The 226,665-nt window shown below is 41.2% G+C and overlaps 11 protein-coding genes and 1 non-coding gene across 21 annotated transcripts; 2 read left to right on the top strand and 10 right to left on the bottom strand.

Annotated features, from left to right (window-relative positions):
• Nucleotides 1-6,375: 6,375 nt before the first annotated feature.
• On the top strand, nucleotides 6,376-44,578 carry LOC112561043 (inositol-trisphosphate 3-kinase B-like). 9 transcript variants are annotated; one of them, XM_025233195.1, is made up of 9 exons: nucleotides 6,501-6,803; nucleotides 10,281-12,112; nucleotides 37,758-37,860; nucleotides 38,110-38,250; nucleotides 38,730-38,857; nucleotides 39,054-39,203; nucleotides 39,585-39,686; nucleotides 40,005-40,076; nucleotides 40,627-44,578. In XM_025233195.1, the coding sequence occupies exons 2-9, from the start codon at nucleotides 11,696-11,698 to the stop codon at nucleotides 40,837-40,839; spliced, it is 1,326 nt and encodes a 441-aa protein (XP_025088980.1). In that variant the 5' UTR covers nucleotides 6,501-6,803; nucleotides 10,281-11,695; the 3' UTR covers nucleotides 40,840-44,578. The 9 variants fall into 9 exon arrangements, with proteins under 9 accessions (XP_025088985.1, XP_025088984.1, XP_025088982.1 ...); XM_025233196.1 differs by lacking the exon at nucleotides 6,501-6,803 and adding an exon at nucleotides 7,822-8,403; XM_025233193.1 differs by lacking the exon at nucleotides 6,501-6,803 and adding an exon at nucleotides 21,064-22,700 and having other exon boundaries at nucleotides 12,096-12,112.
• Nucleotides 44,579-45,051: 473 nt separating this feature from the next.
• On the bottom strand, nucleotides 45,052-45,125 carry Trnai-aau. The gene has a single exon. It is a non-coding gene; the product is annotated as a tRNA-Ile (tRNA).
• Nucleotides 45,126-46,535: 1,410 nt separating this feature from the next.
• On the bottom strand, nucleotides 46,536-55,129 carry LOC112562053 (putative E3 ubiquitin-protein ligase UBR7). Its single transcript, XM_025235032.1, is given in 12 exon segments — nucleotides 46,536-47,130; nucleotides 48,169-48,230; nucleotides 48,634-48,799; nucleotides 49,072-49,101; nucleotides 49,103-49,252; nucleotides 49,992-50,161; nucleotides 50,864-50,963; nucleotides 51,304-51,357; nucleotides 51,621-51,716; nucleotides 52,637-52,697; nucleotides 54,266-54,393; nucleotides 54,851-55,129. Coding segments are annotated over 12 exon segments (1,251 nt in total). The 5' UTR covers nucleotides 54,992-55,129; the 3' UTR covers nucleotides 46,536-47,037.
• Nucleotides 55,130-55,228: 99 nt separating this feature from the next.
• On the top strand, nucleotides 55,229-57,551 carry LOC112562052 (bifunctional protein GlmU-like). Its single transcript, XM_025235031.1, has 3 exons — nucleotides 55,229-55,297; nucleotides 56,620-56,787; nucleotides 57,018-57,551. The coding sequence occupies exons 1-3, from the start codon at nucleotides 55,295-55,297 to the stop codon at nucleotides 57,273-57,275; spliced, it is 429 nt and encodes a 142-aa protein (XP_025090816.1). The 5' UTR covers nucleotides 55,229-55,294; the 3' UTR covers nucleotides 57,276-57,551.
• A 47-nt stretch (nucleotides 57,552-57,598) lies between these two features.
• LOC112562051 lies at nucleotides 57,599-64,280 on the bottom strand. The gene is made up of 5 exons (XM_025235030.1): nucleotides 64,127-64,280; nucleotides 63,081-63,377; nucleotides 62,343-62,480; nucleotides 61,835-61,902; nucleotides 57,599-61,674 (listed from the first exon to the last, which is right to left on the bottom strand). Exons 2-5 carry the CDS (start codon nucleotides 63,349-63,351, stop codon nucleotides 60,961-60,963), a joined length of 1,191 nt encoding a protein of 396 aa, XP_025090815.1. The 5' UTR covers nucleotides 63,352-63,377; nucleotides 64,127-64,280; the 3' UTR covers nucleotides 57,599-60,960.
• An 18,031-nt stretch (nucleotides 64,281-82,311) lies between these two features.
• Nucleotides 82,312-89,045, bottom strand: LOC112562178 (usherin-like). Of its 2 annotated transcripts, none has more exons than XM_025235258.1 (10): nucleotides 88,112-89,045; nucleotides 87,760-87,959; nucleotides 87,471-87,566; nucleotides 86,767-87,010; nucleotides 86,066-86,289; nucleotides 85,489-85,668; nucleotides 85,168-85,257; nucleotides 84,527-84,776; nucleotides 83,859-84,038; nucleotides 82,312-83,507 (listed from the first exon to the last, which is right to left on the bottom strand). In XM_025235258.1, exons 2-9 carry the CDS (start codon nucleotides 87,818-87,820, stop codon nucleotides 83,906-83,908), a joined length of 1,278 nt encoding a protein of 425 aa, XP_025091043.1. In that variant the 5' UTR covers nucleotides 87,821-87,959; nucleotides 88,112-89,045; the 3' UTR covers nucleotides 82,312-83,507; nucleotides 83,859-83,905. The 2 variants fall into 2 exon arrangements, with proteins under 2 accessions (XP_025091043.1, XP_025091044.1); XM_025235259.1 differs by having other exon boundaries at nucleotides 83,859-83,993.
• A 1,056-nt stretch (nucleotides 89,046-90,101) lies between these two features.
• LOC112562179 (usherin-like) lies at nucleotides 90,102-93,210 on the bottom strand. Its single transcript, XM_025235260.1, has 5 exons — nucleotides 93,083-93,210; nucleotides 92,687-92,841; nucleotides 92,321-92,516; nucleotides 91,900-92,007; nucleotides 90,102-91,106 (listed from the first exon to the last, which is right to left on the bottom strand). Exons 2-5 carry the CDS (start codon nucleotides 92,822-92,824, stop codon nucleotides 90,469-90,471), a joined length of 1,080 nt encoding a protein of 359 aa, XP_025091045.1. The 5' UTR covers nucleotides 92,825-92,841; nucleotides 93,083-93,210; the 3' UTR covers nucleotides 90,102-90,468.
• Nucleotides 93,211-98,236: 5,026 nt separating this feature from the next.
• On the bottom strand, nucleotides 98,237-124,105 carry LOC112561641 (usherin-like). The gene is made up of 30 exons (XM_025234229.1): nucleotides 123,928-124,105; nucleotides 123,270-123,383; nucleotides 121,477-121,617; nucleotides 120,035-120,169; nucleotides 118,635-118,766; nucleotides 115,801-115,925; nucleotides 115,155-115,344; nucleotides 114,277-114,542; nucleotides 113,070-113,238; nucleotides 112,742-112,903; nucleotides 112,153-112,233; nucleotides 111,259-111,444; nucleotides 110,527-110,640; nucleotides 109,677-109,846; nucleotides 108,961-109,090; nucleotides 108,306-108,493; nucleotides 107,942-108,089; nucleotides 107,589-107,740; nucleotides 107,160-107,322; nucleotides 106,496-106,675; nucleotides 104,519-104,666; nucleotides 102,774-102,913; nucleotides 102,480-102,616; nucleotides 101,910-102,045; nucleotides 101,404-101,703; nucleotides 100,723-100,939; nucleotides 99,980-100,174; nucleotides 99,595-99,840; nucleotides 98,633-98,845; nucleotides 98,237-98,377 (listed from the first exon to the last, which is right to left on the bottom strand). Exons 1-26 carry the CDS (start codon nucleotides 124,103-124,105, stop codon nucleotides 100,911-100,913), a joined length of 4,014 nt encoding a protein of 1,337 aa, XP_025090014.1. The 3' UTR covers nucleotides 98,237-98,377; nucleotides 98,633-98,845; nucleotides 99,595-99,840; nucleotides 99,980-100,174; nucleotides 100,723-100,910.
• LOC112561640 (usherin-like) lies at nucleotides 123,932-142,632 on the bottom strand. The gene is given in 24 exon segments (XM_025234228.1): nucleotides 123,932-124,155; nucleotides 124,460-124,603; nucleotides 125,260-125,435; nucleotides 125,700-125,836; nucleotides 125,938-125,959; nucleotides 126,401-126,567; nucleotides 126,991-127,309; nucleotides 127,747-127,896; nucleotides 128,236-128,399; nucleotides 129,134-129,314; nucleotides 129,927-130,309; nucleotides 131,141-131,258; nucleotides 131,261-131,354; nucleotides 131,689-131,892; nucleotides 132,623-132,949; nucleotides 133,410-133,503; nucleotides 133,943-134,161; nucleotides 134,782-134,969; nucleotides 135,144-135,414; nucleotides 135,945-136,008; nucleotides 136,126-136,255; nucleotides 137,028-137,205; nucleotides 137,444-137,454; nucleotides 141,343-142,632. Coding segments are annotated over 24 exon segments (4,185 nt in total). The 5' UTR covers nucleotides 141,736-142,632; the 3' UTR covers nucleotides 123,932-124,104.
• A 1,575-nt stretch (nucleotides 142,633-144,207) lies between these two features.
• LOC112561220 (echinoderm microtubule-associated protein-like 1) lies at nucleotides 144,208-165,264 on the bottom strand. Its single transcript, XM_025233560.1, is given in 21 exon segments — nucleotides 144,208-147,737; nucleotides 148,023-148,153; nucleotides 148,322-148,417; nucleotides 148,816-148,903; nucleotides 149,385-149,482; nucleotides 149,867-150,023; nucleotides 150,274-150,387; nucleotides 150,389-150,406; nucleotides 152,846-152,971; nucleotides 153,396-153,553; nucleotides 153,846-153,945; nucleotides 154,248-154,382; nucleotides 154,723-154,824; nucleotides 155,023-155,124; nucleotides 155,678-155,710; nucleotides 157,540-157,612; nucleotides 157,854-158,003; nucleotides 158,460-158,585; nucleotides 160,058-160,083; nucleotides 161,692-161,742; nucleotides 165,230-165,264. Coding segments are annotated over 19 exon segments (1,944 nt in total). The 5' UTR covers nucleotides 160,069-160,083; nucleotides 161,692-161,742; nucleotides 165,230-165,264; the 3' UTR covers nucleotides 144,208-147,611.
• On the bottom strand, nucleotides 164,234-168,059 carry LOC112561639 (echinoderm microtubule-associated protein-like 4). Its single transcript, XM_025234227.1, has 4 exons — nucleotides 167,987-168,059; nucleotides 165,976-166,119; nucleotides 165,230-165,506; nucleotides 164,234-164,264 (listed from the first exon to the last, which is right to left on the bottom strand). The coding sequence occupies exons 1-4, from the start codon at nucleotides 168,057-168,059 to the stop codon at nucleotides 164,234-164,236; spliced, it is 525 nt and encodes a 174-aa protein (XP_025090012.1).
• Nucleotides 168,060-188,538: 20,479 nt separating this feature from the next.
• Nucleotides 188,539-194,153, bottom strand: LOC112562744 (cdc42 homolog). Its single transcript, XM_025236208.1, has 3 exons — nucleotides 193,848-194,153; nucleotides 193,016-193,074; nucleotides 188,539-190,635 (listed from the first exon to the last, which is right to left on the bottom strand). The coding sequence occupies exons 1-3, from the start codon at nucleotides 193,933-193,935 to the stop codon at nucleotides 190,264-190,266; spliced, it is 519 nt and encodes a 172-aa protein (XP_025091993.1). The 5' UTR covers nucleotides 193,936-194,153; the 3' UTR covers nucleotides 188,539-190,263.
• Between the last annotated feature and the right edge of the window lie 32,512 nt (nucleotides 194,154-226,665).

Here is a 226,665-nt window from a genome sequence, read left to right as displayed (position 1 = left end):
ATCGCAGGGCGCTAAGTTAGCCACGTGACACGAAACTGACTGGATTGGCTTCTGCTGACATTGATCGTTCGGTCAGCGACCGAAATTATTATTATTTTGGTTGAAAAACAAAATTCAGCTCTAATTCAGCGAACCTGGTTTTGAAGATGGTACCACGATTAAAAAACAAAAACAAAAACGAAAACAAAACAAAATATAATGGATGAGTCAAGCACAGACTGAACAGTAATCTCGAATAACATTCAGTTTTATCTGTTAATCTGATTGATAAACGACCCTCGTACCTGATAAGAAAAGCCTCGGTCTTGCACGCTTTGTCAACTGAGGGAGTGACCCTTCCTGCCTTTCTCGATATCCTCTCTCCAAATCAGTGTCATGGACACCCGTGTCAACAACGCAGTGTTTCACGTTTCAGTCCAGTCCTTCTAGTATCTCGACAAAAAGATAGGGACTTTTTTCCCACCCTGAGTAAGGAATTTCCTTCTAACCTTAGAGTAGAGCCGCCATTTCGATAGCTGTCTTTCCGTTCAAGTCTGAGACCAGCTGTGCGTAGGGCGTGACTATGGGTTTCCAGGTAACAAACGACATCATAGTCGACATTTTGTCAAATAAATCAGCACACTCACACCTTATCTGCATAGTAACAGGCATGTAATACATACCAGAAATAAACATGCACACACTGAGGAACTTTCAAGAAATATGAAGATGGGGCAGAGGAAGGATGTGAATGCAGTGTGCAATTTTAATTATATGGTAATCAATCACATTTCAACTTTATTAACTTCACTTACACAGTTAATTAACTTCTGAAAAAAACCTTTAAGTAGGGGTAGAGAGTTTACTGAGTAGACATCCCGTCAGGATCAATTATTTCCGCTAGGAATTGATTTAATTTTTATTTCAAGTATTATTTCTTCGATTTTTTCCCCAGCAACATGATTTCTAATTAGTTTGGTTAGAAAGTCTACTATATTGTTAGACACATACATTCTATTATTATTTTTAAAATTATAAATGTTTCGCGACCCTCAAAAACAAAATAAAACAAACAAAACAGTGGATGTATCCGGGAAGACTTTATCTATTTATTCACCAAAGAGAAACCCTATCTGGTTAATGTTCCAGCTGTCTCACAAACAATAATAAAAATAGCAATAATATTGCTTTTATAGCGCATTTCCACAGCCACAAAATCAAGCTCAGTTCACCTTACAGACTGAATCACAATCCAACACGAAACTGACGATTATGGGGCGATGTGCTGGACGAATATTCAGTGGTTCTCAGGAAGGAAGAAGGCGTGTAGTCTACAGATCAAACGATTGGAAAAGAGGTAGAGATCACGTGGACAGAACTCATAGTGTGAAGAAAAGAAACAAGACATCTTGATCCCTTTAGTCTACTAATATTATTAAAACTTTTGTAGTCGACAAAATATTTTCCCCATGGTTTGACGTACGCAGTAACCATTAAAGATCACCATAAATAGTTCTAAAAAAAAAAATCCGTTAAAAAAAATTCCGGCTAGCAATTAAATGGAATCACATCTTACAACTTAAATCTTCAACGACTTCAAGTTTACCGGGAGGAATAAAAGGGAGAGAACTGCTGCAAAACGATATGCTATTATCTTGCATCGTTGTGCTGACCGCGATGTAGGTCAGCAACGGCAATCGCTGTTCAAACAGTCCCCAGGTGGCGTGCCGTGGCGGTGTTTGCAGTCTGCCTCGTGCTGTGCTCCTAGCTCTGAGTATTGACAGCAATGGAATCGTGTCGTCTCGGGGAATGGGACAGACGTGGATTGTGGGGAACACGTGGTCGGAGGTACTTGCACGTCTGCACGTCGAAGTCCCTTGAATAAACGTACCCTGAAGACCCATCCCTCCTTTGAAATCAATGGACACTTTAATGTACGAAAAGCAGATACGAACGCTTCCGCAGCCCCAAGCACAGGTTTGTTTTCCTAATGTAGTGAGAGTATTGTCCTGTTTCACAACACAGCAGTCTAGCCTGGGTACCCGGGTACAATGGTTCTGCTGACTCTTCCAGCTGGGTTTTTTTTTTTTTTTTTTTTTTTTTTTGTGTCAACTTTTGATCTGTCTGAGTCAAGTGTATTTGTTATTGCACTGTTCTTCTCTTTTGTGCTCACGGAGAAATTTTACGTTGTTATGTATAAACTCACGACTGTAGAATGATATATTTATGACCTTTCATGTATGAACTACAGACACTGCATATTTCAAAAACCTTTCATGTTTAATGACACAGTGTAATTGTTAAAATATAAGTGAATTGCCCCTTGAGATGAATCCAATACTGGAAACAATAAAATTGCCAATGGTCTCTTCTCTCTCCCCCCCCCCTCTCTCTCTTCGTCTCTGGCACACTGCTCTTTGCGTGTGGCATCTGTTCATCGGACTGGCTGCCTTGCTGTGATAGAGCCTTAGGACAGGAACTGGCTCCCCCTTTACTCTCTCATTGTTAGTGTTTCAGCACTCGACATTGTTCTCTGAGTAGAATACGCTCTCTTCTGCGTAGCATTGTTTATCTGGAGCCATCTGTGACATCTTAGAGAACAAAGAATGTAAATATATATATAAAAAAAAAAAAATAAACGTGCTTCGGGGCAGGGTACACAAACCAAACAGCTCGTGACCGAACCGTAATCGAAGCAAATATTGTTGCTAAATTGGGTGGGCATCGAACTAACGGATTTGATAAGGTTTGAACTGCAGCCATTGACCCATACCACCCGCATTTCCCCAGTCACACACTGCAAAATTCGGAAAAAGTCTGGTGAAGGATGGACTAAGTGCCAAAGAACTGTCCAGCATGGTTTACATAAAAAAGAAAAAAAAATATACAAAGCTGCCAGAGGAAATACATATGAGAAGTAAAAGGCGAAACGAGTGGGCCAAAACGAAATCAGTTATTTTACCAATGTACTTAGAGTCTAGCACATAATTAAAGTTAACATGAAACACAAAACGAAAACACAATACTGAGGACTCTTTTCTGTCTGCCTGAAACAATAGCCTGGCACATCTCATAGCTGAGTGCTACTGTTCCAATGAGCCGTAAATGAACAGACGAAAAAAGAAAGGGCGCAATGAACAAAGGGAGGTAATCGGTAACGGAGGGCGTCTTGCCTTTGTTCTGTTTTGGAAATGTCAGAGTGTCCATCCCTCATGAATGACTTTATACGAATGAATGCATATAGAAGCTTTAAAACTGACGCAGAGTGTGTAAAATGTTACATCTTTAAGGTCAGTAAATCAGCTAACATTTCCTATTTCTTTCTTTAATAGTAAAAAAGATGCTAATTTTAGCATCACTACCAACTGCAAGCGATGTGTATGCACGGGAATATATGCGTGCACATATCTATGTTTGTGAGTGCGTGCATTTGTGATTGTGTATGTGTGTGTGCACGCGCGCTTGAATTACTTGTGCGTTGCTTGCATGCGGTTAATAATAGAAAGAAAAATGAATCCATTGTTATTTTTAATTCGAAGCTCTGCCGCAGTTAGAAGAGCGACTTTTGACAGTTGAACTATTTTTGTTCTTCCCATTCTACAGAATGCTAGTGACGATAATGAAATGGAAAGGATGGCTTTGTGTGCGGGTGTGGGTGGTCGTGTGTGTGTGTGGGTGCGTGCGTGCGTGCGTGCGTGCGCGGTGCGCTTTTTTATTAACAAAGAGCCATTTTGTGGTCAGATGTTTTCTATACGTTATGTTGGTAATGCAACAGTTACTCAACCCTTTTAACCTCCACCATCCACCTTACCTACCAGCAAAAGCACGTTAGTTCCATCTAATCATTGGTCCCTTTTCTCGTCCTCACCCCTCCCTTCCTCTAGTACCCTTACACTTACTTTCTGCTTTACCTGTAGCCTAGTACACCTGCACTAATTAACTTCATTCGCCGCAGGTCGCACCTCTTGCTCCCCAAACTGCCACTAAGCAATAGGGTGCACCCCACCCTCGTCACTGTATATCCATCCACCCAGTGTACGTGCTACCCACTGCTTACCTCGTGTGCTGCTGCAGCTTTACACCTGGGTCATGCTGGCCGCTCGGAGTTTGAAGCGGAGGAGTTAGCGATGGAAAAATATGCTATGGCACGTGTCCCATCGGGCCTCTACACCCACCTCTGCCTGAGTGGGAGAGGAAAACTGATGACGAGGGATTGGTTTACCTACTGCACCGGCTCAGGTCTTGGAGCTGTCTTTGATCTATACGGCGTGACTGTGACATCGATGTTTTCACCTGTGATTTGCGTCACACTTTGCCTCTGATTACGTAGCGTTGCCAACTGACTGTGGATTACCGATCCGCCAACCAGTAGAAGGCAGAAAGGAATAATTAACCTGGGCCACGGGGAAACGAACCGAATAATTCTCACTTAAAAGAAGGCTGATGTGATAACTTTGGAATGGAGGGATCGAGGGGCTTGATACTGAGGATCGAACGGATGGACAATAAACTCACACTGAAGACTTCTGTTACAGCTGAACTGCCTTCTCCGATTATAGTCTACATTCTCAGCAAAGAAGTGTCTTCGCCATTTAATTCTAGCTGATATCCCCAGTAAAGAGTTGTGTGCGCAGTTCTACCGATTGTAAAGGGTTTTGATTAGCAATAACAACAACAAAAACAACAGAGATGCTATTTTAAAAGTTCTTCATCATGAGGAAAAAAAGCCCGATAAACATGTCACCAAAAGATGAGGACTCACAAACATGTCAAGGAACTGCTACCGACAGTAATCGTGCTGCTTGTGTTCGGGCGTGCACCGCCTTCACTTGTATTAAAGGTCAAAAAGTCACAGGCTGTGATGTCTTTGTTCTCTCTGTCTCCCTAGCTGCGCTGTATTCCGTTTATCTTAAATCTTGTCTGTGCTATAAACTGTCTTATAGAAATAAAGCAAATCTGGTAACTCTGATCCCAACTCTTATGCAGTGCGTGCAAGCGTGATCGACTGATTGTGGTTGCATAGCGTGTATGTGTGTGTGCGCTGTGTGTGTGTACTACTTTGCCTGCATGTGTGTGTGTGTGCGTTTATGCGTATTTGTACGTGCGTGCGTCATAGAGGGATGGGGTTAGCCGGAATTAAGCTGACGGAAGAATTGAAGGAAGACGATAACGATTTCATCACTAAATTAAATCGAAGGAAATCTTCAATCATCTCTGTCTTCGTGGCAGCATGCAAGTGAAAGTGGCTTGAATCGGTGCGTGCGTGTTCATCAAAAGGGAGAGAGGCGTAAGAAGACAGACTGTGAACAGTTGAGCAATCGTGAGATCCTTTGTAAGCCGAAGTTGTTAAATAGCATCAACGGACACTACAAACAGGCACGGGCTGTAGCTATTCTGATGTTATAAGCGACGCCTTAGTTTAATCCTTGCTACTCCCCCTCAGTTCCGACGGATCCCGGCATCCGCTTGCCTCGCTCTCTCCTGTTTTTTCCAAGTCTGCTTTAGCCCCCCTTCCCTCAAATCTCCTCTTCCCCCAAGGGTTCAGAAGATGTCGGTGAGCTAACATCCCTAAGGCTTTCACCAGCACACTTCATAAGCTCCACTACAGAGGAGTCTCTCCGGCCAATCCCATGTTGTGATACTGTTGAGGTTTCTGTTTTGTTTTATGTGAGTGGGTTAAACTATATTTTTGTGTCATGGTTTTTAGTGAGCCAGTTTATTTACTTTTTTATTTATCCCACTTTTTCTATTGATTACGGTCTTGATTCGAAACCAGTTATATTTATTCCTAAGTTGTTTAATTTTACCTCTTTTGCTATCAAGTTTGAGTTCCTTAGCTAGGGATCTGTTTTGTGTGCTCGTCGTGTTAGATATCTTTCAATTTGTCACCATTTGTCACTCTTTAGGTGAGTTAACAGCAATATCTATATTTAAGCTAAGTTCTCGTTTTCTTTTAAGTTTTCGTTGGTTGTGTTACGCTCAAGTCGAATATATGAGGCAATGAATATGTCCTCACTTAATAGTTTTTGTTCATGTGATATAATACTCGACTTCCCATCTCGTTTTGGGTTTTCTCAGTTTGGCTGGATCAGCTTGACATAAAGCAGACAGGGAGTGTTGTTGCTCTTCCTCGTTTCGTTTATCTTTAGCTTCGTTTTCATAAGGCGCCGTCGTGCAGCGAGCCGTGTGTCTGTAACGGAACACGGGTCACTGGTCGCACGGGTCACTCGTGACCTGCAAGCCGTAGTAGCCGAAGGAGTTATTTCCCTTTCTGTCGCGTCTCCCAACGGTGTCGCTCTCAGAAGGTTGGGAGGTGGCGACAGCGGAACGCGAAAGTTTCTGCTGATTAGATAACATCACAAACGGATCGCCTTATAACGGCTTTTCGTGCAGAAGGTCGCAGACCACTTTAGATCTTTTTTTTTTCCTCTGAAGAGTGTCAGACTTCGCTCGCGTGAAACCCAACGCCAAATGTGTAACCTAGCAACAGCCGGACATGCGCACTAGCAGCGACCGCGCGCATGGGCAATGCCGTCTGTTAATCGAAAGCTTACGCGGACACAACAGGAAGCAGACGACAGATGGACTGCTGAGTACAACATCAGCTGCACCCCTAACAACAACTCGACGACTGAGTCTTTATCATTGACGTCGCTAGAGCCAGGGCGTGCCGGTAAGATGCCGGAAATTAATTCGCATCAGACGGGATGAGCCTCCCACGTCACAGACAAACACTGGATGACAGGCGGTACCGGTCCCATGATCGTTTCTAGCAGTCAACCTGGTTAACTACAGGAGATCACACTTACAGCCTAGCCACTGAGGTAAGTCCAGGTCAGCCAGGTGTTCTATAATTTCCGCATGTTCACTAACATTTTTCAGTCAGATCTTGCGCGCCTTCTCTCTCTCTGTTTCTTGGGTGGCCTGACAAAACATGGCCAGAAGTCTTTCTCCTACCTAGATCTGTCAGCTTGGGACAATTTACCCGTCAGCCTTCGTCGCTCTGATTCTCTTACCACCTTCAAGTCCAAACTGAAGACGCCTTTTTCTTTCAAACAGAGACTTCGCTGTGACCCTGGCCTGACCACGAGCTTGCACAGCGTGTTTCTGTATTTACCTTGTGAACAAGTAGGTGCGTCTGCTGTAGAAGTGAGCCTTTCTGTTACACGCAAATATGTGTGCATGGTGTTAATTAGCGATTCCGTTTATATGGATAGGTTCTGTCACTTCTGTAAAGCGCTCTAAGCAAATCATTTTGTGATATCACTTTAGTTGCTGGATCGGCATAAAATAGCAATGTCAGGCTATCCGCATCTCTCAGGCTTGTGATTGTGTTGCAAGTATCACAGACATTCCTACGATAGTAGACATTGGAAGAATGGAGAGAAGAGAGGAGGAGAAAGCCCACAGACTCGCGATCGCTTTCAGAAGTCTTGCGGATGGAATCACAAGTTGTCTCTCCTAGCCGCCACTATGAGAAGAGGAGAAATTAGTGTCTAAAAATAAAGCAATACTATGTAGAGAGAAAGAATAAGAGGAAATCTGAACCCACCCCAATCTTAACTGGTGGCATGCGCTTATTCATGATTTTCACCTTTTATGTCATGGAACTTTCCGTATCTTGCCACTCTGGCAGCGTGGGAATGTTGGTCTACCATGGCACACCAATTTGACAAACATGTATTTTAAAAAATACCACCTTCTCAACACTCTTGAACAGAAACTGCACCCACACAACAGCAGCACTCTAGAAATTGCAACAAGGACCAAAAAAATAAAGAGAGATAATCGATTTCTTCCTTTTTCAGACGCTACAGCGCGTAGCGGCGTAACGAGCGATCCTCTTGTGGCAGGCCAGAGCTCGCCTGCTAACAAGTCCCGTGAATAATGGGCAATCACAGGCCGCGTGATAGGGTGCTATGAGGGAAGTGTCTGACAGCGCGTCCACTAGAGCCGCCTAAGTGTAGCGATCCTGCGCGAGCCTCGGTCCAATTAGCAGCAATTAAGTCCCACAAAAGGACGTTGTTGAAGCACCGGTCTCCACTCCACCTCGCGTAGTGCCGCTGCAGACGTGGGACGCGGCGGCCACGCACAGCTGGTAGGTGTCGCGTCAGTGTGTCGTGGACGGACGGGGAAACAAGCTGCTTGCTAGTCGTGCAGCGACGTGCATCAGGTTCAGGCTCCGCAGTGTGAGAACAGACAGCCGGTGCCGGCAGGCGGCTGTGCTGAGGCAGTCTTACTTGCTTGGGTCGCTGTTTGTTTGTTTACACCAGCGTTCACAACGGTGTTCACGCGGCGTTTTGGCGGGAAGGAAGTGCCCGAACCCACGTCATCCCGGTTCTGTGTGCCTCGCGCAGGGAGATAATGCTGATACCACTGAACTTCAGCCACTGACATCGTGCGATTCAGACGAGAATTGGACCAGTAAGTTGTGCAGGACGATTGGGGCTCTCGCGTCTCTTAAAGGGCAATGGCAAGTTGCGCCTTTTTAATAATCTGTTTGATGATTTGCCTGATATTTTATATCTGACGACTGATTTGTATCAGACAATAAAACCTATTTGTACTGATAATTCACCATTCAAGCTGTTTGTATCGATAATTTATCCGGCCTGACATTAGGACATATCTTACTCTGTTAGTATCAATAATTCACCTCTTTCTGTTTGTACCGGTTTGTATCTGTCAGACCAGTTTGTACCTATAATCTATTTCTCAGCCCCGCTGTCTGCAGAGATAATTCATTTTTTCAGCCTTTTGATACAAATCGTGTGTGTACTTCTAATTTATTTCAGTTTGCTTTGTACTGATAGTCCACCCCTAAGTCCATTTACGATACCGTTTGTAATATTATACCGATAATTCATTTCTCATCGCTAGGTCAGTTCTTTTTTGACGCGTGAAGTTGGACCGTTAATTGTGGACCACTGCCTGATAAAACATGGTTGGTCAGATAAGTTTGTCTGTGGTACGTTGCTTTATTTCACTAGCAGAGCTTGTCACAAAAAAATTAGTCAGGTTGTTGTTCGTTACGAAGGCCCTTCAAGATGAAACAAGGGTTGTAAGCGGGCACCGCTGACCAAGTTATCGGGCACCTCTCAAGCACTTTCACACGGCGGAACGAAATGGAGAAGACAGCCTAATGAGGCCGGCATTCTGTCGAGGACTGAGCTTTTATACGGAAAGTTATATGTCATACATGGACAAAAGTGTGCCAAAGTCTTTATACAATCATTGTATGGAAACTTTGCCAAACTTGGCCAAACAATGTGCCCTATTTGTGTGGCAAAAGAGATGTGTATGTAAAAACTTCAGATATATCATGTCACATGCGTGTAAATGCGAAGGCGTTGATCGGTTGATCGGGTCTTTAAAACAGTGACGGGCATGCCCCGGTCACAACACTCCTCGATGAGCTACAGTACAAATCAGTACAACACATGTTGATGAACGAGGGTACAACAGATACAGAACTTAGGACTGTAGATGTACAAGAAAGTGGAATACTAAGACATATATCGAACATAGCATAATGTACCTAGAACAGTTTAACAACAGTGGTGGGACAGTCCGATGAGTCGTAGAACACAGAACGACAGAGATAGAATAAACCACAACAGACGAAGAATTAAATAAAACAACGTAGAATGTGGTATACACCATAGAATTAAAAAAAAAAAAATTACTATATTAGATGTCGCACAGAGTGTGTGTGTGTGTGTGCAGGGGCGGTGGTGCTAATTATATTACAACTAAATTTAGCTAATAGTAGTGTTTTATTTATAATTATTGTCAGTCGGATTCCCATATATGTATACCCAATTACCTCTCTTTCTTTCCTACCCTTCTCCTTCCACCGTTCACGTTTTTCCCCGTGTAAGAAAATCACTAAAGCCTAGTATATTTTTTTTTCATATACACAATACATACCAAAAAAGTCTTATATATATATATAGTAAATAGACATTTCAGTGATCTGAACTTTCGCTTACGATTGCTTTGATATATTTTTATTTTCGATTCACTTTTGCAACTTCATAGGACTCTGGCTGTGTGGGATTCTAGGGTATTCCCAGCCAGTAAACACGTGGTGTCTCGAGCGAGGTCAGAGACAGGAAGACTGGCGACCACGAGGGGACGTAACGCTATCCTTAGTCTGAGCCTTCCTTCTGTCAAACATAAGTTTGTGTCCCTTGGTTTCGTTTATTAGGACTGAAAGACTTCCTCGTCATTTTCTATGTTCACAAGCACAAAACAAACAAGAAAGATACTTTAACTAAGAGTATGATTTTCCTTTGCAGATGGAGCTCTCATAAGAATGTGTTGTAGGAGTGTCGCCGCTTAACTTCTCATGCTGTCCACAACCCGCGCCATCCAGTGCTGCAAGGCGAGGAGGAGATGTGAGCGGCAGGCGAACCATGCCGAGGGACGCAGCCAGAGGCAGCGTGCAGGAGCTGTGCCAGTTCTTTGAGTCGGTGCGGAAAGAGACACGTCAGAAAAGCTTCAGTTCCGACAATCTGACGTCCATAGGAACGGAGGAGTCAGATAACAGGCCTCCCTTGCACCGTCGCTTGTCATTCTCTTCCTCAGACTCCAGAGCAAAGTTCATCAACAATTTTCTAGCGTTCGAAACTAGTAACCAGTCACTGAAAGCAGCTTCATTTCGACAGACGGTAGATGGCGCTGATGTAGACGTCGACTCTGCTGATGTTGCAGATGAAGTCCCGCGTGCTTCGGGATCTGTTAATCTCCACCAACCAATCATAAGAGAGGCAAAAAAGGACCGTTTTGACACTCAAGAACAGGTCCACGGCCACGGGAAAAACCCCCTCTTGCGTATGTTCTCGAACCACTGTGGCCTTGAAAATAAGATACGATTAGATCACATCCGCAACAACGTGCGTTCGGAGCGCAACCCTCAGAGACACCGGAAAGTGTCCCAGACGACCTCGGTACCGCTGGAAGCCATGTCCAGCAACAGTCGTTCGGGCTGGGCGAACCCGTCTGCCGACAGCCAGCCGCGCCTAAAGCCCAGTATGGTGTCGACCGCCTCCATTAGACTGTCCAAGCAAAACCCTTCCCTGGGCATAAAACGGCTGTCGTGGGAGGACGAGCGTACGATCAGTGTCATACAGACTGCTGGGTCCCTGCCACGCATGGCTGCAGAGTCCTCGTCGCCTCTGCTGGACAAGTGGTTGTGCTCTCTCGTGAAGCAGCCGCCGGAGGAGATGGAGTCCGGAGAGGAGCAGCTGTTCCCCAGGCACCATTACGCGGCCCTGCAGCCATGGGCAGGGTCGACCATAAGGAGAAGACAGTCGTCTGACGGGGAGTTCGACCGCCGCAGCTCGGCCGACAGCGGGCGCCACTCGGAGGCGAAGAGCGTAGTCCTAGAGCACGCTTCGGACGCGGGTGTCTCCATCCACCTCACCGAGGACGACGACTATGGGAGGAGGTGGACTCCGTGTGCCTGCAAAGCGTGTCGGACACGGCATCCGTGCAATTGTGCGTGCCCGGGTGGGAGGAGCCTCGCCAGCACCTGCCTCTCAGTCCTTGTAGCAGTGTGGGCAGTGCGTCCAGCGTCCACTCCGCGCGATCCAGCAACGCCGATTCTGCCGTGGACCTGGCTGTGTCTGAGGACGACACGATAGAGATCGAGGTGTACACGTATCGGAGCCAGGCCGCGCGCGGTGGGCAGTCTGTGCACTACAAACAGGCAATGTTCGCCAAGTCCAAGCTCTCCTCCACTTCCTCTTCTTCCTCTGGACACACTGTGGTGGAGCCCGCCGCGGCTTCCGTGCCTTTGCGGGGACAGGGGTGCCGCAATGGTATGGGTCCCGTGCCTCCTGTTGCAGAGACAGCATGGCGGGTGGCAAGCGGTGTCCCATCGTTGATAATCAGTGACCACAGCACGTGCGGCCCGGCGCTGCCACAGGACGAAAGGGCCGCGGCTTGGAGGGACTGTCAGACCGCTGCGTTAGACACTTTGCAGTTACACACCCACCTCCATCGCACATCCTCATCCTCTTCCGTTACCTCCGTCACTTCCGGCTCTACCGAGGACTCACTGTGCTCGTCGTGTTGGACCGATTCTTCCGCCTCTGATGATGAGCTGCCGTCAGCCCGCAGGAGAAGGGTGAGTACGGCTTGTGTGCGCTGATCTTTCACACTGTCTGTACGTTTGTTGGTTCGTCTGCTCTGTCGTGTCCTCTGTCTCTCTCTGTGTATATTTGTCTTATTTTAGATTCGGTCTGTCCTCACCCGTCATGTACTTGCTTTTGTGTATCGGGATATTTTCTTGAAGCATATTACATCAGCAGACTTCCTGCCTGCATCCCCGCTGTGTGCGCCTGTACCCTAGCATGCAAACTCTCATCAGTGTCCATGGTTACCGCATTCTTCAATTTAAAGAGTTTCAACGATTAGTCATTAGCGTGAGCAACGGCAGTCTCCTCGTGACTGGTGAAGCTGATAAGAAACTCTTCCTGATAAGTTTTATGTCAGGTACACGACGTGGCCCTTAATTGTGTAAATTCTGTTTATGGGCTTGATATGTAATCACGACCAGGTGGAGGCTTCTAACGGATGTCGGCAGCGATGTAGCTCGACTCGATGGTAAAATAAAAGTTCTTTCTACTTGTAAAATTTGCTTTTTCCTTTCTCCTTCTCGCTTCCTTTGTTCAGTGGCTCTTACTCTCTTTGATTTCTCCTTGCTCCTCGCTCATCCTTCAGAAGAGAAAATTCTTACTCTTATCCTCTCTTTTGTTTTCTCTCTCTTCCTGTGTGTTTCACGTTCTCATGCAGGCGTTCATAATGAGGATTTATTGTTTAGCTCATTAACGGGAACAAAGTTTACTTTGTAACAACGTACTATAGACTGTCAAAGTCTCGGTGTAGTAGTCTCTCACACTCATCTCTCTCATCCTCTTTGTGCCTACAGGGTTCGCATTTTCAAGCTTATTACGAACACGTCCGGCAATTAAGCATGCATATTAAAGTAAAACCTTCTGCAGCCCATGGCGCCCTCAATCCCAGCTCTGAAAAGGTCAAAGATACAAGCAGCAGTTATTCCATTTATTTACAGAGTCATTTCTAAGTGTTTGTCGACTAGAGGCTGTACGTTGATAAATGAATTTGGTGGAGGGGAAGTCTTCACAGGCTGAAAACAATATTTGCATGCGTCATATGTGGAGGTTTATTTCTATAGCAAAGACTGAAAAATGTGAGAACGTGATTTTATCGACTGGTAGGAGGGGATGCAGGGGAGGAAGTCTTGCTCAAAAGCACACACTTTAGGTTCTGAGACGGACTGGAGAGAAAGATGGCAGACGCAGGTTTGGAAGACAAGAAATTAAGGGTACGTTTCATGCCTTCAGTGTGTGACAAGCGGCACGATAGGGTCAGCAGGTCACTAGACGGACGTCATCGACGAGGCTTTACGCACTACGTGGAATAGTGAGTGGTCGAGGGCACGACCGCCCAAATGGGTCACTGACCGTTACTCGATGGACAGGCTGTCTAGCCCCTCGATCTCTCTTAATCCCCGGTTCAGAAGTCTCAAGTAGGGAAAGCGCTTAGAAAAAGGCTTCAGCATGCGCAGTGGAAAATCTGCTTAATGCACATTAAATTAATATCATTAAATAAACATTTAGAAAACAGTTTTATGAAATATGTCTATTCACAGCTAGATGTGGGTCAGCATTGGTCCTATCAGCCACAGCACATGCCAAAACGAAAACGGATGTTGTTAGTCTCTTGTTTCAACCTTGGGAGGGGGAGGGCGCTTGCTGAACCACGTGACCTGAGTCAACAGTCTGCTAGAAAAGTTCGTGTTACTTAGTGGTCGTAATGTTGTCAACTGTGTCAGTAACAGCTTGTGCCTCGAGCGAGTACATATTTCGATAACTGCTGGTCATACATATTCCAAAGATGCATGTTATATTGACAATTCAACGTCCCAAATAGAAGCACCAGTTCTGTCTTTAGCTGCTGTTAACAATTACACTCACTTTTTAGTAATGTAAAACTGTTTTGCTTAAGAAGGTAGTTAAGCGCTCTCCCAGAAAGTCTCATTATTTTTGTAAGTGTGAACGTATGCTTTCGTGAAATCGCTTTCACAGCTGTATTTATGACAGCAGAGGTTGGCAGACAAGGCATATTTTTAAAAATCGAATTTAGAGCAACAGCTGTCTCCCCGTGTCGTTTGTATACTTCATGACACTTGTATGAAAATCTTGACGAAAGATCCATCATTTTTCCTCACATGAGTGCTCACGCCCACCTTTTCACTTGTTTAGATACACGATTTCTTTTAGTACCTAATAAAAGTACATGCTGCGAACAATAGCAAACTAAGAAAACCGCGTATATTATTTAAATAACCAAATCAAGAACTGACTGATAGTCGTAGAAGACTGTTAAAATTGGTAGGTCTATGGAATAAATGTGCACTCCTTTCTTTCCTTTGCTTACAGTCATGCAATGTCACCTGTCCTCGTTAAAGGACAACGCGAGCGCTTAGCGAAACTCGCTGGAAACTGAGGGCATAAAGAATCAAAAATATATTCCTGTGGTATTTTATGACGAAGACAATGTTGTTCTCTTAGTTAAACTTGGATTTGTCGAGAAAACAGGAAGACACGAAAGGGAAGTATTTCTAAAAATAGCGTCGTCTGCATGAGCAGAATTCGAAGAGGAAAGATGCAATCCTTGGCAAAACAAAAAAACAAACAAACAAACAAACAAACAAACAAACAAAAACCAGACAAAGTGCTGTTGCTGAATGTTTTTTCGACACTCAGATGGAGTTGACTTGTACTCGTTCAGGAAGATAATAGCAGCAAAGACGTTTGTTCAGACATTTGCATCGTTCAAACGTGCAGTGCGAGCTTCGTCCCCACACCCTACTCAAGAATTTGCTCAAAACATTTCAAAGTCGATTGTTATCCAGTCACTTACACGGTACAAGCAAGTCTTGGATTTTCAGTAAAACGAAGAGATCTTCCTACAGCAGCACCAACGATACGAAAGCACGCAGTTTATTTTGAGTCGTAAGTTTTAGTAAACAAGCTAATTTGAATAAAGGTTGTATCTGGTTTACATTATATTTCGGTTAATGTTTGACCTGCACAAATGAAAACCGATATACTCCGCACCTCGTATAGGCATTGGACTTGATCGATCACGTGATTCGGTTTATCAGTCTATTAAAAGGATTTGTCAGATTGATTCCTGCATCGAGGACACTGGCGTGATTCCTTGTGGAATTTTTTTAGCAGTCTTTTTTGCAAATGCTTGTTATAAAACATCAAGTTCACATTTCATGCTTTTTTATTTTCTTTTTGAAACATAAACAAACTCCTCGTTAGTTCGATTCCATGCAACATTTGACTGCGTAGTCGATGTAACGCATCTGTTGCTTTTTGTTCTGTCGATCGCACAACGTGTGGCAGGCTCTATCTTCCTTCACAGCAACTTGCTTGAAGCGTTTTACAGCCTGGCATGGAAGCCTATTATGTCTAAAAATAATAACTCTGATTTGAGTAGTGCGTCATCTTGCAGGGAGCACGCTTTCTTGCCTTTCTGAGCAGACTACCTAGCGGCTCCTAACGATCTCAGTCCGGATGAAACGAGGTATATATATATAAGTTATAACAAGCCACGGCTGTGGGAAGGGTGGCGGTGGGGGTGCAGTAAGACGGGTCTGGCAACTTGCGTGAAAGTGACGGTGAAAGACGAGAGGCATGGCGGGACAACAGGTGACGCAGTGCGGGTGGCGTGCTTCACACCAGGCTATTGTTGCGTCTTTGTGATGCTTGTTGTTGTTGTGTAGCGCCAACAAAAAGGGGGCTAATCCTAACCGCTGGTATTTGGGAGGAACAGGTCACACTGGTACTCGATCTTTCTCTGTATGCAAGTGCGGGGTGGGGATGGAGGGGGAGAAGCTCAGATAAATACAAATACCACTCACCATACGTCACGCGTAATTTCTGCGGAGACATTACATTATGACCCCACCCGACCCCCACCTCTGCCCTGCAACCTCAAACAGCCAGTACCACAAGCTAGTAGTGACGTCACATGATCTGTCAACAGACCGGCTCGCTGCTGGTGGTGCGTACACTGACTTGAGAGGGTTTGGGGGACGAGTGACGTGCGGCCCCCAGCGAGACTTTCATGTCGCTGCCGAGTCTGACTCAAACGTGCGGAGTCGTCGTTACCGATCGTCAAAAAAAGGGGCCAAGAGAGAAAGTTGATAAGCCAACAAAGACTAGGAGTGTTGACCGCGACAGTTGGTAAATGACTCGAACTCTTTTCCTCATTCTCACTGGCATGAGTGAAAAGCCTCGCCGGGCCTCGAACGGTCGGTGACCTCATGCAACCGTGAAGTGTGTCGTCCACAGCACTGAGTGTACAGGACCGAGGGATATGGCAGGCGACATGTCGATGTGTGCCGGGGACATTGCCTTCCCGTAACATTTTCCTGGTGTGCATGGTACACGCGCAGTGCTGGTACTCCATCGTCTTTGCTCGTTTTTCTCCCTCTCTCGTTTTCTCAAGTTTCCCGTTTTGCTACGTTCGCGGCTCGCGTGCGCAACGGAACGAAGGGGCAAGAGGTCAAACATCTGGGCGGCTGTCTTTTGTGCAGTGACTGCGTGCTCCACATTGTGTTTTAATGAGGTCTAAGAACACCTTCAACCTGCTAAAGGCAGATGGCTAGTACTGGACTGAATGTAGAGTTTCGTCTGAGGCTGTGATACAGGTAAGCTTGCATTTGAAACAGACGCAGGAAGTGGATGAAAACACCACAGCATGCAGCTTCGTTTTTATTTTATTTTGTTTTTGTTTTTTGCGGGGGAAGGGGAGATAGGGTGGTGTGATTTCGAGCGACTCGGCAGGATGTAGAAACAATTAGTGCCTCCGCGGGCAATCTGACCTTTTGCGGTTTCATTTTGAGTAGTGCGGCAGGTTACCTCGGTAGAATTGTTAGTCTACACTGAATAAAAATTCTGCTGGAAGAAAGACGGTGATCGGCAGTTTAAAGGTCTCATTCTAGTTGTTGGAGAATTACTTTCATTTTCGGAACTCTAACATCATTGTGGGAAAGTTATTTTTGTTGTCAACGAAAAGTTCACATTTTATTTTCTTATTCCTTTTCATTGAGTAGCAACGAAACTGTTCCGATAATTTTGCTGGAGCTAAAAGGGTGAGTGTCACCTGCATTACTTTTTGGCGACCAGTAAGAGGCAAAGTGCGCAGCTTATTCCAATCGTCTTTCTGGCAAAAAAAGGAAATGTTTCCTTATAGCTTTATGATAAAGGCCATAATGATAAAGATCAGCGAGGTCACATTTATATGGCTTTAGCTTAGGATCAGACTGGCATTCCATCTAGTTGGAGACAAGTGATGCTTTTCCCTTCGTCTAATCTCATAGGCCTTAATCTTAAAGGGAAACGCGGGTAGTCTTTCAGTTGAAGTGGTAGCTGTTCGGTTAGTCTGACAGGGGAAGAGTGTCATGGCAACTGGGAAAATACTAAAATTATTTTTCAGGAGAAATGTAGAAGATATTCCAATAGTCTTTCAGATGAAAAGTGGTAGTTATTGGGGTATTCTTTCCTGTGCAGAAATCAGGTAAGTGGTATTCGATTCATTAATGGCGAAGAGTGCCAATGAAAATTCTACGCATTATGATGGCATTGGGGTGTACGTGTATAATTTCCACTTCGTCACAGCAAAGATAGGACAATATTACATTTATATTTACAGTCATTGGTCATGGAATCAGTGGCACATTTGTTACCTCATCCTGCCGAAGTTTGAATTGTCTATCTTTGAGCAGACTCATTTAAGCTGTGTATGCCGCAGGCTTTGTGATGTGGTGTGCGAGAGCAAGAAAACACAGCTCTGTGGGCAGGTGACAAAACAACCTGCGTGGTCCCAACGAGCCGAGAGCAGGGCTTTCGTGATGAGCGAAGGAGGGGGTGAAAGGAGGATAAGAAAGGCTGTGGACGCCTTGGCACACAGACAGCAGTAGTTTGTTTGCAATGTTAATTAGCAGTTAGTTTCACCAACCACACCTTTCGCGACAGAGCTGCAGATTAATTATACTCCTTAGTCTGGAGCTGAGGTATGGTCCGAAATTGAAGGTGTTTTAAGGTTAAGCTGCAGACCACTGGTAACAGGAAACCTTAAGTAAAGTGTGATCCTCTATATACGGAGGTAGATGTGTGGTCGACAGGTAACCTGGTCCCTTTTTGTCTGAGCTCAAAATGAACTCTTGTGCAACGGCGTCTGAGCAAAGTATGCAGCCCTGTGTATACCTCTGCAAGATTTGACTAGTACAAAATTTACCTTTGAAATAAGCAGCAAGTTCTCTGTGACCTCAGGTCTGCACACCAGACGTTAACGGAACTCGGCCAGAGGACGGATCATGTCTGTGCATAAATGTTATGACATTAAAGCAATTGGTGTGATGTTTCAAGTCGGACAAACACACTAGGACTATTCTTCATCGATGTAGCTTGACCGAGATTGTGTTGTCATGGAGACGTTAGCGCATTTGTGGCAACAGTATCCGAGCAGAAACCGGAACAAGCGTTAAATGGTCTTTTGAGTCCGCTCGACAGGGGAAAAAAAATCACACTGATTTTCGGTTCCAAGTGATGAGATTTATAAAAGTGGTTTGGACTTTTGGATATCGACCTACAAGGCTTTCAAAATATTGAAATTGGCTTTATGTCCACTCGGGTACTTCAGTCATAATTTTTCGTTCCACTCTTAACGCCAGCACGTCCACAAATGAGAAAGTGCACATTGTAAATAGAAAACCCATTCCAAAATCAAATTTCATTTGCGAACAAGGTTTTGCGTTACAAGTGCCAGCGTGTTTCAAGATTTGCTTACAGTGCATTAGTTTTATTCCAGCTTTTCAGAGAAAAGTGTCTTTATTTTGGGCGTGGCCGTCAGTCTCAGTCCGAGTATCACGGCTGACAGATGTTGCCGAGGACTGAAGCAGTTACGAAGTGCTGATGCTGTTGGCCGCACCAGGAAAACTTGCAGGTCAAGTCTTTCCATCTTTCGTACCCACAGCTTACATCCCAGCGTGCGCAGGCCAGCCGTAGTCAAGGCAACGCCTTACGTCACACACCACTGCCGATTCCATGGCGAGATAGCCGTGAGACCCTCGCCTGTCGACGGTTGAGACGCAGTTCACACTTCCCCGCGCCTCGATGGCGTCGGTGACTACCGCTGCAAACAGCTGCAGGCTTTGTTCGCTGGAGAAGTTAGCTGCTACAATTATTTTCTCCATGTGGCGATCTGCGAAAGTTGCCCTAACCTGCTAGAGGTCCAGACAAGGGCAATAACTCGTCGCAACTAACCAGTTTTTTTTTTTTTCAAGCTGCTTGGCAGTTCCAGGTGCCAGGTGACCTAAAGGATCTTATCGTCAGGACATACCGCACCGACGGCCGTACTGCATTTCACGCATTAGAAGTTCTAATAAGAGGTTTTTGTTTAAGCACCCTTCGGGTAGTTACTGGTTGTCAGCTTTTACCGTAAACTGGCCACCTTCAGACTAACCCCTCCCCTACGCTTTAGGAGACACCTGCCCCGCTAAAAGCACACTACCAGACACGCTGGTGTAGTTTGTATGTCTTCACAGACTGGTGTCCGCGATGAAGTTGACAGATGCACCGCGATTTACATATACGTTGTTGACAGCCTGTCAGTTTAAGGATTGCTCGGTGGCCAAAACAACAGCCGAGTGCTTAGAATAATGGAAGGTGATAGGGGGAGGGGTGCTGTTTGTTGACGTCACAGAGACTACAGTACTGAGTCCCATCATCTCCTAAGCAACAACTGTTTCAACTTTCTTTGCTGTGTAGTGCTACAGTTGTTACAGCTAGAATCTCACTGCGCAACAAACATAATCATTGAGACATTAACGTCTGATAACGGCTCGAGCAGCCCTTAAGCGCATGTGAAGATTTGTACACATGAGAAAATCCTTTTCGCGAAGCGGACAGCCCGAGTCTCGGCCCACCCTCCCACACAGTACAGGTCGCTGCCAGAAGACCAATGTCAGACGCTCGCTCTCAGAGGACGCTAGGCAAGAGGGTGATCAGACGCTCGCTAGTTGAGAACACTAGGCTAGACTGTGGTCACAGCTACGGAAATCAACTGATGGAAACGCACAAACGACGCAAGCTTCTGTCAGCGGAGAGGCGGCACGACAGCCTACAGCACCGACTAACGCCTGAAGACGCGCTGTCGTCACCAGCTCCGGTTCTCTTGACCGCCTGGCAGTCGTCAGTCTGGGTTTGCGACAAACGTTTGACGAGGAAGTGTTGTTTGGCATTCACACGTTTCCTTAATAAATGACAACAACACTTCGGTCACTTTAGTTCAACAACCGTCTATTTTTAGTATCACTTAACACATTTCCTGAACTTTTGCCTTCTAAGGTCTCATACAAATCACATTTTAGTGCTGCTTTAACTCGGGTCGTTTTAAGTTAGTATAAAAACACTTATATTGCCACTTTAAATCAGCATTAGGCTTTCATGAAAACCTTTCACGAATATGTTTGGAGTCTGTAAGTTGATTTGCTGTCCTTTTTATAAATATATCGTCTTTAAAGTTGAGCATTAGCAGTTCTCTTTTAATCAATCTTTAATCTTGCTGATGTCATCCTTTCCTCGTCAGGCGTGGAGATCGTTTCCAAGTGGTCAAAATCTTCTTGTCGTTGTCAGACGTTATCTGTACTTGATTCGCGTTCTGTTAACTGGAAGGGGCGACTCGCCCTGCTCGCCAATACTGCCGTTATCATCGACAGAGTGCTGACGTCTTCAGTGCTAATGCAGCTGCTCGCCTGAGTAAAAGAGAATAGTCTGGGCCAGTATTCAATCAATCCCTTTTTCATTTTCCTTCTCTCTCCTCACTTAAGCGCTCCCTCCCCCTCACCTTTCCTCGTATGCCCATCGAAAGCGCAGAACAACCTTGCGGTGTCTGCTGTAGCTTTATAGTTACTGAAGAGTTTCATAATTTTAATCGACTGATAAGACTTTTGTTTTCAAACATCGTTGACAGACAGGCGCGAACTCATTTGTGTCACGAGCCGGAAATTGTTTGCTGATGACCCGAGAAAAGAGCCTAACACAAACTTTGGTGCTGAAACAATAACGAAAGGAAACGAGGACAAGTGCGTCACGATCCTTATGTGATCTGGTCATAGACTGGCGTGCGCGTTGACAGCCATCCGAAGAGTTAGTGTCGTGAATACGACAGGGATTTCTGTTGGCGAAGGGTCCCGAGCTTAGAGCACTCGAGACTCATTCTGGGTTTGTGGAGGGCTTCCAGAGCCGTGAGCGAAGGTGTGGCCGCTTACAGACGTGCAGACTTTGGTGGGACCGCAGGCGGTGACCGCCAGCGCGAAGCAAGCCGCGGAAGTAGTTTTGCCCTGTAGCGACAGCTTGTGCGTGCTTGTATGGGTATGCGCGCGCGAGCGAGCGAGCGTTCTCAGCCCTTGTTTACTATTTATAGCTGTGAACTGTGTGGACTTGGGCTCGTCCACTTCTCCCTGCAGGTCTAAGTGATATCCGACTTTGAGCGAAGGGAAAGGAGTTCCCGCACATTCAGGACAGAGGCGACTTAGGAAAGCCAGGAGGGAAGCGGACTTGGGCCAAAATCGCTGTCTTGCCAACTAGTGACCTACATGACTGTGCAAGAAAAATGCAGAGGAAGCTGAATGGCAGCGGTGGCTTCAAGTTGACCGACGAAGTTTTCAAGGCAAGGAGCGAGCAGCTATAGCGACTCCACACGGCGGTGCGGCATCGTGACTTGGCGCCAAGAGCTCGGCGTCCGCTCCTAGTGCACACTGTCAGCTAAATTTAGCCCCACACCTCGAGGACCTCAAGAAAGTGGGTGGGTGATGATGAGAGGGTGGGACTGGTGGTGTGGAGTGCCAATGCGGCTGCGGACGCTGTAATCGGTGATACCGCCGGCACACAGGCGCTGTGAAGTGCTGCACGGCATAGAGCGCTGGACAGTCGCTCGCACACCTTCCCGCCCCCAGCTTGCTTCCGTCGATCGAGACTTTTGTTCACGGGCGATGCGTCCGGTAGGTGTTTGCACGCGTCGCGTCGTGCCAGCTGCTGCAGCGGAAAGTGCACGAGGAATAGCCATTGCCTGCCTCCTAATCCGACATGAAAGACACGTCATCGCAGGCGGCAGGCGGCGCGAAGTATGAGCGGCAAGTCGACGTCACCGTAGACATGGACACCCTCTGCGAGTCCCAACACCACGGTGGCAGCAGCTGCTGCACGTCGTGTGACCCAGCGGCCAGCATGCAGACACCTGCCGAGGACATGGTGACTGTCACCTTTACCTGCGGGGGAGACGAGGATGACGACAGAGGTATCAGCGAGCCCACCACGGGCGGGCGTGAACCTTGGAACTGTTATTCTTTCACCACCACGGCCACGCCGACGCACGCAGGAGGGCGCGGCGGCGGCGACGCGTATCAGGAGCGTGGCCAGGTGAGCAAAGCGGCGTTGATCAAAAGGAGCTCCTCCAGCTTGCAGCCCATCAGCGAGGAAGAGGTGATCGAGATGATGGAGCACGCGGACGTGAGGGAGGTGATGTCCTCCATGCCGCCATGTGACTGTGACGCTTGCCTGCTCAGGGACAGGGACCCTCCCACCAGTCCGGCGCCATCTCTCAAACGGGTAAATGCTTTTTCATTGAAAATTAGAGGCTTTTTGAATAACTTGTTACGCTTATTCACAGACTGGCTGTCACGAAAACACGCACGCCACCCCCTACCACCACCACCCAGCATACGCTCGCACTGTCTCTCTTTATCACAGATTCATCCTGGGTCTGTATCACACGAACATGAATATTATAAAATATCAGCTTTGTAAACTTCACTGACCGTTTTAAAAACGGCAGTAAGTCATCTGTATCAGTTAAAAGGCATCTTGAATTGTGAGCTGTGTACTATTAGTCACTGGGTGAGGCCGAAATTAGGATAATGGGACCCAGCATCCACACTGTACCAGTGGCACATCGTCATCTTTGCCTCCAGTCCGTCTCTGCACTTATACACAGTACATTCTGCATGATCTGTCATTCATTAAATTGGTGTTTTGTCATCTTCTTCAATTATGAGATGGGATAAATACGTCTTATACATTAATTACATATAGTCCTCTCTGTGAGGATGGATTATAATTTATAATATAGGTGTTTTTAAGGTATAGAGAAGTTCACTCATTCGTATTGCTTAAATATTATCTATGTTCATACAACACTATCAGATTCTTGTATCACAAGTACGTTATATTTAATGCGGAGGACTGTTAAACAGTATGCACACGCAATAAATGTTCATAACAACATAAAAACAGTTTGAGAGGTAATCTGTTGAGCTGATAGCATTGCACATAACAATTTATTGTTAAACCGGCTTTTTTGTGTTGAGGGAACAAACAAACTAGGATAAATTAGCTGTGATAAACTTGGATGAATTAACTTGGTAAACTAGAATAAATTAACTGTTGATAAACTTGGACAAATTAAGTGAAACATCGGCTGATAAGTACTAAAGGCTACCACCGCTTCTATCATTGCTATTAACATCGCATCAACAAATGAAATATAAGGGCATATACACAAAATGTGAAGATGAGTTCTAGGTTCACGCAAGACCCGCCTTATGGTTTAAATTTTAATAGGTGTAACTGTCAGACAAGGTGTCGGACATGCTTACATGTCAAGATCTCGATATGACCACTAGTGATATATAGGCCTCACTCTATATACTGGAATTATCATATACGATCCTTCTACATGGTGCTGTCTGCTGCAGCGCTGGGTTGTCACTTTTCTGACAAATTACTCAATTTAGCTGGTCATTTAGAGACAACAACATGTGTACTTAGTAAACACAACTCAAGTACAGGTTTCCAACAGTATCGCCGCAGCAAAACGTGGCAGACATCAGTGCAGTGTACACTGTGCGCTGTAAATTTTAAAAGATCTTGACAGCAGATATTTTTTTAGAAATTTGAAGGAGAGTCTCTTATTCTTTATGAAGCTGCCTTCACGGTGTTGGAGATTTCACGATGATGCAGATAATATGAGGTAGGGGCTGGGTGGTTGGAGTTGGAGGTTAGCGATTGTGAGGTGTGCAGGAGATAAAACCGCCGGTCCTCACAGACACTCGTACCAGCACGTGCGCGCTGTCAGTCCTTAAGTGTGCGCCGTGTGCGTACAGAAGTCGTCTCCTTCTCCTGTGTGCGACTCTTCGAACAGCCTGCAGGTTTATCTCGCCCTCGTGGGGTCAAGGTCTTGGTTGGCCGTGGCTTCAGAGAGCAGGCGCTTGACGTCAACAAGCTCTCCATCTGGTGGCGAGGGCATGTGAGCGGCTCACGATTACTAGCAGATTATCAGGCTAACAGCCAACAGCAGGATATCATTTCCTCATGATGCGTTCGGCGAAGTGTACTCGCTTGTTTGGCCAACGATCTACTCCACCCCATCTTGCTCGGGAGGTGTGTTAGGAACGAGGATGCTTAACGAAAGGATGTAAAAAATGTAGAATAGACTGTTAGTTATTTATCGTAATGGCTACAATGTGTAGTTTCTTAGCATGAACCCGCACACGTGTGTGTGTGCGCGCGCGCGAGAAACTGGAGCTGGTGGGCACCTGGTGGAGACAAGTTTGTGTATCATCGTCGTGTCCGTTAGTCCAAGACGTGACGATAAGCACTCAAGACAAGAAGACTGACGGGTAAACGCGTTCAGAGCGCACGTCCTGCTCTTATAGTGCCTTTGGTTAAGTAAACCTTGATAATTCTATCCAACCACCGTAGTCGCAACGACTAATTAGGGACGTTTGGGTGACAAGTATCGCTAGTGTGCCTCAATCTTAACTCTGTCTGGGATAATGTATTGACTGATATCATTCTAAAGCAAGAAAAGGAGGAAAATTTTACTGTATCGTATGTGCTTATCAATTTTGTTTCTGTTCCACGCTTCTACAAGGAAAAAAAATTTTAAAATAATGTTTAAGAGGCCTTAATATGTGATGCCCATCAATAAATCTGTTTTCCCCAAAACTTTAATGACTTTGGCTGAAAGCCAGATTACTTGGAGTACACTTGAGACTTGAGTGAAGCGCGTGAAACTAATCGGGAAGAAAACAACTTTTATGCTATTTTCCTCTGACAAGTCGACATGACACTGACTGCAGGGAGATATGATGGGTCACACACATTCTTCCTTTTACATTCTCTCTCTTCTCTATCGAGAGCATCCAGATATGTCTAATCGCGCTTTTACTCAGGTAATTGAGCAAGGTTTTTTTTTTCCCAACAGGGGAGATAAGCGTTACAGCTGCTGTAAATTTCCAAGGCAGTGGTTATCTCCCGTATGTACCACAGTCTTTTCTTTCTGTAACTCGTTTACAAGCACACACGCGCGTCAGTATAAAATACCAGCATTAATTCTTCATACATTAAGCGAAAAATAACCCATTGATTGGGCTATTCATTTAGCACTTAAAAAATATTGCTAGTATTTGCTTGTTCACATTTTATAGTGTACTGAACGTTGCATCTGCAGTTACTTTACTGTGTATTTATTGGTGTCCACAGGCAATGTGGAAAGCATAACTGAGAATAAATAATCATGTTAGCATGCTGAATCTGCTACTTATAGAGATTTGATCATCATATCAAAGACCTCCCTTAGGTCTTTTTTTGCACTGGGGGAGGGGGAGTCATTGACTAGTCTAAGATGCAGATCTCTGCTGTTGGTTTCATACTTTTACCTTTGCTTCAGAAGAGTTTGGTGCATTGTGTTCCTGTGAGGCAAGTCCCATTCGTGTTTATTTAGGAATCTGCTGTCATCATCAGGTTAGCAGATCTCCACAAAAGAGTAACAAGAAAAGCAAATTTGGACCATGTTGATCTCAAATCTTCCTGTCTTAATTGCTCCTCAGACAATACTGTAGAGGTACAGTAATAATCTGTTGCAGTTCATATCTTTTTGTGAGGCAATCTGCTAATTTATGTAACTTTAGAATAATATACTAATTACCTATCTCATTCCAGAAATTTCACACTGGTAAGATATAGCCCCCTTAACACTAAGCTTGATAGTAATTATTTTTTTTTAAGAACACATTAAAAGATAACATATTCAAACCTGTTATTTTGCTGTTAATGCTTTTGAAATTGTGAAGATCAGGTGTGAATACTTTCCTTCAGTCATGTCAACATTGCCACACCCAGTTTCTAAGAGCATACAGAAGGAGCCTCTAGCAGCAAGAAAAACAAAATTCAGGCATTATGCTTTGGAAGACATTAAGGCATGCCCAGAGAAGCATAACATTAGTCCAACAACAGGAAAGTGCTGTACTCAGTAGATAAAGTTATGACCATGTGAAGAACTCAGCCTGACATGCTGTTGGTGAAGGGCTTTGTTTGAGACTGTAGGTCAAGTTGAGACAGATTGTGAAGGGCTCTGGCTGACACTATTAAGACATCAGTTGTGAAGGCTTCTGACAAACTGTGGTGAAGTTTAGACACTGGTCTTTAAGACACTATTAGACACACTGCATATTCTCCTGCAAACACTTCATTATTTGTAATAGATATTCATTTAATTTTCTTTTCTGACAAATTCTAGACAAAAGAGAATGCAATTTATAATTAAGGTGTTATCACTGCATAACATACAGTTTGGACAAATATGGGTATTAAATAAGACTTCCTTTTCATTATGACTGAAATACAATGAGGCATTTGATTTATTCAGGAACTGTTAGCGATGCTGGTGACAGTGAAAGCATAATATACTTAAGCAGCAATTAGGCAGGATGTATTAGAGACAGTTTTTGCTTAATCACTGTATGCATGAGATGAAATGTTAAAGAAGTATTTAATTAGCTCTGTAGCGTGTACAGTTGCTTGGCTATTAGCTATTGCCAACAGCATGCTGTAACGGAATCAAAATCTTAGTGTCATGTCCACCTAAAATATTTGTTCTCTAAAACATTTTGTAGTCAAGACATTTTTTCAAGCAGCTACAGTGGAGAGACTCCAGACTCTAAATACTTAATTGCCACCTTCCTCCCACCCACTCCTATATAATGAAGATGTTCCTACACAACCCTGTTAAACAAAGGAATATGTTTTAAAAAATGTTCAAAACCTAACATTTATTGTTTTTAAAAAAAGAAATGTGGAGTTTAACATTGACTAGCAGTGACCGGCCAGATTCAGCTTGGCCTTTGTGGCACACAAACAGCATCTGGCTGTTTTGGTTCAGCTCGAAGCTGACAAATAAGTTTGCGTGACCTGTAGTAGCAACTCGGACTCAAAATAAGATCTTATCTTACAGACTTCACCCTGCAGAACAAGACCGGAGCCTCATACCGTGTATATAGCGTACATGGTGTGTGTGTGTAGGAAGATGTTCGGCTTTGGAGTTAGGGTGGGAAGCAAACTCTATGCTGACAATAAACGACGGTCACATTCTTGTCTCCTTAGTATTTTTATTGAGGGGGGCGGGTGTTTCCCCTTGCACCCCCCCCCCCCACACACACACACCTTCTGATTCCTATGAAACTGTGTGTTTGTGTTCTTCTTCAAACACTTTTTCAAAAAACCAACCGGGTGTTGTATCTCCAACACGGTTGAGTGGTTTAATTGTAGGTAAGGTTAGCGCTTAGGTCACATCTCCTGACCTTGAGTGACCCGATCATTCTTCCCTGAACCCGCCATTTGGGGGATTGCGTCACAAAAGATTTGCAACCGCTCCACTGGGACGGCTGGCATAGACCTGACCTCTGCCTTCTGAACTCCCCTACTAAACCTACTCCTAGGCGGGGTGCCCATAGGGCAGTTCCCCTCCGTGCCTCACTCCGATCTGTGCTGATCCCGATCAGCGAGTGACGTCACATGGTGCTGGCCCCTGCTGTCTCTCAGAATAATTTTCTCTCCTCTTCCATGCCAACAGCTGCCAGAATGTCTCACTTGAAATACTTGCTGGCACTTGGCTTCACTCACACCTGCTTAACCCTCACTTTCAGAGACCTTGCTGAACTCTAGTGAGTTATGGTCAGGTTCTCTGCCTTTGTTCTGGTATATTTCTTGCTAGGGAGGACAGTGGGAAGTGAGTTCAAGTAGACAGGCAGGCGTTTATTTACTTGAGTGATTTCTGTCACACACCTCTCGCCTCTCCCTTTTATTGAGCGGTTTTCCGGCGCATATCGAAGAATCGTTAAATTCCCCGACAAATGCTTGTGAGACATTTTGTTTAAAAGGAAAAGCATACATTTCAGCTGCATGTTCAAAGTGGAAAGCACACTTATTCTTCCGTACAAAACACCATGCATTGTTATGTAAATATTGGGTATCCTAAGCTAGTCAATTTTGCATACATATGGAATTTTTTGTTCCGTTGGTATTTTACAGTTCCGAAAATAGCCACACAGCGCTTTCACAGAAAAGGAATGACATGAAATGAACCCAGCGCGTTTATTTGTCAGCAGTATAGTTGCTTCTATTATTCTTTTATGGAAATGCATTATGAGTAATCAGTCTAAGCCAATATAATATAAAAGAATGTGTTTGCTATAATGTGGTTAATAAACAAAGGTTGTCTGGTGGAAATGAAGCATTTATTTTTCTCTTGTACCAGATTTCGGTTTATATATTGCTTTAGCACATAACAGTATAAAGGATCTTCGGGTCTGCTGATTGAAGTATTATGATTATTACAAAATGTAGTGGTACATAGCATTTTATGTGAAGCTTACTATTTTATAGACACACGCCTTATATTTAACAGTTAACTACATTTTTGAGAGAATGGCGACTAATTAGTATTTTATTAAACAAATACTAATTGTCCTTAAAGGTTGAAGCTGGCCCCATGGAAGAACAAGTTGGTTAAAAAAAAAGTGTGTGTGTGTGTGGGAGGGAGTGTTACTATGCACAATGCGACCATAAGTGTGAGCATAGACACACCCTGGCACTGATCGTCACTTTGAACTGTATTACTGTCAACATTTTTTAGGGGGAAAACGACTTGAACGGCTGGTTAAATGCAGCCACCTTTATTGAGGATCATATATTTTCATGTACTTGAAAATTGTCCACAAAGATAGTCATTTATGACATTTTGCTGTAGGCCTCTCTAAAGTGGCTTTTCGTGTTCGCTGAGAAAAGGTAAGAGAGTTGTAAACAATGTGGACAGAAAAGAGAGCCGGCGTTACCACACAGGTGAGGACAATCCAAGGGGTGTGGTTAAGTGGGGGTGGGGGGTGGACTCTGTTCTATAGGTGCATCAGCTTTGTTATTTAAAATGTGCACTAGATGGAGATTATCGTTGATAAAAAAAAAAAAAACAAACAGAGATGTTCTTACTAAGTTACCCGTGCTGTATATTATTGCACTTTCTGCTAAAGCATGTTGGAAAACTTACCGGTGGTCCCTAGTACACGCAGGTGGCGATTGTGTGCGTCTGTGCATTTTTACAGGACTAGAGATACTAACCGCAGTGGAGAAGCGGCGGTTGGGGCGGATCGAAAAAGGTACAATGACGAAGTGTTTTTGTGTACTGTCAAAACGTTTGGGCGGTGGCCGTGTCTGTGCTTATTTCAACACCTGATGTTTGTAATAGGAACTAGATGGCACATCTATCAACAACGGGCAGATAGCTGACCTGTATGGAACCTGTTCACCAACAAGCACACGCCTTAGCAGCGTTATGCAATGCAGCTGCACACGAGCGATGTCTCGTCAAACGTTGGCGTTATTGACGTGGGTCACGACCCCGATTTTCTTCGCCCTCCATCAGCGACAATTTCAACTTTACAACTCGCGCTCACTCGCAGTTAGCGTAGGGAGAGCTTGTGCAAAAGTTGACCCTGAAGGTCGGAGAGAGAAAAACAACAACGAGAGTGGGGAAGGGAAGCATTATTTATTAGTAGCACTGTACTTGTGGCTTACCTACGACCCGTTCTTCCCCGCCCCACGCCACCATCGAGGGCTTGGTAAAATCTGACAGCAGGGTAACCGCGCGCGGCCTCACACAACTTTGCTGGCTGTTCCTGTCTCACTCCAACTGCACGCTCACTCGCCTGTCAGAAACGAGGTCTTCCTGTAGCCTCGGATAGATAGCGTCCGAGTGAGACACACATACACACCACGCTTCGCCTGACCCCGCTTTTTTTTTTTTTAGCTGTTCGCTGAGTAATGTGTGGCGTTTCTATAATGGAGTCGCTGCTCAAGGCCGTGGATAATGTCAGTGGCAACAGCTCGTCGTCTTAAAGTAACCCGACAAGCGCGGCATGTCGCAGTCGGACTAGGCAACTCGACCCGCCCACGCCTCATCTACAAAGCCGCAAGCACGACGGACAACTCGACACCCGTCCCACGCGCCTACAAGGGCGCACAGCTCCCCGACAGCGTTTGTTTTGCTGCAAGTGGTGCTCGGGGAATGCTGCTGACATAGTTGTGGACAAGGCACTGGCAGCAAGCATTGCAAAACAAGTAGCGTCCGTGTTGCCATGTGGCGCAAACTCGTGCACCGAAAACCGGCGTGTGTAGCGAGGCGAACAAACGACATGAGGCGAATCCGGAAATGTTGATATGACCGTGTTGACAAAACCGAAAGCGAAGCGTCTGAGGTTGCTGGCTGGAGGTGGGTAGAGGGACGTGTCCGAACTCAACAGCTGACAAGCAGTCACCAACAAGTTTGTCAACCAAGCGGGGTGAAACGTCTTGTGTGTTGTTGAGGGAGATTGCTGCCGAGAAAGTGTGTACAGCAGCCATTAAAGAGTGGGGGGCGGTCCACCCTACGTTTTCTTTTCACCAGCAAGCAGAGCGCAGAAGGCGGCGGCCTGCAAACACGAGCGTTCTACGAGTGACATCATACTGTACTGACAGAGCTGGGGTGATGGTGGACAGGTGAAAACAACACACATTCTTCCATCGACTCCGCCGCTGGCTATAGAGACTTGAGGCCCACTAAAGGAGCCCATTCGAACACCTCCACCCCAACCTAACAACGTCAACGCACGTGCAGGTAGGGGTAGGGAGTGTTGTTGCACACCCGCCGCGCGCTGCCGCCAGTGATCCGCAGTAACGCTCGCCGCCTCTCAGCTTGGGAATGACTGTGTCGCCACATGCGCCGCACGGCCTCCGCGTGTCGCCGCCAGCCTGCCATTCGCCGTGCCAGCGTCTGTGACGGCGGATCCCACCTGGGCGGACAGGTGTGCTCTTCTCCTTCAGTTCAGGCGCACCACACTTGGTGCTGCCAAGTCAGGTGCGATATCCACCGTTCGCTGCCACTTTGGTTTCGTCGCAGCGCGATCCGAGCGGCGGCTGAGTTGTTGGTAATCACTGACAGCTGACGCGGGATCACATGGTGTCAGGAACGAGATGGTGATTACAGGTGCGATGCGAGCAAGTTTGATCCATTAACCTTGTTGACAACACGCAACGTTTGACGTCTTCACCTACGGACACCTGACGCTCTAACGACGGTGTGCGCAAGATCTTCCACGACCCGCACCTGCTGGTCTTTCGACGTCTACGTCGACAACAGTTCCAAGAACGCAGCAGATTGTTGACCATTCTGTGAAGGTGCTGAGTGGTGTGAGCTCCTTGCAGTAAGTTGTCTCTGCTAAGCACTCAGCTGCTGTCGTCACAGTCCTCTGGATAATCGCGCTTTGGTCAGCGCCCTATAGAGTAACCGCTTCGAGTGTCGCCGTTAATGACGCGCGAGTAACGCTTCAGCGCTAGTGTCTTACCGAGTGAGCGCAGCCCAACGATAGTCTATCCTTTATATACATACACCTCTGTGCCAGAGACTGACACGCGTCTGACCTTCATAAACACCATCTCGCTGCACGTGACCATGGGAGGTGACAAGTAGGATTGTTTCTGTAGGCACAGGTGACCGACCTTAGCGAGCGTTGGATCCGAGTGGTTGGCATACACGTTACATGAAAAGGGTCATGACAGACCTGGACTGCTGACGTTTCAGTCAAACGAAAAGCTTGCGCTGCACCACCACCGCCACGACGACGACTGGGAGATAAAATGATGGCAGCTGTAGCAGACAGCTGCAGCAGCAGCATGCCCTCCTCCCGGTTCCTGGAGGTGGAGCGTGCAGTGGACACAGATGATGACCTCAGCGACTGGGATGGACCCATTGAAGTGGACCTGCTGGACCCTCCGCTGCCACGTAACAAAGTAGGTAGCTGGTAGCTAGACGCTGATGTAAGTTGCTTATCAGTCTTTTGTTCGCAAAGACGACGTATACAGGAATCGTTTTTAAATAGTGCGACCTGTTCTACTCAGTCGATTGAATGCTATCAAGCAAGTCGGTAGCAATCTGGAATTGATTTGTGTAAGAAAACTAGGTTTCTTTTATATGGACTTTGAAACCTGCATACCCGAGTAACTGGAATTGTTCTCCAGAGGTTAGAGGAAGTGTCATGTGTTTGGTTTGTTGTTGTTGTTGTTGTTGTTGTTGTTAGGTGGGTGTTGTTGTTTTTTTTTTTGGGGGGGGGATCATTTCCTGCTCGGGTTCATTCACTAAGAACAGCAATACATCTTAACAGGCCAGCTGTTGTGACGTGATAATGGCGAGCATACAGTGTCAGAGAAGTTGGGAGTAGAAAGGTAGACCAAACATTAATTAAGATACTTTAATGGTGATTGTCTGTAGGCTGTGCATTTCTTGTGGGGTCTGCCACAGGTTTTGGTTCCAGACTGGGCACAACAGTCAGGACCTCTAACAACTATTTCTGAATAAGCATAAAAATGCTCGAATGGGTTCGAGAAACCATGCTAGCCTGGCTGTATGGGTGGGAGGGTCTCTACACTCCAGTACCCTGGAAAGTGAAAGGATGAAAAAGGGAAAGGATTTGGCCCAATTCAGAAGTGTTTATCGCTGTCATTATGTTATCGCTGCAAATGATCACCGTGGTTTCCTCTCCCTGCCCTCATTTTATTGTCCGTTGAACGGACACGCACACAAAAATGTTGCCGTCGAAACGTTTATTGCTATTCATGGTGACCTCATTTAAAAAAAAAAAAAAAATGGCCATCCGGCAAGCGACAGAGCCGCGTGTTTGAAAGATAAGGTTGATCATGGAAGCTTTTTTGACCCGGTCTTTCACGACTGATTGCTTCATTTCTCTTCCAGTCTTATGCACTTCCTTTTGGTGTATTTCTTTCTGCTGTCCGCCAAGTGTTGTTGTAGCCATTGCTGGTGCTCGCTAGCCGAGAAACACCCACCACTCTTCGCGGCAGAGAGCTCTCAATCGCCCACGCAGACGTTTAACGGCGCGGGGTCAAAAGCTCAGGCATTGCCGATGCACAAAAAACGGGATTAATAGCTTACACGTTGAGAATTTACAGTGCTTGCTGCCTTCAGCTGTCGAGCTTCGATGTCGACATGTACACTACACACTCAGCTTATTTTACAGATGAACTGGGCCTGAAGACTATCTTGCCTCAACACTATCGTATATCGCTCGTGTCAGAATGAAACCTGCCATAGTTCTATTGTTCTTGTGTCTCAGTGGGGAATCCCGTGAGTGGTTCGTAAGCAGTAATAATAGTAAACATAAAAATAGTAAATATTTCCACAGATATTGCTTGTAACTGCTTCAGTACCTCACGATACTCTCACAAACAACCCTAAATAAAATACTTATTCCACCGTGCCACAAACCTACAAAGCTGTGGCAAAAATAAATAAAGTGAACATGTATTTCTAGCTCATCTGTCGGTGAGTTGATATCTGGCCATCTGCTTGTCTTTAAACTTGTTGACAAGACGTTGAAGTACTGAAGTATGCACAGTTAGCGAACCCGTTCTTTTCTTGCTTGAGGGTGAAGAATGGGAGAAGGCAACTGGAGTACCCGTAGAAAATCCCTAACGGTTGGCCCTTATAGCCACGTACGGAAAAAAAAAATTAATGGGTCCTGAGACGGAATCTTAACCCTGGACCTCAAGGTCCACTGCCCTTCTGGCAGCCCATACAGGACGATTGATTAATTAATATTAATATGTGCTATAGCTCTCTCACACACACACAAGCACGCACGCGCGCAAATCGAAGCGTGCTTAATTTCGTGGTAGAAAATTGCCGATAGGGTAATGTTATCATCAACGAAAACAAATACACTTGCGACCTTTTGCGGGAAAACCGTCAGTGTTGACACAGTCGCAAAGATGACGTTAGATTCATTGACCTGGGTGCGCGTGCACTTAGTGTCACGTCAGCCTAGCCCATAATTTATTCAACAGAAACGTGGCAGATGTCTGCTGCTCCGCTTGTTGGCACTGGAGACTAGCGGCACCCACGGCACTGGCGGAGTCCAGCGGATAACAACACGAGCGTTTATCACACGCAGCCAGTGTGACGAGGCACCAGGCTCCTCTCGACGCTGGGGGCGCTTTGACGGAGGCGCGTGCTTCGAATGTCTTTGTCGACACTAGTCTCTCTCTCTTCTCGACAGCCCCTTTCCCCCCCCCTACCCTTTAGCCCCAACACACGCTAGCTTCCTTGTATCTCTGATATACATCTACATGTCTCTCCGCTTCTATTTATAGTACATATCAGATTTTTCGTTCGTGGTGGTGGTGGTTCGAAAAGCCTTATGCCATTGGTACTGTCAGGAGACCGTTGTGTTCATGTGTTCAGCAACCACCGTACCGTGACCTCATGAAAGACCGATGACGTTGTGGGTCGGTATGACGCGGTGCTGTGTGTCTGTATGACAGTGTGTCGTGGATCCCTATGACGCGGTGCTGTATGTCTGTTTGACAGTGTGTCGTGGGTCCGTATGACGCGGTGCTGTGTGTCTGTATGACAGTGTGTCGTGGATCCCTATGACGCGGTGCTGTATGTCTGTTTGACAGTGTGTCGTGGGTCCGTATGACGCGGTGCTGTGTGTCTGTATGACAGTGTGTCGTGGATCCCTATGACGCGGTGCTGTATGACAGTGTGTCGTGGGTCCGTATGACGCGGTGCTGTGTGTCTGTATGACAGTGTGTCGTGGATCCCTATGACGCGGTGCTGTGTGTGTATGACGGTGTGCTGGCAGTGTGTCGTGGGTCCGTATGACGGTGGCAGGACTATCCGGCGACAACCTCGACAACCGACATCTTTCACTGACGCGCAGAACTGACGTAGGTAAATGAAAACCGCTATTGCACTGTCAAGCTTTCTGTTTCTGCCACTGGCACCGCTCCGTCAACAAAGCGTCAGCCCGCGTTAGCTCTGTTGTCATGGTAACTGCACTACCAGGTAGGGACGGAGAAACCCAGCGCGCTTCCCTGCAAGCCATATGTAATACAAGCAGGTTATAACCATTGATTTCTGGTGTCTCTGTAATTACTCAAACAGGTCCGTAAAGGTTTCAGACCTTAGATCGTAGAGAGGCCCGCCCTTGAACTTTTCGCATCCGGAAGCTGTATTTGTATTTGGTGAGTTAGTATTGGGACAACATTGCTGTGGGTAGGGGGCATTGCGGTGTAACTGGCCACATCTCGACTTGTAAAGTCTTTACAAAAAAGATAAAAAGTGACCCATCTATAAGTACGCTTACTGAAGTGCGACAATCACTGCATGCACTCTGTCTCTCTCTGTCTCACTGTCTTGCAACATGCGTACAGTTTACAGACGTGAAATAACGAGGGCCTATATACCTTTGAGGCCAGAGCAAATGATAGAAAGACCGATGTAGTCCGCCATTAGTCACCTCGGGCCGTTAGTACACAATCATATGCGACTGATCAGTATCTGTTGAGATATAGCCTGGGGTGCGGGTGTAGCGAGACAGTTTTTCCACCCAAGAAACTTTTTCCAAGCGAGGAATGCAGAAGCTGGGTTTTCTAGTGTTGCTGAATGATTTAGCAAACATTCTCTTGGTATTTTTTTATCTTAACCAAAAATAAATTTTTAGTTGTATGTGTTTAGCTTTTTCATGTTATTTTTATTTAAATTTGACTTGTAGTTACTTGTAGTTACTCTTTAGCAGACGATCAAACACCCACTCGCGCAGTGATATCAAAAGAAAATAGTCCGCTATCCACATCTCTTTGTAAGCTGTAATAATTTGAACATAAAAGTTTCATGTGTTTCTCAACTGTTAAATTTCATTTTGTAGTATCCTCAGACCATTGGCTGTCGCTGAGAGTTCGGTTCTGTCCTTACAACAAGACGCATACCTCACTTGGAAAAAGTTTCTTGGGTGGAAAAACTGTCTCGCTACACCGGCACAGGGATCTATACCAGACGCCATTTTGTGACGTCAGACCTCTGATTAATCGTTCATTGAATTCCGTCGCACGTGCAAGTGTTTTAAAAAAATGTGAGCGCGCATTACATACTCTTCTCCACTAGCGTTGTCATGTCGCCCCCTTCTGTCGGTTAACATCCATACTTTGCCATCGCTCCTTCAATACAGATTTGTTTCGTTTGAAGACTATGCGAATTGGGAAAGCACCGAGCAAAACCCAGAGGATGTAGATTGTAGAGGGTACTAATTCTGAGTATTCAAAACAAACAGCAATAACAAAAACCCACCAACGGTCAGCATCGGATAAAAACCGGTGTCACATTCAGAAAAAATAATGTACCCTGAGAGGTTGGAAAGCGGTTGGGGTGGGAATATCAGCACCGACTATTTTCGCTGCATCGGTGACTAGCGCGGGTCTCAACCACTGTCTCAACTGAACACCCTAGCTAAAGCTCTCCATTCTCTCTCTCTCTCAAACACATGCGCGTATTTTTACAACCTTAACCCATCTTCCATCACGATGAAGAATCCTTTAATCCCCTGCAGTAAAAACTTACATCCTATCAGCTCAAAGCAAATGAACAGATATCATGTTCGGTAGCAGTCTATTTAACATCGATATTAGGGTCTGGGATTTAGTTGTGATTGTGATAGCTACAGCATACCAAAAATAAAAAAAGCATGACGATTACGCAGCCTAAACACATTTTTTTTTTCTGTTACTCTGACCGAGTTGGATGTTCTCACGAGCGAGTGGGGTTTGCTGTGGGCTGGACGGTTTGTAGCGCGTGATCAGCAGCCTTTGACGTCACAAGACGTATTGCGGTGTCATTTGAGTCGTCGCTGTCGGGGAGAGGACGTAGCGGCGTGTCCGGCTTACTGTCTCATCCCCATGCACGCTCACGGCTGCTTGTTTGGTTGTTAACATGACTGACGCAACACAGGACAAAAGCAGGAGGTGTTGACAACGATGGCCTTCCGGTCGACGTCAGCGCCTACCCCACCAGCATCACTATGACAACGGGAAAAGATTTTACGATGGATGAATAGATAGGACACAAAGCATCTTAGCCTATTTTCTCCTTGAAAGAGGGGGTTAGAGGGGGACCATAATCTGCCAACATGGGACAAAAGCTGCTTCCTTTCTTGCCACAGGTTGTCTTACACTTGTTTTGTGCTGTATGGGGCGAGGGATTCCATCACCAACTTAGTACAAAGCTCACATAGAAGGGTGGAGGCTTACATGGCGTATTATAATAATAATTGTAATAAGGATTTATATAGTGTCTTTCCAAAGATTTACTCAGAGTGCTTTACATCAGTAATATATGGACTAAATCATCAACAACCATGCACCCGCATAACAGACATGCTCACTTCTAAAACACACTAATAATAGCGATTTGATAAGAAAATAATAACATTTAACTTTGTATGTTTACAGCAAAGTTCCTGGAAGAAGATTCGAAGCATCATCAGATGGTCTCCCTTCATTCAAGTTTTCAAGAAGCATCGCTACCCATGGATTCAACTGGCTGGTCACCAAGGTAAGCAATTTACTGATGTTCATTTAAGTGTTTCGATTCTTCCATAGAAGAGGGTTATAACAATCCTATTTTTTAGGAAGTCCATAATGGGTACTTCAGAGGGTTTAGTCCCTGGCTGAATGGCTAAAGTTTGATTTATTCCCCTGCAGTCATGACTGTGGACCACTAACCCTTGTAAACCCAATGATTTACAAGTACCTTTATAGTAAATGTAATTGCCACAAGTATCATTTGTGGTCTTATTTGCAGGCAATTTCCAAGCAGGTGAAGCTGGATCTGTCTTGAAGAAACTGGATAACAGAGAATATACATGTTTCCAGCAGCTTATGAATGACCGATTACAGCCTTTTGTGCCAGAGTTCCGAGGAGTTGTGGAAAAGAATGGTGATCGTATCCTAACAGTTTCATAGCAAATCCAAATCTAGGACTGGAAAAAAATGATTTAATAGTAAACTCCAACAAAAAGATGAAAAATTATATTGTCTTGGTTTATGATCATGTGTTTGAACTTTGTCATTTACATCCTTAGACTAGTAAATGCAAGCTCAGTTATTACTAATTAGGTGTCTCAAAGCAATCCCCATTGCCTGTTAATCTGGTCTCGTTCTTCCATACCTTGAGAGCTGTAGAATAGGGCTATAGCTTTGGAGAGAAAGCAGTGGTTTATTTGTTATATTTGTTTGCACCAAAATGACTCCACTTCCATGTCCTTTGCCTCTAATTAACTTCCTGAATTTTCTGATTAATACAGCGGGTTAACCCCAGATAGTTATGTAGTTAATACAGCCAGCCAACAAGTAACAGCTGCATTTCTCTTCTGCGTTTATGGATACCTAAATAATTATTTAGATTCCTTGACAGATACATAGGGTATGTCCAACTCCAGGATCTCCTGTGTGAGTTCTCATCACCATGTGTAATGGATATTAAAATGGGAGTGCGTACCTATTTGGAAGAAGAACTGGAAAAAGCTCGCAAAAAGCCATCACTGCGAAAAGTAAGGACATTTATCTTTACATTAACCAGCATCTTTCGCATAAACTTTCTTTGATTTTTTAAGTTTACAAAAATTGCATTGCTAATTCAGAGCAGCACTCATATTTTTTTGTAACAATAATTGTGCTTTAATGTGTAGTTAGCTTGATGATGGTAAATGTTGTTAGAGTAATATCATATAAATGTTCTGACAACAGGACATGTACCAGAAAATGGTGGAAATTGACCAGAATGCACCGACAGTTGAGGAAAATGGTCAAAGAGCTGTCACCAAACCTCGTTACATGCAGTGGCGGGATGAGATGAGCTCCTCTGTTGATCTTGGTTTCCGCATTGAAGGCATTAAAGTAAGGAGTGTTTTGTTTTTAATTTTCCAGTAACTGTTTCATCTGCATTTTTCAGTAACTATACTAAAGAGCTATTCATCTTTTAACAATTACTCATTTGGTATTTTCATTCTTGGATTTTAGATTTTAGATTTTAAAAAAAAGGCAAGTATAATGGTTTTTTCCTGCAGTACAATATTTAGATTTTGTTGTATGGTATGATATTGTATGATTAATTTGCAATAGTATTAATAGTAATTTTCATAAACAATAATCATTATTAGAATGCCCCCACATATTAAAAACAAGCATGTGTTAACTTGGATCACAACCCAAATTGTTAGTCACAAATGGGTGAATGCTTATTACAGAAGAATGATGACATGTCTGAATGTTTTACAGAAGAGTGACGGTGCCTCCAGCAAAGATTTCAAGAAGACAAAGACAAGGGAAAACGTGAAAGAAGCCCTGAAATCGTTTGTCGGCAGCAATGACAAGATTTTGGTATGTACAACCAGCTGTCTCGGTGAAACTAGCGTGGAAAACATTTTAATCTGTTAATCAGTTAAGCTTATTGACTGATTTTCATTGATGGTCAACTAATTTTAAAGCAAAATTTGTCTTTGCTAAGTCTACATATTGCTGTCTTGATTGTAGCTTAGTGTTTGCATCCGAATTTCTGTTATGAGTTACATCTGTTTTAAGATAATGTTGTCCACACATACACTGAACTTAAACTAAATGACAAGCCTCCGTACATTTTAATATTGGGTTGTGGACTGAGGAAACAAAATGTCAGAAATAAGTTATATTCTTTTGCAGGTAAAGTACATGCAGAGGTTACGTGACATATGTGCTACTCAAGAATCATCAAAGTTTTTCCAATCCCATGAGGTATACTGCTTAAAAATAAAGTCTCTTCTAGCCAACTTGTGTGATTTAGTGTAGTTGCATCCTTTCTGCTTTGGTCAGAGCTCCTCATGCATTTTGACATTTTTTTTTCATTCGCTCACCCCATGAGGGGTATTTAGAAATTTTAACTATACACATTAAAGAGTGCACATATGTTGTCTTTTAGTTTAGTTAATGTGCTTCTTTTAGTCTCCTCTCTCTTTTCCCAACTTGGCAGCAGCTGTCTGATTCTTGCCATTTTGGTAAGGGAGATAATGAGAAACAACATGACATTTGCATGTGCAAATTTATTAATGCTTAGCCATATTATTGTCTAAAAATGTGTAGACGCTAAAGTACCTTTTTAAACTGGTAAATTACTAAAGAATTATGTTATCTTTAAGTTTCACTTTAGTCACTCTTATCAAAATGAAAATGGCTCTGTGACAGACTTAACCAACTCAAACCATGCAATGTGCTGGCTGACCACAAACCATGCAATGTGTTATAGCTGTATAGCTGACTGACTACAAACCATATATGTTTGTTGCAGGTCATTGGAAGCTCATTACTGTTTGTGCATGATGCACAGGAAAATGTGTGTGTATGGATGATTGACTTTGGAAAGACAGAACCTCTTCCAGAAGGAGTTGTTATTGACCATCGTGCACCATGGGTGGAGGGCAACCATGAGGATGGGTACTTGTTTGGCTTGGACAATATCATATGCATTCTTCAGGAGCTCCATGATGGCTCTTCTGTTTGACTTTATGACCGTCATTTGTCATCCCATTGCCCCTGATCTCTTCATTGGTTAATTCAGCTCCACAGACGCTGAACATCAGACAGCCAGCCATTGTTGTATTAATGATGTATGCTCAGAGCTTGAGACAGATATTTTCTGTAGAGGGATATATTTCTGGTGACATGATATTAACTACAATTTGTAGACTGCCTAGCCCCTGACTGGGGAAAGAACACATGTATGTGCAGTTGGAAGCTGTCGTGGTGTTATCTGCATTACTTAACAGTGCCAGTGAGAAAGGGCATCACTGGTCTTGACATTTGTAGAGAAGCACTGAGGCAAAGATGCTGGCTTCTCGCCTTGTGATAGATGTTGTGTACTGTCGTCATTTTCCACACTTCACCACTTTCAGAATTTAAATCTTGTTCATGTTAAGCAAAGCCATGGAAGCACCAAAACTTTCTTATCTTCCATTAATCATCTGTGGGAGGAATGAAAAATAAAAATTTATAAATTAGGGAATAACTCTTCAGCTTTCTCTCAAAACTTTTGTGCATCAAAAACCTACAGCAGTACAATAAATAATAAGGTGTACTTAGATTTGTAATATAATTAAAGTGCTTTGAACACCAAAATGCAAATAGAATTTAAAGGCTAACCCAAGAATAAAATGTGATACCTTATTCTCCAAATCTGGGATTGTAAGAGGTTGGGATCTTATTTCCCACAATGCCAAAAAAACCCAGCCTTGCAAAGTGGTGACGCCTTTTTCAACGTATGCTCAAAGCTCATGGATTGACCGCAGCCTTCAGTGACATTAGACTCTGATTGGTCTTTAAATAATAGGTATTAATCATTCTGTCAGATTTTGAATTATGAAAGGATTGCTTTTACAGTCACGTCCTAAGCACAACATGACTGCCATGGACTGAGGTACTCTTGCAAAGGACAGCAAGCTGACTCTAATTTGTGACATATCTATAGTTTGACAAGAAAACTGTAAAGCAGTGTGAGGGAACTTATCAATCTGACTGGCAAGACCCTGATTTAGAGCATGCAATCTGCTGGAAGGCACAGTTAGTATACAGTTTAGAGTAAGGGTTATTTTTGATCAAGCTTTTCATCACTGTAATAATTTTAATTAGTAGGGTACAATTCTCAGCATTTTAATGAGGCTGTAAATGTACTTTTGAGTGTCTTTGAGCATAAGACATCATCACATGGCAGCCTTCATGAATTATCTCCAGGTTGTGTTTAAGATGTGATTGTAAGTAACCGTTTTGCAATCCAACATTTTGAGTGAAAATAATTTAAACCCAACTTGTGTTTCGGCTTCATTTTCCTTTTTTAACCTTTGGCAGATCTACAATTTGTTAAAAAGTCTAACAGCAGGAGAGCTCTTACCTTTACTTTTTTTTTTTATAATTTCACAAAAAGCGTCCACCACAAAGCAGATCTCTATTCTGAATCTGAAACACAAAACCTATTTCTTGTAACCCCAGACTCATGTATTACCTTAAACCAGTTAGCATTTCTTTTAACTTTTTTATTTATTTGAAGCTATTAATAAGCTTCAAACAGTTGTAAAAACTTTGCGCTAAATGACAAATGTTTTCACTTATAAATGTGGAAGCAGTAAGACTATGCATACAGAAAGTGCTTTTTAGTTGATTAATTGTAAAATCCGAGCAATAAATATATTTTTAATAAGAATAGACAGTCATTTTTAACTGTTATATTTAATCATTCTAATTTTTGTTTTTCAATACAGAAAAATAAGAAACCAATAAAACTTAATGGTTATCCTCCACCTTTAACCCCCTTTAAAAATGCCCTAAGCATAACTCATTTAAGACAGGTTACAAATGTAACCTTTCCAATAAAACAGCAAAATGGTGGTTAGAATGGGCAGTTGATTATTATTATCATATTGCTGAAATTAGAATCTTTCACAATTTATCTGAATTTGTACTTAACCAATGCGCTGCACACAAATTGATGTTGACAGTGATAATTGCATTCATCATACAACCTACGAATATGTTAATTTATCAGCACAAAGCACAGACTGCATTGTGTACAAATAAATGTGAATTTAGAACAGTGTTGGCAATTTTGAAATTTAGTTCTAAAAGGCCTTTTTCTATGTTGTGGGAAAGCATGCACAGATAACACTTAAAAAAATTTAAAGCACAGGTTTTAATTGCAGCAGGATGAAGTTCATGACAATCTACTCTCCTTATATACTTGCATGCATACAAATGTGTTTGTGTATAGCCATCTATTGTGTGCAAGAATGTGTAGATTCTACTGATGCTTCAAATTTAAATGGGGCTTTGAAAAGTTCCAATTTATCTGTTGTTTATATATTCGATTTAGCCTGGGAAATCACAGCCATTTTAATGATTAACAGATAAACCATTTTATTAATGTTTATTGGTTGTCTCCCATCCTTTTTAATGAATAAGTTTGACCAATGTATACTTCATTGATTTAAACAATCACATCACTTTAGTCAATGATGAAAGTTTGGACTGCTATAAATTGCAGCCACACAGTACATCTCAGGGCTCGTCAATGTCACTAAATTTTGCTTTCTATGACAGTTGGATTGGCAGTGGTTAGGGCTAGTACTTACATCTGCTGAGAGTTTTTGCTGTCACATCTTCTAATAAATATAACCTTATAATTCTGTCAATAATAATATATCAGTAGTCTTTTGCAAATCTGGCTTTCTGATTCTCGATAAAGATGTTGCAGCTAGTAAATGTAAATTTTACTAGACAGTCATAAAGAAAATTAAACCCTAGAAATTTTACTTTGGAGCCACAACATTCCCCATCACTTACATTAGTCAGGCCAGTATTACATTGACATGGAGGGCAGCAAGGTACCTACACACTTCTGTATGCTCTTCATTTGTTAGCAATGAAGATCATCTTCAGAATATGAAATTTGCTGAATGTTACCTCAAACCATTTTAAAAATTCCTTTTTTTCTGTTTTCAGTAGAGATTGCTTGTGTGCTTTGTTATATACAATTCTTATCTTGTGTTTGGCCGATGTGTCATGCTAAGATTCTGTATCAGTCATTTGCTTGCTTATGCTGTATTTACTCTCTCATAAACACATTTTGACTGTTTTTATATCCAAAGAATGCAAGTTCCATTTTTACCTGATGTGTTAAATGCTGTCTCCTCTCTCTGATTATTGCAGCATGAGTTGTCAGTAAAGCTGTTCCATTCCCAAAGAAGACAAAATAAAACAGCCTCACTTCCTCAGTTCTTGCTTTTTTTTAACCTATGTCCTGGCCATGTTTTTCAGTGCCTATACATCGAAACAAGCAGCCTCATATCTGAAAACCTTTGTTCATGTACAAATCCTGACAATCTTCAAACTTCAGGGAGTAAGTAGGAAAATGGGACTGTTAATGATTCTTTGAAAAGAAGAAAATGCTTACATCCCACCTGATAGTTTAGGGGAAATTGTTTAATTAAATTTTTTCTTGTGAGGCGGAAACACTCTTTATAATTGCATCAGGTTTACTTTTCAGTCAAAACGTTAGTGACAGAACACCACAGAAAGACCCAGATGGCATGTTCTATTGTTGATGCTAAAGGTTGTAAATGCTTGTCTATGACTAGCCACATTACAAACCTTTTATGCTGAGTCAGGTTAACTTATTTCTAATTAAGCTACCCTACAATTCAAATGTTGTGTAAAATATGCACAATACATCAATACAGTACTTATAAATGAAATTTTGTTTTCACAGGTATATGATGGTGAGTGCAAGTGTGTGTGTTTGGTGCATGCACATTATAAGCATTTATCACTTTACTAGCATTATTATTATACAACAGGCAGCAGTGTAATCTATGTAAAAGCTACTGAAGAAGAAAGAAGCACTAATCGTCAAAACTAAAATAAGAACAGAATTTTGGAATGTATATACAAAACAGACAAAATGGTACCCACAAGCTAAATAGGCATTCACCCAATGGGAGGACAGAAATACATCAAAGTAAGAGTAGATGCAAATGATAGAGGTATCCATAAAAAAAAAAATTAGTTTCAGGGAGCATTTCCAGAAAAAAATCTGAAATAAACCCTCAGCGATTTAACAAATCTTAGTAAATTTATCTCTAGTGTGAGATGCAGTCAGATCAATTTTAAAGTCTCCTAACTAATCTCATGCGTTGGACCAGGCGGTAGAAAGGAAAAAAAATGTCCATGGCCCATATGGGGATCGAACCCAGGACCTTCGCGTTATTAGCACGACGCTCTAACCGACTGAGCTAATGGGCCTCACATTGCTCGTGTCTATTTTACTTTATTTATACCTCAAACTTGCTTATACTATCCACGTTTATACCAATTGTATTTGTTACGCTGTTGAATTTGCGCTCACGAGAAATCGAGGACGACAGTTTGGCATTCGCTTTGGACAATGGTACAGCTCTGATTTAGAGTAACAGTTCACGACCATATTACAAAAATTACCTGTAACATATAGGTATCTACTGACGTCACTCAGTATCTTATCGTCTGCTTATAATAAGTTATATAAACCGAAACTAAAATACTCTATTGTCTGGTATATTCAAGGCATGCAGTTAAATTTGCCGCATTGAACTTGGTGGACTGTGATGTAGAGTGTAGACCCTTCTCTGGAAACCAATAGGTGCTATGACATCAGGCTAGTTCTAGCGGGGCATGTACGGAGCCCTCGACCTTCCTCAAAAGTTATAGGGAAATGGCTAAGAGTGGGGGGAGGGATATGAATGTTAAAATCCTGCTCAAAAGATAATGCATGCAATAGATCATTAATCTGGAGGCTAGTTACCGCATTAATCAAAAGTGCGGGGCCTTAGGCAGATTCCTCGTCTGCCTGCCCCTAAGCACGGCCCTGAGTGCTACCGATTGTACGTATACTACTATCAACAGCCCACGAAATGCTAGGGCGTCAAAAGGATAAACAACACCGGTACAACAAAGCGAATGGTGCCATCAGGAGAGGATGAAGGCAGCTAAATAGGAAGAACTGAATCGAAGGCCAATGCCGTATCATAGAGGGAATGGCACAGGCGACAGCTTAAAGACCTAAAGTAAATCTAAACACTAAAAACCCTCACTAAGTCAGGTCAGCACAAGACCTCTCTTCAAAGCCACCAATGGCCACATTCTCACAGAAAACACTGCTGTGCCCAACCGATGGACTGAATATTACACTGACCTGTACAACTGATACGGGCGCTAACATTGCTCAGTGAATCTGCAGACCTACCTGTCTTAAGGGAAGACGTCGAAAGATGTATGTGGTTTAATAGGAGATCCCAGCTGAACTGCTCAAACAAAGAGAGGATGAAAGAACAATTAAAGGCCTTCATTGCTGTGCCAAAGTCTGGAAATGCAAAGAATGGCCTAGAGAATTGAGTCATTAGTCAAGCCCCCCTCCCCCTCTCCCAAAAAGAGCAAGCAGCCGTGTCAGAACTACAATAAAACTTTTATATGTCAATTGTTCTTCTGTCACAACAGACCTGAAAATAAGTAGCATCCCTCCCTAGCAAAGTATCTAACAAATACACATAACAAGGGCACACACTGATGTCACCCTCCTGCCTCTCCAGTCTCTCACAAACAGACATCAAAGTAAAACATGCCAGTAGCTAGTTCATAGCATGCCACATCTTATCAAATAATGCAGACAGGCTAACATTCCTTTGTAAAATAGTTTATTGAATTTATGCAAATAAAACCTGCCAACAAAGGTGTGTTTGTAAAGATACATTTAAAACCCACATTCAAGCTACTCTATAAGAAACACAATATTACCCAGTTACCTCTATCCTTATTAATATCTAAGTGCAAGACTGATCAAATATCTGAACACTTTCTGGTTCTTAAAATAATAAACTATTTAAATAATTCACCCAGACAGGCATTAAAGAACACCTTGTTCAATAATGTCCTAACATCCTCATGGCTGCAATTACTTTGTAATAAAATTGTTCAGTTTTCTTTTCTCTTCAGTAAATTTTTTTCAAAATAAAAATATTTACCAAAAAACCCCAAAAAACTTAAGGCATTTTTATTTTAGCATCCTGCTAGTGGAACAAAATCAAGCAGTTATGTTTCACTTCAAAACATAATTTTCCCAAAAGTTAAAAAGTTTCAGTCTCTGCTGTTTGAGGAATAGCTCCTGCGTTCTGCGTTTGCATCACTTGCAAAAGTACTGTGGCACAAAATTACGTTCACGTCTTTTTGCTTCCATTCGGCTGAAAAACCCACGGATGTCTTCTTCAGCAACAACCTGCCCCAAAAAAAAAAAAAAAACAACAACAAAGAATCAAAAACCATTAATTACAATTCCTTTTGAAAGCATAAAAAAGGCAAAGGTTGGCTACATTTGGAATACTATATTCCTCTGAAAACCTTATGCTGTTAAAAAGTCCCCAACCTGCACGCACTCTTTTTCAGAGATCATTTTCTGTTGCACTTAAACTTGGGCGATTTGATATCTGACTTACTTATGCTGCCTTATAAACACTGCATTAGATCTTTAGAAAGAAAAAAAAAACCAAATATATGGACATTTTGAAAATAAAATTATTATAAAATACTAATCAGATAGCACCCATCAATTCCCACAGAATTTCCAAAATCTAAATGCCAAGTCTGAAGAAAGAATGATTAAAATTACAATAAATGGGAATGTGCTTAGGAAATTAGATTATGCTATCTTTTTATATGTACATGCAAAAATAAAAGCTGATGTGGGAATATATTTTGTTGTCTTCTGCATGAATGGTGTCTTTTTGCCAGTTCTTATGTATTTAAAGCAATATACTCTCTGAATAAAACTAATGAGTGCATAAGAAACTTTACAACAAATTCACCTACACTAATAATAAAAGTCTACAGTGCATTTAGCAATAGGCTTTACACAAACAAAAACATGTAATAGCACGTAACATAGACAAAAACTAAACATACCAGCAAGTATGGATACTGACACATGAACAACCATAAAAATACAAGGCAGAAACAAGAATTATACACACAAATTATGTCACAACAATATGAATATAACATTATATGCACTTTAATGTTTGGCATCACGGGGAGCCAGAAAAAGGCGAGTTGTCAACTCAGTGGTATTGTATTGATGCAAAGGTTTCACTGACAAAAGGATCCACATGTCAGGTTTTACTGTACTTTAAAGATAAAACAGTTTGATGAACTTCAACTGTGCACTAAAAATTTAAGGTGTAGTAAAAGCATAGTTCTCTGTTTATTCTGTTTCAGACATGCAGGATTAAAATAATTAATGAATAATAATATAACCCACCCTGCCACTAGATGCAAATCCTTTCAGAAACTCCTGCAGCTCTGTTTTCAGATCCATGAAACCTGTTGAGAATAGATGTGTGGATGTATTCTTAATAAAAATAATACTAAGGGCTCTTACATAGCAATTTCCTCACTGCACTCACTTAGTGTTTTACTAATGAGAGCAACACAAAGATATAAAAATTGGGAAATGAGGATGTGATCATCTTGTGGACTGAAAGGTCAATGGATGTTCAGATTTGTCTATTAAGCCTTGTGTTGCACTGACATGGTTCAAGATTTCAGATCCATGAAAGCAGTATCACCTGGGGATAAGATTACCAGTGTGTATAAATTAAGCAGACTGTGTACTCCACGATACAGGATCATTTCAACATACAGAAGGGAAAATGAAAACAACTGTAGTAAATATTCTGTTCCATGGGAAATGCTAACAGCCACCACAACCTAATCACTGGCTCACCTTGTAACAACTCAACCTGCTGAACACGATTCATCTGGGACAGTGCTCTTCTCTCCAGATCTATTTCTGACATACAAGGTGTCTTCATTTTTCCTCGTTCCTCATAAGCTTGTACTGTGTCTTTGGGATCTAACAGGAAGCTTACACCTTCTTCTTCATATAGTTTCTGATAGCACACAAATAAGAAACTTCCACTGAACTCACTTACAATATACAAAAACTATGTAAGCCACCTAAAATGGCTATAATAAATAATAAAAAAAAGCTAAGCATCTGTTCACAGCAAATAAACTAACAGTAATAATGACAGATTTCTGTAGCAATTTTCCCACATTACAGTAAGCTCAAAGTGCTTTAAACAAAAACAGAGGAAGGTAGTTATCCAACATGGATTTACACAAAAAATTTATAACAGAGGTAAAAGACCTAACTTTACACCTTGCATTCTGCACATCTGCACAGCTTTGTCCTCCAGTGTCCGTTCCCAAAATGTACCACAGTGTTTTGGAGAGAGCAGATGTTGCTGAAGATCTTTCAGAATACACTCACTCTCCCCATCAATCTCTTTTTTAAGTTCCGATTCCCTCTGTGTTTCTCGCTTTAATCGTTTGGACATCGGCTGATTCAACAGAAATTGAAAAACCAAAAGGTTATTCAAAGAGAAGTATAATCTCTTCTGCGTACATCTGCAGTTAAAACATGTTTTCTCCTATGGTCTCTTCGTTTTGCAAAATTTATTTTCTGATGCTCTTATCCTAACTCCTACAGAATTCATGAACACCTGCAAACCAGTGTTCACTACACATTAAATATAGGGATTTTCAGATCTCCAGCTCCAATTTTTTTTTTTGTTTCCAGATCCACGGTGCCAAGTTGTCGATGTTTCCAGACCCCATAGTTCTTTAGTAAAAGCAGACCAACTCACACACAGCAGTTCCACTTTTAGTCAAAATAGCTACACCAATAGATAGCTTTGCATGTATTCATGCACTATATTTTTGCCACCCTTTATTTTGACAAAGGATTACGATGACCAACAGTCACATGCACTCTTTGTGTATTTATTTGCTGCGTGCATAATAGCTATTATAAAGTATTCTGGCCATCTCACAAGTACAACAGGACAATGTTAAATCACAATAATAAGTCACTAGATCTTTCCATAACTAATCTTACCAATTCTAGCAAGTAAAGCTAAATCACAATGAATCAGTCACTAGATCTTTCCACAAATTCGCAAGTCAAACTAAACTGAAATAAAGAGTTACTAAATCTTCCAATTCTAAGCTATGGAAATTTAATTAGAAATCAATGCACAAAAACCCTAAAAGCAATAAATAACAATAAATAAAACATACCTCGCTTTCCTCTATCTTTGTTTCCTCTTCAGAAGACACACAAGTGTTCTCAAAAATGTTGGCAGTTACATCATTTGACATGGTTGAGCTTGTTTCACTGGAAATTTGCTCTCTTCTCTCTAACCCTACCTCTACTTTGATGTCTGCTTCTTCTTTTTTCAACTCAGTTACTGTGAAGTGAAAATAGACAAAAATAAGTGCTGTTTGAAATGAAAAGCCGTCACAAAGCACAATCACATGTGTTGGTTGCAACAAAGTTCTGACATGATTGGGGGGCAGGAATTTGAGTTTTACGCAAAGCCAGCCACTAAAATTAAACCTAAACTTCCTACTTCACTTGCCGGTCCCTTTAACCACTTGATATGGGAAATCTTTCCTTTTTTTTTTTTATTTTTAATTTTTGCATTGACACCAAACTTCAACATGTCAACCCTTCATTCGCACAAATCCCAGTTGTCTCAGAATTCATTTATATGCCATGCAGTGGTCAAGCCTCTGGCTTTTTCAAGAACTCATAATTATCATTTTTTCCCCTGAATATTTCTATGATATCTAAAGGACCATGTTGGTGATGCTCTTGAGGCATGAAAAGTTTACAGCCAGTAAAATAGGTCTGCTTGATGTCATCTCTCAAAGCCACCCAAAGCTTGCTTTATCAATGCTGTCCCCACTCCCCACCCCCATCTTATCCACCTCAGGTTAATTATTTTTTGCAAGGTAATGTAAAGTAGTATAGCTAACAGCCAGGAAGAGAATATTTTTCCAAGTCACAACTACATATGACCACTATGGACACAATTCCACTGCAATCAGTAGGCCACCCAAGTTTTTCTGCACGCACTATGACAATAGTTTGCAGGTAAATGACTTACTAGGACTGTCAACTTGGTAAGCCCACAAAAAACTATGTTTGTCCATGCAACATGTGCAGATCATTTCATGGAAATCTTCAGGCACTGTTGCATTCAGGTGCTGCAGAAGCAGAATAGGGAAATGCATACATGAATCAGCCATATTTAACGATCATGGTTCTAACTCATCTTACTTTTGCATTCTTTCTCTTTTAATCTTGTCACCATTCAGTATTTTTTTAACAGAGATACTGAGCTCATCTTCTTTCTGGCCTACCACTATGCACTGTTAATAAACTTTAACAAGACTAATATATTCTACAGGTGAAAAGTAGCTGTGTTCATTTTGTTCTCAGTGACTTACTGAACACAAATCTGTCAATTATCTTAAATACTTGTGAAGATCCAGCCCCACAATCTCAAGACTGTTAGTAACCACTACTTCTTCCAGCAAAACATACCCTGCCATGGAACCAGTCTTCGCATATGACACACTGGATCATTTCATCTTCTATCTGTAAACAGATGCCTTCAACTGTAATTCATATTTAATAATCTATCATGTCCATGTTTTACTGGAAATCTCTACATGTTTTATTTTCTCCATTGCTTAGTCCATAAGTATTTACAACAGATATTGGGGTTGGTGGCCTTTGCAAAAAAAACTTGAAAATAGTGTTGTTTTTTGAATGTACCACCAAATATGAGATGTACTCTGGTTACTATGTTGCCTTAATCTTGATCTATTGTCACATCAACACCAACAGATGACAACCACCTCATCTTCAGGGTCTGGATATGGTCGAGCGCAAGTGCAATACACACCACGGAAATTCTGGCTGTATTTGTTCTGTATGTTGACAGGATCTTTAGCCTGTGAAAAGATGATTTTTCTTCTTGATTTCATTGTAAATCTTAACAAATTAGTCATCAAAATTCAAAATCTATATTTAGCTTTAATGGCAGCCTTACATGATGTTTACTTTCTGCAAGTTCTACTAAATCCAGTCACAAGTCACTTTTAAAATTTTATGTGGTAAAATCTGATACAGTGCTGGGACTGCAATGCAACACAAGCGTATCATTAATGCTTCAGTAAAGCAATCAAAGATGGAGGTACAGATGAAGATGTAAGAAGCCGAATAAACAAAGCCAGGCTTGCATTCCACACCTTATGACTTATCTGGAACTCCAAGGCTTTATCTTTACACACCAAGATCTGCATCTTTAACACAAATGTAAAGTCCTTCTGTATGGATCTGAGACATGGCGTGTGACAAATGCCATCACCAATAAGATACAGACATTCGCCAACAGATGTCTGCACTACATCCTCAACATCAGATGACCAGAGAAGATCTCCAATACAGACCTGTGGGAGACAGCCAACCAAAAACCTGCCAGCCAAGACATCAAGAAGAGGAGGTGGGGCTGGATTGGTCAAACCTTGCGAAAGCCAGCCGACAATTTAACAAGACAAGCTTTGGGCTGGAACCCACAAGGGAGGCGCAGGGTTGGGAGACCCAGACAGACATGGAGGAGATTAGTCTACAGAGAGGCGGAGACAGCTGGCATGACTTGGTCCCAACTGAAAAGGGACGCATAGAACCAGGTCCGATGGTGGAGTGTGGTTGTGGCCCTACGCTCCACTGGGGGTGATTAGGAAGAACAAGAAGAAGAAGAAGAAGAAAGCAATCAAATAAACATAAAATGATAATGATGAAATGGTAATAATCAAGAGACAGTGAGACAAAACACATTATTCTCTGTTGGAGACTTGCAAATGGTTCTCACCTTTTCAAGTTTGCACAAAGACTCTGGAAACTTGCTATTTCCACAGTCACAGCGGAAGAAACTGTAGGATTAACCAAAAACATTGCAGCATTGAGATACTCTGAAAATTTTTTCAAAGAAATAGTAATACTGATGCTTACTCAACAAAAGCATATTTACAGAAGCAATTTTAAAAGCAAACATTTACTGGAATGCATTTCATTTTTTTAAATAAATGTCTACTATTGTATTCTGGCTGCATGTTTCATGTATGTCCATTTTTCAAACTATATTTTATATACATTTGGAATCGAAAAATGCTGCTCACAGGTCTGGTGATGATATCATCTTCTGGCAAGCCAAATACAACTTGCAGAAAGCCACTAGAGACAAATGGGATTTCCAGCGTAAACTCGAGTCTCAGTTTCAGTCTGGCAACTCTCATGCTATGTGGCACAGCCTGCACACCATCACCAACTATGCAAAGATACTACCATCTAGGACTGGAGATGCCACCCTCCCTGACAGGCTGAATGAGTTTTATGGTCGATTTGACCGGGGCAATACCACACCAGTGATAGCCACTGCCCCTTCATTCCCACTGCCAGGCCCCTTTTTTATATGTGAACACAAGGTGCATACCATAAGGTTGTGTCCTCTCTGTTCTGTTCTGCCTTTTCACCAACGATCGTGTCTCAGCTCACATATCAATACAGATCGTGAAGTTTGACAATGACACCAAGGTGGTAAGTCTTAAAGTGAATAACAATGAGTCTGTGTACCACCAAGAATTGGATCACCTCATGGCTTGGTGTAGCGATAATGGTCTGCAGCTCAATGTACCTAAAACCAAAGAGCTGATAGTTGATTTCCACAGGAACAGAGGACTTGTTGAGTCTCTAGCTCTCACCAGCTAGGCTACTGAGCAGGTCAGCCACTTCAGATTTCTGGGTTCCATCATCTCCAATGATCTGAGCTGGGAAGTCGTGGTTTTCACTATCAAGAAGCAAAGTCTACTTTCTCCACCAGAAAATAGAAATTTGGTATAAAAAGGGACATTCTGATCCAGTTTTATTGGGCAGTGATTGAGAGTGTACTGACATTCTCTGTCACCGTCTGGTACAGCAGTACCACCCAAAAACAGAATGTCCTACTCGACTGGGTGGTGTATGCAGCTAGCCAATGTATTGGCAGTGACCTACTTCCTGTGGGCGAAATCTATGCCCATCATAGTCTGTGCAGGGCATGCAAGATTATGGTGGATGATTCTCACCTGACCAATGACCTGTTGTCTCATACCCTCTGAGGTCAGACTCATCCAGCCCAGAACTTTCCTGTTGAGATATAGTTATTTTGTGGAAGCAATAGTCTTCCTTAACTCTGGTGTAGCTCATGCCAAGGACCAATACTAGTTGATTGTGACCTTTTGCAATCTGTGAGATAGTGCCTGTGTCTGTGATGGAAAGGGAGTGAAGAACAGACACCAAATGAGGAAGAGGGGTAGTGTGCATGTATGTGTATGTGTATGTGTATAGGATAGACCTGATTTTTTGTTTTGTTTTGTTTTGTCTTCTCTTCCATCGAGTCATATTCCGAGTGCAGTATCACTTGACCAATCAAATTATTATTATTATACAGCTGGCTGCTTACCGCTTAGTATACAACTCATACAGCTCATGTCCCTCATGACACTGGTAACTGCAAGCTAGACATATGCCTGCTGGTTCTGTTGAGGAACAGGTTGCACAGGCATAGAGAGCCTGTCTCTGAATGTATCCCTGTAGTAATTTGTGTTAAAAAGAATATCCCACATATTATACCATAAAAATAACAATAGTATAATCTACTTAATTCAGAGTCTAACAAAATCTCCTTAAAATGTGTTGATTAAAAAATCTTCAAAGTAATGTTGATGAAAAAAATTATAAAGCTGATTATAATAAATTACATACAATCAATAAATGATATCACCGCCAATATACTTAACAAAAGTTATGTCTCATGTTTATAAATATAGTGTCCACTGTTTTGAAAATAAGGTGTAGAATAACCTGCCGTTATTAATGAAATAACATATAAATTTAATGAAAAGATTCTCCTTGTGCTAGTTAGATGTAGCGCACTGTTAAGCATACACGGATTGAGTTATGAGAGGATAAACCAAAGGCAAAGTGGCCTAGGCCCGTTATGTATAAACGTACGTGGTATTATCATAAAAACATGTATTTTACAAACCTTTGCGTAAGTGCAGTTACTTTCATCACTGTCACCTAAAACAGCTGACGCATCTGCTTGAAGACGTGCTTGTTCGTTAAGTACGTCAACCAACGACAGACTGTCGTCATCATCAACAATGTTGGGATTTTCCGCCGACATTTCCCTTCGTTAACACAGTCCGTGAATCTTTACCGCCGTTCAGAGAAGGGGAGAATGAACCACTGTTTTTATGTAAATAAACACTCAGTACGGTATCTTAAATCTATTATATTTGTGCACTTCATATTTAACTTTTACTTTAAAAAATAATTATATTAAGCTGAAAACAATATTTCTTTTAGCATTGCACTAAAAACTAGAAAAAATAGTCTATTGTCAAGTTAAAAAGAATGATTCCTCCTATGTATAAGGTAAGGGAGAGAACTCTCACAGGGTCCAAAGGAAAGCACCATTTTGGAAATCATGGTAAAGTTGTAACTTGTCTAATGATCGATTTTTGTAAAAAGTGGAAACTAGATAGGGAGCTATTAATTCTTTAGTTAAGATTATCTTTTCAGCCATAATGAGTCATTGCTGAAATGCGAGCCAACGATGACTCTTAACTGGATTTCTAAAAGAGTTTCTAAAGGATCAGTGACTGAAACACCAACTGTTCGCATGGGTCAGGGGTTCATTGGAGTTGAGGCTGTCTATTGGAGACAACACTAGTATCATGCGGACTGCATATAAATATTATTATACGATACTTGGCCTCCCCTACTCTTCAAAAAAAAAAAAAAAAAAAAGTGGAAGTTAGCAGGGAAACAGTACAAGAGAAGAATAAAATGTCAAGGGTCACATGACCTAGCAGCAGTATGGGCAGTGAACTGCAAGTGCAAGAGGCATTCAGAAAATCCTGAGCTTTCTATCTTGCAGATTTCCATGAACACTTGATATTTTGATAGTGTTTTTTTACCCCCATCTTATTTCCACAGGAAGTTATAGCAAATGGCACAAGAGGAATGACTTCTGTTTAGCATAATTTAAAAAAAAACCTTAAAGCACTAAATTTCTAAAACTTGTGAAGAATGGACACGTCTAGTGGCACACTCTAAATTTATGCACTACTTACCAAAAATTATTACCCTTTTCATCTAAATAAGAAGTTAAATAGCAAGCCTCCCATGGCTTTACTAAATGAAATTATCTCCCTTTCTCTCCCCTAGAAGAGTATATTGATTCAAGCTGTGGAAGAAGAGTAATTTAACTGAAGAAAACTTCATGTCTTACTTTGACCACTAGATTATTCTCTGCGTATATTAATCGGGCTAGCGTCTAAGGATTTGTAAATAAATGGCCTTTTGGTGGAAACAATATCCTAGATTGACCTAGAATATTGATTTTTATTCTGCAACAGTCAAAAGCCTGCACTAGAAAAAATGTTTTAACTATGCAAAGGGTCACACCTCCCATGATTTGTGATAAAAGAGGTAGCATCCCATGTCCTAATGAGTGTAAGAGAAACAAGGAATATTAGTGATTCACCATCTCACGGGCACAGCACGGGAGGCACAAACTTTTGATTCACCACCTTTATCTTCCCTGGTGCATCAAGCACCCATTTCTGCTAAGCAGCTGCTGGATGGGCAGTGAGGGAGTTGTCAGCCATGGGCCCTGAAACTAGCAACCTACTAAGCAGCTGGACACATTGACAATTAGTCTACAGAACCTCACTTTTAACTGCTTGTAATAGCATTAGTAAAGAATGCTTGTGATATTTGCCAAAATTAATACTCGATGTTTATTAGTCTTCTCTAGTGCCCATGCGCTGCATGCCACTGAGGCTGAAGCCTGGCCAGGAGTTGAAGACAACGCTCATGCACTATGTCCAGGATCAAAAGTTAAAAGCTGCATTCATTGTTACCTGCGTTGGGAGTGTCTTGAGGGCAACCCTTCGTATGGCCAATTCCAAAACTGTAAGATCAGTCTCTTTCTCTCTTTTAATTCTTTATGTCTCACACACTAAAGTGTCCTCTTGCTTGCTGTAATATTCTTTAACTGCAAATGCAGGCAAGATGGAAGCCAGTCATTTTTTGGTATCAAATTATCTGCTTTCTAGCTACTTCAGTATTCCCTTTCTAAACATAGTATTCTACAGCCATCATCAAAATTTTGGCAAGAAAATAATCACTTCTCTGATTTACAGATTACAACATTTGAAGGGCCATTTGAAATAGTTTCCCTTGTGGGAACATTAAGTGGTGGAGAAGGCCATCTGCACATCAGCTTGAGTGACAAGAATGGAAAGGTTATTGGCGGGCATGTTATTGGTGACCTGGACATTTACACCACAGCTGAAATAGTGTTAGGGGAATGCGAAAATACTAGTTTTCTGCGAGAATATGACAGTGAAACTGGATATGATGAACTTGTAGTCTATCATGATGAAAAAGCCACTGCATGACTGTTAGATCCAGTCAAAATGTTTACCCAGGAATTAACAATAACCAGAGAATACGTGTGAGATCACATTTGCTTGCAGGTATGCCTAATTAACATGAGACCCAACAGGCTGTAGCCTTGACATTATAAACACATCATGTACAACCATGATGTATGTGTTGTTGACCTCCTCCTGTCCACATTGATGTTTGTAGGTGTGCACATCAAGACTGAAAGGGGGTATATTCATCCAGATTGTAGCACTGTTCTTTACGTAGTCATTGTAATAAAAAAAAAATTGCATGCTTTGTCAGTTGATAAAAGAAAAATGGTGGACACAAATTGAGGTACCAGTTTTTTTTATTTTTTTATTTTCACAACTATACATTAACCAAAAAAATGGAGACAGGCATACCATCAGCTCAGCTAAATGACCTTTCAGTCATAAAAGCTTGGGAGATAAAAAGGCCTACAAAGCACTCTCCATTTGAGTTCACTTACTACATCTCAGAAGTATAAACTTGTTCTTGCTTTTTTTCATTTGATAAATAGGATTTGCAAATTACATTTTTTAAGAACATTCTTAAACTTTTGTAAAAGATGAATAGTTATTTTAACCAAAAATGATATATAAGCTACACCTAAGATGGCTAATTTACAAGTCTGGACCATGTGAAAAGCAGCTAACTCAGAAACTCTGACAGCAAATGCACATGTACTCTGAAAGTGACCGAATATTTGATTAGTACAGTACATGTATCAATCTTTGTAACTGAAATGTCAAACTTTTGCCCCTTAATCAGACTAAATGAAAAAGTAACCAGATGGGAATTTCCTATGATAGTTGCTCAATGTTAGTACATGAAAACACTTTTTATTCCAAATTTGACAGCATTTGAATGATTGGACATATTTTAGAATTGTAGCTAAACCTACAACGTGATTGCTTGAGGTCATCCCTTGTTTTCTGTCAGAAGTGCAGTCGCACACAAGACTACTTGAGATGCTTGTTGCCACAAAGTGACAACATGCTGAGTTAGCCCTATTCATGCATAAGAGATGTATCATGTTTGCTTCAACTGCCCTCATTTTTGAAACTGCGTAAATCAATAAGTGCTAACAGTTGAATAATTATAATAGCTTAATTACAAACCATATGCTTCCTCCATGCCAAAGACTTACAATTCATAAAAGCTCTCAAACTGCTGTTACACCACAGATTCAAATACCATTGGTTAACAAGGACATGCCATTAAAAAGATTCACTCAGAAAATACACAGATAGCTCATTTAAGACACTTATAAACTGAGAGAACATACTAAACTTCCAGCCAGTTATTACTGCTTTTATAAATTTTTTTACCCCTCCCCGTAACAAACAACTTTAACAGAAAACACAGTGTTTGTAAAGGGTATTTCTTGCTGTGAGCTTAGTTTTACTTAATACACTGGAAACAAAGAAGTTTTAAAGAAAATGACTTGAATCATTACTAGACACTAATTTTCCATGTCTGGACAATAGCCCATTTTCTGATTGTGAGATGCAACATTCACAAAAAGAGGTAAACTCTCTGATGTCACACCAGACAAAATGACAGTCGTGTAAACAGCAAATGAAGCATATTCATATTCTCAAACTTTGACAATAGTATGCACAGAATGAGGTCACACCCATAACATTTATGTAGATCATCATGAGTTAAATCTCGTAAAGGAAAGGGAGTTGTCCACTCAGATTTAGCATCATGTAATAAACTTGATCATTTTACACACTGTCACTATGGCGAGTTCTCAAGATAAAATATAGTTCATATGCCAACATTTTGAACAGTTTGTGATTGTATCATAAAGTCTTAGGCACAATGGATCATCCAGTTTGTTCAATGAACTTAGACTCTTAATGCTATTTAGCATCAAGAGAAATCTGTCTCCCCATCTGGTCCACTGGAGATAGTCTACTTTAAACAACATCTACAACAGTTGTTAAATTTAAAGAAATGAAAAAATTTCTAACAAATGCTCAATTTATATATCGGGAGCTTTAAGTTCAATAATCAACATAATACAGGTCACTTAAAAATGCACAAATTCATGATATAATAAGACGCGAGAAAACGTGTTTGCTCAGAAGTATACATGTGATTGTACATAATAGATATAGAGGTATTTCTGTTATACCCTTTATTACTTTTCCCATAAAACTAATCTTATTAAAGAAATATTGGTAATAACTTTAAATACAAAAACAATGCAAAAGTATATGGCATTCTAAAGATTCCACATGTAGCACTGATGAACACCTCATTCAAAGAAACACCAGAAATGATGTTGGATGCTGCTTTACAGCCCCGTAAAAGTGATATGTAGAACAGATTACAACCTGAAAAACAATCACTCCCTAACTTAAGTTTACTCTCGAGGAAAGTCTATTAAGTTTTGTGTCAGCATCTAATCAGATACATCTCTTACATCTTCTAACTAAAGCAAAAGCACTAGGCAGTTAGTCAAAACAGCACTGATAAACTTAACATCACTAAGAGAAATTCTGCGATGGCTGCAAAGATCCTCTTAAAAGAACTCAATGAACAAAGAATATTTACATCATTAATCCTATCACTCTGTGTTATGGCAACTCTGTGTTTGTGCACTGAAACATAATTTGTGCATTTTGTAAAACAACTTACTTTTTAAAAAATATTTTGAGCATGCCAAAAAAAATATTACACCTTAGAAAACATATTTTGACAGCAAACACTGTAGTAAATCATCTTTGCTACAGTGGTGGCTTATGATAAGCAAGTGATGAAACATGATATGCTTGCTGCTAAGTGTTTCAATACAGGCAACACTCCCTAAACTGGTCTCATCACAGACACAAAGAGTTTACCATCTGTGGCTGGTAATTATTGTAAAGAAAGTTTGTAGTGGCAAAGTCAGCAGCTACACTGAATCTCTGCAAAGCTTGGTGGATAAAGAGCACTCCATAGCCAATTCAACAAAAGTCTAGTAGAATATATTAATATAGAGATGCGCAAGTCTCTCCCAGTTTCAAATAAATTTGGAGAAGGGTAAGGGTAGTCTAATCAACTTTTTATCTCTTCGGAGTGACACAGGAACATACTTTGAAGTTAGTGAAACTCAGCTATCAGAAAAAACTTAACCCAAAGAATTTAGTTGAGATAAAAGCTTTTCTGTTTCACTGGCAGCTATCATAAAAAGCATACTGCATTCTGCTTTATAGAAGACAGCACTTTAAGACTATCAAACCTTGAACTGTGGTTCCTACCCAACAAACTGTAAATGATGAAAGACCTGATAAATGTTTAAATTAGTAGTGCCTATTTTGACAGCATAAATACACATAATTAAACTAGATCTTTGTGATGCATTTTGATTCTGTAGTACAACACTCTCTCAAAATATTGCTCTCATAAGATCCTGTTATGACAGTATCTCACTGCATACATTCTTAAAGACATTTAACCATATTAGTTTAGAACTTTGATAGGGTTAAGTCCAGTTCCCCTCTAAATTATTAGCTTTATAGGGGATGCTGTATAAATTTTCAGGCAAAAAGAAAGCAAGACTTAATTAAAACTGTTAATAAATTGCTGGTGGGTCTGATAGCACACTTTCTGCAGTAATAAGCTTGACCCCACATGACTCCCAAAGAAACAGGCCAAGTTAAAAGCTATGTGCTGACTTTGTCACTTCAGGCTTGGACTAGACTGCCTGATGCTGCTACCAGTGTGACATGTTGTGTAGCCACTGGTAGTGGAGCTGCAGCTGCTTGAAATTTTATTGCCACCCACAGTGGACATGTCTGAATCTCCACTATCTGTGCCTTTGACTGACCAGTTTTGTGTTGTGGGTAAGCTGTATGTAGAGGCAGAAGACAGTCTCAGATCTTTGTTCTCTGGGTTTCTGATCACAGATTTTAGGAATGCCATGGCCTCAGCCCGAAATGCATCTATCTCCTTTTGCAGTTCAGAATTGCGTTTCACCAAGGTGCCTGTCTTCATCGCTATGTCCCACAAACCACATTTATGCAAGGCTTCAGCCGTTTTTCTAAACCGTTTTTCTCTACTGAGACGTTGTGCAGCTAATGAAGGAAGCGATGCCTTTGAAGCATACATGCGAGAGACAAGACTGGGCTGCCTAAGAGTCGGGCTGTCTACTGTTGTGGTGACAGCTGTAGAAGATCGGTTAACAGATGGAGAGTGCTGGGGTGGTGAGGCTTTTGGACTTTTGGTCCTCTCTTGACCCTCCAAAACATTTGGATTCAACATGAAACAAGGAATTTCATGACTTGGAGGGTAAAATATGCTACTGGCTTGACGTAAGCTGTCATTGGTCCATGGTGTCATGGTCTGGTAATCAGGCAGAGGCTGTCGTCGGCTTGGAATTTCAACAGGTGACTCCTGTTTTAAAAAAGTTAATTAGAAAATATATCTCTCTTGGTATATGAATATATTTAACATACTACTACAGACCGTAAGAAAAACTTTCAATCAAGATAATAAATATGAAGTATACAATAATGTTAGGGATGCACTTAGCATATTTTCCAGTTTTGCTTACTTTATTCTGGCCAACAGTACTGTTCACTTCCTTTTCTTCTTTTTGCATGGAACAACTGTCACCATCATCTGTAAAATCCAAGGCCTATTATGTGAACATCATATTATTCATTTCCATAATTTTGATACCTCTAATTTGGCAGATCTTGTTAAGAAGTAGTCATATTCTTTGAAAGAAAAGTTCTCTTTTCCTTCTATAATACTAATAATAATTTAACCTTTTGTACAAATGCAGAAATTTTAATAAACTAAAAATTCTGCAAAAACAGGAATGATAGAAAATCTACAAAAATATAATAAATGACCAGCTAGAACAGACCTGGGCAAAGGCCGGCCCGCAGGCAGGATCCGGCCAGCCCGTCCACTATATATACTATATATACAGTATTGGGTAAAACTGAGTTAACTATATTAGTCCGGCCCTCTAAAACCATCCCAATTTCTCATGCGGCCCTTTGGGAAAATTAATTGCCCGCCCCTGAGCTAGAATGTGGTTGATAATTGCTCACCATCAGAAACACTTGGCCAGTTGGAGTCAAAATGTGTACCAGCAGTAGCTGCCTGTGAAACAGCTGAGAGTGGACTTGGACTTCTGTGACTAACATTAACAAACGTGCTGGAGGGACCCAAGGACACATCGCACCTTGCTAAAGACAAACATAAAGAAAACAGCCTATTTCAATCGATACTTTAACTTAAATACATGAACTGCTTTATCAAAATACACTAGAAGTGCGTGTTATGAATACACCAATAATTTCAAATTTATTCTCAGCATTGATAATATTTCAGTCTCTTGACTGTGTACTTATATCTTATTATATCACCAATATAATTGAGGTAATGGATCTTTCAACCTTGCCAAAATGGATGTTTGAAGACTGCCTACAAAAGGTAAAATATAACTAATGCTGATAAAAAAAAAAATTAACCCTAAGACATTCTGATTAATAGATATGAATTATGAAAGACTCTTTACAACTGTGTCAGTATCGGCAACATGTGCGCTACCTAACCTATTCATGCCACACGTACAGGACAGAAGTCTCAGCATATTAGTAAGTACATTCTAATGATTTGTTGTTCTGATTTTATCACAGAAATTGGTGCAATATCTTGAAAAGAAAAACATTCATCCAAACTGCAAATTTGTCGCCAGTCCAACCACAGTCTTTTCTGTTATCCTTTGTCAAACTCACAATCTCAGCGCCTATTTTTAAAAACTTTTATGACAACATTTACAATACCTGAAACAGAGCTTGCTACACTTTGCTCCACATCCTCCTCCAAGGTGAGGTGTGAAGAGCTGATATCACACATAAGGTCAAACCCCTCACCCACATCACCCATTCCACCAGTGTCAGACATACACTGTTGTTGCTGCGTATCTTGGTAAGGTGGAATCTTGCATTGGTCCAAAAGAGAATCAAAGTTTGTCTCTTCTGTGTCACTAGGAACATCACTGTATATATTTTCAGCCATGTAGAAATCAAAGGAGTTATTCTGTGCAGGTGCCATTCTGTATCCATCAAAATGACACAGCTCTGAAAATTAAAAAAAAAAAGCTCTATACATTTCATCAACAAAAACATAATTATTTTGTATTCAGTAGTTAAGTACCCACGGGCTTACTGGAAGTGTTAAAAGTCTGTAAATGCTATAGGTATAAAGATGTGTAACATTTATGATTGGCTGGGTAAACAATTACATAACTCACAGTTATTATACTTACGTTCTTATGGCATTCAGTGTCAAAAATCACAAATGTGGATAGACTGCATGCCTCTTTTACATGATTTATGTTAGATTATCAATACAATCTTATGTATGTACCCCATAGGCACACGCTGTTTAAAGCCAAAAGACCTATTAAGGATCCATAAAGCTGTCAGTCTTCAAATAATTCTAATTAACAGAGGTGATAAACAAGAAACTGGAGAAATCAACGACAAACGTCATAAGACCCTGTAACTAAAAATTTCACGTCTAAATAACAAGTTATCAGAAGCTATGTCGAGATACGTCTCATTCAGTAGACAACAGTAGCGGTTATCAAACTGAAAATACAGATGCACGATGATACGTTGCTCAACAGTAACAGATACTAGATTATAATTCCGAAAATTTGTTGGACTTGCCCTCTACTTCTGCTGGGCTGAATATTCGACTCAAGGAAACCATGGCAATGCCCCGACAGGAAGTCTTACTAGCTTCTCAAACTTTTGCAGATTATGATATATACGAATCTTAATGTAGCAAGCATAGAATCAAAGTTAAACAAAAAGTAACTAACAGTCTTTCCCGATCCATTGCTGCAAAGTAAGAAAGTTATCGCTGTACGTGCGTCGAGCAGCAGAAGGCCTCCATGTTGTTACGCCGTTCAACGCGGCCACTCACGTGTCTGTACGCTACTACTGCCTGCCGCACGTGACACGGTAACGAGCCCGAACCATGTCGACATCCCATTGGCTGCTGCCTTCGGAACTACTTCCGAATAACTCCGAGCCATTTCCGAATGGAAACCCCCTAGCGCGCTATGGCGTACAGCCTGCTGGCTACGTGCCTTGGGAACAATTAAAAACATTTCCAAAAAATAAACTCGCGTGACAATTTCTGTTTTTATCCAAGCTCTCTCTCGCACACACAGAGCTCTCGACATGCGTCTTCAAGTTTTAGTTGAAATCTTTTTTTTTTTTTTCAAAGGTTATTCAGAAAAAAGACAGGTTATGTAAGTCATAATTAATCAGTTTTAAAAATTAATGAAAAAGTTACCCCAGAAATGGCTGACATCAAAATAATTGTGAAATACAGGTATTTTCGGGATTGTTTATTTGTGGTCGATGATCAGTATTATATAGTCCATTAAAAAAAAAACAAGACGCAATGAGACTATAAACAGATTCTGCTTATCTGCCGAAAGGTCGCTGTGTTGTCAACTCTCTACAGGATCACATGTTTCCTCCACATGTCATGTGAACACTCCTTTCTGTAACGTGTGTAGTACTTTGAACATTCACAGCTATTGTAAAGATCCTCTAACTGCATGGTCGTCAGAATTAGGATCAGCGTCGGCGCGATCAAAGTGTACTAGTTAATGTCATTGTCCACCTTAAGTCACATCAAGGTGGATGAAACCAACATCACCTTTTGCGTCCTCCGTCAGGAATCTGGGATTCATTGTCACTGCAGACATGACTTGCTAAACAAATGACAGCTATCTGTCAGTCTATTATGATAAACAATTAGTTACAATTAGTTACAGATGTCTGTCAGTGTCCTTCTCACCAAACCACAAGAACGCTGTCTAGCATAGCCGCCACCAGGAGGCAGGATTCTCTAAACTAATTTTGCTTTCTCAATTGTTAATTCCCAAAGACGATGCCCTGTTTTTTTCAAGTTTTGTCCCAAATCATTGTGTGTGTGTGTGTGTGTGTGTGCATGTGTGTGTGCATATGTGTGTGCATGTGTGTGTGCATTGTGTGTGTTGCAGTAACGACACTGCACATAACCCTTACCTCCCTCTCCCTCCAGAAAGCTGCCTCCAGCTTTGGTCAGCAAAGCCAAGCCGCTGATGGTCTCTGTGCGGACGGTACCCACAACCAGAAAGTCCATCCCCCCGGCCAGGCCTGGCTCGCCTTCATCCTGCTGTAAGAGGTGAGCCGGGAGTTTAATTGAGATGTATGCCGTCACCATATTCGAGATGCCAGCGACGACTGACTTCTATTCGCTGGCCGGACTACACAGACTGAATGAACGAGCGTGCAAATCCAAAGACAATGATAAAGCTGATTTAGCCTCAGCTGAGGTCCCGCTTACCAGCAGTCCGAGAAAAGAAATGTACCACCAGAGATACAGGTCATTGTGATCCAGTTGCAAGATCAAGGCAACAAAAAAGATCCAGAACTATTTTCTAAGACACAGAACGCATTCAGTCTTCCTCTGTCCTCAATTAACCAAGAGCACAATTTTTTTCTTCAAATTCGTGATCGGGTACACCGCGAAATGTGAGGCAAAACAGTTCATCAGACAGAGCTTTGCATCTGTGTCGATATCACACGACAACAACATCTGCAACTACTGTTGGGTCATCAGACGGTGTTATTCCTTGTGAGGTAAACAAACTTGGGAGACAGCTTCAGAAGCTGGTGACCAGCGTCTGCCTAAGGTTATCGACATCAGATGATATCACTGATAAAATTGTCACAGAAAGCCAATCTTGTCCAGCCTGAACTATTGTTTTTTTCAGCAGATGCAGCAGGACTGAGACAGACGGACGTCCTGAAGGACCAAGGAAGCTGACCCGAAGACCATCTGTCGCGAGGGTGGTCAGCAAAACTCTGGTTCACGCAAACAACCTAAACGGCGAAGGCTCACGTGTTTGCCCCACTTGTCTCGCCGTGAACTTGAAAACCACCCCCACGTGCCTTGCACAATGAAGCCAGACAAGTGACAGGCACGTGAACAGTGTCATTGATCTGCACCCTGCTTCCTACGCACTTCTGTCTTTGGCTTCCTTCTCTGCGCTCAGCCTTCCCTCTCATCCTAGTTGCGTCAACATTTTATTTTTTCGTTCGCACGGTAAGAGCAAAAGTCTGATTCCCTTCTGTCACTCAAGCACGCTTAAAATACGCTATTGTGTGTGGTGGTGGTGGTGGTGGTGGTGGTGGTGGTGATGGTGGTAGTGATAATGGTGGTGGTGGGAAGGGGGGTCAAGATCTGGGTTTTTGTCATCAGACATTGTGTTGACACAAAAATAACGATAATCGAGTAGAAGACTAAAATAGGCCTGCACAGCTCCAAACAGGACAATCGAACCACCACTACCCATTCCTCCGCTTCCTCTTGCTGGCTGTGCCGCCCGCCCTCGCACTTGAAGTCATCATCACGCTGCACGTGCCGGTTCTTTGAAAAATCGACAGCACGTGCTCAAATGTCCAACATAAATTATTCATGGAGATTATCATCCGTAACCATACCAACCAGGCACACACAATATCAAAAGCTGAAAATCGTTGTTGACTATGAAAATATTACAACAATTATTTGACGAGGGAGATATTTTAGTCTGTACTTTCTACTTCACGGGTGACTGCTGTTTACATAGGTCGCTGACCATTGGAATGAAAGGGGGAATTTTGTACTGTGGCTTCTACTCCTTATTATCACTCTATGTTAACGTTAACGCGCGCGTACACACACACACACACACACACACACACAGAATACTGATGTTGGCAACTGCATGAGACGAATTCTGTTGATACAGGCAGCCCCGGCTAAGAAACGTCCGAGTTACGGACATCCATATTTACGATCGAACTTCCAGAAAGCCTGTTGATTTAGAAATCCGAGTAATAAAAAAACGTTACAGTAGTAGTGACTAGTGAACACTGGAACTAGTTTGTTATGTATTTGTATTATTATTATTATTATTATTATTATTATTATTATTATTATTATTATTATTATTATTATTATTATTTATTATTATTATTATATTATTAAAGATAACGGACTGATATTACAGACAAATCGTAAGAGGTTACTTCAGACGGCCAGGTACATGACTCGGTGGTAACCCAGAGACCGCCTGCATCACGAGCTCTGTACAACAGAACAAGTAATGTCAAAGCAAGTAACTTACCCTCATCATTCACCGAACTCTCCCCATCGTTGTTCATTGAAGATGATGGGGGCGACGAAGACATTCTTGACGAACCGGCCGATGATGGACACGAAGAACCAGATCGACAGCCTCGGCGGCAAACATACGTCGACCAGCCACCGTCCTCATCGTCATGCCGGCGATGAAGCTGGCCACGCGGTGACATTGTCATCTGTTGGTGGTCTGGATATGGCCAAAGTCTTCGTCTCTGAATGCGATGATGCTTTCGTCGATCCCGGTGTAGCTGGCTGTGCGAGGGGAACGGCAGTCTAGAGGCCGATAAAAGGGTGTTGGGATGACGCAGAGACCAGATGCAGCTGTCGTTCTTGAGGCCGCGATGCCAGTTCGTTGGGTGAAAATCCGAGAGTTGCTGTGGGCTGCCTCTTGAAGGACCGCTGCAGGGAGGCAGAATCTTCAGAGCGTGCTGTTGTTGATGAGGACGAGAAAGAGGAGTCTGTGGTGACCTGGTTCTCTTCTGAACATCGATGACTTTCGCCTCAACCGCTGATGTTCTGCTGTGGACCGCTATTTTTCCTGCCTGTGGGCGCGAGGACCTCTGCGGGTCTCGAATGCAGGATGGCGAAGAGATTGGCGAGCTAGACCGGACGTCGACGCTGTCAGACGTCGTAGACAAACTGTCCAGGCCATCAGACCTGAACGTCCTTTTAAGAGATTTAGGGTTGGCGCTGGGCAAGAAACAAAACCCAGGGGGCTGACTGAAAATCGTGGAGGATGTTGGGAAGGTGGAGGAATGAGACAAAGGTATGGCTCTGACACCGGGTGTAGGAATCAAGGTTGGCGTAGGCGATGCGGATGTGGAGGTCAGTTCGGGTAGTGTTGGGAAGGCGGATAGTGCATTCCGCGCTGAAGATGATGACCTGCCCTGGAAAAGTGCATTGGCGGGTTAGTGTCCCGACTACACAAACCATCTGTTCTGGACAGAGACGGCATGCTGACTTCCATTGGGAAAGTAGTGTCCGTAGGAAAGAGATCAAGGAATTGTTGAGAATCGTCAGCAACGTCTCTTGAGCCAATCTGCCTGCCGTCACCTTTTCTTTTAAACGCTGAAATTGGGTCTTCATTGGACTGGACTGTACCACACCCATGGGACCATGTCCGGTGGTGTGTACAAGGGCAAGAGTCAGTCGAGTGGACCCACGTCAACCCTGACAGAAGTTTAGGCGCCGCTGGTGAGTCGAGACATTTGCTGTCAGAAGCCCCCGTATCCAGGAGGACACACTATGTCTGGAGTTGCTGCCGAGCATACGACTGTCGTCGACCTGATGCTGCCGAGTATCGTCTTCACCGACTCCCGACATTCGTCGGGAAGAGAGGTTCCGCTGGTCACGTGGGATCTTTTTGTTTGGGGTTCCGAGGAGGTCACTGCTTTTGGCTGCATAGTCGGTGTATACGTTCTTAAAGGCATTGTCAGCTCGAATTAGTTTTGCAGCTGTTTTGACATCTAGAATGTCGTTGATGCTGGGGGATAGCTCATATGGGAGCTCGCAATTGGGAAAACCTGAAACCAAATATTGAATCAAAGTATGAGAGAATGTCTACCGGAATAATAAGCACGACTGATCACAAAAAGATCCATTTAACGAGAAGTTGGGCCATACCACTCACTCTACACCTCTTTGATTTCGGGAAGTTTGTTTCTTGATGCAGGCAAACAACACGCACAATGAAAGTTGTGTCTACTTTGTAAGTAGCTTGTCAAGAGTCACGTCTTTATAACATTTTCCTGACTTTGTTGATTTGCCGTATTTTCAAAGTTTATCTGCTTATTATTACTATATTTTCATTTAACTCCATTAAATCCATCACGACTGAACCTCTGTTTTAAAATCGGATGACTTAATTTAGTTGAGACTGTCTTGAAATATCGGCAATGACAAGGTTGGGATGCCATCGTGATCGACACTACTGACAAAAATACCTACTAAACGTTACAGCTGTGGAAACTCTCATAAGTACAAAGAATAGATGAAAGAAAAAAGTGTATTTTCTTATAAAGTATGTGACTTCGTACTAGTAATATTTGATATAATAATATATAAATAATATTTTAACGGGGGATTCAATGTGAGGAGAAGGGCCAGACGGCGAGGAGGTCGGGCTGTTGAATCGTCACTAGAACGTCGTCTGGTAACTCCAGTCTGAGCTCGAACAAACACCAGAAACCACTAAGTATTGCAGCTCCAGAAAACCAGAAAGTGCTGGCATCGATGAAGCCTGAAAAGTCCTCAGCCGACGGTGTACATTTCTTGGGGTAACATTGGTATCGCTCTTTGCACTATTTAGATCAAGCTTGGCACACTGACCCACTAACCTAAAAACAATCACAAGCGAGTGACATGTGACACATGTGTCTGCAGAAGACCATGGAGGGGATGTCTGAAGTAGCGACAGACTGACTTCTTGGGTACGCGGCAAGTGAAGACTTCAAATGTTACATATGTCAATAATAATAATCATCATCATCATGTGGGAATTATTAAAGCGCAATATCTCAGCCAAAGGCGGACTCACTGCGCTGAGCAAGATCACAAAATAGTAACAAAGATGTAAAACAAAGATGTAGAGGGAAGAACAATGCGAGGACTCATTGCTTTCCGGCTGTAAAGTGTGATCACCGTAGAGTTAACGCTAACGACTCCAGAGAATTCAGAACATCAGAATATACCTAAACACGTTTCAGTAATTCATCCGGAAACATGTTAAGCTCCCTATCAACCATGCGGTCATGTTTTTGTAATTTCATTGTTAGCTAGTGGTTTGTTTGATTTTATTTTTTTTTCGGGGGTGGGGGGAGGTTATTCCACGTGTCCTTTCTTATCGTTTGGTGAGCGCAGAGAGTGGAACCTGTGTTTGTTGTGGTGCTGCGAGGTACAAGTGTTAAATTAAACTTGGAAGACGTGGATGTGGATCTGCTATCCTCTGAAATAAAATTAATTCTTAAGTGATCATTGCTGACAAAGGAAAGGCCAGATGTTTAACCTGTGGCCAAACGATGTCAGTAGTTGTCATCACGTCACCTGCTTTCCACGTGTTCGCACACCTCACACACACACACACACTCAATAGTCGCTATAAAGCACGGGTAGCCCTCTTTCCACGGAATTAGCACCCGCATAATAATTATAAGTCACACAGTTATACACCCCCAAGCAAATATATGCGCAAAGATGTCGCCTGCTTGCATGAAATACAAAACTGCTTTTGATAAAGATGTGGAAGAAAAGGGTAAGACTACACTAGGTATTGAGCTTCTCTCTCTGTATCATGCCTGGCGCCATTTTTAGCCGAGTAGTGACGATGTTTGTAGTCAAGGGAGTGGCCGCCTGTCATCGATCACCTTCTAAACCCTCGTTTTCCGGGTTGCGTCAGAGGCTGCGGTAATCGATGCTTCAGAGGCGGATTTTACGCACTGATGTTATAAATGGAAGACCAACAAAAATGTCTTCACCATACGACAGCGCACGTCTTTAAAATGAATACGCAAGAGCTATTATTTTACATAAATAATAAAATAGTTCCTATCCTGGAATGATGTCTGTGATTTTCGTGTTCCTAATTTAACGATATTTTTACTGATATGTGAAGTTAAAAAACGTCTATTTCCATCTCTAAATCACTCGATCAGGTCGCTTCAAATGTAGGATCAACAAAATCATGTCACTTGCTGCTGCTGCTAATGATGACGTCAGTGGTAGAGTGTACATAGAATGGTAAAATATAGGTGTGTGTGTGTATATATATATATATCATTACTTTGTTTTTCTTCCCTCTTTGTTCGGTCAATTATTTGATCGATTCATTCTTTCGCTTCCTCTTCATAACGGACACATGCCATTCGCTTTCCAATCTCGCACGCACGCACACAGTCACACACGTGAGAGTAAACACTTTGTAAGAGCTCGTTACCACATTGAACATGCGCGAAGCCGGATTTCCCAACGAGATGGGCAGCCAGGCTGTTTTTGATTATGTGGGTTTCTCTATGATTTAATTGCTCTTGGAAAAAAGGGAACGTGCTAGCGACTGTAAAAAAAAAATTAAAAAAAAATCAAAGAAACCAAGAGAGTGGAGAACTGCCTTCGAGACATGGTTTGCCCAAACATTGCCTGGGTTGCCAGCTTGGCCGACAGCTTCAGTTAAAAATAGTGTCTTTGTTGTGGCAAATTATAGCGCCCATACTGTGTGACCGTGTGTGTGCGCGCGCGCGCGGGTGGGGGGCGAGGGTGAGGTTGGCAACCTCTCTCTTTTGTTGTCGAATTGTATCCAGGTTGTGGTCGAATAGGTTTTTGGCGGTGGTCGATTTGTGTTTGGGTAGTTGTCAAATCGTCCCTTTTGGTTAAGATCACGATCGAGTTGCTGGTCTCCTGCGCTAGAGTTGACCGACACACACACACAGAGTACAGCTGAGACACCCGGAGTCTTCTGTAGACCAAGGGAAGTAACTACTGTCAGATAAAGCCAATATAGACCAGTCTTTTTATCTCCCTTACTTTCCTAGCTTGGCTCTCCCCCCACCATTTTCAGCGTTTTCAAAAAAGAGAACGAGAGTAAAATTATTCTTCATCATCATCATTATCATCAGCATCATTATCATCATCATCATCTGTTGTCAACAATTAGTGGCTATGTGGCGCCTGGATAGACGCAGCTTGCTACTTCGGCCTGTTGTGTGCGGCTTTGAGCAAAGTTCTGCACTGGATGGCAGAATGACATCTATCGACAGGAAATTGAATATTGGTGAAATCCTGACTTTTTAAAAACGAGATATGAACGCTTGTGAGTTGATGGCATATTTAGATAGTCATATATAGTGTGTTGTGGAGAATACTTCTGGTAAAGTCTGAAAAATAAAAAAAATATTTTTTGCCTTGTTATTTGAGTCTAAATTACCTGTAAGTAGCTAATTCGTTTATGTTATGTTTTTATTTCTACTACTTAGTCCGAAGGCTAGATGCAAAAGCATAACTTTTGCTTGTTGTTACCCTCGTAAATAAAAATGTGAATTTGTCGTTTTAGTATGCTACCAGTTATAATGAAGCTCACAGTAATCACAGAGAGAGAGAGAGAGAGCATGCGTGTTCATGTAGGTTTGTTCAGGTGGGTCAGATTTTACATAGAGAAGTTTTCAAGGTGGGGTTCAACAGTAGGGTGCAAATTTTGTCATTAGACAGTTAGTTAAAGGATGGAGCATTGTTACTTCGTTCATATTTGCCTTGTGTCACCCGTTTGATGACGCTTGTGTTTCTTTACGGTTGACTGTCGGTTCGTTTAGTCTTTCGTGTACAGAGCATTAAACTCACCTCCACAAGGGAAAATGCGCTCAACAAATTATTATTTATTGTTTTTTTTTAATTTTCTCTCATTATGAAAATCTCAGTGAATACCTAATTCCGTTTTAGAGATTCCTCCTACAAATATCTCTATGCACAGAAAGTGGTGTAAACGAAATTAAAAAAAAGAAGATATTGCATGTAGAGACTTCAAATCTCAGTACAACCTTCTAGACACACATTAATAATCTGTCGTCCGATGCTGAGAAATGACTGATGTATATCAATAGGCATTTGAGAATACACGCACATAATTGAGACAATTTATATGCAAGCATGCGCACAGACCAGCAACTGATATTTTCTTCTGAAGCTCAGTAATGAAGCAGCTGGGACTCCACGGACGGAAAATTCCCAGTGAGCTTTTTGTCTATCACATTCGGGAGGGTGAACAAGAGAGATAATGCATAATGAACACTCCATGACTTTCGGCGTTTTGTAAGATTGCTGTAAGCATGTTTATTGTCAAACACCTACAGACCCCCCACCACAAAAAAAAAGAGATATACCACAGGAGAGATGCAGGTAGATAAATTAACTACTACTTTTAGAGAAAAGTCATTTGCTATTGTTGTGGTGGTGGGTCTGGGAATGGTACTACAAGAACACCTGTGAATAATAATAGATGGCGCTATTTGTGTAAGTACAGATACTGACGCTTCTAATAATACGCTTTGAGTGTTTTGCATACTTCTCACAAAGCGATCCCGATGCAAGAGAAAGGGTAACACGTTCACACATGCACGCGCACGTACAGTTCAAAAGACTTGGAGAATAGTCACACACTTACATTCTTTGCTGGTTCTCTGTCCAACGGAACCCTGGTGCTCAGAATCTTCGAAGCATTGCAGCTTGGTGTTCAGCCACCCCTCTAGCAAGGACATGGCGCCGCTCTGTCAGGTCTTGTCTCAGGCCTTTTGTTGCTATGGCGATTGTCTCGGCGAATCGGAACCAGTTCAACACAAGGTTCGGTCACTGGTCTTTCAAATTTCTCCTGCGTCCTTGGGCCCCCCTCTGCTGCCCATTCTGCTGGCTCTGTGGGTCTGGGAGGTGAGGCTTTGGTGGGGACTGATGCTCCAAGGCGATCTCTTCTTTCTCTGCCAAGTGCCAGACAGCTGTCCAGAATTCCAATCACTAAAAACACCTGCATCAGAAAAAAGAAAAGAAAATAAGCTATAGGTCGAGAGCCTACGGCAATTTAACTGGGGATGAGGATGAAATGTCAAGGCTTCTGGTGAACCGTAATGGCATGGAGTATTTTCATCTGTCTTGCATTGAAATTGTGTAACAACTAACGACTAGAAGGAGAGAGAGAGAGAGAAAAAGGATGATTATGCATGGGTACAAACTTTGTCAAATATGTTTGCTGAAACGAAGTGTACAAAGCTTTTGACTAAATCTTGATGTCTGTCGTGAGCATATCTTTTACGAGGAGTACTTTTAAAGGGCAAGAAAGTCAAAAGTACTAGGTGCAACTAATTAAAAATTAGTAGTAATTAAAAGCGAGAATCTGAAGAAATGCTTTTTTTCATGGTAGCCTTACATATGTCGCTGATGTTACGGGATTCTTTTGTTTGTTTTATTTTTGTTTTGTTTTTGTTTTTGAGGGAGAGCACATGCTGTGTCGGATACGTTGCCGAATTCACAATTTTTACTTGTTCAGTCCTTGTTACTCTTCGAGGAGCATAGGGCCGCATATTTACATTATATTCCAGTATTCATTCCTGACAGTGTTTTCACTTTTCCAGCGTACTTTGACTCAAAGTTGTGTGTCACGGCAGCGTGAATCGTTTCCATCTTCTAGTCCGGTGTTTTACTTTTTCTGTCTTTGGACGAATAGACGCACCTGCTCGTCTTCATCTGCAGATTCACGAAACCTTGCTGTTGATTGTTCCCCGATTCCTCTTTGCGTCTTCTATGTTTGTCTTTTATTACTTGTCTGCACAGTTGTTTATTCTACCGTCCTTCAGATGCCGTCCATGTTTCGTTCTTGTCTCAAGTGCTGAAAGCATGCTCCTTCATGAGCTATATAAATCACCTTTAGTAACAACAACAACAACAACAACAACAACAACAACAACAACAACCTGAATGGGTCTGCCCGCCAAACGCAGGGAAAGTAAAGGGGAATGAGAGGATGAAATAGCTTTCTTTTACTTCATTCTTGGGTGTACTATTATCAGCATCAAATAGTTCATTAACTGTGCTGCTCTGTTTTTTGTTTGTTTTGTTTTTGTTTTTTTTTGTTTTTTTTATGGAAGTACACACTCATGCATGCGAAATACAGCGGATTACACTGTGCAACACATTTTTTCAATTTCATAGGAGAAAGTGATTGATGTGTTTTTGTATAATTAAAACATTCTGATTACACTGGTAAAATTGAATAATAGCTAGCACGTCTCACTTCCAAGTTACGAACCATTTCCATTATTTAAGATGATAAACAGTTCGGACATGCCTTAATATTACTATTTGATTGTTGTTGGTGGGATCTTGACTTCCTCCTGTAAGAAATATTACTTCCCCTCTGTAAGAACAAGAAAAGGTCACTCATCATATACGGACTGTAATGGTAATTTGTAATGGTCTTCAGTGACTGAAATAGCTTGATGGAAGCGTTCACCTTGTTCATCACCGACATGAATTAGGGGCAAAGAAATCTATATGTGAATGAAGAAAGTGCATTTTCAGTGACATTTGAGCTCCTACTTTCTCGTAATCAGCTAGCATATTGGCCAACAAATCTTTATAATCATCAGACTTCTTTTGCCAAGAAATCCATCGACAACGGCTTTGAAGGAGAGCCATGCTTCATGTTCCAAATTAGTCAGCTTCATTTCCAATGTGGGATCTTTCAGGACATCTTGATTAGTGGACCGTTACAAACTCCTTCCTTTATTTTTGCATTGCTTAATTTAGGGAACTTCTGAGTTAGATATTGGAAACCTTGTGAATCAGCTTGATGTGAAAAGGTGGTTAATATAAATTGTTCGGTTAACAAAAGGAATTGGTTTAACATTCATCTTTCCTGGCTCATATTCATCTCTTGCTTGGCTACTGAGTTCTTGAATAAAGACTTCCAGTGACACAAACAAGGTTAATGGCAAGCCTACTGGATTAATTGCATTGGCCTTTCCCTAAAATAAAGTACAACGGCAGTTGGATTACGTATTTCAATTATATTATTACCCGTAACTGGAAAACCTTACGTGGCAGGAAAAAACATTAAAATTAAGCACACCTGTTACTATAAGCCACCTATCTGCTTAGCTGTTAAAAATTGTGTTGAGAAGTACTGTGAACGTGACTGTCCACCAAACATAAATCCTTTTTTCTGTTTTGGTATTGAGGATGTCCAACTTGTCTTCCGGCTGCATTGAAAGCTTGCCTTGGGGTTAGATTTGAAAGACGGTTTGACCACCATTGCCATGAACATTACAGGCTGGACACAGGCTGTTTACTTCCAATCACTGTTTTTATGGCAAAGTCTTTCCGTTGGTCTAGAGCGCGAGCTCAGCTGGTTGTATCTTCTTCAAAGATGTCTTTGAGAACGACAGCTGCCGTCCTTTATTAGACTGTTCCAGTTAAAAAAAATTGTCTAATGATAACTAGACTGGTATCCATGAAAACTGAAGAATAAATTCTACATAAAAGCGTCTTTGTGTCTGTGGTGCAGCATCAATGACATGGGAGAGATGTGAGAATCGATCCAAACCCTGTTGCACTCTACGCCCCAGCATCTGTACATCAGTGGTGTCCTCCATTGATGCCAGCCATTGTGCTAATCCCGTTACAGCAGACAAGCAAAGCTTTGCCCGCACTCTTTCCCTTCAGTCATGTAACGTGTATTACATTTTTTGTGGGTTATTTATTTATTTGTTTATTTATTGCAAAGACAACGCCTGCTATAGCTTTAGCTGTTTTACGTAGATATTATTTACCTTAGGAAGAACGTTCGATGCTAACAGTTCTCCTCATAAATAATTTCCCTTTTTCCTTTTATTTCAACCTAACCACCAGAGAAGGAAAGAGGGGAAAGATCTAAAAACCAAACTGCGGGGTTCATATTTGATGACGGAGCTCGGGATTAGAGACCAGGAAGATTTTTTTCCTCTTTCAGCTCCACCCTGACCTGTCACCCGGTTTATTGCCATGGACAAACCTTTTGCTTTATGTTATTCTTCAAGAATTTAAATGAGCCTCCAGTACCTTTTTCACTCAAATAATCAATTCAAATTTTGCTAACGAAAGTGTTTGCGTTGAATAAACATCTGTGAGGCAACAGCGCATAAGAATAACATCCTTCCTTCTAAGCTATAATATTTATCAAAATAAATTTTTTATTGAGAATAGTTTGACTTTGTCTAGGGATAGCGGTTTTATTGTAATCAGAACATGAAAACCAGGATATAAGATCTGAAATAAATAATCGATGCCCCAAAGAAAAAGTTTAAATTCTGAAGAGATTAATGAATAAATAATGAAAACTAACACCTTGTTCTCGACATAAAAAAAAAAAAAAAACAAAAGAAAACTTACAGCTTGTGTATCCAAGTTGAATGCACACTCTCTTAGCAGAATACTGGACATCTGAGGTGGAGACCATACCATTCACTGATAACGACAGAAACGGCAATAAACAGCTCTGACCGACTTCAATTCACATCTAGTCCCTCTGTGGTCAGGAAGGCGACCAGTAGCCCAATGGTTAGCGACTGTCACCAATACAGCTTTGTCGTGATATAGCCTAGTAGCTGGCTGGCAAACACCACTTTCTCTCCCGCCCCCCGCGGTCATCAGTATGCATGCGCGCTCGAAGTCCTTGTCTGGCAAAACAGCAAAATTGCACATCAATGTCCAAACTTGACTTTGACTTTTTTTATTTTGTTTTGTTGAGCTTAGAGGGGGGTACATATGAGTCTATTCGCGTACTTCTGTGGCTGGCGTATGGAAGTTGGTGGCAGCGCCAGATGCAGCCACTCGCCCGCTACGACACGAGATGGAGGAGCGCGTGGTGGCCGCTGCATGTGCTCAGGTAAGCACGTGCGCTCCGCTCGCCAGCAGCAGACGATCCTCTGAGCAGCGCATTCGAATGTGCAGTGGTTGTTACTTCATATTACACATTTTGTTCAAATTAATTAAAAGTCAGTCTGTGCGTACTATATCAGCTCGCTATAATAGTAAATAACCCCGAATACAATCCTTAGAACAAAATTAGCAGACGAACCGTGCGATGAGACTGGCTAAACGACTAGTTAAAATAAAAATGTAACTTAATACATGTAAATTATATTCTATACTTGTACAGTTGACATTTCACTGAGCTGCATCACAACATGTCCTCTACTCGCGAGTCTTTCACAATTGACTATGTTGTTAAATTCAAGACATATACTCAAGATTGCTTATATATAATATTGCATTTGACCATGAATTTGTATTACTAGACTGCTGGTGATTTTTTTTTTCAGTTAACTACTAAAACGAGGCATGAGACTACAAAACTTCCGGTTTAGTCACATTTCAGATTAACTACTAGAACGAGGCATGCTACTACAAGAGCTTCCGGTTTAGTCACATTCATTGTTTAGGCTCGTCGAGACTAAAAGCGGAGAACTTCGCAAGAGGCTAAGCGTTGGTCTTGGCAGACGGAAACCTATACACGTCCATGCTTTGACAGTGTGTGCGCATGCGTCATCTGTTGACCACTGCGCCTGCGCACTGTGAGAAGCACAGTGAGGTCTCGAGTACACCTGGAGATAATGGACGGCGGCGGATCAAAGGTGGCGGCAGCGCCAGATGCAGTGACTCGCTACGACACGAGCCGCAGAAACGTGTGCTGACCGCTGCATGTGCTCAGGTAAGCACGTGCACTCCGCTCGCCGCCAGGGTAGCACCCGAGCTTGTGAGCAGTGCATTAGCAAACCACACTAGCTCTCACACAAACAACAGTGAGCATGCTTTATCCATTTATTAGCCATCAATGCCTGGTTTTCACCGTTATATTTGTGTTGTGTGAGTGCGTGCGCATTTAAAAATCCACAACTCTCTTACCTGGCCTACACTCGACCGGTTGGTGACAAGGACATAATGAAAATACTTGTCAGAATTCTGCTGTTGTAGATACTCTTGATGTCTCTCGTTTGTCAGTAATTTCAGTTAATTTTATGCACGCATATATACCCTGTTGTATACAGACCACTGCACTTGTTAAAGAAAGTGAAAGATCGGTATGACTGACGAATACATCGTTTGAAATTGTCCACATTTGCGCTGTACAGTTTGTTTGTTTGTTATTTGTATTTAATGCCATGCTAGCAACTATGCGCTGTACAGACGAAAGTCACAGGTCCTTGACCTCACCCTCCTCAAGTATAATCAGTTGGGGGTGGTCGTAATCTCAACACGGTTGGATGGTACACACGTGCAACTCCTTATTGCTATTCCTCATCTTGAACATCATCGTCTTTGTACAGTTACTACCTTATCTTTCGACACCACCATCCTGCATAGTAACTTTACAGCATTATACGACTAGGTTTTAAAAAAACAAAATTTAGTAATAACATTTATCCTCTGCCACCTTTTAGGTAACGCAAGCAACGATCTTTCATTCTCCCAGATAACAGCAATCCACAGCAACAACACGGAACACAATCATGTCTCGCCGCCATGTCGCTGAGTTGAGTGCGTGCAGCTCACTCTCTGCTCCTGGACACTCACGCTGCTGGATGTGAATGCAACAACTGATATGTCGCCAGTCGACTTTGATGAAGATTTAGTGCCCAGGCCTGATGTTCTCATTGACAGTCCTGTGGACAAAATAGCCTTCTGACAAACAGCCGTCAGACTATAGGTAACAACTAAACAAGAATCTGCCGACGTGGACTACTAAGCACGATGAGCGAAACACCAGGTGAGTAGTTCTTCACAGCCTGGGGGCTATTTCTGGCCACTAACGACCGCCTTGCACTTGCTAACGTCTGATAATGGTCTGATTGATGAACTTAATTAATCGTCGGGTGGAGCTCTCGGTATCTCAACGTTCTATTTATAACGGTCCGGGAGCTTGTGCAACGCATCCGACAAAACCTGATCGCTCCTTGCGTGCGTGTGTAGTGCAGTAAGAGATGTACGTGACAGGTGTTCGTTTGGGGTACAAGGTTTGAGTCAGAGGCCCAATACTGGAAAAAATTAAAACGGTCCAGAAAAATGCAGCTTGTATTTTCTTCCGAAGGCGAAAAGCAGCTCCACTGGCTGCCTTGTCCCAACTGATGACAAGATCGTCTCGGCCTTGGCCCCGAGTATACCCGTATGAGTATGGCTTGTACACGTCCGTGGTATGAGTCCATGGTTCATCTCACTCCTCGGATTTTTTTCAATCCATTAACTCACATTTTTGTCACGATGTCATCTGTTTACTGACACTACGTGTTTCTTGTGTGGTTGACAATCGGTCTTTCTTGTGCAGCGCATCGAGCTGCCATCAGAGACGTTAGGGTGTAACGTCTATGCTGGCATCGACACAGGGAAATGGGTTTACAAAGTTATTATAAGTGAAATTGTATTTCACATCATCTCCCCGCATCACACGCCTTCACGCTGCTCCCATGTCCACCCTCACAATTCCTTAAAATTCTTTTAGTTCATTATTGCGTTAAGCAATGCCACAAGTTCGCTGTCACTTTATTTGTTTACCTGTTTATACGCAACTACGTCAACTGTAGTTTGTTTCAAACGCAGGAGCGATGCCTCGTGCAGTGCAGACAAAGCTGGAAATCAACAAAATAAAAACAGTACAGGAGGGTGTGGGAAGGAAGGAAGATGCTGACCATTAAGTCATCATCGTAAGGATTCCTAGGCTGGTATCACATTTCAGCCTCTCTGCCATTGCGTGCAATGCTGATTATCGTGTAAACACCCGCATAAATCACCTACAGAAAAATTGTCAAGTGGGAGGGTGGTATTAAGGGTCTAAAATTGTAAACGATTTGACAGTTTAGGTGGGATGTCTTATTGCGAACGACATTTTGTAATAAGATATGAAAGCTGATGTTTTTCATTTATTTTTATCAGATTTCATCAGAGAAAGATTTTTCTTTGTTTGGAGCTCATGAACTAAACAAAGCAATAAACTAAACAACATCCAATTTTATCTCACACACCTATACAATTACTACGCTTAATTATCAATAATAATCAGAGGCGCGCGCACGCAGACACACACAAGGTATGAGTCCTGTTCAAGAATATTGCAGGTGGTATGAAGGACGCGGCCAAAGCATTTTCCCTGGCGACCAGTGTTTCCATCTATGGCCAGAGGCTAGCATTTGGAAAAGGTGATGACAGTGGTGTGATAATGCCGACAGCTTTTACCTCAGCCCTAGTGTACAGGTCACTTAGTGGACTTTGTGGCTTTGCTGGCAGTCTTGACCAACCTCATCAAGTATGCTGATGGATTTCCATATAAAGTCAGAGACCCAAGAATGCTGTTAGGACTGCAGCTGCATATACTAGCTAGGTGCTTTGTGTTTGCGATCAGAATGATGGAAGGGGGAAAAAACTAAAGAGAAGCATTTGTAGAGACAGACAGCAAGATGGAAAAGACAGGGTGTTTGGGGATGTGGGGGATCGGGGAAGCGGGAGAAGAAAAAATTTCTCAAGGCGTTATTCGTCTACAAAGTAGAGCAGACAGCAAAACAAAAGGTAACAAGGAAAAAAATTCCCCCCCCCCCACACACACACACAGACAGACGGACATGCAAATACCCAAAAAGATAACACAATTACTGAGAAATCAAAGAAAAAAAAAAAAACATCAAGGCAAACAATATTTCTATTAAAAAAAAACCCGCTTTGTGTCAAGTCTCTCAACATGGCTGGTACCTGGTCTGAAACAACCCCCCAGTTTACTCTGTACAAATACAAATTCTCTGATGTAAGCAAATAATGAGGAAAGCGTGTTACAATAATCATCTTTCCTCTCCTCGTGCTGGAGTGTAAAATACCGGGTCCCCACGTACTTAAATGTCAACATGCTGTCTGTAGTGCATCTGACGCCCCGAGGTGTGGTCAGGTCGGTCAGTGGGTGACGTGGCCGCAGGCCGGATTCCAACGCCGCTGTAGTCTTATTATCAGGCTGGCTTACTGGCTCACACAAACATTCCAGTCCAAATTCGGTCGTCGTAATGAAATGTAGTTAATATGACGCAGAATAATAAAGACAATAGTAAACTCAAAGAGACAGACAGAGAAAGAGGGAGGAGATAAAACAGAAAGATAACGAGTGACAGGATGGGTAGGTGGAGACAGGAACTATATAAATCATAAGTGGACATCGCATGCAGTCGCTCAAACGCGAAAGTCATTCCAAGCAGCAGATATACAAGACAAATAAGAGGCGTTGTGTTTGGACGTATGCGCACCAGACTCACACTATAAAACAGTTCGGCATCCTTGTCTTTATTTCTCTTTAATTTTCTTTTACTAATGACGGTAGTTAAAAAAGTAAAACGATTTTTAAATATAGTACACACAAAACTATGACTGGTGTGATCATAACAAGAAATACATATACAGAATAAATGTCCAAACGACAGTTAGTGATGAGGTATACTGATGCTCGGAGACAGCAAATCTGTGATGTGAAACAAACACCTATGCCACGGATTATTGTGTCAGCTGCTCTTGCTGTACAGTTCCAGGCTTAAAGCGCTGAAGTGCAGCTAGGACAAGGGAACTATACTGAATATCCATTGGAGAAAAAATTTGCTTTCACAAAAGTTATCAAGCAAGGTGTAAGAAAGATTCTTCATAGCCTACTACAAGTGAAATATCAGCAAAAATGCCTAAAATACATAAAACACAGAAATAAAGAATACGGTGCCCAAGCCGTCTGCGAAAAAAAAGTCGCTCGTTGTACAAGATTGTAAGGTCGGGGTCTCTGTGATGACAGATATGAGGGTAGTCATCTGAAGAAAGTTGACCCTTGCTGTCACACCCAATGAGATTCAAAAGCAGCCGTACAAGCTGATGTCTGTTGAAATCATATGCATAATTAAGATATAATCATAATTAAGATACGATCAGCAAAACAGTTACAATGCCAGTTGAGATGATACCCACGGTAGGATGATCTCCGAGGTACGTGGACTCCCAGCCAAACTACGGCCCCTCCCAAACTGAACTCAGCAACATACGCACTAAGGGAAGGGGTCATCTTGTCATCCTCCTCTCCGTCCATTCTTTTTTCACATACCCCTCTTATTCTTCCGTAAGAACGCAAGTGCCAAGATTATGAGAAGCAGACAAACACGGCATCAGTTTTCCAGAATCTCAGTGGAAAATCAAGTTGAATGTTATGCAATACACGGGGTGTATGTCAACTAAGACCTAGAAGAGACGACTTGATGGCATCATCCCAAACTACAGAAATGCAGCTTTTCATTCTGAAATGGTCTAATCCTGCTCCAGAGCTTTTTATCGGTTTACAAACAAAGCCTTGAAAGTTGTCGCCTAAGACACCGCTCTCAGAACCCGTGTAACTGTGTGTGTGTGAAGCTGTGCGGTCACAGATGCGTGTCTGTGAAGATCATCTGCTGTCTGCTGTAGCTGTAGGCTGGTTCGTTCACGCTGTCCATGTCCTCGTCATCGAACTGTCGGGAAAAAAGATAAAAACTGATGATTAATACATGCCGCACTCAGAATACCTTCAGAATATATTTCATAGCTAAAACAGGTGTGTGTTTACTGGGAACTATCTTTATGCGAGTAAATCATTAAACTCACTAATCATTCGTTACATAAACTATTACGAGTATCCTCATGACTTCTTATAAAGACTAATTGCGTCTCGAAACTTTTTCGATGATTACAGCACGAGCAACAACAATTTAAAAAAAACTGATTTACTCCAGGGGAGATATTTTGACTCGATACTCCTGACACAATGATGATGATGAAAATGGATGATTGACGATTGACAGTGGTTTTTGTTATGTGCTCACCAGCCCGCTGTCGTAGTTTCTCTCCCACGTGGCATCAGGGTCGTCCTCTAAGGAGCTGGACGCTCGGTCCAGCGACAGCGAGTACAGGTCGCGGTCCGCGGTGAAGGCGGGGTTGACAGCGCCAAGGCCCAGGCCCTGGAACAGGAAGCTGCTGCCGGACATTCTTGAAGGCGGCTGCATCTGTTGTGCGCGCGGGTAACATTACCTCAATCAACCTCCAGCACACCTCCCATACCCCCAACTTTCCTCACTTCACTGGCGACCACTCTCACCATCAACTACCGCGTCGGAAACAGTCTGCTCCAGTCTTCATCGTTGCTAACTCAGGTATCACATTATATTTCATTTACAGAAACATCGATCAGAGCCTATCCAGCTTCTATTCTTGCTCATCTGGCCAGGTGTAGTGCCAGTCATGAATTAGTTTTGTAATCAGATGTGCATGGCAGCATATGAAAGCTTCTTTTTTTTTACCTTTTTGATCTCTCAAGACCTGTTCATCTTACCAGCAGGTGTAGTTCTAAACATATTACCATGAAAAGTGTCCCATGGACTGATACCTTTATGGTCATGACTGTCGACGTGCCCCTACCCTAACCAATCTACCACATTTCCTGTCTCCTGATAGTTTATTAAAACAAACTTATAACGACGACCATCATACGAACCCCGTCGATGACGCTGCCATCTCGAGCGTCGATGACGTAGAGGTCACGTGGTCGCTTGGTCGGTGCGGTTCCAGCGGCAAGCGCTCACGGATGTAGGGCTGTTGGTTGTACGACCTCCGGAAGCAAATAGCGATGATAATGGCTATGATAAGGAGGCCCACGATGACGATTACGATGATGAACCACACTTCTTTGTAAAATGTATTCTCGTCTGTAGTGGGCGAGGCAGTGGGCGTTGGGTTCGTTACGCCTGCACCACAGAGAAAGCATGGCGCCCTCATGAGTACTCACAATGCACCGAAAGGAAATAAAAGCACAGATTTCAGCATCGAAACAATCCCTTCCGTACCTGTCATAACTACTTGTGATATGAACACTTCTGAACAACCACAAATAAAATAAAGAGATTTATTAATAATTATCTATTGTAATTCTCTCAGCCAACTCTCTATTCTCTCGACCTCGTTCTCTCTCTCTCACACACACTCTCTTTCTCAAACACACTCTCTCTTTAGCAAAGAGAAGGCGAACAACTATGGAGCAAAGAATGGTTGTATAGCTCTTGAATGACACAGAGGAGTAAAAAAAAACCCGATTGATCTGACAATTACTAAGTATGATGAATACAAAATAAACTTTACCGGTGTTGTTAGCAGCATTAGGATCAAAAATGATGGGAGGTGACTGAGCCTGGCCCACCACAGTCACGGCCTGAATGATGAAGGTGATAGCTGTCGGAAAAAGATCGAATCACAATGTTACAACTGTCAAAGTAATAAAAGTTCGTCCCAGTGTCATGACTGCACTCGCGGGCTCCATTTTCAACAGCCCTTAACAGAAACAACAGTCAGAGTTTGCTCTTAAACTCACCGCGAACTACGTGGCAGTCAGGACAGTGAAAACCATACGATATGAACACAACCCTCGGTGACTACTCAATTATTAAAAATAGTACCACTCACTTTTGTCTTTGGTCAACCTTTCCACTCCACCCACCGAACTGATGGTCTTGCTGACCACCTCGCCGTCTGCGCTGAGGACGTAGTCTCGCAGCCGACCATTCAGGGCGAATGACTGGGTCCAGTCCACCACAGCCAGGGTGCCGTTCTTGGTCAACACCGGGGCCTTCACGTACTGCGGCGCTGTGGACATCAAAAGGGAAAATGAAGCTCACTGCACTCAGGCCCTTTCTTAGCCCCGCGGGGCCCGAGGAATAGGGCATGTGCGGGGCCCTCGTCGCCTCGATCGCCACGGTTTTATTTGGGATCTATGGAAACCTTTTTCCACATACCTAGTTACCATATTAATCAAAAACTATACAGTGTTACTGCTGCTACTACTTCCATTATTATTATTGTTTATTATTATTTTTAAAAGTTCACTCCTCTCCTAGTATGCCCAGACTATGTCATGCCGGTGCAAAGTCATCTCTTTTAACAATCACACATTGCAAGTATTATGTTTAGCATGTTAACCAGACATGTACGATCCTTTCGACCAGTTCATGCCATTCACGCAAGCGGTTGTCCAGACACATACCTGCCGGCGCCGTGACGGCTCTGACCCACACGGGGAGGTCGACGGAGCCGAGCTCGTTCTCCGCCTGCAGGAGGAACTCGTAGGCCGTGTAGGAGGCCAGCCCGCTGGTGGTCAGGATCGTGTCCAGTCCCCGGTACACCTCCTGTGCGTCTCCGGGGACGCAGGCTGGCTGAGAGAAAGGTTGCTCAGCGAGGGGACAGGCCAGACGGCGGTACACGACGAACCTGCGACATGCAGAGTACACATGAACAGCTGCTGCTGCACCTGCAGTCCTGACAGTTCAGGTCATGACCGTAGACAGTCACTAAGGCAATGACTTCGGAAACAGTGTCACAAGCGTAATAACTTTGCAAACAGAATATCACCAAGGTAACGACTTCATAGACAGAGTGTCACTAAGGCATCACATGGAATTCGAGTTTGCAGGGAGTCAGATCAACACATTTCCCTACAATGCTGATTTTGCTTGAATCTTTTCGAAAGTGATTCTGTATTGATGCCTCTACTCTTCTCGCTTCCTTCTGACACGATTACAGTGCTAATAACATTAGCGTATAAGTTGAAAAAGAACTACTATGCTACACGCAGGTGTTCAAAAATGAACATTATGTGTGAAGACGTTCGTAATATCGGTGAATACCACTCGCGTATCAACATGTTTGATTCCTTGTGCACCACCCTTCCCGCTTGTGTACACCTACCTGAGTATGACTCCATTAGAACTGCTAGGGTAAGTCCACGCTAGAGCCATGGCAGAGCTGTTGGTCTCCACTACTACGATGGGCTTCAGGCCTGACGGTTTGGCCGCTGTCGTCCTAACAGTCACCCCGCTGCTGTTGGTGCAGCCCCCGCTGGTGCAGGCTTGAACCTGAACGGTGTAGGAGGTGAATGGAAACAGGGCACAGCATCTCCCGCCGTCTGCTGAAGGGTCAAGCCTGAAGCTGCCTGTGAACAGGACGCCGAATAGATTTGAACCTGACTTTAGAGTCTTCAAGACGCTGATCTTAGCAATAATTATCAAAATGTTATTTCCAGGAATTAAAAACCGTCATGTATGTTATTTCTATAAATTAATTGGTAGGCAAAAACCCACTCATTTGTAACGAAAAGTCAGAGTTGTCCTGTCGCGTAACGCGACCACGCGTTGCTCTCACAGGCACACTCACAGTCACACGACAAGCACTCGCGAGCCCGACGCGAGCAACGAAGCCAATCGCTGCTCCGTGAAAGATAAACACGCACACATAGGGACAGTACACAATATATGTTTATTGGTGGCCACTAGATGCGATCGACCAACTCAAAGGTGGGAAAGGAAGAGAGAGAGAGAGAGAAAACCGAAAATGAAAGAAAACAATCAGTAAGTAGCATTCCCTCCTTTCCATTCTCAACGTGCTCTACTTACCACTTCTCCATCCACCAAGACATTGTACAGCTTCACGACGCCATTGGGTTGTGCTGGTGGTGTGATAAGAACTGTGATGGTTGTCGTCGTAACACTCTGTGGAAAACATCAGCGAGTTAGAAATCTGCACTCTCAGTATTACAGCGTTACTTTGCTACTGAGCCTTTCGTGTAACTTTTATTTTTGTCTTTCAGTAGGAATATTTGGATGGGGACTATTTATTACAATTATTTTTCTGTTGGAATGTAAGGCTGATGCAGGTCCAAAAGCCTGCGTCTTGTACGCTCACCAATATGACAGGTGCATCGAGTGCCGCAGGCGGCGCCTGTCTGGTGGTGACGCGAGCCCATTGGCTCGAGGCCGTACCGGCGCTGTTGACCGAGCTGACCATATACTGATACGTGTGGTATGGTAGCACGCGCGGATCCGTGTCGGTCACCTGCAGGTTAGTGCCGTTGTACACCAACAGCGGGTCCCCGTACAGCTCACCTGCTCATAATGGGACGGCACACAGTAGGCGCAACCTATCCTCAAAAAAACTTTAATCCAACACCGGTTACAATATCACAATATCTTGTATTTGTTTTTAAATTACAGTCTTGAAAAAAAGCAATTTACTTCCCGCGGAATGGAAGGCTTACCCGCATCAAGCTGCGTAACAGCCCTCCTCTGCAGCTGGTAGCTCAGCAAGACACCGTTGGGTCTGACAGGTGGGCGCCAGGTAGCCATCACACCCAGGTGGGCCCCGGCCTCGCTGGCCAGCGCTGTCAGGGAGGGCGCTTCCTGTAGTTCTGGCGCCGCCTCCCGCGTCTGCGCGGTAACGGGTTCAGTAAGCGCGCAGCCGCTGTCCGTGCAAGCTTGGAGGCGGAAGGTGTAGCGCGTGAAGAAATTGACCCGGCACGGTGTAGGTCAGCTGATCAGGACCGCCCGAGTACGCCAAGCTGTCATTACGATACAGGCTGTAGTTGGCGATCCTGCCGTTGGGGTTGATGGGCGGCGTCCACGATGCTCGGATGGCAGTAGAGGAGAGGGGCTCCAAAGTAGGCGGGGCCAGGCCCGAGGGAGAAGAAGAGTAGGTGCGGGCCGTGGCGGGAGGGCTTTCAATGCTGCCTTTGCTGTTGCGGGCGATGATGGTGTATGTGTACTCCTCACCTGGCCGCAGGCCGTAGTCGGTGTAGGTGTTCTGGATGTTTCCCGCAGGGTTGATGGCCGTGGTGAATACCAACTGTCCACCGCGCCGCACGTCGTAGGAGGCGATGACGCCGTTAGGGTTTCTCGGCGGTGACCATGAAACTTCGATCCCCGTGGAGCCCAGAACGCGCAGGACGGGAGGATCGAGGTCAGTGGGAGGGGCATCGTCGGTGCGCCCTGTGACGGGGGGCTTTGCGTGCATCCTCCCTGGGTACAGGCTGTTAGAGTGAAGGAGTAATCTTTATAGGAAGTAAGTCCCGACACTGTGTGCTCCATCTCCAACCCTTTGTACACTACTGTTCCGTCCACGCGCAGCTGATACTCAGTGATCTCCCCATTGCTGACCTGAGGTCTGATCCACCTGGCGCTGACTGCCGAGGAGTTCAAAGGGGTAAGTGTGGGCGGAGAAACAGAATATGGTGCAGCCTCCTTGGTCCTGATGATGGAAGGCTCACTGGTTGTGCAGCCTCCTCCGAGCAAACTGTCAGTGTAAAGCTATAAACAGTGTACGCTTCCAGCCCATCGTATCTGTACCAAAACGGTCCGTCTAGCGGCATACTCAAGGGTATGCTGGTGTTCTTTCTCAGACTGTAACTTTGCAGCACGCCGTTGGGTTGGCTGGGAGGCGTCCACGTGATGTTGACAGCGTTCACCTCTCCCTCCAGGAGCATCACGACAGGGGCGTCCACTCCCGCGGGCGGCGCTTGGCTGGTCTGAACGGCCTGCCACTGGCTCTCGGTGTAGCCCTGCGAGTTGGAGGCGCGGATCTTGTACTCGTACTGCGTGTAGGGCGTCAAGCCGGAGTCCATGTACTCGAACGTGCTTTGGTTGGTGGCGCTGGTTGTGTACACCACCTTGCCATCAGAACTGGCTTCACTAGCTTGTCTTCGGCGACGAAGTTGCGTGCTCCTCCTGAACACTTCGTATGTGGTTATCTGCCCATTAGGATTGACAGGCTTTGTCCACCTCAGCAAGACGTGAGTGGCGTTCACCATGCCCATGGCGGGCGTTGGCTGGCCAGTAGGAGCTATTTCTGCTGTCGTGAATGCCTGATCACTTCCACGAGTGCATCCCGCATCATTGCAGACCTCTTGTTTGACAAAGTATTGGGTGTAAGGCTGCAGGCGCACGAATTCGAAGACAAAACCAGGGCCACTGTAAATAGCAATGTCTGAGTCTCTCTCATAGACCCTGTAGATGTTGATGACTCCGTAAGGTTTGGCTGGTGGATCCCATCTCAGTATAACCGACGTGCCTGTTGTCATCTTCTCCACCCGGAAAACAGACAGGCCCGAGGGAGACGCCTGTGCAGTAGAAACGGATACCTCAACACTAGAAGTGTTTCCCGCAGAATTAACAGCTTCCACGCGAACCATGTACTGGGAGAATGGCTCCAGGCCACTAACGCTCGTGGAAGTGGTTCCACCGCCAACTGTCCACATGCTGATGCTGTTGGGGTCACTCGTCCTTCTTGCATAAATGTTATACGAAGATATGATACCATTCGGTTGTCTTTGGGGGAGTCCAAGCCAAAAAAATTCCGTAGGCTCCAGTCGAGCTTACCAGCGGTGCCGACATTCCTACAGGTGGCGCTTCTAGAGTTCTGACAGTAGAGTAGGCTACTTGCGTCTGCCCCTGCGAGTTAACTGCCATGATACCATACTGATATAAGGTGTATGGCTGGAGCTCTTGTCCCGAGTGTACAAGACTAAAAACATTTCCAGATACCTGGTTAACGAGGGTTTCACTATCTTGCTGTCCATTTGCTCGCCAGAAAATGCGGTAATTTGTAATGATCCCATTTGGTTCAGCTGGTTCCTGCCAGTTTATCTGGACAGTGTTTGATGTCCAAAGCTGTCAACAGAGGTGCTGGCTGTCCAGAGGGTGGCGCCTCGAATGTACGGTTGAACACACCTTCGCTAGTGCTACACCCATCAGGCACCATCTGTAAGCACGCCTGAAGACGGACCTCATACATAGTGTATGGCTTGAGGCCTGAAATAACAGTGCTCAGTGCAATGCCCACGCTCTTCTGTATTTCTGTCTCCTGGCCAATGTTCAGCAGTACCCTATACTGGTCTATTGTGCCTTCGCTGGGTGTGAGGGCAAACCAGGCGATGAAGATCTGAGAAGAACTAAGCACAGACACGATGTGAGGGGGAGGCACTGAACCTGGGGTGCTGGTAGGTAGAGTAGCATCTGTCTGTGCACTGCGAGTGCTCCCCCCTCTTGTACTCGCCTCCACCACAAAGCCATAGGTGTGGCCAGGAATGAGGTTGGCAACAGTAGTGTTGAGATCCATACCAGAATAGGCTTCTGTCTCTATACCTGCATCGAGCAGCAGCAAGCGGTATCCAGACAACTGCCCATTCATGACGGTGGGTGGCCGCCAGAACAGCTTCACCAACATACTGCTGATTATTATGACCTTTGGCTCCGTCACTCCTGTGGGAGAAATATTCATGTGGACTCATGTTTAGCATTCAATATTTATCAACTATTTTTATTTGTCTTGTTTTATAAATCTACTTGTTCTGCACCAGCAGTTTCACCCTCTAATGATTGAAGAAACAAAGTTCTACCCAACAGAAATCTGCTCACACGAACTGACTTTCATTCATTACCGGGCTGATTCTATAGTTTGCAAATAAAATTCCTATTCAGATGTAGGGTCCATACTGTCAGACACTCAAGTGATACAAGCAATCAAACAGTTAGGTGTAGAAAGATGTCAGATCTGTAGTGTGATTTTGAACATGAATCTGTGAACCTCCTGTATGCGTTACCTCAACTTTTTGCCACTCACACTATTTGCTAATCTTTTTTAATGTTGAGGTGCACTGGCAAAGTTTCTGTGCAATTTTTACTGCCTTGTATTGTCTGTTAATGTGTATTTGTTTACTGTCATGTTTTGGTCTGTGTCAGAATGTGTATTATATGAATGTTGTCTCTTTCTTTATTAGCCTTTCCTGTAATAAGCTATTGAACCTTCTGTTCAGTAGGAAGGTGTGCTATATAAATTCCTTTGATTATTATTATATTTAGAAACCATGTCAAGTCCAACCTTTTGATCAAAGATGTGACCTCTTTCTATGTGTTAGAAAAACACTGTCTCATCTTGTTAGAGCAGAAAGAAGCTATTCACTCAGATTTGGGGAAGTTAATATCTTGTACTGAGCTAAACCAAATTGATGCAAGAAAAAATCTTGTGTCAGTAGCCTGAATAGAAGCAGGATACCTTCGGGGGCTGCTTCTGCAGTGGTAACCATGACGGTAGGACTGTCAGCACAGCCTGCCTGGGTACAAACTTTCACCATGACATTATAGGAGGTGAAAGGCTTCAAACCTGACAGAAGGAGAATACTTGACATTTTATTTCCTACTCAAAATTATTTAATTAACTAAATACAATATGTAGAAAGACAGGTTGATGTTAAAGAAAACTAAGATGATAGTTTGCAACATCATCTTATCATTAAATTTCACAGGGGAAAAGGTTTAAAAGGATCTCACTATCATGTGCTAGCAAGAACTAAGAAATGTCACAAAGAGTAGGAATGAACCAATATTCATGCAATATCTTATGTAAAACAACGATCATGCAGACATTCAAAAAGTAGAACTCTGATACCATCTAACAAGAATATTTTCTCACTCACCTGTGATCAGCACAGTCTGTGGAGAGGACATACTGTATGTTTGAGTGAGGTTAGATACCAACACTGTATATAGTTGCACCTGTCCATTTGGTTGACCTGGTGACTGCACTGTAACACTTATGCTGGTGGCATTTACTACTGCTACAACTGGCGCCAAAATATCCTCAGGGATGCCCTGAGCGGTGGCCACTGTCACCTGAACCAGCAAAGCATGAACAAAATCAATCAATCAATAAAAAAAATGCAAGACAATGTTTTTGACAATGAAACTTACAGCAGCATTTTTTTTTGCTTTAGTTGTGTTATCTTCAATTTAAAAAATACATTTGAAGTTGAGATGCAAAAAAAATGGCAAGCAGTACTTACTGTGCTGCTCTCAGTGCAGCCTGCACTGTTACAGACAGACAGAGTGTAGCTGTAAGTTCTGTATGGCAGGACATTCCTGTCGTCAGTGAAGTTCATGTCAAGACCTCGGAAGAGTTCCACATGATCACGTAACAACATGTATTGAGTGATTTTCCTGTGGAAACAAAGCATTCAATTAATATACAACCTGACACATGGAAAAATCTTATTAGAGCTAAATACCTGAGGCAATTAAACACAGGTTAAATCTTTGCACTGTAATTCATTTGCCTATTTTACTTGTCACTGTAAAACACACAGTAAATTTTCAGTTCTGATCACATGAACCCCTTCTGTGTAACTTTATGACAATTCTAGATTACAGGTGATTTAGAATGTCACAAAGCAAGACAGTACCATTGGGTTGTAATGGAGGATTCCAAGAGAGGCTGATAATGTAAAGTTGGCTTGGGTCCACCTTCGCTGACTGGAGGCTTGAACAAAGGCCGGTGGAGCCTCTAGAGTGCGAGTGGAAACAAAAGGACTTTTACTGCTCCCAGCACTGTTGACTGCCCATACGGAGTAGCTGTATTCAGTGTATGGGGACAAGTTTTCATCTGAAATCACAAGACCCCAGAGAGTCAGTCAACAACTGCCTGTCCTACATACTGATGCTTCAAGTTGGCACGCCACAGGACACTGTTTGTCTTCTCTCCTTTACTCTATCTTCACTAAGGACTGTGAAAGACTCCACGAGAAGATGGTAGATTAACAAAAGAAGAAAGATGTACCCTGTATATATCATTGCTCACGGCAAGGTCATCTAGCCTGTAAACTGCTTTCGGATACTAGACACTACCATTTGCCATTATGTCAGATGGGACAGTAATATGGCTTCCATCATTAAATCTGCACAGCAATGGATTGATCCCCTGGCAAGGACATCCTTGAGAGATAATGTGTGTGAAATGTGAGAACTAGAAAGGAAGTATATAATCATTTTGAGTCTGGAGAGAAATAAAAATGCCTTGTTACTATCACTCAAGCAGCCAGAGGGGAAGCAATCTCATGGTTTGAGGGTATTGGAGAGGACATTGTGGTAGGAATAAAGAAATAAAAAATGAATAAAAGGATAAGGAAGCTTAAACTTTGAAAATTCTATGTGATTCTTAATCACTTACTTGACATCTTATGTCCTTGTGACATGCTGTGAAATAAAAACAAAACAAGTTCAAGATCATTGATCATTTACCTGTGTATGAAGAGCCAAGCCTGTATAAACCCGCTCTTCTGCATCTGAACAGGAAGAATTTGCTGATTTGTTCATACTAAGATCTCCCTGTACAACACCACACCGAGTAGTTATGGTGTTAAAGTCACACCTGTCACACATGGCTGAAGCCTGCTGGGATGCTGGACATACAACACCCTTTCCACAACCTGAGATGAAAATTTTAAAGAATGACTTCTTAAGCACAGAACAGCAGACTGCCCACATGTAAGTTTAACATGTATGCATACACATGTGCACACACACACACACATATACAAGCATTCTATTAAATGTTATTCTGCGGTTGTAGTCAATGCAGAGAAAACATACAGTGACAATAATTAATGTCTAAACTAAGTTTCATGTAAACTGAGCATTTACATGGCAAGATTTATGTTAACAAGACAACTATACTTCACCATATGTGACATGCTTGTTGAGACTGAAACGTAGTAGCATAGGCAGACAGGAAAATATTGTAAACATCTAAAAATACTTATATGTCAACACAATTCAGAACAATCAAGGAACACACCACTACTCTGGCTGAAAGAAGAGCGGTCAGCACAAGTTTGGGTTGAAGGGTTGTAACCAACATTGTTACAACAGCTTAGACTGGCTGATACCGGTTCCAACCCACAACATTTCACATTGGCTGCCTCTTTTTCCAGTCTGCTGCTATAGTAATGGATCTGTAAAATAGAAAATTACATAAACATATGTATTCCTTGGTATCTGAACCTAATCTGTTATTGAGGAGCATGACTACTGAAGTTTTAGATCCTACAAAAAGTCTTTTCATGGGATTTTCATGGAAAAATAATATATTCCTGGAGCAGTCTTTATGTCTGAAGTGAAGAAATTTCTAAAACCTCAAAAATGCTGCAAATACAAAATGATCGAACCATAATTTCAGCATGAGATGAAACATTCAAACAATAGAATAGTTCAACTGATTATATGAAGTTTAATGAGGTAATTGTAAAACAAAAGATGCTATGCCGACATAAAAAATGTTGCTAGCACAATTTCTCTTAAGCAACTCTTCAAATTTTCTGAATGAATTTCTTTTCTTTACATGATAAACATTTGTTTTTAGGTCAATTTTATGTTAAATTTTATTCTTGGAACTTCAGCAAAACTAGGCCCACAAGCAAGAAAGTGTACCTTTGTTTGCTCTGTGCTGGTTTTGCAGCAAAGGGAGGTATCAACTTGAGTATACACCTGGCCACAGCAGTCATAGCCAGACTGAGGTAGGTAGGCTTGCCCCATTGTGCTATTACCACAGCATCTTGTCTGGTTACTGACAATCTCGCCTCCACAGCACAATCGCTTGTACCCAGGTTGTAGCAGACCTGTTATCAATAGTGTGCATGCATTTTATATACACACTTGAGCGTGGACACACAGAGATCTCTCTGCCCCTGCACACACCTATCCATCCTCCACCCACAAGCACACTCTCCCAGTCCCACCTTCCTATCACACAAAGTCCATCACACATCTACCCTTCATGCTCAACATTAAGTTGATTACAGCAGAAGAGACATAGAAGTTTAAGTCTCTGCTGTAAAGAATAATAAACTGAAAAGCCATAGCCAAAAAAATGCTGCAATTCATGGAAGTTAGAGCACAAAATAAGGAACCTTTTCTACAGAAAATATTTCACAAGCAGCTCACCACCACAACAGATCTGTGCTCCTGAGGCAGAATAAGGAACACCAACACAACAAGAGTCTCCAAGGCCCACAGAAACTCGGTCTTCTGTAGTAGAGGCGCAACATACTTCACCTGACAATACCTGGGTATACCTGTATGGAAGTCATTTTGACAAGTGTCTTAATCTATGTTTCTGTTTATAATAAGTCTAAAAGATTCTACAGCTTGCAATCTTCTCTGACACTGAGACTGTGTGCTGGCTATAGTGTTATTGTTCTGACTGACAATTTTGCCAAATTCCATTACTCTTTTGCAAGGATGGTTAGTGCTATAGGTAATTTGGATCCACATTCTATTACTTCAAGGACCAAATTCTGCATTTACTGACGCAGAAACACTGAAAGGTTGATAGATGCTTTTTTTTGACATTGCAGCAAATAAAAAGTTCAAATAATTTATCTTTGTATCAGAGATGAGCTATTTTTTTTTTATCAAAGTTGTTCAATGTTTAACTGAGAAGTAATTATAGTGTGTGTCACCACTAAGAACAAGATTGCTTACCTATTTCCACAACATTTGTAATTTTGTTTAGGTTCATAAAACTTTCCAGAACAGCATACAGCACTGGAAGATGGTTTCAGCAAATACTTAGCACCACAGCAACTGTAGTTTGCCATCATATCATAAAGTATACCACTACAGCAAACCTATATAAAAGAAAGATATTAAAGTGAAGGAAGCAAGATGAAATAAACTTGCAGCTGAAATGCTCTTCTCTAAAAAAAAAAAATGGAAATCAAAAATTGTAAAGCAATCCATTTAATGTTCTTTCCCAGCAAACATACTAAGACTGGCCCAAGATTGGCATTGGCTTGGTGCTTCATTGGCTCCGATATTGGTATTTCATTGGTTTTCACTCTTGTATCAGTTTGTGGCATTATCTGTTAATCAAACTATGACTTTCTGCAATCATGTTCACATGTCCTTAAGCAGATTTAATTAGCTATTTTATTCACCTATGCAAGCAGCTTTCTTGTCTGTGCTCTCTTTCTCTTTCTAAGGTGGATAAGTGGTATTTTAAGAAAGAACAAATGGTGATAAATGCACCTTTCACTTTTATTCCCAACCCTCAAATGATATGGCAATCAAGCTGTATTATAGTTTTAATGGTGCTGAGAGAGAGGGGCAAGAAAAAAAAAAGGGGGGGGGTTGGCCTAGAGAGTCAATGCATATAGAGAGGGTATGACCAGCCCCACAAGGCCAATCACCCATGGCATGGTAGCCTCCTAGTGGATATCAAAGAGAAGCAAATCTCTGGTCTCAAGTTGCAGCACAACGGTGTGGCAAGAGAAAGTGTAGAAGTGTACCTTGACCAACAGCCAATGAGAAGACAGAAGTCAGCTGTGGGCACTTGTCATTCAGAGTGCCAGACAGCTTTGCTGACTAAGGTGGCCTCATTGTGTACACTAAGAAACATGGGAGACAGACATGGGTTCATGTACAAATGTAGTCTTTGAGACTGAGAAAGTTTGCTGAGTTTGATTTGCTTAGAGGTCACACTAGCAGCAGCTGGAAACAAACATGTTGGTGCTACAATAAAGCTTTAATACCCTACAACTAAACTAAGTGTTATTTTCACAGAATGCCCAAACTTGTGCCATGGGGGTAGACAACCTAATGACTCTTGGTTTCATACAATATTGACAAAAGAACTCCGGTGGCAGGTTTGCTGAGCTACTGCTATATCATGGCAGGGCAGTCAACCATGCACACAGTTGTAACAAAAAAAAGAAAGGACAGCTTTCCTGAGAAAAGACCAAAAAAGCCAATTGTCTGTGTGTGGTAACTGCAGGAGAGGGACTGGATGGACAAAAGTAATAACTAAGATTTATACATTATACGACTGCTGCTAACTTGATACATTATATGGCCACCGCCACCTTTATACATTATAAGACAACTGATACCTTTGCACCAGTGAAGCACTGTGAACCACAGAAGTTTTCAAAAATACTGCACTCCACATAGGTACAATGCTTCTCTTGTGATGAAACCATCAAAGAAGAGCTGAAAAATAGGTCACATGAAATTGAACATTATCTTCTATTTTTAAATAAAGTTTAAGCATAACCCAAATAATTAAGAGTTACCACAAATACTTGAATTTGCTGATTTATGGACATTTATGCTTCTTACACATCTCCACACGAGTCAGTTGCCTTTCTCCACAGTTCATAGCGCAGAAGGATTCCATTTGGGCTGGAAGGTGTGCTCCATGTTACCAAAACTGTTGTGGCATTAGAAGGTGTTACCGTTGGGGAAACAAGCCCCAAAGGCTGGGCTTCAGCAGTAGTACCGAATGTACTTTCACTTTGGGAACAACCATACGCTGTGCAAGCCTCTATCTGATATGAATAAAGAAAAAAAAAAATCTAAGCAGTGATACTCAAATGAGCTCTCTCTGCAGTTTTCAAACAATTTATTATGCTTATACAGGTGTATATGAAAAGAAAATATTTTAAATATATGTAAGGAGAATATTATAAGCACAAACATCATGTCTGCTTATTTACTAACCTTCACTTCATACACAGTGTATGGATGCAAGTCAGTCAGGACTATCGACCCTGGCTGTGTTAGGCCAGTTGGAATAGTTCTGTTGTTTACAATAACATTATATGCTGTAATCTGTCCATTGGGGTTCTGAGGCTCAGTCCAAGCCACTCTCATGGCATTATCATTGACAACTGTCAAGACAGGTGGAGCCATCCCTGATGGAGCTGAATACAGAAACCAAAAAGTAAATAAAATTATATTCAGTTTGATGGAATCAATTCACAAACCTGATTTAAAATGAAAAGCACATGTAATAACTATGTAACAATCCTTTTCAACAAACATAAAACTTTTAGATTTTAAAATTTTGGGTTACACTTCATGACTTTTTTAGACTACAACTGCTGATGCAAACATAATAAAATCAAATCAAGAGAATGACCAGCCTACCTGAGGGTAGAAATAAGTCAAAGGTTTACCTCCATCAAGTGTTGTGACAGTTAATGATGTGCTGTTGATAGACGCTCCTCCAAATATTGTGACTGTTAGGGTGATGGTGAAATCTGTGTGTGGTAGAAGATTCTGGACAGTAAAACTGTTTGCATCAACTTCAGGATACACTGTAACGGTTTTTGCCACACTTTGAGCAAACAGTGTCAGATTCTCTACATCTCCCTGTAGGGCCACTGGATCTGGGATAGAAAGTCATCAAATTCACACCATAGTGGATGATGATGACAACAATGATGCAGTCATGTAATATGCAGGTTTTTGTCAAACACACGTGAATTTTGAAATTTAAAGCAAAAGACTTTAAAAAATGCATCATGAATACAGTTTTATCTGCTGGCTGTTGATAAAGTGAATTAGCTCAATAAACTGAGCAACTAGTGGTAAATTTCACTGCTAATTGAAAGAGTGACTAAACATATAGCATACAGGTGGCTCTAAATAGAGTAACTGTTCATGCATCAGACATAAGATCTGTGACTGACACTACCTTAAGGCAATGTGACTAGTTCTTGAGATATTTAAAATGTTTAAATAGTTTCTGGATAGACCTTGTCTCTTCTTATGATTAAAGAAATTTAAGGAAAGTATCAACCAGACTCAACATTACATAAATAATGTGACACAACCAATAAATAAACCCTTAAATTTAATGATTAAACACAGGCAGAGACTGTAATCAAAATGTCACATGTAAGTCGGTCAGACTCTTCTTAATAACAGCATTAAATCTTCAAAATACAGTATATAAAAATATAACAGTTGCTGTTATCCTAGCTTTCAGTCAATGCTGTTCATCCGATTTATTACGTATCACAATAAGACCAAGATTTCTGCTTACAGTAATCGCCAGGTGCATTTTTGGGAGCAAATGTTATGACCTGCAGGTGTCACAAAAATGTTCAGAAAAGTATCTCAAATTGTTGCTTACCAGGTAGTGTCCAGTTGACCAGGATTTCAAGGTGGCTGATGGCAGTTGCAGATACAGTGGGAGGAAGCCGAGGGAAGCCACCAAAAGTAGTCACCTCTTGTGAGTCATCACTAGTTGTCTGACCAATGTCAGTGAATGCCGTGACCCGATATACATATGTTGTGAACAATGGCAAGTTTCTATCCACATAAAATAATCCAGTTCCCTGGTATGCACTTTGCCAGACTCCAATGTCTTGGGCTGTAACTAATATACATACTGACAGCTTAATATGACAACATCAGAAAGTGCTGTGACAAACATTAATATTTTCATTCTATAGTTAGGAATAGCACTCAAAAGAAAAAGGTTTTAACCAGATATTTTTTTATGTGCTGCTACTCACTGTCCAAGGGCTGTCGTACTTTTTTCCTTGACAGTTCATATCGTATGTTTGGTCCGTTGGGATTGGCTGGAAGTGTCCAAAGAACAGAGACTGCTGACTGTGAGATGGCCTGTGGTATTGGAGGGGTTTGACCTGATGGGGCAGCTGGGTCTGTCGTTGTTGCATTTACTGACTGACTTTGTGTGCATCCTCCACCTGTGCATATGGTGCATACTTCGGTAAGCACTCTCTACATTTTTTTCATTACAAATCTTTGTTGTATGAAACACAAGAGTACACTGAACCACAAATTAAAAGCTGGAATCAGCTAATTCAACATATGCATACTGCTAAAACATGATGTCTATTTATAAAATGTTCATGAATCAATATTACAAAAAAACTGGCAACATAGTTTGCACTGTAGACTGTGAATTTTATCAACTGTTTAAAATGCTGTAGCCAGAAAGACAACTAAGAAAACAAATTCTAGACTTTGTGCTCTCATTGGAGCTGCCAAAACCAGTGTTCTTGTCCTATTTTTTAAATCCTCTATGCCTTTACAGGGGTTCAATAATCTAAGTTTGTAATTCTATATGATTGGAGTCACACTAGGTGGCTTAAGAACAGTCAAAGCCCTACACATCATGAATGTGTAATAAAGAGATTTATGACACAAATGTTCATTCTGTGATTCAGTGAACTCAGAAATATGTACTTCTACATTATTAGACTGACATGAAATCTTAAAATATTGCACTCACTAGTACAGCTGTGAGTGTGACGGAGTAGGTGGTATAGGGGACCAGGCCCTCGAGATAAGCCACAAGTGAGGTGAAGTTACGAATCTCTTTTTCCTGGTTTGACCAACGTATGAAATAGACTTCAATTATGCCATTAGGCAGCTGTGGTCTTGACCAGTTGACCTGAATAGATGTTGACCCTTTAACAGTCAAGATGGGGAGGCAAGTCCAGCAGGCTCTGTAATAAAAACATTTTCTGACTGACGTCTGATAAATGTTATAGGATATGTACCTATACACACATGAATATTAATAATCCCCATCTGTTGGTCTCCCCCTCAACTCCTTTCTTTCAGATATAACTTCCCAAGTGGTCTAGTGGTTAGGTTATACATGTAGGTTGTAGTACCATATGTAGTATACCATAGTACCAATGAACTGCTAAATGTTGGTATCTTTCTGACAAAATACTGTTTAGCTTTGCTGACGTTTAAAAACTCACAGTAACTACCATTCTGTTATATTAAAAAAAAGCATACACAAATATGTCAGATCATCAAGATTAAAAAAAAAAAAACTTCCAATCAGATGTCAATCGAAACAATAAAAAAGTGTACTTGCTTATGGTGCTTTACAAACTAAAACAACTTCATTGAACATTTAATTAACACCAGATGTAAAGTGCTGACAGCCAACAATTACTGGATGATGCTGTGGTCACATTTGCCCATGGTCCTTCACCAGTGCCTGCACCATTCACCACCTTGATGCGGTAACTGTAGCTTGTGAAAGGCATCAGGGCAGCAGATTCATCTATGTAAGCCTTGGCATCAGTTGGCTGAAATGTTTTCACCATTACTACAGGGTCACTGGTGTCTGCTAGTCTCCGTTCCAGAACATAGATCTGGATGACACCATTAGGTCCGGTTGGGGGCAGCCATGTGACTTCTATCATGGTTGGAGTTACAGACCTTAAACTTGGCGGTCCTATCCCATCAGGAACTGACAAAGAAAATCACAGTTTTAGTCTATTTCCTTTGAAGAAAGTAAAAGCTAACATCTTTCAATAAATGTATTATTAACTAGATTATTCTTATTGTGTTCCTTTCTAATCCGTTTAAAACTATTTTTGAGATCTACTTTATTAGCATGCAAAGGAACAACTATACTTCATTTCTCTCGTACTTTCCTTTATCGTCACTATTTACCTGCTTCTGGTGTGCGAACTTCAGTGGAGGACATACTCTTGGTGCAACCAGCTGTTGTGCAAGCCTCGATCTGAAAGCTGTACTGCTGGTAAGGTGTTAAGCCATCTGCCTGGTATGCTGTCACATTTCCTGTTAGCTGTTGACAGCATCAAACTTTGACAATACCCTCTACGGATTCTATTATGCAATCTAAAGGAATGGAGAAATCAGAGTAAGGGTACATAAAGTGAAGCAAAACGTTCACACACTGCATGTGTATCAGTATTTTGGCTGTCAGTCCTTCCTAAAGTATTTTTCTTCTAATTTGATCTAAATCTGCTTCTCATAATGGTATTTCTATTTCTGTTTGAACATCTTTGTTCTAAATTTCTTTATCTTGTTTGGCTCAAATTTTCTAATATTAAAAAATATACATGGCTACATACTGATATTTTTCCATGTTCAAAATTAGCGTATTCTTGGTCATCTGTACTTATTTTTAAAAGCCATGAAAAATGTCTTGGCCAACAATATTAAAGGTAAGTTTATAGTTCCTGCAAATTGAATATATTAAAATACTTAACGACCTACCACTTTTCTCAACACTCCATTCTGATGCACATTATAAGTTGTAATGATTCCATTTGGACTCGTAGGTGCTGTCCATGTCAAGTTAATATATCTAGCTTGAATGTCAGCTATTTGTGGGGGACTAACACCAAGTGGTTCTGAAAAAGGAAAAAAAAGGGTATATCTAGCAAAATAAGTCAAAGAGTCTTTAGACATAATAAATTTTGCATCCTTGAAAAGAAGAAGTTTCAAACTGCCTAACAATTTTCAAAACTTAAAGAAAAATAATGTATTAAAAAACCCCCAAAAACTCACTGTCTTGTTGGGTTGTCTGCTCAATCCATGGTGACAGTGCTGTTCCATAGTTGTTGGAGGCCTGAAGTCGAAACTGGTAAGCTGTGTAAGGCATCAAATTAGTTTTCTTGTATGACAGAGTGGTTGTTGGGCCAAAGTCACTGCAAAAGGGAACAAGAATGATCCTCATTTAATCATATAAAAACAGTTATGCAAAAGATAAAATCTATATGAGATATAGAAAACCAGTCTTCCTGAAAATTATGCTTCTTATATCAGTGTTTTAATGATAAACTTGATGGCTAATTACTGAACCGAAGTTAGTGCAAGGGACAAAACTCCTTTAGATATTCAGTCACCAATCCCGCTCTACAAATATGACACATGGACTCTGCTCTCCAAACAGAAATGAGAATCCAGGCATTCAAGAACAAGTGCCTAAGAAGGTTGCTTCAGATCTCATACAGAGAACATATAGAGCCAACAACTTTGTATGAAACAAGATTGGCACACTTGTAGGACACCAGGAACCTGTACTTTTAACAGTCAAGCATCGTAAGCTAGTCTTCTTTGGTCATGTGACCCGGCACAACACCTTGTGAAAGACTGTCCTTCAAGGCACCTGGGACAGGGTTCCCAGGGATCAGGGATGGTGCCAAGTAAGTACCTTATAAGGACCTTTCATGCACTTGTAAGGACCTAAATGGAGGGTAGTCAGTGCCACGGTGGACAAAGAAAGAACTAACTTATGAGCATCAAAGACTAGACTGGTCGTCTTGTACAGGACCTGCTCACTATCACCCAAAATATACAAGAGCGGCGGCCTTGTCAGCTGTCACATCTATTCAAGTGCTAAATACACGACAGTTGTTGGGTCAAGGGACGACTGACTGACTGACCCTAACAAAATGATGTAAGTGTCAGTTAAATGAAGGAAAAATCTTCCAATTTTTTTAAAACAATTTAAATATTTACTTTTACTGTTGTTGAACCCAATGAATCTACATTATTCAAGGAAATTCTAGAAACTGCCACGCAATAACCATTCGTGAATATGTACAGAACACTATAGTCAATGAAAGTAATATCTGTCTCACACACACATACACAATGCACTGAAAACTAGAGATAATTCATAAATTTCTACTTTAGATTTCTTATTCACTTTTATAACTGGTATTTTTGTAGTATGATATCATAATGGTTTGCGAATTACAGTGTAACTTGATATTAGTAAATGTGAATATTTTTTTAAGCTATTGTGCCTAAATGTACTTGCTCTGTTGGCTGCTATATGACCTGCATTCCTATATCAAATTCAAAAGTTCAAAAGTATGAGTGCAGGCTGCCTAGCCAAATAAAGAAATAATGTCATAGTGTTTCTCTCTCTATAAAAACCCACTTATCGCCATTACACACTAATTTTAAGTGTGCATCTGTGTACATTCACACAAACATGCACACATGCACAAGCATAAACATCCTTTTCTCATCACTAGGATACCTCCTAACAGCAATATCAACATTTTTGCTAACATTTTCTTCACATAGATTTTTTAAAAAATTGGAAGCCACCAATAACATCTTATAATGTGTAACATAAATAAAGATGCTCTGAAGCAAAATTATACATGAACCAAACACAGTCTATGACCATCCTATCCACAACAAACACAGTCATCGACCATTCTATAAACAACAGCATGTATACAAGCACATGCATCTGTATTTCAGGCTCAAGCCAAATTAAGTTTTAAAAAACTAACTTTTGGATCATGTCAGTCTCACGCTGTCTGAATTGGACTGTATATACCACACTTCCTTCTGCATTGGCGCGCCCCACCACATTCCACATCACCAGCAGACTGGTAGAAGAGTCTGAAACTATGACTGGTGGCTTCATACCATCTGGGGCTAAATGAAAAATTAAAATTAAAATTGTAAGCATGTGAGTCAGCCACTGCTCAGCTAATTAACAAGTTTCTGAATCAAATTGGTGGTTTACTTTAAACTCTGGAAGGAATTTCAGGTTTGTTTCTTAAAGGTGGAACTTCTTCAATCTGGAGGAAGAAAATGGTTTTGCCCATACGATGGAAGATATGAGGTATGAGGAATGAGGAATGAATAGCAACTCATAGTTATGTGAAATATATCCTAAATAATGAGAATGCTGCTGTCTTGACAAGTGCCCTCATATCACCATTTTACAAAAGGTACATCCAGAAAAAATTGCTATTTTATGTTCCATTGCTAGAGGACAGTAACCTTATCTCTCTGATTGCACAACATAAAAGCTTATTTCTCTAGGCAATTTATGTTTCAGATTCTAGCTTCCCTAGCAGACTGTCTGGTGGTGCATTGGTTAGTGAAGCAATACAGTGATGATTAGCTGCACAGGGTTCTCTGACCTCGTCTCAGACACACAACTCTTTCTTTTGGATGCAACATCTATTTACAGGGCTGCCACAATATAGACTTAGTTGCTTGCTCGGCAAGAACACCCCATTGCCCACTCCTTTTTCCCCAATGCAGCCTGACAGAACCCTACCCCATGTAGAAAAATAGATCATTTTGAATTGTCATTTGCTTCTTGGTATTGGTGTTTTAAGTGTGCTAGAGATTGGAATGTTGCTGTGTGAAAGACTGATGGTAATTGAACTGCAACATAGATCATTAACACTGTGGCGGTGAAACTCATATAAAAAGAAATTTTGGTGGTTAGAAAGTGGTTTGAAGTGGGTGACCACCTGCTGGTGATATTAAGGTGGGGGAGAGGGTGGTATTCTGGTGAGCTTGATGGGATACCCTTCGGGCCCATGTGGCCACCACTTACAAAACCCACCCTGGGCTGATGAGCGGTTTCACCATGTACGGCCTATTTTAAGTCCAAACAGGACCAAGTTGGGGTCCATGAACTTTTGAAGGCTGCATGGGTAGGAGCTAGTACACATGTTGCTGACCAGTACAGGTAGTCTCCAATTACTACCTCGACAATAGGCAGTGAAATAGGTGAGGGGAAACAGCTTCTATCTGAACATGCTCTCATGGTTAGGACTGAAGTAGTCTACAAAAAAACAAAAACACAAAAAAAAAAAAAAAACCCTAGAATATAAAGGAGAAAAGAATGAACAGCACAAATAACACAAACATAAAGATAACTGACAGTATGCTCAGTTGTAAACTATTTCACTTCAGCTTTCTCAAATCCAACAGCACTGGTGGGGTGAGAAAGATATGTTTGATTGCGAGGGTAGTCGACACTGCCTGTGATTTCCACCCTGCCTAGCTGTTGGGGTAGCAATCAGGGAAGACTGACCATGTATATAAGTCTGCATTGTGGATACTCCTACCTTCCCTCACCCAGGCAAAACCATTTTAAAAACGCCCAGAAGAAGTTCCGCCTTTAATGGAGAGCTTGCACATTTTTGTTCTGAATCTGGTGGAAAAGGTGCTGGAAGTATGCTTGTTCCCAAATTCTTATGTTTTTACCCAAGTTTCTCTATGGTGCATTTTGTACAAATCTGAATTTAAAATACACAACAGTTTCTGCATTAACAGCTGTTGTAAAAAATTTCCCATATTGCTTTCATTTGTATTCTATTTTTACTTCAACATTAATGAGCTTTCAGTTTTAGCTGGCTTCTTTCCAGCTGCAAGGCCCAGTTAAAGATGGCTTATAAGGCGAAAGCCTTTTGTGTTTAAATAAAGGAGCTCATGGTTGAGTATATGATAAAAAAACTCACATCCAGGAGGCAACATCACGGGTACCACATTGGACAGTATAAAGCCTTTGGAATTTGAAGCATTCACCTGGATCTTATACTGGGAGTTGGGGATGAGAGAAGTAATTGCAAAGTATTGGTTTGAAACCGTCTGTTGTAACAAACTGCTGCGGTTCTGGACTGTAGTATAATTCCAAACACCTGTTCAAAAGAATGTAGTGTATCTTTACAAGTTTGTGACAATTAATATGGCATTTGCTTCCGATTTATAATATAAAATTATATGATGAAAAGATTCTCTACAGGAAAAAAATGGAAACAATGAACAGCACAAATCAAAATCACAAACTTACATTTGGACCAAAGATTCAGTAAAAGGATATTTTAGAGTAGAGTTTAAAAATTGGGAGAAGATACTGAAAGAGGCAGAGATATACTATGATAAGCAGAAAACCAGCTATGCATCATATAAAATCATCTTTGCATTCCACATGCATCAAATATAAAAGAGACCGGTAAGGGTACCAAGGAACCAAGAAAGAGTTTGAAAAGGAAATGATTATCACAAACATTTTCTATCATCTGAGGGACAGATTTTTTTTTGAGCTACTGAACTTGTTACAAAATAAATTGGATGCACCCACACAAACACTTCAGGCTCTTCCTTCGCTGCAACTTTTATTACCTGGATTGGCATAGAACAATCCCTCAAAATAGACATTGAAATAAAGGAATCCATTGGCTTGAGCAGGCTGTGTCCATGACACGTTGACTGTACGAGCATCGACAACAGAGGCAACAAGAACTACAAGGCCCTGTGGTGAGGCTTCCTGTGTTCTGGCCTCCACCTTAGTGCACAGATAAACCAGAGAAAACTAATTACAAAATGGATTTAAAAAGCTGAGGTTCTATCATAAAGCATATCAACTAACAAGCCATATTTTTGTGTTAATTTTCCATTATTTTTAAAAGTTAAGGAATATCTACTTTAAACATAAAATTAGCATTCATTCACAACTGTTTCACTTTTTGATCTAAGAACATTCATCAAAGAGAAAGCTTATGGAACATTTATGTCAAAAACTGAAATAACTGGCAAAATTCAATCACTTACCTCCAGACTGGAACCACAACCCTGTTGAGTGCAGGCTCGAAGCCTGAACAAATGGCGGCTATATGGTAACAGGCCCCCTACTGAATAATTCATTGCCATGCCTGTTATTACAATGATACCATTTTGAAAAAGATCATAGTTGATGATTCGACCTGAAATATAAATATTAATATAAGAAATACTATAATAGAGAAATGAAAACAATTTATATACTTTATAGTAACATACAAACTCTGATTGAAGCATTGAATACATGTAAAATAGGAATATAAAAATGACTCAATAATTATAGATAATTTAAAATAAAACAGGCTAACTAAAATGTTATCTTAATACCAATGCAAGATACAGACCATTAGGAAATTCAGGCTCTTGCCAAGTGACTAGCAACTGCGAGGGGCTAGGTGAGGTTACTACAGGAGCAGCGACTCCATCTGGAGCACTCTCTGCTGTAGTGGCAGAAGTGGCATTGCTGACTGTGCAGCCACCTCCAGTGCAGGCCTGCACAAGCAGTAGGCAGTGATACTTCAGGTGCTGGTAAAACCATTTTGTAGAGTATATTTATAGTGCCAAAGCTTCTTTTCAATTTGATCCAAACTATACACCAATTACATGCACCTCATAAAGCTTTCCTCAGACAAAGTACACGAGTAATAAATATAAAAGAAAGAAACTAAATTCTTGGGTTAGCATGTCAATGGTTCAGTATGAAGTTACCCCAACAGAGATGAAATAGGTAGTGCCTGCCAACAGTTCTGTTAATATATATTCAGGATACAGCATTGTGGTGTTGTACACTGCATCTCCTCTTGTGCTTCCTGTTCGGGACAAGAAGACAAGGTAGCGCTCCAGCATCCCATTCATTTGACTTGGCTGTTCCCATCTCACCTCAATGCTCTTTGTACCTGGGTCAGCAAGTAAAAATAATTTAGTTCATCAAAATGTAGTGACAAAGATAAGTAAAAAAACAAAAAACCAAGTATGATTCTAAACATTATTATACATTAATCATTAATTATACAAATCAATAACTTCAGCAGTATTGCCTTTCTTATTCATAATTTCCTAGACATTCTCTATAAGTCATTGCCAATTTTCTTCCTTCACAATATCTGCACATGTGTGCCAGCCTGTGTATATAAGTCACCAGCTACCCTCTATCATTTATACTGAGAATATGGAAGATCAAAAGTTTTGCAAACCACAAATTTCCACACTGCTTAGGCAAAGTTAGTGCAAAGATTCCTTTAATCAGGCCTAGGTGATGCCAAGATAACAATTCTGTCCATTCTAACCCAGTACTATATACTGGCAATGCAATCTTCAGGAATAAAGCCACCCCCAAAGGAATAGTGAACTATTTCTTACACACCTAAAACTTGCAAGGTAGGAGGCTTGACCAATGATGGTGGAAGTTGTGCTGTGGTTAGAGAAACTTTTGGTCCATCTGTGCATCCAGCAACGGTGCATGCCCGTACATAAAATTGGTATGATGTGAATACCTGCACACAAGCACACAATGCCTTTTGTTGAAAATACTAATAATAAGTGGGAATTAATAAAGCACAATATCTCAGCCAAAGGCAGACTCATTTTGCGAAACAAGATTCCTAAATAGTAACAAAGATGTAGAACAAAATCACAAAAAGTAGCAAAGATGTAGAAGGAAGAACAATGCAAGGACTCGCTGCGTTTTGGCAGTAAAAGGCAATCACTGTAGACTTAAGGGTAACGACTCCAGAGAATAAGGTAGTGACATTAGAAGATGCTTAGTAATCTTGACAATATGAACAAATGTTATCATATGAAACTGCAAAAGGGTGATCAGTTTATTCAGTACAGCTTAAGGTCTTGCTAAAGCCAGTGATGCATGGCGGAGTGGAATCCAGATGGTGCATGAATATACCCCATGGTTGGTTTATCTTGTATAAATACTTGTCATGGAGCAGGTTTTATAAATAATACAATGCATTTAAAGCATTTAAAACACTACAGTGTTGATTTACAGTGGTTAATTCACTACTTTACCAAGACTAAATTCTAAATCTTAAATATTGATTTTGTCCCGATACATTAAGAGGGTCTCACCTGAAGACCTGTAATAAGATATTGCTGCTCCCCTCCAGCATACACCTGCTCACCATCCTGGTACAGAAAGTAACCAGTTATATTGCCATTTGGCTTGCCTGGTGGATTCCATTTCACAAGAAGGGAAGATGCTGTGGCTACAGCAAATGGTGATGCAACATTTTCTGGGGCTGTAGTTGACAAGACAAATGAGACTGTTAAGCCTCTAGAATAATTTACTTCTCAGTAATATAACTATGGCTATGAAAATAAGGTAAACCATAACCTTTTGGTTGTTGGGGAGTAAGGGTCCCAGACTGCATATCTTAGGTAAAGGTTTTTATTGTGAGGGTGACGCCTAACCTCTCCCTTGCTGACTTCCCTTTTGCAAACATCTAATTTTCATTTGACAGCTGGGTCAGCTCAACACTTAAGTCATGGATAGAATATGAAGAACGAAAGGAGAAACAACTATGCAGACAAGACAAACATAGAAGACACAAAGAGGAATCAGGGAACAAAAAATAAGGATGGAGAGTGTCATAAATCTTCAGAAAGATGAGTAAGCAGACTAGTCAACTGACTATAATCACAACTATTAACAGCTATGTTGATTGGCATGTCAATGAGAGTTATGGTTTATTAACCATTTTAGCAACATTATAGTTCATCAAAAATACTGATGAAGCATATATGGAATGTACCCAATGGCTTATTCTAACATTCTAAATTTTTCAGATAAAATGATAATAACCATTCTTCTTTGGGGAACAAAAGGAAATAACCTCTCTTCTTCATTTACAACTTTTTGTAATAAAGATTGTTGATAGCAAATGCTCTCAGTTGGCATAAAAAGCGTTCAAAGTCTTACCTTCAACAGGCATATGGACTTCTAGTCCCTCGGTACTTTCTGTGCAGCCACCACTTGTACAGGCAGAGATTTTGAACAAGTAATTGGTGCTAGGTATCAAATTTGTCATGTTGACTGCAACATTAAGTGCTATGACTGTAGTCCCTAGTGGTCTTTTTCTATTTTTTGCTCAGGGTCAATACCTTAGCAAAACAACACTTTCATCCCAGTCAACACAATCCTTAACCTGATGCTTTTATTTGACAACATGAATGATAATAAAATAGTACAGCACAAAATTTCCTAATACTGGACACCACAACTAATTTGAAATAGTAATTAACTGCTCTGAAACAAAAACTATTAGAATGTAAAACATATGAAGCTCATTCAAAAATAATTTAATGCATTATAGTGCACTATAATGTAGGGACGTAGTTTTGTACACCATGGTACTATTGTGCAAAGATACAAAGACATCAGTTATTACGAGGATAGATCCTGGTTAACTAAACATCGATGCAAAAACTTCGAATGACAGGATATGCATCATTTAAAAAAAATTCAGACTTTCAAATTGGTATCTTATATGTTTCATTTACTCTTGCTAAAAACCAAATATCATTACTTAAAGGTGCATGAGTTTTGGGACAATGACATATCTAGCTATATCTTTTTTCTGACTGCTTCTCTTGTGTTAAAAAGGTAACAAAAAATATTTCCAGAAAGTACAAAATTGCGAGTATAACTTACTGGCATCTGCATTGGCATCCAGAACATATTCCATCACAGGTGGTTGCTGCGGCTGGTCCAGATTGTAAGCACTAATGATGTACTTCATCAGGAGACCAGAACTACTTTGGGGTTCCATCCACTCCACTTCAGCCATGTATCCAGTGAGAGTACGTACACCTATTGGTCCACTCACACCCACAGGTACTGTGGATATAAGTCATCAGACTATGTACAAGCAATAGAAGCAGCTATGGGATTTCAAAAATGCTGTCAACTTTCACAATATTCAGATATCTTCTCCAGTAATTCTCCAGTAATCAGATTTTCTATAACTATATATCAGTTAGTCAGCAGCTTTGAGGGTTCATTAACACGTTCCTCATTGCTTTGTGCTAAACTTTCAGCCAATATATCGTTGCTACGTTCCACTGTTCTGTACTACAAAAAAGAGCTGACAAAGGAATGAATTCTTGCTCTGTCCATTAAAGGATATTTTGCTCTCCCCCTGGAAATAAAAGAAGTTTGTAAGAGTTTTTAAAGTCCAAGACAAATTTCCAGCTGTGTGGATGAATTTAACATGCTGTTTTAGTTACCTATTTCTTTATAGAAGCCTGTGTTTACATGTAACATGTCTGCTTGTCCCTCTAGCTTTTTACTCAATAAAAACAAAATCAAGAAACAGAAAATGTCAATGCAGGTTATGTTTGCTGAAGGATATAGTACTCACAATTGATACAGTTCTTGAAATGATCCTTTGAAAGTGCATTAAATGATAGTAATTGGTTCTTGTTTCAAGCAAGGTCCAACTTCTGAGTCCAATAACATATCTGACAACAACATGATGAAGTGACAAGATATTTAAATTATATTTTTTTTGCACATCATGTTCTTTACACATCACAAAACACTTGCCTCCTTCTTTTGTGCGGCCATAGCTCCATCCGCTGAATGCAACTCCAACTTCATTTTCTGCTGCCACTCTGTAAATGTAATCTGAAAACACAACAGCCTTAACACTCAAGATTTCTGAGAGCTACATATGTTATTAAAAAAAGATACAAAGGCACATTCCATAACAAAACAGATTTGTAAAATATCCTGCCATCAAGTGGGTCAACATTATAGAAGCAATTAAAGTAGAGAATACTTTCCTGTCATATGCTAAGAATGTTCTTGGTAATACTATTTTTTAAAAAAAGAAACTAAACAGAGCACACATTTTTAATGCAACATGCCACATGCTATTTATCATTAGTTAATGCTGATATTATTCTTGTAGTGTGAGAGAGACGAAGCACAATGGCTTGTCTTGGTACTTAATTTCCGATAACAAAATTTAGTCACTTGTGTTATATATCTTGCTAGAGCCAAAAGACCTTCTGGTAAAACTGACTAGGTTTCAGGTGTAAAGTAGTTGAGAAAAAATCCCAAAACATATTGTTTTACCACACCATCACTGTATTTTTTACAAACAATAAAAGTGCTCCAACAAGATATTCACCTGTGTAAGGCATTAAGCCTCTTTCATAAGCAATAGTCTGGGGACCACGGTAAACCTCAGTGACTAGACTGTCTTGACAAGTCTTCTCCGGAACATGGAATGGAGGACAGCCATCTAGATTGATGTTAACCAGATCCCTCACTGTGGATAGGTCCAACTGTTCTTTTGTTGAGTGTCAAGTTGGCAATACAACCACCAAACCCTACACACAACACACACACACACCACAGGAAAAGTTAGCCTACCTTGTATACAAATAAACATCATGCATTGAAATGTGTATGTGCACGTGCATGGCATGTCAAATTAAATATGCATTGTACTGTACCTTCTGTGGGTAGTGACAAGCGATTACTCTCTATAAAACTGGAAAGAGTTGACTGAGGCTTGATGCCCCCCATGTAGATGTCATAGGTTGTGAGGACAGTCAAAGAGACCGAGGGGTTCCCCACTGAAACGCTTTGATTGTCGACTGTTATGGAACCTTGCTGTCCAGTCTGAAATACACCATATGTTTGAATTAAGGTTTTGTGCCATTAAATTACATAACCCCGGCTACTGGGTCTATTGTTACATCAGAAGTTACGAAGTTGCCTGAGCCACTTAGGGAAACAATGACCAGACAAGGCGGGGTGGGTGTGTCCAGTGGCGCCACAAGGGCTAGGAAAGGAGGGTGGATAGTTCTGGAACATTCGACGGTAGGGAGGATATGTAGCGTAGCTTTACAGTGGAGAGGGGCCTTTTGGATTTTGAAGTGAGAGTGGAGAGACGGCAGGCCAGCCGCTGAGTGAAACTGAATAAAAACTACAGCTATGCCGCAATTTCAATCTTTGTTGTTTTCTTGTACGACTAGCTCTTCCCTAGGTAGCCATCAGAGACTGACGTGTTGGTTACAGATGCGCCAGTTTTTCTGGGTTTCAAGAGAGGCTGCAACTGGTAAAAGACTGTTATGGCTGTATTCTTTTTTGATGGCAAGGTTTCAAAGAATGCTTTCTACATAAGTGACTGTAACAAAAGATCGAGTTTTTATCTTTAGGGTGAAATATGGTTTTCATGTGTCTTAATGTAAGTCTGTAAAATATGTTAATTTTTCTGTTGAATAATTTTAGATATTTATTTTACAAATTCTGATTTTTGTTGGCTTTTTCTGCCTTGTCTGAAATTAACTATAGAGCTGCACATGAAAAAGCCCTACAAAGCACTATACTAATCATATACCAGCATCCGCACCCACCACAAATATCTTCACTTCACTGATACTAATCATGTTCCAGCATCTACAGCCAGCTTAATGATGTCAGTGTATTGCACTGGTCGAGTGACTACTCACCTACTTAGCATGCAGTTACACCAAGGCTAGCACCTAGGGTATGGTCATGCTAGATTCCTATGGCAGGGCCATTTGAATGGCAGTAGAGCAATCTTCTTGAGTTCCATTATCTTTAAGAATGCTTCAGTTTTATTTCTCTTTAAATACCACTCAAAGTTCCACAACTAATAAGAAGCGCCTTGAAAACAATGGTGGACTTACTAACCTTCAAAAAAGTAATACTGTGCCACTGGCCATCACAGAGGTTGGTGGTGTGATCATTAAATGTGACAGTAGTCATGACAACACCATTGCTGAATGTGAAGTTAAGGCCACCATTCTGAAGAAAGGCTGCGATGTAGACGCCCGTTCCTCCATGTACCAGGAGAAGGTTTCCAGTGTGTAGGTTTGTGCGCATACGAAAACTAATATCAAGTGAGTTACCTTCCAAAACGCACTCACCACTTCCACAGTTTGGCACAACCATATACCCTAAAAAAAAAAAGCAGCATACTCTGGTGTCCAAAAAATATTTGTGTGTTTTATGGTTATATAGCAGAAATGATTGTGGTAGCTAAGAAAAGAGAGTAACAGCTTTAGAAGGCAAATGGAACTCAACATTTTCCATTGTTCATACACTGTCATATCAAAACAAGCGAGGTTTTTCAGAGATATATATATACAGCAGTAGGCAATTTGTTTTCTTGTTCTTTCTCCATCTTCATGAAAAAAATCATCTAGCTACAGCTTTTACTGGAATCGTTAAAGATTGTCTTATTTTGGAGGTAAGTAACAGTTTTTTTGGTTTAGTGTATATTTTAAACAGAGAAATGGCTAAATAGATGTGCATATTTTATGCTTGATAACATTTTAACTGGAGAGGTATGCATCATAATGTGGTGTATGAGGTGCTTGCAACTGAAATCATATACTTCTGCAGAACTGAGATAGCAGGCTTGTACTTAGCTTGATATATTCTTGTACAAACATTTTGTTGATGTTTCAGGAATAATGTTCCTACCACAATGATTTCTTAGATGTAAATGTTTACATGTATTTAGTTTTTCTAAGACAAGAATAATGTTCTCTTTTTATGTTTTCAACCTTTTCCCATGAAGTGTATCCCGCCAGCCTGAAGGTTGATGGGACAACCTTGCCAGTTAAGAAAAGCCAGTTCATAGCTTGTAGCTCGATTCCAGTCCAGTTCCTCCCAGATTTCTTCAGGATACATCTGCTTCATCACCTCCACCTTGTGAATGCAGCCCTGGAAACTGGTGCTGAACACACTCTCCAGCTATGTGCATACCAGAGAAAAGGGACAATGACAATGTGATCCAGAAAACATTGTTGAATGCAGAGGTCATATGTCATATGTCATTTGCTTAAAATTATTCCTACGAAGCAAATTCCACTCTTTTCAAGTTTAAAGCAAGATTTTTTTCTCTTCAACAATGCAATTACAGTTAATGTAACTTACTACAGCCATGAAATAATGAAACAAGGTAGCAATAGATTTTGTTCACAGCATTGTGAATGAAAGGACACTCTGTAGTCCCATTATGAGAAAAAAAACATTTCACATCTCTGCTTTCTAACTTAAACTGTTAATGATACACCTGTTGTCATGTTTTTAAAATTATTTTTACAATATGTCTGGTGCACAATTACATCAACAAAAGATTGAAAGAATTAATGTCTACAGGACCTTTCTAATTACTTCAAAGATGAAATAATAAATAAATAAGCATACAACACTGTTTTTTCCATCATCTCGACGTAGAATGTAGCTGGTAGGTACACCTCCAACATATAAGGCAGTGGTAGTTCCTATTATGCTACTGTTTTGACAATTTGGGTCACGGATTTTTCCTGTCCCTGTAAGCAAATAGTCATCACTCAAATTTATATGTTATCAATATTGACATTTTGCATTTTTTCGCACACTACTGCTTTAGTATTGGGACAATTTCTTCATGAAAGTAAAAAAGCAAATATAAACATGTCTATCTTGCAAAACTTAAAGTTAGACTGATAAGTATTTCACTGTATTCTATCAGTTTCTTTAAACTACAAAAGGTCTAAAAATTGTTTTGTTCACAGAATTTAATGCAAAGACTGATTTTTTTTTTTAGTGAATGACAGTACTTTTAACTCATATATTGCATAGTCAATTAACTATATTTCAAATCAAGGATGGAGAACAAAAGCAGCCTAACATCAAGAGAAAAAATCTCCACACTTATTTATTATTTATGAAAACTTTACATGCTTATCAACTAACAAGCAAGGGTGCAAGGGAAATACTTAAAAAAAAAAAAATCAGCAAGATTGGTCAGAAACACCTCAAGCACTATAAAACATACTTACCTTCAAGACTGAAAAAAAGTCATGCGCAAAAGTATTATACTTGACTGCCACTGCATAAATGGTGTAAATAATGAAAATGTTACTACTTTTCCTTTTACTGGGAAATTGTTTTTCTGAGTAATTTATCTCATTCTAGAGGAAGATATGGGATTAGTTTTTTAAAAAAAGTGAAAGAATTGCTAAAACAGGGAAACCAGATAATGCAGTTAAATAAGCAAGCACATTAATATTAAATACCTACAAAAACAGACACTGCTCATATTGCTATAACTCAGAAATGAGATAAAGACTTTTGGAGACAGGGAGTGTTAACGAGAGTAGTGAGCTGCCCTATTGCCTACAATATATAAAGATATCTAAAACCTGTTGTGAGGTTGTTCAGGGTGAGAAGGGTTCTAGAATATTACCCTTGTTACATAAATATTTCTCAAATATAGTTATAATATTCAACAGTATGTGTCAAACTAAGGTCCTTTACTATGGCACTGCTTAGAAAAACAATAAAAAGATGTTAAAGAACATATTCTTATGCTCAGCTTTCAGGCACAAAATTTTGCCATCCTAGCTATTTCATCACAATATATAATTTTAATTTAGTGTTTTACTTTGAAGTACGTTTTGTATCAGCTGTGCTCATCCAACATACATGAGATGTTGGCATTACGCTTTAAAATATTTAAGGGATTTCGTCACATGTAATGCTTTGGATGTGACAGAACTCGATCAGTAAACACTGACATAAGATCTTTCATTAAATTCACTTTCTTCAACACTTTCAAAAGAAAATTATAATAAGAGTTACTTCACTATCATTTGAAATGTCAACTGCAGAGTTCTTTCCTTCACTAAGAACTCAAAAATAAAAGAAACTAAAAGTGAGGCCTCAACTGAGTCACTTACCTCCCCTTGAGTGCTTACTCACATACCTTTAAAAGGCCCCTTTGTCGGCTAATGGAAAGTTCTGTTCTTTATGCTGCACGAAATCTACACCCTTCAGTGTTTGCCAGCTAATTCTTCCTCTGACCACATCAGAGCTGATTTCCTTCCAAAGGTATGCTGAAGGGTGGTTTTAGAGAAAGTGTAGTGCCAGCTCACACACCTGGGTTGAAGGAATTCTTTGTGGCTTACTAGGAAGGAAACCATGTTTTACATAAAGTCTGCTTACGCAAAAAATTGCGTACAGTACGCATTAAATGTTCGGAGGACCCCTTCAATTTTCGTCAATGGGATAGAAGGGGTCCCTGAGCCAATGCATTGGTTTTGCATATCATGGATACATGCCCATACCCCTCCTGGGGGATATAAAAGGGAGGACAGGAGGTCGGGGAGGGTGGTGGCACCAAGGTCAAGGGGAGGTAGCTGGACAAGTAGGCTACACTTTCCTTCCTTTTTGAGTGAAACACCCAGAAATGTGAAGGAGGAAACTCCATAGTTTATGTTTTAATTAGTAGTACAGTAAAACCTATTGGTTGTGTCATCCAATTAAGTTGAAGAAGAAAGTTCTGGTCCAAGAAAAAAATATATACAGCTAAAAAGAAGTAAACCTACTCAAAGATATTTATTATAAAACTGCTTCAACAAAGTGATATTTAAGCCAGGTCATACAATAAAGAAACAGTTTGTGCTAAATGCCGTGCCAGCAACTAGGGCTATAACACGGCAAAAAGAAACAGTTAAGTGTATGTTATAAAACAGAATAAATTGAAAAATAGAAATATTAAAGCACAATATTAATTTACGTTTAAAATCTATGTCATTTAACTCCTCTCATCAGAATGTAAATAGCTCCTTATTTTCTTAAATGTAAACACCTCATTTTATAAGTATTTCTTATAAAACTACAGGGAATTGTGTAATGAAAACAGTTGTGAAATTAGTTCTAGTTTTAACATTTAAATTTAGCAGGCTTTTCATGCATAATCTGAAGTTTGGTGCCATGCATGTAGCCACAACATATGACTGTGCTCAGAGCTTCTACAGATTAATCATTCCTACACAAAAACATGTGAGCTTAATGCTCCACTTCTGTTAATAAGATTTAAACAAATACCATAATATAATTTACAAGACAACTAAAATATCAAATACTTACTGATCACCTAAAACCAGACTAATAAAAAATGGTCATGTCATATGACAAACTGCAGATGTGCTTCAATCTGCTAAGAGACCACGAAAAAAAAGGAAAGGTTCACATTGTTTCACAATATTTATCACCTCTCCACTCAGCGTCAATGCGGACACTGCCTTCTATACCAAAACGACGAGCCTCAAATGTGTGCCAGTCCTTGTCAAAATAGGTCTTTCCTTCATCATTGACAGTTGAGACGCCTTGTAAACTTTTGCATCCTACATTTAGAGGGGAGCAGATTGACATGACTCATGTTTGAAGTCACCAAACCAAAATGAGATTAATTTGTTTCTACTTCTTGATCAACCTTTGCCTAAATCTCATGATATATGCTGATATTTTGTATGCTATCTTATTTTTTCTTTTTGAAAGCTCTGAAACCTTTTACTAGAATTCTGACAGAAGGATTATAATTTTTAATTGAACTGAAACAAAGTTCAAGTACGAAAGCTGATAAACATTTTTTGCAATAATATCAGTAGTAGATATGCTGGTTGGTTGCGGCCCTATGCTCCACTGGGGGTGATTAAGAACAAGAAGAGATGCTGGTTCTTGTTCTCATTTCTACAGCCATAAAAAGCCACTTCTGTCACATTTCTAGGCTGTAATGCATGTTATAAACATTACTTGAACCAAACACCCGGATGATGCACCTTCATAAAGAAGTAATACTCAGCCTCAATTGAAACTGAAATTAAATGTTAATGAAGGGGACAATAAATATACAAGTGCTGTACATAATAAATGATGTACAATGTTTGCTTGTTATATGTCTAAAACCACTCCCAGTGATTGACCAACCCTGAAAATATAGCATAACCTAAAAGATACGGAAACTGAACAACACACTATTCACTGCAAACTTCTGGTGGAATGCACAATGCAAAACTTCTAGCTCAAACCACGCATTGCTGCAAAACACGTCATAACTGCAGTGTCACACACAACGCAAAATGCTAGCTCAAACCACGCGCTGCTGCAAACATATATGTCAATATTGCAGTGTCACGCACATTTCTAGCTGAAACCACGCATTGCCATTATTGCAGTGCACAGAATTGCATGCACAGCCTCTTTAGAATTCCTCATCACCTTTGGAATTAGTACAAGTATTAACTAATAAACATTTATTAGCCTTGCTGTATGCTTTCAAGTTTCCAGAACTTTCCCATCACTGCAAGTTAATTTTAATGAGTTCTTATTACAATGCTAAAAAAGTTACTTTTAGGAAATAAATGACTTTAAACTAGTAAGATGAAATGAGTCCTAAATAAAGAAGAAAATTTGTTGGTTTTCAGTCTTGTTGCTCATTCCTCATTACTTTTTCCTAAGCATTCAACTGTTTAATGCTCCCCTTGACTCAGCTTTAATAATTACCATATAATCCATTATTCATGCATTAATTGTGCTCACAGCATTCATCGCAGTAAAGTAAGCCAGAAAGTGAGACATCTGCATCACGCTGGATGACACTGCAAGTATTCACCTGTCCATTTACGATCAATAGTAATATTAGCATAAATCCCGTTATAGCGCAACGCTTCCAGTGAGTGCCACTTTAAGTCGTTATATGCAAGTCCTTCATCATTGAAAGTGTACACGCCAAGGTTATCCTTGCAGCCTACAAACAAATGCCAGGAAATAAGAATCATTTACAGCTCAGAAGATGATTCTCCTCCTTCCTCCTCTCTGCATGTGAATGTATTTGTATGTGTGAGTGTGTGTGTGAGAGAGAGAAGTGAGAGAGACCTTCCGACAGAGTATAAGTGAAGAAGAATGTGAAGAAGACAAGATAAAGTGATATATATATATACACACACGCATATATAAAAATACAGCATTATTTGAAAATAATTGTATAGAGATTTGAAAAGATTGTATACAGATACAAGCTTGCACAATGTTCACAGTGGGCCTCAGCAAGTTTTGCCCTTTTCCCACAAAGTACAGTCTATAGTTGCAACATTATTGACAGTTCACCATATTTTAAAAATAAGTTTTACATGCCTTATAAAGCAGTAGAGAAACCTTCATTGCAGATAAAGTTACAGGGAAAAAGAACTGAGTCTGAAATAGTACGCTAGGCCAGAGTGAGCACTTACAATGTTACTGTGAGTACAGGAAGGTTTCTTAGATAAAGTGAAGAATGAGAAAGGTTGACAACAGTGTATATATAGTAGGCGCATCAAATACTGAAGTTTTTCCTGATTATACAAAAGAGGAAGTAAAGCTGATACACGGATGTGCCAAGAGAGACGTTTACAGAGCAAAAGTCATTAAATAATCCCCAAAACTCATATGAAAGAAATGTTTTGAAAATTACACCACAATGTTAAAAATAATGCATGATATGTTGTAAGTGAAGATGATGAACTTACTTTGTTTTGTAATGGCAAAAGGATTGACTATGTCAAATCTCACAGTAAGAATTGTTTTAGCAATTGCTTTCTGTGGAAAAAGATACTTAATGACCACATATACTGTATATATATATGCATCCATAAAAATATCCATAAAATCATAAAATAGACTTTAACTATGATTCTTTAAGAAGTATCCCCCAATAGCAGGATTGCAGGAGGAGAGATAGATTTCAGTCGGAGTAAGCAAGAGAATACAATTTTGCTGCAAAGATGGCTTAAAGTACTACAGGAAACAGACAAGGGTTCTGCAAGAAAAGATTAAGAATGCTAAAGAAGTATGGTATGAGAAGAGAAGACACCTAAGGACACCAATCAGTGATACAGAAAACAACAGCAGCAATGAGATGGAAGAAGTTTGAGGGGAAAGTCCAACAAAAGATCAACCCTCTGTGAATTTAAGCAAGTAAAATCCAAGCAGTCTGGGTATCTAAGAGCATGACAGTACAATTGCAGACAAAGGGATGCAAGCAGAAAAAGAAAGAAAAGTCTGCAGTAGGTCCAAAACCTGTGTACAGGCCATCAACAAGAATAGAACTCGAGATGCTCAGACGACGAACTTCCAGGGTATGGTCCTTGAGATCAGCAAGGGAAGTCATATTGGCATTGACTGCCATTGTGCCATCAACTTCTACTTCACCTGGGCAAGCTGTGGTAGACAATTTATAAGCCTGATCGTAACTCAGAATGAAATATCAAAGTAGACACAAAAATAATTGCACTATCAGCAGTGCTCTGATGCTAAGCAAATGCTTTGACTTTGTTGATATGTATTTTATCAGGTACAAGCAGTTAGACCACTTTTGTTTGTTTGCGTGCTGTTGCTGTTCACAATAAATGCCTAATCATATCCAAATAAAACAAAGAACTCACCTTTAGATAAATGTTTCCTCTGCTAAAAGGCTAAGGCGACTTTGTACAAAAGTCAGAGCATTCAAGCAACTCTCAATAACATCAAACAGATAATGTTTAAACTAGGAAAATTGCTAAATTTATTGAATTTACTATAGAACAACACTTTTGCATCTTCCCTTTAGGCAACAATTACAGTCTAGACTCATATTATTAATCAATTCATTCATCACATATTTTTACAAGATGCAAGGTGACAAGAGGGTATGTAATCTAATATATATATACACAAGGGTATCTAATCCACAAGAACATTCAGTGTTTAATACTTAAATTGAGTCTTTAATTAACACCTTTTAAACCAACACAACCTGCCACTAGAATAATGAAGGTCTGTTATGTTGAATTATGCATCAAACTCGCATGACTTTAAACTTTAACACAACATGGGATTTGCACTCCCATAAAATGTCATACTACTTCCAGTTCTGATTATTTACTATTATTATTTACATAGTTATTTCAATACATTTGCACGTATGTCTTTGTTTTGTAGAGGGTAGGGGTTAAACAGCTCCCAGGACTGTCTTTCTCATGATGGCTGCCTACGTAATAGCCAGCCTTGAAATGCCCACCCGTGGCTGCTGGCTACTGGACCTATTAATTGTTACAACAGAAGTTAGAAGTTGCCTGAGCCACTTGGGAAGGCCATGACCAGCCAGGCAGGGTGGGGGTGATCACTGGCGCCATGGGGGCTGGGAAAGGTCGTGACGAGACCATGGGAAAAGGGCATGGATGGTTCTGGAACACTTGGTGGAGATAGAACAAGTAGCATATAGCTTTTGAGTTGAGAGAGGATTTTTTTTTGTTTGGAAGTGAGAGTGGAGAGACAGCAGGCCAGAATCCGAGAGTGAAACTCTGAATAAAATCTAAGGTTATGCAGAAATTCTATCTTTGTTGTGTTCTTGTATGACTCTACCCCTACATAGGGACATGCAATTGACTCCTTGTTCAGGAAATTGGGGAAATCTGTTCTGCCACAAATGTAGATGAAAGGCATCATGGTTGGCAAGATAATAGGTGGTAGCATAATGAGTTTAGACCATTAATCTTTAAGTGTGTTCCAGCACAGAAGGCACACAACTTTTGCCAGGTTAACTTCAAATTCTAACACATATTACAGTTGTTCTGCTCTGCTTAAATGACAGCCACTTGTATTTTATTTATTAGACATTGTAGTGATGTTAGCCACTTCCTTGACAGCTGCTTTATTAATTAGACTCTGCAGTGTTGTTACTACATTGTGATGTTAGCTATTTCCTCTCTTAAATATTTGGAGACAAATAAATTATTTTATTCCTGTGCCAATCCATAAAAGAGAAATAAAGCAATCATTTAAAATTTCAGGACAAAAACATATTTAAGATGCACCCACCTTGAGTATCATACATAAACGTGGACGCCCATTTTTAAAAAGCACAGCGATGTATTCATTTTGACTTGCAGAGGCAGCAAACATCAGTAACCCTGATGCTTGCTGTAGACGAAATTCAAAGCGAATGCCTGAAAGCAATTGAATGATGAATGTTTTCTTTTGCAAATGGCAGTTTGGTAAACGACTGATGAACTTTATAAAAAGTATTTCATACATAATACAGAATGCATGAAAGGCAGCAACCATAAATTTCAGCAGAACAGCCATTTTGTGAACAAGACTTATCTATCCTGTGACTACACATCAGATGATTTCTATAGGAAAATTCTCTTTTCCACCATACACTTTGTGTATCATCTGTTCACATTTATAATGGAGGACATTATGATATGTCTGTCATGTGTTTTTCCCCTTTAATCATATCAATGGCTGATATCTATGTGACTAGCACCCTTTGTAGCGTTTTATCTGCTGGAATGGATGATCAAAGCATCGGGAATTTTATTGAGTGGCTTGCTGTGTCTAAATGAGTTTTTGAAAATGTCAAATCAAATATCTCACTTCTGATATAATTACTAATTAGAGAATTTTTCAGGCTACATTCAGGCAAAAAAATTCAACATTACTATTCTAAATGTGAAAGTCCAATAAACAAGATACATTTCGAATTACCAGTAAAGTCTACATTTTGAGGTAATGTTTCTGCAGCAAAAACGTAGAAACCCGACCCAGGAAAGCGGGTTCCTTGAACAACAGATGCTGGATAACTTAGAGCAATGTTTGTTTTCTGTACAGTGTAGTTGGGCGCTGGACCATTTGGTGAAGAAGGAGGAGACCATTTGATTGCCATCACTGTAGAGTTAAAGCCATCAACCACCGGTTTCTCCATGCCATCAGGGGCTAAAGAGTAAACAGAACTTCTTTACATAACTGATAAAAGTGCACTGCCTTGTCAATAAATTAAAATCATTCATTATCCACTTTATTTTAAATGATCAAAAGGAAGCTTTAAAAAAGAGACAGATTTAAATACCATTAGCATCATCCATATGTCAGGTAACATGCTTTTTTATCATTTATGCCATATATTATTCAAGTATCTACCCATACATGAAGCTGAAACTTACCCTGAACTATCACGAGAAATGATCAGAATGATGACATACCATGTGAACAACAAAACTAATGAAAAAGCAGTGTTCACCTGCAGAACGTGTGCGGCCTGAAGAAGTGGTGCTGTTGACACAACCTTGATTGTTACAGGCCTCCACTTTGAATGTGTTTTCTGAGTATGTGTAAGCCCGCTAACGTTGTAGGAATGCACTGAGCCTGGTAGCTCTAAGATGAGCTAATGAATATTGTAATAGGAATTGTAATAGGAATTATAAGCGTACAAATCTGTGGCTGCAATTTTTTTATTTTGCAAATTAGAAGAAATCTTGATATAATGGTGTAGTCTAACATTAATCATACTTAATGGCTCAATGCAAGATTCCAAAAAGCTCTTTAATGGCAGCCAAACATCAGGTTTCAGCAACTTAATAAATGCTAAAAAAGAAATCAAATCAAACATAAAAAATAAAAATAATAATCTCAAACAGATTGTTTTTTAACTGCTGAAAATACCAAACTTATTCCTAAAAAGAAATCCATTATAAAATACAAAAAGAAAATAAAAACCATTTTTCATTGTAAAATTCCTTTCTTCCAAATTGCATAACTATGTAGAGTTATTCTAACTATAGCTCAATTCCAGCTGTCCACTCCAGGTCTGACCAATCATGCAGAAGTGGACAGTTGAAACTGAGATAACTAATCGGAATAACTCCATGTAGTCATGTCATCTAGTACAACTACTGAGAACAAAATGAACACAAACCATAAGGGAAAAACACTTTTCCACCAGGGGGAAAAAAACCCATTTGCTCTCAGTCTCAAATCACAAGGTAAAACTCAACAAAGCAAAACAAGAACAAATCTTGATCAAAAAGTTAGCAAGCCTACCTGCCAGTAGGTAGGTGGGCCATAGGGATCAAGAGTAAGGTCCCGGTATCTCTGCTGGTAGATTCTGTAGACAGTTATGTTGCCTCGAGCACTGCTGTCATCTGGCACACGCCATACAATGCTCATCACTGTGCTGCTAAGTCCTGTCAGAACAGGGGCTGACATAAGCAGTGGTGCTGAAACAATATGAAACAAAGTTTTTATGCAGGTAACCAAAAGTACCATGCATATACTATTACATAGCATCATATTTCCCATGCCCTAAGTGACACCATCCATCTAAACAATTTTTAAAACTTAATTCGAAGACTTTAGACAATGATGAAAGCAAGACTCTCTGACATTATCTTTGACATTAAGCCACGATTATGTTAAATATTGCATTTTAAAAAACCCACTTAAATACATGCTTAAAGAATAAGTCTTTTGTGGATACTAACTTGCTTCCTGTGTCCGCCCTGAGGTCCAAGGACTTGCAGCTTTCCCAGCTGAGTTTTCTGCAAGTACCTGAAACTCATACACAGTGAACGGGCTCAGGCCTGTGGCAGTGTAATTTGTGGCAGGGGGATCCAGGATACTCACAGAACCAGGCAACGATCATACTGACCACCTGGGTGGAAAATGAGAGTCTGCTCTGGATCACGTACTCCATCAGGCCTTGGTAAGCCCCTTATCCACAACTCATAGAATATAATTATTCCTGAAAGTTAAAAAGATATGCTAAAGCATTAATAAAAATGTTTTAAAATGATGCTTCTCAAGTGTCATATCACAAGAATGTGAGAAAGTTGACTTAAATTTATGTTTTGAGGAAGCTTGGTTTTCACTACTGATTAAAACATCTGTCTCACATAGCTAACTTTTTTCTATATTTAGCATTAATATTTTTTTTAGATCACAAAAGTAGAAAAATTAATCATGATTAAGTGCAACATCAATGGTCTTTATATCATATCATCTGGTAAGTCTAGAAGGGAATTTATAGTAAAAATGTTCTTTTTCATTGACATTACCAGATGATATGCTTATAGGGGAATAGAAATCAGGGGGAGGGAAAAGAAACAAGCCATTTGCATATTGCATCATGGCATGCTAACATGCTACTACAACCAGAGAAATGGACACTATTACAAACGCTAACCATTAGGTGCCAGAGGCGGCTGCCATGTTATAAGAAGAACAGAACTGCTCAAAGCAATTATTAGTGGAGCCTGCATGCCAGCAGGAGGTGCTGACTTGGTTAGAAACTGAACACCTGCACTCTCAGAACAGCCTCCTTGTGTACAAGCTCTAACTGTCAGGTTGTACCTGAAGAAATCAAGCACAAATATGGAGATATACTAGCCAAACATAAAGCAAAATAAAACTTTATGGTAAACATCATTAAAATACATTGTGTAAGCAATTCTAAGGTAAGGTAATGTGTGTATATGTGTGTGTGCATTTGTTGCTGCTGGTGGTGGTGGTGGAGGAGGCTGAGAATAAGTGGGAGATAATTCAAAAGCAAGTGCTTGTTATAATAGATTTTAAAAAGTTCTTGCTAACTTCTTTAGCTTATCATCCTTGCTGCACACCACTTCTCTTTAAAAATTTACCTCTTCTGCTTGATCTTCAGAGCTACAGTTATGAAATGGAGAGGATGTCAGATTAAAAAGTAGCAACATGACTAGAACCAACAATTCAAATGTTTTTGCACAGATTGATTTATATTTAAACCAGATGTCTACATACCTAAAATAGGGCCGCAGGGATGTCAACAGCTGTTCTCTTGCCAAGCCAGACCACTCTACCTTGCTCACAGACTGATTGGCAAGATCATAGGACACAAGCTCGTACCTCAGCAATGGGCCGTTCAGCTGGGAAGGTTCATTCCACATACATCTGGCACTGGTGACTGCAATTTCTGTCACAATAAGAACCATGTCTGAAGATGGTATACCAGGGTTTGTTCTGAAAATAACAATTGGACTCGATGCTGATCCTTGGATGTTGATTGCCTCCACTCGATATGCATAAAGAGTGTATGGGCGCAACCCTGTGTCATTATATGCTGCACACAGAATAGGATAGCTCTGTTAAGTCTTAAAAATGTTAATTATAAACATTTTGATTAGAAGAAGAATATAGATGAAAGGGCCAGGTAAGGGAGAAAAAAGAAAAGCATAAAAATAAGGCATGGGCCAGCTAGCTTAGTCCCCCACCCAGAGAGAAGCTGGGTGTTCACCCCCGGCACGAGAAGCCGGGCCCATGGGGGCAAACAAATACTGAAACATAAAGAGCAAATGTGAAGTACAATAACATACCTCTACATGAAGCAAAGACAATGTCAAATATATGCACGTACAACAGGAATGCACAATAAAAGTAGAGTACTTAGGCATAAAACTGACAAACAACCATCCGGCGACAATTTAAAAAAATGTCAACATTTCTCCAAGTATAATAATGCTCTTACCAAATAAAATATGACCTAGAAAAAAAACTTACAGTTAGCTGGTCCTTCATAGATTTTAGTGTTATTACGATACAACTGATAAGATGAAATCAGTCCATTTGGGTAATCTGGGGGTCTCCATGTCAAAGTCATCGCTGTGGGTGACAGAGGGGTGTATACTGGAGTAGGCTGCTGAGATGGAGCTATGTTCAAATGAAAGGCAAAAAAACAAGAAAAGAGTAACAATATAAATGATACATTCACATGACAAACTGTCACATTACAAGAACAGGTAATCTGCTTGATTGAGGAAAACAAATATCATTTTTGGTGGTAACATTTCTTTTTTTTCTTCGAGTACTTACTAGATGACATGACTATATGCCCCAAGCTACCTGAAATCCATCTCTCCAAACCATGGAATACGGTAGGACTAAACAAAGCTCAGCTCCCAGAAAACCCCCATCTGACATGTCAGCGAGCACTAAATTCCAGTTTCGCCTGGACTGAGTCTTAGCCCACTGCACAGTTTCCTCACATACCTTTACTGCAGCCATATGGGTTACCAGCCATCAGGTTGCTAGAGTCTGCTTGGCATGAGCCACAATCTCGTCCTTCTGTAAAGAGCTTGCAGGTACAGTTTCCAGTAATCATATTACATGTTGCATTCACGCTGCCAAAGGTATTGCAGTTACAAGGGGTACACCTGTATGAGATGGAAGAAGGCTTGAAACATCATGACAGCTATCACCATAATTTTGTTCTTCAAAGCAAATCTCACATAAAAGTTGTTGTGGTCATCATGAAAAAAACCTGGAAACTAATCCAATCAGTCTACTAGTTTAACACCCTGGTAATGTTACTAGGTTGGGTTAGGGCTTTCTTCATATTTTGTAGAGGATACTTGGTCAAATGGCCTGTTGCTGTCCTTTCCTCACCTTGAGTACTGTGTAACAGCCAACCTCAAACTGTCTCGCTTGACCCATTCTTACAGCCAAAGTCACCTGACCCATTTGCATGACCAGGCAGAGCAAGATGGGTGTTGTACACTGTCACACCATTAGAAGACACATACACACACTTGCATGCACACTTGGTTATTACATGTATACACACATGTGAATGTCTATGCATGCATATGCACACACACACACACACAGCTCTAGCATACACACATACAATCACACCCTGCAGGTGGGCACACACTTGGTTGGGCCATGGAGTCTGGCCTTGGACTAAGAGTGGGGCCAATTGATGCATGAGCTTGGCTACGGCCACCATGAGGATCCAAGTTTAATGTACAACCAGCTCTGGCCTGAGAGCAGTTATAAGATTGTTCTCCATAAGGTCTTTAAGGGTCATGTGTGACTATGTAATACTTAAAAAAATATAGTACATGCCAGGAAAAGAGTGTGAATTGAGTCAAAAATAAATACAAACTTTCCAGATACAAAATTGTAGAATCCCTCCATACACTGAGAGCAGTCACGCCCACCAATACCAAGGTTTGTACGGCATTCACACTGTCCTGTGTTTTTGTCACAGTTGGTATAAGGAAGTGTGCCATCTGGGTTGCAGTTACATGGTAAGCAGCCCATTGTTCCTGCTATTTTGTAGTACCCTGTTCAAAGAAAATACCACGTAAAGTTAATCCATTTCAAGTACAGTGCAGGATATATATGATTACTATCAGACCTGCTTTTGCACTTGTTTAAGATTAAGGAGTATTACCTGGCAATATTTCTGAATAATCAATAAATGCAATAATACACCAATTCTTTTTCGTTTTTGACACAGTTGGCAGAAAACTGACCTGTCTGAAAATGTTAAGGAGGCAGAAACAAACATTTTAAAAAAATCATGAACAATTACATAAATCTTTAAACATAGACCTATAATGTGAACATTCTCAACGCCAATTTCAGTCACTTTATACATTTTTTTTTAAATCCTGTGATGTATGATGTATATGCATATTCATGCACTTTAAAGGCAGACATAATACTTTATTCCATTAAGTAAAATCCCAGATGTAAATGTCTGTCACCCTTTCCATCTTTTGAATTTTTGGTAATACTATGCAATCAGAACTCCTTAAAAGATGGGCAAAGAATAAAGCAAATCTGCTTTTAACTGTACAAACCAGCAGTCCAGAGGATACAGTCCACACCCTCTTAGGAATCAACACCAACAAGAATTTTCAAAAAGAATAAAAAAAAAAGGCAAAACTTACCAGTGGTGCATGTGTCACAGCGATTCCCCTCTCGATTACTAACACAGAGGCACTGGCCTGTGTTCTGATCACAAGCCTGCTGCTGGTTGACAGTGCCACTTGTATCACAGTCACATGCTCTGCACCCTTCTACTAGATCAGTACTCAGCCCATATGTGTTGGTTTTACACGTGTTACACTGAAGGCCCTGTACATTAGCTTTACATATACAAGCACCAGTGCTGACATTGCACTGTGTCTGTCCGCTGATGGTTCCCGCTGTGTTGCAGGAGCAGTCCTGGCACCCCAGGTCTACAGAGACACCAAAATTATATGTACCTTGGCGACAAGCACCGCAGTTTCTGCCGACTGTGTTTGCTTTGCATGTACAGTTGCCTGTGATTCTTGAAAGGAAAAAGATTTTTTTAAGCATTGGATTATCATCTCAGTTTAATGTTGAGTAATAATATGGGAAATATATTACAGATGTCATTAAAAGCATAGCTCTCACATATAAAATCTTTCTTTCATGCAATTCAGTGATGCTTCATCTCCACATATCCAGCATATTTCAGATGGTTAAAGACTTTATGAAGAATACGTGAAACATCATAGTTGTAAGATGTACTCATTTAAATATCTTGTCAATTATAAATTTCCATGGAGAAAATGGATTAACCTCTAGAAAAACACAGGACTCTTTTGTCTGGTTAGTGTCTGCTGTCATAGACTATATCAAATACACTCAAGTGCCCTGAGCAGTCCATATACTTTGTCTTTTCCATTCCAGACAATGTAATCAAAATTTCATTTACTTCCGAAAAGAAAACAATAATGAACTGATTTGGCATTACAAACATTACAAAGGGAATTTAATCTTAAAGGCTAAACTTCTACTATTTGGTTGGAAAGAATGGTTTGACCCAGGGAAGGAAGGTAAGGTGCTTATTGATCCAGAAGGAAGCAGTGAAGCGTAGCTATAAGAGTACCCAGTACTATGTGTGCCCCTTACCTTGAGTCAGATCATTTTCAATTTTAAAGTGATTCATATTTATTAATAGGAATATTTAATTATTTGTAAAGCAATCCATGCCTTTGCATTAAGGATGCATGTAACTATCAAATAAATTTACAGTCATAACATCCTATCAAACGTGAAAACACAATGATACTAAACACTCTACCTATCTCTGACTACCAGCAGCTGATTACTGACAAACATGGCATATTTTTACCTGTTACAAAAGGTGCCATTAACGGTGCCTGCATCAATACAGTCACAGGGTATACAGCCGGCATCAAAGTTGTAGAAGCGATCCACACATTGATCACACTTGTGGCCTGTACATTCTGCTTACACAAGCACTGGCCAGTACTTGGGTCACAATAAAGACTCTTTAGATCCAAATGGATTACAGTTGCATGGAAGACACTGGAAGTTGTCCAGCTCTTGAATCATGAAATATCCATAGCTGCATTCAGTGCACTTCTGTCCTAGATAAACACATGGCACAAGAGGGCATTATGTCTATTTGGGCAGAAGAAGCGATCAACAAAAGGTTATCACACAGCATCCAATTGCAAACAGCTTTCAATAAAATGTTAAATATTTGCTTCTGTTATATACCAGCCTTTGTACGGATAACACATAGCTTCTTAGCATTCAAAACTTTTTGATGATCCTTTCATATTTGCTAAACTATCATAATCCAGAGATAAATGTTAAGACTTGATAGTATGCTTAAATGTATGCTGATTACAGTCCTGCTGCAAGTATGAATACAAAGCTACCTCTGACATTGTCCTTGCAGTTGCATATGCCAGTAGTTTCATTACATGAGGGGTCACCATTAACAGTTCCTCTGACATCACACTGACAAGCAGTACAACCACTTGGATTTACAGCCTGTAGACTGTAGTAGCCAATTTTGCATCTATCACAAGCTCTCCCATCTACATAGTCCTTACACAAGCAGTTGCCCCCATCCTGGAATTGAATAAATATTCTCCTGCATGTTGACTTCTATAAAAGTTACTAACATGTAGAGTTAAATCTCTCCATATCTTTCACAAGTGCATACACATAAAATGTCCTAAGGCAAACTCATACAGATTGACATTATCTACTGGGCTAATTGGTTTAGTATAACACTAACTTGTGCATCTGTGGTGACCAGCAAAGTAAATAATTTGATTCTTGAAGTGAAAGATGTAGCTCGATTCACATGAACCAAAATGCCAATAAAAAATATCTGAGCATTTGTTGCTATTTGTTTTCTTCTCAGGAACTATTATTTTAAAGGAGGAAATGCTGCATTCAAAAGTAAATAAATTCTTCCTAGAGTTTTGTACTGTGAAATCTATTTCTTATTTTATGTCAGGACTAAATTCATATCCTAAGGACAAAATTAACACAGCATTTTAACTGTCAACTGCTAAGTGGAAATTTAGGACACTATACGTCTTAGACAATCAGATCAATGTGATTATAGAAACGTCAGAGTTGTCCCATAAATGAAGGTGAATGACTTGCAAATACTTTAGTTATGACAACCAAACTTTTACTTATGAGCACAAAAAATATTGTAGTATTGTAGTATAGTAGTAGTAGTTTATGTTTTATGTATGCATTGTAAAATAAAAAAAAAAAGAAAATAGCACATGGAAAGACAGAAACAATGGAGTTTATAGCTTTGAACTCTGAATTTTGAACCTGCCTTTTCACAGAGACTAGTAGCATTCACAGTCCCATTAGTATTGCAGGAACATGTTGAGCACATATCTTTATCAGAGAGGCTCTTGCCAGTAGGCCTGAAGAAACCATCTTTGCACCTTTCACAAAATCGTCCCTCTGTATTGTCCTGACAATTCATACACACACCGCCACCTCCATCTGTCCAAACTTCAGGAAAAGCATCAAGGCTGGCATTGTAGATACAAGAAGTGGCATGACCATAGCAGTTACAAGGCTGACAGTTGTAGGATTGTTGTAGATTTCCCCTCTTAAATGCCTTATTGTTGTAGAGGGGCTGACATTCATTACACTGTACCAACAGATGAAAAACGCCTAATGTATATAGTCATCTTATGCTTCTTCTTTCAGTGATACCTCTGCTTTCCTTAACTCATATACTTTGGTTTCTCTTTGCCAAAGTACACCATGACAACAAAGTTAGAGGGTTCAAATCTTGCCACTGGCACACATGCTTTTTTGGGATGTAATTCTGTTTACTGGTCTGATCTACTTTACTGTAATGTAGTACTTATCTGCAGGTCTGAACTACTCGCACTGCTATAAGGCACCTGTCTACAGGTCTGGACTGCTTACTGTGATGTAGTCTTAACTGCATGTCATAGTTACACTTTTGGCAGCTAGGTAACTGAACTGTTCAATACTGTACATAAAAAACTATATATCTTGAAGCTTTCCCAATCTGAATTCTGAAGAAATCAGCATCATCGGTACAGCACTACAACCTGTATTACAAGCAGTCAGAAGCTTACCTTGTCGCCCTGCGTGTGACTCTCTTCAGTACAGAAACACTTGTATGGAAAGCTGGATGTGTTACAAGAACTGGCATGTCCATTGCAGTCACACCTAAATACAGATTCAAAAAAAGATGCTTCTGCATTGTGATTTCAGAACCCAGAATGAGCCATTATGTAATGTTATTGTTACCAGTATCTCATATGTGGTTACTTAGGGGTAGGGCAGTCATGCAAGAACACTTATAGTTTATAGAGGAAGATTGTTTTATTTCTACTCAAAATATCATCTTAACTATAAAATTGTTTTTCTACTATGTGCCAGTAAAAGTGTATTTCTATGGTTAGATGTCTCCCTGCCTAACTGCAGCCTTGAACCTTTAATAGAATATAATTCATGTCATAAAAATCTAGTCCATAAATAGCAGAGTTGTATTTCTGAAATGAAACTGTAGACAACTTCCCAAAGATAATGAAACCATTTTAAGAAATTATGCGCCCTGGCTCAAGCAATAAAAACAAATATTATTTTGAGGATCTAAACTTCTTACCTGCCAGTCACAGAAAAATCAAAAACAGCGTAGTATTCATGTCTTATGTTGGTAATTAGTGTGTGGTTGCGGAATCGAACACGAACTTTTGATGCTTGGACAAACTGTTGGAGTAAAGGGTTGTTGAAAAAGTTGGAGGACCCAGGTCGTGGGACTGGCTCAGTAGGAAGCAGATTCAAAGTTATGCTACCTTTGGAATATGACAGTGGTAAGCTGGCACTGGAAAATGCAAATGTAGTATGAAGAATATTGATGGTAATAACTATATGTGGATCACCACAGGACTGGTAGCATGCATAGAGGAAAACAGGAATATGGTGACCATGGATTCAATGTATCTTATACACACTGAACCACATGAGTATAATTCATGGTCAAAATATAAAAGTTTATAATATAGAAGAAAAACAATGATAACTATAGTACACAGATTGCCACTTTTTGCAAGTGCCATAAACTAGTCCCTAAGCAATGTGAATAAATTAAAATAATGAAGGTTGGCAGATTAAACTTTTAGAAAGGCTTCCCTTATTTTGTTTTTTATTGTATGTGTTCTATTGTGAACCAAATTACAGTCAAAAGACATGACAAACTTGCATTAAAATCTATCCAAGGCACTTTATACTTATCACTGCCAAGTCATTAATTTTCGAAAAAAAATTTCCATTTACTTTAATCATCTAACTTTATTAGCAAGCATTTGTAGATTTGCTTTTCAAATGTTTTCAAGACATTTTCCTTCATAAAATACATATTTCCCATATGTTTCACTTCTGAATCATATTAAACTATAAATGATAGAATTACAACATGGTTATATATGTAAGTATATTACTTACAAGCCAAGCTGCAGACAATTTACAGAGGTAGCATTTGGCAAGGGACCATTGTTTTGCAGGCCAAAGTATGAAATACAGTTCACAGCATAATACTGCCATGTTTGCCAAGTGACTTCCCCTTTAAGTAATCTTTCCACCACCATAGCCTCAGGCAGAGGACTGTAGAACACTATCCCCATATAAAAAACCTGAAGAAGGAAAAAAATCAACCTGCAGTTTTCCAAAGGTACTATTTCTAATGACAAATGAGTGAAGATGGATTTCTTCTTCTCAAACATAGGAGAGCTTCTTTTTTATCACATTATATGCATTTGGAATTAAGTACTCTAGTTATGAGAACCATTCATGGGATTACCCCTCACCTCAAACTGGTCCCCTAAGTCCACTTCTAGTATGACATCATCCTGGAAATTGGAGACCCACATGGTGCTGGTGTTGTTGTCATTGGCATACTCCACAGGCTGGTAAGCAGAAGACACCCTCAGAGTTACAGTTCCTACATTATCAGGCACACCATTGGGCAAGCAGTAGCGTGTGTCCTGTGGCTTAACACGAGGCCTTGATCCTGGGCACCGGCAGGCAGACTGAATGCGGACTTGTGGTAATGTTCCTGAGTAAATTTCTTGTACCTCTCTTGATTGAAGAAAGAAAGCAAATAAGGACACTGCGCATGCAGCCAACTATCTGTGACAATACCAAAACCTTTCTTCAGCTTTCATGCACATCCTAATACATGCACTGGCCATGATCACACATGAATAGGTCACAATACACAAATCACACTTGCACATGACACTAAAAAACAATGCTAATGAGCCTTCTTCCCATATAATAATGTTTTTCCCTGTATGCAAGAATACACTATCACCTTAAACCAAAAAAGTGTGAATGTGAGCCAGCTGCGACTCCAGGATCCTGTCTCATCAGCCATGACACAAACACAAAACTTGGTAATCAACATCCTTGGGTAAGCAGGATTATCTCTACGAATGAATACCACTTGATATGTTTTTAATACCTTCAATCAGCTTTTCCTCTGCACATTTCTTCCCAGCTACAGCTTTCATTTGCCATCCACTAAATTTGCAATTCAATCATTCACATCCACACATTTCCACCCTATGCATGCTATTTCTCTCTGCAGGCATTAATACAATCCTTACCTGTTAGATAATGTGTCTGAATAGAATCGAAAATCCTGAATTTTCCCCAAAAACTGGAGTGTACCTGGAAAACAACATTATTTAATTGTACAAATTTAATTGTAAATTATTAGAACGCTACTTTTAAAACAATATTACTTTATTAATAATCAGGCTTACAAATGACAAAAAGGAAACCAACCATCAAATGACTGTCCAACTCGGAATGTTCCAGAGGAGTCAGTGATAAAGTCTGCAGGAGTTACAGTACTAACTGGCATAAAGCTTGCTCTTAGGCCATTCACAAAGAAACTCAGACTTCTGTTCTGTACCTGTAAGTAAAGGAAAAGGAGGACAAGTGCCATCAAATGTACGCTGACCTTCATTTTTTCATGTGTTCTTGTAAATGTAGCATAATGCATGAATTTCTCTTATGAGACAGTAAAATTGTATTGTATATGCAAAAATTTACAAAAATTCCATCCTCTTTTACTTGTCTTTAAAACCACAAGTATAAGGAGATAACAGGAAATGTTGTACAAAGGTACCAAAGAAAAATTGCAATGCGTAGAAACTCATGTGTCAAGACTTAATTAACACTTCCGCTTCCAGATTTATTATTCATTTGGTGGAACTTTTGACTCTCTAGACACTGCTGCATGCAAAAATGTGAGCCAACTGCCCTGTGGGTTAATCAAGCTCATATGCATTATTCAAATGGCTATTGATTTTTGGAGGGATTTATCAAGGCAGTGTTCTACAATGAACTCAAGTTCTACTCAAGCTAAATAGAGTCTCTTCCTTCCTGCTTTTTACAGAAATATTGTACTTATCCCTACCAGTCTGGAGGAACATCGCGTCTAAAATAAGGCTCTTCAGATTTCAGATTGTATCTACTTTAAAATAAGCAAGTACTCATATAATATTTGGTTATAGTCTGTCTGGTCTCTCTCTCAGCAGGCAAAAGGCCGATGCTTTTACATTTCCAATGACCAAGAATTAGAACTTTATCACAGTTAGTGTTCACATAACCAAATGGAACAGCACACTCATAATGTATAGAAACTGAGACAGGAATAGCTTCCTTTTCATGTTATTTGCTACCTCTGATGCCAGGTATGCCTGTATAGCCAAATGTGTCCAGTTCTGCTGAGAAATAGCATAATTCATGGTCATCTGCTGCTGACCACTGGGACTGGCAAACATCACGGTCACTCCCCCACTTCCTACTAGCACACGCAGTATTGTCAGTCCAGAGGATGTTCTTTTCTCAAGCAGTGTCCTGAAAACAGCAGAAATATTGTTCTAAATCGTGGAGATCAAGTTCAGCTGAAAATATATGAAAACATCTTGCTAAGCTGAAACAGGGATTGCAGATTCATGACAAAATAACTTCTGTTTGATCAACTGTTAAATATGTGTATTTTCATGTCATTAGGTGATGCAACTCTCTTACAACTCTCCTCACTGAATATTGATATGTTCTGGGCTACTGCTTATATGATATTATTCTGTCACACCTTGTAAACGCCTGAAAAGTTACAGCAAATGATGACTGTTCATAAACCATACAAAACCCTTTCTAAAAATATGATGATATTATTATAGGTGCAGTGAGTAGCTGGACAGTGTAGTTAGGGCTTGGGAATCAGCAACACAAATAAGAACTAATAAAAAAAATTCATAAAAAAAGGCACAGTGGTGTGTCCTTGTAGAAGGCCATGGGCTGAGCTCTTGTGGTATTGAGATACTCCCATTCTGAGGACTTCTTGGTCAAAAAAAGTCTGAACACAAATCAAATGTCGATCTGCAAACTTGTTCTTGAAAACATGCAATCCTAACCCTGGATCAATGACTCGGGAAATCTATTACAGAAATCGTAAAAAGTGTGTGTCGTAGTAGTATCCTATAGATATGACTATTTATAGTCTAGAGTTAGACAGACGACCCTGATCCTGTCTGGGTAGAGAGATACAGAGGGCGGGAAGCCGATAGACTAGCAGTTACAGGTTGAACAGTGCATGAGTGTCGATCAACCCGTAGAGCAGACAGTGAAAGTTATGTGTAAATAAATATATGTACAAACGTTTCAGCCAGAGTTGAGCAGTGGTATTGAGAGGGAAGATATAGCAGCGTGCACTTTATTTGATATACAAGGTTTATTTCTGAAGCTTGAACTAGAGATCTCGGCTGTACAGAGCTATAAATAAATCAGATATCGTTTGGTATGAATGTAATAGATGCCATATGCCACTTTATATATATAATCTATAATGTCACCTGACAGTCTCCTATGTAGCCCTGTTTGTCAACAGATTTGCACATCGATACGGTCATCGATCTCTAGAGCTGGCTTTGTTGCCCCATGAACGTAAATACACGTTCATGGCTGCCCTGTGCTGTACCTTCTCAAGTATCACGTATGGTGTTCCTTCTTGGCATTGGTGACCGAACTATGAGTATTCTTGAAGGATATCCAAGCCAGTGTAACATTTTGTGAAAAGTGCGGTTATCAATTAAATGTTTGCTGACATGAGTGTACATCTACATGTAACTATATGCTCGCAGCACTCTTCTGCCTTTTTCACGCAAAAAATAGTCCGGCAACTTTTAACACATTTAATGTTTATGAACGGAGGCATCTGAAACGAAAACAAAAAAAAAAGAATAAAAGGTATCTACAGTCTACATAAAGTTTACAACTTCTCCGTCATTTGAGACTTAACTGTCGTGACAATCCGGGATAATTAAGCAATCAGGTGATATATTGATGCGCCACCGGTACAGAGGTCAGCCGAGCCGACGATCACAGCGATATATCCAAGAAGGACAAGCGTTGACACCGATCGTGCTTGATCGCGGACTGATGACCAGTGGATCAAATCCAAGTCAGGTGGACGGTTAACACGGCAGTTCACCCAAGGTGATGGTCAGCTGGCTGTATCAGATGCAGGTTTATATCGGAAACGGATAAACAGTTAATACAAGGACTCATCCGAGACGATGTCATGACCGGCGGATTATCCAAAACGGATGAATGCATGTTAATACAACAGTTCATGCACAAATTAGATGATGAACCGACGATCACAGAGTTATCCAAGGGAGTGGATCGTCGGCACAGGTGTTCGCACGAACTGCATCGACCGGTGAATTATATCCTAAAAGAACATGCGGATGAACCGATAACGCTGCGGTTCACCCAAAAATGACGAACACCAACACTTATAGTCGACAACTTGCGAAATAACCTCGCTGTTGTAATAATAAATAAATGCAAAATTTGTAAGAGCATACTCGCACTCCTAAAAAGCATGCTCTTAGTGCCTAAGAACAAAATAGGGAGAGGGTGCGATGTTCAACATGCGGATGGTCTTGTTTCTGCCTATAATATTCAAGCTCCAATGTTAGATATGGTTTAAAAGCAGTGAAAAAAAATTTATTTCATAGGATGTTTTAAATAATCGTAAATGATTCTGAGAGAATATCTCTGCACATGCTGTGGGTTTTTTTTTTTTAATTAAGAACACGTAAGCTTTCAAACTGGCTTGTATGTGAAGAGCAGTCGTTGGAATAAAACACTGGTTAAGGTACTGCCCCCCAAAATAAAAAAAAAGTATCTCAGAAGGAAGTACAATGGACAACTTTAAAACATTGGATGGGGAAGAAAGAATGGCCGGCCGTGAGAGGATAACCACCAGTACGAAAAAAGGTAGACCCCCTCAGCAAACACTACTCACAGGACTTAATTCATAGTTAAGCAAGACGATAAAGACAGGGTCACTATTGTAGACAGGCTAGAAATATTGCTGGAAAGAGACAGTTTCTCTGAAGCTACTCATGATAAAGAACAGTACGTGTTCAGCGCAAATATAGATAATAAAATAGAAATGCCCACAAGGACCCCGTTTGAACTAAGAGCAGAAAATCAACAACTGAAACAACTATTAGCAAGTTGTGTGCTTAGAAGCATAAAAAATATAGTCAGAACAAGAGAAACAACATTCACGGCGCCAATACGAGCCGACACAAAAGAAAAATCTCTTGCTGACTGAAAAAAAATAGTGCATATGATTTGGCATGTGCTTGGTCTGACAGAAATCAACAGTGCTAAAATCTCAACCCTTCATCGAATAGAAGGAATGCGGGAACATAAAGCGCAAGGACAGAGACAATGTTATCAAAGCGTGCAGTCGACTCTCAGAAGATCTCTTATTTAGAAGCTTAAAATCTCTTGACAACACGAGGTAGTACTAGGATGAAATAGCTGTCTGTGCTGATCATTAAGTAAAGCTACCAAGCACCGATTGTTGATTCTATGCCAGCTGCTTCCGCTGCCTAGCAAACAGATTAGTCAATTGAGTGTTGTCTGGCTCTATACAAATGACTGTACAGTTTATGTATTATTGTTCCTTAATAAAAACATGGCACAATTATTTCATTACAATACTATGAAGCATTCAAAGCAGCGTCATCTTTTTGCAGTTCAGAGCATGGGCCGTCATTTGTGGTTTACCCTACACCACAGTAGTAATGCTGGGCTGGCTACAAAAGTCAGTGTGATGACGTTGGCATTGCACAAGTCGCCTGATCTTCCTGCCCTATAGTGATGTTTGTTTGCTTCAGTTTGATTAATTTTTTTTTACAGAATTTTTCTCTTCTTTGTCAAAGATGCAGCTGTGGTAGTAGAACAGTGCAAGGAAAAAGTAAATTTGTTAAGTGGTGTGTTATCTCTTAAAGGATTTATTTTGGATACAAGTGTGATAAAGTCATTTCTTTTTTTTCTTCTTCTTTTTTTTTTTTTTTTACCATTATCGGGTTAGTTTGTTCCTTGTTGCTCCTCTGAGGAGCATAGGGCCGCAACAACACCTCGCAAACGGACCCGGTTTTGGGCAGCCCCCTTCAGTTGGGCCCAGGTGGTTCCGATGTCCTTTGCCTCGCCCTCTACTGTTCTTTTCCAAGTCCCATTATCGGGTATTCTGAGGTACTTTTTGTGTTTCTTTGAGACTGCCCACTAAAAACAGCTGAAAGTGTGATTTGTGTGGTATGGAGAAGACACTGCAGAATGTTGAGTTATAGAAATCAGGTGTTTCAACAGATGTATGGGTGAAACCCAAAAAGTAGAGCTGAGCAGATTGAACAGAGGGCGTGGAGTGTATGCTGTTATTAAATAACAAATTACAGTGATACCTCGGTTCTCGAACGCCTTGACTTTCGACCAAATCGGTATTCGGACCAGTTCGAGAAATTTTGTCTTGGACGAACAGCTCGAATCATCCGAACGTCCGAGATGTGAGCCGAGTTTTTTTTGCTTGCGTCAAGTTGAAAAGCTATAAGAGGAGGGAGTAGGAAGTTTTGGTACTAAGCTGGTGTTCGATCATAACGGACTACAAGAATTTTGAAGCACTGATAAGAATACCTTGCTTTGTCCCTGCATATCAAGCCAAATCCATGCTGTGATCGTGAAAGCACCGTTGGCACCTACATCAGGTTTCGAGCCCGGCACCAGATAGCAGGTAGCCCCGGTGCTTGAAAAGGACATCGCAGAGTCGCCTGGCGATGAACCTGGCCGCACATTTACGGTATCAGGGTCCACGCACATCAGGTATCCATCGCTGTTACCATTCAACATGTTGGAAAAAGACGGAAGAGCTGTCCTGCCGGGGCAGGTCTGGTCACAGAACTTCTGGTTGCACACTTGGACGGACACTGGATCTGTCGTACTTTCGCAGTAGGCGTTTCTGGTTCCAGCTCCACATGTGCTCTGTGCTGGAAATGTTTGAATAGGTCTTTCACTGGCTAAATTTGTCATAGGGGGAAATTTAGTCTGCGCAGAGCAGGATGTCAGAAGATTGTGTAGCAGTAGAAGCAGTAAAGTCGCGCGTGCCCAATGACGACGTCCATCTAAGCTGCAATGGCGCCGGGTTTAAATCTGTTAGAATCTAGTGCCACCAATTTTCTGTGCGAACACTGGCAGCACCACGCGAAACAGCATGAAATTCCACTGCATTCTTCTGTTTTGCTCGAGTATCCATGATACTTCGCCATTCTCAAAGTTTTTATTCTTTTTGACCAATCGACAAACAACGGAAATTTCTGGAACATTCCACAGACGTGATCTGAAACGATTACACTTACAGTACTATTCTTTTAGTAAACATTTTTATAATTCACTTTATGTAACACTTTTCTGTGATCATTATTCCACTCCCCACTCCGATAATAAATACACAAGAACGACGAGATAAAACATGTGGTCGGTGGTCTTCTAATAAATCGGAGGTATAAGGCGATTATCAACTAGACTGGCGGTGAGCACTTGTAGATCAACGGAATATCAAACAAACAAGAGCAGTACGGAAAATACAGTTTGTCCTGGTTTCACATGATTCATGTTGAACACGTCAGGAGGGTTCATATGGCAGACATTTCTTCGACTCGTAGTAGCAATCACTGTCCATGATAACGAAGCCAAACATTAAGAAAAAACTCACTTGGCCATCTAGACGTCCAGCAAGCGCAGTGTCACCTCTGTAACCGTGACATGGGAGTGTCTAGCAATGTAATGGCCCAGCCTGACAAGCACACCAAAAGGTATGCGTGTGTGGTCATCACACTGAGGTATGACAACTACGTACCTCGGATCTTGCGCTGATCAAGACGTTTGTTCGCGAAGTATCGACCTGCAACAGCTCAGGTCACAGTCCTGCTGCCATCCTATCGCAGCTTCCATATATAAGTCAGTTCATTCGCAGAAAAGTTACACATATATCAGGTAAACTAAAACTGGCAGGGTCTCATGAAATTTGGAAAATCAAAAGTATTTTTTTTTTTTGTAAATAGCAAACCGAAAACTGTTTTAACTTTCAGCAACCGGGGGAAACTAAAGAGATTATTACTGAGACAAAATGTATGTACAGGTGTAGGTCAATCCCTACATCTGATCTGTAGTTCGAAATCCACGACATGCTACATGTTTTCTGAGAATTTCTTCTCTTTTTTGCGATACCGTTGCAGTTCAGTGGATGCAGTTTAACGTCGAACTATTCATGGTACCTATATACTTCACTTGATGTTTGGTAGACAAAGCGTAAAACCACCAGCGATAAACTATCCTCGGACATGGGATGTACACAGGGCCGCCGAGAGCCAGCCCGGGCCCCGGGACAGACGACCTCTCCGGGCCCCTTGTACTTGTAATCGTAAATTATTTCCCAGTATATAAGTATGTTTACAATTCGAATCTCAATATACACTCAAACTCAACTTCTGCATGTAATGCAGACCTTTCTTTAAAAGAAAAAGAAAAGGAGAAGGAAAAAAATCCACTGACCAAGCCCGGCCCCTTGACAGCCGCGGGCCGGGATACACCAGACCCCCTGTCCCCCCTCTCGTCAGCCTGGATGTACACGATTTGTGAACTTTACTTATGCTTTAGATATATATCCTGTTGAAGTTCGGAGGACGATATGATGAAGCATCAAGGCATGTTTAACGCCACCTTTCTCAAAGAGGTATCGACATCGCCGACGTATAGAATGTCGAGATGAGTGCGAGTGAGGATGTCAGTAAGACATCAAGTGCTCCGGCCTGTTGCCCATCGATCTGCACCATATTGCGAAGAGGGCGTGGTGGTAGCTAACCCCAGCCCTGCCGCCCACCCATCCCCTGTGACCACAGCAGTGCACGTGTGCACAACTTGGACTGCATTGCACGGTTTCAGTACAGGGTATTGCTGTCGCATCCTGGCTTCTGTCGTTGTTTCAGCAGACATCACAAACACGTTATCTTTTTAGAAAATTACCAAATAATTATAACGAAAGTTTAGCAGACATCGCAAACACAAACTTCCATCAAGAAAGTAGTAAAAGTTTAGAGAATGTCAAATAACTATATTTACACAACAGAGGTGCCATTATACTTTATGTGCAACGTTGTTTTGTGGTCTATAGTTTCTAAGATAATAAATTAAACCAACGATAGAATGAAATAATCTTGTCATCTACATTCCACGATAGCAGCTGTTGCGGTTATAGCCAGTAAAAATATTTGCACAGAATTCATTCCAGATTACTGCCCGAAAGAAGAATTTTTACTACGTGTTACTTTTATTTTGCAGACTGAAATGGATCAATGTCTGTAATCGCAAAAGCAGCTTAGTATCTCATTTAGTTTTCAAGATTTTCATCCAACAAACATTTTTTTTTATTAAGAAGATTGTAGAATATTATTTCACACCAATCCATTTCTGGAAACATGAGGAAGAAGCAAAGATCCAAAGCAGTATTTGTTGCATGAAGTTTTATTTGTATACTCAACAATAATAGACAATCTTGTAATTATAAATCTTTCACTTCGCATACAGAATGTATTGCACCCCACCCCCCAAAAAATGTAGCATGGGTTAGAATGTACAAAATTAAAATATAAATTAAGGATATTAGAAATGTAAAACAGAGAATTACAATTTTAGAAAATTTAAGGTAAAAAATATGTACATGAAATTTTGTGTAGTGCATGAGAATTTTTTTTTTATGTCTAGGACTGCCCTGAAGTACTTTGCTCAGGAAGTAGTTCAGAAAATTCAGACACAGGCTTAATAAAATATGATGTTATCTACTGCAATAAATAGATGATGGTGATGCATTTTGTCAGTTGTTATTTTCATCTCTTTTTATGCTTATGTCATCAAAGATGATATATAGTCTTTGATATTTTTTAAATCAATTCTTTTACTCCCCACCCTACTCATCCTTACTAAACAGAACGAGAAAACAGTAGGAAGGAGAAGGAACTGATTGTCAGAACATGTTCCACACCGGGCATCTCCTAATTCAAATTTAACAGTGTTAGCAAGTCATCTTCTGTTAGGGAAACACTGAATCTTGAACGACACTGCTGTAAAATGTAATGAAAAGTAGAAGGGCAAACCAATGGTCAAATTGAAGAAACAGTAAAACTCTTTGCTTTAAACTACAAATGCCATAAAGATGAAAGAATTATCAAAATTTATTTGTTTGATTAGTTAATTTCAGTGGTCTTCAGCATCTTAAATAAAGAGATTTAGGCTCCATAATAAAGCAGATCAATAGTTCACTCTTGATTTAAGCAGTTAAGTAACAGGCTTTACCATTTTGGAAATTTGGGATGAATGATTGCAGATCTATTTTATACTATCTCTTCTGTATGTTTCAAAAGGCTAAGGAAAATGCTAGCAGACCTTGAAGCATGGAAAGTTATATTAATCTGATAAGAGCGCAAAAGCATGCAAGCCAGCCAGCCTAGAATCTAGTGAATAGTGTGCACATCCTAGTCCCACCATTTCTGACATCCCTATAAAAGCTTATATTTCAAACAAACTGCAAAAAGGCAGAACCAAAACTCATCTGGAATATTAACGTACAGTGTAAAAATAACATTTAAATACCACAGCCAAAGAAGCACAAACACTCAAAAGAGGTCACAACACAAGCCTATGTTTGCCTACAACCAAGAAATTAAAGTCAAAACAGTTGTAAATACCTTCAGCACTATATTCCACAAGACAAGGTACTTTGTTATGCTGTAGTCACCAACACTAAAAGCACACTGTTGCACGAAACATTTACCACCACCAGTAAATTATTAAATGCTTTTCAATGTCTTGCTAACTTCTTTAAGACATAATGACAATCAAAATCATCAGGCACATACTATGTTTAAGCTGGGTTGGGTATTTAACGAACAGGAGGATGAGCAGAGTTCAGGTCACAGCAAAACAGTGATAAACATAATCAGAATACTACTCTATAAATCATTGCACCTTTAATGTTTTAAGAAAACCTGCACAGACAACCTTTCACCTTGTCAGGTTCACTAGCCAGTTTGTGTGTGTATGCACATGCATAAATATGAATTTGTACTTTTTCATTCTTACTAGCTGGATAGTGAAGGGGGGGGGGAGTATTCTTGCGAGACAAAGTCCAAATATTTCCTGAGCACATAAAAAGTGTATATAAGCCATTAATAATCTAATAGATAGTTCACTGTTTGAACTCTCTCACACCCACATACAGATATACATACACCCTCTCCTGTTGCACTCTATCATCTTTCAAAATTTCTTGTCAATAGATCATTCTTGTCAAAAGATGACACACATCTCAGCATGGCAAGAAGCATGCACAAGCAACATTGTCAAGAAGAAAAATGTGTGTTCTGTGGTTTCAGTTTTAGGATCTGTCCTGAGGTAATTATAACTTAATGCACAGCAGAAATTCTCAAATTTTTTAGATCTGAAATACTGCTCTAAGCTGATAATATGAAACATCTGTTAACACTAATTACACATGGCAAGATTTTAAAATATTCATAATACCCCACACATCTTTATGAAACAACTGTACAAAAAGCTCATTTGTTGAAAAAAAGAGTCAGGCCTCTTTATTCCCTCCAACCAACTCTGCCAATTATCACCCTCAGCCAAAGTTTCTAAACAAAATGTCTTACCCGAAGAAATGATCTACAAAACAGATAAATGAAATAGTACTTTCCTAGCTGAAAAAGTTCCTTTCTTTAAACAATTTTGAACATTACTTTTAAGTTGTTTCAAAAAATACCATTTAAACACAAATATCATTTACTACAAAAATGGCAAAAGACACCAGGAGCTTATGTGTATAACAGGAAACAGTTTATTCTTTGAGTAAAAAGACATTACTTACATGATCATGATGAAAAAGTTGTACAATGTTAATACACATAAGGTTTCCATCACAAAAATACTGTGCATAGGGAGAAATCAGACAAGCAACAGAACGGAAAAAAAGAAGGGAGAGTGTTTTATATAGCAGAAGGCAGGAGACAGTGGTGTGGGGCTGGTGGGGCTGACAGTTTAGTTATAAACCAATGGTCTTCATCTATGGAAGACTGCTGCAGTCTCTGCATGCTTCAGTATTCCACAGTATGGGTGATGGGTTCTAGAATTTCCTTACTCCTAGATACATTTTGCGGCCCTATGCTCCACTAGGGGCGAATAGGAACAAGAAGAAGATACATTTTGTTGAGTCCCCTGTGGCAGGGTAACAAAAGCAGGCCTACTAGGCAGTACAGGGACCACACATAATGCAGGATACTTGCATGACCCATTCAAGAAAAGTATGTCACTGTGTAACCTAACAACAATACTCTTATTCAATAGAAAGCAAAAAAAAAAAAAAAACCCAAAAACTGTGATGGAGGAAAAGAGATATCTATATATAAATATCTCTACTAAAATTAGAAATAAATTTGATCTTTGTGCAGGTAAAACTACTAATGCAAAATCACACAATCATATAAAAACTAGCACTAAGGTGACACTACTGATAAGCAAATCCCCCCTTCCTCCGACACCCAAGCAAAGAGTCAAGAAATTTTAAACAATCCCACTTATCCCCATTACACACACATGTGTATGCATTTGAGTACATTCACACAAACACACACAGAGAAAAGAAAGATATGTAATGCACAGCCTTTAACAGTGAAAACTGTACAGTAATGATTAGAAAATGAAGTGAAAATTCTTATTTCATAAGTTGACAAGAATTACAACATCCAAGTTTGCCTTGTTTGTGAAGAAAAACTGATTTCTTTTTAAAAAAGTTTTTTCTCCTTTTTTTGGGTTACTTGTTACACACTTGTATACTGATGTTGCTGCCAAGGCTTTTAAACCACTTGCCACTGCAGGATTGCCATATCTCGACCACCAGTGGAAAGGACACGAGAATCATCGTAGAGAAAGGCAACTGAGGTCACATGACTACTATGACCCTTGAAGGAGTGGCAGGAAGACTGCAACAGAATAAAGTTTCTCATTTGTAAAATCCCATAAAATAATGCTAAACATTACCACCAAATACATCTATTTGTTTTTTAATAGTCCATACAAAATATTTTAAAACTGTTTTTCCACATTATTATGATGAAAAGCTAATTTTATAATATTGCACTAACAATTCACTGTTAACAATAGCACATGCTAATTCTGTCAAGTGCAAGTAACGCCACATATAAATTCTAAAGGACTGTAATAAATCAAGTAGCATTTGTAGATGTTTTATTAAGTACAAGACTTACCCGAGGTTGGGAACAGGGGTACCGATAAAGGTTGACTTTTCCAAAGTCATCAGCAGTGGCCAGCAGAGTTTGTTTGTTGTTGCGGCAACAGTTGTTGACGTCGGTTCCATCAGCACCTTCTGGCCAGATACCTGTTGTAAAAAAAGGCAATTACAGTGTGAGCCATGCACTTGTGTACTGAAGGTACCAGATACATTCAGTTTATTATCACACTCTTTCTATCACACTCACTCACTTTGTAAGGCATCAGACTATGTGAGCAGCTAAAAGCCAAAAGCCTGCTCACGAACTACACTCACCTGCTACATTGAAGCTTAATGTACAATTCTGTGTGGCCCATTGGATATCGCGGATGGTGCTGGGACTGGTGATTTGTTTGCAGCTAGCTGCTGACCCTGTTTAAGAGGAAAACTGTAAGTGCTGAAGGACAGACCTCAAAGAACTCTATATAAGGCAGTAATAGCTATTTCAAACCTTTCAGTCCTGAGACGTGTCGGTGCCTATGTACATTTAAAATCATTTATCAGATTGCTCCAAAGAAAGCCTGAAATCAATGCATATCTCCATCTATAATCATGTCTTTTTCTTTGTTGTAAAGCAGCAAAAATGTGACATTAACATCACATACAAATAGCAGCAAAACTTCTGCCCAGCCATGCACATCTGGTACAAAGCAGTTCTTGTGTATGCTAAATAATCTTCTCACAGGGGATACAAGCAGCAGATGTAGTACAGAGAACAAATCAAATTTTATAATTATGTCAATATAAAATCTGCCTCACAGGCTACTCACAGTACAGAATCTCATAGTCCCCAGAGTTGGACACCAAGTACTGGCTATCCTGAGACCAGTCAAGATGTGTGACAAAGCTGGCATGGCCCTATTATCAAATAGAAAAGATGAGAGTAAATTGGCAAAATCAAGCTTTATAACTCTGTACAGCTTGGAGCTTGAATGCTCATCTAGCACATTAACATGGCTTTTTTGTTACATAAATCCTACAAACTGTAAAGAGTTATGATTATCTTTACTTTTTAAAATTTATTTAGATGTCCTTACAGTCACAGAAAAGTATTTTTCTATTAGCTTTAAAGAAATTCCAAGTGAGAATATGTCCTATTCTGTTAGGAATAACATAGGGTGTATTCTAATACCTTCAGTTTTCAGAAAAACTGCTACATGCTTCCTGCTTTAAGATTGTTCCTTTTGCAGAATATACCATGCGTAAATGCTAATTCAGTTACCTATTCACCATAAAAATAATTTCATTAGTGTTAAAAAAACAAACTGACAAAACAGTGGAGTCTACCACAGATGCAAAAAAAAAACCTGTCAGGTATGAAAGAAAAAGGACTTCTTACCGAGCATCTGCCAACACGCGAATATTTTCGTCCATAATCTGAGACTTGGTACACATAAATGTAATTGTCACGGGATCCTACTGCAATGTAAGTGCCATCTAAACACCAAGGATGAAAACTTTATTAACAAAAGATAAAATATGATGAACAAGAAAAAAGAACAAGGTCCTTGCAAATGCAAAACTGACGAATAATGGTCTGATATTGCTACGTTTAATACCATATGAAATAGGACTAATTTGGCTCCAAAGAACTGTTTGATTTACAATAAGTGCAGCTTCAGAACTATGTAAAATGATATTTGCAAGTAATTAGTTGAATTTCTTTTAATAGTAGCCTTTCTCAAGATATTTCAGTGCAAATCCATTTGCAAAATTGTATTTAAGTTTATGCTTGTTATATATACTTCAAAAATAAGTGCAAAAGTGTATGACTACATATGTCCACATCCACACACTTGCTTCAAGTATGGAATTCCTCACCTGGTGAATATTTGATACATTCTATTTGTTCGATGCCATCAGTGTGAACTGACACAATTTCATGTGTAGCCAGGTCCAAAACTACCCAGCGAGCTGCCTGGGTTCCAATAGCAACGATGTTTCCATCAGGATGAAAGCAACAGCTGTGGGCTGGATCCTTGAACATTGAGCATATAAAACAAAAACACTAGAGCTATGCAGATAATCTTAATCAATTTTAATATTTATCTAAAAAAATAGCCCTTGCAGTAATAATTACCTAGACTTAATTACTTCGTTACATTCTCAAAGAAATGGTGAAGTATTAAGCGAGAAGTAAAAGAAAAAATGATAGGAAAATGACAGCAAGATATGGGGCAGGAGGGGGATAATGCCACAATGATACTTTCCATCTCTTCTTTACTCACATTTAGCTCCTTCACCCAAACAGCTGAACGTGACTGGCTGTCCCAAAGGTAGACAAGTCTGTCAGAGCCACATGTCAGAAACTGATGTTGAGATGGATGAGCTGCCAATCCCCATCAATTCGTCTAAGTGGCTCTGGTTGAAAACACCAGTTTTCCATTAAAATAATCAAATAAGCAAGTGAAAAATTCATTTAAGTGACCAACTTAAGATGGTAACATAAAATATACCTCATTATAATAGTAATACAAATCATACCAATTTATTACCTTTTATGATTTCAGACAGGAATATATAAAGTATTTCTAACTACCACTTCTAGTTTTATTCTTCTGTAATGGACATATAATGCCTCTATATACTTTTGTAATTATGTAAAGTGTAATTCAAATAATCAGTTTTTATACACACTTTTTTCCATATTCTGTCAGATACTGCTAAAAGGTAGCATAACTGTAATTCTCAGTATAAAAATATTAAAATACATAAAAATGTGTCATAAATAAACTTCAGAAATTGTACCACATAAACTTTAGCATAATAAAAGAACAATGCTGAAAATATGAAGAAGTCTGAAAATGTCTTTACATATTCTGGCTTGCGTTATTAGACTGGTGCCTCTGTTAACACTAAATCATATTAAAACACAAGAGGGTGATTAATTATATTTTAAAACCTAAAAAGTTCTAAATATAGTGAAAGGACCTGAGAAAATGAACGAATTTATAAAATGTGAACTGTAGATTTCAGGGTTAGAAAAGACAATGACAAACATGCATGAAAGAGACATATGGTTGGCTCTGGAAAGAAAAAAAAAACATAATACTGTGTAAACGAAATACTTCCAATAAAACAAAGTAACTCGTGCATTTGTTGAAAACTGGAAGAAGCAGTCTAACAATGTTATTTACACAATATCAGCCTATTTGATACATGCAGTTCTTGGAAGGCATTTGTGCTCAGCTTAATCGAAGGGTTAATGCACATCCCTCGTACACATCATCTCTACCTTTTCAACCTCTCTTGTTGAAATTGGAAACAAGAAAATTTTCCCATTGTCTGCATTAGTAACACAATCCACAGTGTCTTTATTACCTAAAATGCTGCCACCCCAATATGTAGAAAAGAAAATTTAGATAATTAGATCACTGAATGTTTACAGGTTAAAATGATGACTTTTTGCGGGATCAAAATTAAGATATAGATTTGTCCACATGAAATGCAGATGCCATTTCTGATCAGTAATGTTAAAAACTCATGAAATTATGACAGAAAAAGAAAAATGGTATGTCTGAGCACAAAGATCTCATAACCCTACATATGACAGCAAAGGTAATGCAACTTAACAGCAAAAATCCTTTGTCATGGCTCTTGAAAATATGGCACAAAAAACATCACCTAATAACAATAAAACAATTGCCACAGGCATAAACACAAGCTGACAACGCTTTTTCTTGACAAGCCATGCATAAGATATAAAAAGAGGAAAAATGAAATAATAAAGACTTCATCTCATAAAAGCAAACTAATCTTTCAAACATTGTACCTGTTGACAACTATTTCATCAAGGAATAAAAGACAAAACACATTAAAAAAATCCAAGAGGTCTTTTATGTCAAAAATCTTTAACCCTTAACATCAGCTAGTTTAATATCTTCATTTTAGCAAGGTGTAAGTTGAACATTGTTTTTCTTGGTTTGCTATACACAAATTATATCCATATTGTATTACACCTAGAACACCGAATCCAGGTTCACCGTTTTTTTTTAAATGTTAAAAAATGCCAAAGCAACATGTTTGTTGGTAATAAATATCCATCTTTTCCATATGCCAAACTTTTCAAGATTGTTAAAATTCTGCAAATATGCTACATCAGCAGGTTTTAAGAAGATAGCTTGCCCTTCAAATCCTAGTCATATAATTTAACTACGGGTATAAGCAATATAATACTATTCTGGAGAAAATACAGGTATCTCTTAGCTTTGTCAATGGGTAGCTAGCCTTAAAATAAAAACTTTTATGGCAATATCAGTTTTAAAAAACGAATCATGTACACAACAAGCGATAAATGCAACTGAAAATAATCAAGACACATCCAATAAGCACGTCATCAGCAGTTTCAGCCTACCAACAATATACCTGATAGTTATGACAGTGACTCTGCAGCATCCCAACAAAGCCATTTGATCCAGAAGCTGAATGAGCAAGGCTATTTATTTCTAAACTTAGTCAAGCACCATATTTGACTACATTCTGCATTCCAATTTATCTGAACCATCACATGTTAGCACACATAAACTTATAGGAATGCATGGCTTGTGCAGTATTTGTCTTTGAAGAAAAAAAAAAATCAGAAAAACACTATCTAGAATGTTAATAAAATATTAAAGCATTATCTAAAACAATCTATTCATCTGTCAAGCCCCAAAACCTTTACATTTTCAACAAATGCTTCGTTATAATATTGTATCTGCCCCTTGTGGACTATCTGCAGCAAAGAGAATGATCTTGCAAGGGACATGAATGCATCAAACACTTGACAAAATAACCATAAGCTTAAGCTATTTTTCTTACCTGCATAATTGGACTGAACTCGAGATCTAAAGAGCCTTGCAAGATGCAGTTCTTGGTTGTCCCTATTAGCACAAGGCCTCCTTTGCCTTGACTTACTGTCCTCACTGGCCCATAGTTTTCTTGCAGCTGCACATCAAATTTAACACTTATGCCCACTTTGCTGGTTTCTTACAGTCTTTTTGTACCTTGTGGAGAAGCATATATTTCTACATATGATAAAGGGAATTCTGGGAAGCTTAACACACAATTGTATCTCTCCACTTTCCACTTTCACTCAAGGTATGATTTTGTTGATGGAGAAAGTTCCCTTTGAAGATGATGAAGTGTCAATTAAGTGTTAGTTTCAAATTGAATGCTGTTTTTGTTCACTGGAGGCTCCAAAACTCAATTTATGCTATAACAACAACAGATCCTAGATCTTGGAATCTCAGGGATTGATTTCAAACTGGAAAAGTCTGCATCCAGATCCACTATAAGCAATCACGCTCAAGTATACCAACAGAGAATAAACTCTATGCTGTATTTGAATGATATAAGCTGTCACAAGTACCTCTGTCTCCCTCCCTGTCTTGCTGTACGAGCCATCCCATTCAATGACTTTGCGGTCTTTTCCTCCTCCAGACAAAAGATTGCCATCCTTCGTGCTACAAAGGGAGAACACTCCTCCATCATGTGCCCCAAGAACAGCCTGGGTAATTCTGTTCGTTCCTGCCACACACAATTCAAAGTTGATCAACAACCCCTCTTCCACCACTACCCTTTGTAACAACTACCTTGCTTTCATCATTTAACTTAATCAATGGACTGACTGACCGACTGACCAGCATACCAAACAATCAAATTTAAACATACTTGTATTTCATTTTGACACATGGCATCATTCACATGGGGAGAGGGAGGGGAACTTCAGCACTCTCACAGTTAGCTTTAAGAAGGTTTATGCACTCATCTGTTTGACATAAAAATGCAGTGGTGAGAGATATCAAAACATGCTATTTACCTTTGCCCCAGATGAAGATGTTTCCATTAGAATCTCCAGTCAAAACATCCCCATTAGGTGAAAATGCCAGGCACAGGACATATTTGGGCTTCTCATATTTCTAGAAATTATGTGACATTTTCACAAATTTACTGTTTTGCTAATTTTTTCAAGAATACTGTAAAATACTGTTTATTAAATTGTTCATCTTTTGTACTGCAACAATATATTAAAAAAAAAACCAAACTGCTATATTGTTACATGCTGTTTTCACAATAAATATTGAATAGCCACTTAATGCTGAAGAAATAAATATTTGCAAATACAGTGCAGAAGCAATTATTTCACAATTATTGGATGTTGAATATTGAGTACCGAATGTTGAATACTGAATGGTTTCTAAAGACCACAGATGACACTTACATCATAGATGCCTTGTTTCTTGGCCAGCGCTCCTCCCTCCAAAGTCCAAAAGGTTATCTGCCCCTTACCACAACTGACTATGCTGCCTTTCTCAGAGGGATGAAACTCTACAGCCAAAACAGGTTCTGTTGAACTCTACAGTACAGAATATATTTCCATGACTTGCCTTCATGAAATGTTTATAGTAGTAGTCACATTTTCATGTATAGTCTTAATGTTCTTAACACCTGCATACAATTTTTAACTACAGTGAATGACCATGAGCAAACAACTGTTTCACATTGCAGATACCTTCAATTTTCCTTCCTTGTCTGGTTTAATAATAATAAAAAAAATAAATTGAAATCTTCAGAATCGATATGAAAAATCTTCAGTTTTCACTTGAATGGAAGAACATCAACTGTTTTATATTCTGTTAATAATATGCTTCACTTTCTTAAATTTTTGTGTTCTAAAAGCATATCAGCCATTTTACTTTTGTTTCGGTGATCTTATGTGGACGGTCACGGCTGAGGTCCCACACAGAAATGGAATGCTCATTGGCATCATCCACTGCTACCAACTGCTGCCCTCCATCCTGCGAATAATCAACATCAGTCATTTTTTTCAACAGTCAAGGCACTTCTGTTAATTTTTTTTCCAAATTTCTATCTCTGCTTGGTCAAAGAGATATTGGCACTGAAAATAGCACTTAATATCCAATGAACTGTGCACTCAACAGTGGCCAAAAACATATCTGCATTTAAAGTGTTATCAAACGACGATGCCTACTGACCAGGGTGGAGAAGGCAATGCAGCAGACAGCACGATCGAAGTCTCCCAGACCCAGCACATGTAGAGTATTTAGACTGACTGAATCCCAAATTCTCACATGTGGCTGTTAATTAAAAACAAAAGTAATTTTGCTTTAAGACTTTCAAGATTTCCACAATGACAACCTAAACACAAATCATTTCAAATGAGCAGACTAGCATTATTCAGCACCAGAATTTTGTACAAGTGTATTTTCATTTCTTTTTAAAAAAGACAAACTGTAAGAAAATAACTTACAACAGGCAGATTCAAGCTGGTGAAATATTTATACAGAAGCTGGGGGGGATGGAGAGCAAAACATCAAAGGCTTAAAATAAAGAAAAGGGAACAAAGCAGAAGCACCTGAGTGATTAAAAGCATGGATTAAGCATTAGACGATCTTAACTCTTACACAGATTTAAAAAGAAAGCAAATAACCAGCAGTTAACTGTGTTCTATATATATATTACACAAAAGGAGAAAGGAAAAATATTAGAAGAGAAAGAGAGAAAAGAGAATGTATTAATATTAATTACAGAGCTTGAATGATACAGTGAAGGTAAAGTGAGATGAAACATGATTGTAGGATACCCATCATTACACACCCTACATTAGTCTTAGCGTCTTGCTTCACTTACCCCACTCTCATCACCCTCCTCTGCACGCTTTCTCTATACATGCACAAAAGAAACTGAAGCTTTAAGAAAGGTATTCACCAGCAAAGAAAACTTGAAGACTACCACAACATAAGATACCACTTTAGTTTACACAAGTGTAGTCACTGTCACTAAGCAAGCTTGATCAAGAAAGCTGATGCCAGTTATTTAAACACTGTGGCATCAGTCAACCCTGAATTTCTATGACCCTGACTGCTCCTACTACCACCGCAAAATTGAGTCCTCATGTCTATTTTGTAACATAAAACACATACAGTCTACTTCAAGGATTAGTAAGTGATCAGAATGCTGTGTATTGGAAGCTTAGTTTGACATCAACACCATTTTAATGAATTTCATACACACACAGTTTGTAAAGAGTTCAAAATACTGGGTTAAGAACTTGGTTAGAAAACTCATTTATCTCGCAAATATATAGTCTAAAAGGAGTACTTCTTTCATATGGTTAGCAGTGATAATCAAGTCTAATATGGTAATTTTTGAAATGTAAACTATTCATCAAAAGCAAGTTCATTTTCTAAATAAGAGTAATGTTAGGGTAAATAATACTACACTGTGGCAGATAAATTTCACAAACATTTAAGTCCATCCTGAGCGTAAATTTTAAATTTCAAATGATGGGAACATATAATTACAAAGTACTAATCCACAAATATATGATATATATCAGAGACTGTCCTTTTATTCTATGAAGAGATGGAGGCTATTTGCTCAGATCTTGGCAATTGACATTATCTTGTAATTAATGAAACCCATCATTTAGAAAAATGAAATTGTGCACTTGGTTAGACTTTTAAAAAGCCTTTTCACAAACAGGGAACCAGTGAGCAGAGTGCCAACAATATAAGCAGAATAAATGAAGTGCACCTCATCTCTAAAAACAGACAACAATTAATTCAAAGAAAAAGTTTTCTAGACTTCAGATTTAAAATAACACAAGAGAAGCTATACTGTGTAAAATAATTCTTTAGACAAAGAATACATAAAACAAAAAATGAAACACACTAAATGCATATTTAAGGAATCCTTCTACATGCTTGTCATGTGTAAGCAGTATATTCACATTATATTATTTAATTAAAAGGTATTTCTTAGAACATTTGTGATACAAATGGAATATGAAAGTTTCTCTTGTTTTATACCTATCTTCTCCACCCTACTAACATTTTTCTTTTGCTAAACAGCAAACTGCAAACAGCTCTTTGTTACTTTGAGAAATGATGAACTTAAGTGTTTTTTTAGAAAGAAAAGAAAGTATTTGCTTTCTGACTATGGTGGGTTAGTTTCACTCAAGGCTTTCAACACAAAGTTCCTGCAATAATAACTACATGAACAGTTATGCTCAAAATATTTCTAGAAAGGAGTTTTATAAGCAGATTAAACTGCAAAATCAAAGGAATAATATTTATTCTTTCTTTTTTTCCAGAAATCTACTTCCATCAGCAATAATACCATAAAGAATAAAACCTTTACACAGAAGCCATATATATATATAAAGGAGAGATACTCTTATGAAGAGGTCGCACATTACAAATAGAGATTAAAAACTGCAAGATTATAAAAATATTCCCCCACTATTGTACAACTATCATTTAAAAAACCCGAAACAAATGCTTTATCATGATTCTTTTTGTTCTTTCAAAACTACATTATGTTGATAATCTGCTCTAAAAGAATACATGCAGTGCATATTATTTTTTTCTCACAAGTGAATGTTGGTATTATCGGTAGTATGTTTCTCAAGAAAGAACAATATGCTTTGTCTTTGACCAAATGTATGACCATGCATGATGAAAGCTGTTGTATCATTTTTATCATCTTACCTTGCCCTCTTTGCGCTCATGTCCTGCCACCTGACCAGATGCAATACGGATCTTGTCAGGGTGAACTGCAAGACTGTCAATCACAAGAACCCCAACAAATGAAGTTAAAAAAAAAAAAAAAATTAAAGACACATTACTAGCATACATATTTTGGATTTTTTTATACATTTATAAGCAAACATGTATTTTTTCTATCTGCAGGCACAGGTATTGCATTATCGTAAACAGTCTTTCATACACACATTCCCCACCTCATACTCATGCATGTATGCACTCTCTCTATCTCACACAATTTATTCCACACTGTGACTAACCATTTCACATCATCAGTATGTCCTAGGTAATGGCGCTGAGTTTGCTCCTCTACATTATACAACACAACCACAGCAGCTGTGAAATAGATCACCTCTCCTGTGGGAAGATAGTACAAATTGCTGCGGCAGTCACGACCTCGATAGCCATACCTGGCAAACTTTTAAGGAATTTTTTTCCCCGAAACAAAATAATCATCATTGAAAAGTTCCACTTCCATGGTTATTTGTTACTTCTATGATGACCCCTACATGTGTAATTAATCCCTCAATATGTGAAAAAAATGGTGTAGAGATTATTAAGATTATTGCTTTGACATCTGGACTCATACACATGGATAGGAACAGCTTCCTCAAATTCAAAAGACTTCCAAGTACATTACATTTCTAATTATGAGAGTAATAATAAACAATTTTAAGCACAATCCTTCCTCCATTTACAGACTTCCAATTTATGAACATTCTGTTTAAAGGTTTCATATCTTCTTTGACAACTTTATCCTACCTACTAGTATGAGAGGTGAATGAGCTTGCTATAACAAAGATACAAATCTGAAATCAGCAAGAATTATTGCCGCCACAAGAAGTTTAAACCCCCAAAAAGGATACACCCATTCTAGCTGCAGCCTTTCATCAGGGGCTTCTCCACTTTTGGAAAGGTTATAGTCTTCCACAGAAGTTGGTGCATGCATTGTCACTGCTCTCCCTTTCAAGTACATCTTCAGATACCCTCCTCTAATAAAATAAATGAAAGGTATACCATGCAGATGAAACATGTTTTCCAAAATGTATTTTAATTTATGCTTCCAATAAAAAGTCAACACTATTTTAAAAAATTTTTACATTATAAAAGGCATACACTATGCATACATATTTTGACAATAAGGTGCATACTTTGTGCACACACATACACACTCAGTGTTTTTGTTTTTAATTCATGGACAATTCATCAACTACAAAATTCAATCACAGGTAATCAGTGTATCAGCTTTACATCTACTATAGTACCATTCAATCTTTCATCTCTATACACTGAGGTCAGAAAAATTACTACAGGCAATTTGAGAAAACTATCTGTTGTTAGTGCCCAACACCATAAGATGTTATTTAGAAGCCACTAACAGAAACATACTGACACAGATGCAGAGATGTACCAAATATGTGTAATTTGATATTTCATTTTCAAATTTGAAGGAAAACTCACAAATGTTATAAACCAATAACATGCCTCTGATTGTGACCAATCCCAAATTTAATCATGTACATATAGCTTTAAAATTTATTTTTCTTCAAACTGCTGCTTTTAAAAGATATATCATGCTCACATAAATTTTAAACAATTTTATTTTTAGTAACATATCAACTGAGTTTAGTTAAATACAGGCTTACAATTCTAAAAGCTTTGCAAGTACAGCAAACTATTAATCAATAGAAACAACAAATCAATAGTGATAGGCTTTAAAATATTAGTGTTTATTAGTTCTCTAAAATAAATTGCCATTCTATTGATGAAAAAACTAGCTGCAATTTTCAATAAACTTTCTCTTTCTTAGTGGTTATGATCATATATACAGTATTTAAATGATGAAGTAATTGTATTTAACATCCTCATAAATGTTCATAGTCAAAAGATATGAAAAGAACAATAAGATTAATAGAAAATATTGTGAAAAACCTATTTTAAAAAAATATCTGCATGTTTATTCCCACTTTTTTCCAAAAAAACCAACAAAAAAAACAAAAACAAAACAAAACAAAAAAAAAAACCCCAAAGAAACTGTAAAACAGTTTTAAAAAAATTACTTCATGCACAAACACTTCAATCTTCTATTTTCATGAGTCAATAGTTGAAAAATTCATTAACAAACACTTATACAGTTACTTACCCATCACTACCGTGCTTTTCAGTTAGAAAAAAAATTGCAGTAATGAGGGACAAAATATAAAAGCAATCAAGCACGCATTATCTGATAGCTTCTCTGTCCACATATTATCTGGTCACACCTTATCTGATGCTTCTCTGTCCAATCTTCATAAAAGCATCAAAACAGGAATGGCAATTACACAGTGCAGCAGCTCTAATTTTTCAAAGCTACATTTCATAGGAGTTTTGAATAACACAACACAGATAAACAAATACATTAAGAAAAACAACAGCATTGCTCAGAAAAAAAGACTAATGCATAATTATAATTCTATCTTATTACCTTGGTTCCATACTGGATCTCGTGAACTGTGAAAATAAAAAAAAGTCTTTTTAGCAAATCTATTAAAACCTGGTGAAGACCATGTTATTTCCCATGATCTGGGAAATGACAAAGAAAGCTAATAATTATTATACTTGTGTTTTAAAGTGTATTAACATCAGATTTTTCTAGTGTACTATTGAAATTGCTAATAATGTATGTAGTTGTAGTACAACGCTTTGCATGCAAAATAACAGCAGCAGGTAAGAACGGATGAAGGCTGATGTTGATGTAGATCTGTGGTTGTGTACATTCAAGCACTTTAAACAAAAGACTGTACCTGTACACCTCAGAATATATAAGCTAAGCAAAGAATCTTTATAATAAACCAAATGAGGGAAGCATTCAAATATAATCCTCATCCATTGCAGTGTAAAGAAAACAACTTGGTTCACAATGAAAGTTAAACTGCAAAACTACATATATAGGAGACTTTCATACTTAAGATTAGAGGGTCCCAGTTAATAAAAGTTTACTTGTAAAAAAGCAACCACATAATACAACCAGAAATTATCTGAACATCAATTCTAATTCCACATGCCATAAAACATCAATGTGCTCATCATAGTTAAAAGTAGGTGCATTTACTCTCTTAGCACACTTCAGTCCTTCATTCGATTTCTCTCTCACACACTAAACTTTAAAAAAACAGCAGATGACAGAAACTGGTTTTAATGTAATCAGGTTAACTATGATTGATTAGCAAAGGTGTTATAAACTACCGGTAATAATTAACCATGTGTACATTTATTAGCTCTTACAAGCAACGTAATATAAAATATACTATGATTTGTTAGTTATTATATTTACATTTTTTGTATATCACTAAAGTTTAGTATTTCTGTTAAATGAATTATTGTATACAGTGTTTCAACTATTCCTAAATCTACATTAATTTGATTTGAAACATTCTTGAATAAAAGAAAGTACAAGTATACATGAGCATGCATGCACACATACACACAAACACATTCAATACTGCATGCAGCCTGGTCTCTTTCTCTCATGTGCACGAAAGCACACACACACACCAGACCACCTGTACAAATATGAGCTTTGCAGGTATACAGAAAGCTGTAACACCAGCAAAGTTAGTCATATTAAAAACTGACAAGAAAATTAAATCATTATCAAAAGAAGCCAAAGGAATTTGCACTGCTTACTGAGCCACAGCAGCAAAAAAGGTTAGCAGTTAACTTAAACCACTCCAGAAACCAAATCTCTGAAAAAAAACCCTGAAGACTGAAGACACAGTATTACCAAATTGTATGTGCCACCAAACCTAACGTTGTAACAGTGACCCGCTCCCATGTTCCTTGGGATTTCAACTGAAATTGCAACTCAAAATAAAATAAATAAAACCCACATGCCCTTAGTTATAAATGACATACTCCATCATTTATTAATTTGGGCATCAACTAAGCAAGAACTTTTGACAGTTGATTTAATATGATGTTTTTTGGAAGTAAAGAAACTTGCAAAACTACATCAAAGCAAAATATGTGACTACTTGGAGATAAAAAAAAAACCACAGCAACATATATGTAATGAACAAGTCTGTTACATTAGAATGGAAGCACTGTATATTTGTTTACCCTTTGATGCTGGGATATTTTGTCAGCAAATTTCCATGTGAAATGCTACGTCTATGAATATGGAATGGAAAAAAAAGAGATAGTGATAAGTTATAGTTGCGAAAAAACAACAACAAAACAAAATTGGACACGGTATAAAATGCACAAATACAAACTGTAACTGACCAACACAGAATGTTACCAGATAAAAGTTGATCTGGGTACAAAATAGGCACACATCAAGAACAAAACTGAACATGAGTCTGCAGTTTGGGTAAAATATACTTCCATTTTCTGCTGATTGAACAAATACCAATGATTACCAGACATAATTTGTTTTCTAGCACTCTACACTGAACACATTCAATGTGTAAGGCAAAGGATCAAATGTGAGAAGAAAATGTTATGATGTTTAGGTCTTATACGTTCTCAGTGCATGTGACTGTTTCCAACTGATAAGAACGGTACAGAAATATTGAAGATGCTCCATTCCCATTCCAGCCAGTTTCTCTATAATGTAGAATGGGTGTGCAAGATTTTGATGGTGACAAATAGCTCAGGTTATTTGCTATTTCAACTTTAAGCTTGCATGTTTAGCTCATTTTTGTGTAAATATAGTTGTACTTATTGAATATATATATATACTTATGTTTTAGGAATTTATTTACTGCCATGTCACAGCCTTTCTGATTGACTTTGTATGCTGACAGTGACACTCTAGCAGGCACTACTCTTCACTGATTATTGCCATTTCATCATGAATATTTTACGAAGTACATGCATCTGACATTTTGGGGCTTTTATGACAATCGATATTGTTTGCTGATGGTGAGCTTCATCCTGCTTATCTAATTTCTTACATAAGCTGTGCAAAAAAGTAAAGTACAAACACATCCAGAGTGAGGCACTTATACTTGCCGAGTTAACTAAGCAATGAGCTAGTTAAGCAAAAATAAAAAAGGGAAGGAAGAAAAAGCAAAGAAGAGAGGAAGTACAATACACAAGGGATGCTGGCATGCAAGCTGTTTGTTACAGAGGCTCGAGTAAGCAAGAACCGGCGCGGTCATGCGTGCAACTTGAGAAGTAGGGAGTGAGGACACTGGGTCTACTCAACGAACCTGCTCTTCTTAGTTGAAGCACTCATCTTGCAGTCGGTAGGGCCGGGCGGCAGACGTTAAGTAAAGCAGGCGTCACTGAAACTTGCGAATTTTGCGCAAACTGTCGACAGCTATCACCGAGCGACGAACATTTTTTTAAACTGTGCGTGGGACTAGACTGCTCATGCAGCAGGATGTGTTGTTGCGAAGGTCTGTGCTGTTTGCGCCAGCTGCACCAGGAAATGAACGATGGCACAACTAGTTCGTCATTAGTCAGCCTGTCTGACCTCAGAAATCTGCATACTGTGACCCGACTATGGCCGATCGCAAACCGAATGCCTTTTAACACCCCTTCCCCCTTCCCCGTTGAATCATACCTACCCCGCCTCCCCAACTTCGGCTCTCTATTCTGCGCGCTTTCAAGCAGTTTTCCAGCCTACTGTCGAGTCTACAAACAGATGTGCGTGCCTGCTTGTACTTCCCCACTCTGAGGGCTATAGTGAGAAGTAGTCAGCGAATGTTGGGTAAAGAGACTGTCATACACATGTTTGGGAGACGAATGTGGATGGAACATGAGGTGGGAGGGCAATGGTCTCACAAATAAAGACGATCTTGATTTATGATGTCAGCTGTGGAATTTTTTCCCCTCGGGTTAACACATGCTGACAGGATTGTTTATCTCAGAACTATTTGGTACCTATATAGATTTATTGCGAAGCTTTCCTGCAGTCAATGTGATGTCGCCTTAACCCATTATCAAGCAGGCATAAAAATAATAATTCTCTTTGCCTTGCATAGCTGCCTGCAGCCCTAATTGCTATCAACTTAAAAGCTAACCTGACTCATACATGAAATTATATATGCTCAATGCTACTGACAGATTAATAAAAGCTGCTACCAATTAACATCAGTTTTCTTTCCAGAAAAACTCAACATTGATTGACCTCAATCCTAACTTTTTATGCTGATCTGGGACGCAGCTCTAACCCTAACCCTCTTCAAGAAAACTTCATAAAGCTCATTCCATGATGAGTTGCTCTAATCTGTTCACCTTGTTTTCAGATGTCATGGAAAATTTGGAAGCAAATTTGTGCATTTAAATGGAGCTTTACACACCAATAATGCCAAAGTCAACTTGCTTTTCTCATATTCCAACTAGTTTTATCAGCTCAGTAGTTTTAATTTGTCCAAAATTTAAATTAAAAATATTACAGCTACTGAAGTTTAAATGTTTATCAGGGAGATAAGCATCTTCCACAAAAAAAGTAATTTATACATTCAGCCATATAACAAGACTTCGCAAAAATTCTTGATGAAATTAAAACAAAAAGCAGGAAGCGAAAACAAAGAATTTACAAAGTTTACAGGAGATGTCTAAACATTAAAATCTCAATAAGACTTTTTAAAATGTCACAAAACAAGCTAACAGTGAAAGACAAATGGCACATGCTATTATGGTCTTGATCCTAAATGCCAATATAAGCAGTTTCTGCACAGCTGCACAAAAATGTAAAAAGGAGGTAGCACCAAATACTTTATTTTAGCACAGACTCTTCAGTCAGCATTCTTTGTGATGTTTGATGAGAAAGTTATCTAGACAAGCATGCTATGCAGCATGAGACATACAATCAATGATGTACATCCTACATGCAGATGACGTGGCTTATATATATAATGTGACCAATACATACAGTCATATGTACTAGGTTTTAAACACACACCTAGCCTGCCGTCTTAGACGCTCTGAATGCATCCTGCAGATGTATTTCAAACAAGTCCATGAATGTGGAAGAAAGAAATGATTAGGCATAATGCTGATTCTACGGGAGAATAGTCAAAGCATTAATATTAACACACTGGACTCAGCAGTTCTGTTTAATACATCAATTACAACCAGTCGAATAGGTTTCATGATGACTGCTATTTATATATCGAAACTTATCTAAATTGATGGTGTGCTGTAAAAATTATCAAGAAAGAGTTTAAAAATTAAAAATGTCTAAGAAGAAACCATACAGTATGTGATATAACTGAAAGTAGCCTCCCTTGCATTAACCCACATCTTTGACATACCAAAATGCCTTGATGAGCATACAACATATCAGTTTGGCATCAAGATGCAAGAATAACAACAAAAAAAGAGAGGTAAAAAATTATAAGACACCACAAAACACACAACTAATGATGGCAAATGTATGAGCTCTTTTTCACAGCCACAACACTACACAAAATATAAAAATGTTGAAGGAATCATGTGGGGGGAAAAAATCTTAAATAAATTTGATAAATTGAACAATAACAAATTTTTATAAACTTAAAAAAAAAAGGAAGCTACAAAAAAAGCCAAAAACAACAACTTTTATAAAATACAAAAGAAAAATAAAGAGTGGCAACACAAAAATAAACTGTTGGATGCACCAAACAATATTAACTTAGAGGGGATAACTAAATACAGAACATACCTGTTGGCGGTCAGCTGTGAACTAGACATGTCAGCAGAATTGGACAGTGATGACCACTTTTTCAACTGCTGCGAGTGGGCAGAAGAAGAACCTGAGTGGGAGGTGGCAGAACGGGGAGATCGTAACGACATGGGAGGAGCAGAGTTTCGGTGGGATGCACCAGCCATGTTGACATTTTCCAGTGCACTAAGGTGTGACTTACGTTCACTGATGGGCCGACGAGCTGGAGTGCGTAATGTAGGCTTAGAGGGAAGCAAAACACTGTTCTGTGTTGCTGCTGGAAAGAAAACATGCATGTTATTTTTCAGAACACTTTAAAAAGCCCCACAAACTTTGCTTTGACAAACAAAGCTTTGGAAACAATAAAAAATACTGTAGTTCCTGTAAACATCTGACACAGAATCCAAGAGCACTAAGTACAAGACCTCACTGACTAAATGATGTATCTGATTAAAGGAATGAAACTACAGAAAAGGTCACAGGTATGAAATGATGAATAAATTACTGAAAATTAAATGGTACTTAATGGACTTACCAACATTGTCTTAAGCTACCGAAGTTAGTAAAGCCCTGACTACTTGACTACTAAATTTGATCTGTTATAACATTAATGTCTTCAAGTTAACAAATAATTCTATGCTTTGTGTTAGCCAAAGTATGCTATTTTCAACAAATAAAATACATCAAAAAGACCAAACTATGTAAGCACTACTGATACAACTGAAGTATTTGTGTAGCACACTCACAGGACTCTATGGTGGCCAGTCTGCGGATGACATCAGCAAGCGCAGACTTGAGACAAATGATCTCATCTTCTTGCTGTGTTACCTTCTTCTCCAGATAAGCAACTCGCTCTACAAGGTCCTCTCGCTCATGGGACAGGAGTCCATCTGCAAAAACATAAATAAAAAATACAGATGAAATCTAAAGAATGTAAATATGGACAGATGAGAGTATTTTGTGTTTGTAGGGTACTGACTGCACTGTGTAGAATTTTTTTAATGGATTATATGGTAGCCTAAATGAGTTGATGTTTCTTCTTACCTCTGATCCAGTAATACCTAGGAAAACTGTTGATATTTCCAAATAACCTTGGGTGACTAAAGAACTGAAAGTTGATAATTAAGAAACTGCATTTTCTCAGAGATGCCTTGGCAAAAAGAACAGCAAAGTGGAATGTGAAGGAGGCAATATGGAAGGTGAACAAAGAGTTTAAAGATAAAATTGAGATACGCTGTTGTGCAGCAGCCTGTGGAAAAAAACCAACCAGAATGCCACTAGCCAAGACATCAAAAAGTACAAATGGGGCTGGATAGGACACACCCTGCACAAACCAACTGACACCAATGCCAAGCAGGCACTTGACTGGAATCCTCAGGGGAAGAGGAGACCAAAGAAACTTGGAAAAGAACAGTAGAAAGTGAGGCAAAGGACGTCGGAACCACGTGGACCCAACTGAAGGGGGCTGCCCAAAACCGGGTCCACTGGCGAGATGTTGTTGCGGCCCTTTGCTCCTCGAGGAGTAGCAAGGACTAAACTAAACAAATGCTGTTGTGCTAGTTACATGGCAGGGAGTTAAGACTATGGCTTCTGTTATTCAGAAATGGGACTGTACCAGAAAATCAGTCAAGCTTAATGGTTCACATAATAATTTTTTTGCCTATAGTACTAACTTCTCTGGAAAAAAAATTGTTGATAAATATAGGTGCATAAACATTTGGAAGGTTTTCTCTTTCCTTTCTCTTTGCCCTGGTTCATGATATATATGTTCAAAACCATGTAGTATATTGCAAGCGTGCTATTTAATGGCTGTGTGAATGCATACACACACATTTCTCCAGAGAAGATACTTTATTGCAGTTAATATACAGCTTTGTTAGGTAGAGCTACACAATCAATGACCCTATGTTCAATGGTTAAAACAGCTGCTCAGTAGTGGATGTAGACACTTAAAGCAGATCCATAAAAGCTCTGGTGAGGAAAAAAAACGATTGTGTACCTTGTGCTGGCGTTACACAGCCTTCCACTGTGATAATGATTGTGTACCTTATGCTGGTGTTACATATACACATATACACCTAGGACACTAGGCTTAACAGACTCCCACTGTGGGTGCAGCAGCACAGAGATATGTGATAATGTGAGTGGATGTGCTGCTTGATAAAAAACAACTTTCATCATATTTGTGCAGCTATTTTGCAGCTCACACAATAATTGCTATTACATGTTATGTAACACATCGCTGGTTCCACTACACACTAATGGCTCTGCTTATGCCTACAAACCACTATCCATCTGGTGGTGATGCAAGGATGGGATTCATAACTGGAGTAACTTTTCGCAAAATGTGAGGGTAAGAGGTGGAGTGGATAATAATGGGTGGCAAAAGATAACATGTAGGGACTGTACCTGCTGCAGCCTACACGCTTTTGGTACCACGTGAAGCCTTTGGTACCATACAAACCCCACATGGCTTTGGAAACTGCAAATACCTAGAATAAAGCCTATACACCTTGGGCACTTGCAGCTTGCAAAAATTTCTACCACTTAGGCCAACAACCTGCCTGTATGTCCTAAAAAGTAACCTAATAATATATCACATAATGCTTGCTTTATCTTATCATCAACAGGTACATGTTACACACGGGGGTTAACCATGAGTTAACCGAAATGTGTGTCAAGGACTAAACTTCTCCTTTTATTTTTGAAGAGTGTATAAATGTCTTCCAAACTGCTCCTACTTGTGCGCGTGCATACCTTGCTGGACGGCGGATGTCCATGTCTTGTTCGTCAAAATATCTTCCACCAGTTCTTCCGATGGACTTTCCATCTCCGACCCGCTGCGTTTCCGCGAACTCTGTCACCTTTTCTGCCCAGAGCTCCTTGTTTCATCCAAACTCCTTGTCTCACCTGCTTCCAGCGAGCGGCAGAACCTCCACTACTCGCTCGGGGCTGTCCTCACACACGCCCTCGCCCCGGGCGTGCCACGAAGGTCAGCGAGCGGTGACCCAAAGGGGCACTGCGATCAACTGTAGATCGCGTTAATTAATGCTGGTCAGCAGAGAACTGGCTGCAGGAGGACTCCGGCCCCCACCCCCACTCTCGTTGATGGTTGATCAGTCGTCGTCTGACTGCCGCACTTAACTCCACAACTGTCCTTTGCAAGTTGCACGGATGTGTGTTCGAGTATCCGGCCGAACTTTAGATATGGATAACGGGTCACGCTTACCACGAAGATAAGTACTTGCAAAAGCTAAGCTTTGTGGCTCTCGTCACACCACTTCAAGACGGGTGGAGCTTTTCTTTCATTCTGGGCTACACCCTGCAAAGGCTGGCGAAATTCAGCTGTTCCTAGTAAACATACACCACTGTAGGTGAACAGTTGACAAAAATGAAAACCTCGCAGTAATTGCTGAGGTACGGAAGTCCTTAACCAAGGAGCTGCCACAGCAGAAACTGTGGTGAGCTATGGTCAGCTATATGTCATACGCATCTACACCTCTAGTTATCTGAACTCCTTGTGAAATTAAATCCTGGCTTTCTAGTATAACGTACAACTGCTCTACCTGGAACCAACGGGGACAGCGACGAACAAAAGGGCACGCAACGAGTTGATATACTATTCACAATTTTTTAATCTATTTTAATTTACCCGTCAACCATTAGGCGGGTTTAAATAAGTTTTAATACGCTTTGAAAAGTATTAAAGTTAATTTCAAATTCTGCACAATATCGGCTTGGATACAGATACAAATATTCTGCAGCACAGAAAACAATGTAAGTATAGGTGTCGGCAGGGAGTGGCTTGTCGGGCTGTGGACCTGACGGGGACTGATCTGACGTGAGTGGGCGTCAGGAGGGTGGCGGTGGTGAGGTTAGCAGCCGGTGGTAGAGAGCAAGTTTCATTTCTAGTCTACTCTGCTGAGTGTTTCCTCTGAAGACATTGATGAAGCAGAATGCACGCAGTGTCCAGCTGCATGCTTTAGTGTGACAGGCATATTAATGCATCACTGACGAGGGAGCGGTTGTGAAACAGTATAGAAGATGAACAACGCTAGGAAAAAAAAATCAAACAAACAAAAGAAAACTCTGCAACATACTGGCCAAGGAGTAATCAGTAGTTAAAAACTATTTAAAAATTTTAAACACAAAAATTACGGCTGACCTTTCGCCTTAATGTGACACCAGTCATGGGTTTGCTTATGATTTGTGAGCGGTATACGCGGTGGCAGCGCGCCTTGTTACTTCTAAAGGGCTCATTATTTCTGTCGTACTCGCGCCAGCCAAATGTATGCGTGCATAAATGTTCATTCCCCGGCAAGCCTGTATTGTTGAACACACTTCACGCGTTACGTGTGGCCAACAGATCAAGCGGTGGCTGATTTATCGGAGTGGCAGATAAAGACAACGGTCGCAACTTGAAAGGTAAAAACATGTCGGAACGAACTTGTCCGACACGCGCGCTAGTCATGGACAACGTGTAAGCTATCGCCCCCTCCCCTAACCCCCGCTTCTCGCTACGATTGCTGCTGATCCTCAGATTTACAGCACCCACGTGTGCCATGTGTCACTGGCCGACCTGTTTCGTCAGCACAACTGTCGAAGACCCTCCAGACCAGTCACTGAGAAGCACCTTCAACAGGTTCCCCAGATCGTGTGTCAGATCATGTGGTCGCTAGCGTGTGACTTGCTCACTGGTGTAATCACCACGCTGTGAATCTCAGATTTTTCTTTTTACGAGCGACTGTAATTTACCTACATTCGATAACCCTTCATGCTCTGTCTAGCAGCAAGTTCGTTGCACGGTGCACAGAAAACTGGCAAAATTATGTGTGTGTGTGTTATGAATAGTTATGATTTGAATTAAGGCATTTGATGCCTACTTAATGTGTGTTTGTGCGACTTCATGCCTTTACTGGTGGAAGAAGGCACACTACTATACCAGGGTAGCTGCTCTCCTTTGCTAAGCGGTAGGTGAACTGTTTCAAACAATCTGAACTCCCCTCTACCATCTGCCCCCTTCCCGTGTCACATCAAATGCATTGTATCAAAGAACGAGATGAAATGAGCAAGGGAGCCAACTGCCTGACTGGTGGTAGTCCGGCGTCTGAGAGTTTCACAGCCTTGGTATCTGAAATCATTCTCCCCTTATGATTTATTGTGTTGTCTGGGTCTCTTTGCCTCTTGTCATAGCAATAACAGGGGGACACAAGTTATGAACCAGAAGAACACTTCTACCTCCAAGTTTGATTTACCTCCCATCAATACCTCCAGTCCTACAACAAGACCTTCTCGGTCTGTGACTGCATCCCGTTATAGAACCACGCATCGTTTGCGGTCGATGGCTAACCACGCGGTAACCTTAACTCTGACAATTGCAGCCACTGGGGTCCGCGGGATGTGGCTGTGCACGCATTTTACTGAAAGATGAGCTTTGACCGCCAGGCTCTCTATCGCACGTAACACTTGATTCTCTCTCCCGTAACATCAGTTTATCTGTTCTGTAACACCTGCTTCTCTGTTCCTAAACATCTACTACTCATCAGCACCTTAACACCCAAATCTCTGCATTGTACACAACACCTGATCTTTTTGTAGCTTAACTCTCTCGTGTGATGTATGAATGTTGTTTGTCGTGACCACCCTGCGGGCGTTTGGTAACACTGATGCTACATCAGTCTGTCGGCATCGGGACAGGAACGCTCAGCCCCCATTTGCTTGCGCCAGGGAAGCATCTGGCCAATGAAGGAAGGGGAGGAAACTTTGACGCAAAGGTAGAGGAACTGCGAAGCCCTGCGGTGAGTCTTGATGCTGCTGCTGATAGAATGTGGCGAGGTCGTTGGTCTTGGCAGACGAAAGCTGATCCACCTGGATGAGATTGGCATTGCAATTTTAATTTTATGTATTTAAAATGGTCTACTGGTTCTTTAATTGGATTGACGACAGGGCGATTGAAGTGTGATAAATGGATACGAAATTTTTTAAAACCGCTGCGTGTACGTGCTAAACACAAACATTTCGAGTTAACAGAAATTTCATAGCCAAATTTCAATGTTTCCAACTGATTCAGCTGTATAGGAAAACGATAAATAAATTTCTCTAGCCCCTTTCTTTGTTTCATAGCAGCCAGAAATTTATGCTCTTCTTATAAGTGTAGCTACCCCGTTTTCCATGCGTGCCTCTCCAATCTTTTTTTTTCTCCACACATATTTATCGCCTCTTAACTACCGCACACGTGCGCTAGTAAAAGACGTTGTGCGCAAGCACACACACATTCAGTATCTCAGCAGTCTCGTGCAAATTTTCTTCCTAGCGAGACCAAGAACTTTACACCTAGCGTTATGACGGCAAGCAAAACGCCGGTGCCTAGCTCACCACACCTCTGGGGGTGGAACTGGGGCAAAGGGTTCCATTGTTCACTTACTGCCTCTGTGAGACCAACCCAGTTCTATGCTTCTTGCAGCCACCAGCCTTCCATGACAACCACAAAACAGGTGCGACAAACAATGGGAACTCTAAGTCTACAAGCACCATCGTGTTCGGCAAGCTTTGCACTAAACGGGTAAAGGTAATTGGTTTCATACATTAGTAGCCGTAGGCACAGTGACTGCTGCTCACCGTGCTTAGGAAACGGCACGTGGAAGGCAGAGGGCCCAGGCCTCTTCTTCCGCCGTCAAATAAATCATATGTCCGAAGGAGAGCAGCGGCTGGATGAGCAGAAGTTTTCCAGCCACAGATCCTCAGTGGATCTCGTACTAGCAACCTTATGCTCCACAGTCAAGAGCAATAACACACAATCCTAAACACAGCAAGTGTGTGTGTGTCTCGGGAGGGGGGATCCTCCACTTGTACGCACGCACGGCAATGCACACACATCCTCCCCATTACCTCAGGAACGTGACTATTATCCGACGATGACACCTGACTGCACAAACCTGAAGCTCACAAGTTTTGTTTTGTGCCGCGTGATGCAGTTATCTCGGCACGCGGTATGGGGGCCAGGTGACCTACAGTATACTCCCGTACGTGGCACACTTCTTGCGTGCGCACCACGTCATGGCAGCTACCACGTGCGGATACAATTACATCTTCCGACAAAAAAAGAAGTCTCGTATCTCCTGCAATTAGTATAGCTGGACATAGGAGAACGGCCCCTGCAGTTTCCTGATCCTAGTGCAAGAAGGCGCCTGCAATAAATACGTCTAAGGTTACCAGGTTCACTACAGCTCTCCCTCTCGAAAAGGCCAGTACAGTTAAAAATTAAAAGAGGGAAAACCCGAGGTGCGCCTAGAGACAGGCGAGGGACTAGAGGTAAAACCAACCCACTCACAAGTGCTATATCTTCAAAAGCCTTAAGCTGGTTGGTTTGGTGGGAAGCACGTAGGTCAGAGTAGCAGAATACCCGTAGAAAACCCCCGATGGCCACCTGCAGACACATAAAGAGGTTTCCGAAACGAGATCTGAACTTAGGGCCTCTTACTGCTGTGGTGACAAGCGAGAGTCTTCACTACACTACCGGCCGCTCTTTCAAAAAAACCTACCCCTCCTCGTGTATGACCAGCTGCACCGACGACGACGATGATAATGATGGAGCTTCTGGGACTGGCAAGGAGTGCCTGAAAGAGCTCATTTCCGTTAGCCACGGTTTGTACTCACTGTCCGACACTCCCCACAAGTGTGAACTGTGCGATGGTCATTACGTTCGCGCTGAAGACATCCTAATTGAACACAAGGGCAGTGTCAAGAGTAACAGACGGGTGTAGACACCGACATGGGGTAGTTACAGACGTCCTACTGCATCCCCTGACAAGACATAGTGCCCGTGGCGTATAAAACGTGTGCTGGTGGAGAATCGCCTAGGTGAGCGTAATGAGTACCAGATATAGGGTGGAAAAGCTCTTTATTTAAAACCCCGTCACGTTGGATTTCAGGTATAAACACACACTTAGAACAGTTCTCTTCTCATATGCATCATAACCGTCAATTAAATCAAAGACAGCGGTCGGAATGTACACGATCCTTCGGATGTTGTTTCTCAAACACTACACATACGCCTGCCCACACCCCAACCCCCTTCAAAACACTGAGGTAGAGAGAGACCCTTCGATACCCTTGGAAGTGCGAAGACTAAAACCGCAATACCCAAACACTGACTCTCCCACCCACGCATTTCACTCATCCGTAGACAAGCTTCAGTTGTGGAGACGGGCCGCCTCTTGCACGTGACCGGCAACAGCTGCAGCAAGATGGTGACCGATGTCTGACGGGTGTCCACTGCTGACACACTATCGAGGAGAAAACATGTAGCATGGTTAATATGCCTCATTTTAACCCAACTAGGTCTCATTATTCAATGTTTTCAAAGCATTAGCACATTCCGCCTTCTGGGTACCTGCCCTTACTGGAGTGGACGCGATGAGGTGAAGCACTGCGACCTCCAGCAGCTAACAGGTCAGCGCCATGATTCTGGCCTTATAGCAGAGATTTCGACAATTGTTTACTTACGTCGACAGTCCTCTAAACAGCATTTCTTTTTCTTTTTTTAAGATTGTGGGAAAGAGGAGCGAGGAGTGTAAATATTTATCAAACGACTTCAATGTTGTAGTGGCCGTAACGTGTTACTCGCCGACACCTCGTTAGACATCTTAGGAAAACGTAGTGAGTGCTGCCCTATGTGTGTGTGTGCGTCGGTGTCTACGAATTTGTGATCGCACATATAACTGGAGACATGTTTTCGTACTCCTGGAGAGTCAAGATAGGGGAAAACAAACAGGGTGCCTGGGTGGGTAGTGTGCAAGCAGGTGATAAGTGCACGAGGTGGAGAACATTTAGTGTGGCTTAACATTAGAGCTATTGTCCCTGATAATTAAACCTCCTGTCGCGCAGAGACCAGCATGACTGACACACGGTGTATCTGAAATCTGTGGGTAGTTCAGGTCAAAAAGAAAAGCAAACATTTGATGTTTTGCACCGGAAATCTCATATTTACACTCTGCTCCCAATGTCCGGTGTACCCCGACAGGTCTGACGACACCCGTACACTGCGATCCCAATAACTATGCACAGCGACAGGTCTGTAGGAGTGCTTGTAGGCGACACACAGCGTCCTCCTGTCACAGAGCAGCAGCGCCACGCCTGGGGTCTTCTCCTACGGGTGACAGGTTGACACGTTCAGTTCTCCTGTGACCGGAACACCGCCCTCACGTGCTAATACTTGCCTCTCGTGCTCAGCCCAGTGCAGTGGAGGAACAAGCCTTGCCACGTGTGCTGATCTCTCAGCCGCCCGTGAGAAAAGCCTTTCTGTACACAGGCCCAGCCACTATCAACAACAATGTATACAGTTAACCCTCTGTTAACCACCTCGGCGTTAACCCCGAGCAACGCTTGCAATGTTATGTTTAAAAAAAACAAAAAAACACCACTGAATGTGTAACACTAAAAGGTTTAGTGCAAGACCTCGGCAATCACCTGGGGAAGGAAGTTGGTCTTTTTGCAACCGTATCGTTTTCATTTTGTATTCTATGTCCCTATGTCTCCCTCACCCACCGACCTTGAACCCTGCCAGGTGTTTCACAGTATACGTCAGTAAAGCTATAACAGATATCGGTAGATATAGGTGATATAAACCTAACCTGTAAATATCAGCTTTCAAAATCCATCCGTTAATTATCCGCTAGCAAAGTACGCGATTCGCACCTGCGATGAACGAGCGTCGCTAACAGTGTACTACGTCACGTTGGTACACCATTCATAAATTGCCGGCCGTCAACACCAATCAGAGCGACAGCTCGGGTTATTCGGAAGTTGACAGTCTGCATTTCTCGTGCTCAAGTAGCAGTTTTTCAGGACCACGAGAAATGCAGACTGTCAGCGTCCGAATAATCCGAACTGTCGCTCATTCTCTTTCTCTCTGATCAGTGCATGTTGACTCGCGGCAATGTTGTGAATGATGTACCAATGTGACGTAGTGCACTGTTATCAGCTGAATTTTACAGGTTTTATATTGCCTATATCTACTGACAGCAGAAAAAAAACAAAGACCTTTCAGGTTGGTCTTTAACCTGTCCTGACCACTATTCGGTGACACAAATACTGCACACAGAGATGAAGCGGATGCTATTAAAAAAAAAAAAAAACTCAAGCCCACGGTGACAGTAGCTTCTACAGACGAAGAAGATGAATTCCCTCCCACCCACCGAAAAAAAAAAAAAACCGCGTAAAGTATGGGTTTCCCATGCCCACTTCCTTGCACATGAGGATTTGGAGAAGCGGCTCACGTGGATGTGGTCACCTCTGTGACCTCCTGCATGACTGCTGGTGACGTCACACAGCTCTGCTCTGTTTCCAGGCGGTAGTTGCTAAATGTTTTAAGATGCTGGCTGCCCGCCAGACGGCGTGCGCACACCGGACACCTGCAGTTTGTAAGCGCGCGTCAAACATAAGCCATGGCCGTGCTTACGTTGATAAAACAATCGAACGCAGCTTTTGCGGCGCGTGGAGCGGTACCTGTGACCGGTGTTCTTTGATCAGGCAGCAAAGGTCTGTAATCTTGTCTTGCCGTAACAAAAGAAGTCGCACCCCAATTTCCACTCAAGAAAGTGGTTGGCGGTTATTAACAAATCGTCTGTTTGCTTTTGCCAACTTCTGAACGTTTACACCAATAAAATGAAACGCACGCTTCCTACACTTCATGTCCGTTGTGACTATATAATCGGTAAAACATACTTTTGGTCATATCAAATAAGCCGGGATAAAAAAAAAGGGGGGGGTCAAGAACAACAGTGGATTTCGAGGTTTGATCCTCAATGGTTCTAGGCTCCACACCAGGGTGGCAACTTCTCCGGTCGCGGGCCGGATATGGGGAAATGAAGTCCTTGGCGGCCAGACAACTGGATCAATACCTTAATCGCGTATTATCTACCTATGCAAGAATAAATCTGTTTAATGTAAACTTGTAAACTTTAATTTTAAATCATAGAGACCGAAAACAGTATTTAATGATGTTAACGGAATGTACTTCAATAGCTGCTGAAGTCAATGAGACAGCTGCGGTCATCATTCATGGCCATCTTTCTCAGGTTGGCAAACTTGGACTCATTCAGTGACGCATAACATTTGCCAATGCTTTCAGGTTGGAATTTCTCTTTCAGGGTAGAGTCACACTGAAGGTCAATCAATGCCGGCTGTAGAGCATCCGACACCTTTTCAAAGTCCGTTGTAAACGGGGATGACAAGATATCAAACTCAGCAACAAGTTTCTGGAAGTCCGCAAAACAACGAGCAAATTCATTGTCTAGTGTAGATATCATATTGGTGTATTTCTCAGTTGACATCATCTGGGGTGCCATAGTCTCCAGTGTTGGAAAGTGTGTTCTGATATTCTGACTGAGCTGGCGAGAAAATAGTTTTAGCTTCATCCTGAATGTCTTCACTGTTGAGTACATTTCGTGAGCAAAAGTGCCCGTCCCTTGAAGTCTGGTGTTCAATTTATTAATATGTTCAAAGAGATCAACTGCAAACACCAGCTCTGATAGCCATTCGGATTCTCTGAGTTGAGGATATTCTGTATCTTTCCCTTTGATCTCCAAAAACAGTAAAATTCCAGTTTTCAGGCCCCAGACACGTCTCAGAACTTTACAGCGGTCTGATACAAAACATCACTGTCATCCGAGCCGCAATCTTCCAGAAGTGTGATAAACTGTCTGTGATTTAGACCTCTCGCCCTGATGACATTAACAATTTTCACAACTGGATCCACAACATGTTTCATGTCAAGCACACTGTTACATAGCGCTTCCTGGTGTAGTATGCAATGTAGAAATATCAGCTCCCTGGTGCAAGCGACCTCTGCAACACGGTCACACAATCTCTTCAGTAGACCGACTTTCTTTCCTGTCAAAGATGGACAACCATCCGTAGTAATACATGTGTACTGGCCATTTTCTGCCATGGTAATTGCATTGTATGCATGGCATTTTCCACACATATAAAAATATCTTCTCCGGTAGTAGTGTCTTTCATTGACAGCAATTCTTCTGTGCTTCAAATTTTTCTGAAATGCCTCGTACAAATATGAGCAACTGTACAGTGTCATCGATGCCAGTGCTTTCATCCAATGCCAAAGAAAACAGCTGAAATGAAGGTACCTGCCTTTTCAGTTGTGATGTCCGGTCTTCACCAATTGCTTCAATGCGGCGAACAACAGTTCTTCTCGACAAACTGACTTCTTTAAACTTCTCTCTTTGTTCTGGACAGACTTGATCAGCTACATCGAGCATTTTCTTGTTGACAAATTCACCATCACTGAACGATTTGCTGTGCTTGGCAATGTTGTATGCGACCACAAAGCTGGCATGAGTAGCAGCTTTCTGGGCTACTTTGGTTTTTACGAATACATTCTGCTGCTTTACAAGTTTTCTGTCCAGTTCTGTTGCTCTTGTTTGCCGTTCCGCTACTGATAAAGTCCTGCCATAGCCTGCCATACAGTACTGCCATAGCCTGTCATAGTACTGCCTTAGCCTGTCATAGCCTGCCATAGCCTGCATGTTTCGTCGCATAATGGCGGCTAACGTTGTACTCTGTCATCACGGCAACACTTTCACTGCACAACAGACATACTGCTTTCTTGCCGACTTCTAAATCTAATTCTAACTGAAAACAAAGAATCAAAAAACAAAGAAAACAAAGAACAAATAAAGAACAGTCACTATTATTTGACGCTGTAAGCAAGTAATTAGTACATGTAGTGGGAGATTGCGGCAGAATGTGGCCGCGGGCCACATTATCATGTACCACCAGAAACAGTCTGCGGGCCAGTCAAAATCCCGTCGCGGGCCGGATCCGGCCCGCGGGCCGTATGTTGCCCACCCCTGCTCCACACTAACGGTTACTTTTCTTTTACCCCGCCAAGCTTTGGCTGCTGTAAGCTCAAGCAGCTTTCTTGCTTTGTATACTAATATAAAATAACAGATGACCAGTTCATCAGGAAATTCGAAATCTCAGTGTGAACTCTGGTGTGAACTCCGTGTGTTACACAAAAATATTTAAACCCTGATTGAAGAGAAATTGTTTTTTAATGTCTACATGGCGACAATCTAAGTTAAAACTTTATATCTAATGGCGAAAACGGCATAAATATAATTAGTCCCTTTTCTCCTTTGTTTAAAAAAAAGGTTTTATCCTTAAGAAATGAAAACTGCAATGATTCGTGAGTCTGGTTTGTTGCTCAGTCTGTGTATATGTATATGATCGAACACAATCGGCTTGGTCAGCTGTAATTTCTCTTCCACAGAACTTCCTACTCACAGCCATGCACTGTTAGTTTGTCTTCGCAAGATCACTTGTCTTTCAAATTCTTTCAGCTTCTGGTTTTAAAACGTGTTCTCCTCAGCAAGAGAGAGAGAAGGTATAAAGAAGAAATAACATTGCACTTTAATTGCCTCCCCTTGTGAACCTGGCGAGTAACGGGTCACAATGACAGGCAGGTGCACTCCAGTCACATTAGGCCAACTCGTTATATCAGCCAAGCAGACAGGTACGACAGCTTTGTGACCTTGGCGACGATAAGCACTGACTTACGACCACGCGCTGTGTGTGTAGACTTCGTCAAGTTTCAGAACTATTTATCATTTATCAGTAATCTAGCACTTATACGTGCAATCCCCACTGATTTAGATGCCTTTTGCATGCATGGTCAGCTCGAACTTAATAAGCCAATGTCTTAAAAACCGGCCCATCACGAAAATTCTCAAAACAATTGTTGTTAGCAAGCACAAGGGAGTGCCAACAGCCTTCTGTAAATGCCTCAAGGTATTCGGGGTGCAGAGAGACAACCAACCCATGCAAGAAATACACAGGGTCGTGTAGGAAGAGATGGGATGTGTGATTCTAAACAGTAAACATTCGCAGACTCGTGCGGATTGTAGTACAAAAGCTGTCGCTGTTCAGTCGGACCTGACCCTCCTGTAGTCATGACAATGGGATCAAGCACAGCCTGTCATGTCATTGACAACACTTACGTTAATGCTCTCCAAAGATACGATATGATGACCCTGGCCTCGGTCACAGCGTGGGAAACAGTTCACGCGACACGCCCGCACTACAAGGCCCTTGATCACTGAGGGGGGGGGGGGGAGGGTCATACGACTACTTCCGGTTCGTGAAGTACGCGTTGTTATCCCTCTTGTTCTCTACTGCTGGCAACGGGCAGTAACTGCCTGACTCGGGGACGGTGGGGGCAATGCATCATTGGTAACCGTACGGCACGCGACTGAACTGTCTTTACGCTGCGGCACACCAGTAGGTCTGTCACGTGGCGGCTGCATGACGTAAGAACACCTCAAGTGGTCATCGTATCTGTCAAGCCTGATGAAAAGCATGTTATCATGTAATGATGCATCATGACTGTGACCATCACTACCAGCATTGTGATGACTTGACCCAGAGGTCATCTATGATGACTTATGCTATCTACAATGACCTATGCCATCTACGATGACTTATGCTATCTACTCTAACAAGAACACGGAGAGGACAAAAGCGCATAGATGTAGATGTCTACACTGAAAGGAACAATACACACCCAGTATATCCATACTTCTGTCCATCTCAGCAGTGCTGCGATCCAAATACACACTCATCCTGTCCATCGCCAGACACGAATCGACAGTCACTGCAGCACAGTCGTCGTCCCAGTCGCCAGCACATCGTACGCATAACAGAGAAGATGTTGGTGGGTAAGAAGGGCCTAGCAGACGCGTCGGCAACCACCGCCGGTAGTTGACATCACCACATCCAGCACCGGCCAACAACCACTTCCTTTACGTCTTTGCCTCTCGTGTCACGCGTAAACACCTACTTGGTAGTCAACACCACACCACCCGATGGAGAATAAACAATCAGCACTATGGGCGTGATCTTGAAATTTCCCAAAACGAAGGCACAAAAACTAAAGCAGGGGCTGAAACAGGTTTTCACGCCGACTGCTCGTCACACCAAAGCACGCTGGCTGCGCGAGGGCCTAAGCGACAGCCTATAAGATCGATACAGCTGCAGGATGCGGCACGCAACACGGCGATACCGCGCTGTGACCCTCACCTCCATCAGAAAAGCTTGTCAGCGGCGAAGGAGATCATGTCATGCTGAGAGCACAATACTTGGTGGTTGTGGCTCAACACTAAGGGTCCTCAGAAGGCCCCGCTGCATCGTCCTCTATCCTCTGCTCGTGAGCTCAGTCTGACGATCAATAGCCGCATCAGGCGGCTGCTTTCTTGCAGGTCCCACGGAGGAACCAGGGCACTGGTACAGTGCACCCTTCACCCAACCACTGCCGACATAACGCGAGCTCGCGTCGCAGCAGACGACTTTTCTATAGCGGCAAGGGAGACCACCTACTAAGGGAATTGCATCGTAACCTGTTACAAAGTATCGTCTTTAAAAATAACGGTGCTTCTTTGTCAATGTATTTGTGCTTAAGATGAGACTACAGCGCCTCTTGAAACTGTGCGTTGCTGCTGTTAAATTACAAGTTCAAAAGCTATCACTTCATTTGGTGTGTTTCTTTTTTTTTAAATTTGCAACATACCTCATGCTCTTCTTTTTAGACTACCTATTACCATACCCCTTCTAGCTAGTTCACAATTTCACAAGATATTAATATTATCTGCATCTTAATTATCTATTTTTATTTTAAACAACAACAGAATGCACCATTTCACTATATATTTATAGTTTGTCATTTATTGTTACACTATGTATTTTAAATAAATGAGTGGAGTAATAATGTTGAAAACAAAATATCTTAAGTGAATGCACTTCTGGCCTTTAAAAAGTGAAACAATCAAAAGATTCAGCTAGAAAACAGACCCTTCATTGTTAAATTTTAAGGAACTTGGAGGATTTGTTTTCTTTCCCTTTTTTTGGTACTGCATCTCTCACCCTTCTTAAAACACCCAATTCTTCAAGGAATTCCATGTTCAAACCAAGAAGCTTCCTTTTGTTTGTGTCTAGAAGAGTTTGGTTTTTTTTTTGTGTGCTGAGAAAATGACGTGTGCATAAGCAGTTGGTGAAATTGTGAGACTAAAAGCATCCTTTATCACAGCAAATGACTATGCTTGTCAGCCTGCTTTTGTTGCACAGCTTATCTCTAGACCATTAGACTACCTCTGTGTTGAGTTGTGTCACAAGCATAATATAGCAAGGCATAAACATTTGTCTTTCTGCTGTCAACTGCAACAGGTGGTTCTTATCACAGGACATTGCACAAATCAGGCTGCTTTGTCTGACCTTTTATATGTGCTTGAATAATATTAGTTTTCAATACCATCACAGTAATAAAAAATGCACATCATAAATGTCCAACATAAAATTAAATATACTATGTGTAATAACAATAATGTATGTTTCTTCATGCTAATAATATAATTGAGTCTGTGAAAAATCCCATCCATAGATTATTGAAAGGTAGCGAATTATCTTTTTAACTCATGAAGGCCTGAGAGTGTTTCAGCATGGTGTCTGACAATGTGGCAGTTGTAAATTCATTGTACAAAATAAGAATGAAACAGAATTATAAGATCACAACAAATAATTTAAAATAGTGTCTTTAAATAAAAGCAATTGCAAAATTCTGCTTACTCTTTTCAAAGTATTTGAAACTATATCTGAGCAGAAATTTATTTTTTTACACTTTCTGAAAATGACCCAGTTGTCATGCAGTCCCCATTAAATAGACATATCTTCTAGAAACAATCACAGTTTCTATTGCATTAGGTAGCATTGCTGCATGCAACAGTTGTGGAGTCTAAAAGCAAGTAAAGATTGATAAATTATTCATAAAAAATCCCTCTCACCGTTCCAGTGAATCATAGAAACAAATTATCCCTATTTTCAATTACTTTGAGAATTATATCCTGAAAAGAACGTATTACTCTTTACCAAAAAAAAAATTCTTCTGATTGATCAGTTCATGAAAAACTATTTCTTTTTCATCAAAAAGTATGTCTGACTCTGTGTCACTGGCACTTTCTTTCAAATTGTTAATGAAAGTGCTATCAGTTGACAAGCACTCAGACTAACTTCATGCCATTGCGCATGATCAGATTTAGCATGCAGTGGGATACTATATGCATAAATTTTAATGAGCTACTGACATTATAAGAATAATTAAATGAATTACTACACAAAAAATGATTGTGAGACTCTAAAGTAAGCTGTTGCATAAGTGGCTGCTTCCTCTTTGCCTTTAAATTAGTATGCAAAATCAGTGAAGTTATGATGACTACTGTATACATAAGTATACTGACCCCATGATGATTACAATGAATACAGTATGCACACTTTTTCTTAACCACTTTTTGTTTTATAGGAAATCAGTATAAACATCAGTAATAATATTTTCCACAATTTAAATGTAAATACAAACATTTGTTAAAATTTTTTTTTCATTGAAAAAAAAAAATCTAAAGCAAAATGAACAATGGTGGGGATGGATATGGGACTCATGTCTCGTCTTCTGTAGGGGACACTACTCTCACAAAATAAGCTTTGATATAAGCTGTATTTATCGCCTGTAAGCTTTGCAAATGCCACTCAACTTTTATAAAGGAGGTCAGTAAAAACGGGATAATATCAATCTTTGTGAACAAACATCCACATAATGTTGTGTGGTGATATCAAAGTACACAAAATATAAATGGTATATTAGTGGATGATAAAGAATAAATATGCATATTATACAAAACCCCATGCATTTGGAAATTCCACACCCAGTTACCTATTATTACATATTGTAATCTTGGTGATATGGTTATGGTTTGGTCAGATGGCCAAACGTTATTTCACTAGACACACCTATTGCAGTTTTATGTATTTTTTTGTCTAATTATAACAGTTCCCTTATATCGTTTAGTATTTCCTCTCTTTATGAATCATATCCTTATTCTTTTGCCACCAATGAAAAGTGATATTTTATTATTTATATTTGTATTATCAGATTTTCCTATGTCAGTTACCAATTGGTGACATTCACTTCACAGACTCTCTTAATAGCAATTCAATAATGATTCCTTAAGCATACAAAATCTTAACCTGCAACAATTTTCAAGTTGTTATCATCCTAGAAATCACTGGTCTCAAAATCCCCATTGAAGATCTGGGAATGACAAACAGTTGACCAAGAATTTATCAGTTTATGCTGGATTGCAAATATAATCCTATTTTTGTTATTGTTACCACTAAGATAAAATGTTATACATGTAATTATAGAGCTTAGTTCATTATAATTTGTTTTAAAAACATAAACTTTTGATTAAATAGCTCTCTTCAAACTATCCTCATACGTGCAGTTAAAAAATTAAAGTTACCACAAGCATGAATTAGTATGCATACTGATGATTAAACAACTAGGTAATTAACCTGAAACCACCCATTCTCTATTTCCTTAAAAGATTTTACAAAATTTGTTCTTAAGGACCAAATAGCTGCTGAAAAAAATGCGCATACAAAAAAAAATATTTTGTTATAAATATACGTTGTCTGGAGGAGCAGCAACGTCAACAGCAGTGCACATTTGGCAACATCCCTAGGTTTGGATGACTGGCCAAATTTACATGCAAATGCCCTTTCCAATAGGCAACATATTAACATATTCACCATCAGTGTCAGTATTTTTTTCTGTCCCAGTGAATGATAAATAAGAATACAATTTCTCTGACCTACTGGTGCTGTACACTAATGCGAAAGCGAGGGAGGAGGCAGCAGTAGTCGTCTGCATCATAGATTAAACTTCCCAGCATGCAGGCAAAACTTACACCATAGACAGAAGTTTGATAAAAGTTACTCTATTATTAAAGTCAAGCATTCTAGGTTAACAGAAAGAAACGTAAATATGAACGCGTAGGCGGGATTACATACCAACACCATTAGAAAGCAAAGAAACCCCTTCTCCCTCCATGATGCCAGAAAGCGGGTGTAGTCTACGTCATCAGGAGATGCGCGAAATTCTGACCCAAGAATGGTAACTCTGGATACCTGGGAGAGGGAGCGAGTCTAGAGTAGCAGCATCCCAGCGCTCAGGTTCGATACCCGTGTAATGGAGATTACTTACTCTTCCTTTCCCCAGTTGTGGAGCGGGGATTGGTGAAAGTAAAGCAGCGAGGAAGAGTAATATATGGGCACCGAGATAAGTGAGTATTTTAACACCAAGGAGTATGCTTACTCTGCTAACACTGCCAGCCGTAAGGTCAATCTTGACCTGTTACACCTTACCTCTAAATCTGAGCCACGACTTACAATTGATCAAAGAACGTCTTGATGATATATAAAACAAATACCTCCTGAGTAAACCTAACTTAAAAAATGTCTTTTGGATGGCAAGGCTGCAGGTAACATAGGAAGAGTCTGAGTCTTCTAATGCGGGTGCATGTTGCAAAACGTTTGTCAGCAATCTTCGAGACGCCGTTACAAGGGAAGCAACTGGAGTATTACAAAGAAGGATGATTATACTTACTTCCCCTAGAACACGATTTCGTATGAGGTGTTTGAGTACATTCTGCCATGCATTTACCTAAATAAAACAATAAATACAAAATGGTATTTAAAATAATAAGGATAAAAGATACAGGAAACGTAATTTTTACCTTATCACACATTACAAATTTGCAAAGACCGTTTTGATTTTTAACCAAAATTTAACCGTCCGTCACTTCCTTTAGATCGCTGCTGCTGGTTGGTTTGGAAAGTGCTTCTCCTTCCAGTGATTTCTCACCGTGGGTGAAAGGGTAATAAAAAGAGGAGACGCTGGAATATCTGGAGACATGATAGGTTGCATCGCTTAGTCCGAGATTATAGAGGTTTGAAAATGATACGCTTTTCACGAAAGTCAAGGCGCACATTTGAGCCCTTCGTGTCACGTATGTGTAAACGGCTATTTTATTATCCACTATGTTGTTTGAAACAGTCTGTTTATTAGCTTAGAAAGATTAACCTGATTCTTTTCTAAAATATATCCAGCCATCTGTCGATCTTTATGTAGCAGTTTGTCGATAGCTCTATCTGTCTGTATTGTATACACAGTTCCTAATCTTTTCAGTCAACCTTTGATTTCCAAGAAAGTGAGGCGGATCTTGAACTGGTACACAATCCCTGTAAGGAGACTGAGATAAAACACGTGTCCAGGAAAAGATATGTCACCCATTCGACTAATTTTGTATGGAGCACGGTCGCCAGTCTCGAAGGCTATAATGAACTATCACAGTAACGAACCGGTGCGAACTGGCTTGGTTCACGCGTATTTAAGACCGTCCTTTCGGGTACTTGGAAAAGAGAATCGACGCCAAAGATAGGTGGAGGATGAACTATATGGCGAACATGAAGGACTGAACCAGTTGTTCCATGTAGATCTTTCTTACCACCGCTGGACAAGCTTACGTGCTCAGCTTTGTAAGCTGCTGCGTCTAGCCTGGTTTCCCCCAGCGACTAGTACCGGAGGGTCAGTTTAACTTATGATCAACTAGTATCAGTCAAGGGATGATGATGACGACGACGACGACGACTCACTTGGGGCCATAGCAATAGCTAAATACTAGGGCCTGGCAATCATTTAAAATGATTGGAAACTATTAGCACTTTAGATGCCATCTATCGCGACAGTGCACCCTGCCCCAGGTGTATGCTGTATTTATCCAGACAAATACCAGCGAATGTCTGACAACATTTGGCAGAGTGTTACAATCATGTTCATGTACTTTTTTTCGGGATGAGTCTGCTTGGCGTTTCGTGACACAGCAACAAATGCGCTGCTTGGAGAACTGCACTGGTGCTTGAATGTTCGGGTACATAAGGACAACGCAAGTGTGACCTATAATGCGATTTAGTATTGTGTGTAGCAAATACAGGTACCCTCTTTAGCATGCAAGTTCAAGTATGATTCACAGGTACATTTCTGGTTGTGTTGTGCATACACAAGACATAAAGTGTACACAAGTATGGTTAGGTTTAGCACACAGGCAGAGGTTTGTTCAATTTTAGCCTACGCGGGTGATTGTGGTTAAGACAAACTGCTGACTATAATAGCTGGCTTGATCGCCAGGTTCCCATCTCCCTCTCCCGATATCATAGAGCACCATGATCGCTGCGACAGGTGCTGAATTTTCACACATTCACCAGTCCACCTGCATCTTCGGACTAATTAGAAGTTTAAATCACACAGAGTAACAACGCTGAATACCGAGAGAGAGAGGACTTTGCAATGTTTTCCTTAGAACCGCTTAGGACGAATAGTCATAACGTAAGGAACTTCCAATGGTTGAGGTGCCTTTAGTAGAGTTCCTCCTCCATCCCGTCGACTGTAGTCGACAGCAGGTAAAGACATCAGTGAGTGCAATGACTTGAAGTGCAGTCAGTTCATGCGGTGCCCTGCATTCTTGAGATGAAACGGTTCTGGGGAAGTTCCAGTAAGGGTGGCCCGATGGCGCAATGGTAGCGTGTTTAACACAAATGTCAGTGAGAGATCAAGGTTTGGATGCAGGTCTCGGCTTGGAAACATTTGATATACACGCTGTGCTTTCGGGACTGTTAATAAGGCTGGCAGGGGGGGGGGAGGTCTCTCCAGTTTCATCTCCTTCGTCTACCCTTCTCATCACTTTAGTACTGGGAAGTCACAGCTTGATGGAAGCACATTTCGGTCATACAGCCAAGCACCTAATCCTAACCCGCACACACTTGCTTGGCATCCCGAAACGATGGCGCGCTACTCGTTTCCAAACCGGATTAATCGACCGCAAATAAGAATAAGTCTGATGAATACCACTAAACGTAACACTGTACTCGAAACGGAAGAAAATATCTACGTGTATTCCTTCCCCTCACCGCCCACGCTATTAAGTCACTTCGCATCTATCGCGAAGGCCTGCCAGGTAGTAGACAAGGCCGTGAGAGCGAGGGGAGGGAGGAGTGTTCACCTCGGCAGGCTAGAGTGTTGCTTGAAACGCTCCCCTAAGGGAATCAAGGGAAAGTGTGAAGAAGTGTGACAGGCAGACAAAAACTTATCGACAGACACAAACTAACGTACGTGTGTGTGAGAGTGAGGGTTAGAAACATCCCACACACTGCACGGTGCTCGCTCACAAGTGTACTGTTGATGCTGGGAGTGGAGCAGCTGCTGCAACAGGGGCTGGTGGGGAGGTGGTCTTGTATTTCGCCGCATCCTTCCCTCGTGGAACTTATAGGTGGGGTGAGTGGGTGGCTGGCAACGCTCCTCGACACTGTCGTTCACTTGAGAAAGTCAAATAAGAGAAAAAGACAGATGTTACCGAGTGTAAGGAATGCAGTATATTTGACAACCTGTATGATTTCACACACTCTGTCAACAGCACGAATCGAAATTTCACGCACACGCGCGCTGTCGTGACTCGCTCCACTGACCTTTGACTTCCCCGTCACCGTTACGCGTGCTGGCGCCAGGATCACGCCACTCAGCAGCCTTATGGCCTGAGGATCAATGATGGGGGCCCATTGCCCTGCACAGCATTGCATCTGTGGGCACAAGGAATGTCACCTCCCACGTGTCTGAGCTCCTTACATAGCTGGCGAGCTTGTCGTTCCGATGCCCCGTATCGATGAAACCTTGAGTTGTGTTTCGAACAAACTACACAGTCGTTGGCGCCGCTTCGACTGTACTGGCAGTTATTCGGGAAGTAAAACTTGGACCAGCGACGCCATAGACGGAAGTGAAACTAATAGCTTGATGGCGAGAGAGAAAGAGGGGACGGACATTGTGGTGGCTTTCCGGCAGATGTTGACAATATGTGTAATGTTCTCTCTTTCTCTCGTTAAGATGGTCTTCAACGGGAGCAAACTCAACTTATCGCTTTGCGACTTTTCTTGGATATCTATGTTTCTACATGTTTGCGTGTTGGTGATTTAAATATTGCTGCAATAACTGATCCACAACATATGATAACTCGGTAAATGACCATGTTGTCATCGCTATATTTAGAAACAGCAGCAGTATCGCTGCAAAGGAAACCTGAACCCAAAGTATTTCTTTTGAATGCAGAAAAAGCATCATCAATGTGTAAATGACAGAATTAGCAGCGTGATACAAATATAAGTGAATAAAATAGCAGGGTATAGTGTTTTAACCCACCTCAAATTGCGGCATTAAGAGTGTGTTTGCTGGTGATTAAGGAGGTTTTTCTGTTAGCGTTGTCGGTAAATATCTTCACAACGTGCACACACAGTCACCTGCAGGCTCGCATCCGCATCCATCCACCCACTCGCAGAGTTCATCAGCAAGCAATAAGCAAGAAGTTGTTTTGTCATTGTTTATTATGCTGAAATTGTTGACATTCTTGTCATCATGCCGCCTGCAGCATAAATCAAAACTGCACAATCCCACTCAAAAGAATGAAACTCAATGCGTAATGAATAAAATTAATATCGGAGGTTTAAAGACAAAAACAACCCGCATTTGCGAACATAAACGAAACGGAGCCGGCAAAGATCAAGGTGAAATGACAACTTTTTCTTCACGAAAATCTGTTTCGTTAAGAGATTTCTGTAATATCACAAGTTCGATTGGTATGCCCTTTCTCGTGCATCACAGGGAGGTAACAGCCACGGACACTCACACCTTTGTGTATTAACTGTAAAAGAGTTCAAGACTCACTCATACATTACATCGCCATAAAAAACAAAAACATTTCGCATTCAAAACCACACCTTGTGCTTCTGATGTACACCTTCCTTGTCCCTCTCTCTCTCTCACACACACACAGCTTTCTTACAATAGAATGCTTTTGTGATAAGCTGACCAGATCACAATATGATAATGAGGAACTTCAGTTCAAAATGACTTTTTTCAATAATTTCAGAATAGCTTGATCTGATAAAAATATACAAAAGTTACAGAGGACAACACTAGCGCCATGCCTAAGTAATAGAGCAACAACAGACTGACACGCTTTGAACTTACAAGTGGTCAGCTAATACTACAAAAGCTAAGCTCTACAAAGCTTGTATACTTAAAGGATAAGATGTAAGCCTGCAGTACACGAGGACAAAATAATTGATGTCAGAGTGCGCCATTAGAACATTCGTTTCTTGAAATCGCGGACAGCAGACAGAACAAATGAGACAATAAATTGTTAAGTACACTAAGGAAAGCCTTAATTTATGAAAGGGCTCACATCGTTTTCCGAATGTAGTTGATACAACTGTTTGGAAAGAAAGTTTGTGAACGTATCACTCAATAGTCTGTGCATCTTCTGATGCCCGGCTGTTTACAACACATACGAACACATATTCTCACTCGCTCACGCGCACTCGTAGTTTCGGAGAAGAAGGGTCGGTCCTGCGTCTTTATAAAAACAATTGTCAGGTAATCAGCATCAACTTCATCTGCACCTTAACCATTCGCTGGTCTCACCATCATGCCTTGTGATGTTGTTTCTTATAATACCTTGAAATAGCCACATGTGTGTCTCACCATCATGTCTTGTCAAGTTTGTTCTCTATCACCGTCATGCAACGTCTCCCTGTCAGCATTGTGCATCGACGGTGTCTAAGAGCCACGCTGGATCCAATGCAATCATGTTTGTATTTTCCATTTTCTTACAAAAGTTTTGTTAGAAACATTAAGTAAAATGTGTGGAAGGGATACAATAATGGTGGGATTTTAGGTCTCTTTAACTTTCTCCAGCTGCCAAAGGGAGACAGACTCAGTTTGTCGTGAGTGGTTCAATCAGTCAATGCTCCCCCAAGACTCCCAAAACGCTGGGTGGGGTCAGAGGTCGCAGTCATTGAGGCAACTTCCCCACCCAACCCCACCCCAGCCCATCCAGAGGGCCACATCATTAATATGAGCGAGTCGTAGGGGCAAAGCCCTGGATCCTCTGCTACTCCGATGATGGGCGGTGGACTGCCAGATGCTGAGCGTGTCACGCGGGTGCGTCACAGCCCAATGCCAAGTGTGTGACGTCCGTGCGTCACGCGAGAAGAAGAATGGAAGCCATAAGGACGGAGTGGCAGGCCGCTCATCGGCCAAAGAAGCGACTGAAGATGGTGGACTTCTTCTTGCGGCACTTGAGGGCGGAGAAGACGACGTGCTCGAAGACCTGTTTGAGTCCCACCCGGCTGCGCGCCGAGCACTCGATGTAGCAGTCGGCTCCGATGATCTTGGCCAGGTCGGCGCCCTCCTCCGTCGTCACCTCGTGCTGCGCGCCCTGACGCAGGTCGATCTGCGTGCCCACCAGCAGCACCGGCCGCTTCTTCTTGGTGTGGCGCTTGATTTCTGGCACCCAGGAGTTGACCACGCTGTAGAACGACTCGCGGTCACACACCGAGAAGCACAGCACCAGCACCTCGCTCTCCTTGTACGTGTAGGCTCGCAGCGTCTCGTAGTCACTCTGCACACAGAGAAACACGATGATTACTTCCCTTGTCTCATGACACACTATGATTACGTCCCTTTCTGTTATTGTTGTAAGGGTAAAAGTACATTTACAGTTCACACAGAATGCAAAGCAAACTTTCTTCTACATCTCTACACTTAATCAGAATATGAGAAAGAATGACAAGAGGAGAGATAGATGGGGAAGGAGGGGTAGATCGATTTAATTCGCACGATTCCACTATCCGGATGATAAAAACCGATAGAACCGCAACCAATTCTGCGTCCGCCGTGAATGATGGTGACCCCTAGTGCCAGGTCCAGAACCACATCACTTCATCTCTTAAAGATGCTGTGCATGGGTATGAACGTCTTGTACCCATCCTGATATTTACTTTCGGTTGAAGGCTGTGTATAGCTCGGTACACGTGTACTCTCTTTACCCAAACGCCGATTTACAGCTTATTCCGGGTGGAGGGCGGAATTGTCCTGAGCAGAGAATCTCTAGTATGTCGGCATCTCGATGTTTTGTTGCTTTTGGCCTCCGTTCACCGAAGGCGTAGTTGCAGCACAAATAAGAACATACCAGCGGGCTTAGCCGTCCAACCACTCTAGCCTTATATGCTGTTACAACAAGGTTGCCTGTGTCTTTCCGGCGCTGCTGCTATCTCTGTCCCAGTCGTTCCGCTTGGTCGGTGCGGGAAGTTGCAGCTTAGAGACACTAGACAACGCCCTGCTTGGCCAGCCAGACGTGCAACCACATGCAATAATTAGCGAGGGTAAGGACTTTTGCACTTCACTGTTAATGAAGACATCTTAGCACTCGATGGTGTCATCAAATAGAGAGATTTTTCTCACCTTCCTAAAGCAATACATCATGCAATACGCCTCGGTTCATGGATGGACCTTAAGATTTTCTTTTCAAGTGAACTAAAAGTCACTTAAACCTATTTTGGTTGACGTGACCAACAAAATAAAACAGGAACCAAATTCTAGGAACTAGAGGGGTGCGGGCAGAAAGTGCTTCACACAGTACTTTTGTTCTGGGACTATAAAGACTTGTAGGTTAGAGGTCATTACCGCCTGGAGTTCTGAGTCATTTTCTTGACTGAAAGCCGCAAACAGTCCTAACTTGTCCACATATCTAAGAATAGCAGCCCGGAAAATAAGACCTACCACCCACAGACCACCGAGAAACAGTTACGACGCCTGCACCCGGACACGCAGGTAACTTGTCGTTAGACATGGAGTCGTCAGGGACACAGCTGACGTAGGTACCGACAATGACTAATGTTCTGACAGCTCTAAGGTTGACATTCTACACCTTCAGCCAAGTGGAACAGAGACACAAGTGATCAGCAGAGACCACCCGTTATGGCCATACAAATAATATATCTATCTTCGGAGCCAAACATCTGCTCAACTTGTTTGTGTTTTTGCTTGTTTGTCGCGCACTGGTCATCGATCCCAATCTTGCCTCCGACCTCGGGTTGCGCAAGACAACACAACACTGCACGCGAGATGGACTGGGAGCAAAGATCAGCCAGATGTTTTTCTGACATCAGATGAAGAAAGACTGTAGATCCTTGAAATATTATACCCTTAGTTTTTTTTCCCAATACAAGCTGGCGAAGACAACAAGAGTCGGAGGCTTGGAGATGCCAGTCTGGCAATAACTTACAGCTGCAGTATGCGCGTGTAGGAGGCGAGTGGGTTGCCAAACAACACTGCTCCTAGCAGCATCAGCAGTATAGTCTGTGATGTATGGGAACCGAGGGCAATGATGGCAGGTAGTAGGAAAAAATATTTTGTCAAACAGTGTAGGTGTTTGGGGTGGGGGTGAAGAAAGTAGGGTGAAGGATGTACGACACGTTATTTCCTTGGCATAATGATACCAGGAAAATGACGCTACGTGATGGCTTTACGTTCTTTTTACGTGAACGAGGTTGAAGTACCGGTACCGCTCCTTGAGCATGACTTTAACACGCTTTTTGTTCTACTTATGATAAGGCTAACTTCCTGATTGTCCAGGCTTACACGTGTCACGGATGGCCTGATCATAAGGTGTGGTGTGTCAGTGTGCAAGGCCGAACATGTTATCACACGGACTCTAGAGATGGCTAGTGACGTACCTGTGTCACATGGCTAGTCACCGGCAAGACGATAATAGAGATAAATGTGATGATAACCACCACGAGGCGAGGTGGACGCGTGACAGAGCTATAATTAGATATGCAAGGGCTCGTTTCATGAAATGTTTTAAACAGTTTTTTCAGTGTTCGCTGCCGTTTGACAGTTTGTCTGTGGTTTAATAATGAGAGAGGGAGAGGGAAACAGAGACAGAATGAATGAGTGAGTAAAAGAGGATGAGAAAAGGACTTCAAGTTGATTCTTACCTGTCCAGCAGTATCGAAGAGACTGATTACAAACTCCTCGCCTCCAACTATCAAAGGCACTGCAAAGAACAAGAAAAATAATTGTTATTCTAGCTGTACCGCTTTAACCAAAGAACATCTACAGCTAAACTTTTCTGCACTAAACATTGTATAAAGGAGGCAGTTGTTTTGCAGCAGCTAACCTGAATCTGTTGCCGGGGACTTGTCGGGGCTCGGAGGATGTTTTTACACAATCAAATTACAGGCACTGTTTCTGGCGTTTGCTCACCCACACTTCTCGCGGGGCAAACGCTCCCAGGACAACAATCGTGCTCTGGAAAACAACTCCCGGCTTCAAATGCCGTGGGGAGAGGAGGGGGAGAGGAGTTCCCCACTTTTCAAGCCACTATTGGCTCTGCTACGTCAGCAACGGGGGCACCGTGCCTCACCGGGGTCACCACAACAAAACCGCAGCCAGCGCTGTTGTCATGTATACATGGGTGAGCAAAATAGCTCCAGCGTGGAACAAGCTCAAGTGAGTCAACCCTAGCAGCCGATAGATCGAGGAAAAACATTTGTTTAAAATGGGAAAATCTATGTGATAATTATTCCTCCTATTTTCAACACATGCTCCATACATTAAGCTATAATGCACCTATTTTCTTTCAACCTTTCTGATAACTTTTTTCTTATATATTTCTTACTTAAAAGGTGTTTTTATTTTATGAAGATCCATTTTAAAAGTTTGAAATGTGCAATCGGTGAGGAGAGAGAGAGAGAAAAAAGATGAGGAGAGAGAGAGAGAAAGAAAAAAAAAAGAAAACAGCTATCATTATGTTTACTGAAAGCTCACCTGGATAGTTTTCGAAGACTGTGGCTGTGTAGTTGTCAGTGAAGATTTCCTCGGTGAAGCTGAGGGTAAGACAAGTTTTGCCAACCATTCCATCGCCAAGAATGGCAGTGAACAAAGTTCTGACACTCGCCAGTGTTTTGGGCCTGCATGTCGGCTGTTTTCATGGTCGACCGTGTCGCGAGGTTTAGAGCAGCAGCAACAGGTGATTGTAATTCCACAAAACGCAGCTACAGGTCGTCGAACAGCGAGGATCCGTCAGATGTTGCGCGTGCGATGACTGAAGACCGTCTGAGCTCTCGCATCCGCGTGCTGACGTTTATCTGCGGCTATTTTTACCGCACTGGGCGCACACCCTGCCGGCCAGCCAATCGCAAGCGTCGCTGGATCTCGCGGCTCGGCGCATGCGCAGGAGAGCGGAGCGGGCGACCCTGGCAGGTGACAGCATGGAGGTACCCCTTCCCTCCTTCCTTCTCTGTTTCTCGAGCGTCTTCCAGGAATGGCTTTTCTTTTGTTGCGTGAAATTGTTCTAATCATCTCAGCACACAGTCTCCCAGTCCGCCCACCCCAGTCCTCGACAACAATTCTCCAATTAAATCAAGAGCTACTGTGTCGCGACTACCCGCTGTGCGACGGGAACAATGGCGTCACATTAAGGTGAGACAAACAAGTCAGCTGTAGAGGTGGTGGGCACAGTGGGGGACTATCTGTACTTCACAGCCTAATGGTTAGCTGGCATCGAAGATGAAGTCCTTCCATCAGCGTCAATGTCTTTCCTTTTTTCTCTTTTGGACAATATTATATCTCTCTACACTCTGCCAAGTTTTAAAATTTTGTTTGGCAACAAATTTTTACTGTCAAGCTTTAAGGCTTTTTAAATTAACAGCTGTGTATGTGTTTAGCGGTTTTTCCTGATGAAAAAGTTTGGATGTACTATCTTATTACACTTTGAACAGGTGGCTAATCTACTGCTTGTCAGGCTACTGAAATACTCGTTAGGATGATTAATGGCTGTCTGAGAATCTTTGTTCATGAACAGGACCACATCGCCTGACACGTGTCCGTATCCGGAAACCTTATCGCACTGTGAGTTATTTTCAGCCCCAGCAGTTAAAGTCACAGCGGTTTGGTTGCAGGCAATGGACAAATGTCTTTCGAAGACTTTTAAGCCCTACCTGGCTACAGCACGACAATAATATCATAAATATTCTAGCGCGGAGAGTGTTTTTCTTGCTAACGAGCACGCGCGCACACACACACACTACATGATCATCGCCATCAATACCACTCTCTCTCTAAATGACCATCACCATCAATACATCACACTCGCAGCAAGCAGGATTTTTTTTTTCCAGTGTTGGTTGAAAACAAGAGAAGGCAACGGCTGTTAGCTGATGTTGACGAGAGACAAGACGATAAGATGAAGCTCTGTATACCTCGACTACAGCCTTCGGTACTCGTCATCTGCCACAGAACGGCGTCGACTCAAGACGAGACTTTTCATTCGCATTTTGGAAAATAAGATGACGATCAGATAATGAAATAAAACAATACTTACACCCAGCAGACAAAGACTACATAATACAGTATATCTCTAAGTATTAACTTTAGACACATCTTTTCCAAACTATGACTTCACTGGAACCTGTCCTTGACCCTGAGCGTGTATAGCGTGTGTCTGTAATTTACTTTGTAAATTATATTATGAGTGTGTGTTGTAGAAGTGAGCGTGTTTGTTATTTGTGTATATGGATGCATGGTTTTTAATGATTTAGTCTACGTATGATTTATGTAAAGCGTTATAGCCAGTCTTTGAAAAGGCGCTATATAAATAATAATAATTATTATCATCATCACAGCCTATAGGCCAAGACTACATAAGACACAGAGCACTCTAAGGCGACATTAGTCACCGAGCCAATCAAGACTACATCAGACACACAGCAGGCCAGATCCCATTAGACAGCAGGTCTAGATGGCATTTGACATCCTGCAGACGAAGAGACGACATTTGACACAAACCAAAAATAAATTAGACATCTAGCAGGTCAAGATTACATGAGACATCCAGCAATTCAAGACTACATCAGACACCTAGGAGGCCACGACTACATTCGACAACCAGCAAGATATTGGACATCTACCAGGCCCAATCCCAGTCATCGGCCATCTCAGTTTCGCGCTCGCCCACTGAGGAGGACACACAATACGTAATTAAACCTCATTTAGGGAACCACCCCGGGTCCCCCTGTGTTTCCCAGGCGATCGGGTGGTGAGTGGTTACACCGGAAACACCGCTGATAGATGGCGCTGTGTGAGTGTGGAAGATGAGGCCAAGATCACGAAAAGTCGGAGGATTGACGTGTATCTAAAACTGATCCCACGAGCGGCTTGACCTTCAAGGTGTAACCACCCGAGGAGAGGTACCCGAGGTCACTGACTCACCTAATAGTGTTTGATTCCGTGGAGTGGACTGCGTGTTGTCGTGGGTTGTCTGTTGGGCTATGTCTGGTGTTTGTGTGTTGTGTTTGCGCTGGTCCATGCATGGTGTTTGTGTGTTGTCATGTGGATATTATTGGTCTGATATTATCTTATATTATTGATAGGCATAGTGTCGGTTTTTTTTCAAGAAAAAGAAAGTGGAAAACTACACGCAAAATTAGAAAACTGAGCAGAATTGTGCTAATTGTAGCACGGCAGGGATTGTCAAACAAAATGAACAAAATTTACATACTTGAAAACAATGTGAACAATATGTAAAAACCTCAAACGTATGTCGCTGTTACATATATTCTTGAACAATATCAATTGCTCTTGGAGCACTCTCGCACACCCACACTGAGAGACAAATTTTAGTTCCTAACATTACATTCTTTCATGTTTTTACCCGTAGGACATGTAAGATCAATAATCCCGAAACAACACGTGATATTCAGACATGATCATCATCACCATATCACAGCTCTCGACAATCGACGAAAAAAGAAACTGAGGGAGATGAATCACGCTCACTGCACGTGACGGAGTAGGATAAAGATAGACACATCATGTGTAAGATGCGTCTTGATAACGAAAAGACAAAGTTGGCGACGAGTCTATGTTCTCTCACTACCGACCTCTCAGCTGACATCTATAGGTGAGGCTGTCTTGAGTAACAACAAAGCACCATCCCTGTAGTCACAGTAGACGACAGTGACGTCACACCCAGGCAACAGTCGGAGCAGACGTGGATACTGATATATGTGTGTGTGTACGTGCGCGCGCGAGCGTGAGACATCTGCACTAAAGGACTGATTTGCACAAAATGAACTGCTGCGACCACTTCCGGGATCAAGATGTGAGGCCAGAGTGATCCTCGTGACCACAGAATTGTCAACCTTGGTGCCAATGTCAGCAAGACAAACCCTGCCATTCCGCACCTTGAGGTCTCAAACCGGACCTGCGACATGTAGAGCTCTAGTCAAATGCTTTCTGCGGACGAAAAACACAAATCATCAAAGTTTTCATTTCTACAGGCGAAGATGGCTAAATATTTGCAGAATGTAATGTTACAAACCTCGTCAAACCCAATGCGAAAACCGCGGTTAGCTCTGAAGAAGTGTTATCTTGGGGAAAGTGCCTTCCCACCTGATTCGGAAGTGTCTGTTTGTAACCCCACTCCATCTTAAAACGGTGTAGAGAAACCACAACCATTTATGATAAAGAGGCCAAATTTCAGATCCAGCCGTATATTAATATTATTGTAATAGTGTACATACACATAGACTTAGAGGTTAGATAGCAGGCTCGATGGCGGTCATCTGTTTGAATGAAGATAATTCAAGAAGCCACATACAGTCACCGGTTAACGTAACGGTTCGTCGCTGCCTGGATGTTAATTTAAAAAATTACAGTGCAAGCTTGTTTGCAGTTATTTTTCAATGTCATCATGAAAGTCTTCAAGTTGTGTCACAGATTAAGGACATATTTCATACATGTATATAGTTCCATCACAACTACCAAGCCCTTTTTCCACTTATTCCTACGACTGAAAAACGATCTTCCGCCTCTGCTTTTTGTGTCCCGAGAATCAGGTTTCAAGAACTTGAGCTCAGGCCCCTGACCTCAGTCTGTACCGAGTAAGAGACTCGGGATTTTTTTCTGTGCCATTAGGGCACTAGGATGTCAGACAGACGGACTGAGCATTCAGCTCACTTATGCTCGGATGATGATGGGTAATTCACAGCAGGAATCGAGTTCTGGAAGCAGGTGCCTGGGATGACATCAGCTGGTCGTGTGCAGGGGTTAATTAATGTTGGAAATTCATGAGATGTGGAAGCCTGAGCGGCCTGCTGAGATGACGAGCGACCGAGTTTCTCAACCTTTTCTTCACAGGTCTGTCTTTCCGATGCCGAACCTCTGACATTCTTCATGAGCAGATTTCTCCGTTTTTTGTGTCTGTTGATGATATAATGCTTGCTGATATGTTTTGGTCTGTGTCAGTATGTATGTTATATCCGTTTGTGAATGCCTTAAGAGTTTTGTATTGCAAAAATATTTGTACAGCTCATTGAGTGCAGTGGAGAAATGCGTGACTAAAATCTACATCATTATTATTATTATTAATTAAACAAAGCTGATTTAGCTAAATATGAAATTTTGGACGTGCTCCACTTAAAACTATCTGACATTACCCTTCACCCCCTTCAACTCCCCATCAAAAAAAATAATCCCAATACGAGGCTATGTGACATCATCTAGCTGTGTGGCAGATGACTGGATGACGGAGCAAGCATGCTTTGTTAAGTGTGTCAGGGGAGACGGCGATGTCACCCAGCAGGCTGTCGAGGGCTTTAACCAGCAGGTTAGAGGCATCCTCCCGTAAGACGTTTGCCCTTCACAATGCCCCTAATGGGCGAGTAATCCAGAGGACAACGATGGCGTAATCAACGGACGAGTTTTCAAACCGACTTGAAACAGTTTGTTACACAGTACAGATGTTCTGAGACTTCCATGCGGTGTGACACTGTGTGTAACATAGAGTGGACATGTAACACTGGTGTGCTGCTGCTGTTACACACACCGTGCAGATGATATTACATACCGTGGTTTACTGGTGTTCCGGCCAGTGTTGGTGGTCCATAAATCTGGCTTCCAGCGACTTCTATTTCTCTGTGTGTGTGTGTGCGCTTGTGTGCAGGTGAGGAGGTGGGTGAGCGGGTGAGCGGGTAGGGTGTGTGAAAGAAAGAGGTGAGAGAGATCGGTTAATTGATTGATCTATTTTTTCTGGTACCTTTGCTCTACTGAAGGAGATAACAAAGCAAGGATAAAACAATACTATCATCCACAAATAATGACACTGTACAGCAACTGTCCAAGTAGGTGAAAGTCCAGTTATCATGCATATTTTATGAAATATTGAAATCAGTTTATACCAAAATGACTGTTTCTTATTTTAAATGCATAAAATAGATATAATGTCTTTACAATACTTTTAGCTAACGGTATTCTAAGGTTGAATAAGTCTGGAAAAGTGTAAATTGTCCTACGAATGTCTCTAACTCTAAGAAGCAGGTAAACAACATAGTTCCAAAATGAGCTTACCTTTTTCAGCTGCTTTAAACATTGTACGATATGTTGTTTGCAACAAAAATAATGAATATCAATATTTGAAACACCCAGTCTAAATTTTTCGTAGTGTTCTGCAAATGAAACTCTATGTTCACTGTTTGGAAACGTTTTATATACATAGAGAGAGAAAAGGATCAAAAGAGAAAGACAAGGAGAAGTCAGGAGAAAGGGTGGGGTTGTGTTAGAGAGAACACTGATTGGCTGGGTGATTGGTTGATTGATTTATTCAGGATTGCTACAAGAGCTTTGCACCAGGAAAAAGAAAGAATGAAAGATGGAGGACATTGAACACAACAAAACATTTTTTTAACAACACCAATGTGCAGTTTCTCAATTAACCTTATTCTATTTTCTTCTATTAATGATGCAACGCTGCCTTGAGCCGTGGCGATATTTGTTTGATTAATTTTAGAAAGACTCCGAGGACAGCCAAGCAAACACACTCAAGATGTCGACAAGGACGACTGATAAGATGACCTGGCCGAGGGCAAGGTCGCGATATTTGCTGATAGTTGTGTGGCTACATCTCACGGACTCAGCTTCCTTGTTGGTCTTTTCTCCACCAGCGATTGGTCCACTGGTAGCCAATCAGATTCAATCATTGCCCAATAATCTATAGCATGTGACCACAAACAGTCGCACAAATCATTGTTCTTTGTGGATCCAGGTCTTGTGATAACCATTATTTATACGGAATCGTCACACAGAGCCACTAAATGAAATGTTAAAAGTAAAAATGTTTTTAGCAGTAAGCCAATCAGATCATTAACCATTGGCACAGCAAAGACCTGTCCTTCTGAGCACTGTTTCAATTGATGTGACAGGCCAAACAATTAGCACTAGAAGCTCAATCTGGAGACAGCAAGAGAAGGGAGATTATTTACAGACAACTCATCTCCTTATTCCTCATCTTATACTGTCAGTAAGAAACGGAACAAACCAACCAACCAGAATTAAAATAAATTAAAAATTTAAGTTGCATCAGAATGCAAAATAAGTCTTCAGAAGATTGCAATGTTCGCATCTCAATTCGTGGCACGTATATCACCGAATTTCTTCAGATGAAGAAGCAGCCGATAACATCTGGCATCTTCTCTGGCTGACATCCTTGACGTTTGCTAAACGCGTTTTGTGATGTGTTTGCGAAACCTGGGTTCTCAGGAGCCGGTCCTCTTTGGTTCTCGCCCACTTCAACCGACTAAAACCCTCGTCTCCGACCTTCCCACGCTGAGGTCCGTCTCAGTTGTTTTCCCATTAAAGTTCTCAGAAAATATTGTTTGGCCTTTAAGCTCTTTTTAAATATTTTATCAAATAAATGCAAACCCAGCCCCACCCCCACAAACACATCCACAGAACTTTGAAATCCTTGTAGTGCTTCTCTTACAACTAAAAGCACTGAAAGACCTTCAACGCTGACGTCACCAATACATGGAGCAGTTATTTCAGTCTGGGATGAAATATTAACAGCAATAGTCAACTTTCGGCTCGGGGGCAAATCTGAAAGAATGCTTTCCAAATACGGAGAGAAAGGGAAAAAACATTGTTTGTTACATTATCACGTCCTGACAGTTTCCGCCTGTAATTGTCCAACTCCTGCTGGCGAGATTTCCATTCCATTCTATTGGCTGTGAAGTCTGATACCGCTCATAAACTGATGGCCAGCAGCGATTGGATGATTTTAAAAGCTGCTCAGGCGTTTGGCTTCCGCTTACGTGACAGATCCAGAAGGAATAAACATAATTTTTTGGTTTATTTCTATCAACAGCAATAAGCTGCCTCAATAACCTCCGTTGACCCACCTCCACGACCCGGCAATTGCAAGAATTGCATAAAATGTGATAAAAACCTCGTCCATCACAAAGTTTCCCTGACAACGAGCGTTAGGGGCGCGCAATGGTCCATCAAGCTGGTAGTCAACGGAAACTCTCCAGAGAGTCTTTGTCCTTCCGTGTGACTCGGGGATTCACGCGAGAGGTTGGTTCCAGAACGAGTAATTTAAAAACTCACGTTAGCGTGAATAACATTTTTATTTCAAGTAATAATGTTTTCAATACTTTTTTTAGGGTAGTGGTGGTTGTGGTGGTGGGAGGGGGAAATGAAGATCAGAGGACAGTTCTTGTTACCAAGAAAGCATCATTAAGTGCCATAGTAGTTTCGGTAGTTCATGCAACAGGACTCAGGATGGCACAAAACATCATTTTGGTTCACTTCGTTCACACGCACAGATCTCTAATCCGCAAATAATGTAGAGAGAATACACGAAAAATTAAAAGAAAGGGTAAAATCCGCAGAGAAGTAAAATGAAATTTTAAGTGCAGAACAATTAATCATTTAAAGGGAAGAAGTGTAGACGAGATAAGACGAAGAACAGAGAGTTCGAGGCGAAGTAGTCCACAGGTGGAAATGACAGAGCGCAAGCAGACAACAAGAACAGTCAGAAGAGGAAATGGCAAGTAATGGAGCAACGAACAAAGTCTACAGGAGACATTAAATGCGAGGTAACCCCAGGATGAGACAAAGATGAGAGAGCAGTCTTCTAGTCAGCCACTAAGGGACATCACTCTCACTCTTTTGAAGGCCAGCAGTGAGTTCTTCCAGTATCTTTATCAGATCACTCCTGATCCTTTCTTTAACGCCGAGTCAGCAGCAGAGGTTACACCACGTGGCCAGGCCCTCGAGTATCTAGTATCGGTTGCGAGATTTAAACCCACGCGTCTCAACCGCCGGGTAACTGGACACCGAGCACGCGGCGACTGTCGGACTTGGAAGCTGGCAAACATGATTGCGACATCTGACGGATGTTTTTGAAAAAACCGTTGCAAAATGGCTTGAGTTCCCACAATGAGCACAAAAACATTACACGTAGGAGTACAGTTGGCAACATTGAGTAGGGAAGGGCGGCAGTTCGGAGGCAAGGGGAGGATGTGAGGAGACGCAGAGGAAGTTTCTCGAGAGAGGAGGATCACATCGCAGTCAGGTGTGAGGCTGTGATTGTGTGAACACAAGAAAAGTCAGTCGTGCAGAGGCGGCCAAATGGCAGATGTGAAGGAGCCTAAAACAATTTGGTTCAGTCTGGGATGACTTTGTCTTCTCCATTCTCTCTTTCCAACCTTCAAAGTACAGCTGTACACTGTATATTATATTTCATACAGCAGATGTTCACCTGCCAGTCCCCTCACCTGGCGCAGGTCAAGTTTTTATTGTCTCACGGCCGAGGTGCAGAAAACTAACTTACACTTGATTAAGTAGACTGTTGGTATAGTATGTCACCATCCACTAGACCTTCGCGTGACAAAAGAAAACCAGCATGGTAGGATGGGACAAAGCTATTCTTGGGAAATCGCGCGCTGGCAGCGTCACAGTATCTCACGTGTCACAGTATCTCACGTGTGTGTGACGTAATTGTAACGGATGTTGGGGTTGCATTTCTTGGACGTAGGAGAAAGACGATAAAGTAGACACTATTAGCAAAACTCTTGATCTTTAAAGGAAGGGACTTGATGGTACAACCCTGTTTCAGTCTTGTTGTCCTGTGTCAGAGCTTGGTTTAGAATACCCTCCCACTCTCTCCCCCCTTTTAACCCACTTTCATGTCCTATCTGCACTTTACTACATTTTATTTTCCACGTTGAAAGTGTTTTAACCAACAAATATTTCACGATTGAAAGAGATGCTAGCTGGTAAGAAACAGAAAAGAAAGACTTAGCAACACGAACGCACGAAAGCACAAACTGACTTTCATGCAATAAAACTGATGTGATTACGTCACGTTAGTGCGAGTGTATGACTTTCACACTGTAAGCTTATTCAGCTTATGTCTGTTGATGATGATTAGTCAATCTTAGGCTCACCTTACACACCAAGTGTTATTGTATAAGCTGTCACGCACTCACGCACGCACGCAGGCTCAACCCATTGGCTCGTCGCAAATTCAACACGACCAGAAAACAAAACGGTTTTTTTGCTGGTCCAGAGGCTGCGGTGTTTTGTTGTGAGGATTGACTTGATTCATTGTCAAGGCCACGCAATGCGTGCACGATTAGCTGCTCCGAGGTCAGCAGCACGGTGCAGCACAGCAGCGCTCCGCACCACCTGATCTTCACTGCACGTGCATCAACAGTGATCAAGTGGGTGGCTGGGGTGGGCAAGGGAGGGGACCTGGCAGACAGGGAGTAGCGCGAGCACTGTAAACACTCGACAGGAGTTTGTGTTTTTAACAGCCGTCTTGTTTGTGCTTTCGCGGATCCTCATCGTCGTCGTCGTCGACATCCTCCTTCTCCTCCTCCTCATCATCATCCATCATCATCATTATCAAATACTCGTAATAGAAAAAAAGGTTTGTCACCAAGTGGCGAGGAGTCATAATCCCCGAAGTTTGGCGCAAAGCAAGAGAGCGAGTACCTATCCACTTACTTTGTTGTTAAAGGACCAGTGGAGCGAAATATTTTGTTCTAAAATTAACTAAATCTCAAGATGCTGTGTACAACTCACTGTCTACCCGTTCTTGAGATACATGCCTACAAACGAGCATCGCCATGCACAGAAAGAAGTCAACAACGCCGACGTCAGGATAGTGTACAGACGTTGTAAAGCCCTCAGCCAATGGGGACGTCGGCACATCGTGACGTCATGGTTGTAACTTCCTTTTGTGTCTGGATATTTGCAGGCGTGCATTTTAAGAATAAAATAGGATAATTCACCCAGATTTGGAAAAAGAGTGCTAGCACTTTTATTTCCTTCGATGGAAAGCCGATTCGCCGCCTGCACTTTGCATCTGATAGCAGCCACTAACAGAGAGCTGCAGGATCCTACTTACAGGCTGACAGACAAGACAGGAGGAAACCCACAGCCATTTGTGACGGCAAAGCAGATATTTACATGAACAGACCACGGCTCGAAGACGAAAGTAGATTTAAGTGTTTAAAAGCCACCTCGCTAAGGACGGAAGCCCCAGATAGACATCAGCTTCAGGATCACGACAGCGACGGCGGCAACGGCGAGACTGAACAACGTCTGGTGCAGCCACAACATCAGGTGTACACCAGTCAACAATCTGTACAAGGTCCCTTGTAGTACCCGAGCATGCTTTACAGATGTGACACGTGGACCCTGCTTACCGAGTCGGAGAGGAGAACCCAAGCATTCGAGAACCCCGACTTGCAACTGTCAAGCGGAGTGGACATGTCTGGTTGGGTCATGTGACCCACCCCAACATTTTGTCAAAGAAAGTCTTTCAAGGTGAACTCCACGGTGGCCAGAGGAAAACTGACTTACAAACTGAAGTGGACCGGTCGTCTTGTGTAGGACCTGATGACCATTCCCCAAGACAGACGTGAGTGGCGCTCATTGTCATCTGCCTCGTCTATGTGCTCACCCCAGCAACCAGTCCCAGTCCAGGGACAAACCAACGAATATATGGACAACTAAGAAGGAAGAAGCAGACAGGACAGCGATAAAAAGACAGATCAGATAGAAAGAGCGAAAGCAGTAGAAGGAAACTCTGAACCAGAAAAAAGAATTGAAAAAGGAAATAGGTCAAGGAGCAGCACAAATGATTGGTGCTCACCTAAATCACCTTCAAGGAAGATGTAGATGTGATGAACTCATTTTTATTCCGATTCCAGGCCCACGCATACTTGATGGCTGCTCTCTACAATTTACCGCTTCTTTCCGCGATGAGCCTTACAAATATATCATACTATATCCTCTCAAGACATGATGGAGTATGAATTATCGCTCAAGTTTCAGAGAACGGCAGATGGAAATGGAGAACAATGTAGATGTACATAAACCCGACGACAAGAAACTATCCATCCCATTTTTTCTCCAGAGTTATAAACCTCGCAGACAAATGGATCGAGCTGTCGAAGACTCGTAAAGTCTTTGATGGTCTTCATGACTTATTCCTGCTGAGAAAAAAGTCTACATCGGTGTTTCAGGATTAAGCTGTCTTTCTGAGTTTCTAAAAGTACAAGAACTAAAAGTGTGATTCACCAGAACATTCGATATTTCTTTTCTCTTTGTGCTGCAAGTCATTGTGAAAATCCTCGTAGGGCGTTTTAACATAAATTTTTTCTCTTTTGTCTCGCAATAAGAGAGGTTAGTGTAGGATTGTATGTGGACTTATATTCCTAAAGCTGCTATTTATGTACACATGGTAAGAGAAGCTCAATAATCCGACTAAGTTCCGGTGGCCAGGGGTGAGGCGGAATATAGTTTATTTTCAATTATTAAATGTGTAATATTTGCTTGAAAACTACTTCCGAGAAAAAGAAATACGTTCGATGATAAAGGTGCCTATCCTCGATAAGTCATTTCTTCCTGTTGCATGTCGATGTGACGAATAACGGAAGGCAGAGTGCGAAGAACTTCATCCTGGATCGAAAGGAAGAAAAAAAAAATCAGACCCAGGGACACATTTAACGGCCACGTGATGTCCTGCCATGTGATTTCCAGGCACGAGCGGCATCCTTGACCTCCCAGTCGATATTCTGCCACAAGACCGGAAGCAAAACACGTCTGTTAAAAGTCGAGATGAAAAGAAGAAGATGGGGAAAAAACCCATTGGTGAAGCACAAATGAAATTCGCTGCGAGCAGGATTTTTGGGTGAGTGATCATCGCAGGTTCTTACAGCTCTGTCCTTCTTCTTGCCTGGCGATGGCCGTCGTGTCAGGTGATCCAGGCATCAGTAAAGGAATTCCATCAGGATAATGGAAAAATGCACTGCCAGGTGGACAGGATCACTGAAGGTTATCTTGTTGACGACACCTGCAGCTTTCTATTTGCGTAACAACATGCACTTTTATTGTATATTAGCACCGAGTGCTACTCAAGTCTGCGTCAGTTCGCCGATATTAGAAAGATTCGACATTGGAGAACAACTCTTAAAAAAAAAATCTGAGGCCGGGTGCACAGCATACCGCTAGCCACTAGCTGGAAGGAGTTAAAGCAGCTAAAATTTAGCTGTTTACTAGGCGTTCATCAAGCTGCAGGTTAACGGTACTACGCACTCCCTCCCTGATGGTAAGAGACCAAACTAGCACTTAGTCCTGGGGTAACGTTTCCCCTGTCTTCAGGACTACGATCCACCTGTCCACCTGACCTCGAGTCATCAATTATTCTACCAAATGTGCGTTTGTCTGTCAGTCGATCAGAAAACAAGCTTACGAGTATAACTGTGCCAAAGAAGGACCAGAAACCTTGAATGGCTTTAGTTTTTTTTTTTTTACACAGGACCGAGACTAGTGCAAGGTGCCCCAACCAAGCCTCCATTCAAGACTTCAAGGGTTCTTCTGATTTATTGACAGTGCGCAGGAGGATCAGTTCCGGTTTACCTGCGTGGGATAGGCCGTCAACTACTTAAAAATATGGAGGAACTGTGCATCGGGCAACTTACAGAGCCGTCTGCGAGGTGAAATGAGCTTCAGAAAACTGAAAATATAAAAAGAAAAAAAAATGAAAGAAAGTTAACAGAAGAAAGGAGATTAGAAAAATTAAGGAAGACAGGAGAAAAAAGAAAAAAAAAAGATTTTTTTTCACTTCATCGTCAAAAGCTTGAAAACGAGGAATAATTGGAAGGAAAACTGGTTTTGTAGTGTGTTCTTCCGTGTCTGTGGTAAACGAAGATTAAGAGGCCGGAGCTGGAGAGTGCAGCGAATGCAGGCGGCAGGTCGGAGCTTGGTTCTGTTTTGCAGGAGCGGCCAACCCTCCCCACCAACCCCCACACCACAACTCCATCCCCTTCCTGTCCCAAACGTCTGGCCTGCCACAGATGCATTAGTGTCCCAACGACTGAGTCTTCCTGCTCCATTACTCTTGTGTTTATTGCTTCCCACGCTTGTGTAAACTCTCTCTCTCTCTCTCTCTCCTCTCGATGCCAAACTTATTGCTACCAGCTTGGCTCTCGCCAGACCAGCAACACACAAACAGGTCTTTGAGGATGTGAAAGGCAGGTGAGGTTGCGGGTGTGGGGGACTCGGGGTACGCACCTGGCTGCACGGGGGCGAGGTGACTCCAGGCCTAATTGGAGGGCAAGGACTGGGGCTTTGGAAACATTTAACGAGCAGCTCAACATGTTGACTAGTCCGGTGATTGTTGATGATCGGGGTCTGATGATTTTTGTAGTCTTCTGCGTCTGTTTCTTTGAGATTGTGCGTGAGTGCGTTCGTGTGTGTGTCTTGAGTATAACACATAATGTCATTATCCTTCAAAATCTTCATGACATGTTCAGAGTTAGTCAGGGGTGTGCTGATGGAGACAGGGTAAAGGTGATAGCAAGACCTGGCGAAGAGGAAGGCCGTTGAAGGTGTAGTGGGAACCATGTTTTTCTGCTCCGTTCTCGAGATGCGCAGAGAATTAGCCAACATGAACAGAAGGTCAAACTCGTGATGCCTAATTAACTAACATACAATCCTGTTCTCCAAGTAGCTATATATTTACAAGTAAGCATATCCATGCACAGTCCTGACATCTGTGTGAGCTGACCATTCATGACGAGGTGTTTGTACGTGTGTATCTCGAAAACAGAAGGGAGATGGTCCCCATCGTTCCACAGAGATTGACTAATCGTTAGAAAAAAATTACATTATTTACACTTCACTAGACCTAAATAGTACTTAGTGAGTAACAACGATGGAAGATGAATTACTGAGATTTTTTTAACATAATACGGGATAAAGATTTTAGACATTATTTTTTTTTCCTCAAAAAACTAAACAAATGAAAATAAAATCTTCGATTGCGTGGACTCAGCAAATTCTCAGTGAGATCGTGGGCGTTTCCTAGTTGTAGTACAATATGTCTATGAAGGTGTGAACTGGTTTTACCTTTCGTCTGGACACACATCCTTTAACGACATAAACTAACGGTCGTGTTGTCAGCCACGTGTCACTGTACGCTTCACTTCTCCCCCACTGACGTCAGAGAGGCGGACCCCGGTGTGGTTATGTCTGCATGACTAACTGTCAGTGAAGTGGGACGCACTTGTCTTTAGCGTTGAATAACTGCCGTGGGGAGGCCGTGCCGCTGGCGATGGGTTTGTCATAACAACTGTACATGTTGTATGTGTGTATGAGAGAGAGAAGGAGAGAAAAGTCATGTTCAGGGGTGTTCATACCCGAAAGAAATGTAAAATGCAGGTACGTATGAACACATATTCTTCTACATATAGATGAACATATCAACGCCTTTATTCCTCGAGTTTAGCAAACTGTCTTCATTTGACAAGACTTGCAACAGTCATGTGTTTACTTTGTTTTTTTTTTTTAAACCCAACTAGTCGCAGGTCTAGGGAAAGCCTGTCTTCGGTAGATACGAAAAGGAGAAAAAGAAGCAACAAAGAAAGAACCAAAGAAAAGAAAAGGAGAAAAATATGGAAGAAAATGAGAACGAACACACACATTCACAAAAACAGTCACACACAAGAGAAAGAGAGAGAAAGAAAGAAGAGAGAGAAACGATAAACCAAAATGAATTAAAGCAATACAAAACAAGAAATGTGAACCACAAAAAAGAACAGAACAGAACCACAAAACAGAAACCTTTAAGGTGACGCTTTTGAATATCGGTTGTCTGCCCTTGCCACAGAAAGACGCAAGCACAAGGGAGGTCAGTCGCTTCCACCACGAATTCGGTTAATTAAAAGTGGGAGGAGAAAACTTTCTTCATCAGCGGACAAGAACGGGGTCAGTTGAGCAGAATGCTATTATAATTATGCTCTCATAATTTTAATCTGTCGTACTAGTTTCTCATCTGATTTTTAAAAATTCACTCAGATGGATCTGGTCAACGTATTCTGTCTGCATGGCTCACCATCGAGGGTCCTCGCCGAACACTTCGGTGTCCTCCACCTTTGTGTGTGTGAATGAAACATTCCATAAAAGAGAGTGCAGGTATAAATAAAATCTCAAAATTGAAGGATTTTTCCCTTCAACGAACCATTGACCACTAATTTGCAGTCTGATGCAGTCACTTGTGGATTCCAAGTCCAGTTTTTCCAAGACTGGAGTCAAGGACAACAGTCTCGAACATTCTGCCAGTTTCAGGTGTCATCAGGCACAAACCAGTTTCACAGACCAAACTGGATTTTTCTCCACAACGAAAATTAAGTTCAATATCAGTCAAAAGATAGGCCACCCCTCTCCTCTACGACTTCTTCTTGCAGAAGATGGGGAGATTTTGTTTTAGGAAATGATCGTTTATCTGCAGAAAAGAAGTTATTCAGCTTCAACCGAAATTACATCGCATTTTTGCTGCAGACGACCAGGCGAGTGATTGTCCGCTCGTTTCATTCGCATGAGGTCAGGTGAGCAGCACTCTCTGATTTCAGAAAACCAAAAATATCGTGAATCAAGGAGAGATTTTTTTTCAGAAAAGTATTTTCTGAAACGGGAAAGCAGCTTTTAGAGTTTGCATAACGGAAATCTTAGTCGGTCTTGGAGAAGGTACTTGAACAGCTGGGATGACTGGGAAGAAGACTGAAGTGAGGATGGAGGGACGAAGACCGATCCATCAGGTGACTCCATCAGGTGACTGATCCATCAGGAAACACTCACTGTGTACATGGCTGGCAGGACTCGCTATACTGACCTTGTTTTGACGAAGAAACAAGTCAGTAAAACTTGTCAGGCCATCCGCTGGTTTAACTCAATCTCACTCCTACTCCCAAATATTTTTTTAAAAAAAACTGTCTTCCCTCCTCATTTAATTGCAAACAACATACGCGTGTATTCCACAGTGATTATGTCCGTCCCGTCCGTCCAGACAGCTGGTCGCAAGCAAAGCATCTCCCACCTGACCGGATCCACAGAGACCAGCGCCACCTGGACACTTTAGATCATCCGTTAGTCTGCCTTTCAACGATCGAGGTTACAGCACTAGCATCCGAACTGGTGCTCTGACCTCCGAACTGAGAGCGCACTGGTTCAATTCCCGATTAACGCAGCAAACTTCCCCTAGTCGACCCAGCTAGCTAACCTGAGGGTTGGTGAGGTCAGAGGAGACCAGAACTCCATCATGAAGAGCTGGCTTCGAGAAAAAGAGAGGTCACTAACACCTCAACCCCACAACATCCTGGAAAGGTTAGGGGATGACCTTTACCTTACCTTTCAACGATCAGCGATGGACCAAAACTCGGTTATCGTCCGGTTGGTTACGAAGAGATTACAAGACGAATCTCCCGCCGGCTGTTTTGCAAGTCGTAAATCGCCTGTCTGTTTGGTGTTCGGCCGTCCGACTGTTAGCTAACCGTCATCAGGCAGAAAGCCCGCTCTTAGGCCCACCACATAAAATATACACATCTGTGGGTGCAGTGGTGGTGGTGGTGGTGGGGATGATGGATGTAGGACGGGGGAGGTACCGCCACCACACAAACTGGCCGAAAAAAACAAGGCAGCAGTCATAACAACCGTCGGAAGGCCGATCATAAATTTGTGGTCGACTGCTCGGTGATGTCGGAGGTGGAGTGATGGGAGGGTGAGGGCGCTGCTACATCTCAGCTCGAGGCTTTCAATACAGAGTTCGTCCAGACAAACAGCTCTGTGCACGTGAAGGCAAGGCCATGCACTCCCGACTACGTAAACAGCGCCACCTCGTCCTAGTCCCTGGTCCAGGCTGCAGGCAGGATGGAGACAAGAGAGCCAATTGCTTCAGACATACTTAAACTGAAGAGGTACTTTCATCAGAACACAATAGTCCACGATGAGTCATCGCTCTGTGTCACGCAGCCTGACCGTTGTGCCACGCTTTGCATTCTGAAGTAAAACGCCCTGCCATCAAAATGTATATTATTTTTATTTCTTTCCGTCCTTGTCATTTTTTTCCCCCGCGATAGAATCACAATATAAGGACTCTACAGGTCAGTCTGAGATTTATGATTTTTACTTCTACCACGTGACTTGACTGTAAGCTTTTCCTACACTTCCCCACCTCACACCCATCCTAAACCACTCCATCCTACTACGCACTGAAAATGGCGCCAGATACAAAATAGAGATAGGAGAATAATAATTAATAATCATTAATAAAAGAAATTAAGAATAAGCAGACGGTACTACAGATTTAAGTGTTGAAGGACTAAAGGAGATAATCTTCATCAAAGACAGACACTAGTCTGAAAAGGCAAAGAAAAATGTTTTCTCCACGAGTCTAGAACAAAGAAAATTAGTAGATGGATTAGTAGAACTGACCCATTGTTTGGCAATCAAGACGAAGAACTGAGACGAGCTGGTCCAGAGTTATAAGGCGCCATGTTATCTTAAAGGTGCAGCTAGAGAAAAAAAATTAAGGTCATAAGGTCAATGAGTTAGTCAATAGAACAGATGACAGAGGAGAGAACAGTTTGCTCATCACGTTTGAAGCCTTTTATTTATGGGCGAGTCACAGGTCCAAGTCTCGGAGTCTCATCCTCAGGGAGCCTCGTTCCTACGATGAATGAGCTTCCTCGCGGTGCTGAAAACTGATTGCCATCCATCGGGAGTCGACGCCAATAACTATCATGGCAACCATTTCTTCCAGCATCCTTGCAGACCTCGGGTCTGTGCAACGGAAGGTGAGAGGCCGTCAACAACAATTTAACTGTCACAACCAATAAGGAAGTGAAGTATAAACCGTCAATGAGCGAGCGAGTTGCTGGAGTTGTGTTTTCCTGAACTCAGCTCCAAAAAGAAAAAAAAAAAACTGCACACGAATGGTTTTAGCTTGGAGGATGCTAATTTGTTTGAAAATGGGGGTTATGGAAGTGGAAGGAAGTTGCTGAGGATATAAATGCAACAGGATTTCCAAGAAGTGGTCGGACTGAAGGCATCAATCATCTCCCATTGCTGCCTCTCAGTTTCTCCATGACGTCACATTCCGCCACTGGACACGTTTCGCTTTTCAACAAATGGGCTGTTCATCTGTTTGAAATTTAATCCGTCATTTATACACCCGTCAAAATCTAGTTTGATCGTGAGCGTTTGTTTGATGGAGTTTGATCGCCCATGATACACATCTGGAGAAGTCATATTATCATTTCCTTCCCTTCACACCTTCTCTCCATGTTGCTCAAAATACAAGATGCTTACACTCGAGGTACAAAATACCTGATTCTGACCCCTCTGACTCCAGTTAGTTCATAATCATTAGTGCACTGTTCCCTCCTCCTGCGTACACTTCTCCACCCCCTTCCCACTGTTACCTGTTGCTGGTCAACCACCAGCATCCTGCTGCCGTTCCCTTCAGGGTTACCTTTCCAATTCGTTCTTAAAAGAACACAAAATCATAAGAAGAACTGTTCAGACCATCCGCTCTCCTGCCTCTTCATCCTGGCAGCTGCTGATAAATGTGTTTTGTAATTTTTCTCATTTAAGCTTGAACGAACACAAAAGAACTGATCAATATTATAACATAGTTTTAATTACATATTTTGCTAATATTTGTGTTCACTTCGTTTGAAGAAGAAAGAAGAAGAATTTATTTATTTCCGAAGGGACATTACACTTGGAATTTGGTTTGATGATGGCCGCCATGTATTCAACGAACACGAATCCCACTCCCACCCACACTCACACAACTGTTCGTACATTTACAATTATTTCTTACTCACACACACACACGCTATCACTCTTTGCCCTTTCACTCTCTCTCCTTCATTCCCTTTTCTTTCACAAACAATACCCACACATCATCATCATCTTCGTCGTCATCATCATTGTTGATGTGTGGTGACGGTAAACATTTTTGTTTTTACGTTGGTATCAATCAGACTGGCCGCAGGCTGGTGTCTATGAATTCTGTAGTGATTGTTCCTTTTTAGAATCAAGTGGTACGTGCTGGCTGGACATACCTTCTCGTATACGTTTTTAATCGGCTGAATAATTAATTACAGACGAAACATGTGCTTTTGTGAGTGTAATTAATTTGGCACGGAGCACGTGTCTGCTGTGTGTGTAAACAAACATCCATGCGTCAATTGTTTGTGGGTCACATCGCCAGCAGCCCGACGATGCCAGCGGCAACCCGCGGTGTTCGAGTGTTTTTCCTCCGTTTACAGCTGTAAGGACCAGACGGAGTCCAGTGTTTATCAGTCGAGAGAAAAACATCTGCCGAGCAGCGCGAGTACGTCACCTTTCGTAACCCGTGACGCCACACGCGGGGGACGCACCGACAAATCGCAGACAAACATAATATTTGACATCGCCATTCATCCCAGCCTGACAGCTTCCTCTGATGACCCTCATTGTCCCTGTCACCATAACAACCACCTAGGGTCACCGGAGTTGTAGTCGCAACAAAACACATCAGCCACCTCCCCGCCATTGAGTCCTGTACACGTGTACTGAAAACATGTTTGTTACCTGAGCATTAGTTCCTTACATCAATCTATATTATACTACTTCATTTTCTAACGCTTTTTTCACCTTTTTCGTCTATTGACTGATTGTCTGTTGACTAGTCCGTCTGCTCGTCTTCTACTGCAGGATATAAAAATATCTCCATCCTTATTATTTGTTCCCTCATTCCTCTTTGCGTCTTCTATGTTTTTTTTGTTCATTACTTGTCTGCACGGTTGTTTATCCTTCAGTCCTTCCTATGCTAATCATGTCTCCTTGTCTCAAGAGCGAAGCATGCTCCTTCATGAGTGTGACCATGCGAGATATGAATCACACCTTATTGTTGTTTGATATTAGTTTTTGAGAGATTTTATTCAACTTGTTGCATTCGCTAATTTATGAACTTTATTTACAAGGCTCAGTCACATAAGTTTCGTTATAAAGTTAAAAAGAAAACATGTTGCGGACCGTTTGTTGTCAAGGTACACAAGGGTCAGGGGTCAGGTTGTGTGCACTGTTCCAGGCTGTAGACCTCCGAGGATGTTGTGTCGTTTGCATCACCTTTGTCATCACACCTGTTACACTGAGTCATCAAACGCATTTTTGGTTTGGGAGGAATGGCCGAGAGGTCGGATCTTGTTTTGGAGGTGTGAACTCTCAACTGCGCACTGCTCACTCGGATGTATGGCTGGGAGGATGGATGGATTGTGTAATTGTATTCATTTTTCATTTCATCTCTTTGCTCTCCTTCATTTTACTTGTTATCTTTAATGGAATGAACGATTGGAAACATGAACTCATCTTGATTTTTCTGAATGAATCGTGTAAATAATTCATGATGTGATTGTGTGTGAATCAACATAATGATATTTACAGAGGTTAACAGTGACAAGACGCACACGCCCTACTATAAGTGAACGCAGTTAAAGGGATGAACTGATCAGAATGTTTTCCAGTGCAGCCCCAGCTGACATTTTGTTTAGCAGAGAGGGGCATAAACAAAGTCAGCGATTTGTCGGCCGATTTTTATATTTGTACTTTTAAATAAATACAAAAAGAAATGTTCACAAGAGTGCAAATGCTATCCGCTTTTTTTTTTCTCAGAGATGGATTTCAGGGGATGAACTCCGGCTCATGGCGCAGAAACCCACTTTCACGGTCCATTTACCCTGAATGTACCCTGCTCTCTGATGTCAGACTCATCTACTTTACTGCCAAAGACTGATGGCACTGAGCAGGGTTTTATTTTCCATTCCCGAAAATTGTGTCATTGCTCTAGAAGGACTGCAAATGGTGAAATGAAGTCGCTTACAGATACCTGTAGGACCTTACTTCTTCGGAAAGATGAAAAGATGACTTTGTTTTAAAAAAAAATGGTCAGATAGAAAATGCAGTGATTACTACCTGAACATTTCTGAACAATATGTAATTCATTGTGTCTCCCTACTTTGTATCAACTCCAATGTTCCCTCTACAACAACCTCAGGCTCGTGATTGACTGTAGGGCGTGTTGTTGGCCGTTGTAAGCAGCACTTGAGAGATGCGGACACACCCTGTCACACACACACCTACAGTTAATATAAGCATACAATACAATGGGCGTTAACCAGGTTTAGCTACCAGCCCAGCATTCATTCTCCTGTCTTATTACACTTATTTATTTGTTTGTTTGCTATTTAGATTAAATTTTTTTTCTCTGGTGCCCCGGTGAAGCTGCCTGATTGCGAGCACGCGACAGATCCTACGCGAGCCACGTGACTTGTCAGGGTGACCCTGTCCACTGTCGTCTGTCTTGCTTAGTGCAGCGGCGTGGGAACCTGAGGGCGGGAGGGACAAGGAGGAGGGTGAGCCACCCCCTCGATAAAGAAACTGTCAGCATTGTAGTTTTCCCCCATCCACCCTCCTCCCAAAGCCGAGCAGCTTCCTACGCCCGTGTAGTGCGACATGAGCCGAAGAGTTATGTGAGGGATTCCAGATAAGTAGCCGTCATTCCGTCACTAGGGGGCGCACGCGGCTCTGTTCCCGCCGGAGTAGCTGATCCCTCCAACAGACTCCCACCGAAAAAAAAAAAAGAAAAAAAAAAAGAAATAAAACACTGAGGAAGACGCCAACGTTCGTGAGGCCGGAACTTCTTATTTATTTATTACCTTTAAAAAAGTTTATTTATTTGTCTATGTTATAAGAACGGGTTTTCTTGGAAATATGTAGTTATATAATGAGCAAAATGTCAGCGTCAATATTAACCGCAAAGAAAGAAGACCCACAGCATCCTAAAGCATTTATTCTTATGTTCAGTCCTGAATATCTGCTCATGAGACACTCACAGACTCACAGACACACGTGTGTCTGACCATCAACAAGTGTATTGTTTGGCGTCTTCTTTTGGGGATGATTGAAAAACTTACCAAAAGTAGGATCTGACCTAGAAGTGAACTAAACTCACCATGGCGAAAGTCCGATGATGGTGATGACCTCTTAACTGACCTCCATCGTTGTCTTTCAATGATTACAACTGGCACATCCATGTCATCCATTTGTTTGCGGGTGTTTGTTCTTTGTCGGAAATATGCCTAAACAGTCTTTGTAACAGAATGATCAAACTAAAAGTATATGACCCTCTTGAAAAATACAAATGTGCTTTCCGCGATGAATCTTTTGGATGTGTAGAATGTGAATCAGGTATGAAAAATAACAACAATAATTCCCCATAGACAGACCGTTAACTGACAACTGTCTGTCAATGTCGGAATTTTTTTATGACCGGCTGTTCATGCGGTTTGTTGCCAAGAGCAAAATTCAAAGAAAGATTTTTTAGCTCAAAATTCGATATTTTGGCAATTCCGAGGACAAGAATATTTTATATCAGGCATTAAAAAAAAAAAACAGGGTCAAAAGGTTGTGAGGTCAATGTCGTTGACACTGATTAGTTGGACGTCTAAGATGTTTAAAAAGTCATGCAAAGTAAGGGTCCGGGACTACTGCACCCTTTTCCCCTCTCTAACTGTCAGGTAAGATTTTGTTGCTAGAGACCTACAACCATTAAAAGTTTTCTTTGCCCCACAGGTCAGTCAGTGCAGCACAATCACCCCGTTCACTCAGTGCACAGTTGCAGCTAGCCAGGTGAGTTACAGACAGGTAAACAACTAATTAAAATTGCACCGTTCACAATCGTTTGAGCAGAAGAAGCGAGCAGAACCCGCGAACCAAAAACTCAGATGAAAGTCGAAATGTCGTGTGAGTGAGGGAGGATGCAGCTGGAGAGCTGAGTGCCGAGCCTCGTGATGTGGACGTCATCAAGACGGTTTAGGAACAGAAGTTGGAGGGCTCGGCACGAGACACCCACACCAGGAACTTGCCCAACAGTCCACGTGTGACGCAGTCCGTGTACCTGCTCGCCTCACCTGAAAGACTTTTAACTCATCGCCGACTCGCACTTCAACCCCGAGTCGACGCGTGGAGGCGAGATGCCAGCGAGAAGAAGAAGAGTGGAGGTTTAGTGGAGGTTTATTGGATGTTTACAACCGTGGCGCTCACCCATCTAATCATGTTTACGTGGTTACGTGTTATTTACGTGGCAGATGTAGCGCAGCTGTTACTACTTTCTTGTAACAGTGCTCGTAAGAAACAGTTGCCATGGCGACTGTGTGTGTGAACGACATCTCAAGTATTTTCATGTCAGGAGTTTCTTACCTGTGTTACTTATGTTGTCACAGATCGTTGTATTGTTGTGTAGGCAACCTCCTTCAGCTCCACGTGTCTAGTATTACTCGCTTTGTGAGTCAATCATCCAGTCGGAAATTCTTTGCTCTTTGTTTGAAGCAAAATATGAAGTCGTCTACTCTTACACAGCGCTCAGTGATTAGAGAAATGTTCCTTGTTAAAATATTCCTTAACCTGAAACCTAATGTCGAATATGTTTTGCGAATATTGAAATCACTAAAAACATTCAAGCTTCGTAAAGTATTCGGTAGTATGTTGTGTCTTTAACTGGACTTGTATTAGATCGTCTTTGGCAAAGCTGGAAACATTGTCCAAACAGGTGAGTTGAGTAGGACAGAACAGACAGTGAGTAGGACATCAGAAGGTGTAGGAAAACAGGTGTGAGTCAGATTGTTTGTCCCAGCTCCGTTCACCAACGGGTGGATACATACTCTACGGGTTTTTTTTTTCTGTGTTCTGGATTGTCTGTGGCTTTTCATATATTTCCATTATGAATGGACAGTCTTTCCTAACGGTCTCCACATCTTGCCACTTCATTAGCGTCATTCACTTCAACAGTTGGTGTGGGTCCAGGTGGACATTTGCACACGACTTGTCTCAACGAAGTACCGCAGTCCTTCCTTCCGTTGTCTTGTGTGAGTTCCTGTTCCTTATTATTGTAACTTCATCTTGTGCAGCGCATAGGAGTTCGTCCTCGTCTTTCTCCTCCTCCTCATCGTCGTCGTCTGTCCTCGTCGTCGTCCTCCTCATCATCATCATTATCAACGATTTGTGCCTACTTACGAAAGCGTTGACCTTAGCCTGACGTCACATCCGCAGAAGACAATGCTCCAACCCTGGAGGTAGAGAAGCCCGCTTTCTTGAAGCACATGGTCCTGACTACCAAGGTGTGCTTTACAGCCGCCATGCCAGAAGCCACGTGCATCAGCAATCATTATGCAAATGCAGAATGGTGCAAGGGTCAAGGACGGAGGGCTCACGTTCCTACCCTCCCAGCAAGCAACGGCACGCGCACACGCTCCACGTGAGGTAGATGACGTCAGCGTTACCGATCATTAGTTAGGATATTCGGTGACTAAGCCTTGATTATAAAGTCTGATACCCTTCCTCGGTGGTAATGATTCTGGGGATGAATTGCGATTCCTCGTGGGTTTCTTTCTTTCTTTCGGTTGCAATTGGCCTTCGTGACATACAACACCTGTCGTTTCATCGACCGTTATCGTCTTTTTCTTTACAGACAGATGTACAGGTGTGTGTGACATAAGCGCGGCCGTTCTTGATGCTCACTTTGAACTCATCAGTTATTTTAAATAAATAAACTACAAAACAAAGAAATAAACATTTTAAAGCACTGTACACGAAATAAAATTCAAAGACACAAAAATAAGAAATCTTAAAGGTTAATAAAGTAAAAAAAAAAGTGATTACGGAAAGAAGACAGATATCTTCTTTATCTTTCTCTCTCCTTTGTTCTCCTTTTTTCTCTCTCCCTCTTTCTCTCCTCTCTCTCTCCACACACACACTCTCTCTCTTGCCCGCTCTCTCTCTTTTATATTTTGCACACGCATCTGAAATAGAGTTCGGTTAAACGTTGCATTGTCAGTTGTTTGCACATCATTGGCTAAACGATATTTTCCAGAGTTTTCTCGCGATGACTGGGGGCTTCCCAGGCAACCATGAGGTCAGAATGCTCCGGTGTCCCTGGACCAGCACGCAGGAAGCACGTGCACCGATGGAGAGACCAGCAGCTGTGACCATCTGTCTGTCGACACTTTCCTCTCCTTTATCTTCCCCTAATCTTGTTTGTTCACGCGCCTCTCGGGGGCTTCTGCTACCCACAGGAGGGACGCTCGGGTAGATGAATTGTTTTTTCACAACATTGCTTCGATCTGCATCTGTCTGGAGAAGGACCTGATCAATGCATCATGCAGCTTCATCCGCAGCTCTTTAGGATGATTGTGCAGATTAAGAGAGATGGGGTGAGGTGGGGCAAGGAGGCTTCCGGGTGGTATCTTCACCTGCGGGTACCTGAGGACATGGCGCGTGGGTTACCGGGTGGTTGCGACGGGCAGACGGGTGGGCAGACAATCTGGCTCTGTCCTCCGTTGTCATCGTTGTCATCCGTGAGGTCGACATCGACGGTCAATACTGTGGAGGACTCAGCTGTCTATTTTATGGGCTTCTCTCCACCTCCTTCATCTGTTCATCTCTCATCTTCGAAACAACAAGAGTCCAGATGTACATGAACCCCACGTTTGTCCTCACGATAGCTACAGGTTCAAACCTGTCTGCAAACTACATTCAAAGCTGGAAAACTTTCATCTGAAGGATGTAATCACACTTTTTTGTCTTTTCATTATCCCGAAAGAAATTATTTTAGTTAGTATTAGAAAAATATTACAAACATTATAATTTTTATAGGTTTTGAAACGGCGCGGCTCCACGAGGAGTAACAAATATAAACTAAAAGTAAACTTTGAAACGACAAAGAGGCTGAAAACTGCGGATTATATTCAATCAAATGAACAGCGGATACAACTGATAATACAAACATTAAATCTAAATCCTTATGCACAGAAAAGTAGTTCGTAACGAGAGAGAAACGAAGGAAAGAAAGAAATAAAGGAAGGAAGGCAGCAAAGAAAGACAAAGAGAAAGCTACAGACTGAAAAAAAAACAACGAAAGAAAATTTGTAAAAAAATATGAATGAATGAATGAAAGAAAGAAGGTCAAAAGAAGAAGGAGGAAGCGGGACAGCATGGCTTCTCACCATCAGCTAAAAATTAATGAAGAGAAAGAGCGAGAAAGTATATTTGAAGCGCTGTGAGATGAAGTCCCTTAAGTCACTCATAACAGAAGAAACCTTGGAAGACAAGAACCTGGCAATCAACCGACCTTTTCAAAGGACCTTTGCGAGCACAGCTGGTCAGTGTGTGTGCACGTGATGTGCGGAGGCTGTTATAAAGAAGGAAGAATAGGAAGAAAATGTTGACAGAACTTGAACAACGACACCAGTCCCAGACACAGCGAGGGAGACAATACAGCAAAATATGGCGGCGACCTCTGAGTGCCTCTATACAGGTCTCCACCTCATATTCCGGCATGAACGATTTTATGGAAATGGAAATACGAAGCCAATAAATTGTTCGTGTGTTTGTTTGTGAGAGAGAGAGAGTGAGAGAGAGAGAGTGTGAGAGAGAGAGAGAGCTTTTAAGCAAGCTACCTGTCTGAATGTTTCATCCACATCCAAATACAATTTAAATAATGTACATTAATAACAAATTATATAAAATTAGTTGTGCGTCTCTCTGTTCATTTATCTCATTAAGACCTGTTTTCTCGTCTGTCGAGTTATTAGATAGGACGATCGATTGATAATGACCTCTCTCTTTTTTTTTTTTTTTACTAAATCTCGGAAAAGCATCGTGTCCTCACAGCTGCGGGCTGGACCTGGCTGGTCACGTGATCCCAAGCTGCTTATGGAGACCTGAATCACGCCGGTGACACGCCGCTGGCAGGACGACCACGGCCTTGGAAGTGGACGTATCATCCATCACACCATCGAAGTCCTCCAACCTCTCTCTCTCTCCATGAAGCCGTATGGTCTGCTGTTCGCCAGCATCTTGCAGGGAAGATGGCGACAGGTTTATGACCGACCCCTCGCACGTAAATACTGCGCCCACTTGACAACATCCGACACTCGTCCTACGATTCTTCCACTCCAATTTATTTATTTATATTTTTATTTTTGTCGCCGTTTTTTTTTTCTGTTCATTCCGGATGTCCGTACAAGTGTCTTTTGTCCACAACCTTATTTCTTTATTCATTCTTTTCTCTTCACCTTGATTTATTTCTTTCATTCATTCAAATCTATATTTATTTCATTCATTCAAATCTTTATTTCTTTTATTCGTTTTTTTTCACGTTTCTTATTTTTCTCCTTTTTTCTTCCTAAATCCCCAGTGCAGAAAAATCCCCAGTGCAGAGTAATTGCAGCCCAGGTCCCCAATTAGTGTTTTCCATAAGACCCCTGCCGTATGTAGGCCATGTATATGGGTTCTCGGGGACATCAATGGGAGGAATTTTCCTCTGGGCTCCACAGATGCACAGATGCTAAGTGAGCCGAGGCGGCGAGTGATTTTCCACGTGCAGGACACGTGACGAAAAAAAAAACACGGGTATATCGGTATCAAGAACAATACGTCTGGAAGAAAGGAACACTGATGTATCAATGACAGAAATATTTAACGAGGACCTTAAGAAAACAGATCTTCTCTCGGGAATAAAGTCCTGTTCAGCTCAATATTTCTGGGAACAACGGAAAATTTCTGCATGAGGCACGTGATGTAAGTCAGCGATAGGCCGTATCCATCGATGCCATCAGCGATGAGTTTTGCCAAGGAAAGCAAAGCGGAAAATCTGGAACATCGATCTTGTGGACTTCTGAGTGATGTCAGCATCATGAATAATTCTGAACACATGCAGCAAACACCTACATCTGCACAGACCCGGGAAGTAAGTATTTATAGAATAACGAGCTCTAGAGAGGTCAGTCATTGAGTACAATCATTAATGATGCCCTCAGCTCCACGTGCTTTTCAAATCCTGTTCATTTGATAATACCTCTCGGCTTTAATGTATCTCTCGATGACATCATGTGCTTTGCTAAACTCTGATTTCAACATCAAAGAAAGAGCCAGGAATATAAGACTATCATTTTTGGGGGCACTTGAAGTATATAATTGAAGCTCATGAGACAGAAGTGACAAAAAATTTAATTGCTGTTGGAGAAAAACACACTGCAGTAATAACAGACGTTTGACAATGATTCACTTGATGCCGGAACATTCAATTTTATTATTATTATTATTATTTTTTTTTTTAAGAATCCAATCAGACGACTTTGATAGTGAAATGTCGATGGATTAAAAAGTAAAATCAAATCACAATGATGCTGAAACAGTAACGGCTGCCACAATCAAACCAGAAATGTCTGACCCCGATACATCATAGTCTGATCGATCCTTGTCCCCATCATCTAACATCCGTATCGTGTTCACAAACCTTTCTATTGACGTCGTTAACGTGTTTTTTATACTTCTATAGACTCCTATGATCTCTCCATCACTGCCTCCAAAGACATGTTATTCTTGCATCTTTCTTACCGCCTAAAGATTATTATATTCGATTAGGAACAAAAACAAAAAACAATGCACTACAGAAATTCAGAGACGAACCTAGAAGCAAGGGTCATCTACAAGTCAGACATTTTGTAGATCGTTGGTTGCGGACTGTAAACAAAGCTACTGTAAATAAAAGATGTATGTGCCACCCGCAGCTCACACCTAGTCACCACCGAGCCTGACCTCAGGAGACGGCCACGTGGCAGGAAGCGGTGCCAGAACGACAGCTGCATCATCAGTAGCTTCTTGTCACGACAACAACCTGCCTCCGTGACCTCCGAAGCCAGACCACGTGACTCGACGCGTGCGAGGACGCCCTTCATCTCGCGTATCCGCAGTCACGTGTAGTCTCGTGTGATCAGGAAGCTGCAGGACAAAAGTCTCGTGATTTATCCACTGTTTGTCTCCCTGTGTTTTGTTTTTGTTTTTGTCAGAAGTGAGAATTTTTAGCGCCGTAACATTTTGATGATTTATGTCTGCTATCCGAGATTTTGTTTGGGTTTGTGTGCATCGGCATCCAGTAACATTAATTTATTTTTGTTAGTTATTTTTGCCACGGGAGACAATGGGATCAAATGATCGCCCGTCCAAGAAGATCCTGAGCTGGTAAGGGCAACAGGCGCAAATTTCAGATGATGGACTACGAGGGCATTGCACTGAATCGCAAACGTCAAGCCAGAAAGAATGAGATTGTCTGGGGATGTAATATACTGCTAACAATGTAGATAACAATTCAGAAGATAGTGATGTCTACATTGACGATGCCGAAAACAGTAAACTTAATGCAAAGATCAGTTTCGCTTTTCTGTTCTTCTGCTGGCAACGTTGGAATAGGAGAGCTGGGGTGCATCAAGGGATGGACAAAAGCTATGGTTCTGGTGAGCCAAGTATTTTTTTTAATCAATGAAAAAAATGACAGGTCAGAAGAAAGTGTCGCACACAAAACGATTTTTGTCTGAAAGAAGACAGCTACATGAGGCTTGAGGCTGGCGGTTTGTAACAATAAGACAGGAAACATCTGCGGAACGTGCCTTCGCCCTCGCTTTCTGCTCACAAGCCTGTCAAAGTCTCATTAAGTCGTCGTGAGAGCTGCACGTGATCGCCCTCTGGCTGAATAACTCAAATGACCGGACAAGAGTTGGCACGGGAAGACAATTTATCAAAGGCAAAAAACAAGCAGGTTAGGGAGACAATTACTAAAATGGTCCTGAATACAACAAGCACGCACACATTCATGTTGTTCATTATTGTTGTTGTACTTGAACCAAAAGCAGTGAGAATGAAAGTAAATCTCCATGCCATGTACAATAGATGTGCACGTATGTGTGCCTTGCACTTTCTTCCAAGACCTGCGCTCCTGTGCGAACGAACACACCAAGTGCAGAGAGAGAGAAAAGATGGGTGGAGACCGTTTAGTCGACAGGAAGCAAAGAGGACTCGCCTGTCACAACTCGCCCCACCCCAACAACACTTCTCCAAAAGCTAGATAACCATCGGAGGCTCACCTCGCTGAGCTGTGCAAACGTCGCCAGCATCCTCCACTCGCCAGCCTCTACCTCAGTCGGGAGGAAGCAACCACTACACAGCCGCTAATTCCGTCCCCTCCCCGCGCTGACCGATGGCCTCTTGCAGTCTGTCTGCAAACGCCGGGCCGCTATTTCTAGACTGACCGCCGCCTCTTGTAGGCGAAAATAATATCACTCTGCCACTCTGCGAGCCAGCTTTGGAACTGAATACAAGGTGGAAGGGATTCAGTTGGGAATAACGGTTTCAGTTTGGCCCAGAAACTAGTTAAAAAAATTTTCTCTTTTGGTTTTCTTGTGTATGAGTACGCGCGAGTGTGTTTGTGTGTGCAGGCAAGCACGCAAGCTCACGTTGATTGAAGAGGAAAATTATGAAATTAATTATAAAGGAGCCACCATTTCAGATGATGTTTTAGAAGACGACAGCATAATTTGAAATAAATTTCCTTAACTCTTCCAAATCTTGTAATATTGCGCATTATCAGTATATATATAATCATCTGTTATGTGAGTATCTGCAAAGCAAAAGGCTTGGAAGTGTGTGAGTCAAAACGGATGTAAAATGAGCCATCTGCAAGTGATATCTCTATTTACAGTTTCACTGTAGAAGGAGAAGTAGAGTGTAGTGCAGAGTGAAGGAATGAATGTGTGAGTGTGTGTGAGAGAGAGAGACGGTAAGATATTCTGATAGTCTTCTGGCCCAGTGTCATGGGAGTACAACATGATAATACACAAGGCGTAATGCATATATTATATTTATCATGATCACCACTAGATTTTCACTTATTCATGTCTACAAACGATATAAACTGAGGTATCCATAAAACCGTTAGCCACCATACAATCATGTACATTCACAGACAGACATAAATATTCACGAAGCCAATAGTCGCCATACGACTGTGTATACACGCAGGTATAAGCACAGATATATATCAAGCCATTTGACACCATGTAGTCATGTATACACAGGTACAGACTAATATTTATCATTTGGCATCATGCACACACGTTCAAGCAATAACATTTATCAAGTCATTAGTCTCCGGTGTGTGAAACAGAGCTACATTGAGACTCTGTGTGTGTGAGAGAGAGAGAAAGAGAAAGAGAGAGATTGAGTGAGAAATATCAAGACACAGTATCACCTCTTCTCGACTGCTGTCGATTTAATCAACGATAAGGGATCCGACATAAGGTTAACTTTCTTCCTGTCGTCTTGGTAGTTCTTTCTTGCTGATCAGTTGTACTGCTGTAGTTTATTTCCACTTGACCATAGGTCAGTACTCTGTGTCAGGCAGGTTGGAATGCAGGTCAGAGGTTAGACTGGCTAACCTGTAGGTGACTTGCAGGTTTCACATGAATTCCAGTCCTGATGAGTAGTTTAATGTCAGCAGATCACAAACCAGTTCTCTGCCTATCGACTGAGGTTCAGGTAAGTAATGCTCATCTCCAGTATAGACAAACTTCATGCTCTGCACGCTGGAAGTTAAGACACAAGAAAAGAGATGTATCAAAGATAATGTCTTCTTCAAGAAAGCTTTTTGCACAGAAAATAGCTAGAATCTAAACTTAGCATTTTTAGAAAGTACGTTCGGCTAAAAACGGTTTCAGTAAATAAAAGAGAGAGAAAGAAAGTTAATTTTATCACAAACACCAGTTGTGTGCGTCTTTCACGCACAGAGCTCAGTGCCTGGTGCAACGGCAATAAAATGGCGCCAGCGTGTGGCCAAGGCTGGCAGAGAGAAAGACAGGATTGTTTGCCGGATCCTGCTTCGCTTCTCTGTGGCCGCACCTTGGCCTCTGCGCCTGAAACCTGTTTCTCCACCCGAGTGTCAGTCCGCCTCCCGTCTCAATGCCTACCTGTCTGTCCGTGCGCCGCGTGGGCCTTGATGAACTGCCCTCCTGTCGCGTGCTATCAACGTCGGTGCTTGTGTGAGCCTCCGTGGGTGCCAGGGATTCCCCATCGCATGCAAACGACCGTTCATTAAGTGAGAGAGATCCAAATCACAAATCACGTAAACAAAATTTTGCCAGGGATTGGGGTGGGTAGGGGTGGGTGGGTGTGGGTGGAAGGAAGGAAGAGTCTGAAAATGTTGTAAACAATTAGGCGTTAAGGACCTGAAAACGTAAATTAAAGTCTTTTTTTTAAGGACAGAGGTCTCCCCGTGTAAGACAGTAATAGGTAACAAACCAGACACGTTATATTGATATTTGCTCATTATCGTCTTTCGTTACAGATTTGTTTGCAAGCGTAGTTACATGACACTAGCTTACTGACTTCACTAATCGATATCATAATTATTAACACTTGTGCACCGGTGTGTACATTATTAATTAATTTTTTTATGCAACTGATTATTGCATCTCCCATTCATTCACAAGACTGGGGGAAGCAGGATCTGAAAACTCTAACACTTTCAACTGTGGGTATGAAAACCGGACATTTTATGGAAGGTAAAGGCTGCGTGTTGGGC

Source organism: Pomacea canaliculata, linkage group LG4, assembly GCF_003073045.1.
Source record: "Pomacea canaliculata isolate SZHN2017 linkage group LG4, ASM307304v1, whole genome shotgun sequence".
In the NCBI taxonomy this organism is placed as follows: domain Eukaryota; kingdom Metazoa; phylum Mollusca; class Gastropoda; order Architaenioglossa; family Ampullariidae; genus Pomacea; species Pomacea canaliculata.
Note: the sequence above shows the minus strand (reverse complement) of the source record. Positions and strands in the feature narration are given on the sequence as shown.

What these genes read in the sequence shown, in the direction of transcription:
- LOC112561043 (XM_025233193.1), top strand. Translation starts at nt 22,179, where the DNA reads ATGAAAGACACGTCATCGCAGGCGGCAGGCGGCGCGAAGTATGAGCGG. An exon ending in TCAACTGGCTGGTCACCAAG is followed by an intron (nt 37,861 to 38,109) that starts GTAAGCAATTTA and finishes TCTTATTTGCAG; the next exon opens with GCAATTTCCAAGCAGGTGAA. An exon ending in TGTGGAAAAGAATGGTGATC is followed by an intron (nt 38,251 to 38,729) that starts GTATCCTAACAG and finishes ACAGATACATAG; the next exon opens with GGTATGTCCAACTCCAGGAT.
- LOC112562052 (XM_025235031.1), top strand. An exon ending in GTATGGCCAATTCCAAAACT is followed by an intron (nt 56,788 to 57,017) that starts GTAAGATCAGTC and finishes TCTGATTTACAG; the next exon opens with ATTACAACATTTGAAGGGCC.
- LOC112562051 (XM_025235030.1), bottom strand. Translation starts at nt 63,351, where the DNA reads ATGGCACCTGCACAGAATAACTCCTTTGATTTCTACATGGCTGAAAAT. An exon ending in TGTAGCAAGCTCTGTTTCAG is followed by an intron (nt 62,481 to 63,080) that starts GTATTGTAAATG and finishes GTTTGTCTTTAG; the next exon opens with CAAGGTGCGATGTGTCCTTG. An exon ending in GTACTGTTGGCCAGAATAAA is followed by an intron (nt 61,675 to 61,834) that starts GTAAGCAAAACT and finishes TTTTTAAAACAG; the next exon opens with GAGTCACCTGTTGAAATTCC.
- LOC112562178 (XM_025235258.1), bottom strand. Translation starts at nt 87,820, where the DNA reads ATGGGCTCGCGTCACCACCAGACAGGCGCCGCCTGCGGCACTCGATGC. An exon ending in TCTAATGGAGTCATACTCAG is followed by an intron (nt 86,290 to 86,766) that starts GTAGGTGTACAC and finishes TGCATGTCGCAG; the next exon opens with GTTCGTCGTGTACCGCCGTC. An exon ending in ATGGCAGCGTCATCGACGGG is followed by an intron (nt 84,039 to 84,526) that starts GTTCGTATGATG and finishes CGCGCACAACAG; the next exon opens with ATGCAGCCGCCTTCAAGAAT.
- LOC112562179 (XM_025235260.1), bottom strand. Translation starts at nt 92,824, where the DNA reads ATGTTGTTACGTGATCATGTGGAACTCTTCCGAGGTCTTGACATGAAC. An exon ending in GCTGCACTGAGAGCAGCACA is followed by an intron (nt 92,517 to 92,686) that starts GTAAGTACTGCT and finishes TTGCTGGTTCAG; the next exon opens with GTGACAGTGGCCACCGCTCA. An exon ending in TGCAGAAGCAGCCCCCGAAG is followed by an intron (nt 91,107 to 91,899) that starts GTATCCTGCTTC and finishes TTTCTCCCACAG; the next exon opens with GAGTGACGGAGCCAAAGGTC.
- LOC112561641 (XM_025234229.1), bottom strand. Translation starts at nt 124,105, where the DNA reads ATGGCAATCAAATGGTCTCCTCCTTCTTCACCAAATGGTCCAGCGCCC. An exon ending in TATTGATCGTAAATGGACAG is followed by an intron (nt 118,767 to 120,034) that starts GTGAATACTTGC and finishes CTCTAAATGTAG; the next exon opens with GATGCAAAAGTTTACAAGGC. An exon ending in AGTTCGCACACCAGAAGCAG is followed by an intron (nt 101,704 to 101,909) that starts GTAAATAGTGAC and finishes TTTCTTTGTCAG; the next exon opens with TTCCTGATGGGATAGGACCG.
- LOC112561639 (XM_025234227.1), bottom strand. Translation starts at nt 168,059, where the DNA reads ATGGAAAGTCCATCGGAAGAACTGGTGGAAGATATTTTGACGAACAAG. An exon ending in ACTGGCCACCATAGAGTCCT is followed by an intron (nt 165,507 to 165,975) that starts GTGAGTGTGCTA and finishes TTTTCTTTCCAG; the next exon opens with CAGCAACACAGAACAGTGTT. An exon ending in TCACAGCTGACCGCCAACAG is followed by an intron (nt 164,265 to 165,229) that starts GTATGTTCTGTA and finishes ATTTTTGTGCAG; the next exon opens with CTGTGCAGAAACTGCTTATA.
- LOC112562744 (XM_025236208.1), bottom strand. Translation starts at nt 193,935, where the DNA reads ATGGTTGGCAAAACTTGTCTTACCCTCAGCTTCACCGAGGAAATCTTC. An exon ending in AGTCTTCGAAAACTATCCAG is followed by an intron (nt 193,075 to 193,847) that starts GTGAGCTTTCAG and finishes TGTTCTTTGCAG; the next exon opens with TGCCTTTGATAGTTGGAGGC. An exon ending in TCTTCGATACTGCTGGACAG is followed by an intron (nt 190,636 to 193,015) that starts GTAAGAATCAAC and finishes CTCTGTGTGCAG; the next exon opens with AGTGACTACGAGACGCTGCG.